Source organism: Pipistrellus kuhlii, unplaced genomic scaffold, assembly GCF_014108245.1.
Source record: "Pipistrellus kuhlii isolate mPipKuh1 unplaced genomic scaffold, mPipKuh1.p scaffold_m20_p_12, whole genome shotgun sequence".
NCBI classification, from domain to species: domain Eukaryota; kingdom Metazoa; phylum Chordata; class Mammalia; order Chiroptera; family Vespertilionidae; genus Pipistrellus; species Pipistrellus kuhlii.
Window position 1 is genome coordinate 36062216 of NW_023425427.1, and position 288358 is coordinate 36350573.

Sequence of the window (288358 nt, forward strand, 5' to 3'; positions counted from 1 at the left end):
CAAGATCCATCCACATTGTCCCAAATGTCAGTATTTCATCTTCCTTTTCTTATAGCTGAGTAGTATTCCATTGTATATATGTACCACATCTTCTTTTTCCAATCATCTATAGAAAGGCACTTTGGTTGTTTCCATGTCTTGGCCACCAGGAATAATGCCGCAATGGGCATAGGGGTGCAGGCTGTCAGAGTAGCTGCCATCTTGAATATCATCTTTCTCTATGTCAGTGGGAAAGAAAATTCTGAGCAGTGTTATATTAACAATTAAACCAGAAGAAAAACATGTCACTCGCACTGACAAATCATTGGCCTGCACCTATCATATGACTCCATTCACTAAAAAGAGCTGGAAAGTTCAATCCTGCCACATGTGCCCAGGAGAGCCTGAAATATTTGATAAGTCTTTATTATTGCTAAAATCTGCAGTGCTAATTGTCGTTCTGCCCACACGCCCAGCCTCTTCCTCGATGCCTCGTTTCAGAGAGCTGCAGTCCAATAGCCACTGCTCACCTAACTGGCAACAGGGCCCTCAAGGTGCCCTGCAGTGGTACCTGGAGCTACTTCTTTAAAAAAATTTTTAAATATATTTGTATTTATTTAAGAGAGAAAGGGAGAGGGCAAGAGAGATAGAAATATCAATGATGAGAGAGAATCATTGATTGGCTGCCTCTTGCATCCCCCACACTGGGGATTAAGCCTGCAACCCAGGCATGTGCCCTGACTGGGAATCGAACCAGTGCCCTCCTGGTTCATTGGTCCACACTCAACCACTGAGCCAGGAGAGTTGGGCTGGAGCCACTTCTTTGGCCCTCTGAGGGAACGTAACTTTGGGCATTCTGTAGATGAATTTACCCAGCAGAGCTGTATAATAACATTAATTGTCCACCCTGGCCCACTGTGGGCCCCATAAAAGCTCACAGAGAAAGCCCTATGGTCAAGATGACCCTTTCAGGAGTACTGTGAAATCCATTCTTTCTTCTTGCCAAGAGTATCCAAATTTCAAGTATTTAAAGGACCTGGATACAAAACCCAACATTTCTCACTGTTCAGACTGTTTTTATTCCATAAAAACTCCCCATTCAGCCTCCAATACCTTCTTAAAATATATATCATGTAGATAAATATTAATAGACATTAAGTCAAACCCATTATGTAATTTCTGAATAAATATCTGCAAACTCAATTATAATAAAGATCCTTAATTAGAAGAATAATAGAGAGAAATTGCTTTTGAAGGAACCATAATTTCATGTTCCTAGTCTCCGATTATGGCTTTTTAACTGGAGTCCGTGAACACCTGGCTACAATTTGTTTTTGTATAATTGGTTTCTTTTGTAATTTTTTGTATTGTATTTACTGCAATTAAAAAAATTAATCTGAGAAGGCATCCAAAACTTCACCAGACTGCTAAAGAGTTACTTGGCATGTTAAGAACATTTCTAAAAAGTTCTAGTGTGAGAAAAAATTTCCATATTTCCACAGGGTGGTGCTATTGCTTTAAGAGTTAAGGATGAATAAGTCAAGCTCTTTGAACAAGAGTAAAAATTACCCTAGAGAAGTTTGAGGAACAAAGGGGTGATGTGGCTACAGATAGTTACAGACATCTTAATTTTAAGAGAAATTTTTTTTTAATTTTAAATTTTTTTTAATTTTCTCTTAAAATTTTCTTAATTTTAAGAGAAAATTTTTACCTGTTAGAAATGTTTACATTTCTAACAGGTAAAATGCAAATCCATTATTATCTAGTATATAAAATGTGTGCTGTAATGGATTTTTAATATTTTAAAGTAGTATCTAGCACAAAAATGCAAGCTTTTGAGGACCTCTTAGCCAAACAATTCCCTAAACATTTATTCTACACAATATTACAGATTTTCTTTAACATACAGAGCTCTCACTGTGGTATCATTTTTCTTGCCCATGTTGTCAGGGTTTTATTTTCCCTGTTAGCTCCATTCTGAATTTATGTATGAAGTCATCATATTTTATATGCACCGAATTCCAGCTTGATTTGGTCATTTATCAGATGTATGGCAAAAGTAGAAATCCAACTCCTGAACAAAAACAGGAAGTCATATGATGGATATTGCACTAAGACCCCAAGGAAGAAACAGAGCTAGTTTGTTAGCAAAAACAACATATACATTAATGCTCAGCTTTTTGCAAGTTCAAGTTATACCACTTCGCTTTTATGAAAGACCTACATTACTACTGGTTTCCACTAACTGAAAGAAATCTGAAGAGGATTTTTTATTAAAAAAAAAAAAAGGGGGGGGGGAGGTGAAAATAGCGTTCAGTACTTGATTTGCAAGAAGCCGTTCTAAAGGCAGCAGCAAGAGTGTGGCCTCCCAACCTCCTTCCCATCTTGACACCACTATAGCTTCGAGCTGTGTCTGTGAGATCTGTGCTGTATTTCAGTTTATTTTGTGCATTTCTACTTTAACTGTATGTTAGTATTATTTTAGGTTTTATGCGTTATTTGATGTAATTTGGTAGGTTATGTTTTTGGGAATGTTAAAAAATATTTCCATATAAATTAATAAATTTCTTTGCTTTACAACATTTTGACTTACAAAATATTTCACAGGAGCCCTGGTGGGGTATCTCAGTTGGTTAGAGTGTGTTGTCAGGATACGTCAAGGTTGCGGATTTGTCTGTGAGGGCACATACTAGAAGCAACTAATGAATGCATAAGTAAGTGGAACAACAAATGGGTCTCTCTCTCTCTCTCTCTCTCTCTCTCTCTCTCTCTCTCCCTCTCTCTTTCTCTTCCACCTTCCTTCCTTTTTCTCCTTAAAATCAAGAAATAAAAAAATATTTTTGAAAAAGTTTTCATAGGAACACTGTACTTGGTGGGGAAACCTATACTTGAAACAAGTTGCTTCAAAAGAATCTGAGGCAGAAGGTGGTAGTGAGAAATGGGTGGTGCCACAGAAGAAATAAGATGACTATGTGATAATTGTTAAAAACAAGGTGATCTTTTTTATTTTTGTATACACTGAGTGGCCAGATTATTATGATCTCTGAATGCATAATAATCTGGCCACTCAGTGTATATCCTATATAATAAAAGGCTAATATGCTAATTGTCCCCTTGATCAGGAGTTTGACCAGCAGGCAGGCCGGCCAATGGTCCATGTACCCTACCTGTGGACAGGCTGGCCATACCCCACCATGCACAAATTCATCACCAGGCCTCTCTCTCTCTATACACACACACACACACACACACACACACACACACACACACACTGAGTAGCCAGATTATTATGTGCTCAGAGATCATAATAATCTGGCCACTCAGTATATGTTTGAATTTTTTTGTAAAAAAAGAAAATTAACACATACGTAAAATAATAAAATGCTGACAGGCTACATAAGTGAATATTTGGTTATCAGAGTCTTATTGGTGGGAATACACACCAAACCACAGAATTAACATAAGAGAGGAATGAGTGCTATTGTGTAAGATGTTGTAAGGCACAGGAAATGAATAAACGGGGAGTACGTGTGATGCTGAGTTTGTATTACTCAGTCCTCATTTAGATTAAACTGTTTTGGTGAGAAAAAAAAATTTTTTTTCCAAATGATAAAAGAACATTTATTTGGTAAGTCAAAGGTAGAACAAACAATTCCTAAAAGAAATGGACTTAGGAAACAAATTACAGAGGTAAAGGAAGGGCCCTTGGAGGGAAGGCGTGAGCGAACTGGGTCCTACGTCCTAAGGGTTTTAAGGGTGGAAATTTTAGGGGATGTTCCAGGGAAAGATCTCAACAGAATATTCAGCAGTTTTCCAGGTGTGTCCTTTCAGGGTTGTGGTCTCCATTGATTGAATGGCTGGCACCAGGGCAGGGGGTCATCATCCAATGCAGCTGGTCCTGAGAGCAGCCATGGGGGCACTGGTCTGATTTTGCTGCTTTCTGGACCTGGAGCTGGAATATTGCTGAGGCCTAGATATTATCTCTAGGGAGCGAATGTCAGGGAGTCCAAACTTCATGATCAGAGATATTCTAGGGGAAGAAAAGTCCCCCTGGGGGTGAGGTCCCACCTTACAAGTGTCCGCTGCTAGGCGCTTGGGGCTTTCCATCCTGCTGATCTTCTGTACCTGGCCTATCATTCTTGCTCTGCTCATGTCTGTGTAACTACCTTCCACATAACCACCTCACGAAGTGAATGAATGTCTAGCCTCTTGAACACCTCTTGTGATGTGGAAATCACTTATTCAACACTGACACCAACAAGGCCTCATGCTGAACACACATAACGATTTCAATAGAAGGAGCTCATAGTTCAGTCGGTTGACAATTTATCTGACAAGATCAAGCCATGCTGTCATGTGGCTGGATGTTGCTGACTTTCAGATTCTCACAGGTCTCAGGAACACCAGGCAGAAAGAATGCTGCTAAAAGGTGAGTTTGGGAAGAAGAGCCCTGTACCCAGCGGGAGTAGGCATGTTGGCCTAAGGTTAATGCCCAGGAGTTAACTGGCATCCAGATGGGCACATCCAACCAAACAAGAACCAAAGTCCACCAAGACTTCAATTCTAACTAGAAGTAATTTTATCAATGTTAAGCACTCAATCTTTTCGAAAACGGCTCTTTTAAGAACAATGAAGTTGCAACATTTTCATATAGTTAACACAGCTAGAAATTTCCTCAAACTCTTTTTGCCTTAGCTTGTATCTTTTTTATTTGATGTTATTATTTATTTCAGAAAGAGGAAGGAAGAGGGAGGGAGAAATAGAAACATTAATGAGAGGGAAACATCTATTGGCTGCCTCCTGCATGCCCCCTACTGGGGATCGAGCCCAAAACCCAGGCATATGGCTTGACCTGGAACAAACCATGACTTCTGATACACAGGTTGACGCTTAACCACTGAGCCATAGCTTGTATCTTCAATGTTTAAGCTCTAGAATTGCCATGTTGTCAAAAGGAAAAGTCTAATGGGACCATTTCTCTTTAATTCCAGTAGAGTCTAAAAGAACAGAGAAAATATGAGTAAAGTCAATTATTTTATTGAGGGTGATAAATTACTCAAATGTGAAATGGTTGTAGGCAAAGTAAAGAAACACATTAAAAGTCAGGTGTGTTGGTAAAGGAATCAGAGTACTAAAGGCTCTGCCCAACAAATATCCTGAATCCAGCGTTTCTGTATTTCTTCTGGGTCACTTGCTATTCAAAAGATTCTGGAGACCAAATGAGATAGGATTCTTTTGGCTTTATCAACCAAGAGTCTTCAGATCTTCTCTCAGCTAAGGTATCCAGTGATAATATAATTTATGTTTCAGATTCCTCTGGAGGATTTGAAAGTCTCTTTTGCATCGCATTGCCAAGCTCCCTGCTCTTGGTCCTTCTTTTCCATGTACTCATTCTTTAAGCATTTTCTCATCTCCCAATCAAGGTCATTGCAATGACCAAAAAATTTCAGAATGCTGTGATTTTTGTGGCATTCCTTAAGTAAGTTAATCAAGGCGTTGCATTCTTCACTGTGAAAGTGTGGAGATAAGTCAGGATGCATCTTTAGGAGGAGGTGATGGAGGTCAGCAGAGCAACCCGCCTGGCGGCCACCCCAAAAGAGCTGCAGCAGAATTCACCACAAACACGCCAAGTCCGGCTGCTGGGGCGCCAGAGCCGGTCGGCTCTGCAAGGAGAATGCCCCTACTACACCCTCCACAGCTGACCCACCCGAGAAAAATATTTTACAACATTTTTTTCTATCAGATCGAAAAATCTATTCTTATGAGACTTTGACTCTTCTGACCTTTTATTTGGGGTTAAGGGATTGGTGAAAAGGTCAGCAAAGAATTAAGTTGGGAAACATAAGAGACCTCCTTTCCTTCAGCATTTTTAGCTGAAAGGGGCTGAAAGAAAGTTTGTTGTCTTCTCAATTAACTTTTTAGATCTTTCAAATAAGAAGATTTTGTTTATTTTTATTATCTACTAGAGGCCCGGTGCACCTGGCCTGCACCCTCTTGCAGTCTGGAAGCCCTCAGGGGATGCCTGCCTGATGGCTTAGGGAGCCGGCCTATCTCAGTCTGGCCTCCCTCTATGGGAGGCAGGGTGGGGGTGGGGGTGGGGGGGATGGGGGGTGGTCACTAAGCTGATTAGGGAATAGCCCCGTCCTCATTGCCATCTCCTTCCTCTGTCCACTGACATGCTCCTTGGCTGACCTGGCGCCACCTCCTCACCTGCCCTGCCCCTGCCCCCTCACTGACTAGTTGTTTCGCTGTTCGGTCAATTTGCATATTACACTTTTATTATATAGGATAATCCACTTGAAGATAATTGTTTTGAGAAGTCTGTTTTATCTCCATTCATAAAAGAAAATCTTCCTTGGTTGTTTTAAATATATATCTATGGAATTTAATATTTTATTTAAAGTTAAATGGAAAAGCTTTTTTAATTCATGAATACGTTCGTTTCTGCTCTAACCCTGGTTGTGGGGGCGGGGGGGGAGGCTTTCTTAGCACTAAGAAACTCCCTCATATTTTACATTTTTTCAGGATAACAGAAGACACTTCTGTTTAGTTTTACAAGGATAAGCTGGAGTCAGAACATACTTTCTGTCAATATAAGAGTAGCACTCCATTCTCTCAAATAAAAAACAAACAAACCAAGTAATAGACTGCATTTTTATTTAACTAACAGTAATAGACTGCATTTTTATTTAAACCAAAAGTAATTGATAACCCAATGATTAATACATTCAGTTCAAGTGTGTGTGTGTGTGTGTGTGTGTCCACTGGGGACTAGCCCCCAGCCCTGCCTCGGAGGCTAGGAGCTGGAGCCCCTGTGTGTTGTCCTCTCAGGCTTGGGGCCATGCCTGCATGTTGTTCTCTCAGGCTCGGGGACGTGCCCGGGCCCTCTTCCTGTCTAGTTGTCCTGTTATGGTGTCTGGGCCTAATTTGCATATTACCTCTTTATATATTAAGACTAGAGGCCTGGTGCACAAAACCTGTGCATGGGGGGAGGCCCTGAGCCCAGCCTACACCCTCTCACAATCCGGGACTGCTGGCTCCTAACTGCTAACCTGCCTGCCTGATCGCCCCTAACTGCCTCTGTCTCAGCCCCTGCCCCCACAGCTTCTACTGAAAAACATCTGGAATGATGTCCAAAAGGTCATTTGGCTGTCCGATCTAATTAGCATATCATGCTTTTATTATTACAGATGAGTTTTTCCCATCCCCCCTACTCCCTTCCCTTGGAGGTTCATCTGCCTGTTCCATGCTTTTATGTCTCTGGACCTTTAAAAAAAAAAAAAAAAATATATATATATATATATATATATATATATATATATATATATTTTTTTTTTTTTTTTTTTTTTTTTTAATTGACTTCAGAGAGGAAGGGAGAGATGATGAGAAGGAATTACTGATTGGTTGCCTCCTGCAAGCCTTACATTGGTGAGTCCACAACCCGGGCATATGCCCCGACCAGGAATCAAATCCTAGTTCATAGATAGACGCTCAACCACTGTGCTATGCCAGCTGGGCTGGACATATTTTGTTCATCGGTTTATTTTGCTCGTTAGATTCTGCATATGAGTGAGATCATATGATACCTGTCTTTCTCTGACTGGCTGATTTTGTTGCCAGGAAACCCCCAGGTGGGCTCAGACTGCCTGTAGCAATGTCCAATAACTAAGGCAGGACTGAATCATATAAGGCATTTATTGAGAAGGCCAGCAAACCAAGAAGACAGGGAGCTTACATGCATCCAAAGCTTGTTTTGCCCATAGGGTGCAGGGGACAGGATTATATAGGAAAAATGGGCTGGGGTAAGGTTGGGAACAGAATGCAATTGCATGCAGTCCCGGAATTCAGCAGATGCATTGTTCTTGGTTGTCAGGCAATGAGATGACGGCTTGGCTCCTGGTAGGGTCGGCCTGGTCTTGCTTAACAGTTCTGCTTGTGTGTTGGGTACAGAATACATTGTCCGCAGTTGAATCACTTCCTCCATCACGTGGTTTAGGATCAAAGGGAGTACCCAGGTGCACTGGCTCGAGAAATGACACTTAGAAAAGAAAAAAAACATAACCCTCTGTTCCCACATGTGTATGCTTTTCAGAATTTCAAACTAATATGATTATCTTTTAGATTAACTCAGGTGCTCTATCTATTAGATTATGCGTCCCCCTATCAATTTGGTTTAGCATAATACCCTCCAGGCCCCTCCATGCTATCTCAAGAGTAAGAGATCCTCCCTTTTTACAACTGCCTACTATTCCATTCTTATTTGTTATACATTTCTAATACAATATTATCTCCATCAACTTCTGGTGAAAGAGTAGGGCATAATAAAGATATTGAAAATAAGGCAGTACTGATAAACAAGACAGACATATTCTGGGCCTAAGTCCTTTGTCAGATATATATTGTGTTATACATATATTCTCCCAATCTATAGATTGCCTTTTCTTAATGGTGTGTCTTCAAGAGTTAAATATTTTAATTTTGATGAAGTCAAGTGTATCATTTTTTTTCTTTTATGGTTCATGTTTTTGTGTTATATAAAAATTCTTTGTCTGTCAAAAGATTGCAGATTTTCTCCTATGTTTTCTTTTAGAAGCTTTATAGCTACTTGTATTTTAGGGCAAGTGGGAATAATTTATCACCGAGTTTGTTGTAAATGCTAACAGTTTTTAGTTTACTATTTTGTTTCTCTATTTTAATGTAGGAATTCAAAAATTACGTCACTTCTGCTGTATCTCCAGATGTCCCTACAACATTTTATGGCTTGAAAGACTGTTATATTTCTTTAGTAATAATTATCTTCATTTTTACTTGCTTAGTGTTCAGTACCTTTCACTAATTAATCCCAAATCTCCACACAGCTGCATATCTGTTTTCAGCATTGACAAACAGATTGAATAATAGGTTGCATTTGTTCCAGGAATCTTTGCTCATTTCGCACTAATTTTATCATGAGACTTCCCTTCACTGACGTTAATATGGAAAATCTTCAATATTCTCCTTGATAGATTGCATGATTCCTAGGTCCCTTCTCTCCTATTTCTCTGGGGTATTTTTGTGTGTGAAGAGATTGACCTTTGCCTGTCTGGCTGTCTGATATTCATTATCCCTTATGTCTAAGAAGAATTCTGGTTTATTTGTAAGTGGCAGTGAGTCCAACCCAAACTCATATTTCTCAGTCCAACTTACAGATTAGTTGGGCATGTGACACAGTATTGGGTGACACTATATAAGCACTTTAAAAGGTAGAGGTATAGGCAGTCTCAGCTGACACACACATTGTGCCCTTTGCCTTTCCCTTTTCTTCCTTCAAGGAATGAAGATATGCCTGGCTGGTGTGGTTCAGTGGTTGAGCATCAGCCTATAAACCAGGAGATCATGGGCTTGATTCCCGGTCAGGCCACATGCCGGGTGGTGGGTTCAATCCGTAGTGTGGGGTGTGTAGGAGGAAGCCCATCAGTGATTCTCTCTCATCATTGATATCTCTATCTCTCTCCTTCTTTCTTCCTCTCTGAAATAAATAAAAATATAGATTTTCAACAAAGGAATAAAGATGTAAGTCGTCCCATTGGGAGAAAATATGTAAGTCACATCGACTTACTAATTTAGGTCTCTATAATTTAAAATTTCTCATTGTAAATTGGTAACTTGGCACTCTGGTTCATAGATCAGACTCTGTGAACCTATTTAATCGGAGTTTGCCTTGAGAGATAAACCCACTTTTGGCATATTTTCTTTTAATATATTTTATTGATTTTTTTTTACAGAGAGGAAAGGAGAGGGATAGAGAGTTAGAAACATCGATGAGAGAGAATCATCGATCAGCTGCCTCTTGCACACCTCCTACTGGGGATGTGCCCACAACCAAGGTACATGCCCTTGACCAGAATTGAACCCGGGACCTTTCAGTCCGCAGGATGACGCTCTATCCCACACTTGTCAAACACAAGGCCCGCGGGCCAAATCCGGCCCGCCAGGCCTTGCAATGTGGCCCGCACCGCGCTGTCATCACTGCACTCCACTGCGTTCCATCACAATGACGCGCGGTGACATAGGCTTGTGATCTCGCCGGCCGCAGTACTTGCTATCTATTACGCATGCGCATAGATAACAAGTCACGCGAGATTCAGGAGGCGTGACCTATAGTCCGACATCTGATGTGGTTGTTTGGGTGGCAGAGCAGAGGAGAGAGTGAGTGTGCGGGCATAAAAAATACACAGCAGAAGCTGCCAGTTCCTGGCATAAAGTGCAGGCATAAAAATCGCAACAGAATCTGCTATCTGTACCCAGCCAGGCATTTATTGACTGACTTTTTTTTCTCCACTCCATCTGCCAAATCAAGCTATCCCTGTGCAGTTTTCAACTTTTTCCTTCTAACGCAGATTTCCAATAAACTACATCTTTTACTGCCAATATTGATCCCAAAATGTCCAGGAAAAGAAAAGTTGACGGTGAAGGCAGACAATTTAATGACAAATGGGAAAATGAATACATGTTTGTGCTTAGAGAGGGCAAACCAGTGTGTATATTGTGTTATGAGACAGTGTCGGTGATGAAAGAGTACAATATACGTCGTCATTTTGACACCAAACATAATGTTAAGTATGGCAAATATACTTTGGAAGAAAAGCATAAAATTGTTAAAGAACTAAAAGGCAAACTACAATCACAGCAGCAAATGTTTACAAAGGCTACAGCGAAAAATGATGCTGCAGTGAAAGCAAGCTTTATAGTGGCTGAAGAAATTGCCCGTACTTCAAGGTGTTTTTCAGAGGGTGCCTTTTTGAAGCAATGCATGCTAAAAGTGTGTGAGCAAGTATGCCCAGATCAGATACAGAGTTTTCAAAATGTCAGTTTGTCAAGAAACACCATTGCAGATAGAGTTCAAGAACTCTCAGGAAATCTATCATCACAGCTGGCCGAACAGGCATGCAGTTATCTCGCTTTTTCACTTGCTATCGATGAAAGCACAGACAACACTGATACAGCGCAGCTGTCCATCTTTATACGTGCTACGAAGACCGACCTCTCTGTCACTGAGGAACTTTTGGATGTAGCTGCCATGCATGGGACGACGACTGGTAGAGATATATTTGAGGCTGTGGAGAAATCTATAAATAATTTTAAATTACCCTGGGAAAAGTTGGTGGGGCTAACTACCGATGGCGCACCTTCAATGTGCAGAGAAAAGAAAGGCTTGGTTGGACTAATGAAGGAAAGAATGCAAAAAAGAATGCACTGCCACACACCCTTGATTACTTATCATTGCATTATCCACCAAGAGGCTATGTGTGGAAAAGTTCTGGACATGAATGACATAATGACCACAGTCATTAAAACTATTAACTTTATACGGGCACGTGGCCTGAATCATCGCCAGTTCCAGCAGTTTTTACAGGAGGTGGGTGCAGAGCATGGAGACGTGCCATACCACACAGAAGTAAGATGGCTGAGCAAGAGCGCAGTCCTCAAAAGATTTTTTGAGCTCAGAGAACAAATTGCTCTTTTCATGGAAAGTAAAGGAAAGCCCTTGCCTGAACTGTCGGGTCCCGCCTGGCTATGTGATTTTGCTATGATGTGTGACATATGCGAGCATCTCACCCAACTGAATCTGAAGCTGCAGGGACGCAAACAAGTCATCACGAAGATGTCTGACATGATCACAGCATTCCAGCGTAAACTTCAACTATGGAAGTCCCAACTGGAACAGGACAATCTTGCCCACTTTCCCGTTTGTTTGAGTATCTCAACCACTATTTCTGGTACTTTTCCTTGCAGTCGGCTGGCTACCAAAGTTAGCCGTTTACTAAGTGAATTTGAGCGGTGCTTCTCTGACTTTAGAACACAGCACTCAGGCTTTGACATCTTTGCCAATCCTTTTACAGTTGATGTCAACAATGTGCCCCATCACCTTCAGATGGAGATAATCGAGCTTCAGTCTGACAGTGGCCTGAAATCAAGGTTTCAGGATGTTGAAATTGAGGACTTCTACCCTCTACTGCCCCCTGACTCAATGCCAGAGCTCCGACTTCATGCTGCCCGTATTCTATCCATGTTCGGGAGCACCTATCTTTGTGAACAGATGTTTTCAATAATGAATCTGAACAAAAACAAGCACAGATCACGCATTACCGATGACAACCTCCATGCTGTTTTGCGGGTTGCTACAGCCCAGGAAATAAAACCGAACATTGACTCATTGATCCGGGGAAAATGGTGTCAGACATCTAGCCAGAAAAACAAAACAATGAGCATTTTAGGTACATTCCAATATTACTGTTTTGCTTGATACCAATATTACTGTTTTGCTTGATAGCATGTGAGTTGGTTAACAGCACTGTTAAGGAAAAGATTGTTCCACTCATTTTAAATTCACATTTCTGGTTAACATTGTCAGTTTATGACTGTTCAGTAAACGATTCGGCCCGTGATTTAGGCTAGATTTTAGATTTTGGCCCCTTCTCTGATTGAGTTCGACACCCCTGGTTTAGGGAGATGCCTGAACAGGACTTTCAATCAAGCACCAGGGAGCCATGGAGGGCGCAGGGCTGAGGCAGGCACGTGGCCAGCAGGGATGGAGGTGGGGTGGACGCTGTGCAGCAGTCTCCTGTGCCGGTGCTGGCTGGAGGTCCGGGCTTTTGAAAGAGCCGAGCACGGAGAGTCCTCTCAGACCTCAGTGCCTGATGATGTTCTGTTCCCACTGAAGGCCCCACTTGAAGTCCCAGCTTGATTCTCCCAGGAGATGAGGAGCCTGGGCTGTGTGCCCAGCTCTTCCCACTCCCTTCTGTCTCAGCACTTGGCACGTGGCAGGTCCTCACTGCTCTGCTGGACTCTCTCTCCCACTGGTCCATGGACCCCAGTCAGCTCATCACTTCTGTGCCCATGGCGCTGAGCAGAGTGCCTGTAGCACAGCTGGTCGCCAGTATGTATTTCTGGAACGATTGCGTGAAAAGCATGAGAGGCTGGTCTGCCTTCAGCTCTGCTCACCAAGGGCCCCTGCTCCTCCGGGTTTTAGGCCCCGTGCTGAGAGAGCGCTCCCCTTTATGCTTTCAAAGGCAAATAAGGAACTCTGTGAGTAGGGGAAGGGGTCATGATTTGTTAAGTTGATGAGTATAGCTTTCTTGTAAAATAGAAAATTCACGAATCAGAAAAGCTCATAGTCTCATTTGATGTAGGAAATGGTCAGCAGAAGGACCAGAAGAAGAAGAAGAAGAAGAAGAAAAAGAAGAAGAAGAAGAAGAAGAAGAAGAAGAAGAAGAAGAAGAAGAAGAAGAGTTCACTTTAAGACAGACTTCAATCCAGAGTACCCAGCAGCCCAGCAGTCATTCTTGAGCCCGCTCACGCTTTTGTGCAGCTTGGTTTTGATTTTCCAACATCACTGAGCAAGGAGTGACTGTCTCACCGTGATGTTCATGAACGTTCATGAACCCAGAGCCTGATTCCTATTCCTCGGAATCTGGATTGGAACAAAAACCCGCACAGACAACTCACCCTGGGAAGCAAATGCTGGTGAGAGGAGACCCGGAGGGGGGGGGGGGGTTAGCAAATAAGCGTTTGCACTACCACTCTCTCCTCAGCAGGGATCCCTCCACCTCGCCTACGACCAGATTTGTTCTGACCCAGATGCCCCGGGCCTGCTTTGTGGAGACATCAACATAACAAGGAAATAAACTGAAATGAAAACCAGACACTTACAAATAAAAACCTGCATCTCCCTTTTATCCTTCTGGAATCATAATGAGCCAGGACTGCCAATCTCCAAAAGGTGAACTGAGGGGTCCTGGAACTGACGCTTCCCTCCGTGATCCTGATGTGGTAAACGGACTATGATTCCAGCATTTAATTCCCTCACCTCTTATTGTTTGGAGACTTCCCGAGCACGATGCTAGATACGACAAAGCCAGACCGTGAATACAGATATCAGAGATGAAATGTTGGTGCTCTTCCTTCTCTAAAGAAAGGAGTTAACTGCATTGTTTATTGTGCATATCGCTCCACGTGCCTGCATGCTTCCCTTAAAGACGTGGAAGGTGAATGCTTCTCTGAGGATATAAGTTAAACTTGCTGAGATTGTGATGACCATGCTTTTACTCCCAAGAAGACCTGGGTAAATTGAGAAAGGCCCTATAATGTTTGTTACTTCTTGTACTTCTTGCCATTTGGTCCTTATGGGGAAGGGCAAAGAAGGATTTAAAATCAATTCTCACCCTAACTGTTTTGGCTCAGAGGATAGAGCATCGGCCTGCAGACTGAAAGGTCCCAGGTTTGATTCCTGTCAAGGGCATGTACATTAGTTGCGGGCACATCCCCGGAGTGTGGGGAGGGGGGGGGTAATAGGAAACAGCTGATCAATGTTTCTCTCTCATCGATGTTTCTAACTCTATCCCTCTCCCTTCCTTTCTGTAAAAAATCAATACGATATATTTTTTAAAAATAAAATCAGTTCTCACCATTTTTTCATTAATTATCTTGGCTTTTCTGTTATATAAATGTGCACAATAATATTTCCTCTGCTTTTTAAATATTTATACTTATTATTTCTGTTTCATGATATGCAGCTTTGGGCAGCTGATGTTAAATAATAGAGGTGCTAGGAGGGGAGACAGCAGACAGATTTTGAGTCCTGGGTCCTGAGTTCAAGACCAGCTCAGAGCCTGCTTAATCACGTACACCACTCAGGGCCCAGCTCCCCCAGCACAGAGTGAATGTGACGCTGCTTTTCTTACCCTGAGTCCTGGCATAGAAACAGTGTCCTGTAAATTGACGGCAGCAATCGCTGTGATCTTCACGGCGACTGTAGTACACCTCTCTGCTCCACTGTCTTTTCACAACCTCCCAGATTTCACATTGAGGATGCTGTTGGCTGTTGGGGGCTGTGAGCTTAATCCCTCCTCCTCCTTGCTTCCAGAGTTCAAGTTAATTGAGAACTAGACATAGATCCTAGAGGGTATTACCATGCAATATTCATTTAATGGCTGGTAGGGATATATTGGAGAATGCAGCTTGCTGAAGTGGGTTGTCTGTTTCTCTGCTCTCTCCGTTGCAGTCCAGACCTGAGACTTGCATGTTGAGGAGTGAGTCAGCTTACACTCACCCCGCCATGGACAGCTGCAGCCTGCCTCCCATCCCACAGAGCCGAACAACTGAGTCTTAGACAGTAAACCACGGGGCCAAGAGGGGCAGTTACACTCAACATTTTACAACTACCCATTTGGGAAACAGAAACCACAGAGCATCAGATTTTCCACTATTCACTCACGAGGCAGAAGGTAGGGGGAGTAAGAGGGAAGCACACAAACAAAAAGCTTACTCCCTGGCTCTTCCCCACTGAAACGAGGTTTTGGAGACATTCCCTCGGTATGAACCAGGGCAAGCATATAACAGGCAGAGAATGCTTCTCTCTTTAATTTTTGCTGATTGATTTTAGAGAGAGAGGAAGGGAGAGAGAGAGATTTGTTGTTCCACTTATTTAATTAATCATTGGTTGACTCTTGTATGCGTCCTGACCGAAGATCTAACCCACAACCTTGGCATATTGGGGTGACATTCTAACCAACTGAGCTACCTGGCCAGGGTATACTTCTCTCTTTATTGGCTATTGGTTTAAGATATTCTTCTGGGCCCTGGCCATAATTGCTCAGTGGTTAGAGTGACAGCCTAAGCACTGAAGGGTCATGGGTTTGATTTCTGATCAAGGTACCTTGGTTGCAGATTGATCCCTGGCCCTGATTGAGGTGCCTGTGGGAGGCAGCTGATCTCTCTCTCTCTCTCTCTCTCTCTCTCTCTCTCTCTCTCTCTCTCTCTTTTCCTTCTCCCTCTCTCTTTCTTTCCCCCTTCCTCCTTCCCTTCTACTCTCTCTAAAAATCAATGAGAAACATATCCTTGAGTGAGAATTAATAAAAAATAAAAAAATATTTAAAAATCTATCCTTCTCTACTTATTATACGGTTCTAAAAGCAATGAATTCTTTCTTTAAAATATATTTTATTGATTTTTTACAGAGAGGAAGAGAGAGGGATAGAGAGTTAGAAACATCATTGAGAGAGAATCATCGATCAGCTGCCTCTTGCACATCGCCTACTGGGGATGTGCCCGCAACCAAGGTACATGCCCTTGATTGGAATCGAACCTGGTACCTTTCAGTCCACAGGCCGACTATCCACTGAGCCAAACCGGTTTCAGCAAAAGCAATGAATTCTTAAAATTCAATTCAACACATCAACAGATGGTCCCCAATTTATGGTGCTTTGTCTAAGAATTTTTCCACTTTACGATGGAGAGAAAGTGATATGCACACAATAGAAACTGTACTTAAAATTTTGAATTTCTGTCATTTCCAGGATTAGCATTATTAGATTCCGTACTCTCTCATGATGCTGACCAGGGCATTAAACCTCAGCTCCCAGACAGGCATGGAATTACAAGGGGTAACTGTATTGCCAGCATTTTCTGGATATTGTGATTTGTGTTTTTACATCCCATATGTCAGCATCTTAACGCAGCAAGCTTTTCCTTTGAACTGCTAGGGATTGTGTATCCTCTGGATTTGTACTGATTATACATAAATCCTCCACTTAACAAGGAATGGATTTGACTCAGAGGCAACCTAGGATAGGCATAAGTGCTTTCTTTTTTGCAAGGGCACTCTATGTTGGCTGATGATTTATTCAACCGATCATATTCTCTCTTTGAATATGAGAATATGAGACATAACACAGAAACAGTAAGGTAGAGAAAACTGTAAAAGTAAAAGCCATGGAGTAGTAAAACCACAAGTAAGAAAAAAGTACGAGCAAGTTGTAATTATATCAGAGTTGAATGAGTTGTGTCATGTCCTGATAATGATCCATTTCTCTAAAAAACCTTCTGAGATTACTTATACTGTACTTGATTATTTTATCTGTCTTTGCAATCATCTGAGTGGGCCTACGTGCTATGCAACGTGAAAAGCTAATTACTAGTATTTCTCAAATCTGTTTCCTCATTTCCTTGTCCATTGCCCCATTTAGATTAAACCTTCATTCTTAATCACAGAGATGACTAGATAATGGTCATTTATAGTTTCCCAGCTTTCACTCTTCCCTCACGTAGCCTTTCTAAAATACAGATATACATCACTCTCTCTGGGTTCATGAATAATGCGTGTCAGTATCGGCATGTCACGTGACAGTGCATCACCGAGTTGGCTCTAGATTGGTTTCACTCTGTGTTGTGATCTGGAGATTGAGACTTAGAGGTGCCTTATCATACTCTTTAAGGAGGGAAGTGTAGCTCATAAAGGCCAGAGGTAACTTCATTCAGTCTTTTGGCTTCCAGCCTCAAGTCCATGTCCCACTTTCTCCTGACCTTAAACATAGTGCTGCTCCTGAGTTATTATATATAACCTTTTACACTAAATTAGTGATATCACTGTTTCTCTGAGTTATGTGAGAAACAGTGATATCACTGTGATAACAGCCAGTTCATTAAAATTCAAGGAGGGGGTTTTGAGAAATTCTGCTTTGTAGCCAGTTGCTTAGAAGTACAGGTGATAACAAATGACAAGTGCTGGTGGGGATGTGGAGAAAAGGAACCCTAGTACCCTGCTGGTGGGAATGCAAACTGGTGCAGCCATTATGAAAAACAGTGTGGAGTTTCCTCAAAAAATTAAATATGGAACTGCCATTTGACCCAGTGATCCCACTTCTAGGACTATATCCTAAGAAACCTGAAACACCAATCAGAAAGAATATATGCTCCCTTATGTTCATAGCAGCACGATTTACAATAGCTAAAATCTGGAAACAGCCCAAGTGCCCATCAGTAGACAAAAGGATAAAAAAAAAAAAAAAAAAAAAAAATCTCTTACTCTTTGTGACAGCATGGAGGAACCTGGAGAGTATTATACTAAGTGAAGTAAGCCACCAGAATAAGATAAGTATGACATGATCTTGAAATATAGTGGCAACCATACTTTGGTAAAAACTGCTGTTTGAATTTTAACCCTTCTAGTTTGGCTCCTACACCTGATTAAACACGGGGCGGGGGAGGGGGGGGGAAGCTATTTTCCTTAGCTTTCAGGTGGAGACCTGGAGGCTAAGGCAATTTTCCCTTGCCTGGGACCGGGACCACAGGAGATTAATTCCTACTGACTCAGTATCCTTCAGAGATAGAAACTGTAGATAACCTCTGAGCTCTGCTTCTGTGTTATCGGCTATCACAAGATAGGGCCACATTCCAATGTCCAGCAGGATGTGACCAGCAACGACCCTGCGGGCTGACCCTAGTCTTTAGAACACATATGTCAAACACAAGGCCCTCGGGCCAAATCCGTCCCGCCAGGCCTTGCAATGTGGCCCGCACCGCGCTGTCATCACTGCACTCCGCTGCGTTTCCATCACAATGACAGTTTATGACTGTTCAGTAAACCATTCGGCCCGCGATTTAGGCTGGATTTTAGATTTTGGCCCTTCTCTGATTGAGTTCGACACCCCTACTTTAGAATGTAATCTTTAGGATTTAGAATTTAGAACAAAGGAAAATTCCTGTGGTTTGAACCTTTAAAAGGGACTGCCTACCTCTGAAGCGGTGCATTTGTGTGGAGTCCACCTGCATGTGGTTTTCTTACGTCTGTCCTGGTCAGTATTTATTTCAATAAATCTTTGCCTGCTTTTTAAATCAATCATCAGCCTCTGGTGGTCTTATTCTGAACCCAGAGTTTGACTCCACAACATTTGGAGCCCCCAGCGAGATACCTGAGAGAGAGGAGAGAGGGCCCCCCCAGGAGGGTCTGGAGGCTCTCCCTCCCGCAAGAGGAGAGAGGGACCCCCCAGCAGGGGCAGGAGGCTCTCCCTCCTTTCGGGGACCTTAGCCGGAGACAGAAGCCGCAGGATTTATTGAAATCAGGGAGACCAGTCTCATAAGGTAAGGTGCCCAGGTTATGGTTGAGATCTCAAAAGGGTAAGAGTCCTTGGAGGGCTGGACGCGGCTTAACCTCCAGGCTCTGGCCAGAGGACACGACAGTGTCCCCGGCTGGGGAGGACAATACAGTGTCCTCTGCCCCAGGTGTCTGGACTGGTTGTCTTGTGTTTTGTCGTGTTTGTGTCAGGCTATTTGTTTTGTGTTTTGCGTTTTGGTCTCTGTCAAAATGGGTCAAGGTTTATCTGTGTCTCCACGTTCCCCTCTAAAGTGTTTTTAAAATTTTCCAGGACTTCAAGAAACGGGTGGACGAATACAGCTCTGATGTTAATGCTTTTGATTTAACCACTCTTTTTCCCAGGTCAACGCCGGTCTGTAGGTTAACTTTCCCCTCACAGTTCCTAGATTTTTAGTCTTATTTCCTTTGTCCAACATGAATGCCATTTTTGTTTTGCTGAAACACTGTAATGTTACTTGTTTACTGAAAGGGTACAAGTACAGACGTTTGTTTGATATTTTGTTTATCTACTTGGGTATAATTATTTGTTCATATAAATGTGAAAATCTGTAAAAAATTTTAAAAAAGAGAAAGAAAGAAACCTTTTATTTGTTTAAAACTGAGTGCTCTGACGGCTAGCAAACTGCCCCGAGTGGCCACTGGGATTCCTTTTTCCCAGGGGTGCTTTGCTTTCTGTTAGAGGGGAATCGGCCCACCTAACAAGATTTATGTCTATGTTTATTGATTTAAAGGTATGAAGTTATAACAATTGTGGTACAAAAAGTTAAAAGCAGAGACCAGATTCTAAAGTAAACTATTTACAAGAAGGAAGCTTGAACTGACAAAGTCACCAAGCCTGCCCAGCAAGCTCAAAAACTATTAATAAATGAATCTTATGTCTGCCGTCACCCACTCTTGATCAGTGGTGGAGGAACGGTCTCAAAACTATTTGTCTCAATTGGCCATTTAAATTTAATGTGATTAATGGTTACAGCACATTGTAAAATCTTTAAAAGAAAAAAAAAATATTTTAAAGGCAACTTGGTCCTGTGTGTGTGTCAACTCTTAAGTTATAGTTTTAAGATCAGTAATATTAATGGAAACACACGCAGAGGAGCTTTTCAGAAAGCTCAGGGAGTCTGATTGCAGTGTAGGGGTCACCGGTTCCCGCATGGCACCTTCGCTGGCAAGAGGCAAGCAGTGGACCGCCAGATGGAAACGCCCTGGTGGAAACCACCTCCTTCGCCACCTGGGACCGGTGCTCCCTGCCTCCGCCCACCTCCAGGGGTTGTTTTGAGTAGCTGGAGGCTGCTGCCAGGAGAGAAATTCCTTTGTGACCCCCTGCACCCCAATGAGACACCAAAACAACCCCCAGTGACTGCTTGGACACTTTTCACCGTGTTCTGTTAGGGGACTTAAAGGCGCAGTTAGAAATTCTCCCATTCCCCTTTCCAGGCTCATCAGAATCTGAGATCTTTATCTGTAGGAAGAATGTGACAGTTTACATTTCAAGCGGCTAGAGGCCTGGGAACAGTGTGCTGAACCTCCTCCCTCCTCCCTCTACCTTTTCTAAATATTTTAAAATAATGGGAGGTTTGAGGCATGGTTATGCATTTTTAAAGAACATAGAAAGAAGATTTAAAAATTAATTTGAAATAGTAAAAATTTTTGTGAAGGTTGTGCATGTGATGAGAAGGGGAACAGAGAAAGGATTAAAAGGAAGAAAAAGCCAGCAGCAAATAGGAAAGAATTACCGTGTTTCCCCGAAAATAAGACATCCTCTGAAAATAAGACTGACTTACAGGTTTCCTTCTGAGTGAAATATAAGGCATTCCCCGAAAATAAGGCCCCCCCCCTAGGCCCTGTCTCAGAATGCTATTGCTAAACATGAGAGATTTGGTCCACTGATTGATTCTGAAAGAAATGGAGTCACAAGAAATTCACCAGGAAATTCAGGAATTGGATTGTTATGATGATGTTCCAGAAGATGATGATATGATTGTCATTGAATAAATGAGTAAGTTCTTAATACTGTAGGATTCACAGTTTGTCTGGTTTGTGTTGACAACTACCGTACTACCATACCGTATACAGGTAATAAATTTCCTTTATTTTCATTTAACAATAAATGTGTACCATATTCTTCTTCATGGAAAAATAAGACATCCCCTGAAAATAAGACCTAGCGCATCTTTGGGAGCAAAAATTAATATAAGACACTGTCTTATTTTCAGGGAAACAGGGTAGTATGCCTATTGTAAGAAACAAAGGCACCGAAAGATAGAATGTCCTGGCAGGTTAGCTAGAGAGAAAAAAAACAAAAAAACAACAACAAAAAACTTAGACTCCAAGGATCTTTAACTTGAAGGGGGAGGACTGACAGGACTGGGGCTCCTTTCCATTAAGCCCCAAGGGTAACCTTACAAGTGGAGGGCAAACCTGTTACACTGGGGCAGTCTATTCAGTCCTGACAGAGCCGATAGGACCTCTAAGAAAGTATCAGTCCAGGGAGCCACCAGATAAACTGCCTATTTTCCTTGGACATCAAGAAGAACTGTGGACCTGGGAAGGAACACGTACTGGGGGAACGCAGTTGCTGAACTGGACCAAAGTGGAAAAATGGGCCTTTGAGGAGCTAAAGAAGGCTCTCATCTCAGCACCTGCCCTAGCCTTGCCAGATGTCACAAAGCCCTTCCACCTCTATGTGAGTGAGGTAACGGGTATTGCCAAAGGGGTTCTCACTCAGACTCTAGCTCCCTGGAAGAGGCCTGTTGCCTATCTGTCTAAGAGGCTAGACCCTGTGGCAGCAGGGTGGCCAGTGTGCCTCTGGGCAGTGGCCACCACAGCATTGCTGATGAAGGAGACATTCATATGTCCTACCCGTTCCCAATATTGTTTACATTTGACGTATTTATAGGTCCCGCTCAGTTAACAGGTTAAAGGAAGTAGGATAAATCAATGATTTGCACATAAAACCAGTGGTGAATGAAATATAGTGGCAACCATACTTTGGTAAAAACTGCTGTTTGAATTTTAACCCTTCTAGTTTGGCTCCTACACCTGATTAAACACATGGGGGGCGGGTTATTTACCTTAGCTTTCAGGTGGAGACCTGGAGGCTAAGGCAATTTTCTCTTGCCTGGTACCGGGACCACAGGAGATTAATTCCCACTGACTCAGTAATCTTCAGAGATAGAAACTGTAGATAACCTCTGAGCTCTGATTCTGTGTTATCGGTTATCACAAGATAGGGCCACATTCCAATGTCCAGCAGGATGTGACTAGCCGAGACCCTGCGGGCTGACCCCAGTCTTTAGCATGTAATCTTTAGGATATAGAACAAAGGAAAATTCCTGTGGTTTGAACCTTTAAAAGGGACTGCCTACTCCTGAAGCTGTGCAGTCATGTGGAGTCCACCTGCGTGTGGTGCTCTTGCGACTGTCCTGGCCAGTATTTATTTCAATAAATCTTTGCCTGCTTTTTTAATCAATCATCAGCCTCCAGAGGTCTTATTCTGAATCCAGGGTTCGACCCCACAACAATCTCACTCATATGTGGAATCTAATGAACAAAATAGCTCCAGAGACATAAAAACATAGAATAGAATGTGGAATCTCAGAGGGAAGGTAGGGGAGGGTTGGTCGATGGATGGGTGGGAAGAGAATAACCAAAGAACTTGTATGCATATATGCATAACCCATAGACACAGACAATAGGGTGGTAAAGTCCTGGGGCTGGGGGAGGGGAGGGCTAGACTAGAAGGGATCAATGCTGGGAGTAGGAGAAGACTGGAACATATATAATACTTTCAACAACAAAGGCTGGGGTGGGGGCGGGGGGGTGGGGGTGGGGGAAGAAGTACAGGTGAAAGCCTGGGATTGAGACTGACCTGTGAAGTGGGAGTAGGGTGTATATGCAGTTCCCGGGGCTGAGCCATTGACCTGCTGTGCCTGGTGCCATCACTGGGTGGATAATGTAAGAACTGAGTTGAATTCCTGGACAAGCAGCTAGTATTATGAGGATTGCTTGGTGGAAGTGTGGGATCCCCTACCCCTTCTGAAAGCAATTTGTATCTAATTCAAAAAAATATTTTTCAACACATACTTTGTAAAGTTTTGTAATCAGCTTAATCTCTGAAAGGTCTGTAATTTTGTTCATTTTTCATGTTTATTTGCTCAAGATCTATTGCTTTTGAATAAAATTGTCATTAAAGAAGGATATATATTTTTAGCTTTCAAAACCGCTTTGAGATATAAACTTCACCTGTTTAAAGTATAAAATTTAATTACATTTACTGTATTTACAGAATTATATCACTATCCTCATAGAAAGTTTTTATCACCCTCAAAAGAAAAGTTATATGAGCTGGCACTTTCCATGTAGCAGACATTTTATGAGTTGACTTTCTATGAATTGGCTTTACTGTACATTTCATATAAATGATATAACACTATGTATGGTCTTTGTGAAGACTGGTAATGTCCTCGAGGTTTATTGGTTTTGCACCATAAATCGGCACTTTATTTATCTTAGTTCCAAAGGATATTCCATTGCATGAATACTCCATATTTTATGTATCTGAGTCACTTGATTTACTTTATTTTTTTAAATTTCTTTATTGATTAAGGTATCACATATTTGTTCTCATCCCTCCATTCCCATCCCTCACCCCTCCTCACTCCTGCCCCCATCCCGCTGTTGTCCTTGCCCACTGGTTAGGCTCATATGTATGCACACAAGTCCTTTGGTTGATCTCTCCCTTTTATCCCCACCTTCCCCCTGAGGTCCAACAGACTGATCCATGCCTCCTTGTCTCTGGGTCTGTTCTTGTTCATCAGTCTATGTTGTTCATCATTTCCCGTAGATGAGTGAGATCATGTCCTAGTGGAAATACACTTATAAGAACCGGAAATGAGACAGACAATAATGGCTATGCTGAAAGGCAAATAAATCAGTCTGCAGTGAGTTTCTTTCTGGGTCAACAGTTCTTTTGAGATCCAATTTCAATGTCAAACAGTTCCTTATGTGTATCTGTCAGCAATGATATTTCAGTTCTTGATGGTGGATGATTTACTTTAGAATCCTTTCCATGCTGCTGCAACTATCTGCTCCTTAGTTTTTGTGTTGATAGTTGTTTTCACTTCTCTTCGGTATGTAGACACCTACGAGTGGAATTGCTGTTACGCGGTAACTATGTTCATCATTCTAAGGAACCGCCAGATTGTCTTCCCACTCCAATTCCCATCAGCCATGTGTGTGGGTTCCGACTTCCTCACATCCTCTCTACCACTTGTCTATCTTCACAGCCATTCTAGTGGTGTGATCAGCTATCTGCTTTAGTTTTGATTTGCAATTTCCTGATGATTAATATCTAGCATCTTTCATGTGCCTATTGGTCATTTGAATTTCTCCTTCGGGGAAATGTCTGTTCATATTCTGTGCCTATTATTTAATTGTATTAGTTGTCTTTATATTGTCTTTTATTGCCATCATATGAGCTTTTCCAAACATATTTAGAATATAAGTGTTTTAGGTATGTGACTAGCTCAGTTGAATTGGTGTTTTTGTTGTAGATAGTGCAATTGGGATTTTTTCCCCCCCCCTGTAGATTTAAAAAAAAAAATGTTTTGGTTGTCTAAAAAAGTCTATTTTTTTCATAATAGCTTGCTCTTTATATCTTTGGTACTGTGCCATCAATATTACTTTAAAGATATTGAGTAGATGTATTTTTTCCCTCTCTCTCTTTGACAGTTGCCTTTGGCTCTATCACCATCAGGTCCTTCAGCAATTCTTTGTGGGGCCGTTTTCTTGAATTCTGGGCACATGGTTATTGATTTGGGATGCTCTGCTAGATTCTTGATAAATTTTTTAGTAAACATGCACTCCTCTTTGCTAACAGGTGTGCCAGGCACAGTCCCTAGCCTATGTCTATGCCCACCGTGTTTACTCATCACGGGAGGGGAGTGTCTCTTCCTCTGTGGGATATGAGGTGACTAGACCTATATAATTTCCTTATTTTTTCCCTAATTGTTGTTTATTCCCCTTCCCCCCTGCTAGAATGTAAGCTACATGAAGGCAGGGATCTTTATCTGTTTTGTTCACTATTGATATAAAACTTAGAGGAGAGAGCTGGGATATAGTAGGCACTCAATAAGGATATGTTGAATAAACTAAACTTCTTTCTCTAGAAATAGGATGTAGTAATGTTTTTCTTATCAACTTTATTGAAAATAATTTACATATAGCAAAATGTATATATCCTAAGTATATAGTTCCATGAGTGTTTTAAAAAATATATGTTTTTTTATTTTTATTTTTTAAAAATATATTTTATTTACTTTTTATAGAGAGGAAGGGAGAGAAGAGAGATAGAGAGCGAGAAACATTGATGAGAGAGAGAGACATCGACCAGCTGCCTCCTGCACACCTCACACCATGGATGTGCCCGCAACCAACCAATGTACATGCCCTTGACCGGAATCGAACCTGGGACCTTTCAGTCCGCAGGATGACGCTCTATCCACTGAGTCAAACCGGTTTCGGCTAAAATATATTTTTATTGATCTCAAAGAGGAAGGGAAAGGGAGAGAGAGACAGAAATATCAATAATGAGAAGGAATCATTGATTGTCTCCTGCGTGCCCCACCAGGAATGGAACCGTGTGACCTCCTGGTTCATAGGTTGATGCTCAACCACTGAGCTATGCTAGCTGGGCTATAGTTCCATGAGTTTTGACAAATGACAGAACCACCATGATACTCAAGATATGGAACAATTACAACACTTCAAAATTTCCCATGTACTTCTTGTCAGTTAATAAACCCAGGTCCCCGAAAGCAATGATGCATATTGGTATAGATTAGGTTTGCTTGTTCTTGAGTTTCATACAAATGGGATCATTTTTTGAGATAATTATAAGTTTCTTGTTTTATGTAAGTTCGTTATCTCTATATCATGATGTGACTTTTGGGTATCTCTACCTACACTTTAGGCCCGCACTATATGTTCCTGTGCCCTGAGTTACTATAGGAACCGAATGGCAGCACAGTCCACTGCACAGAACTCACCACAAAGTTCGGGGCCCACAACTCCAGTAGGTTGGTAGCTTGGCTGAGAAAGATGTGGACTATGTTTCTTTTTCATAAATGGTTCGCTCTGGCTTTGTTGTTCCTTGGCAAGTTTTCTTTATTCTTATAATTATTCTTTAAAAGAAGACATTTGACAGCTTTAGATTTAGGAATTTTATAGAAACATATAAATTTCCATGAGAATATTTTGTTGAGGACTGATAGAATAGAAGCTAGCTGTGTGGGTCCTGGAACCAGATTGTAGGGTCGAAATCCTGGCTATGCCACTAATTAGCTGTGTGACCCTGGCAAGTTAGTCTGTAAAATAAAGATGCTTTCTAGAGTCATTATGAGGATTAAATGTGTTAAACTGTGCTAAGCACTTAGAATAGTGCTTATTGTGGTAACCTCTCAGTAAGTTTTTATTGATGCTCTTCTTTACATTGTTGAAGGAATGTTTTACCAGCTTTTGCTATATATATACTTATGCCCAGAGACATGAATTTGTACACAGGAGCCCTCTATGGCAGAGTCATTTCCTTTTTAAACTTCATTTTTATGTGTTCTGAGTGCTGAGATTTATCAATTTTTGATAAATATGCTTATTTATTTATTTATGTAAGTATGTATGTATATATTATGTTAATCCTCACCCAAGGATATTTTTTTCTATTGCTTTTCAGAGAGAGTAGAAGGGAGGGAGTGGGAAAAAGAAAGAGAGAGAGAAAGAGAGAGAGGTGAGTGAGACACGACTGGTTGCCTCCCATATGCACCCCTACATGGGGTGGGGAGTGAACTTCCAACTGAGGTATGAAGTGTGTGCCTTTGAAGGGGGGGAAAAAGCCAACACCCTTCGATGAGCAACACCGGCGAGGGTGAGAAATCTACACATTTTTATTATACAATCAAAATTCTGATCATATCCCTCTGGGAAAAATGTCTCTCCCAAACCTTATAATGAAGTAGCAACTCCCTAGATATATTTACTTTCTTAAAGAATAATAGCTCTTAATAAGTGGATATATTTTGTTTTAATAAATGAGGGTTTAATTTCTATGTGGAATGATGATGACTAATAAAATGAATGTTATATTTGTCAGAGATAACTTTTTAAAAATACCATTTTAAGTTTTAAATCACTTATTTGAAAGTAAAGACAATTCCTAAAAAAAACAAAAGAAGAAAACACTAAAATCTCAGATATGTGTTGGTTGTTAGCTACTGTCCCTTAGCCTCAAACCCATTCTTCTCTGTTCACCTTTATGATGCTGAGGCCAGGATCTGAAAGCCCACTACTCTTTTGCCAGGTAGACCCCTGCTAGGCCCTCTCAATAGGCAGTATTGGACAGAGCCTGGAAGTTTGAAGGAAGCAGAAAGGCCTGACTCCTCCTTATCTGTTTCTCATTCCTCTCCCATCACTCTAGCAAAGGATCTTCACCTTGAGTACAGTGCCATCCATTAGCCAAGTTGACTCTAATTTGCAATTTTCCCCTACACGCCTAGAACCAGCTCCACTACACCTCTCCAGAGAGACCAACCCCTGCTAGCTCATGTCCCTTCCTCAGGGGTCTCAGTCCAGCTCTGTGGCCCCTCCTCCAAACACTTCTAGCCGACTAACTGCTGAGCAGACTTCCTCAGAAGTCTCTGAGTCCCAGCCCTAAAGACTTCTCCTTCAAGCTTGTAAGAGTTAATTTTCAAACTCTTCTCTTTGTTTCCCCACCTCTAGCAGTCATAGCTGCTTTCTTCCATTTCCACAGTATCTTCAGTGTTCCCATTTGGCCTAGTCTGTTCCCCAATACCTGTTAACAATTCTGTATATTAAATATGTGACGAGCCCTGGTTGGTTTGGCTCAGTGGCTAGAATGTTGGCTCATGGACTGGAGGATCCTGGGTTCAATTCCTATTAAGGGCATGTACCTTCGTTGCAGTCTCTCCCCATCCCTTCCACTTTCTCTGAAAATCAATGGGAAAATATCCTTGAGTGAGGATTAACAACAACAACAACAAAAATGTGACGAGATGTCATTTAAGTCATCATCAGCAAACTTCCCAGGCCAGTTGTATATTTATTCATTATCCATTTCTGTTTACCTACTTACCCTTCTACTTAGCTAGTTAGTACATTTTTATCAAGAATTTTACATGTTTTGTGGACACTGCTTGACTTGGTGTAAACAATTCTCTTCATAGTATGGTCTGAAACAGGCGTCTTCAAACTACGGCCTGCGGGCCACATGCGGCCCGCAGAGGAGTCTGATCCGGCCCGCCAGGTTTTTTGGGCAGTGAGCGCAGCCGAGGTGTTACAGTAGGAATTAGTAGTTCATTTAGTCCGGCCCTCCAGCTCTCTGAGGGACCGTGATCTGGCCCCCCACTTTAAAAAGTTTGGGGACGCCTGGTCTGAAATATATCTTCTGGCCCTAGCATTTCTCCCTCATGAGCCTGTCGCCTACCAAAATTTCCACCATCAGAGGAATCATCCTTTTAGGATGAGTTTTTCATTTCTGGAGATCCTCTTAAAATGCAGGTACTCCTCAGATGTAGAGTACTAGTAAGGTGTCATTTATAAAATTTCACATAGATTAGCAGATCCTACTGGAACACAGGACACTGTAGGTCTCCATAACTGGCCTATGAGCCCTTGTCCTCCACATCCTCCTGTATCCTCAGGATCTTCTTGGTGACATGCTACATTATGCCCCAATGATATGCGTTAAATGCACAGGGCAGTTGAGGTGCGGAAGACTTTGTGTGGGACAGAAGGCCCTGTTGGAGTGTGTGTGTAGTCCTAATGGCCACAAGGCACTGAGTGGAACGGCTATCTGACAGGGGGAAAGGAGAAAAATGGTAGGAAAAGAGTGTCGAAAGTAAAAGTAGAAAACACTAAGAAGTAAACTGATTACTTCCAAAGTCTTGCTCAGGCTAGCCCCTGACGCAAATATTGTGTGGAAGAGAAATAATCTTCCTGGGAATTGCCTTAAGAAATTATTGCTTACACCATAATATCAACACCCCTCTTTCTCTACTCTATCTCATCTCTATTAGTGCAAAATTAGTCATGAGATCAGGCTTACTGAAAATTACGAACCTAGGCAAAGTCAATATGAAAAACAAGTCACGGATTAAGAAATTGTGTTCTCTGTGCAATCTCTTTTCTCCCTTAGGGGAGAACAGTTTTCTTTAAGCAGCTGTGCAAGTTGGCAACTGACAAAGAGTTGCTTGCTCATTTAGCCCTGTTGTTTCCGTCTTGACTTCATTCTCATTTGCAAGGTTTCTAGCATGGATGCCTCTTTTTTCCTCTTCTCTAAAAATTGCCAGAGAAATGTTTAGCTATTTAACATCCATGTCAAAATCTATATTTATATTTTTTTCTCAGAGCTCTCTTTACAAGGGGCTACTTTTTTTTTTTTTTTTTTTTTTTTTTTTTTTAATCTAAGCAGTAATGTAGAAGAGTCAGAAAACAAAATGAAAAGATGGCTCAAAAAAGAATGACATCAGCATCCTGCCGGAATAAGGCATCTCCTTTGTCCCCCACCCTCACCACAATAATAATTTGTCATTTATCCACAGACAAAAGTGCCTTTGTATGAGCTGTGGGACCCAGCACAGTACCAAGAGACCCAGGAGACGTCTCACCCACTCATGCGTTGGGTAACAAGCACACAAAGCTTAGTTCTAGTTGTGGATTCACTCCGTAGTGGCCTGAGCTCTAGCCCCTCAGCTCTTAGCCCTTCCTCATAGCTGTGGTCTGGGAACCCTGGAAAACAGCCTTCTAGGCAATTACCCACGGATGAGAGAGCCTTTGTGGAGTTCCAGACTTCTAGAGGAGAAATTCCAGTACACTGCTGGAGCAGAAACAAGAGTTTAGACACACTTGAGTGAACAGCTTGACTTTACCCACATCTTCCCTCCCACAGAGGGCACAGTTCAGGGCCAAGAAAGATCTTCCACAGCCTGTGACTTATGCTGTGGGGGAACGAGAGCAATATACACACTTTGTTATGAAAGACACATAATATTAAATAGTTTTAAGTAAAACTCAGCAGTCCTCATCTCATCGCTCCCCACCCTTGATTCCTGCTCCACATTGGCAACCACTTTTAATTGTTTTAATGCAATATTTATTTCCATGTAGAATATACTTATTCTTGATATGTAGAATTCTGGCTTTATTTGTAGACTTCCTCTTATGGCACTGGATTGAATTGTGTCCCCCAAATTTCATGTCCACTTGGATTTCAGAATGAGACTTCATTTGAAAGTAGGGTCTTTGAAGGTGTAATCAGTTAATGATCTTGAATTGAAATCACCCTGGATTTAAGGTGATCCTACATCCAATGACTGGTGTCCTTATAGAAGCACTCGGAGAAGAAGGACATGTGAAAATGGAGACATAGATTGGAGTTCTGCTAACCACAGGACAAGGAATTCCTGGGGCCAACAGAGGCAAGAAAGAATCCTTGCTAGAGGGAGAAATGCTATGGCCAGAAGATGTATTTTAGACCAGACCATTTGCAAGGTTTGTAGCATAAACGCCTCTTTTTTCCCTCTTTTCTAAAAGTTACCAGAGAAGTGTTTAGCTATATTAACAACCATGTCAAAATCTTGATTTCAGACTTCTAGCCTCCAGAATTGTGAGAAAATAAATTATTGTTGTTTTAAGCCACCCAGTTTGTGGTAATTTGATACAGCAACCCTTAGAAACTAATACACTGAGAGAGGGTTTGGCTTATCTGTGCACCCCCATCATCTCAGCTCATTTCCTTCATTCCTACTCCTACTCTTCTAATCCTAGAATTGTTATTAATATTTTTGGTTGAATTAGTATTTACATTATTATATGGTTTCCTGCTAACCCAAGTCTGCAATGATTTTATTTACTTTGTTGACAGTAACCTCTCCATAGTTAATCTGCTTAATTTTCTATGTGTTTATAATAATTTTTACACACTCTACAACAAGCTCTCAACACACATCACTTTATCAGTGTGTGTGTGTGTGTGTGTGTGTGTGTGTGTGTGTGTGTGTTTGGTTTGCTTGTGTTTTCCTGAAATCCTCTGGCTGTGATCTGGACTGGTGCTATCTAAGACAACTACACAGCTACACCCAGATCTTGCTTTATCATCATTCTAGGTATTCCCGTTCTCTCCCTGTTGTGTTAGAGTCCAGTTTCCTGGATCCTGAGTCTTCTACTTTTTTGGTTATATTTTGTTTGTTTTTTAAATATATTTGATTGATTTTTCACAGAGAGGAAGAGAGAGGGATAGAGTGTCAGAAACATTGATGAGAGAGAATTATCAATCAGCTGCCTCTTGCATACCCCCTACTGGGGATGTGCCCACAACCAACGTACATGCCCTTGACCAGAATTGAACCTGGGACCTTTCAGTCCACAGGCTGACGCTCTATCCACTGAGCCAAACCGGTCTCGGCGTTTTTTGGTTATATTTTGATTTGGTGAAGCACATTCTCCGTGGCTTCCTTAGAAAGGGTATTTGGAGGTGAATTTATTAGTACCATGTTCATCTAAAAATATTTTGATTCCACCATTATACTTAATTGTTAGTATGACTAAGATGAATTCCCCCCCTTCCCAGAATTTTAAGGCATTTCCCAATGAATTCTAAATTTAGTAATATTTTGGGACGTTTTAATTTCTATTCCATTGCATGTGACCTTTACCCCATTTCCCAAAGCAGCTGGAGTTTTCTATTTATCTGAGATGAGAAATATAATTACAATGTATCTTTGTGTGGTTTACATCTTTTGTTTGTGTTGAATTCTAAACAAGAAAGAAGCCCTTTCAGTTTGGAAACTCACATTCCTCACTTCTGGGAAAGATTATCATCCTTTAATAATTTATGTGTTTTCTTCTGAGTTTGTGACATTCCCACTAGTTGAATATTGGACTTCCTGTGTTAGTGCTTTATTTTCCTTTATTTTTATCCTCCAATTTATAAAATAACCTTTTTATTTTAGAATAGTTCTGGACTATTATATATCCAGAAGAGCTGTGAATACAGCCTACATCCAGCTTTCTCTATTATTAACATTTTATATGTGTACGGTACATTTGTTACAATGAACCAATATTGATCCATTAGTATTAAGTAAAGTCCATACCATATTCAGATTTCCTTAGTTTTAACCTAATGTACTTTTTCTGTCCCATGATTGCTTCCAAGATACCACATTACATTTAATCATCATATTTCGTTAGGCTCTTCTTGGCCTGACAAGTTTCTAAGATTTTCCTTGTTTTAGATGCCATAAATATCAAAGAACTGGTAGTTGTCAGGTATTTTGTAGGATGATTGTTAATTGAGATTTGTCTGATTTTTTGCCTCATGATCAGGCCGGGGTTATGGGTTTTGAGAAGGAAGACCACATAGGAAAGTGTAATTCTCATCACATCACAGTCAAGGGTACATGCCATCAACATAACTTACCACTATTGATATCAACTTTGATCTTCTGGCTGAGGTAGTGTTTGTAAAGTTACTCTTTTCCTCTTTCCATAATGTACACTTTGAAAGGAAGTCACTGTTCACAGCCCACAGTTAAGGAGTGGGGAGTTATGTTCTATCTCCTGAATATAGCATCTACACAATTATATATAATTCTTCTGCAAGAGAGATTTGTCTACTCATATCTATTTATTTATATTTGGACCTTGAGAGCTTGTTTGGAGGTTCTAGCAGGGGAGCGCAGCTACTCATATACCCTTGACCGAAGACTGGTCCTCTCCTCTTGGGGGAAAGTCGTCCTCTTCGACCGAGCGTGCAGCTTCGGGAGGGATGCACATGGATCAGTGAGGGAGGAGGGGGACACCCGCCTAGCCAGCCAGAACAGCCGAATCAACCCTGGTGATCAATGGGGTGACAGATGGCGCAGCCAGATTGCCCTCACATCATATTTATTTATATCTCTATGAATTCACGGATAATATTTATTTTATAGTTTTCTTATAATTCAATATTTTATTGTTGTTGTGCAAATTGTTCTAACTATAACTATCAGGAGTTCTTCAATTGGCTCCTGTGTCCCTTTAATGTACCTCCATTATTGTATTTTTGTTTTATTTAAAAAAAAAAAAATATATATATATATATATATATATATATATATATATATATAATTGATTTTTTACAGAGAGGAAAGGAGAGGGGTAGAGAGTTAGAAACATCAATGAGAGAGAAACATAGATCAGCTGCTTCCTACACACACCCCACTGGGAATGTGCCTGCAACCATGGTACATGCCCTTGACCAGAATCAAACCTGGGACCCTTCAGTCTGCAAGCCTATGCTCTATCCACTGAGCCAAACCAGTTAGGGCAGCACTTTCTTACTTTCTGGCACTATAAGATGCTCCAGGCTCATCTTGTATATTTCCTGCCCCATTTCTAAAACTAGCCATTTCTCCAAGGAGTTCTGGTCCCTTTTATTGGAGACACCAAAATTATCGATAACACCAACATCTGGTTGTTATATGTGGTCACTGTCACTGGCTTCTAAGCCCTTTCACCTGACAGAGCAAGGAAATACTAATTCATGTATATAAATATATGTACAAATATTTCTATACCTAACCACTTATATCTACATGAAGTTAAACATTGGATCACACAAATGTCTAAAATGAATCCATTATCGCACAGATAATTTTAGCCTCCTCCCTGTGCTTATCTGTAAATCCTACTCCAACAGTGAGAAATCTGGCTCTCACCATCTGTTCACCCATTTACTTAATTATTCAAATCAGAATTGATATGTAGCAGTATAATAATTGTTCATCTATATCCTCAGGGGAAACAATTTACCCGCCAGAGTACAGTGCTTATATATATTAGGTCTAATAATAATTAATGTCGTTTTCTAATACTTTTTTAAATCTAATTTATTTAAACAATACAACAAAATTTAATCAACAATATAGTTGCCCTTGTTTTCTACTACTTGTGCCCAACGCTCAGGAAGCATTTTAATCCCTCTGTTGTAAAATTCTTGTGATTTTGATGCAAAAAATTTGGTCAATGCATTTTTGAGGCATTCTTCATAATTAAATTTTTTTCCAAGAAGAAAGTTTTGCAAAGAACGAAACAAATGGTAATCGGAAGGGGCAATATCAGGAGAATATGCAGGTTGAGGGAGAACTTCCCATTCCAACTGGCGCAGTTTTTCAGCAGTGATTCTTGCAGTATGCGGTCGTGCGTTATCGTGGTGAAGAATTACGCCCTTCTGATTAATCAGCGCGGGTTCTTTTTCTCTTAAAGCTTGGGCTAACCTTTCCAATTGGGCACTATACACTGCACTTGTAATGGTTTGGTTAGATGGTAAAAGTTCATAATGAAGAATTCCTTTAAAATTCCACCAAACACATAACATCACTTTTTTCGCATGCAAGTCAGGTTTTGGCGTGGGCTGCGGAGCCTCATTTTTGTCCAACCATTGAGGCCACCTTTTCAAATTAACATACAGCACCCATTTTTCATCTCCAGTAACAATTTGCTCTAAAAACGGCAAACGGTTTTGATGAGAGAGGAGCGAACTGCAAATTGTGACTCTTTGATTAAGGTTGTTGTCGGTCAACTCAAGAGAAACCTATTTTCCAAACTTTTGGACTTTGCCAAGTGCACGCAATTGATTGGAAATTGTTTTTTGTGAACAATTTAAAGTTGTCGCAAGCTCTTGTTGGGTAATTTGAGGATTTTGCACCAAAAGAGCTTGAAGAGCTTCTTGATCAAAATTGGACACACAGCTCAACCACTCTTGTCATCTAACGAAAAATTTCCCTCGCGAAATTTCTCAAACCAACGCTGGCATTTTCTGGCGCTAACTGCATCTTGACCAAGAGCACTACAGATGTTTTTTGCAGCCTCACTTGCTTTTCTTCCTAATTGGAACTCGTAAAGCATGCAGTGCCGAATATGCTCTTCATCCGCCATCTTCTTAGCCCTAGTTTTGCAACAAAAACCAAACCAAACACAAACTTTTTCAAGCAAAACTTGTTAACTGCACTTCACACGTTCTGTAGATACCACGTGTTTGAAGGTTATGTCAATACAAGTCAATGCCAAGCAAGATTTTAAACGAATGTTGAAAAACGACATTAATTATTACTAGACCCGATATTTTTTTTTTTTTTCTGTCTGCAGTTTTATAGATGCCACTTATTCCCAAAGTTATGTAGGTTAGCACCTTTTCTCTCATGCCCTTTAATGAGGATGTTTTATATATTTCTAATAGAGCTAGATTCTTTTGTCACAGCATAAATGTCTTGCTGAGATTCCCCAACTCCCCTGAATAAGTTTTAAAAATTTCCTTGCATACATTAGGGTTTTCTCTTTGTTCTGTAAGGTTCTATGGGTTTTGACAATTGTATAATATTGTGTGTCTACTATTGCAGAGTCATAAATAATTCTCTGTGCTTCACCTATTCAATCCACCCTAGCCCTTAAATCACGGCAACCATTTAACTGATTCCTATCTCTATAGTTTTGTCTTTTCCAGATTGTTATGTAAATAGAAGGATATAATATGAAGACTTTGAGGATTTATTTTATAGTTCACTCTATTTAGCAATATGCATTTAAGATTCACCCATGTCTTTGAAAGGCTTTATTACTCATTCTTTTTTTTAAATCCTCACCCGAGGATATTTTTCCATTGATTTTTAGAAAGAGTGGAAGAGAGAGGGAAAGATGAAGAGAAATATTGATATAAAAGAAACACACCAATTGGTTGTCTCTGGCCGAGGAGGAGCCTGCAACCCAGGTATGTGCCCGTGACCGAATTAAACCCAGGACCCTTCAGTCCATAGACTGACACTCTATCCACTGAGTCAAACTAGCTAGGGCTATAACTCATCTTTTTAATTGCTGAGTAGCATTCCATTGTATAGATGTATCACAGTTAGTCTGCCCATTAAGGACATCTTGGTTGTTCCTGTTTTTAAAGGTTATGAATAAAGCTGCTTTAAGCATGTATGTACAGGCTTTTGTGTGAACATACATTTTCAAATCAGCTTGGGTGAATATCAAGGAGCATGATAGCTTGATATATTGTAAGAATATGTCTAGCATTGTAAGAAATGGCCAAATTATCTTCCAAAGTGGCTGTATCATTTGCATGTCCACCAGCAACAAATGAGCTCCTGTTGCTCTACATCTCCACTAGTATTTGATGTTGTTGGTGTGTTGGCTATTAGTCATTCTAATAGATGTATATGGCATCTCACTATGTAACTTCATCAATGGGGTGTTTATTCAGATCTTTTGTATTTTTAAATTGGGTTGTTTGTTTGCTTATAGTGCGTTTTCAGAGTTCTTTGAACATTTTGAATACAAGTCCTTTATCACATTTATGGTTTACAAATATTTTCTCCCATAATCTCCCAGATTATGGTTTGTCTTTTTGTTCCCTTAACAGTGCCTTTTGTAGAGCAGAAATTTTAATTTTGTTGTTGTTGTTAATCCTCACCCGAGGATATTTTCCCATTGATTTTTAGAGAGAGAGGAAGGGAGGGGGAGAGATAGAGAGAAAAACATCGATGTGAGAAAGACTAGGGCCAGGGACCGAGCCTGCAACTGAAGTACTAGTCTGTGTCCTTAACTGGAATCAAACCTGGGACTCTTCAGTCTGTTGGCCGATGTTCTATGCACTGAGCCAAACCAGCTGGGACAGAAGTTTTTGATTTTAATAAATTCTAAGTAATTATTTTTCTTTTATGAATTATACTTTTGGTATTGTATCTAAAGACTCATCAGAAAACCCAAGGTCACATAAATGTTCTGTTTTCTTCTAGAGGTTTTTATAGTATTGCTCTTTGCATTTAGATCTGTGATCCATTTTGAGTCCATTTTTGTGTAAGATATGAGGTCAGTGTCTGTGTTCATTTTTCTGCAAATGAATGTCCAGTTGGTCCAGCATCATTTAGACTATCTTATCTTCATTGAATGTTTTGGCACTTTTGTAAAAACTAATTTAATTGTATTTGTGTGTATTACTTCTGGACTATTTGTCCCATTGATTTATGTGTCTATTCTTTTGTCAATACCATGCTGTCTCGTTGTAGCTTTAAAATATTAATAAGACTTGATATTAGGCAGTATGAATCATCCAAACTGTTTCTTTTTTATTAATATTGTATTGGCTATTCTAGGACTTTTGATTTTCTATATAGTAAATTTTAGAGTCTGTTATACAAAACTGCTTGCTGGAATTTTGATGTGAATATGTTGAAACTATAGATTAAGTTGGGAGGTATTGACACTATTGAGTCTTCCTATCCACGAACATTGAATATCTCTCCATTTATTTATATACTAGAGGCCTGGTGCACAGATTTGTGCACAGATTCGTGCACCAGTGGGGTCCCTTGGCCTGGCCTGCACCATCTTGCAATTTGGAACCCTTTGGGGGATGTCAGATGTCCAGTGCATGGATTAGGCCCCCCCCCCAGGCCAGGCCAACGAACCCCACTGATGCATGAATCCATGCACTGGACCTCTATTATGCAAGTAAGATCTTCAGTTAATCTCTTCCCACTCTCCCCCCTCCTCCCTTCCTTCTGAGATTTATCAGTCTGTTCCATGTTTCTATGCCTTTGCATTGAGTGTCTGCCCCCCTGGTGATCAGCATGCATCATAGCTACCGGTCAAATGGTCAAACGAATACTTAGCATATTAGCCTTTTATATATAGATTCTTTTATTTATTTCTTCAGTGTTTTATAATTTTCTATAGATACTTATATATTTTGTTATTTTATACTAAAGTATTTTTTCTTGCTATTATAAATATTTTTAAATTTAAATTCTAATTTTTATTAGTATTTGGAAAGCAATTAACTTTCATATACTTGTAATTGGCCTTGTTCTTATGACCTTGCTTTTTCATTTCAGAAGTTTGCTTTTTTGTGTTATGTTTTGGGTATTTTTTTTTTAAATATATTTTTATTGATATTTTACAGAGATGAGGAAGAGAGAGGGATAGAGAGTTAGAAACATCGATGAGAGAGAATCATCGATCAGCTGCCTCCTGCACCCCCCACCCCACTGGGGATGTGCCCGCAACCAAGGTACATGCTCTTGAATGGAATCGAACCCAGGACCTTTCAGTCTGTAGGCCGACGCTCTATTCACTGAGCCAAACTGGTTTCGGCAAGAAAAGAATTTTTAAAGTATACACTTTGTAGAGAAAGATCTAAAACTCCTTGGTGCATATTGACAGGGTTGTCTTTTAGAAAACCTGAAAGAATCTAAAATAATAAATAAATAAATAAATAATAAATAAATAAATAAATAAAAAATAGCTGAAACCAGTCCAGCTCAGTGGATAGACCAGCCTGCAGACTGAAAGGTCCCAGGTTCAATTCTGGTCAAGGGCATGTACCTTGGTTGGGAGCACATCCCCAGTAGAGGGTGTGCAGGAGGCAGCTGATAGATGACTCTCTCTCATCGATGTTTCTAACTCTCTATCCCTCTCTCTGTAAAAAATCAATAACATATATTTTTTAAAAAAATACCCAAAACAATAAAAATCAATAAAAATATTTTTTAAATCCTTTTCTTTTCTTATTGCACTACATAAGTCTCCAGTATGATGTTGAATAAGAGTAGTAATAGAGGACATCTTTGCCCAAATACTAAGGTGAAAGCAACTATTGTATTTATTCTCTCATCATTAAGTATGACAGTAGCTGTAGGAATTTTTTAATAGGTGTTTTTAACTAAGTTGAGGAAGTTCCCACAATTTCTAGTTTGCTTGAGACCTTATTATCACAAATAGATGTTGAATTTTGTTACATATTTTTTTTGCATCAATTGATATGTTCATACATTTTTCTTCTTTAGTCTATTAATATGGTAGACTATATTGACTAATTTTTAAAATATTGTACCATCTTTCCTACATGATATGAATTCCACTTAGTATTAGTGTATAATTCTTTCTATGAATTGTTGGATTGATGTGCTAATATTTTGTTGAATAATTTTTGCATTTACATTCATGAGAGATATTGGTTCATAGTTTTTACTTATTGTAATGTCTACATCTGATTTTGCTGTTAATGCAAGAAAAATTATCACAGATCATTAAAGACTATAAATGGCAAGAAGTTGTTATAACACCTTCATATCAAGTTGGAAAACTGTAAAGGCAAAGAGGGTAGTGCACTGAGCCATGTACACAAAATAGATGAAAAACAATTTAGAGATGTGGGAAGTCAAAAGGTACTACTGCATTCACAGGCTAACCACAGAAGGAAGCTGCCCTGGAGGACTCTTCCAGCATCCAGCCAAGAAAGTGAGGGGGGTGGCTTCAGTAGAAGCAGGGGGAGGAAAGAAATCCTATATTTCCTGTTTGCTCTTGTTAACAAAGGTTCAGTCTGAATTTCCAAATCTTAGACTAACCATACAAAAAAAACACACCAAAAAACAAAAAAGAACAAAAGAATAGTTTATAAGTTGAATCATGACTTTGATCTACTGTGTCCTTTTCACAGTCCACTACCGGAATAGTCATCTTGTTAAATTTAGTTTGGAAAATTTCTTTCTGGCTTTTACCCTTTCACTTCTGACTTTCTTTCCCTAGTCTGTCCCTGCCATTCTATTTTTGTAAGTGGCTAGCCTTGCTTTCTGAATGTTGAAAGAAAGTTTTACATCTTTTCTTCCAAAATAAAAGTAACAGGCTGACTGTGATACTTACGTTGAGATTAGAAAAGCAGACAGAAGTCTCACTTGAAAATTTTTTAATTAACTTTATTTTTCTTAACTTTAAGTACACATATGAAAATACACATTTAAATGCTCTCTAAGTATTTTCTTCTTCTTCCCAGTTCTCTTTTTTTTCTAGATCATGACCATTCTTCCCACCTCACACCTCTGAAAATAAAAATGTATTGCCCTCCCCTCCATCCATAGCCAGACAACTAACTTGACTTAGTTCACAACAAGAATCTTTGGCAGTACTTTGTAGAGCCAGTGTGTGCAGTTGTCTCTGAGAGTTCCTGAGGGATTTTATTTTTTAATGTGTGTACTTGTCTCACATTTGGCTAACACCTCAGGGTTCTTTCACTGCCTTTTGTCTTACACTTTTATTAAAAATATATTTTATTGATTTTTTTACAGAGAGGAAGTGAGAGGGATAGAGAATTAGAAACATCGATGAGAGAATCATCAGTCCGCTGCCTCTTGCACACCCCCTATTGGGGATGTGCCTGCAACCAAGGTACATGTCCTTGACCGGAATGGAACCCAGGACCTTTCAGTCCCCAAGCCGATGCTCTATCCATTGAGCCAAACCGGTTTTGGCATGGGATGATATTCTTTCATCAGAAACCTGGAGCTCACTTATCCAGACCTCTCTTTGTGTATCCACTGTCATTAACCCAGTGAAAAGCTTGGGTTACTTATAGTTTATCTTCTGCCAACCTCCTACTCTATGCCATCCCTACTCCTTTTAAATTTTACAAGCTTATGACAGTTTGTATATGCTCAGCTGATGGACAGAAAACCTGGAAAGAATTCTGGATGTTAGCCCACCAGTCTGTCTGGTTTGAATAACCTGATAGAGCTAAAACTGGCACCCATGGCCCCATACCTTCATGGTGATCCAGTGGAACAGAGTGTACCACCATCTGAATATCAGACACTGAGTGGGATATGGTGCTGTTCATGTGACTGGCTAGAGCTTTGGGGGTGGAGTGGGAGTTAACTACAATTTTTTATTTGGGTTCTGATCTCTTTCCTCTTCTTTTTTTTAAATAACATAAATGGATCAAAATTAAATAATTCAAGCCTTGCCTTAATAAAAAAATTCAAGTATTATTTAACAAATTTTTCTTAACCAAAAAAAAAAATACAAACAAGAATAGATCCATTTCATATAAATTGTCAAATTGGTAGCATTCATTTATTCATCTTAAAATGTGTTATAAGTAGTGATGACCCCTTATTCTTTGCTGTGTTACGCCCAGACTTCGTGATCCCCAAGGACCACCAGGGAGCCGAGTCCGATGCAATAAACAAAAGAGCCCTTTCCATGCTAGCATGGGCTCTGTCCCACTCACGCCGGCAGCATGGCGGAAGAGAGAGCGAATTTCGCCCAGTCCAGGGGTTTTACTCAGGTCAGTGGTGATGTCACTGCCTCGGCTAACCCTGATTGGTTGGGTGAGGGCTAGGGTTTAATTACAGAATGGAGGATAACTCTGCCCTGCCTCACAGAGGAGTCAGGAGCCCATCCTCGCCCTGCCCTGCCCTCTTAGCTATATGTTTTCTCATTTTTTTCTTGGCTAGACTGACTAGAAGTTTGTTGATTTCACCCATGTTTTCAAAGAATCAGCTTCTGATTTCATGGATTTTCTTCATTAAAAAACCCTATTTTTTAAAATTTCAATTTTTTCTACCCTATTTTTTTAATCATTTATTTTCTTCTGTTTGCTTTAGGCTTAAATTGTGCTTTCTTTTTAGTTTTCTAAGATGGAAACTAAGTCATTGATTTTAGATTTTACTTCTCTCTCTCTTTTTTTTTATTGTTTGAAGGATTACAAATAGTAGTACATATGTCTCCTTTTTTACCCCCTTGACCTCCCCCCAGCCTCTCTTATCTCCCTCCCTCCCGCATATGCCTTCACCCCTCCCCCCAAGGTCTTGTATCCATTGGTTATGTTTATATGCATGCATACAAGTCCTTTGTTTGATCTCTTACACCGCCCCCCTGCCCCGCCCCCAACCTCCCTTGTTGCTAATGACACCTGGCCACACTAGCAGTCAGCAGCTGTGCGTTGCTGCAGGTTACCCAGGACCAAACCAGACAGGGTTGGATCTGCATTGCCACCATCTGTCCATTATCCAGATATCATTGCTGGCATGTACAGATAAGGAACTATTTGACATTGAAACTGGGTCTCAGAACTGTTGGATACTGAAATTGGGACTCAAATATTTTTTGTTATTATATGTTTATTTCTAGTCTGCAGTTGCAAGATTTTTCAAAGAAAAGAAATGGGGAAAAATAGTTATAGAGATAAAGAACCATTGAACAGATTTTACTTATTTTAATGTATGAATTGAATGCTTTAGATTCCCTTCTAATTTCTGCATCTCACAAAAATTTTAATAAGTTTTTATTGATTTTCAGAGAGAGGAAGGGAGAATAAGAGAAATGAAAACATCAATGATGAGAAACATCAATTGGCTGCCTCCTGCATACTCCTCACTGGGATCGAACCCAAAAACCTAGGCATGTACCCTGACTGGGAATGGAATTGTGACCTCCTGGTTGATAGGTTGAAGCTCCACCACTGAGCCACACCAGCTGGGCTGCATTTCACACATTTTGATAAACTGTATTTTAATTTTCATTTACTGGTATTTTTTTGTAGATATTAGTGTCAGAGTCTTCAAATTCCTATAGTGTCCTTGTTTTTTGGCTCACCTTTTAACTTTGGGCTTCCCTTAGTATTCTACCTCAGGAAATTTTATCTTGTCTTTCTTTCAGCTGTGATTCACTATTGTCATGGTGCAGCCCCATCAGTATGATGTGGGGGAGGAGAAACATTCAATTACCTTCTGATTATATCTCACCTTCACAAAGATTTCTTCAGAGATATAGTTTTTCCATCTTATCCTCTACTTCCTAGAAGTGATCGTGACAAGATATAAGGGGTGAGAAGATATAGTCAAGGGTCTGGAATCTGGCTTAGGGCACAGGTTCTGCACCAGCCTGTGGTCCTTTCTCTCCTGCAGATCTCCTCTGTGCAAATTCATCCTCACCATGGGAACCACTCTACTCTTGTCTGTTATGACTGTTTGCTCATCTTGTACAAGGTATTTTTCACTCAGGCTATCCTTACTCATGACCATGTTCTATTTCCCAGTATGAAAGGTTTGATTATCGAGTCTGATTTATCAGTGAGTCTCACGTCAATGTAAGTCATGTTTTACAAAATGTCTACAAATTTCCATATATCCAAGAACTGGATAATTAGTTTTTTCTCAGCTAGGTTTAGATTAGCTTATCATGTATGGGCAAATCCTTTCTTTGCTTTTAGTCAGTGCTGAGGTACCTGGTAGGATCCATGGTTTCCTTCTTTTAGAAGCTTCCTTGGAGTGTGTCTCAAAAGGCCCAAGATTTTTTTTTTTTTTTGCAAAAAAAATGGCTGGAGAAGAATGCTACAGATGTGGATCTCAAAGGCTTTATAAGTATATTATATCAACACACGTCTGTAACTTTTCTCATTCCTAATTTTAACATATATTCATCAACTGACAAATTTGGCTCTTGAGGTCAACAAAGTAGGAACTCATTATTATTATTAGTTGTGTTATAGTGTGGTTACTTTTCAAAAAGGTTATTTTTTTAAAAAGTTTAACATTTATAGAAAAGTGTTATTGTTTAAACTTAATACTTGGCTATACTGATGAAAAATTTAATCCTTTGGCACGGGAGACCATAATTATCTTCCTAGATTAAACCACTCAATCCTGCCCGTTTTCTACCAATATCTCACTTTGTAAGCACACTAGCCAAATCACTTTGAACCTTTTGGAAAATCTCACTTACCAGGGGTCAATGCTCAAAACCAGAATAAGAGAGAATGAAGAGAGGGGATACCAGCCATGGTCCATGGGATATACTCTTAGAACCATTAACAGAAGGTTTTTGGTACCAGCCAAAGGGGACAGTTGCTGTATAACAGAAAGTTAGGTAGGAAGGAGATAACTGCAAACTAGTGGAGGGAGTGAAAGCAAAGCTAAGTTGTCATTCTAACATGAGCTGGAGCAGAGGAAAGCAAAAGACCTGCAGGAGGGGTCACTACAGAGCAAACAGAATTACATGAGGCTTGGCACTCAAGGGCCCAGCCTGATACTCTTCAGAGTATTGCCAGGTCCAATTACCACATGCCTTTCACACGTGGTTTGGTTGCTCTGAAGTGTCTCGGGGCTCATGTTCCACAGAGAGCCTGCCCTGCACACTAGTGCCCTTAGCACTCCCATCCCACATTTTCTGTCAGGGTCATCCTCCAGAACAGTAGGCTGAACATTCGACTCACCTGGGGGCTTTTTGAACTTGACCAATGTCCAGACCCATGGTTGTAAAACACCACTCTCTGAGACCAAGCTTTTTCTTATGTTCCAGACTGAAGCCAGAGAGAAGGGAAAGAAACAGGAACCATGTAAAACACTTGCAGGGAGGTGGCAACTTTCTGCCCCAAAGCCCTTCTCTATACATCTACCACCTCCTACCAGGCATGACCCTACAGATCATGGCTCATCAGCCAGCGGGAAAGGGGCAGAACTCCAATCCAATTCCAGGAAGGGATTAAGGTCAAAGAGAACCCAAATCAGGGTGTGAACCTGAGTGCAACCCTGTTAAGTAGAGGACTATCAGGTAAAGAAGAGTACATATCCAGGGAAACAAATGAAATGAAGTTCTGACCCGGGGCAGGCACCAGCACTGCCAAAAACAAAGCAACTCTACTGTGGCTGCCAGACAGGCAGATTCCTTTCTGGCTTGGAATTCCGTTCCTGTAGTCCTCCATCCCCATGCCCCTCCTGTGCCATGATCTACCTGCTAAGAGTAGCTCCATCTGTGCAGTCTCTAACTCTGTCACAAGGCTCCATCAGACAGATCCTAACAGGAAAACCATGGAACCCCAAACAGGGAAACTGAGCAGGTTTAACAGAAGAACCAGTTACAAAAGTTTGGAAAGGGTGAAGGGAAACCAAGGATGGTGCTGCTTCCTGTGTTAGAAGCATCAAGGGGAAGAAGCAGAACTGGGCTCAGAGAGCATAGCTCTAGGAAGCAACTGTCAGGTGGCAGCTGAGGATTCAGCACAGGGAATCTGCAAACTGCAGAGACTTGGTGAGGAGGGAGCTGGGGGGGGGGGGGGGGGGAGGGCTACTCTCATTCTGTTCTCTATGCCCCAAGAGTGACTGATCCTTCAGCAAGGGTCCTTGAATGAGAACTGACCTGCATGGCCACCCACCCAACTGAGCCACAGAGCCTCATATATCCCACCACCCTCAGCCTGGTGTAACACAGGACAGAAATGGAAATTTGCTGTAATAACCTAAGGTTGGTTACCCAGCTCATTGGATACCACCAGAAGGTTCTCAAGTGTGGAAGCCTATAGTCAGCCTCTGTGGTCAGAGCAAGGTTGTGGCAGTGAAGAGTGGGCCTGGAGGGGCACTCAGAGGCGTCCAGCGCAAACGCCAGGGGTCCTTGTGTCTAGGCATCTGCCCTGGGCAGACATCTCAGTTAAAGGCCTGAGAGATTAGCTTGAGACAGAGCTGGCAGCACGGTTCCAGGGTCACTGGGGGTCTTCCCAGGCACCAGCTCCTAGCTAAAATTCCCAGTAGCTCATTCTTCCTTGTAGCTCAGCACCTGCCCACAGAGATGTGTATAGAGCCAGGTGTTTCTGTCACATCAGTTTCAGAGGATCGATCATATTACACAGGACCCTCTGAATAACCTCTTAAAAAATAACTTGAACATTTTTCCCCATTGTCAAAATGTTTGTTAAGGTATTGGATAGGTACCTCAATTGGTTAGAATGTTCTCCAGTTAGCCAAGTTCAATCTCCGGTCAAGGCACATACAAGAATCAACCAATGAATGCATAAATAAGTGGAACAATAAATATCTCTCTCTCTCTCTCTCTCTCTCTCTCTCTCTCTCTCTCTCTCTCTCTCTAATGAAGAAAAAACATTTTTTTTTTTTTTAAAGAACGTTTGTTGAGCAAAGTGTGATATTGTTACAGGATCCAGGCAGCTGAGACTGGAAAGTTAAAAAAAAAAAAAAAAGCCCAGACAATGTGGACAATTTGTGCCAGCTTGTAAATAACAAGCCATTATCTTCCCCAGTCAAGGACAGGGGAAGTAAATGTTTAAAAACTTCCTGAATGAAATAATGCATAAAAGGGAGGGGAAAGAAAAAGAAAAGACAGTTTTGCTCCCTAATCAGAGAAACCAGCAGACGCCAAGACTTGGCAGGATAAAGTTGCCAGGTGCTTCTCATGAATTCTGGTAAAACCACATCTCTGTAAAAAGGGACCTTGAGAATTAATCGGTATCAAAATACTCAACAAAGGAATTTTAAAACCTATAGACAGAAGGTTATATAACACCTTGAACCCTCAGCCAGCCTGCTCTTTAGATTAGCCGAGAGTACGTGATAAGCCAGATGTATAGGTTTGCTTGCTTTGCTTTTTCAATAAGGTGCATGCTTTAATTGTGGGTTTTTTTTTTTTTAATAAATTGGTTTTTCACAACACAGTCACAGTCTTTCGTATAAATTCATTTATATGAGAAGCCAAAGATCGAGGTTGGGGTGTCCGGTAACACCTCTCTGGGGCTCCTGAGAAGTGCCTCTAACAGTATGACTTAGTTACTGTATGTGTTCTACCTTGAGTCTGAAGCCGTTAGCTCTTATTCTCCTTCAATTTCACAGAAACCAAAATTGTTGAAAGGTTGATCTCATATGTAGTAAACTATAAAACCCGAAGTTTTGTGGTAAGCCAGGATAGAAAAATCTAGTTTAACCCTGAAATGCGTTATCGGGTATAACTAATTCCTCCAATTTTCTCTTGATTTAAAGCTCTTGTTGGGTAATGTGGCCCTGCATAGATGCTGAGAGATTGGTAAAATGCAGAGACTCACAGGTGTGTCCCCAAAGATTTAGTAAATTAGATTTGTGCCTGGAATTTTCTGTGGTCATTATAGTTGGGCATTTCTAGCTCACATCCAATTACTTTGTCCTTCAAAGTGTAGCAGTCTCAGATTCATCCAAATGCCTTCCATGAGGGGTTTAACCATAACTTCTTCAAATTTGTACTTGTATTCAAAGTAAAAATATTTATTTCAATAAGTAATTTCTAGGTGTATATTAAATGAATGGATGGATGATTTTCTGAAGTGTTTTAATAAGACTTTGGTTCCATGTCCTGTTGTGTACTTTGAGCAATTCATCAAACTAAATATCTTACATGTACAATCTCCTTTAATCCCATAATAGCCCCTGAGGTAGATGTAGATGTTATTTATCCTCATGTTAATGAGAGATACTAGCTAATGTTCAGATATGCTAAGTGACTTGCCTGAGTCAACTTTCATAATATATCCAGAATTTAATTATTTGTCACCTCTCGAGTGACCATTATAGTATATTTCATCCATGGTCACATCCTGTCTCTTCTGCTGTTGCTAGTCTGCTTCCACTAGTCTCAGCATTCCAGAACTTTCCACCTCATGTGGTGTGAAAGTCTTATAGGTAGGTGAATATACAATCCTCTCAGGCTCTTATTTGGGAGCCAGAACCCCCAGGCCAGTCTGGATTTGAGCTGCCTCTTCTACTTACTCCAGACAGCTATGTAAATGTTATTTTCTATGAGTGCTAAGTGAAAAAGTTTGGCAGAAACTGATTTATGCAATCATGTAGAAAATTTAACTTCTCAGGTGTATTACTGATAAACAAGATAAGAAGGGTATATAAAAGATAAGTTAAAAATTAAAAGATGTTTTAAAAGTCTCAGACAGCTGCCCTAGCCGGTTTGCTCAGTTGGTAGAGTGTTAGCCTGCAGACTGAAGAGTCCCAGTTTTAGTCAAGGGCACATGCCTGGGTTGCAGGCTCAATCCCCAGCAGGAGGCAGTTAATCATTGATTCTCTCTTATCATTTAAGTTTCTATCTCTCCCTCTCCTTTCCTCTCTGAAATCAATAAAAACATTTTTTTTAAAAAGTCTCAGATAGCCGGGACCAGTTTGGCTCAGTGGATAGAGCGTCGGCCTGCGGACTGAAAGGTCCCAGGTTCGATTCCGGTCAAGGGCATGTACCTTGGTTGCGGGCACATCCCCAGTGGGGGGTGTGCAAGAGGCAGCTGGTCGGTGTTTCTCTTTCATCGACTTTTCTAACTCTCTGTCCCTCTCAATTCCTCTCTGTGTAAAATCAATAAAATATTTTTTTTTTAAAAAAGTCTCAGATAGTTAAATCTTCTTAGGTATAAAATGGAATGACATTTAATTACATACATTGCAAAAAACTAACAAAGGTTATAATAATTAAAATAATGTGGTATTGGCACAAAAATGCACAAATAGATCAGACTAGTTTGTTGGTTTTTACAAATATATATTTTTATTGATTTCAGAGAGGAAGGGAGAGGGAGAGAGATAGAAACATCAATGATGAGAGAGAATCATTGATTGGCTGCCTCCTGCATGCCCCGAATTGGGGATGGAGCCTACAACCTGGGCATGCACCCTGATGGGTAATCAAACCATGATCTCCTGGTTCATAGGTCAACACTCAACCACGGAGGCACACCAGCCAGGCTGATTAGATTAGATTTTCCTTTCTATTTTTTGAGGCAAATTTCAAGTTTACAATACATTATTTTAACTATGGTCACCATGCTGTTCATTAGATTCCCAGAACTTATTCATTTTACAACTGAAAGTTTATACATTTTGACCAGCATCCCCTGCCCTGAGACCCCATTTTCCCATTCCCATCTCCTGGCAACCATCATTCTACTCTCTGTTTCTATGAATTTGAGTATTTTAGGTTCCACATGTAGGTAAGATCATGCTGCATTTGTCTTTCTGTATTCGGCTTATTTCATTTTAGCACAATGTCCTCTGAGTTCATCCATGTGTTGCATATGGCAGGATTTCTTCTTTTTAATGTGTGTGTGTGTGTGTGTGTGTGTGTGTGTGTGTGTGTGTGTTGTTTGCTTTGCAGAAAGTTTAAACTTTGATTTGATTTTCACAGAAACTGTTTTTCCCCCCTTTCCTTCTCCCTTTCTCTCTCTAAAATCAGTAAAAACATATTTAAAATTATCTCATAAAAAAAATAGGTCTAGCAGTTCCGAATGATTTTACTAAGCTAAGAGCCCATGCTCAGTCAGCAGATTCTAAAAGCACAAAAACTTCTTTTAAGTACCTCTCATACCTGCCAAAACCGGTTTGGCTCAGTGGTAGAGCGTCGGTCTGCGGATTGAAGGGTCCCAGGTTCGATTCCGGTCAAGGGCATGTACATTGGTTGCAGGCACATCTCCGGTGGGGGGTGTGCAGGAGGTAGCTGTTTCTCTCTCATCGACGTTTCTGGTTCTCTCTCATCGACGTTTCTGGTTCTCTATCCCTCTCTCCTCCTCTCTGTAAAAAATCAATAAAATTATATTTAAAAAAAGAAAAAGAAAAAAAAAAGAAAAAGAACCTCTCATACCAGACTTAGCTAGGTGAATCATGGGTCCTGTTATAACCCAGTAACTACTCAAGCTTCATTTGTTCAACAGTTCAGAGCTAAATCTGATAAACTGAGCGTTAGTAAGGACAATAAGTTCAGCAGATTGAAACATACCAAATATGTTTAAAACTATGCATTCATGATCATGCAAAAAATCTTATTTTATTACCTTTGAAAGGTGCTAGAGAACCAACTGATTATTTTGAAAAGAGCAAGAGTCAAGAATTTATCCTGCCTTTATAACATAGACCCTGCTACTGGGTGACTAAAGAGCAGACGAGGGAAAGTTTTTCTTGATATAATGTGCCAACAAATAAATGAAAAAGAAATTATAGAATTGGAAAACAGAATTTTGCATATGTAGTGAACTGAGGATCTAAACATTAAGCATCAATGGCTGCTAACAATTCAAAGCATGTGCTACTTGGTGCACGATACCGTCTGTGAAGCAGACTTCACTCTAAAAAATCAAGCTTGATTTTTATTATCTTTTAGACCCACCTACCAATTATAGGAAATATAGAGGACAGAGATGCATGCTTGGATGGCAAAGCTATAAATAAAAGGAGTGATTAATGTAAAGGTTAGGACTGGTTATTCTTAGTGGGGTCTTGCACTTGAGTTTGAGAGGGAGCTAATGGAGAGCTCATGGGATGGATGGCAAGGTTCTATATCCTTCCATGGGTGGTGGCTAAAGGGAATTTTTATTTATAATTCATTAAGTGGTACATTTGTTTTTTGTATGTGTTAATTTAGCAATAAAAACACTTTAAAATATCATTAAGTCCAGCCCTGGCTGGTGTGGCTCAGTGGTAGAACATCAGCCCGCGTACCGAAGGGTCATGGGTTTGATTACAGTCAAGAGTACATATCTGGATGAAAGGTTCATTCCCCAGCTCTGGTTGGGGCATGTGTGGGAGGCAACCAATCGATGTGTCTCTCTCACATCAATGTTTCTCTATCTCTCTCTGCCTATATCTCTCCCTCCCTCCCTCCCTTCCTCCCTCCTACTCTTTATCTCAAAAAAAAAAAAACAAAAAAAACAAACAAAAAAAAAAAAAAACAGAGTCATTAAACCTGAAAAAGGTTTTGGCAGACTGAGATTTGCAGTGACATGTACCAAGAACAAGACCAAGAATCAGTTCCAGAAGGGCAGGGCAGAGAAAGAGAACAGGGTATACAGAAACATCATGTGCAAGGCTGCTTCCAGGAAACACAGCAGCTCAGTCACTAGCTGGAAGGTAACATCCACACTCACCAGCTCAAGCTCTAGGACTGAAAGAGGACAGAGGAATTCTGGGAATCCTTGGGCTAGAGAGAAATTGGTGCCCTACTGGCTGGCCAGGTTCCCTGTTGGCTGCCCTTAAACTATTTTCCACTCTCTTCTCTTTTTTTTCCTCTTGTTTCTGAGGCAGCTATTCTAGTCTCCAGGGGAAAGTCCTTCCTTCTATTAATTTTGCCATTTTCCCTAAATACTTTAATTTATTTTTAGTCTTTGAGTTTTTAGGAACCAAATCAAGAAATAGATGCTTTATTTTTTTATTTTTTTAAAAATATATTTTATTGATTTTTTTACAGAGAGGAAGGGAGAGAGGTAGAGAGCTAGAAACGTCGATGAGAGAGAAACATCGACCAGCTGGCTCTTGCACACCCCCTACCAGGAATGTGCCTGCAACCAATGTACATGTCCTTGACCAGAATCGAACCTGGGACCCTTCAGTCTGCAGACCATCGCTCCACCACTAAGCCAAACCAGTTTTGGCAAGAAATAGATGCTTTAGAGTGTGTTGGGTAATTTGGGGATGGAGTAAGAAGGGAAAAATATACGGGAAATAGCAAACAAAAGAAAGAATTTAAATAAAAATTTTAAATATGATGCCAGTGTATTCTAGTTTAAATTAGTGTATTAACCATCATGTTTGTCTTTCTATTTCAGTACTCCTAATTTTTGCAGGATGCCTCAAGGATATTTTTGTGTTTCTCCAGCCAACAAGTAGCAATGCTTCGTTCTCCTCCCTGGAGTCATTGGGTGTATGTTTTTTGGTGTGTGTGACTCATTGTAACCTTATCACTGTTGTTAGTGTGGTTTTAGTCATGCTTTCTTTTTATCACAGCAATGATTATAACAGGAAAAGGGCACTGCTTTATAAAAACCTGGGAGGCTGGTGTGATAGAAAAAATTATAAAACGTTTTCTTTTCCTGTAACTTATGCTCTTTACAATATTACTTTACAATCACTCTTATAAAGAAGTAGGATCTATTTATCCACCCCTGGAATCTGGACTGGCCTATGACTTGCCTAAACTTCAGAAGTGTCCATTCTGGTTCTATCTAAGCCTAGGCCTCAGAAGTCGTACACATTTCTGCTCTCTCTCTTGCTTCTCTGCCTTCACCATGGAAGCATGCTGGAACTAGCCGGTTGGAGGATGAGACACATGGAGCAGAGCATTTATTCCCAGCCAAAGGCTATCCCAGATCAGGCAAAGGCCAGTCAACCACTCAATAGGTGAGTCCCAGCTATGACAGAAGCCCTGCAAAGATCAGCCAAACCGTCCTTCCTACCCATAGACTTAAAATAAATGGTTGTTCTTAGCCACTAAGTTTGGTGATTGTTTGTTATATAGCACTAGAGACCCTGTGTATGAAATTCGTGTACGAGGGTGTGTGTCCCTCTGTCCAGCCTGCACCTTCTCCAAGCTGGGACCCCTCAAGGGATGTCCGACTGCCTGTTTAGGGCTGATCCTGGTAGAATTGGGCCTAAATGGGCAGTTGGACATCCCTCTCACAATCCAGAACTGCTGGCTCCCAACTGCTTGCCTGCCAACTGCTTTCCTGATTGCCCCTAACCACTTCTGCCTGCCAGCCTAATCACCCCCTAACCACTCCTCTGCCAGCCCGACTGATGCCTAACTGCTCCCCTACCAGCCTGATTGATCCTAACTGCCCTCCCCTGCTAGCCTGGTCCCCCTTAACTTCCCTCCCCTGCAGGCCTGGTCACCTTTAACTACACTCCTCTGAATGCCTGCCCCTCCCCCAACTGCCCTCCCCTGCAGGCCTGATCCTCCCCAACTGCTCTCCCCTGCTTGCCTGGTCCCCCCCAACTGCCCTTCCCTGCTGGCCTGGTCACCCCTAACTTCCCTCCCCTGCACACTTGATCACTCCCAATTGCCCTCCCTTGTAGGTCTGGTCCCTCCCAACTTCCCTCCCTTGCTGGCCATCTTGAGGCAGCCATCTTTGACCACGTGGGGGCAGCCATCTTGTGTGTTGGAGTGATTTGCATATTACTCTTTTATTAGATAGGATTATTGTGACAATAGATAAGTGCTTCAACTGAGTTTTTTAGTATCTTACAAGGTTCCTAGTTTGGGACATTTGTTTTTAAAGCTCACCCACACCAGTATCTTGTTTCAAATCCCTTAGACTGAGTTGAGAGATTAGAGTGTGACAGTCGGTCCCGTCTGCCCAAGAGATAAGGACTCTGGAGACAGACCAGGCCAGGGGGGAAAAGTTTTAAAAAATAAAATCAGTCGTAACTCAGTGCCTGGAATTCCTTTGGGGTGGGACATGCAGACCTCCCTCCGGATCTGGCTGGGAAATTGGGATCATAAAAACCGCAGCATCCTGCACTCCTGTTTGGAGTCAGAACAGACATTCTGTTTGAAGCAAAACAGGCCAGGTTGTATAAATCACCTAAGGAATAGCTAAGGATGGCCAGTTCTTTGTCCTGAGGGGCCAATCAGGGAGTGACAGACCAACAGTGGGATGGGATGGGAAAAAGAGGTATAAGAGGAGGGACTGCCCCTCCATCCGGGCTCTTGTCTGGGTGTTTGCCAGCTGCTGCCAAGGTTTGAGCCCGGATTCGAATCTGTAATAAATTCTAGCACGCTTAATCAAATTGGCTCCGGTGGTTCATCTCTTGGGGACTCGCTTCGTAACAAGAGCAGTCCACCTCAGGGTAGGAGTATAGGAGCCAGTACCCTGAGATTCCCTTTGGTCTTGCGAGTTGGGAGGATCTTATCCATTTGAAATATGGCAAAACACTGTAAGTCTTTCCTTAAAGCCCCAAAGTTTAATAATTCACCTCTGTTCTTTTCTCTTTGGTCAGAGAAAGTGAAGTTGTGAAGTTGCTTAAGTAAAGTGAAGTTGCTTATTTTTAGCAGAAACACCAAAGTGGATGCTGGAATCACAGACCCTAGTTTGAAATCACTTTATAATAATCTATTGTTTTTCTTTTTCCTACTAATTTGGGTGCTCTTAAAGAAAGAAGTCCATTCTTCTGTGTCCCCAGAACCCAAAACAATGTGTAGCATAGAGAAGATACTTAGTAAATGTTAAAAGGATTAATAAATCAATGAATTTGGATTATCAAGACATTCAGATCCAGCTATGAAAAGTTGTATACAGTGGAAAAGGAGAGTGTGGGTTTTCAGAGATCGAGGATAGTGGGACTAGCTCACAAACAGTACAAAGAGTATATGGTCTTTGATCTTAATAGTACTTCAAATTTGAAGTATAATGATTTATTATATGTATAATAAACCCAACACTGAGACCCATTAAAGTATGGTTATCAACCTTTTTAATGCCACGACCCTTTAATACAGTTCCTCATGTTGTGATGTCCCCGAGACAAAATTATTTTCGTTGCTACTTCATAACCGTAATTTTGCTACTGTTAATGAATGGTGATGTAAATATCTGTGTTTTCCAATGGTCTTAGGCTCTACAGAAGAGGTTCTCAACCTGTGGGTTGTGACTGCTAGCAGGGTCGCCTAAGACTATCGGAAAACACAGATATTTACATTACAATTCATAACAGTAGCAAAATTACTGTTATAGCAACAAAAATAATTTTATGGTTGGGGTCACCACAACATGAGGAACTGTATTAAAGGGTCGAGGCATTAGAAAGGTTGAGAACCACTGCAAAGCATTGGGCATTAAGAAAATGGTGGTAATGATTCAGAAAGAGAATAATAATAGTTAATGTTTATTGAATGGTTAGACATTATTTTAAATACTTTGTAAACATTAACTAGTTTAAATGCTTTGTAAGTATTACCTCAGTTGATTTCTTATAAGGTATGTGCTGTTGAGTCAGCTTTGCCTCCTGGAGACCTTGTGAATGAATGATGTTCACAATGTCCTGTTCTCAACAGCCCTGCTCAGCTCATGTAGATTTTTGTCTATGGCTTTTTCTATGAAGTTAATCCACCTAATATTTTTGTCTTCCCCATATTTTTCATAGCATTATTGTCTTTTCTAAAGAATCCTGCCTTCTCATGATATGTCCATATTATGACAGCTTCAGTTTTTTCATTTTGTTTCCAGTGATGTTTCAGGCTTAATTTGCTCTAGGACCCACTTGTTTATCTTTCTGGTTGGTAGTCCAGGATATCTGTAGAGCTCTCTTCCAACACATTTCAAATGAGTACTCTTTTATCCTATAAAGTAGTAATTATTATTATACCCATTTTCTAATAGATCAACTGAGACATGTAGAGTTAGTAATTTGCTCAATTATCTGCCACCAGTAAATCACAGAGAACCTGCTTTTTCTTGAGTAAGTATCACACCTCACTCTGCTTATTTTCTATTTAAACTGGATTTTTGTTTCTGGATGTTATAGCTTATTCACTTTTAAAAATATATATATTTTATTGATTTTTTTGCCCCCCCCTCCCATACATACCCTCCTTCCGCAGAGTTTTATGTCCATTGGTTGTACTTATATGCATGTATACAAGTCCTTCGGTTGATCTATTATCTCCCCCAGATCTCCCTCCCCACTGTAAATTGACAGTCTGCTTGTTGCTTTACTGCCTCTATATCTATCTTTTGGTTCATCAATTTATAATGTTCTTTATTATCCATAAATGAGTGAGGTCATGTGGTGTTTCTCTTTCATTGATTGGCTTATTTTACTCAGCATGATGCTCTCCAATTCCACCCAGGTTGCTGCAAATGATGAGAATTCCTTCTTTTTTATGGCAGCATAGTATTCCATTGTGTAGATGTACCATAGTTTGTTGATCCAATCATCTGTTGACGGGCACCTAGGCTGTTTCCAAATTCTGGCTATTGTAGATTGTGCTGCTATGAACATAGGGGTGCATATATCCTTTCTGATTGGTGTTTCTAGTTTCTCGGGATATATTCCTAGGAGTGGGATTACTGGGTCAAATGGGAGTTCCATTTTCAGTTTTTTGAGGAAACTCCACACTGTTCTCCACAGTGGTTGCACCAGTCTGCATTCCCACCAGCAGTGCTCCAGGGTTCCTTTTTCTCCACAACTTCGCCAACACTTGTCGTTTGTTGAATTGTTGATGTTGGCCATTCTGACAGGTGTGAGATGGTATCGCATTGTTGTTTTGATTTGCATCTCTCGGATAATTAGTGACTTTGAGCATGTTTTCATGTGCCTTTTGGCCTTCCTTCTGTCTTTTTTTTTTTTTTTTTAAATATTCTATTTAGGTCCATTGCCCATTTCTTAATTGGATCATTCATCTTCCTTTTATTTAGTTGTATCAGCTGTCTGGAGATGTTGGAGATTAAACTTTTATCAGTGGTATTATTCGCAAATATATTCTCCCACACTTTCTTGTTGTTTTGTTGATGGTTTCTTTTGCTGTAAAAAAGCTTTTTATTTTGATGTAGTCCCATTTGTTTATTTTCTCTTTAGCTTCCACTGCCCTAGAAACAGTATCAGTGAAGAAGTTCTTTTGGCATACATCTGAGATTTTGCTGCCTGTGGATGCTTCTAGTATTTTTATGGTTTCCCGTCTGATGTTTAAGTCCTGTATCCATTTTGAGTTTATTTTTGTGTATGGTGTAAGTTGGTGATCTAGTTTCATTCTTTTGCATGTGTCTGTCCAATTTTCCCAACACCATTTATTGAAGAGACTGTCTTGACTCCATTGTATATTCATGCCTCTTTTGTCAAATATTAATTGAGCATAGTGATTTAGGTTGATATCTGGGTCCTCCATTCTATTCCATTGATCTATATGTCTGTTCTTGTGCCAGTACCAGGCTGTTTTGAGAATAGTGGCTTTGTAATAAAGTTTGAAGTCTGGTATTGAGATCCCTCCTACTTTACCCTTCTTTCTCAGGATTGCTGTGGCTATTTGGGGTCTTTTATTGTTCCAAATGAACTTTTGGAGAGTTCTTTCTAGGTCAGTGAAATATGCCGTTGGTATTTTAATGGGGAGTGCATTGAACCTATAGATTGCTTTAGGAAGTATGGATATTTTGATGATGTTGATTCTACCAATCCATGAACATGGTATGTTCTTCCATCTCTTTACATCTTCCTCTATCTCTTTTTTTAGTGTCGTGTAGTTTTCCGCATATAGGTCCTTTACTTCCTTAGTTAAATTTATTCCTAGGTATCTTAATTTTTTTGGTGCGACGGTAAATGGAATTGCTTTTTTAGTCTCTGTTTCTGTAGTTTCACTGTTGGTGTATAGAAATGCCATGGATTTCTTGGTGTTAATTTTGTATCCTGCTACATTGCCAAATTCATTTATTAAGTCAATTAGTTTTTTAATGGAGTCTTTTGGGTTTTTTAAGTACAATATCATGTCATCTGCAAATAAGGATAACTTTACTTCTTCTTTTCCAATTTGGATGCCTTTTATTTCCTCCTCTTGTCTAATTGCAATGCTTAGTACTTCTAGTACTATGTCAAACAGGAGTGGCGAGAGTGGGCATCCCTGTCTTGTTCCTGTTCTTAGAGGGAATGGTTTTAGTTTTTGCCCATTGAATATAATGTTGGCTGTGGGTTTATCATATATAGCTTTTATTATGTTGAGGTATGATCCTTGTACTCCCACCTTGTTAAGAGTTTTTATCAGGAAAGGGTGTTGGATTTTATCAAATGCTTTTTCTGCATCAATTGATATGACTATATGATTTTTATCTTTCAATTTGTTTATGTGATGTATTATGTTTATTGATTTGCGGATATTGTACCATCCTTGCATTCCTGGAATAAATCCTACTTGGTCATGGTGTATGATCTTTGTGATGTTCTTCTGGAGTCGATTTGCCAGAATTTTGTTGAGGATTTTGGCATCTATGTTCATGAGGGATATTGGCCTGTAATTCTCTTTCATTGAGTTGTCTTTATCTGGTTTTGGTATTAGGGTGATGCTGGCTTCATAGGAGTTTGGAAGTGTTCCTTCCACTTGGATTTTTTGGAATAGTCTGAGGAGGATAGGTTTTAGTTCTTCCTTGAATGTTTGGTAAAACTCTCCTGTGAAGCCATCTGGCCCTGGGCTTTTGTTTGCTGGAAGCTTTTTGATGATTGTTTCAATTTCTTCCCAAGTCACTGGTCTATTGAGATTTTTAGATTCTTCCTGATTGAGTTTTGGAAGTTTGTATTTTTCTAGGAATATGTCTATTTCCTCCAGGTTGTTCAGTTTGTTGGAATAGAGTTGTTCATAGTATTTTGTAACAATACGTTGTATTTCGGTGGGGTCTGTTGTTATTTCACCTCTTTCATTTCTGATTTTGTTTATTTGGGTCCTCTCTCTTTGTTTCTTGGTTAGCCTTGCTAGAGGTTCATCTATCTTGTTTATTCGTTCAAGGAACTAGCTCTTGGTTTTGTTGATCTTATGTATTGTTTCTTTGGTCTCTATGTCATTTATCTCTGCTCTGATTTTTGTTATTTCCTTCCTTCTGCTTATACTGGGCTTTTCTTGTTGCTCTTTTTCTAACTCTTTGAGTTGTAGAGTTAGATCATCTGTTACCATTTTTTCTAGTTTTTTTCAATAGGCTTGTAAGGATATGAACTTCCCTCTCAAAACTGCTTTTGCTGTGTCCCATAGATTTTGGATTGTTGTGTTTTCATTGTCATTTGTTTCCAGGATGTTTTTAATTTCTTCCTTGATTTCTCTGGTAACCCAGTCCTTGTTTAATAGCATGCTGTTTAGTCTCCATGTGTTTGATTTCTTTGGATTATTTTTATTGTAGTTAATTTCCAGTTTTATGCCATTATGGTCTGAGAAGATGCTTGATATGATTTCTATCTTCTTGAATTTGAAGAGACTTCGCCTATGTCCCAAAATGTGGTCTATCTTTGAGAATGTCCCATGTGCACTTGAGAAGAATGTATATTCTATGGCTTTGGGGTGGAATGTTCTGAAGATGTCAATTAATTCCATCTGGTCTAGTGAGTCATTTAGGATTGATATTTCTTTGCTGATTTTTTGTTTAGATGATTTGTCGAAGGGTGACAGTGGGGTATTAAAATCTCCTATTATGATTGTATTGCTATTAATCCCTCCCTTAATGTCCTCCAGCAGTTTTTTTTTTTTTTTTATGTATTTGGGTGCTCCTGTATTGGGTGCATATATATTTACCAGGGTTATTTCTTCTTGTTGGATTGTTCCCTTTAGTATTATGAAGTGGCCTTAATTATCTCTTGGTATGTCCTTCACTCTGAGATCTAATTTGTCAGATATAAGTATTGCTACCCCAGCTTTTTTTTCATTTCCATTTGCTTGGAAAACTTTTTTCCATCCCTTCACCCTCAGTCTGTGTCCATCTTTTTTTCTTTTGGGTTTCTTGTAGACAACAGATGTATGGGTCTTGTTTTCTTATCCAATCTGTTACCCTCTGTCTTTTGATTGGAGCATTTAATCCATTTACATTTAAGGTTATTATTGATAGGTACTCATTTGATGCCATTTTTATCCTATACCCATGTTCCTTCTTCACTTCCTATTTATTTTTACAGTAGACCCTTTAGCATTTCTTGCATTTCTGGTTTGGTGGAGATAAATTCCTTCAGGTTTTTTTTTTGTCTGTGAAGCTCCTGATTTCCCCTTCAGTTTTGATTGATAGCCTTGCTGGGTACAGTATTCTTGGATTCAGACCCTTCCTTTGCATGACTTTGTATATTTCATCCCATTCCCTTCTGGCCTGATAAGTTTCTGTGGAGAAATCAGTTGCTAGTCTGATGGGGGTTCCTTTGTATGTAACTTTCTGTCTCTCTCTGGCTGCTTTTAAGATTCTTACTTTGTCGATGTTGTTTGCCAATTTAATTATAATGTGCCTTGGCGTCGGTCTTCTGGGACTCATTTAGCTTGGGACTCTGTGAGCATCTTGGATTTGTGTGGGTTTTTTCTTCTCTATCTCAGGAAAGTTTTCTGTCATTATTTCTTGAAATACTTTTTCCATGTCTACCTCAGTTTCCTTTCCTTCTGGAACCCCTATTATTCGAATATTATTTTGCTTTGTATTGTCCCAAAGCTCCCGTAGGCTCTCCTCCTGCTTTTTAATCTTTTTTTCTAGAAGCTGCTCTAATTGGGTATTTTTTTCCATCTTGTCTTCTAGCTCACTGATGCGGTCCTCTGCTTCATCTAGTCTACTCTTGATGCTTTCTATTGAGTTCTTCATGGTAGCTTTGTCATTTTTCATTTCTTCTTGGTTCTTCTTCAATTCCTCTTGGTTCTTCAATTCCTCATGGTTTTTCTTCAATTCCTCATGGTTCTTCCTCATTTCTTCTTGGTTATCGTCAAATTTCTCTTCCATTCTTTTTAGCCATCCTATGATCATTATTCTGAATTCTTGCTCTGGTAGGCTGCTTGCCTCTGACTCGTTTACTTCCTTTTCTGGTGATGCCTGCTTTTCTTTCATGTGCGGGCTATTTTTTTGTCTCCCCATGGTCTCTCTTTTCAGGATGTCTGCTTATTCAGGGGTCCTCAAACTTTTTAAAGTGGGGGCAAGATCACGGTCCCTCAGAGAGCTGGAGGGCCGGATTATATGAACTACTAATTCCTACTGTAACACCTCGGCTGTGCTCACTGCCAAAAAAACCTGGCGGGCCGGATCAGACTCCTCTCGGGCCACATGTGGCCCGCGGGCCGTAGTTTGAAGACGCCTGTCAGGTGTTCCTTCTCCTGTGTTGATTTAAAGGTACAAAATACTACACTACCAGGTACAACACAAGAGGCACTTAACAGGAATGTATTTACAATATCAATAACCTCTAATAAAGGTGACCACTAGAGAAAGGCAAATTAAGGGATAGGAGAGAAGGAAGAAAGGTAAAAATAAAATAAAATAAAATAAAATAAAATAAAATAAAATAAAATAAAAATAAATAAATAAAATAAAATAAAATAAAAATAAATAAATAAAATAAATAACTAAAAAAAAGAGGGATAAAGAGATAGAAAAAGAAGAAAAAAAGTAATGACAAAATGAAGTTGGAAAACAGGGGAAAAAAGAAGAGAGAGAGAGAGAGAGAGAGAGAGAGAGAGAGAAGAAGCAGACTAAAAGAGAAATGGGAAACAAACTATATATATGTGGAGAAAATTCCCATAGAACAACCACTAAACCTAGCCAATGCCAGTAACAATACTTGGAGATTAATACAAATTACAATATCCACTATTATTAAATAAGGCTATGATATACAGAAGTAAAAAAAACAAAGAAAAACAGAGGATTTTTTTAAAAAAAATACAAAGCAACAATAACAACACAGGAATAAGCATAACAATTTCACTAAAAAGCATAAAAATTCACAATAATCAATATTCACACAAACAATGAGAAATGGGTAGAGGGGAGTACAGTTTTTTGTTTGTTTGTTTGTTTGTTTGTTTTTTAACTAGTTAATATAGTACAGAGAGTGGTATTTATACACTTTGATCAGGGGTTGGAACTTAGGTCTATAAGTATAGTGAGAGCTTTAGCAGGGGGTATACAGACAGAATAGAGTAAAAACTAAACAGGAAAGGGATAGGATAATCAGGAGACTAAAAGGGTAGAGTTTAGTAAGAGAGTGATGGTGTAAAGGTTGAATTTTGATAGGGTTGAATGATGCTATAGTAGAGATTAAAATAGAATGAAGGTTACTCCCAATGTAAAAAAAAAAAAAAAATGGTACTGGAGAGGAAAAAAAAAAAAAAGAAACAAAAATTGCAAAATAGCAGTAGTAAGTGATGATAGAGATTGAAAAATGTAATAATTGAAAAGGTAAAATCAAGTAAGGAAAGATGAAAAAAATTCATTTCTTAAGTAAAAGATGTAAAAAATGAAAATTAAATAAAAGGTGTAAAAAATGAAAATAAAATAAAGAATAGTAAAATTAGCATAAAAATGTCCAGTAGTGGTCATTCACTTCCTCTGTTATTGTATTTGGCACGCCTGATTCTCGGACCAGACAGTCTTGCAGTTCCCAGCATTCCACTGCACCTCAGTTTTGTAAGTTAGTCCTTAATTTTAAGTAGGCTATATCTTAGTTATTTGTGTCCATTTATTTTTGATTAATTAAAAGTAAAAGTAAAAAAAAAAAAAAAAAGGCAGTTTTTAATTCAGCTCTTAGGTCTCAGTGTTTCCGGTTTGACCTCCAGTGTTTTTGGTTGCTTTGGCCTTCTTTCTCTATGGCTCTAGCTGGCAGAGTGCCCACCGGCTCCCAGATGATCTCTTCTGGCTCCGATCCCTTGTTTCCAGGAAGGCAATTTCCCCCTGCAATTTCCTCGGATATGCCCAACTGGGCAGTCCTTCCCTAGTATTCAGAAGCAAGGGGGTGAAGGGGATCAGGCGCCAAGGTGTCCAGATGTTCCGCCCTTGGCGGGACAGCCGTGATTCTTAACACTTTGTCCTGTGCCCCTAGCGTTTTAAAAAAGTCCCGCTTCTGGGGAAGATTACGCCAAACCCAGCACTGGGTGTCGCTGGGCAGGATTCTCGCTGCAGCCTTCTTTGGGAGCAGCTCGGCACAGCGGCTGCGCTCCGTGGCTACAGTGGAGGCGGGGCCTCACGGGAGCTCCACGGCTACCTTCGCGACCCAGAACCCTTGCGCTATCCCCGCAAACTCTGACCTTTCCATGGGTGATTGAAGAACTCCCTTGAATCCACATGTTTGCGCCGATTGGGGCGTCACAGCTGCTCGATGGTCTCCTCTGCTGTGGGTTTTCCAGGCCTCAGAGAAGATCCTCCTTTCCTGGTAAGATGGCGCAGCCTTCCTTCTTAGCCCGTAGCTCCGGGAGAGGTCGCCGCCCGCCGCAGTGCTGGCCGCTTGGTCAGGAAATCCTGTCCAGCGGACCCTTCCTTACCTTCCTTGAGAGTTCAGCTGCCCCTTAGCTGCCAATCAACATTCCCTGAGCAACTCAAATGCTGCTTTTATCTGTTCTGGGACCGGGGTCAGAATAAGTTCATCTGTTCGGTTGCCATCTTGTCTCTCCTACTTCTTCTCAGCTTATTCACTTTTAACTCTCCCGTGTTAGCACAATGTCTGGTATTTGTTAAAATAAATAAATAAACAAACAAACAAACAAATAAAATGAAGAAAGAAAGAAAGGAAGGAAGGAAGGAAGGAAGGAAGGAAGGTAGGAAGAAAGAAAGAAAGAAAGAAAGAAAGAAAGAAAGAAAGAAAGAAAGAAAGAAAGAAAGAAAGAAAGAAAGAAAGAAAGAAAGAAAGAGGTGCAATGATGGTAGAGGTTTAAATGACCCTAAAATTTTCTTCACATTTGGTGATTTTCCATTTAAAACCAAGGATCTAGGCAATTAAATCAAAGAACTGAATGAAGTTCCTAGTCAACGGCTTCCCTCCTCTCACAGACTGGCCTATGAACATAGGGAGGACTTGGAAAACCCTCAACTCAGCTGCTTAGAGAACACAATATAAGCTGAAGGTTTGAGTTGCCCTTACAAAGGCCATTTTACCCACTGATATATTATGACTCTTTCAACTTGACTACACCATTGCTGCCATAATTCTCTGGCCCCATTATCCCCTTTATTAAGAATGCTCCCAAGATCAAGATGGTCTTCCAAATGGTCAATTCTTCCAGCAAGTGGAGTTATCTGGTTACTATAGTGCTATAGGGTTGGCTTGAGAGAGGATGTGGAAAGGGAATAGAAACAGTGACACATGAGGCCTGTCCTGTGCATGCCAGGCATAGCCTCCATGACTTCAGGGATCAAGGGTCTCAGGTTGCTTCTTTTTGCTATAAAGTAGGTGGGGTTATTTCCTGCTTTCTAAATTTCTACTATCTTTGGAGATTAACCCACTGGTACATGATTCAGGAAAAAAAATAAAAAATCTTTAATCCTTTTTAACAATTTAGTTTAAGCCTTTTTCACTGTGCTCATACTTAGTAGGGCATGAGAAAGCCTTCATTTCACCTTCATCATTCATTTCTCCACTTGTCTAAATTATGTTCCTTATAGCAGGAAATGATATAATATTTTGTGACTATACTCAGGAATTATTAAATCAATATGTGTCATGCAGGAACAAATTTCAACTTCCATCCCCTTTCTAGATAAAGGTAAATCTTTTCATATTGAACTCAAGAATGTTGATTGTGTTAAAGCCATGCTAATCTATGGCCTTAGAAGAAAATTAACTTTTATAACTTATTGTATTGATTTCCATGCCCACCACCACCTGGCAAGTACTCACTCATGGGGAAGAATAGAGGGAAACAGATACAGGTCCAGAATCTTTTTAAGAATTTTCAAGTTTCTTTAATTTTATTTTTTCATTCATTTCATTCATTCATTTAATAGATAATAACCATTTTCTATGTGGTATATTTTTCTGTGCCAGCTGGATCTGATTCAAGCTGCACATTGGTTCAGGTGAGCTCCCAGCACATGTTTTTTTTTGTTTGTTTGTTTTGTTTTTTCTTATGGTGTTGACAGAAGTGCAAAAGAGCAAGCCCAGTTGCATAAATATATTTCTGGTCTCTGTCTGTGTCAAGTCTACTAACGTCTCATTGACCAAAGCAAGTCATATAGTTAAGCTCAAGATCAAAAGACAGGTATATACACTCTGTCTTTAATGGGAGAAACTATAAAGTTACCTGGCAAAATGTATAAATACATAAATGAATAAATAATTGGCCACCAATATACAGTCAATGACGCTGACAAAAGACATCATGATATAGTTTCAAAAAGCTCAATGAACCCCAAACAGTATAGAAAACCTAAAAAGTGAAACTTAGGCAGGTCATAATAAAACTATGGATAATAAGAACTAAGTGTTTTAATATCTAAGTTCCAATTATTATTATGGTATGGTGTGGGAAACAGATCAGGAGATAACTGCCAATGAAGATAATTATTACTCATAGTTCCCAAGAGAAGGAGGCATGCCATGCCATGTAGAGTCACATGGGGAAGCATCAGGGCCAGCCAGGAAGCAGAAAGTGTGAGGGGGAAATGTGGGCAAGAGTTTCTATGGTTTCCGTGAGAAGGAATGGGAAAGATTGTGGGAAGGAATTAGTAGGTTGGGATAGGCTATTTTGAATAATTTCAGTGGGCTCTATGGTGTTGGAATGGTCTCCACCTGTCTAGTAAGTGTGGTGATTAGGGTAGAAAGATAGTGACTTGGTATTATGAGAGCCCAGAACAATTAAACCAATGGAACAGAAACAAGAATCCAGACAGAGAGCCACACATAGCATTTTCTCATATCAATAATACCTCCCCATGCCCAATGATACACTTCACACAAAAGACATTTCCAAATAGGTCAACCAGCCTCATCCAGGCCCCACCCAAGGCACTCACAGATCAACACCCCAGTGCTATACTAACTCAACACATCCAGATCTAAGCCTTCATCACTTGATTCAGCAGACCCTCAAGTTCCCACAAAAGTTTCCAGCCATGTCTGAGAGGCAGCCGTGGGGCAGGGGCAGGCGAGGAGCAAGCTATTCCGGGCCTGGCTGCTCTGGGCCTGGCCTCTGTTGCTCTGGTTCGTTCCACAACCAGCTGCTCCGGGTCTGGTCACTGCCGCTCCCGACCTAGTTGCTCTGGACTTGGCTGCTGCTGCTCTGGGCTTGGCTGCACCTGACCCGGCTGCTCTGGGCCCGGCTGCTCCGGGCCCGGCCACTCCAGCCTGGCCGCTCCCATCCTGGCAACCGCTGCTTCGGGCCTGGCCACACCAGACCCGGCTGCTCCGGGCCTGGCCGCTCCCAGCCTGGCAGCTGCTGCTTCAAGCTTGGCCGCTCCCAGCCTGGCAGCCGCTGCTTCGGGCCTGGCCGCACCCGACCCGGCTGCTCTGGGCCCGGCTTCTCCCAGCCTGGCAGCCGCTGCTCCGGGCCTGGCCTCACCAGACCCAGCTGCTCCAGGCCTGGCCTCTCCCAGCCTGGCAGCCACTGCTCTGGTCCTGGCCACACCAGACCCGGCTGTTCCGGGCCTGGCCGCTCCCAGCCTGGCAGCCGCTGCTCTGGGCCTGGCTGCTCCCAACCCGGCTGCTCTGGGCCCGGCTTCTCTGGGCCCGGCCACTCTAATTTTAAAAATTTTTTTAATATTTTATTGATTTTTTACAGAGAGGAAGAGGAACAGAGAGTCAGAAACATTGATCAGCTGCCTCCTGCACACCCTCTACTGGGGATGTGCCCACAACCAAGTTACATGCCCTTGACCAGAATCGAACCTGGGACCTTTCAGTCTGCAGGCCAATGCTCTATCCACTGAGCCAAGCCGGTTTTGGCATCAAACAGGCATTTTTAAATAACCAATAAATATATGGTAAAGTGGTTTATTCATAATTGCTAAAGTCTGGAAATTACTCTAATAAAAATCAGTTAGTGAATGGAAAAACAAATTTTGGTAACTCTATACCATGGAATATTATTCAGCAATAGAAAGAAAAAAAAAAGAAAACTATGAAAATATTTAACAACATGGATAAATCTCAAAGCATTACACTAGGTAAAAGAAGCCAGCCACAAAATTCCACATGACAGAAGTTCTCTCAAAAGAAAGCCAGAAAAACTTGAAAATGTATTTTTCATGTGTTGAAAGAGGATAATTGCCAAACCAAAAAATTCCATGTCTAAAGAAAATATCCTTTAAAAAGAAAGACCAGATATGATGGTTAATTTTATGTGTCAGTTTGAATGGCCACATTTGACTAAATATTTTTATGAGTGTCTGTGATAGTGTTTGTGGATGAGATTCACATGATAATCAATAGACTGAGTAAAACAATTTGCCTTCCCAGATGCAAATGGGCCTCATCACCTGAAAACCTGAGTAGAACAAGAAAGCCAATCAAGAGGGAACTCTTCCTGCCTACTGTTGAGCTGGGATACTGGTCTTTATCAGTCCTCTGAGTTGGGTTGAGCATTGGATCCTTTTGGATCTTGAGACTGTCAGCTTTCAAACTGAAACTTACTCCATCAGCTCTCTCAGTTCTCAGGCCTTCAGACTCAGACTAAAACTACACATCTGTTCTCTTGGGTCCCAGTTGGCTGACCACAGATCTTGTGACTTTTCAGCCTCCATAATCATATGAGCTAATTTCTTATTATAAGTACTCTGTAGAACCCTACTTAATACACTGGATAAGAGCATTTTCAGATTAATAAAATCCTGGAGAATCTTTAATTGCTAAAGTATATACTAAAAAAACTTCTTCAAACAAACAAACAAACAAACAAAAAAATGAGCCCAGAGAAATTCAGAGATGCAAAAATCCTTATTTCATGCATCACTGTAATGTCTATTTTCCTTCTTGTGTTTATAACATTTATTATTAAGTATAAAATACCAAAATAGAATATAATATAAAATTATTAAATATAAAAATTAAATGGTTTTATATTTGGAACAACTGGATATCTTTGGGGAAAAAACTGAGCTTTGATTCTATGGATCATAGACCTAATTTTGAAAGTTAAAAGTATAAAGCTTCTATGGGTAAAAAACCACAAACAGTAGATTATCTCGAAAACTTCAGTGTAGGCAGAGATTCTTAGGTCATAGTATTCAAATAAAATAAAAATATTAAAAAACTAGACATGACTAAAATTAAAATTTTCTGTTCATCAAAAGTTATCATTAAGACAATAAAAAATGAAATAAAAGGTATGCAGATTAGAGGAAGAAAGAAAACTACCACTATCTTTATATGACATGATTATGCATATAAAAAATCCAAAAGAACCTGCTTAAAAAAACACACATTAGAACTAATAAATGAGTTCAGCAAGGTTGCAGGAAAATATACAACTTATATAATCTGTATATACATACTAATAAACAAAAACCAGTGTTATTTTTATATAGAAGCAATGAGAAAACAAAAAGGAAGCAATTCCATTTCTAAAAGCATTAAAGAGCATAAATTACTTAGAAATAAATTTAATGAGAAGCTGAAAAGTGATTATTGAAATTATAAAATATTGTTGAAAAATTTTAAAGAAAATATAAAGAAATGGAAATATAGCCATGTTCATGTGTTATAAGGCTCAGTATTAAGATGCCACTATTCCTGCAAATTGAACTACAGCTTTAATACAATTCTTACCAAAACCTCAACTGACTCTTTGCAGGAAATGACAAGCCAATTCTAAAATTTTTATGGAACTACAAGGGATCCAAATTCTTTTTTCAATATTGAAAAAAAATTTAGTAGCCAGGAATAGATTCTCACATTTATAAACAATTGAATTTCAACAAGGATGTCAAGACAACTTAATGGAAGAAAGAATAGTCATTTCAACAAATGGTACTAGGACAACTGGATATTAATTAACAAAAGAATAAAGCTGGACTGCTATCTTATACAATATACAAATATTGACTCAAATTGGTTATGGACTTGATCCCTAGTATAAGGTGTGCAGGAAGGCAGCTGATCAACCATTCTCTTTTATCATTGATGTTTCTACCTCTCTCTCCCGCTTCCTTCCTCTCTGAAACATATATTCTAAAAATAAATAAATAAAATAGATTGTGGTGAAGGTTGCACAAATTTGTGAATATACTAAAAACTATTGTATACTTTAAATGGGTCATTTATAAGGTATATAAATTCTATCTTAATAAAGCTGTTTCCTAAAGGAAAAGAAAATGATGTCACAGATAATGATGTCATAAAGAGAAAACACTGCAGTACATATAGGGTGTCCCCCAAAAATGTATATACACTTTAACAGCTGATAGCTCAATTTTGAAAATGAAATGTATTTTAATAAACACCACTTTTATAATTACTTAAAGTGTGTGTATACACTTTGGAGGACACGCTATATACTGCTTAAGACTTATGCTAAAAACAAAGAAAATTTACAAATCAATAATGAAAAGACAAGCAAACCAATAAAAATGTAAACAAACAAACTTGAAAAAAAGCAGTTTACCTCCTTGAGTCTCTTACTGATGGTGGGATTGTAAAATGCTATAATATTTGGAAATCTATTTGGCAGTTTTTAATAAAGTTAAACATATAATTCTGGAGAAACCAAGATGGCGGCATAGGGTAGACACCCGAATGCAGCCTACCACAACAAATTTGAATTTAGAACTGAAAAACAGAGGAGGCATTGCCCTGAAGCGCCAGACGGCTGGCTGAGAGGAGGCTCTGCCATCTGGGAAGGAGAGAGAAGGCACGCTGAACCTCAGGAACTGTGAAGGTACGGAGAACTGTGTGTGAAAAGGCACTGGCTTAATCCCGGTGCGGAGAGGAAGGGCCGGACTGAGATTGCTGCTGGCTTACTCCCTGCACGCAGAGAGGGCGGGCCGGGCTGAGTTCGCTACTGGCTTACTCCTGGCGCGGAGAGGGCGAACAGCTAACGCGGCTGGCTTTCTTGTCCGAGAGGAAAACAGAATCACCCTATTGCTCTGATAAACGGCCCCAGACACGGAGAGGCCAGACTGTCAGGCAGTGGGCAGAGATCTCTTGGAGGTGTGTGAAGCCAGAGGCCATTACTGCGGGACTTGGGGAGGAGCCGAAGGGAAAACAAAGTTTGTCTGCACCAACCCGAGACTCCGCCCTACCTGTGGCTGAGCACAGAAGCTCTCCCAGAGGCTGGCTTTCTCTAAGGAGGGACTTGCAGGAATCCAAAGCTTGTCTGCGCCTTTACCAAAGAGGTGCGTGCGCGCCTGCAACCAATCTTCCAACACTCTGCACGAACAGGACTTTTCTAAGGCGAGACTGACAGGGAACCAAAGATTGTCTGCGCCACCTCGAGACGCCACCCTATTCAAGCAGAGTACGGAAACCCTCCTAGCTGAGACACTGCTGATCCTCACAGCCAATTGGCTTGGAGATCAACGCTTCCCAGTGATACCAACAATAAGCAAGGCTTAACAACAAGACTGCACACACAGCCCACAAAGGGCTACACCAAGACTGTCCACTGCAGGTAACTGGGAAGGCTGTGCTACTGGGCTCTACCAGAACACCTAGCACACAAAGCTATTCCATCAAATCAGGGAAACAACTAAAATGCAGACAAGAAGAAGGACACAAAGGAAGGAGATGGAGGAAAAGAAAAGATTGGACATTGAGTTCAAAACTACAGTTATAAGGTTATTCAACAATATCCTAAAAAAGGCCGATAAAATAAATGAGACCTATGCGGATATGAAAAGGGAGCAACTAGAAATAATAAGGGATCAACAAGAAATGAAGAAAACATTGTCTGAAATAAAAAATATTATACAAAGTCCTAAAAACAGACTGGAAGATCGCAAGAATCAAGACAAAGATTTAGAACACAAAGAGCCAGAGGACACTCCTCTGCAGAAGGAAGAAGATAAGAGAATCCAGAAAGTTGAAGATAGTGTAAGAAACCTCTGGGACAATTTCAAGCGAACCAACATCAGAATTATGGGGATTCTACAATAGAAGAGAGAGAGCAAGATACCGAAAGAGTACTAGAAGAAATAGTGACAGAAAACTTCCCCCACCTGGGGAAAGAAATAGACTTACAAGTCCAGGAAGCCCGCAGAACCCCAAACAAAAGGAATCCAAGGAGGTCCACACCAAGACATATCATAATTAAAATTCCAAGAGCAAAAGACAAAGAGAGAATATTAAAAGCAGCAAGAGAAAAGCAGGTAGTGACCTATAAAGGAGCACCCATAAGATTGTCAGCTGATTTCTCAACAGAAACCATGCAGGCCAGACGGGAATGGCAAGAAATATTCAAGGTGATGAATAACAAGAACCTACAGCCAAAAATAATCTACCCAGCAAAGCTATCACTCAGAATCAAAGGACAGATAAAGAGCTTCACAAATAAAAAAAAGCTAAAAGAGTTCATCACCACCAAACCAGAATTATATGAATTGCTGAAGGAGGTTATTTAGGAAGAAGAAGAAGATAAAGATAAAAATTATGATCAACAAATACGTAGCTATCAACAAGTGAATCTAAAAACCAAGGGAATTTAAAAATCTGATGAACAATATTAACTGGTGAATATAATAGAATCAGAGGTATGGAAGGGGAGTGGACTGACGATTCTCAGGGAAAAGGGGAGTGGGGGTGCAGGAAGAGACTGAACAAAACCTGTGCACCTATGGATGAGGACAATGGGGGATGGGGAAAGGACAGAGGGTGGGGTGGGAACCTGGTGAAGGGGAGCAATTGAGGGGGGGAAGAGGATCACATTTGTAATAATCTGAACAATTAAGATTTATTTAAAAAACAAAACAAAAACAAAAACACATATAATTCTGTTTTGATACAGATTTTCCTCTATTATGTAAGTAGTGGAAATAATTGAGAAATAATGTTTATGTCTACAAAAAGATGTGCATATAAATAATTATAGCTGCTTTATTTACAATAATCCAAAAGTGGAAAATGCCTAAACATCATCAACAAGTAAATGAATAAAAAAAGTCATGATTCATTCATAAAATGGGTTACTATTCAGCAATAAAAAGAAATAAATTACTGATGCATGTAGCAATAGGAATGAATTTCAAAAACTTGTGAAATAGGCAGCCAAACACAAATGAGAACATATTGTATGACTTCATTTTTTCTTTATTTTTTGAAAATCACTTTTTTAAGTCTTTTTTTCAATTTAATATTTCAAGTATTACAAATAGTAGTATATATGTCTCCTTTTTTTCCCATTGACCTTCCCCCAGCTTCCCCTACACCCTCCCCAAGAACATGCCTTCACACACACACACACACACACACACACACACACACACACACCCTGCCCCCAGTGTCTTGAGTCCATTGGTTATGCTTATATGCATGCATACAAGTCCTTCGGTTGATCTCTTACCTCCATCCCCTCAATCTTTCCCACCTTCCCACTGTAATTTGATAGTCTGTTCAATGCTTCTCTGCCTCTATCTTCTTGTTCATCAGGTTATAATGTTCTTTATTATCCATAAATGAGTAGTATTTTTATTTTACTGACTGGTTTATTTCACGTAGCATAATGTTCTCCAGTTCCAACCATGCTGCTGCAAATGGTAAGAATTTCTTCTTTTTTATAGCAGCATAGTATTCCATTGTGTAGATGTACCATAGTTTTTTGATCCAATCATTTGCTGACGGGCACCTAGGCTGTTTCCAAATCTTAGCTATTGTAATTTGTGCTGCGATGAATATAGGGGTGCATATATTCTTTCTTATTTGTGTTCCTGTTTTCTTGGGATATATTCCTAGAAGTGGTATTACTGGGTCAAATGGAAGTTCTGTTTTTAAATTTTTAAGGAAATGCAATATTGTTTTCTACAATGGCTATACCAGTCTGCATTCCCACCAGAAGTGCACAAGTGTTCCTTTTTCTCTACATCCTCTCCAGCATTCGTCATTTGTTGATTTGTTGATGATAGCCACTCTGACAGGTGTGAGATGATACCTCCTTGTTGTTTTGATTTGCATCTCTCAGATGATTAGTGACTTTGAGCATGTTTTCATGTGTCTATTGGCTTTTTGAATAAAGTAAAATAAAGAGAAAAGAAAATGAAACCTTTAAAATAAGGTAAAATGATAGTAGTAATAATAATGATTAAAAATAAAAATATAATAATTAAAAAGGTAAAATCAAGTGAGAAAAAATTTAAAAATTTTAGTTTCTTAAGTAAAAGATAAAAAATAAAAATGTGCAGTAGTGAAGGTTATTCACTTCCTCTACTGTTCTGTTTGGTATACCTGTTTCCTATCAGGTAGTCAAGACAGTATTGATGTTCCCTGTGTTCCACCGCTCCTCTGTCTTATAAGCCATAATCCTGTTTTCAAGCAGTCAGTATTTCTGTTTCTCAGCCTGCCTGTAGTTGTATTTACACAAGAGTCGATTTGTGATTTAACCCTTTGGTGGCAGTGTTTCTGTATTGACATCCTTGCCTATAGGTCCTCTCTGCCCAGTATTTAGATTTTGTTTTCCCTGCCACACTTAATACTGGTTTGGGGGAATGGACTGCAACAGAGCTGGTTTCTTGATCATTTCTCCCTGCTCTGATCCCCCGGTTCCACAAAAACAACTTTTCCCCATAATCTCTGAGTTTTTTTTTAATTGGGTAATCCCTATGTTCTGGGCATAGTAATCAAAAACAAGGATTTAAAGAGGAAAAAAAAGCCAGAGCAAGCATGCGAACTTGTGCCTTTTCCCCTGGCACAACACAGCCAGTATACTGGTAAAACTTCAGGCTGTCTTTTTGTGCTCAGCCCAGTTATGGGTTGATTTCTAGAGTTCCCTTCTGCCAGCAGCCCTGTGGATCCCCTTCCACATTCACGGACCCTGCTGGCCCCAATGGCCACAGATTTTGTGGGACACAGATTTCCTTTGAACCTCTAGATCCCACGCATCCGTTTCTCCCTCTAACCTGGATGGCAGACCTCACCTTTCCATGAGAAAGGTGCAGAGCTCATCTGAGTCTGCATTTTCACGCTGCTTGAGACCTGGTGTTCATGGGTTCCCAGCTGGTCTCTGGACATTATGATTGTTGGGTCTCTGTTTCTTCCCGGTTGAAGATAAGGCTAGATTTTCGATCACATCCACTCTTCCCTTCAAGGTAGCATGGTCTCTGCAGCAGAGCCAGTCCCTCTGGGAGCGATTTCAGCAGCAGTGGAGGCTGCCAGGTCAGGGGAACCCTGTCTGGCAGTTCCCAATAGTCCCTTGGAATATAGCTGTACCTCGCTCCTCATATGTCCACACGCTCTCCTTTCATTCTCTCACACACACACTGTCTTTCAGCCTGCCTTCCCATTGGCAGCCATCTTCAATCTCCATGACTTTATTTTTTTATATATATATTTTTTTATTGATTTTTTTACAGAGATGAAGAGAGAGGGATAGAGAGTTAGAAACATCCATGAGAGAGGAACATCGATCAGCTGCCTCCTGCACACCCCCTACCGGGGATGTGCCCGCAACCAATGTACATGATCTTGACCGGAATCGAACATGGGACTTTTCAGTCCACAGGCCGACACTCTATCCACTGAGCCAAACCAGTTTCGGCTCATTTTTAAAATGTATATTTAAGGACAGCTGAAACCGGTTTGGCTCAGGGGATAGAGCGTCGGTCTGCGGACTGAAAGGTCCCAGGTTCGATTCTGGTCAAGGGCATGTGCATTGGTTGCGGGCACATCCCCGGTAGGGGGTGTGCAAGAGGCAACTGGTCGATGTTTCTCTCTCATCGACGTTTCTAACTCTTTCTCCCTCTTCCTTCCTCTCTGTGAAAAGTCAATAAAATATATATATTTTTTTAAAATAAAATGTTATTTAAGGACAAACAAAAGAAATCTATTTTGATAAAAATAGGTATTACAATAGAGATTGCTACTGGGGTGAATGTGGAGATGTATACTTAAGGTTGGTTTGTATATTTTATGATATGTAAAGTACACCTCAATAAAATATGGTTAGCCAAAAAACAAAACTAAAAACTAAAAGAAAAAAATTATTGTATTAAAATTTAGTATAGTACTATTTTATTTAAGAAATGATTAGGAATCAATTTCTAGCATGACAGTGTGAGGAGCTCTGCTGACTCTGTAGACAAAAAAAAAGGGGGGGGGGACACACATACAGAAATGGAATTTTTCAACTAGAATACATGGTATTCCCCTGGGCAGACTGGTTCCCAGGGACCTAGGCTCTTGTTCAGTGGCGTCGAAGAATGAAAACCACTATGGAAGGTGGTATAGCAAAGGTGGAAATTTATTGAAGAACTATGATAGATTCTAACATGGAGAAGAGGAAAGAATCTCACAGCATAGACTCCCACGTGGTGAGGGAGAAAGAGTCCCACAGAACGGAATCCCATGTGGGGAGGGAGAAAAGTCCCACTGAGTTCCTTTCCCCTAGGACTAAGGCTTATAAAGCCTGCCGATCTTGGTGCCTTGATACTTCCTCTAATTGGTCACTATTTCCTTGGACTGGTTACTATAGTAACTTCTCAGCTCAAAGGTTGAACCTCACATGGGACGTGTGAAGTTTTCCTCCCCTCCTTCCTTATTGTTTTCCTATTCACTTTGCAGTTTCCTCTTCCCCTTCTGAAAGAAGGACTTCCTTTTATTTTGTAAAGATAGACCTTTGGCTGTTTCCAGCCCCCTCATTCTATGGAAATTTACCTGTTGCAGCATTTCAGCTTCCCTATTCTATGAACCTTCTGCTGCTCTGCAGCCCTGTGCATCTTCCGCGGTCCTCTTAATTTCTAAAATTTCCTAAATCTGTCTTTTTCATCCTCCAAAATTACTATTTCTATCTAAACCTGACAAACTCACAGGGGTACTACGTGGTGGCCTTCCAAAGTTAGAGACCTAAAGTAACCACATAGGATGCTCTGAAATTAAAGCTTCCTAACCAAAAGCTAGTCATGGTGGGTAGCCATATGGTAGCCCAGTACCTTCCTTAACAAAGGCCAGTGATTACTATAGTGAGCCTGTCTATTGTCTTTTGCATCTACTATAGCAAACCTTTGCAATGTCTGAGTAATCCCCTTTTTCCAGACCCCTCATGGCACAATCTCCCACTAGAGCTCCTGACCAGGAACCCTCATTGTTAGTTTGTTGCCCAAATACCATCTTTGTGATTCATAAATGTTAATTATTAACTATCCTGTACCCATTAATGTAAAAGAAGTATGTGTCTATCCGGTTTACTCTTTATCCAATCTCAGAGATTTTCCTACTTTGCTTTCTCCTGCCTCCCTAATCTACCACTAGTGGATTTCATGTAAACCTCCTCCCCCCCCACCCCCCCCGCCTTACTTCTTTTCCTTTTACTATAATGTACAAAATGAAGTGCAAAAGTGATATCCTCTGGAACATTTTTCATTTCATTGAGATTTTGTCCCCCAGAAATTGTTGTCAGTTTAGCTCAAATAAACTCATAAAAGTTCTGTACAGGTTTGTGCATTTTTTATATCAACACTTCCATCTCAATAACACTGGTGAAGATTATTTTTAAAAGAACAAAATATTTATAAATGTAAGGAACATTCAAACCTATGCCAGTGTCTTCTCATCCTTGAAAAGTCTTAGATCTCCCCTGTAGACAAAGGCAAGTTTTGGAGGCAGGAGTAGATGTCCATTCACAGTCAGGTGCCTTTTTCTTTTTTTTCTTCTTTTTTTTAATATATTTTATTGATTTTTCACAGAGAGGAAGAGAGGGATTGAGAGTTAGAAATATCAATGAGAGAAAAACATTGATCGGCTGCCTCCTACACATCCCCAGTGCAGGTACATGCCCTTGACCAGAATCAAACCTGGGACCCTTGGTACATGCCCTTGACTGGAACCAAAGGTACATGCCCTTGACTGGAATCAAACCTGGGACCCTTCAGTCCGCAGGCCAACACTCTATCCACTGAGCCAAACCGGTTTTGGCTCAGATGCTTTTTTTTTAATGAGAAAAGTGAATCCATGTGTTAACTACGTTGAGTTTGGCTGCTCATGGGTTAGTTAGTAATAGTTGGTAAGGTCCCCTCCAATCGTTCAAATCTCCTGGTTATAAGCCAGGATCTTTGAAATATTTGTCTCCCAGGAGTGCACTGTGAAATAAATTGGTTACTAATTGATCAATTTCCTTAAGCTGGCTAATAAGCTGTTGTCAATAATGTAGAATGTCTGCTTTTCAGAAGGAAAATAGGTGGGCAACTTTGGGGGCTTATAGCCTAGTTCAGTATCTAGTTAAACAGTAACCTTACTTCCCCATTCTAACTGACTTCGGAAGAGCTACAAAGCCCACCCCGAGGGGCCCACCACAAGAAGACATATATATCAAAGCCTGCCCACGTTGGCAGTTCAGGTTTTGGATCAGAGTCCCCTTGGACTAGCAGCACTGCATAATAAAGGTTTACTTTCCTGATTCCTCTGGGTGCTGGCTGTCATTTCCTGGGCCATTTGCCACAACACTTTTTAGCAAAGATAGTTCATTTGCTATTTCATCCAGATACATAGGGTGGCCAGTGACTGTTTCATAAAAAGTTTATGTTTACCAAAAGGAGATCTCAGGTTGAGGAGTCCTATAGGGAGAGCTTTCATCCAAAGGAGATAAAAGCTTTTGAAATCTCAGCTAGCTGAATATTTATTATACCATTGGTACATTTCACCAATCCAGAGGCCTGGGAGTGATAAAAATGCTGTAGAACATGCCAAATGTTACAGATAGATTTTATTTGCCCAGTGAAATGGGTACATGGGTCACTATGCAATTTAGAGGGAATTCCCCAATTGGAAATTATTTTTTCTAATAACAATTTACCAACTATTAAGGCAAGGGAATGCTTCAACCCAGTGAGAAAACATACAACTCATAACTGATATATATTTGTATCCCTGAAAAGGTGGTATTTGGTTTAAGTCCAATTGCCTTATCTCAAAAGGACCTAAAGAAAGTGGAAAATGTCCTTGGGACACATGAAGTGGTTTTCATTGGTTATATTTTGAACAGATAGGACATTTACTGTACACTTTATGAGCAACAGTAGGAGGATATTTCCAACAATATTGTTGACTCCATGAAATTATATTTTCAGGAACCCAATGTGTTAGCTCGTGCACATTTTGAAGTACAGGGAGTTGGGCCCCTATAAGTAAAATAGGTTTCTGATTGGGTTCAAGTCATATCTGTTTCTTTAGGTCAAAGGTTTTCCCCTTTTGTTGCCATATCCTCTTTTCTTCCCCATAGCTGTCTGTTGAAACTGCAAAATATAATATTTTATAGTTGACAGAAAGCAAAGAACATTCTCCAATATGGATAACTTGATGTTCAATGCCATCTGCCTAACTGCACTGTTGGCAAAACGATTTCCTTTTGCTTCCATAGTGGTACCTTTAGAATGTCCTGGAATTTCAATAATTGCCAATTGTTTTGGTTGCTTTATAGCATTTAATAATTCTGCTACCAGTTTTCCATTTTTTATGGATTGCCCTGAGGATGTAAAAAAGCCCACTGCTTCCATAACATTCCAAAGTTATAAGCTATATCAAATGCTTAGCGACTATCAGTGTATTATTGGCTACTTGATCTTTGGCCAATTGACACAGCAATTAGTTCAGCTTGCTGGAAAGATTTTATTTCAGGTAGATAAGAACTTTTAATTGTGTCCACCATGGAAGTTTTTGCATATCTAATTCAGTAATGTTCCTGTTCATCTTTTAGAAGATCCGTCTGTAAACTGAATTAAGTCATCCTTATCAATAGCAATTTCCTGTAAATCATCCCTAGGAACAAGAAGGTGGTCAGTAAGCAAAACATAATTGTGGTTATCTTCATCCTATAAAGTGGGTAACAAAGTTTCAGGGTTAAGATGATTACCCTGAGTTAAAGTAATATTACATGCAGAAAGCAGGAGCACTTCATAAGCAATTGAATGACAGAGAAATGTTGATTGTGATGAGATCTGGTGCACAGCCAATGCATTGCAGTTTCTAAAGAGAGTTGCAGTCAAGGACTCAAGCAAGCTCCCTTTCTATCCCTGCTCTTGTTATATACATCTGCATCCCTATTCCAGCATCTCCTTTTGGAGATCTCCTTATCAGGGACCCTGAAAGACACCTTTTTTACTCTGCCACAGTATTCAGTATTTTCCCATTCCTGGCCCTCCTTCTTCTTTTCTCTCTATTTTGACCCTACAGACTATAACTCTGTAGGAACCTTTTGTTTGGTGATCCCTCAACAATGAGTCAACCTCACCCTCACACTATTCCATGGTGGAAATTGAAATGGAGGGAGTTGACACTTTCTCTGGTTTTAGCCTCTTCCTTGTACTATTGTAGTAACTGATTAAAGACTTGACTGTTATTTTCATTTTGGCTGATTTTTAATCAGTTACTCCAACAGATGAAAACTCAGTTAGTTCTCTCCAGTTCAGTTGAGATTCTGACAGAGAGAAGCATGTGGATTCCAAGATATTTAAAAAATAGAGTTGATGGGCTTGGCTATTGATTTGCATCAGGGTGGGATGGGTAGAGGACAGTTAGAGAAGATAAAATGACAAGGAAGCTAGCTGCCTAGGGTTTCTTTTTTGTTCAACTGAGTAGATGATGTTTCGACTCACTGGAACACGAAACAGGGAACAGGAGCAAAGCAGAAAGGAAATATTTCCAGTAGGGTCTGTGATCATGTTCAGTAAATAGTTGGATATGTAAAAAGATATTTAGGGGAGAGATCTAGATTATAATATAGATTTAAGAGCCATTGATTTATAAAAAGTAATTGTAGCTATGAACATGAATAAAATGGCCCTGGGAGAATATATAGAAGGAGAAGAAAAGATGGCCTGGGACTAAAGCCCACCATGACCTCTTCTTACAGCTAACCTCTTGGGGTTTTATAGATAGTTCTCTAATGATGTGTTTTTATATGATTCTATCAAAGCCCTTCTGACTTAGTGATTAAAGTAGAGATAGCAGGTTTTAATGGAGAGCCAACATTTAGAGTCAGCCCCATCATCCCTCTTCTCTGGCCTCCACATCCCCCACCCCTACCTCCACAAGCTGGAGGATGATAGACTCAACTAAACACCTTACTCAAGGAGGAGGCATTGTGCCTCTGAAATACTGCAGAATAATTTCTTGATTCTTTAAAAAAAAATTTTTTTTTTTTTAATTGGCAAATTGAACTGGGCAGAAGGTTAAATTCCTAAGCATCCAGAACCCTGGGAAAGGGAGTGTTGCTGTGTATAACTTCAACCAGAAATGATGATATTAAAGCATTCTTATAAAGATAGGATTTCCTGATTATTTAGTTTGTTTATATTGTTAAATTCCATTTGTTTGTTTGTTTGTTTGTTTAAAATTCACTTTTGAAACAAAAAACTGGCAATCTCTTTTCTACTTTCTGTGTCCTCAGAAGGCAGCACAGACCCCAAAGCTCTATGAAAAGAACACAGGTGTTGAAATTAGGCAGTCTTGGGCTCAAATGTGAGCTGCATTAACCAGATATATAACTCAGATCAACCACTTAACTTCAGTGAGCATTAATTTTCTATCTGTGCATTGAGAACTTCATTAGCATCCTGATATCAAATAAATAAAATAATATGAATAAAGCCCAAAGTACATAATAGGTGCACAATAAATGGCAGCCAAAATGATATTAGAATATTATTTAGCAATATAAAAAATGAAATATGGATATGTGCTATAACATGGATGAACCTTGAAAACAATAAGTTAAGTGAAAGAAACAAGACATAAAAGACCAAGTATGAGTGATCTTTTGTGTGAGTCCATTTATATGAAAAGTCCAGATTAGAAAACTCCATGGAGACAAAAAGTAAGTTAATGGTTGCTAAGGTCTGGGATAGGATTTAGAAAGAAATGAGGAATGACTTCTAATGGTTACAGGGTTTCATTTGGTGTCATAAAAATATTCTAAAATTATGTGGTGATAGTCCCACAACTCTGTAAATACATTATAAATCATTGATTTGTATATGTATAAATGGGGGAATTATATGCATTTGAATTATATTTCAATAAAGTTATTTTATTTCTAAATACTAGAGGCTGGGTACATGAAAATCCATGCACTGAAGGGGATGATCCCTCAGCCCAACCTGCCTCCTCTCACAGTCCGGGAGCCCTCAGAGGTGGGAGGTGACCCGGCAATCAGAGGAAGGCAACACCCATCACACCTCTGCTGCTGCCACTGCTGACAGCGCAAGCCTCGGCCGGCCCTGGTTACCTGAGCCTCAGGTGGCCCTGTGTGGCTGGGAAACCACCATCTGAGGCTTGTCTGTGCCTTAGGCCAGCCCTGGGTGGCTGGACAGCCACTATCAGAGGCTTGCCTATGCCTCGGGCTGCCCTGGGCAGCTGTGGGGTTGAGGGGCCTGGGTGACTCTGAAGGCAGGCGCGAGGAGCAGCCAGGCCTGCCTGGGGCAGCCTGGCCTTGCCACACCTGCAACCCCAGTGGGGCTGAGGGGACTGGGCACCGCCATCTTTGAAGGTGTAGCAGTCAATTAGCATATTCCCTCTTTATTGGCTGTGGGCCTCACCAAATTTGAGGGCAAAGCAGTCAATTAGCATATTCCCACCATCTTTGCAACAGCATGAGGGTCAATTAGCATATTCCCTCTTTATTAGATAGGATATTTTTACTGATTTCAGAGAGGAAGGGAAAGGGAGCAATAGAAAAATCAATGATGAGAGAGAATCATTGATCGGCTGCCTCCTGCATGCCTGCTAGTGGGGAAAGAGCCCACTACCAGGGCATTTGCCTTTGTCTGGAATCGAACCCAGGATCCTTCATTCTGTAGGCTGACACTCTGAGCCAAACCCTCTAGGGATAAAGTTGTTATTTTAAAATAATACAGCAATAGCAAGCACTCAAATGTCTTATTTCTTAAGTTACTGCCATTGCTACATCTCTTTTATTCCTCTTGGCCTAGATCCTGTGGTGATGATTTCCAGCATCGCTTGTCATCACATTCAAAGAACCGAGGGAGCTAAATTTCCTCTCTGGCTATCTTTTCAACTCTCAGATTGTCAAGCTTATCTTTAAGCTCTCCAGAAGTATTAATTCCATAGATAATCCTTAGTAAATTAGTATAAGATGAAAATATTTACTTTAAATCTTTCTGCCATACCTACATATTTTCTTTGTTAATATCCACCATGACATACTAAATCATAGGAAATGTGAATTTTCTGTACAGATAAGTAAAATATAATTGATTCCATCTTCCACATGATGAAAACATCCACAGTGTATTTAGGTGGCCAAATTTTCTCTTCCAAATTGATATCTAATTCCCATGCTTACACAGTAACATCATTTTCTGAGTATGATCCTATATATATATACTTTGAATTAAGTTGTCATAAAGTATGGGCTTTAATTATATTTGGGGGGGGGCATCATATTTCTCTTCTAAAAAGCATACTTTATGAAAGTCCCATTTATAACTTCCTATCAGTAACCACTTAATTTTCCCTGCATATCTTGCTTCTTATTAAATAGTCCATGTCTATTTTACTCTTGTTTTTGAGATAACCTTGACAAAAGCAAAAATCTCTGGAATATGTGCTCATGCATGCAAACCATTACCATGCTGGTTATGGTTATTTTACTAGGGAGGGTCTCATACCACTGTTTCAAACCAGAAGTCCTGTTTGATTTCTAAATAAAGGTATTAAAAATAACTTTAGGACCTAGAGATCTCCATAGGAACTAGAGGAGATCTAGAGAAGATCAACTGAAATGATTATAAAGATAATTATACTAAAAAAGACTTTCATTTAAAAACAAAAATACTGAAGATAACTAATGAATGCTTATAAAGTAGTTAGAAGCACATGCCATCAGACTATTCCACCCACAACTCTTCCCATTCCTTCCTTATTTCAGTTACATATCATCCTCCTCGTTGATCCTTCTTCATTTAATATTAGTTACAGTCTTTCTGGCTAACAGTCTTTCTCTTCACCATTCATCTTATCGTCCTTACTGATTATGCTAATATTTATTAAGGTAATCCAAGCAATTTATCTTCTAATCCATTGAATTATTCACTCTCCTAGTCATGTTTGAGATCAATTATTATATCATTAACACAATCTCTATTCTGAGCGTACTGCTTTATGATCACCACCACCTTTCTTTTCAGCTTATCCTTAGTCCAAGTCTTTGACCTAACCAGCACCTTCAGCTCACTGATTTTACCACCTTTACACTATCACATCAATCATGCTCTCCCCTTTCTCTCATCTAGTTGTCAGACCATCATTAGTTATTTTCATCATTTCTTTGAATATGTCTTTATCTCCTTTGCTCCTATCTCCCTCCATCATTCTCACCCAACATAATCCATTGTGTGTGTGTATAAAACATCTTTTTATCCAGTCATCTATTAATAGACTTTTAGATTGCTTCCATATCTTGGCTATTCTACCTTCCATATCTTGGCTATTCTACCTAATAAAAGAGAAACATGCAAATTAACTATACCTCTGCTATGCCCACCAGCCAATCAGAGTGAGTATGCAAATTAACCCAACAAATATGGAAGCGACCAAAGAGCTAGAGCAAACAGGAGGCTTGGATTGCCCCCAGTGATGGAGGAAGCCAAGCTTCTCGCCTGCCCTGGCCAGCCTTGGCCTCTGCTCAAGGCTACAAAGTTTCAATTATAGAAGATAAATAAATTCCGATACCAGGGCCTCCACTTGGGTCACCAGGGGGCGTGGCCAGCCTGCAAACCACCACATGACCCTTGCCCAGGCCACCCCACATCCCAAGGGAACCCCCACCCTAATCAGAGACACCCTTCAGGACAAACCATCCGGCCCCCACCCATGCACCAGGCCTCTATCCTATCTAATAAAAGAGTAATATGCAGGTTGACCATCACTCCAACACACAAGATGGCTGTCTCCATATGGTCAAAGATGGTTGCCCCCATGTGGACACAAGTTGGCCACCACAAGATGGCCAGCAGGGAGGGACCAGGCCTGCAATGGAGGGCAGTTGGGAGGGACCAGGCCTGCAATGGAGGGCAGATGGGGGGAGGGGGCAGGTCTGTAGGGGAGAGCAGTTGGGGGGGCAGGCCTGCAGAGGAGAGCAGTTGAGGGGGACCAGGTCTGCAGGGGAGGACAGTTAGGGGTGACCAGGCCTGCAGGAGAGGGCAGTTGGAGGCAATCAGGCTGGCAGGGGAGAGTTACAGGGTATCAGGCTGGCAGGCAGAAGCAGTTAGGTGCAATCAGGAAGGCAAGCAGGCAAGCAGTTGGGAGCCAAGAGTCCTGGATTGTGAGAGGGATGTCCAGATTGGAGAGGGTACAGACTGGGCTGAGGGACAACCCCCCTCCCTCCAAGCCTATGCATGAATTTTGTGCACTGAGCCTCTAGTTACTAATAATGCTACAATATACATAGGGGTGCATATGCCTTTTCAAATTAGTGTTTTTATTTTCTTCAGATAAATACCCAGAAGTGGAATTGTTGGATCATATGGCAGCTGTATTTTGGATTTTTTAATTTTTTTAAGATAAATCTTTATTGTTCAAATTATTACAAAGAGTTGTTCCTCTTTTTTCCCCCCGTAGCTCCACTCTACCCTGTTCCCACCCCCACTCCCTGCCCTTACCCTCCTCATCATCCTTGTCCATAGGGGTAAGATTTTTGTTCAATCTCTTCCCACACCCCCACACCCTCTTCCCCCAGAGAATTCTCAGTCCACTCTCTTTCTATGCCCCTGATTCTATTGTATTTACCAGGTTATTCTTTTCTTCAGATTTTTTATTCACTTAATTTTTAGGTTCCCTTGTTGATAGATTTGTATTTGTTGTCACTTTGTTGTTCATAATTTTTATCTTTACCTTTTTCTTCTTCTTCTTAGAGAATATCCTTCAGCATTTCATATAATACTGGTTTGGTGGTGATGAACTCCTTTAGCTTTTCTTGTATGTGAAGCTCTTTATCCGACTTTCGATTCTGAATGATAGTTTTGCTGGGTAATCTTGATTGCAGTTTCTTGCTATTCATCCCTTTGTATATTTCTTGCCACTCCCTTCTGGCCTGCATAGTTTCTGTTGAGAAATCACCTGATAGTCATATGGGTACTCCCTTGTAGGTAAATAACTGTTTTTATCTTACTGCTTTTAAGATTCTCTCTTTGTTTTTTTCCCTTGGCATTTTAAATATGATGTGTCTTGGTGTGGTCCTTTTTGGCTTCCTTTTGTTTGGGGTTCTGTGCACTTCCTAGACTTGTAAGTCTATTTCTTTCACCAGGTAGGGAAAGTTTTCTGTCATTATTTCTTCAAATATGTTTTCAATATCTTACTCTCTCTCTTCTTCTGGCACCCCCATAATCCTGATGTTGGTATGCTTGAAGTTGTCCCAGAGGCTCCTTACACTATCTATTTTTGGATTCCTTTTTCTTTTTTCTTTTTTTTCTTTTCTGGTTGGGTGTTATTTGCTTCTTTGTATTTCAAATTTTTTACTTGATTCTTGGGGTCCCCTAGTCTTCTGTTGAATCTCTGTATATTATTCTTTATTTCAGTCAATGTATGCTTAATTTCTGATTAGTCCATTTTCATATTCTTGAGGGTCTCACTAAATTTCTCAGAGGTTTCTAGAAGATTCTTGAGCAACTTTATAACTGTGGTTTTGAACTCTATATCCAATATTTTGCTTTCATCCATTTCTTTCACTTGTGACCTGCTTCTTTGCCTTTGCATTTGGCTGCTTTCCTATGTTTGTTTCTATGTACTGGGTAGCTGTTAAGTCTCCTTGAGTTGATAGAGTGGCCTTGTGTGGTTGGTGTCCTATAGGGCCCACTGGCTCAGCCTCCCCAGTCGCCTGAGGTGGAAGCTCTTGGTGCAACCTTTTGTGGGCTGTTTTCAGTCTTGTTGTAGTTATCCCTTGATTGCTGTTGGTGATATCCAAGGAAGTACAAGGTCAGCCACTGTCTGGGGCTGCCCAGCAGGAGCTACAGAGACATCTACAGATTCCTTGTCTTTCTGGGATTTGGAAGTGCCCAGACAAGGCCTAGCTGTGAAGCAAGGCTGTTGCTGCCAAGCAGTGGGCCTTCTTTTGGAATCTCTGGTGCTCTCTGACACAGTTTGTTTTAGGGACAGGCCATTCATATGCAAAAGCCTGTGCTCAGAGCTTGGGTGGGGTTGCAAATTGGGTGGGGCAGGGTCTCTGGGTATCACCATGACAGAACAAACAGCAGTGGCTGCCCTGAACCAGAAAAGTTCTTGGTTCTCCATGTCCCTTTCCCCTGTGCAAGAACAATGATCACTGTGAGCACTTCTAAGAGTAAGCCACCCTCGCATTCCTGTCCCAATGCCAGACAGTCCAGTTTCACTCTTTATGTGCCTGGGTCCCCCAAAGTCTCGCCCAGAACTGGAGTTCAGAGCAAGCGGGAGCTTGTATCTCCCGGTTTAAAAAGCAGCACATCCAGGTGCCAGCACTTTCCAATCTCCGCACTTCTTACCAGTCTCAATGCGCTTTCTTCACCTCTCTAGTTGTGGAACTTCCATTCAGCCAGCTTTCCTGCAGTTCTGGGTGGTAGTTGTTCTACCTTTTAGTTGTGGTTTTGATGTGGTTGTGAGAGGCAGCAAGTATAGGTAATTACCTATACCACCATCTTGGTTTCTCCAGATTTTATTTTGGATTTTTAAAGAAATCTCCATATTGTTTCCCATAGTAGCTGCACTAATTTATAATCCCACAAACAGTGCAGGAGGGTTCCCTTTTTTCCATATCCTTGCCAACACTTTTTATTTGTTGGTAAACTCCTAATGAGACTATTACTGTTTTAAAAATATTTTTTATTGATTTCAGAGAGGAAGGGAGAGGGAGAGAGATAGAAACATCAATAATGAGAAAGAATTGTTAATCGGCTGCCTCCTGCACACGCCCACTAGGGATCAAGTCCGCAACCCAAGCATGACCCCTTGACCAGAATTGAACCCGTGATTTATCAGTCCACAGACTGACACTCTATCCACTATGCTAAATCAGCGAGGGTGAGTCAGTTACTTTTAATCATGTGGAAATTTCAATTCATTTTATTTTTTAAATTTAATTTTTTCCCTTTATCATTTATCTCCTCTATGCCCTCTTCCACCTCCTCTGAATCCATGCCTTCAATCTCCAAACTGTTGTCCATGTCCATGAATTCTCTCCCTTTGTTTTATTTTTTGCTCAATCCCTCCACCTCCTCAACATTCTCCCACCAGAGCTGTCTGCCTGCTTTCTATCTATGAGCTTGTTTCTATTTTGCTTAATAGCTCAGTTTGTTCTTTAAAATCCACATATGAGTGAAATCATATAGTTCTTGTCTTTCTCCGACTGGCTTATCTCAGCATAATATTCTCCAGGTTCATACATGCTATCACAAAGGATAAAATTTTCTTCCTTTTTAAAGGAGAGTAATATTCCACATATCCAATAATGGGCATTTGGGCTGCTTCCAAGTCCTGGATATTGTAAATAGACTACAATGAACATACAGGAACATATATTCTTTTGAATTAGCATTTTGGGATTCTTTGGATAAATTCCCAGAAGTGGAATCACTAGGTATAAGGGAGTTCAATTTTTAATTTTTTGAGGTAACTCCATACTGTTTCCCACAATGGCTGCACCAATCTGCATTCCCACCTACACAAGGGTTCCCTTTTCTCCATATTCTTGCCAACCTTTGTTGATTTATTAATGATAATCATTTTGACAGGTGTAAGGTGATATCTGATTGTAGTTTTAATTTTCATTTTCTGATGATTAGTGACATTGAGCATCTTTTCATATATCTACTGGCCGTCTGTACTAGTATGTCTTCTTTGGAGATATGCATATTGAGATCTTTTACCCATTTTTAAATTGGATTGTTTTTTTGTTTTGGTGTTGAGTTTTATAAGTTCTTTATAAATTTTGGATGTTAAACCCTTGTCAGATGTATCATTGGCAAATATGCTCTCCCATTTAGTGGGTTGTCTTTTCATTTTGTTGATGGTTTTCTTTACTGTGCAAAAACTCTTTAGTTTGATTTAGTCCCATTTGTTTTTGCTTGTTTGTTTATTTGTTTCTCTTGCTTAAGGAGATATATAAGAAAAAATATTGCTATGAGAAATGTCTAGGGATTTTATAGTTTTGAATCTAACATTTAAGTCTTTTATCCATTTGATTTTATTTTTCTTTAACTATATTTTTTATTGATTCCAGAGAAGAAGGGAGAGAGACACAGAGCTAGAAACATCAGTGATAAGAGAGTATTATTGACTGGTTGCCTCTTGCACACTCCCTACTGGGGATCAAGCCCACAACCTGGACATGTGCCCTGACCAGGCAGGAATCAAACCGTGACTCCTGGTTCATAGGTTGATGTTCAACCACGAGCCACACCAGATTTGAGTTTATTCTTGTGTGCAGTGTAAAAAGATACTTTCTTTTCTTTCTTTCTTTCTTTTTTTTTTGCACATATCTGTCCAATTTTCCCAGCACCATTTATTGAATAGACTATCTTTGTTCCATTGTATGTTTTTGCCTCCTTTGTCAAATATTAATTGACTATAAAGGTGTAGATTTACTTCTGGGGTCTCTGTTCTGTTCCATTGATTTATATGTCTGTTTTAATGCCAGTACCATGCCGTTTTGATTACTATGGCCTTGTACTATCGTTTGGTATCAGGTAGTCTGATTCCTCCAACTTAGTTCTTTCTCATGATTGCTGCTGCTATTCGGAGTCTTTTGAAGTTCTATAAAACATTTTGAAAAAGTTGTTCTAGTTCTGTGAAATGCTCCATTAGTATCTCTGTAGATTACTTTGGGTAGTATAGACATTTTAATGATGTTAATTATTCCCATGAACATGGCATATGCTTCCACTTATTTGAATCTTCTTCAATTCCTTTCTTCAGTGTCTTATAATTTTCTAAGTAAATGTCTTTTACATCCTTGGCTAAATTTATTCCTAAGTATTTTATTCTTTTTGAAGCAATTGTGAATGGGATTTTTCTCCCCTTTCTGATAGTTCATTATTGGTGTATAAAAATGCAACTGATTTCTGGATATTTATTTTATATCCTACTACTTTACTGAATTCATTTATCAGTTCTAGTTGTGTGTTAATTTGTTTTTGTTGTTGTTACATCTTTAAGGTTCTCTATATACAATATCATGTTTTCTGTAAATAATGAGTTTTACTTCTTCCTTTCTAATTTGGATTTCTTTATTTTCTTCTTCTTGTCTGATTCCTGAGGCTAGGATTTCTAGTACCATAAGAATGGTGAAAGTGGATATCCCTGACTTGTTCCTGATCTTTAGGGGAATGCTTGTAGTTTTTGCCTAATATGGGCACAAAGGATACATACTATTTGAATATGATGAGGTTCATTAAGGAGCTCACACCTTATAGATGCAATGGAAACCAAACATTGCACTTCGCTGAAGTATCAATGGGAGCAGGAATGTCCATCAGTGATAACAATGGGACATAAAAACCGCCATACTCAGTCGAAGAAAGACAAATACCATATGATTTCACTTATATGTGGAATCTAATGAACAAAATAAACAAAATAGAATCAGAATCAAAGATATAGAAAACAGATTAACAGCTGTCAGGGGAGAGGAGGCTTGGGGGCTGAATAAAAAAGATGAAGGGATTAAGCAAAAAACAAACTCATAGATATGAACAACAGTACAGTGATTACAAGAGGGAAAGGAGAATGAGGAGGAGGGCTTAATGATGACAAAAAGATCTGATGTTAGATGGTGAGCACACAATACAAGATACAGATGCTGTATTACAGAAGTGCACACTTGAAACCTATATAATTTTATTAACCATTTATTAACCAATGAAGAAAAAAGAAGCCACCACATTTATTTGTCAATATGGCTTTCAGGAGGACACAGCTATGATTCTCAACATTTTACACCTCTCACAATTTTATTTTTGAGTCCCTCTGCATAGTTAAATCATCCAATAATAGCTTCAAGTCAAGCAAAAAAATTGATAACCTGATACCAGGTTTCAGGGTTGAACTTAGGTTTTTTCTGTCTTGAATAAACTCAGGGCTTCTATTGTTTTTAACCAAAGGAAGACTGACATTTAAGCAATGCTGGTTTCTGTGGAATTAAAGGAAAACAGGAAATCTAAGAGCTGGAAACTCAAGATGGGACATTTACAATAGATAGTTGAGAAGCACATTGTTTCAGTCATACCACATTCTGGCCATTAAATATCTTGACAATGAGGACAGAGCCTTTTCAAAGTAAATTTTCAAAGATATTAATTCCAGAGGATGTTATATGAGTTGGAAGAGAAATAGGGAAATTGTATAATATAATCCTGTAAAATTAGTGGGTTGGAAGAAAGTGTTTCTATGGGTCAACACCTACATCTTTATTACACCTCCTATGAGCAAGTGCTGGGCCCAGAGAATACAAAGAAAAATGAGGCACTCCTAGACATTTCCTCCAGGAGGTGATGTCTGCCTTGGGGACCACCCAGTGACCCAAGGATCATGCCACCAGCCCTGACTCAGGCTAGATTCCTATCCTTCAGAGTGACATAACTACTGAAAGAAAAAGCCTAAAGAAGGGGACCTCCTGACCTTTGGGTTGTAAGCCTTCTAGTGCCCCTCCAGGCCCACTCTCTACTACCTACAACCCTGCTTTGTGACCACAAAGGCTGATATTCTAGGCTTCCCCGCTTGTTTCCATTGCCTTCAGGTTTCTGGTGAGCTTTCACTAAGTGTTGCTGTATAGCCAACAACCTTAGATTATGACAACAAATATCTGTTTCTGTCTCGTGTTACATAAGGACTGATTTTAAAATCTGCTGTCAAATATAAGGTCATAAAGATTTACCCCTATATAACCTTCTAAGATTTTAATACGTTTAGTCCTTAAATTTAGGGTTTTGATCCTTTTTTATGTATTTTGTACATTGTGTGGTAGAGGTCCAACTTTATTCTTTTAATTGTGTATATCCATTGTCCCAGCCTAATCTGTGAAAAAGATTATTCCTTCCTCCATTGAATAGTCTTAGCACTGATGTCAAAAATCATCTCATCATATATGTGAGGAATTACTTATGAGCTCTCTATTCTATTCATTGTTCCATAAGTCTGACTTTATGCCAGTATAACATTATGATTACTGTACTTTGTAATAAGTTTTGAAATTTGGAAGTACGTGTCCTCCAATTTTGTTCTTTTTAAAGATTATTTTGCTATTCTGGGTCCTTTGCAATTATGCATAAATTTAGAATCAGTTTGTCAGTTTCTATAAAGAAATTAGCTGAAATTCTTGTAGGGATTGTGTGCATCAGTAGATCGTTTTGGGGAGTTGTGTCAACTTAATAATATTAAGCCCTTTAATTCACAAACATTGAATGTCTTTCCATTCATTTAGATCTTCTTTAATTTCTTTCAACATTTTGTAGTTTTCAGTGTATAATTTTTTCACCTCTTGTAGCCAAATTTATTCCTAAGAATTTTACTTATTTACTAGAGTCTAAGTGCATAAAATGTGTGCATGGGAGGGGATTCCTCAGCCCAGCCTTCAATCTCTCCAATCCAGGACCCCTTGGGAGATGTCCAACTGCTGGTTTAGGCCCTGCATGATCAGGCCTAAACTGGCAGTCAGAAATCCCTCCCACACTCCAGAACCACTGGCTTCTAACTGCTCACCTGCCTGTCTGCCTGATCGCCCCAAACCGCTCCCCCTGGGTGCCCAATGCCCCTAACTGCTCCCCTCCCTGCCTGATCACCCTTAATCTCTCTGCCTGCCATCCTGATCAACCCTAACTGTCCTCCCCTGCCAGCCTAGTAGCCCCTAACTACCCTCCTGGCCACTCCTAACTACCTCTGCCTCAGCCCCCACCACCATGGATTTGTCTTGAAGGATGTCCAGATGAATATTTTGGAAGATGTCCGGTCTAATTAGAATATTACCCTTTTATTAGTATAGATTTATTTCAGAGAGAGAGTGGAAGTGAGGAGGAGAGACACAGAAACATTGATGTGAGAGAGACACATCAATTGGTTGCCTCCCACATGGACCTGACCAGGGCCAGGGATTCAGCCTGAAGCTGAGGTCTGCGCCCTTGACTGTAATCAAATTCAGGACCCTTCAGTTTCAGGCTGATGCTCTATCCACTGCACCAAACCAGCTAGGGCAGTATTTTATTCTTTATGACAGTATTGTAAATACAAATTTTTTCTTGATTTTTATCTTTTTATTTATTGCTGTGATGTAGAAATACAACTGATTTTTATGTGCTGATCTTATAACCTACAACTTTGCTAAATTTATATGTTAACTCTAATAGCTTTTTGTGAAGTCTGAAATTTTCTACATATATGATCATGTATCTTGAAATAGAGATTTTACTTCTTTTCCAATTTAGAAGTCTTTTCTTTCTTTTCCTTGCCTGGTTGCACTGGCTAGAACTTCCAGTACAGTGTTGAATAGGAGTGGTGAAATAAAGCATCCCTGTCTTATTCCTGATCTTAAGAATAAAGCTTTCAGTCTTTCACTATTGAGTATAATGCTAATTGTGAGTTTTTCATAAATGCCCTCAGTTTTGTTAGAAAGTTTCCATCTACTCCTATTCTGGTGAATATTTGTATAATTAGTGGTAATGGATTTTGTCAAAAGTGGTTTGATGGGTCTTTTTTTTTTTCTTCTCATAAATCAAAATAACCATGTGATTTGTTTGCTTTTTCCTTCTTTCTTTGAATTTGATTTTCATACACTGAATCATTCTTGTATTCCTGGTATAAATGCCATCTAGTCATAATGTAGAATCTTAGTATGTTGTTAAATATATTTAGCTAGCATTTTGTTGAGAATATTGACATCTATATCTATAAAGAATATTAATCTGAAGTTTTCCCTTCTTGTGATTTAAAAAAAACAACATATTTTATTAATTTTTTACGGAGAGGAAGGGAGAGGATTAGAGAGTCAGAAACATCAATGAGAAACATCAATCAGCTGCATCCTGCACACTCTCTACTGGGTATCAATATTTGCCCATAACCAAGGTACATGCCCTAAACCAGAATCAAACATGGGACCCTTGAGTCAGCAGACCAACGCTCTGTCCCCCAAGCCAAACCGGGTAGGGCTTGTGATGTTTTTTTAATATGACATTGACAGAGTATTTCTGGTCTCATAGAGTGATTTAGAGTGTTCCCATTTCTTCTATTTTTTGGAAGAGTTTAAGAAGAATTGGTATCAATTCTTCTTTGAATGATTAGTGAATTTCACCAGTGAAGCCATTTTATCTTGAATTTTTCTTTGTTATACGTATGTTCAGATTTTCTATTTCTCCCTCAGGCAATATTAGTAATTTGTCCATTTTATCTAGGTTATTTAATTTTTTCTCTTCTATTTGTAGTTCAAATAAACAGTTCTTTCTCCTTCCCTTCTTCCTCCCTTCCTTCCTTCCTCTAATTTTTTATTGAATTTGTTGGGATGACATCGGTAATAAAATTATGTAGGTTTCAAGTATACAATTTTATGATACATCATCTGTGTCTTATACTGTGTGTTCGTTGATATATTATTGTTCATGGTATTCTCTTGTAATCCTTTCTACTTCTATAAGGTCTACAGCAATATACTCACTTTCATTTTTGGGTTTTAATAATTTGAGTATTCTCTCTCTCTCTCTCTCTCTCTCTCTCTCTCTCTCTCTCTCTCTCTCTCTCTCTCTCTCTCTTTTTTTTTTCCCCCTTGGCCTGTCAAGCTACAGTTTCATCACGTTTGTTGATTTTTTCAAATAATTAACTTTTGGTTCCAATGAGTCCCTATCTTGTTTTCTTCTCTATTTTATTTATCTCAGTTCTTATCTTCATTATTTCCTTTCTTCTATTAGTTTTGGATTGAGGTTGCTCTTCTCTTTATAGTTTCTTAAGGTTTAAAGTTAAATTATTGGTTTGGGTTCTTCTTTTCTTGCATAGGCATTTACAAAATGTATTTCATGATTTTTGTCTTGTTACACTTTAATTATCATTCATTCCAAATTATTTTCTAATTTCATTTGTGATTTCTTTTTTAATATTAGTGTGTTAATTTCCTCATATTTGTAAATTTTTCCATTTTTCTTCTGTTAATTCCTAGTTTTATTTCATCATGCATAGAGAAGAAACTTTGGGTGATTTTAAACTTTTTAACTTAATTAAGATTTGTTTTGTGGCCTAACATTCTCCTGGAGAATGTTCCATGTACACTTGAGAAAAAAATGTGTATTCTACTGTTGTTGGGTGAAGTGTTCTAAAGATGTCTGTTAACTCTAGTTGCTCTATAGTGTTAAGTTCTATATTTCTTTCTCAAACTGTCTGTTGTTTTACTCATTATTGAAAGTGGGTGTTGAAATCTTTAACTATTACTGTTGAATTGTCTGCTTTTCCCTTTAATTCTGTCAGTTTTTGCTTCACATACTTTTGGGCTCTGTTATTTAGTGTATTTGTTTATAATTATTAATTTTCTCAACAAATTGACCCTTTAATCAATATATATTATAATACCAGTGGCCTGGTGTACGAAATTCATGCATGGGGGGTTACCTCAGCCCAGCCTGAACCCTCTCTAATCAGAAACCCCTTGGGGGATGTCTGACTGCTGGTTTAGGGGATCGGGCCTAAACCAGCAGTTGGACATCCCTCTCGCAATCTGAGATGGCTGGCTCCTAACTGCTCACCTGTCTGCCGGTCTAATCTCCCTAACTGCTCTCCCCTGCCAGCCTAATCATCCTAATTGCTCTCCCCTGCCAGCCTGATCACCCCTAACCACCTCTGCCTCGGCCCCGCCACCACGGTTTTGTCCAAAAGGACGTCCAGAAAGTCGTCTAGAAGTTGTTTGGTCTAATTAGCATATTACACTTTTATTAGTATAGATTCTTACTCTCTTGCTATAATTTTTGCCTTAAAGTCTACTCTGTCTGACTTTAGCACAGCCACACTATAAATCTCTTTTGGTTACTATTTGCATGGAATACTTTTTATCATCCTTTTACTTTCAACTTATTTGTGTCTTTAGATCTAAAGAAAGTTGTTTTCATCTTTTTAATTATTTTCATTTTTAAAAATTCTCACCAGAGGATATTTTTTCCATTGATTTTCATAGAGAATGGAAAGGAGGGAAGAGGGGGAGAGAGGGAGAGAGAGAAGGGAGAGAAAGAGAAAAATATACATATGAGAGGGACACATCAATTGGTTGCCTTCCACACTTACCCTGACCAGCGCTGGGAATCAAATCTGCATCCCAGATATATGCCCTTGACTGGAATGGAACCTGTGTCCCTTCAGTGCACAGGCCAACACTATAACCACTGAACTACACCAGCCAGGGCATATTCAGAACTTTTTCATCATGCCAAACAAAAGCTTTGTACCCATTAAATAATGATTTCCTTAAACAACTACAGCCAAAATTAGAAAAGAAAAAAAAAAATTACTGTTCCACCCTGGTTGGTGTGGTTCAGTTGGTTGGAGCCTTGTCCCATACACCAAAAGGTCATGGGTTCAATCTGGGTGGAGCACATACCTAGGTTTCAGGATCAATTCCTGGTTTGGGCGAGTTCGAGAGACAACCAATCAATGTTTCACTCTCACAACAATGTTTTTCTCTCTCTTTCTTCCTCTCTTTCTAAAAATCAATAAAGGCATGTTCTTGGGTGGGTGAGCATTAAAAATAATTACTGTTCCAATTTTTGCAGAGTGTTTTTATATTGGGCATGCCTTCATAGCTTAGCTACATATTTTTTTAACTATACAATAGCCTTAACTTCATGTTAGTATGGAGCCTGAGGGTCACCCAGAGGTGAAAGTGTAAGGTCTTATCAGGCCTGCTCTGAGCATGTGTCCACCCTTAAGTATGAGCAAAATATTTGGATTCCCCAGTTTACATGGGAAAAAATGTTTTTACTCTCCCACACATCTCCTTTCTCAACTTCTTCCTTCCTAGAATTTAAAAAAATTTTGTTTGTTTATTGCTTTTTCTGATTTTTTTATCTCTTGCCCCAGACTGCTGCAGCAAATACTTTTGCCTCCAAATGCTTTCTGCAAACACTGCCTAGGAAGCCACTCCAGCCCTGGGAACACTTCCAATCAGATTAAACAAAAGCAAGCTTTTGCACCAGTCTTTTCAGGTACCCCCCAGACAGGTAAAAAACACACACAATCACAGTTATCTGAGTATAATGTTCGATCATCTTGCTTCCTCTGGCACTAGCACCTGCATCAGGTGTGTAGGCTGCCATCTGCATGGCTGCAATTACTTTAGGAGATAAGGGATGGCAAGTTGGCAATTTAAAATAGCACAGCACTATCCCACTGCAGTGCATCAGCTTCTTTCTTTACTAAGCGTTCTGTGGTTGTAAGTCTAGAATGCAGGGTTGTGAGACATTTATTCCAACAGTTTTTACCAGTTTATTAGTTGCCTTTGTGGAGGGATTCCCTACTCTGATATACTCAGTGACATAAATTGAAATAGTTTTACAACTTAATTTATGAACAAAAATATGTTTAATTTTATGAATGTTCCTCGTGTGCCTAAAGAGTATGTAAACTCCACTCTTAGATGCAGTATAATTTATAGATTTATATGATGCAATTTATTGATGGTATCATCCAAAATTTCTATATTCTTACTGTTTTCTCTGTTTAACAATCATTGTTAACATATATGTATTTTATTTCTCATTAGAATAATAGATATGTGTATTTCCTTTGTAATTCTGTTCATTTTTGTTTTATATACTTTGGACTGTGTTAATACGGTGTTGGTTAGTTTAGATTTATTTCTTCCCAGTGAGTTGAATATTTTGTCATTATTCACTAAACTTCTTTATACTTAATGTTCCTTAATCTTAAAGCATAACTTGAATGGAACAATATCAGCTTTCTAATGATTAGGATTTGCCAGTATATATATATATATATATTTTGTCTTTTAACTTAAAGGTTTGTATATGTCTCTTAAAAACAGGATATAGATGGGCCTTTTCTTTGCCAGCCTAATATAAGTTTTTTGATTGGAGCATTTAATTTGTGTAATGAATTTAAAGATATATTGGATTAAATCAATCATATTTTGTATTTTCTCTTGTTTTGCCTTTCCTATGTTTTTTTCTCTCTCATTCCTTGATTTTTATTTTATAGATTATTTTTTCCTCATTGTATTTTTTCCTTCGAATAGCCTGGAGATTAGCTATGTGCTCAATCTTTATTATTTTGAAAAAAATCTTTTAGAAAATGCAATAGGCATGGTTAATGCATAAAAACCTAAAATTCAGTAATATTTTTATTCCCTTCCTGACCAACTCATAATCTTTGGGAACACTCATTCATATCGTCACCTCTCCAGATGTATGGGCTACTTTCATCGTGTATTTGGTTTTACCTTGTTTTTCTTAATATTACAAAATATTATTAGCATTATTTACAGTTATAGCATTACCTTCATATTCCACCATGAATCTCAGACTTAACACCTAATGTCATATTTCTGTTTGAAATATGTCCTTTATAATTTCATGTTTTAAAGTCTGTTGGTAGCAAACTCTATGTTAGCTTTTTTTCTTTCTGAACAAAATAACATCACCAGATGTATCCATGGGTCAGCAAACTTTCAAATATCATCTGTATACCTTTAATCTACCCTGAAAGGAGGCAGTTGGTAGGGCAGATTTAGTATTTGAGAATGAACCAGTAGTAGAGAAAGAACTATATAAAAATCATAAAACATGACTAAAGTGATCATATTTCAGTGTTGATCCACTTTGGGAGAGACCTAATTATTAATAACATTCTTCATTTCAAAAGTTTTATGGTTTGGATAATAAGTTCCATGACCTCTTGAATCAAGCCCAAATGGAGCCATGCTTTCATTTCTATTTAACTCAAATTTCTAGGGATTTTCACTTCTGATGAAATGGAGATGTTTGTGGCAGTCCAATGTTTTAACTTGAGAAGAAGCAGAATGAGTAGATAAAATACCAAAAGGAAAAAGAATTACAGGCAGGAGAAAGCTGCTAAAATCTTGGGCAAAAAAACAAAATTCCAATGTAGAGGAACTGGTGCTTATAGCTGCTTCTTCTCCAGAGGCATTTGCTAATTCTGTGTGTGTGCAGCACGAGGCAGGGAATCTAAATTTTGTCTAAGAAGAAGCCTTGTTGTTTTATGGGGCTGGATAGACAAAACTGGAGGCTTAATGGGCCAAGCATTCATAAACCTCTTTGCATGCTAAGAGTTTTCTCCTTAAAATACTTACCAAATTATACAGCTGCATGAGGCAGATTCAAAAAATAAAATCATAAAGCCTCTTAAAAGCAGGGTTAAAGTTTGTTTTCCAGTGTTACTCTCCTTAGGAGACAGTGATTATAATGTATGACTACCAAGGGAAATTTTCATGGTTGTGGGGCTTGCTAAGCCTGCACGTATTTAACTAACAGCCCCAGCACAATGTCCTTCTAAGTACAACAGCAGTCTTTCTTCTGATGTGTGATCTTAGAATGCAGAAACAGCCCAAGTTTTTAAAAAGCATCTCTCAGTCCTTTGTTTCCTGCTGTTATTATATTACAGATGCCAAAAGAGAGGGAGAGGGGGCATGTAACAGCAAAATTTCTCATGAGGTAAGAAGAGCTGGGATCTATAGTTCAGTATTCACACTTGCAAGAAAAAGCAATATATTCTGTGAGATTTGGGGGATAAATGGAAATGGGGAGCAGAGAGGCAGGTCAGGTATGTTAAGATGCATGGAGTATCTGAGAACTTCCATTTGCAGATGAGCAGTATGTTACTGATATCCAAGTAAGTGTGACTATGCATCAAGGAATTTAGAAGAATAAGCTGATCACTTAGTGAAGGTTGCAAGTGAAGAAGCCAATTGCCGAAAGTGCAAATATAAATGGCCAAGAGTTTCAAAATAACAGCACTGAAGGTGAAGTTGTGAAGTTGAACTCTGAAGAAAGCCAAGTTGAAATTTGTAGGGGGCAGAGGAAGATTGTGAGCTGGATATGGGATGAGGATTTCATGTGAAATGATTCTGATGTGGGTTGTAAGTAAAACACACACACACACACACACACACACACACACACACACACAACCAAACAAAACAAAAATGCAGAATATAAAATCTGTAATTGCTGTATTAATTTTAAGATGAATATGGGGAGAAAGCAGTGAATCTTAGATGTTGACAGGATTGATCCCTCTATTGGCTTTTACATGTAATTCAAGACCTAAATCTCATCCACTCAGATTTCGCCTCTGCGGCAATTTGGTTCTCTACCAAGTGTTGGGTAATAAATAGAGTCTGCAAGTTCTCTGAGAACAGAGCTGCAGCTTTTCAGGGAGAATTCAAAACAAGATCACAAGGTAAGAATAAAACCACTATTTTAATAGATTTTTGTCACATTTTCAAACTAAGATATTGGAAACATGAAGAACTGTTTTATATTTATATAGAATAAATGAGGCTAACTCTCTCTTATTATTGCAAATAGCAATATAAATTGATTATGACAGTTGCTACCAACTTATAATACCACTTTGATTTCCTTTGGGTGATTTGGAAAATCAATTAATTGCTAAAATAGATTGTAATAGACTTTATAGTAAATGTTCCCTTCCCTCACCACAAAATTTCACAAAATAAGTTAGTGATTCTCCTAATGTTTATCCAAGACCAACTTACAATTGTTTAGGTGCCATCTCCTCAAAATCATCTGTTAAAAAACAAACCATTTGTGAGGGGAAAAAAGAAAAGGAATTGACATCCGAATAGGATAAATACAAAAGCTCATTAGTTTTGCTACTTTTCTTCATTTAAATTTTCCTTTAAAGTTTTGCTCTCTTTATTTCTTTCTATTTCATGGCATTTTTTTCTTCTTGTCTATTTTTCTGCCTTATCTTTCCATGCATGAATATATGCCTCCAGACTATTTTAATAATGAAGGTAAAGCAAGTCAGAAGCAGTCACTAAAAGAAACTGTTGTTAATTACTGAACATGCACTAACTGTAAGATATGTTTCCCATATTACCCCATTTGCTTCTTACAATACCTCTGTGATAGAAACATTGTCTTTTCCCTTTATTAAATGTCTATTCAAAGTTTCCATCATTATCAAACATAAAATATATTAGTGAGATGACATTAAAACTTGACACCTATTTTCTTTAGGGCTACATTCATAGCCATATGAAAGAAAGAATGCCCTGCCAGCCACCATTCTTGTATGTAACTTTCATCTACCATTTCATTGGTATTGCCTGAACCAAGAGGAGTCCTCCCACAAAACTGGTTAGGTGCTTCACTTTTAATCAGCACACTAGTCTACATCTAATTCCCCTTCACTTTATAAGTTGGATGATCGTCAAAATTTTTCCTAGTGCATCTGAGATATTTTGTACAAATGTTTTGCTCATTATGACTCTTGGATTTCCTAGGCAAAGATTCAAAATTTTTTTTATCCTTACCCAAGGACAAAATGTTTGTCATTTTGGCTCAAATAAATTCTTACAAAACTTATTTTCAGTGGTTTTATAATTCTCATAAAACTTATTTTCAGTGGTTACGTGGGCACGGCAACCCATTATCATCATCATCATCATCATTCTCTCTCTCTCTCCCTCTCTCTCTCTCTCTCTCTCTCTCTCTCTCTCTCTCTCTCTCTCTCTCTCTCTCTCTCTCTCTCTCTCCCCTCTGTCTCTCTCTCTTTCTCTTACACACACACACACACACACACAGAGACAGAGACAGACAGAGAGACAGAGACAGAGACAGAGACAGAGACAGAGACAGACAGACAGACATGATTGATTGCTGTGCCCACGTGCACTGACCAGGGATTAAATCTGCAACCCAGGTATGTATCTTGACCGGAAAGTGAACTGGTAACCTTTCAGTGCACCAGATGATGCTCAACCAACTGAGCAGAGTTAACTCTGGCCAGGCTAAATATTTTCTTAAAGTGTTTTACAGAACTTCATTGTTGGTCATGTCTGCTGGGTTCAACTCTAAACTACTCAAATATCTTAGCCTGTTGGCTCTATTAATGGTGGTTATTTAAGAAACACGATTTAAGCAGTTCTATTTTCTTTATAAAGAGGAGATTATATGCTGTTTCCCATCTATATATGAATGCCCAAACCTGTAAATATTTTTTTATTTATGAGAGAGAGAGAGAGAGAGAGAGAGAGAGAGAGAGTGAGTTTGATTTGTTTTTCCACTTATGAATTCATTGGTTGATTCCTGACCACTGACAATAAGTTTTATAAGAATTTGTTTGAGCCAAAATGACAATGCCAGGAAGCAAGATCTCAAATGCTCCAAAGAATGAGTTTTGCAACTTCCTTTATAACTGTGGAATGAAGGAAGGAACATGAGGAAGATTACATGAAGGTGGAAGAAAGCAGGTGGAGATTGAATTACAGGATAGTTAACAAGATTATGTGCTCTCCTGAGAGTAGTTACACCTTGAGAGGGGTATTACTTCTGGCATTTCAAAGGTGTGTTAACCTAGATGCACAAGAACAATGGACAGGACTAGTTAAAAACCTTTCACTAAAGATGTTATAGGCCTGAGATGAGACTACCCACCATGACCTGCTCAGTGAGGAATTTATAATCACATCACCCTGTGAAGTTACTTTTAGTTCCATTTAGTATAGTTCTCCTTTTTTTTTTTTTTTTTTTTTTTATGTCCACACCCTTTTGTTGTTTCACTTGGGGCTTATTACATCGAAACATGAATTTTTCTCTACCTTGAATTTATTAGTTCTAAAGTTTTCCCTCCTGAGGTTTTATTTTTTCCATTATTATGTATACATTTTTATGTATTATTTGTCCACATTTTTTAACAATCCTTTTTAAACAATACTTCATCAGTAGTCAACATGATTGGTTCATAGCAGTAAATTAGTGGTAGTAGTAGTATTAAGTTTCCTTGAGTAAGATTTCTTTATAATCTTTTTAAAAGTTTCAGTCACAGACATAGATGCCAACATTCAGCTTCCTCTTTTTTTTTTTTTTTTCAGAGTAGAAAGAAGGAGAGAGAGATAGAAACATCAATGATGAGAGAGAATCATCAATTGATCAGCTACCTCCAGCATATCCCACACTGGGGATCGAGCTCACAGCCCAGGCATATGCCCTGACTGGGAATCAATCTGTGTCATCCTGGTTCATAGGTCAACTACACTCAAACACTAAGCCATGCTGGCTGGGCTTCAGCTTCCTCTTTTTAAAAAATGTATTATCTATCCCAGTGGTCAGCAAACTCATTAGTCAACAGAGCCAAATATCAACAGTACAAACATTGAAATTTGAGAGCCAAATTTTTTAAACTTAAACTTTTTCTAACGCCACTTCTTCAAAACAGACTTGCCCAGGCTGTGGTGTTTTGTGGAAGAGCCACACTCAAGGGGCCAAAGAGCCGTATGTGGCTCTCAAGCCACAGTTTGCCAACCATGGATCTATCCTATCTAATAAACAGGGAATATGCTAATTGACCATCACTCCATCACAAAGATGGCTGCACCCACAACTGAGGCCAAGTTCCCATAAGGAGTCTTAACGAGCAATCAGCAGGGACCTAAGGCTACACCCTCCCCTGCCCCCGTGAGGCTTGACAGGGGACCTCAGGCTGTGCCCCCCACCCAGCAGAGCTTGACAGGGGATCTAAGGCCAGGCCTCTCACCCCAGTGTCAGGCCAAGGAACCTGAGGCCACACCCCCTGCCCAGTGGGGCTTGACGAGGGACCCGAGGCTGCAACACTCTCCTGGTGCAGGGCCAGGAGACCTGAGGCTGTGCCCCTTTGCCTGGCGGGGCTTGATAGAGGACCTCAGGCCATGCCTCCCACACAGCAAGGGCTTGACAGGGGATCTCAGGTTGTGTCTTCCACTTGGCGGGGCTTGATGGAGGCCCTCAAGGTATGCCCTCCTCCCGGTCTGGGCTGGGGGACCTAGGGCCATGCCCCCTGTCCTGGCACCAGGCCAGAGGATCTGAGGCTATGCCCCCTGCCTGGCAGGGCTTGAAAAGGGTGGGATTGGCCAGGTCTGGATCTAGCCCAATGGGGTGGGGCTGGCAGGGGCTGGGTCTCATGCGATTTGAGGTGCATGTGGGTGGGCAGGAACTTGACTCTGGGTCCCATCGTATGCCCCAGACTCTGACAGAAGGAAGGTTTTCATATACATTTTACTAATTTTCTTTCATCTCTGACACTTCTATTATAGAGAGAGGGCAAATAGCAATATCAAATTATTTCCTCTAATTAATCCCCTTTTAATGTGCATGAATTTCATGCATTGGTCATTAGTGTATATATATGCCTAATATGCAAATTGCCTCCCTGGGAGTTTGATCGGAAGACTGGGAGTTCCTCTATGACATGCACTGACCACCAGGGGATGGCGTGGAATGAAGGGAGGCCTTGGACAGCTCCTGGAAGAAAGGCTCCAGCCAGCACCTTGATTGGCCCTGATCACCAGACAGGCCTAGGGATCCTACTCATGCACGAATTTCATGCACTGGGCCTCTAGTGACTTATATAAGATCCATATTACCTGAATGTATATGTAACATTGTTTTATCAAAAAGGGTGACTTATTCAAGAGCCATATGGTTTGTGAAACCATATTTTTAATTGTCACTATGTGGTGGTTGTTAGGATAAAGTAGATGTCATTAACTCAAAGGAGCATGAGCTATTTTACTAAGAAATTTTGGAGAGTTCCGTGCTTAAGACATGGCATGTAATGCTAACATCTGGCTAACCAATTATTATTAACCTTTATTATGTCATGTGGAAAGATTTCTCCTTGGTACTAGACTCAGCATTAGAAACATTAAAGTTATTTGCATTGTGCCAGTGTGAGTAGGGGGTGGGGGGAGATATTGTTTATAAATTCTTATATCTTTTAATTCATTATAGTATAAAATTAGGTAGAGGTCCATTTTTTTTAAGTACCATCCAATTGTTTTTGCAAATGTTCCTAAAGAGTATCTGGATTTAGACTCAGAGATTCTCCCTACTATCTACATAGAATCTCGCAGTGACTACTATAGCCTCTGCAGGGGTCTTCAAACTATGGCCCGTGGGCCACATGCAGCCCGCAGAGGAGTCTGATCCGGCCCGCCAGGTTTTTTGGGCAGTGAGCGCAGCCGAGGTGTTACAGTAGGAATTAGTAGTTCATATAGTCCGGCCCTCCAGCTCTCTGAGGGACCGTGATCTGGCCCCCACTTTAAAAAGTTTGAGGATGCCTGCTAGGGTTGCAGTTCATTGTTAGTTCTAGATAACTTTTATGCCTTCAGTATGTAAGACCTCTTCTTGGCAAAGGAAGAGACACCAGTTACATTCTTTTGCTCTGGATTGTTGAGTATAATCAGGAAGAGGTCATATCTGGTTATAGGAAAATGAGTAAGTCTTATCTTGGAGATAAATAAGACATAGAAGACTGTATTTAGCCATTTTTCCATTTTAGTAGTTTTTACCTCAAACTCAGCTACTAGCTTACCAAGGCTGAATCCCATGTGAAAATTATTACATCAGCTGGAGCTGTCCATGAAGTGGAAGACAAAGGCTTGTCATACCATGGTGGACAAGTTTCTAGACCTCTGAGCTGTATTTTCTGTTCAATCACATGGAAGCTCTGTTTAATCTTTTATTAAGTATCCAGAGTGTGGATTGTGACTTAGTTCATTCCGGTCAATAGCCATCTATGAGTGGAATACTTCCATACTCTTAATCTTTAAATGTCTTCTGAAAATCAAATTCACTATAACCTTATGCACTATGTGGTAGTTATTTCATAGAATAAAGAAGATGCAGTTTATTACTGAGTGGTGATCATATTTTTTATTGTGAAAAAAAACTCATGGCTCATCCAAGGGTAATGTTCAAAATAGTTAATAACCGGTATGTATGAGCTTAGATAAATGAAAGAGAAACCAGTCACATGGAGCATGTGTCCATTTCCTGTCTGACCATTTTCCAGTCAGCTCAATTAATTCTTTCTTTTAAAATATTTTTTTAATTTTTCAATTATACTTAGCATGAAATATTATATTAGTTTCAGATGCACAACCCAACAATTAGATGATTTATATAAGTTAAAAGTGATGACCCTGAAAAATCTAGTACCCTTCTGACACCAAACCTAGTTATTACTATATTATTGACTATATTCCTTATGCTATTCTTTACATCCCCATGATCATTCTGTAACCACCAATTTTTACTTCTTAATCCCTTCACCTTTTTCACCCCTCCCCCAAACCTCTCTCACTTGGCAATGGTCAAAATGTTCTCTGTATCTATGAGTCTGTTTTTGTTCTACTTGCTTGTGTAGTTTTTTAGAATCCATATATAAGTGAAATTATATGACATTTGTCTTTCTCTGTACACTTATTTCACCCAGCACAATACCCTCTAAGTCCATTCATGTTATTGGAGATGGCAAAATTGCATTCTTTTTTTTTTTTAATGGGTAATATTTATTACATAGATCTTCTTCTTCATCCATTCATCTATTGGTGCATACTTAGATTGCTTCCATATCTTGCCTATTATAATTAACTACCGTATTTTTCGGACCATAAGACGCACTTTTTTCCCCCCAGAAGTGGGGGGGAAAAGTCCCTGCGTCTTATGGTCCAAATATAGCCTACACATATACTTTAAAAAAAAAGGTTTTTTACTTGCCCGGCTCTGTGTGGTCTCTGTGTGCTTGCCCGGCTCTAAAATGGTTCTAAATGCTGCTGTTTACTTTACAGGGTTGATTACATGTGTTTATGACTGTGATGTTGGGTTTTAATGCACATAAAATATTTTAGGACACTATTTGTTTCAGAATCTTTTTTTCTTCATTTCCCTTCTCTAAAAACTGGTGCGTCTTATGGTCCGGAGCGTCTTATGGTCCGAAAAATACGGTAGTATCCCTGACATGAATCTGTGCACCAGTAGCTCTCTATGGGGCTCCCAGAGGCTCTCCGCAACCCAGAGACCCATCTGCGCTGGACACAGAATGCTTGCCTTGTTGCTGGGGTACAATGCAAATATTCCATGCCCTGGCCTGGCCAGAGGCCCACCCATGGCCGGACACAAAACGCTAGCCTCGATGCCAATCTCTCTTCCCTTTAACTTAAGTTTAATTTAATTAACATATCAACATAACATACACATAGAAAATTGCACAAATCATGACTCCACAATTTAAGGACTTGTCACAAAGTAAACAAACTTAAGTAATTGTATAAAGAAACAGAAGAATACAGAATTTCAGAAGCCTCTTTATGCTACTCTATCTTGAGAATAGCCACTGTTATACATTCTAATATCCTATATTTAATTTGCTGCTATGGTTTCATAACTATTTATAATTGAATTCATAAATTATAAACCCTTTTGTGTCTGGCCTCTTTCACTCAAAATTAGGTTTCCGAGTTTCATCTGTGTTGTTGTACATAGAAGTAACTTGTTTATTCTCATTACTATTTAAAATTCCTCTAAATTAATGAGCCATAATGTATTTGTTATACTGTAGATTGTTATTTGTGTTGTTTACAGCTTAAAGTGATATGCATAAAATGCTATAAGCATTTCTTATATGTATTTTGGAAACATTTTTATGTCTTTCTATTGGGTATGCACCTTAAGGTAGAATTGTTGGGCCAAAAGCATGCATATGTTCAGCTTTAGTGGATACTACCAAATTATTTTCTAAAATGGTTGTAGCAATTTATACTCTCATCAGCCATGTACACAAATTCCAGTTATCCTGAGTCTTTGCAAACACCTAGTATTTTCTGTTTTCCTCATTTTAGCCATTTTGATAGGTGGGCATTGTGGTCCTCTTCAACTTTCATGCATACATTAAAGTTGAAGGAATATATTATGTCAGATTCAGACAACTAGTACTAATTCCCCAGACTTGAGTTACGTAGCAAACACACTTTAGAAGAAAAAAATCTTTTCTGGGATTATAATTTTGGAGCTGAGGCACTCCTTTGTTGTGACCCCTCCTAGTTGCAAGGCAACATTAAGTAGAGAAGAAAACATGCCATTACATTGCATTTGGATTTCAAAATAATAGCCAGGAATCACATTTTTAAAAACTATACTATCTATAATAATAAAAGGGTAATATGCTAATTAGACCCGATGTCATTTCGGACGTCTTTCCTGATGAATCCAGGCCCAGAGAGAAGCCAGCCCAGTTCCCAGGTGCCTGCCAGCAGCTTAAGGAGGGAAGCCCGGGTCCTGGGTGCCAAAGAGAAGTCGGTGCCAGAGAGAAACTAGTGCCGGCAGCAAGGGGAAGGAAGACCTGCCTACTCTTGCACAAATTTGCATGCATCAGGCCTCTAATAATAGAATAAAAAGGATAATGTCTTAATCCCATGTTCGGAAATTGAGTTTTTTTTACATTTTGACTACAACATAGATTAAAAATTTAGTATCAGAAGTATTTGATAACTTGATCATCTAGAGCAGTGGTTCTCAACCTTTTTAATGCCATGACCCTTTAATATAGTTCATCATGTTGTGGTGAACCCCACAACATAAGGAACAGCATGGTCTTAGAGCCTAAGACCATCAGAAAACACAGATATTTACATTATGATTCATTAACAGTAACAAAATTACAGTTGTAAAGTAGACACAAAAATAATTTTATGGTTGGGGTCAGCACAACATGAGGAATTGTGTTAAAGGGTCGCGGCATTAAAAAGGTTGAAAACCACTGCTCTAGACGATCAAGTTACCCAATGCTTGTGATACATCACACAAGGTAGATACTTTGTTAAATTATATGTTATTTGAACAATGTTTTAATTAAGAAAATGAACAAGAGTGAATTATTTTTAGCTCATAATGATTCAACAATAACTTGGCTAAATTTTTAATCTATGTTGTAGTCAAAGTGTAAAAAAACAGAGATGGTACATGTTGATGTCAGCATTGCCTACCCTTGCAAGTTGTCTTCTTTTGTGGACCCAGGTGTAAACATTTAGAGATCAAAACAAGCCATGTCTAGAGCAGTGAAATGAATTAAAATAGATTAGGTTTTATCTCCAGTGTTGAGTTCTGATTTATTACTTATGATTCAGATATACACGCATGCTTGTTCCTTGTCTATCTCTCAGCAAAGCCTTTGTCCAGGTGGAGATTTTGCCCCCACCCTTTGTTCCTTTGCCACCTTCTTCTGTAGCAGAATGCTGTGCCAGAACTATTTGCTATGACTCAGTTTTAATCACATCTTCTAAAACCTTTCTCTATCTGCATGTTCTCTTATAAGCTAGAAGGAAACAAATCAAAGCAACAACTCCTAACCCATCCAAAAAAAGTGAGCAGTTTTATTAGTTCCCAGAGATGGCACACTGCATTGTGTAAGAATGTTTTCAAACAGCTATTAAATTCCATATATGAAACATAAGGACAATGCCAAAAATTTTCCGGATTAACTGAAACTGTTCCCTGCACTTTCTTCACTTTTTGTTTCTCTTTGCTGTTAATTAGTATTTTATTTTTTAAATAAATCTTTATTGTTCAGTTTATTACAGTTGTTCCTCTTTTCTCCCCAATAGCTCCTATCCACCCGATTCCCACCCCACCCATGTCCTTACCACCCCCATCGCCCCCACCCCACACTGTCCTCATTCATAGGTGTAAATTGTCCAATCTCTTCCTACGGTACACCACACCCACTTCCCCACCCCCACCAGAATTGTTAGTGCACTCCCTTTCTATGCCCCTGATTCTATTATAGTCACCAGTTTATTCTGTTCATCAGGTTTTTTTATTCATTTGATTTTTAGACTCATTTGTTGATAGATATGTATTTGATGTCACTTTGTTGTTCATAATTTTTATCTTTACCTTTTTCTTCTTCCTCCTCTTCTTAAAGAATGCCCTTCAGCATTTCATATAATACTGGTTTGGTGGTGGTGAACTCCTTTAGTTTTTTGTTTTGTTTTTATCTGTGAAGTCTTTATCTGACTTTCAATTCTAAATGACAGCTTTGCTGGAGAGGTAATCTTGGTTGCAGGTTCTTCCTATTCATCACTTTGAATATTTCTTGCCACTCCCTTCTGGCCTGCATAGTTTCTGTTGAGAAATCACCTGATAGTCGTATGGGTGCTCCCTTGTAGACAACTGTTTTTTATCTTACTGCTTTTAAGATTCTCTCCTTGTCTTTTGTTCTTGGCATTTTAATTATGATGTGTCTTGCTGTGGTCCTCTTTGGCTTCCTTTTGTTTGGGGTTTCTGTACACTTCCTGGACTTGTAAGTCTATTTCTTTTGCCAGGTAGGGAAAGTTTTCTGTCATTATTTCTTCAAATATGTTTTCAATATCTTACTCTCTTTTCTTCTGGCACCCCCATAATTATGATGTTGATACACTTGAAGTTGTCCCAGAGGCTCCTTACACTATTTTCATATTTTTGGATTCTTTTTGCTTTTTGCTTTTCCCAGTTGGGTGTTATTTGCTTCTTTGTATTTCAAATTTTTGACTTGATTATTGGTGTCCTCTAGTCTTCTGTTGGATCTCAGTATATTTTTCTTTATTTCAGTCAGTGTATGCTTAATTTCTGATTGGTCCTTTTTCATATCTTTGAGGTTCTCACTAAATTTCTTAGAAATTTATAGATGATTATTTAGTAACCTTATGATTGTGGCTTTGAACTCTATATTCAGTAGTTTGCTTTCCTCCATGTCTTTCATTTGTGACACGTTTCTTTGTCTCCACATTTTGGCTGCTTCCCTGTGTTGATAGAGTGTCCTTGTGTGCTAGGTGTCCTACAGGGCCCAGTGGCTCAGCCTCCCCAATTATCTGAGGTGGACATTCTTGGTGCACCCCTTCGTTGGCTGTGTGCACAGACTTGTTTAGTTAAGCCTTGATTGCTGTTGGTAACACTGGGAGGAATTGACTTACTGGTCAATTGGCTGTGAGGACCAGCTGCCTCTACAATGAGAGAACTACTGTGCTGAAGACACTCTTATGGGGCAGGACTTGCTTCATTGGGGCTTTGGTGCTCACTGAGTCTAACCCTTGAGTGTGTTGCTTATGGGTGTGAAGAGTGTAGTCTGGAAGATCTCACACTGATCAGTGGGTACATTGGCTCTTGGATCTCCAAGGAGGTGCAAAGTCAGCCACTGCCTGATGCCACTCAGCAGGAGCTACAAAGAGACCTGAAGATTCTTCCTCTTTGTTTGGGGTTTGGAAGTGCCCAGATGAGGCCCAGCTGTGACACAATGCAAGTTGCTACTGCCAGGCCTTAGGCCTTCTTTTGAACTCTTTGGAGCTCTCTGACCCAGCTGCAGTTTGTTAGGTTTTAGATTGCAAGAGAAACAGGCATTCATATGCAAAAGCTTCTGTGCACAGCTTGGGTGGTATTGTAAATTGGGTGGAGTGGAGTCTCAGAGAATCATCAGGGCAGAGCAAATAGCAATGGCTGCCAGTCTGACCTCTCTTAGAGAGGTCCTTGGGTCTATGTGTCCCTCAGCCCTGGGCAGGAACAATGATCACTGTGAGCACCTCCAATAGAAAGCTGCCCTCGAGTTCCTACCTGATGCCAGACAGTCCAGTTTTTCCCCGTACAAGTCTGGGTCCCCAGAGTCTCGCTCCGAACTGGTGTTGAGAGAATCAGGAGCTTGTATATCCCTCCTGATTAAAGAAAAACAAGAGCGCACCCAGTTGCCAGCCTGTTTCACACACCTCCATACCTCTGCACTTCTGCACCTCTGCACCTCCTTCCACGCTCAATGCACTTTTTTATTTCCTTCTAGTTGTAGAACTTCGACTCAACCAGGTTTCCCATAGTTCTGGATGATATTTGTTTTGTCTTTTAGTTGGAGTTTTGATGTGGTTATGAGAGGCAGCAAGTACCGGTGTTCCCCTATGCCGCCATCTTGGTTGTCCTAACTAGTATTTTAAAGAAACAGTATCCCCCTAGCTGATTTGGCTTAGTGGATAGAGCATTGACTTGCAGACTGAAGGGTCCTGATTCAATTCTGGCCAGGGGCATGTGGCCAAGTTGCGGGCTCCATCCCCAGTGGGAGAGGGGGTGGGGGTATGCAGGAAACAGCTGATCAATGATTCTTTCTCATCATTGATGTTTCTCTCTCTCCCTCTCCCTTCTTCTATGAAATCAATAACAATATATTAAAAAAGAAGAAACAGTAGCAAGATACAGAAGAAAAAGCAGTCACAGCTACCACTCTGAGTTGGGAAACCTGAGTTCTGGTCTTGACTCCACCCTATACCCACTCAATAACTTCGACTTCGAGTAAGATCTGCTCTGAATGTCACTTCCCTCATCTGTAAAATAAGGAATTTTAAGTCAGCTGTGCAGGTTTTTTTTTAATGTGTATATATATTTTTTAATCCTCACCCAAGGATATTGATTTTAGAGAGGGAGGAAGGGAAGGAGAAAGGAAGAGAGACAGAGGGAGGAGAAGGGGGGAGGGAGGGAGGGAGGGAGGGAGAGAGAGAGAGAGAGAGAGAGAGAGAGAGAGAGAGAGAGAGAGGAGAGAGGAACATCAATCGATTGCCTCCCGCACATGCCCCAAGCAGGAATTGAACCCACAACCTACGTATGTGCCCTAATAGGGAATTGAACATGCCACCATTCAGTGTACAGGACAGTGCTCCAACCAACTGCACCACAGCAGCCAAACATATTAAAATTAGTTTATTTATATATAATATTTTTTTTAAAAAAATTTTTATTCCAGAGATAAAAGGAGAGGGAGAGAGAGAAACATAAATGATGAGAGAGATGATGGTCAGCTGCTTCCTGCACGCCCCCACTGGGAATGGAACCCACAACCCAGGTATGGTGCCCTTAACCGGAATCGAACCTAGGACCCTTCAATCCACAGGCTGATACTTTATCCACTGAGCCAAACCGGCACAGTGGTTCTCAACCTTTCTAATGCCACAACCCTTTAATACAGTTCCTCATGTTGTGGTGACCCTCAACAAAAATTATTTTTGTTGCTACTTCATAACTGAAATTTTGCTATTGTTAATGAATTGTAATGTAAATATCTGTGTTTTCCGATGGTCTTAGGATCTACAGCAGTGGTTCTCAACCTGAGAACAAAGGGCTGAGGCATAGCTTGCGCATTTCTCCAAGGGTGGTATATTTTGGGTGGGCAAGGGGCTGGTACAGCTGCTTGTGTAGAAGTGGCCCAGGAAAAAACTGTGAGTCTATACAAGAGCACAAGAAAGAGAGTCAAAGGATGGGAAGACTCTGGCTTTCTACAGCCTCTTCATTTTTGAGCTAAGAAGCCTGAGACTTGCAAAGATATGGGTCTAGGCTTGGGAATGGCAGGAGGCTGAGAGGGGTAGGTGTCATCCATTCTACCTCTGCATCTTCAAAATCACTAGAGACTTAGTCCAACACACAGCTGATTCTCCCAAGTATGTGAGGCATGAGGAGGGACACTGAAGGAGAATAGAACAACACATTGAAATGAATAATTAAAATGTTTTAATTTAAAATGTTTAGTGACACTAAAACTACAGGGCCATAGGCCAAACAGAAAATCAGCTTCTTTAATGTTTTAGAAAGAACATTGAACCAAGAATGAGAAGACCTGGGTTCTATAGGTGACTAAGTTGTTTCCAAATTGCTAGCTGTCCAGCAGAGGAAGTAGAGAAACAAACACAGTTGAATATAAATAAGAAACTAAGAAAGGAAGCAATAAATCTGCCTGATTGTTGGTGGATGAGGAGACAAAGGCATTTGAATTTGGCTCCAAGGTTTAGCTAGCAGCTTTTTAGGCAAAGAGCATGAGGTATTTATAACAAGAGGAACAGCTTAAACAAAGTTGTGAACATGTAAAGGTGTGTGATGAATTGAGGAACAGAGCGCAGTCCAGTGGTTCAAAAATGTACAGGGTGTGGAGAGAGGGGCTGTGTGAGGCTAGAAAGACTGAAGGGGCAGGTAGTTTCAGTGTATAAAAATGATTTGATCAGACTGCATCCAGGAAAACTGTGGAAAAGCATAGAAGTGCTGTATAAATGCTAAGGGTTTTTCACCTTGGAGATGTTAAAGTCATTTTCCCTAAAAATTCATACCATCCCTCCTCTCCTCTCACAAGGGGTTGGCTTGAGTCATAGAATGATTCACCAGATTTCTTTATTCAGTATTTCCTTTCTCTAGGAGAATGTTTTCTCTTAGGTCCAGGTAAGTGACACATAGGAACTTTCAGAGTGGTGAAGAGTGGGGGGACAGGAAGTGATTCAGATTGGGTAAGGAGAGTGCTATCTCACTTCCCTAAACTTCAGCCTCCCCTTCTTCCACATCACTTATTCTGATCTGTCCCAAGAAAGAAGTCAAGCCACTATACCAAGGGAGCAGAGAATCAGTGTGAGCACCCTCCTTTCTCACCCTGTCCTTTCTGCTCCCATGCAAAATCTCCCAGAATGAAGTCATATAGTATGGCCAAGCTTAGTCATGCACCCCATTTCCTCTCTCTCCTACCAGCCAGGACCAAACAGGCAAACTTGACAAGGTGGTGAACAAATTTTAAGGCCTAAGAATTCAATTCCACTTCATTCTTACAATGGCTGTCATGGAGTAAGAGAAAGAACCAGATGGTCTTGATTTCAGAGATTGGCTTTGCTATTTATTAGCTATGTGGCCTTTTGTAAGGCACTTAATCTCATCCCTAAAATGGAGACAATCAGCTTTGCCAGCGTGGTTCAGTTGATTGGAGTGTCGTCTGGTACACTGAAAGGTGGTGGGTTCAATTTCCAGTCAGGGCACATATTCAGGTTGTGGGTTCAATTGCTCAACTTTTTTTAGGCGAAGTATCTATAGTAAGAGGAACAGCTTGAACAAAGCTGTGAAGATGTGAAAGTGTGATATCAAACCCTGGAACCAAGAGGTGACCAGTTGGATACCAGTCAGAGCTCAGGTTGCAGGCCAATTGATGATGTGTGTGTGTTGGGGGGGGGGGGGGGGGAGATGGAGGTGGAGGCAGCCAATTGATATTTCTCTTTCATTGATGTTTCTATCTTTCTATTCCTCTCCCTTCCTCTCTCTCTAAAAAATCAATAAGACAGCATTTGTTGTTGTTGTTTTGTTGTTGTTAATCCTCACCAGAGTATATTTTTCCATTGATTTTTTTTTTTTTTTTTTTTAGGGAGAATGTAAGGTAAGGAAGGGAAAGATAGGGAGAGAAAAACATTGATGTGAGAGAGACACATCTAGTAGCTACCTGCATGCACCCTGACCAGGGCCTGGGATCTAGCCTGCAAGCGAGGTATGTGCCCTTGACCAGAATTGAACCTAGCACCCTTCAGTACAGAGGTGGATGGTCTATCCACCGAGCAAAACTGGCTAGACCAAATAGGAGATTTTTATAAAAAAGAAAATGGAGACAATAGTACTCAAATACCAGGGTCATGGTGACAATTAAAAATCATGTATATAAAGCATCTGGCCTGCAGAAGAGACACAAGACACTCTAATTGTATCACCATTATTATCATCACCAACAACGCCATTATTTAGAACTTGAATGAATGCAGACTCTTTGATCGTTTCATTTCTTCCCCATTACTATCCTTACATAGCAGCCAGAGCACTCTTAAAAACCTCCCATATTACTTCTTTGGCTTCCCATTGCACTTTGAATAAAACCAAGCTCCTTCTCCTCATCTCCAGGATGCAGCGTTCCTCCCTTTCCCTTTTATTTCCACCTTCATTACATTATACTCTCCCCATTGCCCACCTGCTTCAGCCACACAGGCCCTCTCAGTTCCCTAAACATTACACGGTCTGTCAGGTCATTTGCACCTGAGATTTTCTCTGCCCAGAGAGTAACCTCTGTCCCCTCCTTTCCATATGTTCTCACACCCTTCGGTTACAGCTTCTGTGGCCATTCCACTCCTTCATGTTTTTTACCAGCCTAATTCTTATCTATCGCTGTTCATAAGTGATTTGTTTTGTGATTATTTGTTCAATATCTACCTCCCCCAAAGGAAATAAGCTCTAGGAGGGCAGGAAAGAGTTAGCTATATAACCCCAGCACCTAGCCCAACCTGAGACAAGTGTTCACGTTATTCTTGTTGTTATAACAAGACAGCCCTCGGTGCTAGAGTACAAATACCAATCCAGCATCATTTGTGATCTCAGGACCTCAGGGAGATTAGGATTTCCAACAATGATTACTAGTCACATTCCTTTCAAAGGACTTCACTACTTGCTAGGGCAGTGATTTTCAACCTTTTTCATTTCATGGAACACATAAACTAATTACTAAAATTCTGGAGTACGCCAAGAAAATATTTTTTTGCTGATCTGACAAAAAAAATATGGGTATAATTTTTATTTATTCACTCCTGATGGCTATTGTTGTGTTGGCTGTTGTCATTTTTTCTTTCTTTTTAAATCCTCACCTGAGATGTTTCCATTGATTTTAGAGAGAGAGGAAGGAAAACAGAGAAAAAACATCAGTATGAGGGAGAAACATTGATTGGTTGCCTCCTGCACGCACCCCTACTGGGGATCAAACCCTGCTTCCCGGGTATGTGCCCTGATGGGGAATTGAACCTCCAACCTTTTTTGGTGCATGGGACAGTGCTTCAACTAACTGAGTCACCTGACTAGGGATAATGTCATTTTTTTAATTTGACAGTTTAATGAAAAAAAGGTCAGTGTTCCAGACTAAAAAGTTAAGCATTGCATGTTATAAAAATTCTTGCAGCATACATGCTGAAAATCACTATACTAGGGCATCAAAGGTTGAACTTTCAATTTTCTGTAATGTTCAAATTTTCCATAACAACATGTATGCTTTTAAGAACATGTATTTTTAATTTAAAAAAAAAAAAACTTGTAAACCCTGTATTTTAACAAGGTACCTCACAGAAAAAAGAAAAAAAAAAGATTAAATGCATTTATTTTAAAAGCAAAATTCACAGTAAGATAAGAAAGACCAACAATGGCCATGCCAGCATGGCTCAGTGGTTGAGCGACATCAACCTATGAACCAGGAGGTCAAGGTTCAATTCCCAATCAGGTCATATGCCTGGTTGTGGGCTTGATCTCAGTGTGGGGCATTCAGGAGGCAGCCAATCAATTATTGTCTCTCATCATTGATGTTTCTATTTCTCCCCCTCTCCCTTTCTCTCTGAAATCAATAAAAATATATTTTTAAAAACACTTACCGACTTAACATATTTATGGGTATTTTAAAGGACAGAAATTGCTAAACAAAGGGCATTGTCTGACGTGTAAAAGAAGTTTAGTGATTCAATAAATGATTTTCCATTTGGTCAAATGTAGATAACATGACAAAGTGAAATGTTTACAGTGTCCCTTGGGTTAAGGCTGATGGAATATATAGTCCCTGGCAAATAATGAGCACTTAATATTTGTTAAATGTAAGTTTCTGGAAGCCTTTTCCCGTCAAAGAGGTAACCACACATGTTGTAACTTTGGAAAGGACTATATCCCCATATATTTTTCTTGTTGCTCAGGGGTGTATTACCAATTACAATTTCTATTTACAATTTCATTTCTATTTAATTTTGATAAATTAAAATCTTCTTTTGGGTTTAAAAAATAATAATTTAAATGTATGTCATCTCCTCTGTAATATTCCCCTCCCACACAAATGCATACTCCTTACCCACTCCCTCCTCTTTTCTTCAAAAGCTCCTATTTCCTGTGATTATCTAAAATGTGATTTTCCCCTGGTGATACCATTATTCTCAGAACCCACTCCCTTTCCTTGTATGCTCATCTCCCAGGGCCAATAGAGAGAGTGACACATTTCTCATTTTCCACTGCCCTTGCTAATTCCAACCGTGGGCCCAAGGACTTATGTTCATTTCTTTCTATTCTGGTCATCAGGGACCCTGATGTTCTTTCTATTCCATGTTAATTCTGCTGTTATCACCCTTGATAACTTACTATAGTGCCTGTCTTGATGACTTGCTCTTCTACCTGTATTCTGTCAAAATACCATTCTCTCTTTTTTTGTTTCCCTTTCACTATTGCACTTCTTGAAAAAGTCTCATTTCCTCCTTCTTCACACTGTGCCGTCCACTGTGGTTTCTTGGAGAGCCCCTCATGCTGAAAGGACTTTGTCCAAGGTCTCTCATCTCCAGCGGGGTCTCTAGTGCTCCTCACCAAATATTCATTTTTGAGAAGTTCTTCTCCCTTAGCCTTCATAATATGACCTCTCTTTTTTTTTTTTTTCCTGATTTTCTTTTTGATCTTTTTCCTTCTTTTATTAATCCTCACCTGATGATATTTTCTATTGATTTTTAGAGATAATAGAAGGGAGGGATGTGGAGAGACAGAGAGAGAGAAACATCAATGTGAGAGAGACACTTCAATTGGTTGCCTCCCACATGTGCCCCAACCTGGGCTGGGAATCAAGCCTGCAACCAAGGTATGTCCCCTGACCAGAATCAAACCCCACCCTTCAGTCCACATGCTGATGCCCTATCAACTGACCCAAACTGAATAGGATTGGTCTTCATTTCTAATTCTTCTCTTACCTCTTAAATGTTATATTTCCCATAGTTCTATCTAGAACAAGCATGTCAAACTGAAAGGCTAACACAGGCCAAATAAACAAGGTTTAAGTTTATGTGGGCAGCAAAAAAAACCAAAAGCTTCAATTTTCATAGAAATGTAGGTTTATTTCAATAGAGATGTGCTGACTACAGAGGACTAAAATAAATGAGTAATTATTAACATAAAAGAACATTTTAATAAAATTAATATTTTTCTTGGACATTAACTTACCAGACAATAAATAACTGCACAAATTAAATAATTGTAATGCAAATAAATCTATATTTCTTGTTCTCTGAAAGTGAAATATTTCCTGTTGCTCACACCAAACAAGTCAGTATAAGACTAATGGCATGGTAATCGGCTGCTAAAATATTCACTGCTACGGTAGTAGTGGAGAGAAATGGTGAGCCTGCGTGTAAAACACGTAAGGGAAATGAATTGCAACATGATTATAGTAATCAGTCATTAGCGAATGTTGTAATTCTTTATTAATAATTATGTATAACAGGATATTATAAAAATTAAGTTACAAAATTTTTATTAAGACATTTCTTGCATACTGTTATATTGGCTAGGCCACAAAAATATTCCTTGTGGACTGCAGGAGGACCTTGGGCTACAAGTTTGACATGCTTAATCTAGAAAAACTATGCTTTCTCTTCCTGCTCCACACTCAGTTAATACAATCTCATTTATTCCTACACTATCTTCAATTCTTATGCTTTCACAATGAAGAAGAAATGCACATAAACTAATTCTGGCCTCCTGCTCCCATAATTTAATTTCAGCTCCCTGCCAAAATGTCCATATAATTGTTCTTCAAGAATCTCAAATGTCACCTGTCCCACATATACTCATTACCTGTCCCTGCCAATGAACTCCACACCTGAGTTTCCTACCCTGAACACTGGCACCACCTTAACTTCTCTTCAACTCCCATCTCCCCCAGTCCTGAGCTAAAAAGGGCTGTGGAGGCTCTCTGGCAGACACAACCCAGAATTGGGAGTGAAACTTAGATTGTAACCTTACCTACCCATTAGGGATTGTGTGATTTAGTGGAGCTGGAACAGAGATCTCTGGGACCCTGTCTAGTGAGACAGACTGGTAAACCAGGACAAGTGGAATAGGGAAACTGAGACAGATAGTTAAACAACCAAGTGGTTTACAGCCATTCTATTGTAGTAAATTGCAAAATCCTAACTCCTCTACCCAAGGACACTTAAGAGTAAATGACTACCATCAACAAATCAACAAATGACAAGTGCTGGGTACGATGTGGAGAAAAGGGAACCTTATACACTGCTGGTGGGAATGCAACTGGTGCAACCATTATGAAAAATAGTACGAAGTTTCCTCAAAAAATTAAATATGGAACTGCTATTTGACCCATTGACCCCATGTCTAAGGATATATCCTAAGAAACCCCAAACACCAATCAGAAAGAATGTATGCATTCCTATGTTCAATTTACAATAGCTAAGATCTGGAAACAGACCAAGCATCCATCAATAAACGAGTGGATAAAAAAGCTGCGGTACATTTATACCATGGAATACTTTGCAGCAGTAAAAAAGAAGAATCTCTTACCCTTTGAGACAGTATGGAGGGACCTGGATAGTATTATGCTAAGCGAAATAAGCTAGTCAGAACAAGACAAGTATCATATAATCTCACTCATATGTGTAATCTAATGAACAAAATAAACTGATGAACAAAATAGATCCAGAAACATAGAAGCATAGAACAGACTGTGGAATCTTAGAAGGAAGGCAAGGGAAGGGCAGGCTAAAAGGAGTCAATGAGGGAGAGGTGTGAAGGGGACATATGTAATACTTTCAACAATAAAGATTTAATTTTAAGAAAAAAGTGTAGAGATCAACCAAAGGACTTGTATGCATGCATATAAGCATAACCAATGGACACAGACACCAGAGGGTGAGAGCATGAGCGGGGAAGGGAGGAGGGAGGCGGTCAAAGGGAGGCAATGGGGGGATAAGGACAGGATACATATGTAATACCTTAATCAATAAAATAAAAGAAAAAGAAAAAAAATGTGTAACAACTAAAAAAGAGCAAAAGGTTTATACTTCTCCTCAACCAGAGGGTAAATAGCTTAAATCACCCTACTCAAGGAAGATAGATAGCAAAAATTCAATTAGTGCCATTTGCCAACCACACCCAAGGACTGGTAAAATTAAGGGAATAAATCTCATTTTGGTGTTTCAACGTAAAGCTATTGAATATTCTATTGAGATCCTCCTCTAAGACCTTGCCTAAACTCCCAGCCTTTAAATCCCTCAAGATGCAGGACCTAGAGCATGAAGAGCATGCTCTTTTTCCCAGGAGCATGCTCATGCCTTTCCATTTTCCTTCTTCTCTCCTCACAAACTCTCTTAAACTCTAAGGGAACTCATGAAACTTGCAATCAGGGGAGCCATGGGCAGCGGCAGTTTGTCCCAGGCTAACCCCCTGAACCTGTTTCCATGGCCCTTCTTTCTCTGACTTTCCAGTGAGCTGACAGTTGCCCCACCTAGACTCACTTCTTTACCGTGACTTTTATTTCTCAAGTGAGCCAAAGCAGCCCCACCTAAGCTCCCTCCTGTTTCTTCTTCGGTCCTACACCCTTCCTTGTTTCACTGTCCCCACTTTAATAAGCATACTCTCAAAATCACCTGGATTTGTGCTGTGAAATTTTTTCTGCACAAATCAAGAACCACACACTACTGGCTGCTCTGGGCCTGTTTCATGTCTGGTAACACTAGGACTGTATAAAATGCTTACAGCTCTCATCACCTTCATTCCCTCCTTACCAGTCTCACTAACATTGCCCTGGCCTGTCCTCACTACATTTTGTCAAGCTATTTTAATGCCTTCCTATCTGGCCTAAAGTTACATTCACAAAACACATTTTTCATTATATCTCACTTGCTTTAAAAACCTTTAAAAGATTCCAGTTGGCTATAGGATAAAATTCAAAGTTCATATTATTGTACTCATAGGCCTTTCTGGTCCCTGCATAACATGAAACTTACCTTTGTCTAAATTGGATCACATATGTAATTAGGATAAGCACTTAGGGAGTAAAAAAAATCTAACCTATTCTCTTTTTATATATATATTTTTTTATTTATTTCAGAGAGGAAGGGAAAGGGAGAGAGAAAGAGAGAGAAATATCAATGATGAGAGAGAATCATTGATGGGCTGTCTCCTACATGCTCCACACTGGAGAACAAGCCTAAAGACCATGCATGTGCCCTGACCAAGAATAGAACTGTGACCTCTTGGTTCATAGGTTGATGTTCAACCACACAGTTATGCCAACCAGGCCTATTCTTTACACTAAATGTAATAGTTAAACAAAAATTTAGATTTTAAATAGTAAGCTATAAGAGTTTTAGAAAATATCATAATTCTATCTAATAAAAAGGGAATATGCTAATTGACCCTCATGCCCATTGCAAAGATGGTAGTGCTCAGAGCCAATAAAGTGGGAATATGCTAATTGACTGCTCTACCCTCAAAGATGGCAGCACCCAGTCCCCTCAGCCCTGCTTGGGCAGGCACGCAGCAAGGCCAGGCCCACCCCAAGGTGGGCCCAGCCACTCCACGCACCTACCTCTGGAGTCTCCCAGTCACCTCAGCTCCCCAGCCACCGAGGGCCAGCCTGAGGCACAGGCAAGCCTCAAATGGCAGCTTCCCAGCCGCCCAGGGCTGGCCAGGGGAGCAAGCAAGCCTCAGATGGCGGCTGCCCAACCACCTAGGGCCGCCCGGGGCTCAGGTGGCCAGGGCTTGCCGAGGCCTGCACTGCTGACGGTGACAACAGCAGAGGTGTGATGGGGCATCACCTTCTCATGATCACCAGGTCGCCTCCCACCCCTGAGGGCTCCTGGACTATGAGAGGGGGCAGGCCGGGCTGAGGGATCCCCCTCCAGTCCATGAATTTTCATGCACAGGGCCTCTACTTTATTTATAATCTTTGAAGAGAGGAGGGAATTTTTTAGAAGCAGGACACAAAATCTAGAATTTCTAAAAGAAAACATTAATTAAATTTTACCTCAGAATATTTGAAAAATGTGTGGGAAAAATACCATTAACAAAGTCTAAAGATAAATTGTAGTGGAAAAAAAATTTCAACACATATCATAGGCAAAAATTTAATCTCTTAATTTACAAAGAATTCATATAAATCAATAATTTATTTAAATTGACAACAAATATATTTTAAAAAAGATCCTCAATCTCACTAAATAATAAAGTAATTTGAAACTATGAAGTATTGTCCTCTCTTTAGAAAGACAAACATTTTAAAGGTGATAACACTCATTGCTGCTAAGGCAGTAGAGAAAAAGGCATGAACCTGGATTGTTGAAATAATTATAAATCAATACAAACTACTGAAAGTTAATTGGGTAATATTTATTAAACTAGAAGATGCATTTACCTTTTGGTACAGCAATTCTACTGCTAGGATTTATTATTTACCTCTCATCAATGACAAATTCTAATTTATGCTACCAATTAACTTACAAAGATTTACTAAGAATCAGAAACACACACACACACACACACACACACACACACACACACACACAGCTGTCAGTTGCAACATTGGTGATGTTGGGGGGGGGGGGAAGAGGAGGTAAAGGAGACAAGAGATTAACCAAAGAACTATATGCATATATGTATAATCCATGGGGCCTGAGGTGGGGCAGGAGCTGGGTGAGGAGTCAAAAATGGGTAAAATGGAAGACAACTGAAATACTGTTAAAAATAAAAATAAAATTTTAAAGAGAAGAAAAGAAAAACTAGAAACAGCCAAAGTGTTAATCAATAAATGATTAGTTTTGGCATACTTATATGATTGAATACTATTTATAATGCTTCCTGTAAAATAATATTTCTGACATCTCAAGTATTCATACTGTTAATTGGAAAATGAGAAAAGTCAGCTTACAAAATATTTGTAGTGTGATTCTACTTTTTTATAAAAAATAGATATGCACAGTATTTCTACATTGAAAGAAAACTTCAGAATCTATAGCATATGTTTTCTTGTCAATTACACATTTTCTAAGTGCATATACATAAATTTTATAAACAGAAAAAAATACTTCACAAGTTTTAAACTTTGTAGAAAAGAGAAAGGCAATTAAATAATCTGTTCCTTTAAATTCTGTAATTCAATAATCACTAACTAGAGTCCATATCATAGGAGCTTGATAACATTAATGATTAACTGAGAAGACTCGTTGAAAGGACTGCAGGTAAAATGATGTAAAAGCTCTGTTTAGGATTTCGCTGTGGGAACAAAATATGTTCTTATTCATTCTAACCTACTCAACTGGCTCTATTTGCATTGCCTCATTCATCAAATGCTGTCACTTGATATTGCTTAATCCAAGTGTGTGAATATAAGTAGAGTTGGGATATAACTGCCTCAACTACTACCAAGTGTTAACAACAGGAAACCTCATCATTTGAAACCAGCCCTTCATGTTTATAACAGGTGAGTATCATAAACAGTGTGCAAAAATATTTGCCATAAGTTATTGGCAAAGCAGCACAAAAAATGTTTATATTGCGATATAGTCTGAAATATTTCTATTTAAAAATAGGAGAGTAAAGAGTAAACTTTAAGTCTGAAAAAATAGTGAAAGGAGTGATGGTATTTTTTTTTTAAGTAAAAGATTTGTAGGTTGTTTAAAGAGAATGCTTTGATTTTTAGAATAGGATTCTCTGATTCTTGGTAAATCTTTGTAATTTCATTGGTAGCATAAATTCCTAGCAGTAGAATTGCAGTAGAATATTTCCTGACTATGCTTTTGACTTATGTGATTCTTAAAAAACAGCCAGCTTTCTCTGTGTTAGTGACTCAAGCATAAGTGTAGTATTGCAGTTTCTAATATACCTTGCTTAACTCTGCAGGTTTAGAGCAGAGTTCCTCCAAGTATGTTCTCTTAAACTAGTCCATGGGGGTATTAATAGAGCAAGTTATTATTTACAAAATCAAATAATTACTGAAAATAGTTAAACAAAGATACCATGATTCTTCAATGAAGAACTGTCAGCACCTTAACTATACTAATGTAAGTTCTGACTTCCCAAGAGATGGAATATAGATTGGGACATTTTGCAGATTTATTTGAAAATGCAACATTTTATGTTTGTTTGCTTTTTAATGTGTATTCAGGGGAATTATTTTTATAGGGCATAATGATCCATGGATAAAAGAGAAAAAAAATCAGCACTGCAATTTTCATGTTATCAGTAAAGAAGTATTCCTGAATGCCTACTATGTGCAGTTACCATTTGACTTATTTTCTGTACAATTTAAAGTTTAACTACAATAAGGTTACTGACCTGCACTATCCCATGTTATGATGAAAAATTAACTACCATATTCAAAAATTAAAATTTATTATTTCAAAGAAGTTGGACAACCAGCTAAGCATTTGAAGTTAAATTCCCAGTTCTGATTCTTTTATTCCTATATTTGGATGGGGAAGAAAAGGAGACAAGGAAGCTCTGGCATAACAGATAAATTCTGGTCCCAGTTCAACTTTTGTGGTCCTGAGCAAGGCTCTTAATTTTTCAGTTTTACTTGGCCCACTCATCTATAAAGTTAGGAGCTCAGTAAAATGATGTCTAAGGCTCTATACTTCTAAGTGTTCTTGATTAGTGAAGGTGAGAAAATCAGAGAAAGAAGATAAGGATTTATGTGAGGCCCTCAAGCTCTGTGAGGATAATATTCATTCTCAGGGGCAGAAGAGGGAGTCCTCAATTGTCCTACCATTAAAGGATTTTGTTCATGAAACTGTATGAATATAGTATGGCTGCATGGAATATTCTCCTTCCATCTAGACAAGAAAGTTTTAGCCTATTTGGGGTTGGCCAGGGACAAAAATAAAGGTGCGTGAAGTTTATCTTCCAATGAGTCCTTTGACCCAAGAACTCAATGCTGCTTCCTTGCCCTACCAGAAAAGCTGAGCAATATGAAGAGATTTCAATGGTACCCAATCCAATAATTTGGATTTTATTTTCTTTAACCTAGAAAATAAAAGGCAATGCTTAATAAAGGAAGCAATAATTTCTAGTAGAATTCAGCAATGTCAGAGAGATTTTAACACTAGAGAAGAAGTCCCATTTTCCCCACAAACCACAGCATCACTTGTCTTACCTTGATGATGAAGCCAGGTTGCTGAACCCTACTGAAAGAATATGGAGCTTTCTGCAATTTATGTCAGCGAACTCCAGGGTCTTTCAATAGAGTACTGCAGTCCACCGATGATCAAATATTAAATTGGGGACTGGAAGATGGTGATTTTTCTAATTTTGTCATTTGTTCTGTAATAAATAAATTCCTCATTCACTCTTTCTTGATAAATTCTATGTACTTGTGGGTTTGTTTGTTTTTTGTTTGTTTTTTCATCAAATGCCTTATAGTCAATTACATCATGATTCCTTTTGATGTCAAATTGTCCCAAATTTGGCCAGCAGGAGAATCTTCATGCTTCCTTTTGACACAACCTCACTAGTTTTTGAATGATTCACTGCCCTCTGGCACAACAACATATTCCATGTTCACTTCTACTTTCCCAGCCCACATTTAGAGTCCCAGTTCCCTTTAGTGAAAAAAGTACTAAGAAACTAAGATATAGATATACCAACATTACTGATTCAAATTTAACATCATATGAATTCCTTCTTGGATTCTTTTATTTTATATTTGTCATTTCTCCTATAGTGAAAATCCTCTATCCAACGTCTACTTAGTTGCTGTATCGTAAGGTATAACAAATGGTCTCAGAATTCCAATACCAATATTACCATCAACAACAAAACCACTATGTAAAGTTTAAGATTTCTTTGCAGTTCTTTTTGTCTTATATTCCAGCATAGATACATACTCAGAATACTATGTTCAAATTTTACTAAAAGAATTATTTTCTCTTCGTGGTGTGTTATCAATTGTATATTGACTTAGCCACAGTTGTTTCTGTTTGTTTTAAAGTTCAGACAATTGAACTAATACTATATTTAATCCAACAGAAGCCTGAAAAAAAGGACCTGAAATGAAGTGTTCAACTACTAAAATTCCCCCTGCAAAAATGAACAACTCAGCAGGAAAAGTCTCAGTAAAATCTTCCAGGTTGAGAAGTAAGGAATTAAGCATTTCTGATTACTTTACACACTATTTTTATCTGTTATCAAATCTTTACTATCAAATGTTCATACATGCTACTGTTACTAAGAATACAAGAGCTGAAATTGAAAGGGATGGCTCATAAGTGTGCAGTACAGCAGCATTTGGTTTTAAAAAGACTACATATGGCCAACTTTTATTTGATACATCACAGGACAGGAATGGTTCAGATAATTTAAACCTGCTTATAGTAATAAACATAGTTATAGCCCTTCATATCAATCCCTTCTTTCCACCATACCCCCTACCACCAAATCCCAAAGACTTTCCCCCAATTAATTAACAAATTTTAAATTGATCCACTTTCATTCAACAAACATTTATTAAGACCTTTGGTGTATCAAGCTTGTGGTCTTAACTTGCAATTTTTGATAAATGAGAGAATATGAGTGAAGATATTTGAATCATCCAACCCCCAAAGGAAGCAGATTTGACCAAACAATGCTCAATTCTATTCAGTTACAAACTCAAAGGGTTTGTACTAAATTGAAGGGTAAAAAGAACCAAGTAGAAGCCATAGCTTTAGGATGAAAGGGCTATATACTTCTTTGATCCTTATATTACCCATCCTAGGCAATAATTATACAATTTTATACTTATGTTTTTTCATCATAAGGAACAGTTATACAAAAGAGTTAAGAGAGCCCTGGTGGGCTAGAGCCAAAACAGAGGATGAGGAATGCTGGTGGAGACTACATATCCTATGTAATATAGTAGGCTCCTCTCCATTTCCCTGAACATCTCTCAGGCCAGAAGAGAAAGCAGTGTTAAAGTACATCATTTCTATTCTCCCTAAGGCTCTGGCTCACCCACAGTGTTCTTTAGTAACCAGGGAAAAAACTAATTTGGCTGTGATTTCTATATGGCCAGGAAATCACAGTTGTTAGGTTTTTTTGTGTTGTTGTGTTTTGTTTTGTTTTATCTGAGTCTGAGTCAAACTGCTCTATGTAGAAACAGTGACTCAGTGGAAATGACTCTGCATCCCAAATTCCCTCTTAATAAATAATGTATTGTCTTTGTACCTCAGGAGATGTAGACTCTTTAAGATACTGGAATAAGGGAGCAGGCTGGAGTTTACAGCAGAGTTAGTGTCACTGATACAGAAGTTAAAATGTAACTTCTTCTTTAAGGTTGCAGTGGCTTATTTACAACATTTAGAAAAACAATAATGAAAGTATCCCCAAATCACTTATATTAATATCATATTATTTTAATTGTCCCTTAGCAGATCTTCCTTATCAATAATATTGGCTCTATTTAACACTAAAATTGTCATAATTTATTAGTAAACACTCCTGGCTCCAAACCTGAGAGCTGTGAGGTGTGTTAACAGGTATAAACCACTTCTCAAAATCCAGGGTGCAATAAATGTCACATTTTTCCAAAGAAAATGCTCTGAGCCCTCAAGCAAAAAAATTAAAATTAAAAAAACTAATTTTAATTACTTTTCCTCCCTTGATCTAACATGATCTGACACAATCCACAGCTCATAATGCCACAAAACTCATTATCGAACCACTGTAGGTATCCACACAGTCAGGTTCCCTATGAGTTCTGTTCACCACTACGCCATTTCATTTTTAGTGCCAAGGAGATACAGGAACACTTCATGAGCTAGAGGAAAGCCCCTCCTAAAAATCATCCCATTCCAAGTTTACAGGAGGCTACTCCCCAAAGTCAGTCTATTCTCCTCTGCTACTTCCTCTTCTCCCCCATCCATCAATTCTTTGCCTTCCCTGACAATCCAGCTTTTGGATGTATACAGCCAGAGGTCACAATATAGAGAGCCTTGAGAGATTCACCCAGCAGAAGTATTTTATTTGGCCTGAATGCTATTATTGATGTTGTTTTTTAATTGAGGCAACAATTATAGATTAGGATTTTGTATAAAAATCTGAATGTGTTATTTTGAAGAAAAAAAAATCTGAAGATCTAGTAACACTGGCTCATATTCCTACATGCAACAGTTGGAGATAAAGATGGGCAGAGATCACACACTAGTTTGTGTCTGTCCATGGAAAATCTTTTGTTACAGTGAAGTAGTTTGTGGACAGTAGAGAATCATTGGAAATGTTTAATTGGGGGGAATTACAAGATATTTTTATTTTAGACAAGTCACACTGGTGGTGGTGTGAAGAGAGACTGAGGGGACATGCGTAGAAACTAAGACTTGTCAGAAGTTTACTACATTCATCTAGGGGACTAATAATGAGGGCCTGACCTAAAACAACAGAAAGTAAAGGAAGGACTAAACTTCACATACTGTCAGAAGGTGAAATCATGAAGATTTAGTGACATATAAAAGAAATTAAGAGAGAAAGAAGGAAAAATGGATGTTTCTCAACTTACTGATTTAAGAATTGGGCAGACAATGGTAGACAGTGGTGCTGTTTTTCAAGATAGTGAATTCAGGAAGAATATATTGGGGGTAGGAAAGGGTAAAAAAAAATTATTATTGTGAATATAATTTTAATTTGGAGGAGGTATAGACCATCCAGGTAGAGGTATCCAGAGTTAAGGAGGCTTTATATAGATAGAGATGTTTTATGGTAGCTGAAGTCAAAATGCCCTGTGGAGAAAGAGCAACAGATATAAAACTAAGGAGAGAGAATAAAGGTAGAGTTACAGTTTGAGGAGTCGCCAGTATATAAAAAGATGACTGAAGTTGTTGAAGCAAGCAAGATTGCTCAGAAATAAAAGTCTAGAGTGAGAGGAAAAGGCAAAGGGCAAAATTCTGAAGAACACCAATATTTAGGATCAAGGTAAAGAAGAAAGAACTAACAGAGAGATCAAGACGGACTGATCAGAGAGGAACAAGAAGAATCTAAGGAAACTGTTGACCTGACAATAAAGGAAGAAGGATGTGGTCCCTAAAGTCAAATGCCACAGACAGGTAAAAGGTAGTAAGCAATGAGAAGACACCATGGTGAAAAGTGTTTGGGGAAGAAATGAAAGATGAAGTGATTTGCTTCTATAGATCCTGTCAGCCATAGTTTGGGTCTCCAAGTGGCAAAATTACAGGCAGATTTCCAAGCCCCTCCCCATTTACTTCCCAGAAATGCCTGAGAATTTCAACATGCTGATGCTATGGTGAAATTAGTTATTTTCTTAAAAGCTATAATAAGACACTGCCCTCACACAGCAAATATGATGGAGATTGAGAAAGTGGCAACAGCCCTTACGTAAGCTTGACCTGGGCCTTTGACCCCAATGGAGCACTCTCCTACACTGTGCCCATGGCCATGTCAGCTATGTGCTTTCCTCCTGAGAACACAACCCACATACCACATTTCCAGCTGCCCTGAACACCAAAGTATATCTTCTTTCAAATACTCCATGTAAAGTATCTTTAACACAACTATAATCACCCCCAATGAATTACAGCCATTGTTTGTCCTGTACATCCATATCTTTAGCCTGACTCTTCTTGTACATCCACAATACTTTAATATCTTGATCCTCACTTCTAACTACCCAAGACCCATATTCCACTCCCCACAGAGTCCACTCTGAATATAAGACATGTCTGTCATGTCCCTATGGGATACTGATAAGCATATAAGGAATGAGAATACTTGCGGTATCATCTTATACCTTTTAGGTCTGAAGAGAAAACTGACACAGTAAATAAAATATTGTATTAAATTAGTTATCAGGAGACCAAGTTCAATGCTGGCTCTGGCACAGCTTTGTAAATTATCTTTGTTAACTCTAAAAACGTTATATTAATGTGCAATACCATAGTTGATATTTCTGAATTTGAAGTAATGTTAAGGAATTCCAGGGTGGGTATGAGTACAATTAAGTGATCTTGCCCTGTTCAGACAGTTGAAGGTAGATGCCCATCTAAATTGGAGGCAAAATATAGATAATTCAAAATGGTAGCTAACAAATGTTTATTCTACTTGACTTTAAAAAGCATACTAGTAATGCAAATATTAGAGAATAAAAAAAAAATCATAAAATGGATCCCAAAGTCACAAGTAATTATTTTCATTTTCTGAAATTGCTTGATAACTCATTTACTTACTATAATGTTGAGAGTTGAGCTCCTTTGACTCAGGTGTTATAACTTTCATTTCTACTTGACACTGAAAGTCTTTTTGTAATTTCAAAGTAGCAATTTTTTTATTTTAGACTTTAATTTTTCTTTGGTTAATTAAATTAAATTCTAATAAAATTAGAATTATTGATAATTAATATTTTTAATTCAAATGATTTAATTTGAGCTTATATTTTGTTAGTCCCTAAAATTGTACTGTAATATTTTCTTAGATAGAGGCAGATGGAAAGAATATATTATATATACATATATATATATATATATATATATATATAATTATATATATAATTGATTTCAGAGAGGAAGGAAGAGGTAGAAAGAGATAAAAACATTAGTGATTAGAATCATTGATCGGCTGCCTCCTGTATGCCCCCTACTGGGGATCAAGCCTGCAACCCGGGCATGTGCCCTGACCAGGAATTGAGCTGTGACCTCCAGATTCATAGGTCAATGCTCAACCACTGAACCACACCAGCTGGGTGTAAAAAGTATCTTTGATATTAGATACACTTGAGTCACAACTTCTCACCAGACCTGTAACTTTGGTAAGTGTCATGACTCCTAGATCATCATCTGTAAAATGAGAAGGATAATACCTGCTTTGCTTGCTATATTATTATGAAGGATTACATGACATAGTAGGTAAAATTATTGGTACAATTATTTGGGTTGATTCACTGCAGACACTTAGTAAATGACAGCTATTTTTAAAATCAATAACCAGAAAAGATTCCAAACTTTATATGATCATAAGAATCTCCCCTCAGTGAAGCAAAGAATAATATATGTTGGATGTAGGTCCACACTCCCTTATATTGAATTCTGAAAAACAAATTTTTTTTCTAAAGACCTAAAGTCTTTTATAACTCTTTTGACAGCAAAATATGACCTAAATTCACTTAACAGTTAAAGCCTGAGCTGAATTACCATGAGGTCTTTATTCCACCTTATATACAATTTTCCATATTTCACTACAATATTATTAATTTTTGATTTGGGTTATTGCCCTAGTCCCTGCTGGGAGTGCTAAATATATGTTCCACATGACAATTCTAATATCTAAAAAACTCTAAATCTTGAAACACAAATGACCCAAAAGTTTCTAACAAAATACCATGGATCTGCAGTTTCTTTCTTGGTCTGCTACACTCAGGGTTTATTAAAGAATGAAAGTGGATGAATGCCCAGACAATGTAGCTCAGTGGTTGAGTGCTGACCAGTGAACCAGGAGGTCACAGTTTGATTTCTAGACAGGGCACATGCCAGGTTGTGGGCTTGATCCCCAGTGTAGGGCGTGTAAGAGGCATTTAATCAATGATTCTCTCTCATTATTGATATTTCTCTCTCTCTCTCTCTCCCTTCCTCTCTAAAACCAATAAAAATATATTTTAGAAAAAGAAAAAGAAAATGAATGGAATGAAACAATATCACTTTTTTTGTTTGTTTGTTTAGAATCCCAACAGAAGGGTGAAGAAATTTGCCAGGTGTACTTTATGCAGCTACGCTCTGGCCTTATCATAGAAAAAAAAGCTTGTTACTTTAGGAAAGAAACCACCAAAAGGCATTCACCAAACTCAGGTAAGGGAAAACTACAATTCCTGGTAATTCTTTAATATAGTGATGAGCATCTTTTTGCCTTCAATTTCTACATTTAGGTATGTAAATTTTTTCCCTCACACAAATTTTCCTTCTGGGAAAGAGTAAAGATAATAAATTCTTTTAAGCCATTTTTAAAAAGGTTTATAAAGAGTTTTTAATATAATGGGAGAAATACTTATGTTATAATGTTAAGTGAAAACAGAGGACATAAAATAATATATATAGGTATACCTCGAGAATATGCGAGTTTAGTTCCAGCCCACCACAATCAAGTAAGTTGTAATCCTTCACTGGTAGAGGGCCTTGCCTTCAATTTGTAAGAAATGCAACATCTGTAAAACACAATAAAGCAAAGTGCAATAAAGTGAGGTATGCCTGTATATTAACAATATCTCTTAGGTGATTTTTTTTTTCATTTAAAGGAAGTACAATAAACTAAAATGTTCATAGTGGTTGCCTTTTGGGTGTTGAGACATGGGTAACTAGTTTTTTCCCACCTGGACTCCAGTGGGTGGTGCCCTTCTGGAGTGTAAGAGGGCCAAGAGGTACTGAGCTCTTCTAACCATGGGGTGGCCAAAGTCCTGGGGTCAGTCACCACTGTCAGCAAGCAGCCATGACTGTGACTCTTCAAGTGGGGGTAGAGGGGGTGGAGAGGGGATCTGGGCAGAGTGAGCACTTATAGTCCACTCCTAACTCCATCTGTCTTGCAGCTGAAGATTACAATGAGCAAAATCGGCTACTCGCTACCTATCAGACACGCCTGGAACGATTTGGACAATCGACAAGGGGCTTTGCCTTTAGTGCCCAAGGAAATACTAGAACAAGGGATGAATCATCAAGAATCCTAGGTGTGACTGGTTAAAGGGGTGGTATGGGTGAGAGGAGGGAGGTAGGAAGCAGCCCCAAGTCTATGTCTTCAAGAATATTATAAATTTTTGTCCATTTTCTGCTGATGTGCCCATTAGGTGGTTATTTAAAATAAGTGCAGGGCAACTGCTCTAACAATGCATACACATTCTATAGTTAGCACTCCATTGTTATTTTGAAATGTCTGCTATGGATTGGAATTCCATATACATTATTCCTGGGGAAAATACATTATTCTTTGTGGGGGAGGGGGAACCCAATACATTATTCCCCCAAATTTCAACATTTTGACAATAAAAAAGAAGGGGCTATTAAGTATTTTAAGTATAATTTCAACTAAATAGTTTAAATAGTTGTTAAAATTATTTTAAGTTGCATCACCAACTGAGTAAATTAAGTCCAAATTGACTGTGACTATCAAGAAGTGAAGAGATCAACTGAGAAACTTGACTAGGAATTGCAATTGCCATTTCAAGTATTATTCCTGACATAAATGTCTTAAATTCCCAGAAAAATACTGAAATTGTTCCCTAAGTATTTTTAATTCATTTTACTTTAGAAGTTTACATACAAATTCAACGTTTAACATACTCATTAATATTTTGTATATTTTTCTTAGCATAATTCTATAATGTAAAGAAAATATAATATTTTCTTCCCCAGGACCCATATAGATAGTTTCTAAATCTACTTCAATTTACATCATTGAAATATTATAATTTTCCATGTATGTTGAAACATTTTAAAAAGTTGGGAGTACTGCTCTCAGTGTCTCTGTTATTTTGCCAGAGTTCAGAAGGGGCTCACAACTGTGTTCTCCAGGACTATTGCAAGTCTCAGAACAACTCCACACCTTACAGATGGGTATTTATTTATCCATGTCTATTTAAATTCTGTCCCTTCTTACCTACAATTCCCTAGTCCATGGGGAACCAGGAAGCCGGGGTTTCCTCAGGCAATGCCTGTCACTTTTCCAGTTTCTTTCTTCCCAACCAAAACCTCCCATAAATATACTCGCATGGCCTCCCACATCCTTCATGCAATAAATTGGTGCCTTTAATCCCATTCAGGTGGTACAGTTCAGCTTTGAGCTATGTTAAACTTGCACCAAAGGTTTTTATCCATCCAACAGCAATGGACAAAGTACAGCTCAAATAACTATAATAAAAAGCCTTTGGGGAGGCATTTTTTTTAAATGCTAAATAATTGTTTATGAGAACAAGTTTTTGTATTCTTAATGACAAGATTTTCACTTGTTACAGAGCGTTGTGTTTCCCTGAGCACATACAATGATCAAGCCATTACTTTTGTTTTTTCGGATGGAGGTTATGAGATCTATATTGAAGATTTGAGGGGAAAAGATGAGAAAGGTAGAATATTTCCTTTTGTCTATAATGATATAGTGATTACTAATAAGTAAAAAAATAAATTTACCAAACCATTAATAATGGATTAACTCAGATATGGAAAATGGATCTTCTGTTGTGTGTGAACTGTGATGAGTTGGCAATAGATGCTTGAATATCACTGTGTTGAGGAGGATTACAAAGCTTAGTAAGCGTTCATCAGGAGGAAAGAACACTGACATTGAGAAGTGGTGTCTGTTGTGAAAGATGGAAGGAGGACCATATATATTTGATATTGCTAAATTACTTACTAGATCTATCTAATCTTATCAATGTCACCAAAGTAAATCCTCAAATATTAGTATGTCTGCCTTAGCTGGGTGGCTCAGCTGTTTAGAGCTTCATTCTATACACCAAAATGTTGTGGGAGGTGGGAGAAGGAGGAAAGAAGTGGGGAGGGGTTCCTGATCAGGACACATACCTAGGTTGTAGATTCTTCCTCAGTTGGGGTGAGTATGGAAGGCAACTGATTGATGGTTCTCTCTTATATCAATGTTTCTTCTCTCTCTCTCTCTCTCTCTCTCTCTCTCTCTCTCTCTCTCTCAAATCAATAAGCATATCCTTGGGTGAGGATTAAAATATATATATGTGTGTGTGTGTGTGTGTGTGTGTGTGTGTGTGTGTGTGTGCTATGAACAATATTTTAAGTATTTTATGGGGAATTCATCAGAATATACCATTATTTTGATTTTATGCATTCTCTTTCAGACAAAGTATTATTCCATTACTATAACTCACAGTCACCTGCAAGTGAAACAGGTAATTTGAATAGATATAATGTTTGAATTCTTGAATTTGACAAAAAATAAATCCAAAAACGCTCCATGTAGAAAGGGAGGCTGTCTCTGAAGGTTCTCTCCAGCCCAAGCTCATAGTGAAATCTTAGATTCTTAGAGGATTTACTCCATTCCAACCATTTTGCATTTTTATAGGATAAATGTTTAGCTACATTTAAGAGACCCAGAATAATGGGTGCTAAGCTACACAAATTTTAATTCTGTCTAAACCAGGGCTGGGATGAGAGCTCTATTGAATAGGATGTCCATGAATTTAGCTCCTTCTCTCTTTGTGGCTCTGCTAACACCTACATCAGGGGTGAGGAATCTTTTTCTTCCATGGGTCATTTGAGTATTTAAAACATCATTTGAGGGGCATACAAAATTATCAACCTAAAAATTAGTCTGCTATAATTGGTCAAACATTTAATTAACTCACCCCTAATGCCTTGTCAGGGCTAGACCAAATTATTTCTGGGGCTTATATTGCCTATGGACTGGACGTTCCCCACCCCTGATCTACATGTTTTAAGATTACTTTAGCCCTGGCCAGTTTTGCTTAGTGGTTACAATGTCAGCCTTCAGACTAAAGGGTCTTGGATTCAATTCATGTCAAGGGCACATACCTTGGTTGCAGGCTAGATCCCTGCCCTAGTAAGAGCATGTGTGGGAGACAACCAATCTATGTCTCTCTCACATCATTGTTTCTATCTCCCTATCTCTTCCCCTCCCTTCCATTCTCTCTAAAAATCAATGGGAAAAAATATCCTCAAGTGAGGATTCACAACAACAAAAAATTATTTGCCCCCATGACAATATCCAATTAGATGGGCAGAGAAAAATGGGTATGTGAATTCTCTTTCCCTTTTAGGACACAACCTAGAAGTTACACCTGACATTCAACTCACCTCACATTGGTCAGAACTTAGTCACATTGCTACACTTAGCTACAAAAATATGTTCTATTATATCACAAGAAAAGGAGTTGAATGTTGGGGGACAACTATCTGTGGCTTTACATGCAGACAGACAAACACTCAGAGAAATACTCATTAGAGTTCCAATTCTACAATTAGAAAGCATGTAAGAAAACTAACCTCTCTTCTCAAGGGGCTTGGAATTATCCCCTACTTACTCAATGACTCTTTAGTTTCATTTAGGTATAAATTTCTAAGAGACATGTTGCTGAATGAAGTAGTTATTTTACATGACATTGTAAACTTGTTTTCTGGTTGTTAAGTTTGTTTAAGTTAAAATTAGTTACAATCTTTAACTTATAATTTACATTTTTTTAATTGCAAGGTGATGATGTTGATGGTCACAAATTAATGGTAAGGATAAGTCCTGCAAATAACAAAAACTTCTTGCTGCATGCCAACAACAAGGAGCACTCTGTGGAGGTAACAGAAATATGCACTTAACTATTGTGATTAATATCAGTAGTTTGTATGGATTTGGGTGTTTGGATATTTTGAAGAAGGATTTTTGTTTGTGCTATTGTACATAAAACACAATGAGTTACTACCAATATCTTGCTCTTGGAGCTACTTAAAGTCTAGTCTCTGCCAGCAGTTTAGCCTCCCCTGGGAGCATGTTAGAAATGTGGAATTTCATTGTCAAGGAGAAAGACCAAGCTGTAGTAGGAAAAACATCACTTTCATACTCAAAACAGAAATACTTTGCATGCCACATATGGTCGACTGCCATTTACCATTCATGCTTGACACCTCTTAGAGTCTATAGGATCTGGAAAAGGAACACTATATTTCTCAGATGCTCTTATAGGTAGGGTTTTTGTTGTATATAAAGAACTGGCATATGTATGCATTCACAAGAGATGTAAAATGTGAAAATAAAACAGAAGTTTTTTTGCAAAAAAAAAGTGGAATTTTAGGCTCCCTCACAATTGAATTAGAATCAGCATTTTAATAAATCTCCAGGAGATTCAAATGCACATTAAAGTTGGAGAAGCACTATTATATAGAATGACCTCAATCATTCCTATTTGGCTTTAGGAAGTATTGTGTTCTTCTAGGAAGTGTTTCTTTGTAAAATATAGTTTTGTTATTTATAGAGTATAAATAACTTTATACTCTAAGCCTACTAAAGGGAAGGTCATAAACATTTCCATATGCCAAGATTTATAGGTAGCATAACAATCTACATTCTATTCATAGGATTCACTGCATAGTCTTCTTCAGTTAGTAAATGGCAGTATTATATTGGTCATGAAGAATTATAAACAGCCCAGCTGGCATGGCTCAGTGGTTGAGCATCGACCGATGAACCAGGAAATCACAGTTTGATTCCCAGTCAGGGCACATACCCGGCTTCCCTCTGGCACCTGGGAATCGGGCTTCCCTCACAGCCCTAGCTTCATCCAGAAGGATGTGATTCTAATTAGCATATTATGCTTTTATTACTATAGATTAAGTAACAAAGAAGCCAAAGGTGGAGACAAGTAAGAAAACATAAAAGTCTAATATAGAAGATAAATTATATACACAAAATTATAAAGCTAACTCATACAGCCATGTAAGGTATTAATATAAACACTGATGGTAACTAACATCTCCCTTAACAAAACATTCTTGAGTATATATAACAGTGTTTGGCATATAATTACTCAGCAATAAGAGCTGACCCATACTGAGCTCTATTATATATCAAACACTATGCTAAATGTTATATAACTACTATATCATTTAATTCTCACAGTAACTATAGTAGAGTTACTGTATTGGTCAGGTATTGCTGTGTAACAAAACATCCCAACACTTAGTGGCTTAAGATAATAATCATTTTTATCACTCACATATTTGTGGGTAAATTAGGGGCTGACTGATCTAGAAAACTAGGTAAGTTTTATAAAAAATAAAAATAAAAAATGAGGCCTGAGAAGTAAAGCAATGTGCCCAGATCTCAGAGTTAATATGTGGCAAATCAGGGGTACAAATCCAGAACTATTGCATATAGATCCAGTCATTTTAAGCCATATGTCTCTCAAAGTATATTATTAGTGAATCAAATCAAATTTTCCCACTTTGACCCTCTACTTCCAACCCTTCCATCCCCTGCTCATTAAGCAGCTTTGCTAAAAACACCAAATTATAAGTAATTATTCCCCTTTATTTTCTAATACAGGGGTATGGAGTTGACTCTGGACTTCCTACTCACATATTGGTTGCTTTCTCTCTTGTTTCCACAGCTACAAAAATATGAAAACTCGTTGCCAGACCAGACTTTATTTCTTCTTCATACAGAGCTCGGGCCCTCGTCATGTGTTTCCTTTGAATGTATGAACAATCCCGGACTGTTTATAGGAGTAGAGAATAACCATCTTAGTCTAATTAATTTAAAGGACAAGACTGACCATTTAATAAGAGAGAATATCAGATTTAAGCTCTCTTAAATGTAAGAGAGAGAGAGAGACAGAGAGAGAGACAGACAGACAGACAGATAACATTTAAGGGAAATGGAGAGTGCTTAACATGCTGTGGAATGTTTTATGCATTTTATGTTAAAATTGTATATATTTGTAATCCTCAGTTCTGTTTTTTATTTCCCTCTGTATTACTGCATATTCAATACAAATATTCGTATATTAAATAGGGTATTGTTAAAGCAACCCGCCAATATTCTAAAGACATACAGACCTTTACTTTTTTCTACTTTCAGTCCAGAGAGAACTTTATATTTAGAGCTGAGATCTCTGGAAAGAAACAAGCTTTAGCTCAAGTCTCATTTCAGACATAGATCCATTTTATTTTATTTTATTTATTTTTTTAATATATTTTATTGATTTTTTTGCCCCCCTCCTTCCCTCCCACACATCCCCTCCCTCCCCAGAGTTTTATGTCCATTGGTTGTACTTATATGCATTTATAAAAGTCCTTCAGTTGACAGACATAGATCCATTTTAAAGAGCTACATGTGGACATACTTTTCCCAGGTTCCAAACAATGGGCTCAAACACAATAGCTGCTAGTAAAAACCAGATGCTGCATAGAGTGACTACTTCACAAATTCCAAATTAGTAGATGCCCAAAACTTCAGGTGCCTACAAGACTAGGCAGGTTATATATATATATATATATATATATATATATATATATATATATATATATATATATATATGATAATTTCAAAATTAAGAAAAATAAATCCAGTACAGATTTGTGAAGTGGGTGATTTCACTACTAATTTTTCATTTTAAAATTCTTATTTTTATAAGACCAAGTTAACTATAAATAAAGCAAGGCATTCTTGCATTAGGAAGTGAAATAAATTTTAATTCAGACCTATAATTAGAATCATTAGGAATAAACTAAAACAGTTTTTTTGAAAAAGCACTAAGCCACAATTTAGGTTAGGGCATCCAAGGACCATGGTGGGGACAAAAGTCCAAGATGAAACACAAAATCAATATTACACAATATTACAATTTCACTAACTGGCTAGCCCTCATGTTTGTGGCATACCATGTCATTCTGACCCAAACTTCCAGAGATCAATGACTTTTTATATACTTATCACCTTGGATAAAATTCCTCCTAACCCTTCATTGTCCAACTTACAAATGACCCAACTTACAATGAAATATGTATTTGATTTCTATTTTACCTTCATTTCTTTTGACCAACTGTGTTCTTGATATACCTTTGGTATCCCAAGCTTAATTTCCAAATCACCTGACATATGAATGCCAGAACTTTTATTCTGCTTTGTCTAGCTGATATAAAATTTTACATAAACTTATTGATAGCAATATTTTTAAAACATTTTTGTGTTTTACTGTTACTAAGGTAGTAAAATAATTTATACTCAACCATAATAACATTTCCACTACTAATGGAATAATTTCTGCTTATCTTAAGGCATTAACAATTTCTACTACAATTTTTCATAGGCTTAACACTGACAATAAATGATAAATATAATAATAGAATACATATGAAATATGACTTTTTCTCAAACTGTAGGCTCTTTGATTTCTAATTTGTTTAAATCTACTGGATATAGTATGGGGGGGGGATTGGTAAGATATGCAACACATATAATACCTTAATAAAAAATGAAAGAAGAAAAAAAAATCTACTGGATATAATTGCTGGTGGAACGTAAGATAAAGAGGTTGAGAACTGTAATATAGGGACAAACAAGTGTAGAACAATAAAACTTTGTTTCATTACTTTGCCAATAATTTTACTACTATAGAGATTAAAAAAAAATCTATACCATCTCCTCTGCAAAAACTAAATATTGACTCTGTGCATTTTGCATGACATACTTAAAATTATTATTATTATTAAGTAACCAAATATATCCATTACATTATTTTTTAATATATTTTATTGATTTTGTACAGAGAGGAAGGGAGAGAGATAGAGAGTTAGAAACATTGATGAGAGAGTCATTGATCAGCTGCCTCTTGCACACTCCCTACTGGGGATATGCCCGCAACCAAGGTACATGCCCTTGACCGGAATCGAACCCGGGACCCTTCAGTCTCCAAGCTGACGCTCTAGCCATTGAGCCAAACCGGTCTCGGCCCATTACATTATTTATATTCTTAAATAAACTATATTTTTCAAAAGTATGTAAAGCCATAATGATTTTTTTTCATAAAACAGTTCAATATTTGAAAATTCTTATGTGAATATAAGCATATCACAATACGGCAATATTGGAGTAGGTCATTTGTCTGATACTTTTGGTGATTCAAAACTAAGTAAGATTTTCCAGAGTAGGAATTGTATCTTTCTTTACCTTTGTACTCCAAGTGCCCATCATGGTGATCAACACATGGCAGGTATTCAGTGACTTTAACCCAAGATCAATTAGCCAACATGTATCTGCATTAGAACTTTAACCTGAGACTTCTGACTCCTTATTTAGATACCTTTCAACCTGGCTATCTTTTTTAAAAATATTTTTCCATCACCACTTTAGTAGGTGTTTTTTGACTAAAGTATTAAAATGTGTAGTGGCCTTTTGTCATTCACTTGCATGTGTTTTGATGGTCCACAACAAATTACTGGAAGCAGCCTGTCCATTTTATTATATCAGAAATGACAATTATGTCAAAACTTATTTTCCTTTATTTTATGTATAATCTTTGGATCTTTTATGTATTTATTGAATAGCTTGAAATATTGTCAATTAAATTTTTTCTGAATGAGTAAAGTTACTTGGAAATGGAAAATAAAACAGAGTTGAAATTTGGGGGAATTGGGTATAAAGTTGATCATTTAATTAGAGCATTAAAAGATTGATTCATAAAGTCTTAAAAGATTGATTCATAACCTCTACATCTGTGGCACAAAACAAGCCAAAAAATAATAATAATTTCAACTTATACAATATATAGTAAAACTCCAATTCTGCAGTACACAGTTACACAAAGGTGAGAGAGATCAGTGTGCGTTTCTCCTTAGGGAAAGAAATCAGACTGAATTCTCTATCCCCATACCCTAGTGCTCATCCCTGTTCTATTCATATATCTATTCTCAAGGTCATGTTAAACAGGTTCCTTCCTCAGGGATCAGGCAGAAGGGAGAAAATTCAGTTGTTCCAAATCTTAATAGCCAGGGTTGGGTCTAGGGAGCTAAGGAATCTGAGGAATGAATGAATGCAAGAGACAGAAGTGAAAGGCAATTGGTAGAGATAGAATCTATGAGCTATTTCCTGTTAAGGTGCCAAGGTGATGAAACACTTGTCTGAGTGCAATTATAGTCCCAGCTCAGAAGACACTCCCATAAAAAGAATGCATGAATCACTAACTAGCATATTAAGAACATAGGCTTGGTTTACTACTTAATAGTCTGTATAACTTCAGCAAATTATGTAAGTTCTCTCCATCTCTGTTTATTCTCTGTAAAATGAGGAGGTACTAAATGTTGTGGTAGCTTACCTAATATCCATTACTACCAATCCTATTTCCTTACCATCAGAACCTCATTTTTTTCTGGGAAGCACTTTGCCCAACTAAAAACACACTCCTTCCCAGACTCCCATGCAGTTGATGTGGTAACCATTTGACATTGTTGTGGACAATAAAATATAGATAAGATAATGGTTTAAGAAAAAAAAAAATTAAAGAAGACATATTCAACTCACATGTCCTTTTTCACCCTCTCCCCTTCTTCCTACTTAGACCCTAGATATGGGGCTGTATGTTGAACAGCCAACTTCTGATAACTAGGTAAAGAGCATGGGGACAAAAGCCTACACATTAAAAATGGCAGGAGGGAAAGATGGAAGCACTCTGATGTAGTGAACAATATTGGTATTCTGCCCAAATCCCATTGGATGCCTTTATACTGTATTCTTTTATAAAATTTCTATGGGTACCACACACCCACACCACTACCACCACCATCTTTTATGTGCTTTCAATATCCAGCACTTGCAGCTCTTCTTAGAAGGGTTGTTATTACGTACTGGTGCTGCTTACATAAAAAGATTTCAGTTTTTGTAAGTCTGAATTCTTCCCATCAGCTTCGCAAGGTTTCTGAATGCCCAGCTCCCTTGTCTTGGGTGAAAAGGTTCTGTCCTCATTTTTACTCAAAAATTCCCCTCCAGTGTTCAAAAATTCCTGTCTGCTATACTTCAGCATTAGATCACCTGCTTGCTTAGATTCCTGTCCATTCTTGCCAAACCCAATTCCCTTTCTTGGGAATATTTCCTAGTAAATCACATGCTCATACTAGTAAATCCTTAACTCAGGGTCTGCTTCTAGGGAGTCTAATGCAAGACACCACATCACATATGACAGTTTTGTTGCCATACTAGTCTTGCAGAATCAACTGCAGACTTTCTTGTTAAAGAGAAAAATAATCCCATGTGTGCTAAGTTGGGGTTGGGTTTTCTGTTGCCATGTGACATTTAAAGCAAACTTTGCCCACAGAAGAGATAATAGTAACACTGATAAGATGGGTACACTGATAAGAATTGTCTTGCACATAGCAACATTCAGTGAATATTAGCATAGAAAAACAAGCAAACCTGATTGGTATTAAATGAGAAAAGTTTTTCTTAGTTTCAATCAGAAGATAAGAAGACACAAGGAAATCCCTCTATTACTTTAAGAAAAGTCACCCTGTAAGAGATAAAGTGGGGGAAAGAATCAGAATAGATGAGATCTTATAGACATGGAAGTACTCCAGCAAATGAATAGGTATACATTAGATTATACTTCTTAACCTATAAATAGTTTTCAGATGTATCAAATACCACATTATAAATATTAAAAGATTTAATCATAAAAACAAAAAAGTATCTATATTCCTCGAAAAGTTCATTGTATATATAAAAATAGTCATGGGGATATAAAGTACATTATAGGGAATCCTATATAACAAAAGGCTAATATGCAAATAGACCAAACAGTGGAACAACTGGAACAACTAAACAACTGAACAACCAGTCACTATGACTGCACTGACCATCAGGGGACGTGCGCGGAATATGGCAGGCATTGGCCACAGAGGGATGGTGGAGCAGGTGAGCAGGTGTGCCAGACCAAGGCAGGGCAGCAGTCGCTGTCATCAGGGCAAGCCTCTGATGGTGACTGAAAATTCTTTGCTCCCATGCCCCACAGTCCCACCCAGCGGTCACACCTGCTGCTGGTGCCAGCCCTGCTTATACCCACTGCTAGTACCAGAGCCGCCACTCGCATCTGCTGCTGGTGCCTGGCGTGGGTCCCAATTGCTTGGTGCCATCAGCAGGTGCAAGCAGTGGCTGCTGGCCCTGATCACCCCTGAAGGCTTCTCCACCACCCCCTGCTTCTGAGGGGTGATCAGGACTTGTACCTGCTGACAGCACCAGTCCCACTCGCAACCGCTGCTGGTGCCAGCCCCAATAGCTCTGCACTGTCAGTGCGTGGGGGTGGCAGGGGTGGGAGCAGGGCTTCTGGTAGACAGAAGACTGGGGACAGTGACAGGAGGGACTAGGTGGGGGATACAGAGACTCACCCCTGTGCCTACTGCAGCCTTGCTGTCCACAGTTCCTTTCAAGGTGCATGAATTCATACAGTGGGCCCTTAGTATAGTCAATAATCCTAATATAAAACCCTGGATCTGTCACATCTGCAACAACTGGGAGGCTCGACCATTCACCAGGCTGCATGTGCAGCAGTCTAGCAGGCTGAACTGTTGACCTCTCGGAGAGAGAGAGAGGTGGGGCTGATCAGCAGTGGCAGAGGCTGCTGGTGAGGCTGGGAAAGAGAAGCAGGATGATCAGACCCTGCTTCTCTCTCCCTCACCAACAGCCAAGCCTCTCTCTCTTCCCCAGAGATCAGTAGTTCAGCCACTCCCAGCAACCTGGGGCGGCTGTTGATCAGACCCACCTTTATGATCAGGCTTGGAGATAGTAGGCCTGGAGATGCTGACTGGCATAGAAACTGACCAATCAGAACCAAATCTGGGGCAACTATGAGGAGCTAATGGCTGCCTAGGGGTGGAGCTTATGACACTGACTGCCATAGAAACTGACCAATCAGAACCAAATTGGCCAGCAGAGAAGGACAGTTAGGGGTGATCAGGGTGGCAGAGGAGGGCAGTTGGGGGTAATCAGGCTGCAGGGGAGGGCAGTTGGTGGGGACCAGGTCTGCAAGGGAGGGCAGTTGGGGGCAATTTCAGATCAGCAGGGGAGGGTAGTTGGGGACAATCAGGCCAGCAGAGGAGAAGTTAGGTGTTACTTAGTGGTTAGGGGGTGATCAGGCTGGCAGGCAGAAGCAGTTAGGGGCAATCAGACAGGCAGGCAGCGAGCAGTTAGGAGCCAGCAGTCCCGGATTGTGAGAGAGAGTCCGACTGCTGGATTAGGCCCCATCTCTACCAGCAACTGGACATCCCCTGAGGGGTCCCAGATTGGAGACGGTGCAGATTGGGCTGAGGGGACAACCCCCACTATAATACTAGAGGCCTCCCCAAATTTTGTGCACTGGGTGGGCCTCTAGTATTATAATAACTATGTATGGTGCCAGATGGGTACTAGACATTGGTGTGATAATTTTGTAAGGGGTATAAATGTCTAATCACTATGTTGTATGCCTGAAACTAATATAATATAGTATATTAATTGTAACTGAAAATTAAATTTAAAAAAATTTTAAGATCATTGGATAAAAGTACACATGTTTCAAAATACAGAAGTAGGATACACAAAAAAATTGTGTAATTATTTATTATTATTACTTAATAGGTCAGAAAAATAATAGAGAAATCAATGAAACAAAAAGCTGAGTATTGGAGAAAACTCAATAAAATTGATAAGCCATTAGCCGGCTGATTAGAGGGGAAAAAGAGATAATACAAATTAATAATATTAATAATAAGAGAGTTAGCACTCCAGTTGGTTTGACTCAGTGGATAGAGCATAGACCTGCAAACTTAAACTAGATTCGATTCTAGTCAAGGGCACATGATCTCCAGTGGGGGACTTGATTCTCTCTCATCATGGATGTTTCTATCTCTCTCTCCCTCTTCCTTCCTCTCTGAAATCAATAAAAATATATTTTTAAAAAACACAAATATATTTAAAAAATAAGAGAGCATCACTATAGATTCTAAAAATATTAAAAGGGCCGAAACCGGTTTGGCTCAGTGGTAGAGCGTCGGTCTGCGGACTGAAAGGTCCCAGGTTCGATTCCGGTCAAGGGCATGTACCTTGGTTGCGGGCACATCCCCCGGTAGGGGGTGTGCAAGAGGCAGCTGGTCGATGTTTCTCTCTCATCTACGTTTCTAGCTCTCTATCTCTCTCCCTTCCTCTCTGTAAAATATCGATAAAATATATATATTTTTTAAATATATTAAAAGGATAAAAAGGGGACTATTAATGGATAATACTTTGGCAATTTTAATGAAAATAGACAAATTCCTTGAAAGATAAAAACTATCAAGAACTCATTCAAGAATAAACAGACAATATAAATAGACCCATATGCATTTTTAATGTAAATTTGTAACTTAAAATCTTCTCATTTAAAAAAAAAAAAAAAAAAAGCCAGTATTTATTGGTGAATTCTTCCCAACATTTAAGGAAAAGATAATATCAATTCTAAACACACTCTATCAAAACATTAAAGAGGCCCTAACTGGTTTGTCTCAGTGGATTGAGTGTCAGCCTGTGAACTGAAAGATCCCAGGTTCAATTCCGGTCAAGGGCATGTATCTTAGTTGCAGGTACATTCCCTGTAGGGGGTGTGCAGGAGGTAGCTGATTGATGTTTCTCTCTCATCGATGTTTCTAGCTCTTTATCCCTCTCCCTTTCTCTCTGTAAAAATTCAATAAAAAATATATATATTTAAAAATATTAAAGAGGAGTGAATTCTATTGAACTCATTCTATGAGGCAATCATTACACTGACATCAAAACCAAAGACATTATAAGAAAACTACAGAGCAATATTTTTCATGAACTCTAAAAATGTTAGCAAATGAAGCCCAACAATATAGAAAAAGAATATATAATATGTATAAATGATATGTATATTAAAAGAATATAAAAGCACAACAGAACTTTTATAGAGGGGTTTATACCAGAAATATAAGGTTGTTTACTATTCAAAAAATCACTTAATGTAATTTACCATTTTGACAACATTATTCTCTCAATAGGAGCAGAAAAAGTAGTTGACAAAATCTAACATCTATTCCTGATAAAAATAGTCAATAAACTAAGAATAGAAGGAAACATTCTCAATCTGATAAAGGGCATAGACTAAACCAAATTTATAGCTAATATCTAATTAATAGTGAAAGACTAGGAAAAGACTGAATAAGATCAAGAACAATAAAAGAATGTCTACTCTCACCACTTCTATCTAGTATTTTCCTAGAGATTCTAGTCATTGCTAAAAGGCAAGACAAATAGGTAAATAAGAAGTAAGGTTTCTTTTATTTCAAAACAGCATGAACATCTATGTAGAAAATTTGATGGAATCTATAAAGAAGCTGATAAAACTAATAAATGAGTTTAGCAAGAATACAAGATGCTACAAAATTAATACACAAAAATCAATTATATTCCTATATAATAACAAAAGGCAATTGGAAGTTAAAATGTTTAAATACCATTTATAGTTCAATTACAATTTTTAAAATATTTAGCAACACATCTGACAAAAATGTCCAAGACTTGAACACTGAAAACTACCAAATATAACTTTCAGAAATCAAAAGAGAAGCAAATAAATGGAGAGACATAGCCTGTTCATGGGCCAGAAGACCCAATATGGTTAAGATATCCATATTCCCCAAGTTGATATATAGGTTTGGTGCAATCCCAATTAAAATTCTAAGCTGATTTTAAAACTTATATGGAAATTAAAAAGGTCTAGAATAGCCAATACAAATTTTTTAAAGATACTAGCTGTCTCTACTATTTACTTTCAAAATCTATAATAATAAAAGAGTAATATGCTAATTAGACCAGACATCCTCCTGGATGACCTTCTGGACAAACGTGGGACTGCAAGGGAATCCCAGGTCACAGGCGGCCAGCGGCCAGAGGGAAGCCCGGGTCCCGGGTGCCAGAGGGAAGCCAGTACCAGCAGCCGGAGGAAGGAAGGCCTACTCTTGCACAAATTTCATACATCGGGTCTCTAGTTTACTATAAAGCTACATTTATGTAGACAATGTGGGATTTCCATAAAGATAGACAAATACATGAGTGGCACAACCTAGAGAGTTTAGAAATAGACTCGATGATATATAACAACTGATTATTTACAAAGGTGAAAAGGCAATTCAATTTTTTAAAAATAGTCTTTTCATCAAAGGATGATGAAACAATTGTATCTGCATGAAAAAAGCAACAAAGCAAACAAAACAAAAATCTGAACTTCAATTCATACCTCGCTCCCTATATAAAAATTAACTCAAGATGGATCACAGACCTAAAAAGTAACACCTAAAACCATAAATCTTCTAGATAAAAACATAGGAGAAAATCTGTGTAATATTCATTTAGGAAAATATTTTTTTTATATATGACATCAAAAATATAATCCATATGTTTGGCTCAGTGAATAGAGCGTCAGCCGATGGACTAAAAGGTCCCAGGTTTGATTCCAGTCAAGGGCATGTACCTTGATTGCAGGCACATCCCCAGTAGGAGGTGTGCAGGAGGCAGCAGATCAATGTTTCTCACTCTCTATTCTACTCCCTTCCTCTCTGTAAAAAAAGCAATAAGAAATATATATATATATATATATTCCATAAGAAAATAAATTGGAATTCATCAAAATTTAAAAATTCTACTTTTATAAAGACACTGTTTAAAAAGTAAAAAAGACAAGCCACAGACTGTGAGAAAATACAAGAGTGGACAAAAGTAGATTTATAGTTATTCATAAGGAAAATAATAATTAATAAAAAATATAATAATAAATTCATGTACTCATAACTGTAAACCTACTTTTGCCTACCCCTGTATTTTCAAAATATAGCTGATGAAAGACTTGTATTTATCCAGAAAGACTTTATGATCCAGAATACATGAAGAACTCTCAAAACTCAATAATAAAAAAAAAACATTTTAAATAGAACAAAATATTTGCATAAGACACCTCATCAAAGAAGATATATGAATGACAACCTCATGAAAAGATGCTCATCATCCTAATTCGTTAAGAAATGTAAGTTAAAACTATAATACAATGAGAAACTACTTCACACCTACTAGAATGACTCTAATCAAAAGACAAAGAATAAAAAGCATTGATAAGGATACAGAGGAACTGAAACACTCATACATTAATGGTGGAAATGTAAACTTGTACAACTATTTTAGAAAATAGTTTGACAGTCTCTTTTAAAAATTCCCTAAGTCCAGCCAGTGTGGCTGGCTCAGGGGTTGAGCATTCACCTATGAACCAGGAGGTCAAGTTCGATTCCCAGTCAGGGCACATGCTCAGGCTGTAGGCTCCATTTTCTTTTTTCCATTTTTAATTAAATCTTTATTGTTGAAAATATTACATATGTCCTCTTTTCCCCCTCTTAGCCTGCCCCCATGCCCTGCTCCAGGCCTTCACAGCCTGTTGTCTGTGTCCATGGGTTATGCTTATACACATACAAGTTCTTTGGTTGAGCTCTTCCTGTCCACCCACCCATTTCCATCTTCCCTCTGAGATTTGACACTCTGTTCCATGCTTCTATGTCTCTTGATCTATTTTGTTCAGTTTATTTTTTTCATTAGATTCTACATATGAGTGAGATCATGTGTTATTTGTCTTTCTCCAACTGGCTTATTTCACTTAGCATTATACTCTCCAGGTTCCTCAATGCTGTCTCATAGGGTAAGAAATTCTCTTTTTTTTTTTTTTGCTGTTGCACAGTATTCCATACAAATGTTCCATAGCTTTTTTATTCACTCATCTATTGATGGGTAGGTCGACTGTTTACAGATCTTAGTTATTGTAAATTGAGCTGCAATTAACAGAGAGCATATATTTTTTCAAATTGGTGTTTTGGGTTTCTTAGATACATTCCTAGAAGTGGGATCACTGGGTCAATATTTAATATTTTTTGAGGAAACTTCATACTGTTTTCCATAATGGCAGCACCAGTCTGCATTCCCACCAGCAGTGTACAAGGGTTCCCTTGTCTCCCCAGCACTTGTTATTTGTTCATTTGTTGACAGTAGCCATTCTGACAGGTGTGAGATGATACCTTATTGTCATTTTTAATTTGCATCTCTGATGATCAGTGGTTTTGAGTATTTTTTTATATGTCTCTTGGCCATCTGTATGTCCTTTTTGGAAAACTGTCTATTTAGGTCTTTTGCCTATTTTTTAATTGCAGTTTGTCTTCCTTTTATTAAGTTGTATTACTTCTTTATATATTTTAGATATTAACCCTTTATCAGATGTATCATTGCCAAATATGTTCTCCCATACAGTGGGCTCCCTTTTCGTTTTGTTGATGGTTTCTTTTGCTATACAGAAGATTTTTATTTTGATGTAGTCCCATTTGTTTATTTTCTTCTTATAGCCTTTGCCCTAGGAGATGTATCCATAAACATATCGCTATGAGGATAGCTGAGATTTTACTGCTGCTGGTTTCTTCTAGAATTGTTATGGTTTCACGACTTACATTTAAGTCTTTTATCCATTTTGAGTTTATTCTTGTGTATGATGTAAATTGGTGGTATAGTTTCACTTTTTGGCATGTATTTGTCCAGTTTTCCCAGAACTATTTATTGAAGACACTGTCTTGACTTCACTGTATGTTCTTATCTCCTTTGTCAAATATTAATTGAGCATAATGGCTTGGGTCAATTTCTGGGATCTCTGTTCTGTTCCATTGATCTATATGACTGTTCTTGTGCCAGTACCAGGCTGTTTTGAGTACAATGGCTCGGAGGTATAATTTGATATCTGGTATTGTGATTCTTCCAACTTTTGTTCTTCTTTCTCAAGATTACTGAGGCTATTTGGGGTCTTTTTTGGTTCCATATAAATTTTTGGAATTTTTGTTCTAGAACTGTGTACTATGTTCTTAATATTTAATAGGTATTGATCTATAGATTACTTTGGGTAGTATGGACATTTTAATGATGTTGATTATACCAATTCATGAACACAGCATATTCTTCCACCTGTTTATATCTTCCTCTATTTCTTTTTTTAACGTCCTGTAGTTTTCTGAGTACAGGTCTTTACCTCCTTGGTTAAGTTTATTCCTTAACAACTTTTTTTGTTGCAATGGTAAGTGGGAATATTTTTTAGTTTCTCTTCCTGAGAGTTTACTATTGGTATATAAAAATGCCATCAATTTCTGGGTATTGATTTTATATCCTGCTACTGAAGTCTTTAGGATTTTCTATGTACAATATCATATTATCTGCGAATAATGACAGTTTTACTTCCTCCTTTCCAATTTGGATGCCTTTTATGTGCGTGTTTTTCTTGTCAGATCATGTAGCTGTACTTTCAGTACTATCTATAATAATAAAACATAATATGCTAATTAGACCAGACGTCCTTCCAGACAACTTTCTGGATAAAGCTGGAGCTGCAAGGGAAGCCTGGGTCCTTGGTGCCAGAGGGAAGCCAGTGCTGACAGCCAGGGGAAGGAAAGCCTACTTTTGCATGAATTTCATGCATCGGACCTCTAGGGTTGAGTAAGAGTGTGAATACAGACATCTCTGTCTTGTCCCATTCCTAAGGGAAACACTTTTAGCTCTTGTCTATTGGGTATGATGTTGGGTGTAGATTTGTCATATATGGCCTTTATTATGTTGAGGTATGATCCCTCTATTCTCACTTTGCTAAGAGTTTTTATCAAAAGGTACACCACATTAATTTAGTCTTGGGCATATTGCCATTTGACCTGTCATAACTTACAGTGACTCCATATTGGATTTTCAAAAGGTGTCCAAAAAGTCTGCTCTACTATTGCTCTATACACATGCATTTATAAAAACCCGCAGTACTGTGCAACTCAAAGAGTGAACTCTAATGTCAACTATGGATTTATGTTTCAATATTCGTTTATCAATTATAACAAATGTAACATATTAATGCAAAATGATACTAAGAGAGGAAGCTGGCCAGAACCAGTTTGGCTCAGTGGATAGAGCATCAGCCTGCGGACTGAGTGGTCCCAGGTTTGATTCTGGTCAAGGGCATCTACCTTGATTGCGGGCACATCCCCAGTGGGGTTGCTGGAGGCAGCTGATTGATATTTCTCGCTCATTGATATTCTCGCTCATCGATGTTCTAGCTCTCTATCCCTCTCCCTTCCTCTCTGTAAAAAAATTAATAAAATACATATATACATGCCCTTGACCGGAATCGAACCTAGGACCCTTCAGTCTGCAGGCTGACGCTCTATCCACTGAGCCAAACCGGTTTTGGCTCTCCCATAGATCTTTAAAGCTAAACTCTACTTCCCCCAGGAAACTTTTCTTTGTGGACTCAGAAGACAAGGCAAAAAGCAAATCAGGAAAGGCATCTACACATCTTACCCCTTATTCTCCTCTCCATCATGCATCTTTTTGCTCTCCACCCAAACCAAGGCCTTAGTTAACAGCTACTTTGCCCAAAGGTCAAACTATCCAGTGAAGCTACTGAACAGTCATTAAAAAAAAAGAAGAAGAATAAAAGAACTTTCTCTCCCTGGCCAGATAGGATTGGTTAGAGCATTGTTCCAGATACCAAAAGCTTGTGGGTTCGATTGCCAGTCAGGGATTTGACCCCAGTTGAGAAATGTAGAAAAGGCAACTGATTAGATGTTGCTCTCTCACATTGCCTTGTCTTCTGATGTCTGTCTGTCTGTCTGTCTCTTTTTCTCTCTCTCTCTTTCTTCTGCCCTCTTCCTCTCTCTCCCCCTTCCTCTCTCTAAAAATTATCAAGAAACATATCCTCAGGTGAGAAATAAAAAGTATAAGTTGTTCTGTTTTTTTGTAAAAATTAGCAGATTCCAAAATTTTATGAAAAGGTCCCTATTATATCAATCCAATACTTTCATTTTTGTTGTAGCAACTCCTAATAAAAGAGAGCTGTTCAAATAAACATTGTTATGTTAGATATTTTCAAAAAAAAAAAAAAAAAAGAACGTCTGATTAAAGAAAGGTCACTAGACCCTTGACTGACAGTGAACTGGTTGAGTAGTTTCCCAGAATAAGTTTTCATAACATGAACATTTATCAGAAAACTGACTAATAATCTTAGTAATGTTCATTTCTTTCCAGAAAGAGGCTGTGAATTATATCATGTAGATAAGTTCTATTCCAGGTTTGGAATAATTTTAATTCTTTTTAATTAATAGATTTTATTTTTTAGAATATTTAGATTTACAAAAAAAACTGAGAAGATAGTACATAGGATTTTTAATAACACAGACCCATATTCTCCAATATTTATATCTTACATTAGTATGGTATATTTGTTACAGTTTACGAATCAATGTTGACAAATTATTATTAAGTAAGGCCATAACTTATTCACATTTCCTTCATTTTTTGTTTTTTTATTTTTTAAATTCTCACCCAAGAATATGTTTTTATTGACTTTAGATAGAGAGGAAGGAAGAGAAAAACATCTATGTGAAAGAGAAACATCAATCTGCTTGCCTCCCATACACACCGCAATCAGGGATTGAACTCACAACCTAAGTACATGCTCTGACTGTGGATCGAAACTGCAACCTTTTGGCCAGGTCTATGTGGCTCAGTGGTTGAGCACTGACCCATAAATCAGGAGGTCATGGCTCAATTCCTGGTCAGGGCACATGCCTGCGCTAGGCGCTTGATCCCTAGTAGGGGATGTGCAGGAGGCAATTAATCAATAATTCTCTCTCATCATTGATGCTTCTGTCTCCCTCTCCCTTCCTCTCTCTGAAATCAATAACAAATATTTTTTTAAAAATAAACTGCAACATTTTGGTGTATGGAACAATGCTCCAACCAACTGAGCCCCCCAGGGAGGGCAGATTTTCTTAGTTTTCTTACCTAATGTTATTTTTATGTTCCAAACTTCTTCTAAGATACCACATTACATTTAGTTGTCATTTCTCCTCTTGGCTATAATAGTTTCTCAGACTTTCCTTGTTTTTTATAACCTTGGTGGTTTTGAGGAGTACTACCTCAAGTATATTGTAGGATGTCCCTCTATTGGAATTTGCCTGATGTTTTTCTTATAATTAAACTAGACTTATTGTTCTCTGAGAAAAAAATCACAGAAGTTAAGTTTCATTTTTCTAATTTCATATAATATTATACTATCAACATGAGGTATGACTTTGATCACTTGGCTGAGATAGTGTTTGCCAAGTTTCTCCACTATGAAGTCACTCTTTATTTTTCCCCTTTTCTCTACTGTACTTTTTGAAAGGAAGTCATTGTGTGCAGATCACATTTAAGGAATGGGGAATTATGATCCACCTTTTTTAGTGTGAAATATCTATATAATTTACTTGAAATACTTCTACATAAGAGAATTTGTCTATTCTCCCCATTAGGTAAGTCTCTTAACTCACTCATTCAACATATAATTAATAAGCATCAACAATATGCTAGATATCAGGATAATTTCCTCATCTGCAAAATAAATGAATTAAACTGGAGAATCCCAATAATTCTATGATCCAAATTAAGTCCATAATCTGTAGATACTGTGGTCTCATACCAACTTCACAATTCTTACTCTTGGCACAAAAATTGTATTTGTTGTTCTCAGGATTTAGCTTTAAAACAAATATTTATATGACCCAACAAACCTTGATGGTTTTATTGAACAGGTCAAAGCTTAACGATTTTTTGCCTCGACCAATAAAAATTTCAGGGGAAAGGGACATGTATTGCTCTGCACCCTGAAAGCTAGTACAAGATTAAGGAAGTTGGAGTCATTCCATGGTAGGTAGTTTTACCTGAAGTACAAATGAGTACTTATAATAATGGTTATTATCCAAAAGCCCTTCTTCTCTACTTTCACCATTTTACAAAGAATTCAGGCCCTGGAACCTTTGGACCTCTCCATCAGATTAAAGATATAAAAATGAATTACTGAAGCGATATTTTGCCCTGGACGGTGTTTCACAATGGTTAGAGCATCAGCCCGCACACCAAAGGGTCTCGGGTTTGATTCAAAGTCAAGGGCATGTACCTGAGTTGCAGGTTCCCTCACTTTTCCTGGTCAAGGTGTGTGCAGAAGGCAACTAATAGATATTTCTCCATCACTTCTGTGTCTCTCTTTCTCTCCCTCTCCCTCTCTCTCTCTTTCTCTCCCTCTCTTTCTCCCCCCTCCTCCCTCTCTCTCTCTCTCTGAAAAGCAATGGAAAAAAATATCCTCGAGTGACGATTAACAACAAAAAAAGATATGTTTTTAGGAAAGCTGTTGCCAGGCTATGAATATCCACCCACTTTGACATCCCACATATCCTTACCTAATGAGTTTTTTAATGTGTTCTCTGAAGTAGTTAAACAAAGGCAGGAATCCAACTGATAGCTGAGAAAGCTTAAATGGAATGTGAACTGGGGTGTGACTCCTGCCTGGGAAATCTAGAGGGTGAGAAATGGGCTGAATAAATGCTTTAGCAGCAGGGTCATGAAAACATGGCTGCATAAAGATGGGCCTGCATTCTCAAAAACTGTCTAAGTAAGATGTAAGTTATCCCTGAGGTTCAAGGGTAGGAAATGGAGAGAGAGGCCAGTGAGGCTCAGTTGGCTTGATCATCATCCGGTGCACAGAAGAGTCACTGGTTTGATTCCCAGTCAGGGCACATATCCAGGTTGCGGATTTGACCATTAGGGAGCATGCAGGAGACAGCCCATTGATGTGTTTCTCTCACAGCAATGTTTCTCTCTCCTTCTTCTTCTCCCTTTCTTTCTCACTAGAATCAATGAAAAACATATCCTTGGGGGAGGGCTTTTTTTTTTTTTTAAGTCCCTGGAATATATTGCCAGATATTGAAGGGTAGAAGATGGAGTTGCAAGAGTTTAGAGTAATAGAGATGCATCCTCCAGGACAAAGGGGATACAGAACACAGATGCAGGGAACCTCTGAAAAGTATATAAAAACACTATTCCAGGGATTCACTTTTCACCATCTTCTAAGCCCAGAGGTCACTATGTGCTAAAAAAAATAATAAAAAATTAAAAAACTGTCTTTACCTCTCTTTCACCTTCAACCATGACTATGAGTGAAACAGCTTTTGAATGGGAGGAACTGTGACAGAAAAAGAGATGAAAGAAGAAGGGCCAAGTCTTCATTTTCCAAGACGTCAGGTTCAGAGTTTGAATATTTTACTTAGTGAATTAAGATCTTTTTTTCTGACTAAAAGTTTATTCCCTACTGGAAAGCCATGAGAGTAGCCTAGGTTTTTGTCCAGGAAAAAGGAAGGGGTAATCCCACTGAGTAAATTTTAAAGAGATAGTGGGAGACAAAAATAAATGAATTTGGTCAAAATCTACAAGTCTTATTTGGTCAATACATTATACAAGGCTCTAACAAGCAACATCAGTCTCAGTAGGAAGCTGTAATATGAACACTCTGGATACGACTGCCCACCCAAACCCACTTTCATCAGCATGGAATGATGTTTCTATTTAAGTAACAGTAACTGGACTCCTCCAACAGGCAGTCCCTCCTTCTCTTCTCCTACAGTCTTACAGAGAAAAATCAAGCTTACTCTTAAGTATTAGAATCAGTTTACCCTTTAGAATGGAGGGTTAACTATTGGGAAGTGAGAACCATCTTTTGCAATCTTTGAATCCACCAACACTAGTCCCTTCCTTTATGTTTTTGGTCATATAGAAAGTCAACTGTGATGTCATCACATTAAAAAATAGTAAATATTTTGGTATATTTTTCTAGGCATTCATTTATATTTTTCTATAAAACAAGCAAAATAAAACTAAAATATACAAACTTTATATGTATATAGCATATGTATGTAAATATATAACAAATTACACACACATATGATGAACAGAAATGTTAGTTCATATTTATATGTAATTTTCACACAAAAATTTTATCACATCGCTATTATTTTATAAGACTTCTAAATGTTTACAGTGTACTACTAATATTTTTCTTTATTGCGTGTTCTGCTACTATAAAACTTTATCTACATTGTGAAATATAATAAAGTGCACAAAGTATAAATGCAGAGCTTAATGAACTATCATAGAAAGAACACAAATGTGACCCCGCCCCTTCCAATTCAAGAACATAAGCAGCACTCTGTAATACACACACATGCACATGCACACACTCACATATATACATTCCTTCCTGATCACTACCTGATGTCCCCTCGGTAGGAGCCATGCTCCTGACTGTGATAGAACTAACTTTTTCGTTTTTCTACCAAAATTATATACTTTAACTTTACTGGTTTTGAATATATAATGTTCAAACTACTATAATATTCAGTGAGTATTTTGCTGTTTGATTTCTTTTATTGAAAATTATGTCTTAAAACTTCATCTATGTTCTTTTATGTATCTGTGGTTAATTCAGTGTTATATATTATTAATTATAGATTATCCAAAGGAATGAATTTTCATCCATTCTACTTTTAGTGACTATTTAACCCCACTGTAAACAATTCTGCTATGAACTTCCTTGTACATGTGATTCTTTTACATGTGCCCTGGTGAACATAACATGTATTTTTCTGGGATTTCTAGTAGGGGGATTGTGAGATAGGTTAAATTTTAGCTTTATTAGATTCTGTTAAACTTATTTTTCAAACAATGATTCCAATTTATGCTCTTACCCACATAGTAGTAGATTATAGCTCCCATTGCTCTATGGCTTCACCATCCTTCGTATTGTCAGATTTTAGCTTTTGCCAATCTGGTGAATGTGTATCTTTATCTTAACATTTTAATTTGTATTTCTTTAATTGCTAATGAAGTAGGGGCCCTTTTCATATATTTACTGGACATTTGGGTTCCATTTTTCAGAAATGTTTGCTTAGATCTTTCCCATTTTCCTAGCAAGTTATCATTTTCTTACTGGATGGGTGAATGATTAGAGAGATTTTAGGTACTCTTTGCAACTTTTATGTGAATCTAAAATGTTTTCAAAATGAATAATTTGAAAAATAAAAAACTCTGCTAAGATAAAAAAATATGTATCTACTATTATTATTGCTAAGTTTCTGAAAATTTTATCCTTCATTTAAACTTTCTAAACTAAGCTGTTTTTTCCAATTGTTTGACATATAAACATGCAGTTAATTGTAAAATAATAAGACCCCACCTTAATTTGCCCCCATCCTTAAGAAATTTAATAAGACCTCTCATTTCCCATATGTGCTTTGTATAGATATGGGAAGGAAGAATTTGGGCTTTAAAAAGTTTTAAATATTTACCAAGGTTAATGGATGATAAATCCAGCCCTTAAGACAAAGTTTGTCTTGTGGTTCTGCACAATCTATAATTTGTTATTCAAATTACATCCTCTACCTCAGGATAAAATAACCATGAAATCTTACCCAAACCACAAATAGTAAAACCCACCTTTGAGAAACAGATCAGTCACTGATTTAAAAGTGTGTGTGAGTGTGTGTGTGAAAGAGAGTCACTGATTTAAAAGTGTGTGTGAGTGTGTGTGTGTGTGTGTGTGTGTGTGAAAGAGAGAGAGAGAGAGAGAGAGGGGGGGGGGGAGTCATCAAAAAAAAAAAAAGCAAAGCATTTTAACTATCTTCAAGACTTCTATAGTCTAGGTTGAGTACTCCTCTCATGTACTGCCATGCGCTATTCTTCCTTCACTCTTATTAGATGATATTATAATTGTCTGTTTACTTCTCTGTGTGAATAGGCACCACGCCATTCTTATTTACCATTTTATCACTAGCAGCCAGCAGAATGTGATAATAAGACAGATACTCAACAATATTTTTTGGCAAGCTCATAACAGAAGAATCTCAACACTGAGGTGAAGAAGATATGGACATCCAGGTACAGGAAGCTCAAGAGTCCCTAAGCAAGATCAATCCAAAGAAGATTACTCTGTGACACATTAAATAAAAATGTTAAAAATCAAAGACAAGGAGAAAAGTTGGAATTTCATTTCTACATTAACAAAATACCTGAAATATCTGAAAGAGAATAAAGATGGTATCAAAAACAATAAAATACTTAAAAATAAATTAACCAAAGAAATTAAAGATACATACATTGAAACTGTTAAGATATTGATGAAAAATTGAAGAAGACACAATTGGAAAGATACTCTGAGTTCATGGATCAGAAAAATTAATATTATTGAAATGGTCATACTACCCAAAGCCATCTATAGAGTCAATGCAATCCTTATCAAAAATCCAATGACATTTTTCATAGAAACAGAAAAAGCAATGCTAAAATCTGTGTGAAACTACAAAAGATGTGGAATAGCCAAAATAATACTGAGAAAAACAAAGGTGACGGCATCATATTTCTTGGTTTCAAACTATATTACAAAGCTAGAATAATCAAAACAGTATGGTATTGACATAAAAATAGACACATAGCCCAATGGAATAAAATCAAGAGCCCAGAAATAAATTCATTCATAAATGGTCAATTAATATTTGATAAGGGAGCCCAAAATACTCAATGGTGAAAGGCCAGTCTTTTCTTTTTCTTTTTTAAATAATTATTTAATGTTGGAAGAATTACATATATTCCCCTTTTTCCCCTATTTTTCTTCCAGTCCCACATGCCCTCCCCCCCACCCAGGCCTTCAGCACCCTACAGTCTTTTCAATTAATTTTGTTGGGAAAACTGGACATTTATATACAAAAGAATGAAATTAGATGTCTATCTTGCACCATTCAGAAAAATTAAGGAATTAAGTGTAAGACCTGAAACTATATAACTCTTAGAAGAAAACATAGAAAAACGTTCTTTAATATTGGTCTTGGCAATTTTTTTTTCAGCATATGATATTTTAACATCCCAGATCACTTGCTTCATGATTTCTCCTATACAGTAGGTCCTTGGGTTACATCAGAGATTCATTCCTACAGTGTGAAGAACTCGCCTACACAAGCACTGTGTCACTCACATGGAGCACATACACAGCAGTAATAAAGTGAAACTAAAAAAAAAAAAAAAAAAAAAAAATAAAAGAAAGATAACAATTCCTGACTTTTACTTGTGGTAAATAAATAATAAAAAACATACAGCACACATATACATACGTCAAAATGATGGAACTTTTTTTTATAAATAAATGGAAGGTGGTGACGTAACCACGAAATGACATACTGTATGTAACTCGAGGACTGTCTGTAATTATGAGGCCTGTTATCTTGTAGGGAGCCTATTAGGCAGCACTGAAGAATGGACATTGATGAGGCTAAGATTCCAGGGGCAAGGCCCAGGTAGGTATTTCACAACACAACTTCTCTTTACCATATGGGCATAAATTGCACCTGAACTGTTTTTTACTAATAATACTTATGCTATCAAATGCATGGATTTTTTTTAAGACTAGTTAATGCTTCAACTCTCTGGATACCAACCAGGTGTCTTGCAATTCAATTCTGACACTAATTACCCAGACTCCACAGGTTTAAGGCTTCTGTCCTACAAGATCGCCCCCATTTCAGATGCCATTCACAAGTCCCAGGTTGTTAATGGTACTTTGACTGACTGGCTACAGTTTTGGAGGTTCCCATGCCCTTCCTTGGGTTCAAAAATTCTCTGGAACAATTCACAAAACTCAGGTAAACATTTTACTTTCTATTTTCAGTTAATCATAAAGTATACAACTCAGAAACAGCCAAATGGAAAACATGTATACAGGCAAGGCATGGAGGAAGTGGCACAGAACTTCAATGTCCTATAAAGTCACACCAATCTTTCCAAAAACCTCTATGTGTTTACCAACCTGGAAACTTCAAACTCTATCATTTAGGAATCTTAATGGAGGTTTCATTATGTAGGCATGATTGAGTAAATCAGTGGCCATTGGCAATTAACTTAATTACCATCCACAGAGGTAAAGGGTGGAGAGTAGGGATAGGACTAAAAGTTCTAATCCTCTAACACTGCTTTTCATAGTCTTTCTGTCTATCTGTAGCTATCTATAAGGTCCCCAACCACCAGTCATCTCATTAGCATACCAGAGACACTCTTAGCACTCCAATGATTCCAAGGTTTTAGAAGCTATGTGCCAGGAACTGCTAATAAAGACTAAATATGATTTTATATCACAGCATTTTAACTCCTACCTCAGTCATGCCATCTCTGCAAACTCTTGGCCTCAGAGCTAATCTAATGATCAGAGTAGATAATTTTAGAAATTCATTATTAAAATTTGAAAAATACTTATAAAGACATTATTGAGAGGTCAGTTGCAGCATTTTATTTTTAAAAAGTATTGCAATAGTATAAAAGCAGTATTGGGGTATAAAAAACAAGGTTCACTCATAAACCTTCTAAGTCCCAGGAATAAATCATTAAACATTCTGAGCTTTGTTCTTCTCATCTAGTTTGTAAAATGAGAGATTACCCATTATCCTTTATAATTTTTTTGTTATGTCTCAAATAAGAAAATATATGTTGTTAACCCAAAAATAAAAGCCATAGCCCTTGCCAGGTGTCTCAGTTGGTTGGAGCATTGTCTGGTATACCCAAAAAGGTGGCGGGTTAGGTTTCAGGTTTCATCCCACATCGGGCACATATGGGAAGTGACCAATGATGTTTTTCTCTCACAGCGATATTTCTCTTTCTCTCTCCCTCCCCCCCTCTTTCTCTCTCTAAAATCAATAAACATATCCTTGGGTGAGGGTTAAAAATGAATAAATAGTCTCTGGGGGTGGGGGGAAGGGAAGCCACAATTGTGCAGTTCACTAATAAACATCATGTGAAATGTTTTTTAAAAAAAAAAAAAAAAAAAAAAAGGAAAGACAACAAATTTTGTTTGAGATCAAAGGATTGTATTCCAGGAAACACTGATTCAGGCAGAAACCCAATAGCATTCCTATTTCAGGGTGTAGGCAAGGAGTTTTTATGAGATAAGAAAGGGAAATAATTACATAATTTAAAAACGGAATTTCTATTGGTATTAACAAGCTAAATTACTCTTTAGCTACATGGCTGGTTATTGATTCTACTTTCCTGTTAGTTTTTTTGTAAGACAATGTTGATTTGGTCCAATCTAAAAGTTATTCTGCCCAGTTCACACATTCCTAACATTCAAAGAGTAAGATGTGCAAGACAATTCCTCTGAAATGGCCGTTCTAGTTCTATTTTTAAAGAACTCTATTTTTATGTCAATTTTTCACAATGTGAAGGTGCTTGGCTAATTATATAAAGTGTTTTATGAAAATATTACAAAAAGGACAAAATTTTATATTTGGTTTCCAGAAAATTGTTCCATTTAAACAAACAATTCTATTAGAAAAGAAGCTCTTTCAATACATTTCCTGCTATTTATACCACTTTGATATTGCTATTTGAAATTGCACCGTTAGCATATTTATCTCACCTTAGCTTTGAAAATTAGAGTCACTAGCCAACTCTACCTAGCTATAAATGCTTTCCAAAACCATGTGCTTTAAAATGCTGGGCAACATTCATAACCAATTAAAAAACATTTTAATCCTTATTAGAGGATATGTTTTTATTGATTTTTAGAGAGAATGAAAGGGAGAAAGACATCGATATGAGAGAGAAACATTGATGGGTTGCCTCCCAAATGAGCTCCAACCTAGGTATGTGCCTTGATCAGAAATAGAATCGGCAACTTTTTAGTGTATAGAAGAATGCACCAACCAACTGAGCCACCTAGCTTGGGCCTATTGAAAATTTTTTAAAATATGACTTTATTGCAGAGTGGTTAAAATATGAATGGGAGCTATACATAGAAAATTGTTATATATTGGGTAGGCAACTAAGTAATTGCGGATTTTTTAAAGAAAATCAAAGACAATTTTTTTATGGAACTAAATAACTTTATTCTGTAATGTATTGCCAATTTTGATCAATGACCTTTTTCCATCTTTCAGGCAGCATCATAATCCCACGTTCAAAAAAACTTCTGGTTTTTATTAGCAAAAAACTGAATCAGGTACGATTTGACATCATCATCATTATTGAAATTTTTACCATTCAAGGAGTTTTGTAAAGATCGAAACAAAAAGTAATCAGATGGTGCAAGGTCAGGACTATATGGTGGATGTGGCAAAACATCCCAACCAAGCTCCATTAATTTTTGCCGAGTGACCAAAGATGTGTGTGGCCTTGCATTGTCATGATGGAATACAACACCTTTTCGATTTGTCAATTCGGGCCACTTTTCTTTAACTGCATTGTTTAATTTCTTTAGTTGTTCAATGTAGACATCAGAATTGATCGTTTGGTTGGGTGGTAAGAGTTCAAAGTAGACAATTCCTTTGTAATCCCACCAAACTGATAACAAAACCTTCTTTTGATGAATATCAGCTTTTGATGTTGTTTGAGTTGGTTCACCTGGCCTGCTCCACGATCTTTTCCGCTTGATATTGTTGTAAACAACCCATTTTTCATCGCCAGTTATCAGTCGTTTTAAAAATGGATCATTTTCATTATGTTTCTTTAGCAAATCGCAGCTGCTAATGCGTTGTGTTAACTGTGATTCTTTCAGTTCGTGAGGAACCCATGTATCGAGTTTTTGAACATAGCCAAGTTGTTTTAAGTGATTTTCAATGCATGTATGTGATACATGAAGCTTCTCTGCAATCTCACGTGTTGTACTGTGACAGTCCGAATTGATTATTGCTTTGATTAGGGCGTCATCAACTTCAACTGGACGACAAGAGAGTTTTTCATCTTTGAGTGAAAAATCACCAGAACGAAATTTGGCAAACCAATTTTGACACTGCCGTTCTTTTAAGGCTTCGTCACCATAAACAGCACATAACTTTTTATGAGCTTGGGATACGTTTTTCCCTTTGTGGAAATAAAAAAGCAAAATATGACAAAAATGTTCCTTTTGATTTTCCGTTTTTCAACGAACGCCAAACAAAAACTACAAAACAGATCAAAAAACTTTTTTTACTGATTAACAGCTGAATAGCCAACTATCAAATAACAAAATGTGTTTTACATTTGTACTACGTCTGCAAACCTAAAAATTCAACTGAAGCCATATATGTGTGAAACCCGCAATTACTTAGCTGCCGACCCAATATTTATTTATAAAATGCTATGAAATAGTTTTATATTTATATAAAACTTTATATATTTGTATAAAATATTGATTTATGTTATTTATTTAACATATTCACATAATAAATTTTATTATATTAATATAAAAATATTATAGGAGATCTAGCTGGCCTTTGTCCCTAGTTTCTGGGAGGCACCTTTCAAATCCTTGGAAATTTCCTGCATGGTAAGAATCTTTTTGACTCATGGTATAATAAACCTTAAACCACACTTGATAGTTTATGCTAATAAGATGACTCATTGTGAACCCCTATAAGTTTATGATAAGGGGATGATTCAGAATGGGAAATGGCTACATCAGAAAGACCTATCATGCAATTAGAGGGTTGAGCCATATCATACAAGCATGATCTCCAGGAAAGGAGTAAACTAGATATTGAGTTCAACCTTCTGGCCAATGATTCGATCAGTCATGCATAAATAATGAAACCCCAATAAATTTTGAACACCAAAGCTCAGGTGAATAACCCTGGTTAACAGTGTGCAAGGGTGGGGTTTGAGGGAGGAGGATATGTTCCAAGACCCCCAATGGATGCCTGAAACTAAGGATAGTGCTGAATCCTATATATACGATGTTTTTTCCTATACATATATACATATGGATAAAGTTTAATTTATAAAGTAGGCATAGTAGGAAACTAACAACAATAACTAATAATAAAATTGAACAATTATAACAAAATGCTGTAATAAAAACTGTGAATGTGGACTCTTTCTCCCTCAAAATCTCTGACAACAGATGTGATCATCAAGAGAGCTGCTAATGGCATGAAGGGTGTGCAGCTGGACAAAGGAATGGCTCATGTCCTAAACAGCATGAAGGGGGACACTGAGAGATTTCATCACACTACTCAGAACAGTTCACAATTTAAAATATCTGTATTGTTTATACCTAAGATTTTAACTTAATATTTTCAAACAGCAGAAAACTACACCACAGATAAGAGGGGACTACTGTACTCTGGGAATTATTACACATGAATAAGCTGACTATTGGGGAGAGGACATGAAAGCTTTGCATTTGAGACCTTCCAAGACTTTCCCCTATGGTCTTATTTTTTTGGTGTGTCCTAATTTGTGTCTTGTTTTTCACTTTTTGCTATAATAAAATTGTTATGGTAAATATAGCACTTACCTGAGTTTTGTGAGTTGTTCTGGAGAATTAAGAAAACTGAGGGGATAGCCCAACTGATGTAGCTCAGTCGTTAAGTGTCAACCTATAAACCAGGACGTCTTGGTTTGATTCCAGACCAGAGCATGTACTGAGGTTGTGGACTTGATCCCCAGTGTAGGATGGCAGAAGGCAGTCAATCAGTTATTCTCTCTCATCATTGATGTTTCTATCTTTCTCTCCCTTCCTCTATAAAATCAATAAAAATTATTTTTTAAAAACTGAGGAGATAGTGGAAACCCCCAAATTTGTAGCCAATTGGTCAGAAGTGCAGGTGTCCTGGAATCCCTGGAGGTTGTGGCTGATGTCTTAAGTGAGGACTGTGTCCTTAATTTTGAAGTTGACCTAACTAAAGATAGTATCAGAATTACATTGTAGGGCCCTACCCATCCTACCTGCCTACTCAATCCTCTTTCCTACCCCTCTCTTAGAAAAATGATGGAATCATTTGAAATTTATGATATCATTTGAAATTATAGAATCTTTGAAGCAAGAATGTCTATTCTTACCTCCACAACTTTTCAGGAGGCAGTATAAGAAGATGATAGTAAAGATATTGGGCTCTAAAATCAAAACGCATGAGTTCAAAATCTACCTCTGCTATTCCCCTGGTTATATGAGTTTGGGCAAGTTATTTAACTTCTCAAAGTTTTACTTTCTTCATCTGCAATATGGAAATAATAAAAGTAGCAATCTCTTTGCACTAATTAAATAAAATAATGCTTAGTGCTGTACCTAAAATATATTAAGAATTCAGTGAATGAGAAACCAAGATGGTGACATAGGTAAGCACCTAAACTGCTGCCTCACACAACAATTTCAAAACTACAACTAAAAGACAGAACGGACATCATTCAGAACCACAGGAAAGCTGGCTGAATGGAAATTCTACAACTAGAAGGAAAAAGAAAAGCTCTTGGAGAATCAGAGGAGCTGCAAAGGGCTGAGACATGGAGAAACGCACGCAGAGAAGAAGGGCAGCTGAATGCCTGGCTGGCTTTCTCTGGTGGAAGGGGGAAGGAAGCCCTCAACTGCACTGAACCCCAGTTCTGACTACACTGAACCCAGTTCTGGGGGGAAACCCATGGACCCAGGCTCATACAGAGGAAGTCTGGACTATCAGGTAGAGAGAAAGACACATGGAGACTCAGAAACTCGGGGGAGCCATGGCAGGCAAGGGTCTAGAGGCGCACATAGGCGAGTGCACACAGAGAAGACTGACTGCGGAGGTGGCCACAGGCTTTCCCCAGCGGAAGGGAGTCAGAAGTTCCTGGCTGCACTGAACCTCAGTTCCAACTGCACTGAACCCCAGTTTTGGGCGAGCTCCTAGAGACCCACGCTCTAAAGAGGGGAATCTGGACTGTCAGGCAGAAACTCAGGGGAGCCACAGAAGACAGAGGTCTGGAGGCACATGTGCAAGGGCAGGGCTGATGGGAAGCCAAGATTGTCTGCTCAGTCCTGAGACTCCGCCCTATCCAACCTGAGCACAGAGGCTTTTGCAATTTTTCAAGTCTGGTCCTATAAGGCTGTCTCCAGTACAGAAGGTCTCCCAGCATAGACACAGCTGATATTCACAGCCCATTGGCCTGGAGGTCAATTCCTCCCAGTGATACCAACAACAATCAAGACTTAACTACAACAAGATTGTTTACATAGTCCACAAAGGGGTGCACCAAGAGTGTCCACTTCAGGTAACTGGGGAGGCTGACTGGGCAATATAGAAAACCTAGCACATAAAGCTACCTTACCAACTCAGGGAAGCAGCAAAAATGAGGAGACAAAGAAATAGATCACAAATGAAAAAAATGGAGGAAAACAAATGACTGGGTATAGAATTCAAAACCATGGTTATAAGGTTTTTCAAGAATTTCCTAGAGAGGGGAGGAGCTTGAAGATGGCGACCGAACAGTCGGACTTGTTCTGACTCTGGTCCCAGAACAGATAAAAGTAGCGTCTGAGTTGCTCAGGGAATGTTGATTGGCAGCTGAGGGGCAATGGAGTTCTCAAGGAAGGTAGGGAGCTATCCACTGAACAGGATTTCCTGGCCGGGTGGCCAGCACTGCCGCACCGGTGGTGGCGGCGGTGGCGGCGGCGGCAGCGGCGAGCTGCGGACTGCGGCTCGGAGAGAAGGCTGCGCCATCTTACCAGGAAAGGAGTAGCTTCTCTGAGGCCTGGAAAACCCCAGTGGAGAGGTCCATCAAGCAGCTGAGAAGCCCGAATCGGTGCAAACACGTGGATTCAAGGGAGTTCTTCGGTCACCCACGGAAAGGAAAAGGAACACCACATAACCAGACATCCTGAAAAGAGAGGCCATGAGGAGACAAAAACATAGTCCGCATGTGAAAGAAAAGCAGGCATCACAAGAAAAGGAAGTAAATGAGTCAGAGGCAAGCAGCCTACCAGAGCAAGAATTCAGAGTAATGATCATAGGATGGCTAAAAAGAATGGAAGAGAAATTTGACAATAGCCAAGAAGAAATGAGGAAGAACCATGAGGAACTGAAGAAAAGCCATGAGGAACTGAAGAAGAACCAAGAAGAAATGAAAAATGACATCGCTACCATGAAGAACTCAATAGAAAGCATCAAGAGTAGACTAGATGAAGCAGAGGACCGCATCAGTGAGCTAGAAGATAAGATGGAAAAAAGTACCCAAGTAGAGCAACTTCTAGAAAAAAATATTAAAAAGCAGGAGGGGAGCCTACGGGAGCTTTGGGACAATACAAAACAAAATAATATTCGAATAATAGGGGTTCCAGAAGGAAAGGAAACAGGTAGACATGGAAAAAGTATTTCAAGAAATAATGACAGAAAACTTTCCTGAAATAGAGAAGAAAAAACCCACACAAATCCAAGATGCTCACAGAGTCCCAAGCAAAATGAATCCCAGAAGACCGACGCCAAGGCACATCATAATTAAATTGGCAAACACCAACGACAAAGTAAGAATCTTAAAAGCAGCCAGAGAGAGACAGAAAGTTACATACAAAGGAACCCCCATCAGACTAGCAACTGATTTCTCAACAGAAACTTATCAGGCCAGAAGGGAATGGGATGAAATATACAAAGTCATGCAAAGGAAGGGTCTGAATCCAAGAATACTGTACCCAGCAAGGCTATCAATCAAAACTGAAGGGGAAATCAGGAGCTTCACAGACAAAAAAAGACTGATGGAATTTATCTCCACCAAACCAGCAATGCAAGAAATGCTAAAGGGTCTACTGTAAAAATAAAGAAATAGGAAGTGAAGAAGGAACACAGGGGTATGGAATAAAAATGGCGTCAAATGAGTACCTATCTAAATGTAAATGGTTTAAATGCTCCAATCAAAAGACAGAGGGTAACAGATTGGATAAGAAAATAAGACCCATACGTCTGTTGTCTACAAGAAACCCACCTCAGAAAAAAAGATACACACAGACTGAGGGTGAAGGGATGGAAAAAAGTTTTCCAGGCAAATGGAAATGAAAAAAAAGCTGGGGTAGCAATACTTATATCTGACAAATTAGATCTCAGAGTGAAGGACATAAGAGATAATGAAGGCCACTTCATAATACTAAAGGGAGCAATCCAACAAGAAGAAATAACCCTGGTAAATATATATGCACCCAATACAGGAGCAACCAAATACATTAAAAAACTGCTGGAGGACATTAAGAGAGAGATTAATAGCAATACAATCATAGTAGGAGATTTTAATACCCCACTGTCACCCTTCGACAAATCATCTAAACAAAAAATCAGCAAAGAAATATCAATCCTAAATGACTCACTAGACCAGATGGAATTAATTGACATCTTCAGAACATTCCACCCGAAAGCCACAGAATATACATTCTTCTCAAGTGCACATGGGACATTCTCAAAGATAGACCACATTTTGGGACATAGGCAAAGTCTCTTCAAATTCAAGAAGATAGAAATCATATCAAGTATCTTCTCAGACCATAATGGCATAAAACTGAAAATTAACTACAATAAAAATAATCCGAAGAAATCAAACACATGGAGACTAAACAGCATGCTATTAAACAAGGACTGGGTTACCAGAGAAATCAAAGAAGAAATTAAAAACATCCTGGAAACAAATGACAATGAAAACACAACAATCCAAAATCTATGGGACACAGCCAAAGCAGTTTTGAGAGGGAAGTTCATATCCTTACAAGCCTATTGCAAAAAACTAGAAAGAAAGGGTAACAGATGATCTAACTCTACAACTCAAAGAGTTAGAAAAGGAGCAACAAGAAAATCCCAGTGTAAGCAGAAGGAAGGAAATAACAAAAATCAGAGCACAGATAAACGACATAGAGACCAAAAAAACAATACATAAGATCAACAAAACCAAGAGCTGGTTGTTTGAAAGAATAAACAAGATAGATGGACCTCTAGCCAGGCTAACCAAGAAACAAAGAGAGAGGACCCAAATAAACAAAATCAGAAATGAAAGAGGTGAAATAACAACAGACCCCACCGAAATACAACAGATTGTTACAAAATACTATGAACAACTCTATGCCAACAAACTGAACAACCTGGAGGAAATGGACATATTCCTAGAAAAATACAAACTTCCAAAACTCAATCAGGAAGAATCTAAAAATCTCAATAGACCAGTGTCTTGGGAAGAAATTGAAACAGTCATCCAAAAGCTTCCAGCAAACAAAAGCCCAGGGCCAGATGGCTTCACAGGAGAGTTTTACCAAACATTCAAGGAAGAACTAAAACCTATCCTCCTCAGACTATTCCAAAAAATCCAAGAGGAAGGAACACTTCCAAACTCCTTCTATGAAGTCAGCATCACCCTAATACCAAAACCAGATAAAGACAACTCAATGAAAGAGAATTACAGGCCAATTCCCTCATGAACATAGATGCCAAAATCCTCAACAAAATTCTAGCAAATCGACTCCAGAAGAACATCACAAAGATCATACACCATGACCAAGTAGGATTTATTCCAGGAATGCAAGGATGGTACAATATCCGCAAATCAATAAACATAATACATCACATAAACAAATTGAAAGATAAAAATCATATAGTCATATCAATTGATGCAGAAAAAGCATTTGATAAAATCCAACACCCTTTCCTGATAAAAACTCTTAACAAGGTGGGAGTACAAGGATCATACCTCAACATAATAAAAGCCATATATGATAAACCCACAGCCAACATTATACTCAATGGGCAAAAACTAAAACCATTCCCTCTAAGAACAGGAACAAGACAGGGATGCCCACTCTCGCCACTCCTGTTTGACATAGTACTGGAAGTACTAGCCATTGCAATTAGACAAGAGGAGGAAATAAAAGGCATCCAAATTGGAAAAGAAGAAGTAAAGTTATCCTTATTTGCAGATGACATGATATTGTACATAAAAAAACCAAAAGACTCCATTAAAAAACTAATTGACTTAATAAATGAATTTGGCAATGTAGCAGGATACAAAATTAATGTCAAGAAATCCATGGCATTTCTATACACCAACAGTGAAACTACAGAAACAGAGACTAAAAAAGCAATTCCATTTACCATCGCACCAAAAAAATTAAGATACCTAGGAATAAATTTAACTAAGGAAGTAAAGGACCTATATGCAGAAAACTACACGACACTGAAAAAAGAGATAGAGGAAGATGTAAGGAGATGGAAGAACGTACCATGTTCATGGATTGGTAGAATCAACATCATCAAAATGTCCATACTTCCTAAAGCAATCTATATGTTCAATGCACTCCCCATTAAAATACCAACGGCATATTTCACTGACCTAGAAAGAACTCTCCAAAAGTTCATTTGGAACAATAAAAGACCCCGAATAGCCACAGCAATCCTGAGAAAGAAGGGTAAAGTAGGAGGGATCGCAATACCAGACTTCAAACTGTATTACAAAGCCACTGTTCTCAAAACAGCCTGGTACTGGCACAAGAACAGACATATAGATCAATGGAATAGAATCGAGAACCCAGATATCAACCCAAATCACTATGCTCAATTAATATTTGACAAAGGAGGCACAAATATACAATGGAGTCAAGACAGTTTCTTCAATAAATGGTGTTGGGAAAATTGGGCAGACACATGCAAAAGAATGAAACTAGATCACCAACTTACACCATACACAAAAATAAACTCAAAATGGATACAGGACTTAAACATCAGACGGGAAACCATAAAAATACTAGAAGCATCCATGGGCAGCAAAATCTCAGACATATGCCAAAAGAACTTCTTCACTGATACTGCCCCTAGGGCAATGGAAGCTAAAGAGAAAATAAACAAATGGGACTACATCAAAATAAAAAGCTTTTTTACAGCAAAAGAAACCATCAACAAAACAGCAAGAAAGCCCATGGTGTGGGAGAACATATTTGCAAATAACACCACTGATCAAGGTTTAATCTCCAACATCTACAGACAGCTGATACAACTAAATAAAAAGAAGGTGAATGATCCAATTAAGAAATGGGCAATGGACCTAAATAGAATATTTTCAAAAGAAGACAGAAGGAAGGCCAAAAGGCACATAAAAACATGCTCAAAGTCACTAATTATCCGAGAGATGCAAATCAAAACAACAATGCGATACCATCTCACACCTGTCAGAATGGCCAACATCAACAAATCAACAAACGACAAGTGTTGGCGAGGTTGCGGAGAAAAAGGAACCCTCGTGCACTGCTGGTGGGAATGCAGGCTGGTGCAACCACTGTGGAGAACAGTGTGGAATTTCCTCAAAAAACTGAAAATGGATCTCCCATTTGATCCAGTAATCCCACTCCTAGGAATATATCCCAAGAAACTAGAAACACCAATCGGAAAGGATATATGCACCCCTATGTTCATAGCAGCACAATCTACAATAGCCAGAATTTGGAAACAGCCTAGGTGCCCGTCAGCAGATGATTGGATCAACAAACTATGGTACATCTACACAATGGAATACTATGCTGCCATAAAAAAGAAGGAATTCTCATCATTTGCAGCAACCTGGATGGAATTGGAGAACATCATGCTGAGTGAAATAAGCCAATCAGTGAAAGAGAAACACCACATGACCTCACTCATTTGTGGATAATAAAGATCATTATAAACTGATGAACCAAAAGATAGATACAGAGACAGTAAAGCAACAAGCAGATTGTCAAATTTCAGCGGGGAGGGGAGGAGGATCTGGGGGAGATTATAGATCAACTGAAGGACTTGTATCCATGCATATAAGTACAACCAATGGACATAAAACTCTGGGGAGGGAGGGGATGTGTGGGAGGGAGAAAGGGAGGGGGGAAAATCAATAAAATATGTAAAAATAAATAAATGTTTAAAAATAAAATTAAAAAAAAAGAATTTCCTAGAAAAGGCCAATAAATTTAGCAAGACCCTGAAGGATATGAAAAAGGACCAACTAGAAATTACCATGTTTTCCAGCGTATAAGACGACCCCCTAATTTTACAGTTAAAACGTAGGTTTAGCCCTATATTCGCTGTATAAGACTACCCCCCACTTCAAAGAAAAGACTTACTTTGCTGTCAAGATCTGCAGGTAATTTTTGTGCAATTTTGGTCTTTTGCTCCTGATTTTCGGTTGACTTTTTTTCATTTCAAAGGTCATCTTATATGCCGGAAAATACAGTAAACATACACTGACTGAAATAAAAAATATACAGAGACCCAACAGCAGACTAGAGGAATGCTAGAATCAAGTCAAATGTTTGAAATACAAAGAAGCAAAAAACACCCAGCCAAGAGAGCAAAAAAAAAAAAAGAATCCAAAAATATGAAGATAGTGTAAGAAGCCTCTGGGATAACTTCAAGCATACCAACATCTGAATTATGGGGGGGGGGGGGGGGGTCCCAGAAGAAGAGCAAGAGCAAGATACTGAAAACCTATTTGAAGAAATAATGACTGAAAACTGCCCCCACCTGGTGAAAGTAATAGACTTACAAGACCAGGAAGCACACAGAACCCCAAACAAAAAGAATCCAAAGAGGACCACACCAAGACATGTCATAATTAAAATGCCAAGGGCAAAAGACAGAGAATATTAAAAGCAGCAAGAGAAAAACAGTTAGTTACCTACAAGTGAGCACCCATATGATTGTCAGCTGATTTCTAAACAGAAACTATGCAGGCCAGAAGGGAGTGGCAATAAATATTCAAAGTGATAAATAGCAAGAACTATAACCAAGATTACTCTACCCAGCAAAGTTATCATTCAGAATGGAAGGTCAGATAAAGAGCTTGAGATAAGAAAAAGCTAAAGAAGTTCATCAACACCAAACCAGTATTATATGAAATGCTGTAATGTATTCTTTAAGAAGAAAAGGAAGAAGAAAGTAAAGATAAAAATTATGAACAATAAACACATATCAACAAGTGAATCCAAAAATCAAGTGAATTAAAAATCTGAGGAACAGAATAAACTGGAGAATATAATAGAATCAGGGGCATAGAAAAGGAATGGACTGGTAATTCTCAAGTGGAATGGGATACAGGTGCAGGAAGAACTGGACAAAAATTGTTCACCTACAGATGAGGACGGGGGGGAGGGGAGGGAGGTAAGGGCAAAGGGTGGGGTGGGAACCTGGTGGAGGCGAGCAATGGGGGGTGGGGAGGAGAAACAATTGTAACAATCTGAACAAGATTTATTAAATAAATAAATAAACTGTAAAAAAAAGAATTCAGTGAATGTTAGCTGTTTCTTTGTCATTATTATGAAACATGAAAAAAAAAACAAAGAAGCTAAGAATTTTGTTTACAGGCATACAGCTGGCTAGAAGAAGAGATGTGCCTGGAGCACAGGTCTCCTTACTTTGATACTTCCATTTCATTATTCTGTCTTTATATCATGATGCCTCTTTCCTGTAGCTTCCTCATTGTTCCTCTATCTAAAACATTGATTCCTACCAGTCTACTTTTTTTAAAATTAAATTATTATCTGTGTACATATTTTAACATTGCTCCCTCCCCTTCCAAACATACCCTCCCTCCCCTAGAATTTGGAAACAGCCTAGGTGCCCGTCAGCAGATGATTGGATCAAAAAACTATGGTACATCTACACAATGGAATACTATGCTGCCATAAAAAAGAAGGAATTCTCATCATTTGCAGCAACCTGGATAGAATTGGAGAACATCATGCTGAGTAAAATAAGCCAGTCTACTTTTTTCGCACACTTAAAATATCCTCTTGTTTCTTTTCCATCAATGTCATTTTTATGCTTCCTTCAAAATCCAGCTGTCTCCACCTTTTTACTGGTAAGCCTTTATGGGCTACTCTAGGTAATTGTGGTGAAAAGGTTGATTATATTCAGCCTAGTATTGTATGTATGCATAATTTATCTATCTATAATTTATTACACAAAGTTGTATATACTCAAAGGCATGTGTTCTACCTGTTAGGTGTTTGTTTGTTTGTTTGTTTGTTTGTTTTTTATCTACCTGCTGGACACAGAGTAATCTATAATTAGGATAAGTTAAACATTATTCTGTTCTTATTTGTAGATTCATCCCTGGATTACAACAAATTTTTGTCAAAACACATTTTTCAGAGAATATGTCAAATCTCAACATTCTTGGTTCTATATCTCTATACTCCTAAACAGCTATTAATGGCATCATTAATGATTGAGATCTGGGTAACTTTTTTCAAGCATTCCACATTAGTGATGCTAAATTCTCACACTGGGCAAACTGAGTTCTTCTTTATACATGGAGAGTATAAAGGAGAGAATAGTGATGGATAAGGCTTAAAAGCTAGGCATGACATATCATTTGGAGCTTTATAAGTCATACTAGAGACCCGATGAATGAAGATTCATGCAAGAATGGGCCTTCCTTACCTTGGCTGCTGGCACTGCCTTTGCTTGGGCCAGAGCCGCCTTTCTGCCTTCCCACACTTCCCAGAGGCCCAGAGCAGCTGGGGTGGTCTGGAAGGCCTGTGTTGTCACCATGGCAATGACACAAGCATCCTGCCCTGCCCCTGGCCACTTGGCACCTGTATATGCAAATTAACCCGCTGTCTTTGTTAGGTTAATTTGCATATTCACTCCTGATTGGCTGGTGGGTGTCACAAAGGTATGGTCAATTTACATTTTACTTTTTTATTAGTGTAGACTAAAGATTTTGGATTTATTCTGTGTGCAAAGGACATCCACCAAGCTTTGAAGCAGGAAGATGATTAATCTAACAAATTGGAAGGGGAATGAAAACAGAAAGAGATAGACTAGTTCGAGAGCTATTGCAGTAATCCAGGTTTTTAAAAAACGATTCTTTGAATTAGGGTGATGGTGACAGAGATGAACTGAATATATTACAGTAGGTAGCTAGTTAGATATTAATGAAAGAGAAGGGAGCCAGACATCTAATTAAGCTGGATTAACTAGGAAACTACAGCTTCACAGACAACACAGGGGACAGTTGCATCCCCTACCAAAAGGATGTCAATTGTCAAGCAGGCAGTAAACACTGGTGTTCCAATCTCCCTGATGAATAACCAGCCCATTCACCTGGATTGAGTTGGAGGAAGGGATAAACAATAAAGAGAAAATTTCTTTACTGGACACATTCACAAGACGGCACAAGGGGAAGTCCTTCTACTAAGTGCCATGTGCAGTAGAAGCCATGATGATGAAGCATAACTTTAAAGCCTGCACCGTAGAAGCCAAAATGGCAACCATAAAGGGAGAGAGTCTACCTGAGAAAAAGATCAGATATGATGAAAGGATGAAACCCCAAGATTCAGGAAAGGGATTGAATAGGGGAAGGCCAGCACAACCCCTGAAGAATTAGGAAGAACATTGGTTAATTTGTAAGGAAGCTTACCCCTTCTCAAACCCAAAGATACAATCAAAACTTAACAAAGGCCCCAGGTGCATTCTCATTCTGTAGCAGCCCCATTGGCCTGGATGTGGCAGCTGCCAGGTTGTTGTTGCCTAACATGACAACCTAAAATATCAGCAATATTTTTCTTCCCCTAGAATATGAAATATAAATCTCCTCCTCTGCCCCAACTCTCCTTTTTTTCCCAAAAAGCTTCCTTAATTTTTTTTCTTTATCTTAGAAAAAACAAATAAATAAAAACCAGAAAATAGTTCCTACCTGAGTGAGGGATGAGAAAAGCTAAATAACATTAAAATAGTCCAATGATGCTGGTAAAAGTAGGCTTTTAAAGGCACTATTGAATATGCTCAGAACTGTGAACCACAGAGAGAAAACATTCACCCTGGCACTGCTGCCTTCACCAGAAAACCATTATAATTTGATTGATGGGGAACAAACAGTTCCTACAGCAGTAGTTGTATTCATTACTTCTGTAGGCTTAGCTATAGGAAAAGATAGTCTATTCAGGCAATCAGCCTGTTACTATTACAAAAACAACTGGCCACACCCTCTGCATGACTCTCGTGATCTCATTTTATTACAGTGCATGTCAGCTTCATAATTCATATAAAGTAGGTGTGCAACTTAGAGACTGCCAAATTGATTTCCAAGTTGGCCTTGAAATTGTTTTTTTTTAATCTTTTCTTGCAAATACCCACCCTAGACTTTCCAGAATGCAGTTCAATTTAGCAAATTATTCCTCTTTTTAGCCAATTGTTAACACTATACTCTTTATCCCTAAAGAATTGTGAATTATTTTTTGCCCTAACCAGTTTCCTCAGTGGATAGAGCGTCAGCCTGAGGACTTGAGGATTCCAGGTTTGATTCCAATCAAGGACATGTACCTTGGTTGCTGGCCCATCCCCAATAGAGAGTGTGCAGGAGGCAGCTGATCGATGTTTCTCTCTCATTGATGTTTATAACTCTCTATTCCTCTCCCTTCCTCCCTGTAAAAATAATCAATAAAGTATATTTTTTTAATAATTGTGAATTATTTTTAAAGTGAAAGGAGGAAAAATGAATGCAATGGACCCTGTTACTACTTCTTGGGTTTAAGAAATAATTTGAGGTGGGGTGGGAGGGTGGAGGGTGGAGAGATTTTTTTTTGGGGGGGAGAGGAAAAGCAGTGTGGTGATTGCAGGGAGGCAGTAGAGGAGGGTAAAGGGGATATAAATGGTAATGACAGAGATTTGATTTGGGGTGGTGAACACAAAATAGTATAGAGTTTGGTGTGTGTGGAATTGTGCACCTGAAACCTGTATAATTTTGTGTGTCGCCCCAATAAATTGAATAAAAAGGAGAAAAAAAGAAATAATTTAAATTATTTTGAATCTTCCTTTTAAATGGTATGAAGACACTGTTCATGAACTATTCAACACTTGAGACAGTAATAAATACCATCCTTCTTCCCTGTTCATAAACAATGTGAACTAAAGGGGCCACATGCTAACCTGACAAGCTCAGGAAAGGCCTGCATTGCACTCTTGCAAACTCAGAAACCCAAAGTAACCACAAAGGATGGTCTGAAATTAAACTTTAACCAAAAGCAGTTGTGGTGGGTAGTTAGGTCCTAAGCTGGTAACTTCACTGACAAGGTCAACCTTTACCTTAATTGAGCCTATCTTTTTGCATCTATGATGACATATCCTTGAAATGTCTGGGTAACTTGTAACTTCCCTTTTTCCAGACCCCTTGGGGTCCTTCATTGTATGCCTACATTATTATTGTTATCATGTTAATTGTTGACTGTTGACTATTCTGCACCCACCTAAGTATGTGTCTATCATTTTACTTTTTTTCCTTTCTCTTTTTCCTTTATTAAGCTATTTCATATGTGTCCTTATACCCCCATTGTCCCACACACACACACACACCCTGCTCGTGCCCTCAACCCCCTCCTAGTGTCTGTGTTCATTGGTTATGCTTATATGCACGCATATAAGTCCTTTGGTTGATCTCTTCCCTTTCCTTCTACCTTCTCCAGCCTTCCCTCTGAGGGTTGACAGTCTGATCAATGCTTCTCCGTCTCTGGATCTGTTTTTGTTCATCAGTTTATTCATTATATTCTACAAATGAGTGAGTTTATGTGATATTTATGTTTCTCTGACTTATTTCGCTTAGCATAATGCTCTCCAGGTCCATTCATGCTGTTGCAAATGGTAGGAGTTCCTTCCTTTTTACAGCAGTATAATATTCCATTGTGCAGATGTACCACAGTTTTTTAATCCACTCATCTGCTGATGGGCACTTAGGCTGTTTCCAAATCTTAGCTATTGTAAATTGTGCTGTTATGAATTTAGGGGTGCATATATCCTTTCTGATTGGTGTTTCTGGTTTCTTGGGATATATTCCTAGGAGTGGGATTACTAGGTCAAATGGGAGTTGCATTTTCAGTTTTTTGGAAACTCCATACTGTGCACCAGTCTGCATTCCCACCAGAAGTGCACAAGGGTTCCTTTTTCTCCACATCCTCACCAGCACTTGTCATTTGTTGAAGACAGTCATTCTGACAGGTGTCAGATGGTACCTCATTGTCATTTTGATTTACATCTCTCAGATGATTGGTGACTTTGAGCATGTTTTCATATGTCTCTTTGCCTTCTCATGTCCTCTTTCAAAAAGTATCTATTTAGGTCCATTGCCCATTTTTGATTGGGTTATTTATCTTCCTTTGGTTAAGTTGTATGAGTTCCCTGTCAGCATTGGAGATTAAACCCTTATCAGAGATGACATTAGCAAACATGTTCTCCCATGCAGTGGACTTTCTTGTTGTTTGGCTGATGGTTTCTTTTGCTGCGAAAAGCTTTTTATTTTGATGTAGTCCCATTTGTTTATTTTCTTTTTAGTTTCTCTATAGTTTAGGAACTGTATTGGTGAAGATGTTGCTTTGAAATATGTCTGAGATTTTGCTGCCTGTGGATTCCACTAAGATTTTTATGGTTTCCAGTCTTACGTTTAAGTCCTTTATTTTTGTGTATGATGTAAATTGATGATCTAATTTCAATTTTTGCATGTATCTGTCCAATTTTCCCAACACCATTTATTGAAAAGACAGTCTTGCCTCCATTGTATGCTCTTGCCTCCTTTGACAAATATTAATTGAGCATAGTGGTTTGGGTCAAGTTCTATTCCATTGATCTATATGTCTGTTCTTGTGCCAGTATCAGGCAGTTTTGAGAACAATGGCTTTGTAATATAGCTTGATATCTGGAATTGAGATCCCTCCTACATGTTCTTCTTTCTCAGGATTTCTGCAGCTATTTTTTTTTATTCCATATGAATTTTTGGAGCGTTATTTCTAGGTCTGTGAAATATGCTCTTGGTATTTTAATGAGGAGTGCATTGAATTGATAGATTGCTTTGAGTAGTATGGACATTTTAATGATGTTGATTCTACCAATCCATGAGCATGGTATGTTCTTCCATCTGTTTACAGCTTCCTCTATCTCTTTTTTCGGTGTCCTGTAGTTTTCTGGGTACAGGTCTTTTACCTCCTTAATTAAATTTATTCCTAGGTGTCTTAATTTTTTTAGTGCAATGGTAAATGGGATTATTTTTAATCTCTCTTTCTGTTAGTCCCTATTGGTGTATAAAAATGCCATAGATTTCTGGGTATTAATTTTGTATCCTGCTCTATTGCCAAATTCATTTATTAAGTCTAATAATTTTTTGATTGAATCTTTAGCATTTTCTATGAACAGCATCATGTCATCTGTGAATAAAGACAGTTTTACTTCTTTTCCAATTTGGATACATTTTATTTCTTCTTGTTGTCTAATTAGACAAGTGCCAATAGCTAGCACTTCCAGTAATATGTCACACAGGAGTGGTGAAAGTGGGCACCCCTGTCTTGTTCCTGTTCTTAGATGAAATTGTTTTAGTTTTTGCCCACTGAGTATGATGTTGGCAGTAAGTTTGTCAAATAAGGCTTTTATTATGTTGAGGTATGATCTCTCTATTCCCACTTAGCTGATAGTTTTTATCAAAAGGGTGTTGGATTTTGTCAAATGCTTTTTCTGCATCAATTGATAGAAGATGTTATTTTTATCTCTAATTTGTTTATGTAATGTATCACGTTTATTGATTTGCAGACTTTCTACCATCCTTGGATCCCTGGGATAAATCCTATGTAATGCTAGATTTGCTAGAATTTTGTTGAGGATTTTGGCATCTATGTTCATGAGAGATATTGGCCTATAATTCTCTTTCTTTGCATTGTTTTTATCAAATGACATGATGATGATGAAAGTATCATTTTACTTTTTATCCAATAACAGGGGTTCACACCCCCCCTCACTTTGCTTTCTACTGCCTCTCTCATTTATCACCAAGGGATTTCATGCAACCCATCTACGTCCCCAATATGTAAAAATAGATAAAAACCTGCCATTCTCTGCAGAGTTATCTCAATCCATTGAGGTTCTGCTTCCCAGCAATTGCCAACAGTTTGGCTCAAATAAACTCACAAAAATTCTTTACAGGTTTCAATGCTTTTATGTTAGCAACAGTAAAACCTATAGTTGTCAATGGACATTTCAGTCATTTTCTGGTTTTTGCTATTACAAACTGCACTGCTATGAACATATCTATACTTCCTTCATATGTCTCCCAGTACAAATATGTAAGAATTTCTCTAGGAGTGAGACTGATGAACCATGGGGTATTTTTATTATTTTTTTTCTAAAGTGATTATACCAAGTTATCTTCCCACCCACAGTATATATGTTCCTCCTGCTTATATGATAACCAACACTATTTATTGTTAGAGATTTTTTATTTTTGCCAGTCTCATGGGTTAAGTTATGATTTTTTGTTTTGTTTTGTTAATCCTCATCAGATGGTATTTTTTCCATTGATTTTTAGAGATGGAGGGAGGGAGAGACAAAGAAACATTGATGTGAGAGAGACACATCGATTAGTTACCTCCCACAGGAGCCCCAACTGGGCCAGAGATCAAACATGCAACCCAAGTGTGTGCCCTTGACTAGGAATCAAATCCAAGACCCTTTGGTGCATGGGTGGATGCCCTAATCACTGGACACACTGGCCAGGGATATGTTCATGGTTTTAATTTGCATTTCCTAAATTACTAATGAGGTAGAATATTTTTAATAGCTTAATTGGCTCTTCAGCTTTATTTTTCTGTGAAATACCTAATCAACTTTTTGTCCATTTTTCTATTGAATTTTTTTCTAACTGATGTGTACAAGTAATATATATCCTGGATAATGGATATTTTATCAGTTGCAAATGGCTTCTCCTAGTTTGTGCCTTGTATCCTCATATTATGTCTTAGTAAACAAAAATTTTAATATAGTTGAATTTATAAATATTTTCCTTCATGGTTTTTTCTTTTTGTATCTTATTGAAGAAATCCTTCCATATGCCAAGTCATTAAAATATTTTTTCTATATTGCTTCTAACAATGTCATAAATTTGTTTTTCATTTTCCCAGCATCATGCATTCATTCTTTCCCTCGCTGATTTGCTTAAAATTTCTATATACCATATACAGAACTACTTCTTATCTCTGTATTCGGTTCCATTTTTGTCTGTCTTTGAACTAACAGCTTTATAAATATTGGTATCTAATATTCTGGTAAAACAAGTCCCCCAAACTTATACTTCTTCAGGATTTGCTTATCTTTTCTTAGTCCTTTGCATTTCCACCTGAATTTTAGAATTAGCTCATTAGGTTTAAATATACAATTCAAATTTTTATTGGAATTGCATTGAATCTGTAGATCCCTTAGGAAAAGTAAATTCTTTATAATAATATGTCTTCTAACCCAGGAATATGCTATATTTCTCTATTTAGATCTTTTCTAAAGATTTTAATAAAGTTTCATAATTTCTGCCATAAAGTACGTCAACGCTTCTTGTTAGGTTTATTCCTATAACTTAATATTTCTTACGCTATTGTAAATTTTATTAAATCATACCAACTGTTGCTATTGTATAGAAATGTAGTGACTTTTTTGTATATATTGTGCCCAAAAGGCATGCTAAATTTTCTTGTTAATTCAAATAAGTTACCTATTGACTAATTTTTTATCTTGATACATTTTATTCTTTTTTTCTTGCCATATCACAGTGACTAGAACCTTCAATACAATGTTGAAAGAAAGCAGATGGTAGACTCTCTCCTCTTGTTCCTGATCTTAAAGGGAATGCTTTTAACATTTCAAAATTGAGTTTGCCAGTATTTAAGTTGAAGAAACTGTGCTGCTGAGAAGTAAAGCAGTTGCTTGAGATCATAAGGCTTTTAAGTGATAAACCCAGGATTCAACACTGATCAAAGACCCATGTTCTTTTATTTTTTTAATATTAAAATATTTTATTAGCATTATATTGAGCCAAAATCAAATTGCTGAAAGACACACAATACAGGTCATTATGTGAAGTTTATGAACATGTGAAACAGTAGTAGAACACATACATATACTGAGAAGGTAGAAAGACATGCAAGGGAATGAGCAACAACAAATTCAGGAGAGTGGAGCTGGAGGGGAAACTATAGAGGTCAGTGGGTAAATGGCACAGGGAAGTTCTTCTTGATGTGTTTTTTTTTATTATTTAAATTCTTTATTGTTTAAAGTATTGCATGTCTCCTTTTTTCCCCCTTGACCTCTCCCTACCATCCTTACCCCTCAGCACATGCCCTCCCCTTTCCCGCTGTGTCCATTGTTATGCTTATGTGCATGCATATCAGTCCTTTGGTTGATCTCTTACCCCCTCAGCCAGGCCTTCCCTCATAGATTGGACAATCTGTTCAATGCTTCTGACTCTGGTTCTATTTTTGTTCACCAGTTAATGTTGTTCCTTATATGGCACAAATGAGTGAGATCATGTGATATTTATATTTCTCCAACTGGCTTATTTCGCTTAGCATAATGCTCTCTTGTTCCATCCATGCTGTTGCAAATGGTAAGAATTTCTTCTCACCGAAACCAGTTTGGCTCAGTGGTAAAGCGTTGGTCTGCGGACTGAAGGGTCCTGGGTTGGATTCCTGTCAAGGGCATGTGCATTGGTTGCAGGCACATCCCCGGTAGGGGGTGTGCAAGAGGCAGCTAGTCGATGTTTCTCTCTCATCAACTTTTCTAGCTCTGTATCTCTCTCCCTTCCTCTCTGTAAAAAATCAATAAAAAAATTTTTTTAAAGTGGTTACTTCATTAAAAAAAAAAAAAAAAAAAAAGAATTTCTTCTCTTTTATGCAGCTTAGTATTCCATTGTGTAGATGTACCATAGTTTTCTAATCCACTCATCTGCTGATGGGCACTTAAGAGTTTCCAAATCTTAGCTATGGTAAATTGTGCTGCTATGAACATAGGGGTATAAATATATATATATACATTTGTTCTGATTGATGTTTCTCTTTTCTTGGGATATATTCCTAGAAGTGGATTACTGGAAGACCCATTTTTTTTAATCAATTAATCAATGGAGAAAAAATGTTAGTTAGTGAGACTTAAAATAGGCAGAGGCAAGAGAGTCCATTTGTATTTAAGATGATCTAAACTACTATAAACATAGAAAAACTAATTTTATTGGACAAAAGGCTGTTCCTAAAGTGTAAACAAAAATTTTTATTGGTAGTTCATCTCAGGATAAAATCTCACAACAGGAAATGAACCCAAAGCAGTCATATTATAGTGCAAAAAATTAAAATTTAAAAGCTATCAAGACTACATTATAAAATTTTCAAAAGCCTCCTAATATTTAAATCAAAAAAGGGGGAAAGTAGAAGAATATCATGTAAGGAAAAATATCCTGAAAATATATGCTGACGATGCCTTGCCATAATAGTGGTCAGCAGTTGTGTATCACTGCAGGTTGTTCAGGACGAAACCAGAGAGGGTTGGATTTGCATTACCACCATTTGCCCACCATCCAGAACTGAAATATCATTGTTGACATGTACACATAAGGAACTGTTTGACATTAAAATTGGGTCTCAAAAGAACTAGTGGCCCAGAAAAAAACTCTCTACAGACTGATTCATATGCCTTTCAGCATAACAATTATTGCTTGTCTCATTTTTTATTCTTATAAGTATATTTCCAGTAGGATATTATCTCACTCATTTAGGGGAAATGGTGAACAATATAGGCTGATGAATAAGAACAGACCCAGAGATAAGGAGCCATGGGTCAGGCTGTTGGACCTCAAAGGGAGGGTGGGGGTAAAAGGGAGAGATCAACCAAAGGACGTATGTGCATACATATGAGCCTAACCAGTGGTCAAGGACAATAGGGGAGTGGGGGCATGAATGGGGGGTGGAAGATTGGAATGGGGGGGCTGAGGACAAATATGTGATACCTTAATCAATAAAGAAATTTAAATAAATAAACTACAATAAACACACACACACACACACACACACACACACACACACACACTTTGAACTTTGCTAAAACTTCAGAAAATCCTGGGACTCATTCAGAGGGGCCAGCATATATATGATCCTTCCTTAAAACTGTCAGATGGCTCTCACTGCTCACAAGGATAAAGTCCCAATTCCCACCAGGCTATCCTAGATTTACTTCTAGCAATCCTATTCCCAAATACCTTCAACCCTGCACAATTCGTCATTCCCCAAACTTGTTATATATTTTCACTAAAGGCCCAGTGCACAGAATTCTTGCATGGGTAGGGTCCCTAGGCTTGGCAGGCGATCAGGACTAATCTGTGGGGTGATCAGGCCCCTGCTCAGACCTGCCTTGGCTGGCCTGGCGCTGCCCACCCACTGGCCCCACTCCCCGCTGCTGCTGCCACTGGTCGGTGGGGGCAGCTCCTGCACTGAACATCTTCCCTCTGGTAGTCAGTGCACGTCATAGCAACCGATCATTCTGCCAGTCATTCAGCTGGTCTATTTGCATATTATGATTTTATATAAATAGATGCTACTGTGACAAAATATTCAGTTCTTCCCCCTGTTGCACAATTAAGATTCTTAACTATTCATTTAGTCTAACAACAAATAATATGTAAGCACTAAGGATATAATGGTACAGAAAATAGAATTAGTCCATTCATTTGTCAGGCATTCAGAGAAGAAAAAGTTGCAGGGGAGAAATAGAAGAAAGAATAGTAATGTTATAACTGTCTTTCCATTTGTTTTAATTGAGTTTTTAATTTGTAAGCTGTGAAGTCCCCTATCTTATCCCTTTGCTTCTTTTAGTAGTCACAATTCTCGAAAGAAACAGAACCAAAATCCCAACAACATTTTCATGCTGACCTCCCTAAGAAGTTCCTAATGTATGCATGAATCAGTCTGTCAATCTTGCTGCAGCTAAGGAGGGGGAAAAACAACTTTATGGAGCAATGTATTTATTTTCTTTCTTAGGAGATTATTAAGTTGTCTAAGGGTTTTGTTCACTTATTTCAAGCCCAAAAGGGCTCACATAGACTTCCCACACTAAAAGAAATTTAATTTTAAATCTGGATTAATCGAAATAATAGAAAATGATTATTTAAAGTCCTATAAAATAAAAATATGGAAAAAATCATATTAATGCAAAACAAGAGGGATGCTGGAGACATAAGTGTGTATTTTTCTAAATCTCTCCTCCACACAGATGAAAAAAATAAATACTAAATAACAAAATATATCCTTTTTATAAGATCATATAAGACAGTTTCTTTAGGATGGGCATAAAGCTCAGTTTATCCATGGAGTCTATGAAGCAGCATAAGATAAGACTGCAAATATACACATCTGAATACACCTTGGTTTAGTTGAATAGTCCACCATCAGAAATGTATACACTGCCATCTAGTGGTTCTTTTAGGGGGAAAAAAACAAAACACATTTGTTTCCTTCACAATATTTCATCTAGATAGGCAATCTGGTATATATAAATAAGTCATTTTGTTTTGAAGGAAAATATGCTAAGAGCAATAAAACACACACCTTTCTATACAGTAGACCATAGTGGACAGATCATTAAATTAAAAGCCTGAGATCTGGGAAAAGAGTATTCCGGGAAACCAAGATGGCGGCATAGATAAACACCTAACTGCAGCCTCACACACAATTTCAAAAAATACAACTAAAATACAAAATGAACATTTCCCAGAACTGTAAGAAAGTCGACTGACTGGAAATTCTACCATGAGAAGGAAAGAGAAAACCAGAAGGAAAATCAGAGGAGCTGTAAAAGCCTAAGGTACGAGACATGCTGCGCGCGTGGAGATGGAGCCGGAGAGGAGGGGGAGGCTGAGTGCCTGGCTGCGTTCCCTAGCTGGAAGAAGATAAAAGCTCCGTACTGTGCTGAGCCCCAGTTTCAACAGCACTGAACCCCAGTTCTGGGCGAGACCCTGGTGACCCAGACACCTAAGGAGGGAGTCTGGGCTATAAAGCGAAACCTTAGGGGAGTGGTAAAAGGCAGTCCCAGAGGCATGCACATTGTGCGCAGAGGACGGACTGTTGACTCTGCTGCTAGATTGCCCTAGCGGGAAAGAGACAAAGGCTCCGGACTATGCTGAACCCCAGTTCCAACTGCACTGAACCCTAGTTCTAGGCCAGACCCTGGGGACCCAGGCTCATACAGAGGGAGCCTGGGCTGTAAGGCGGAAACTTAGGGAAGCGGTGAAAGGAAGTCCCGGATGTGCCCACACTGCACGCAGAGAACGGACAGGACAGTTGACTGTGCAGCTGCATTGCCCTAGCGGGAAAGAGACAAAACCTCCAGATTGCTCTGAACCCCACTTACAACCCCACTTCCAACTGAACTGAACCCCAGCTCCGGGCTCATTGGGGGAGAGCCTAGACTGTTTGGTAGCGGGTGAAACTCGAGGGCACCTTTCTCTCAGAGGTGCGTGCAGCGAATACCGAAGGACACTGAAGAACACTGAGACTCAGGAGCCTCATAGGGCGGGGCTGACGGAATCCAAGGCTGTAGGCTCCACCCTGAAACTCCACCCCATCCAAGCTGAACACAGAGACTTTTAAGGCTACCAACTCAGGGAAGCTGCGAAAATGCTGAGACAAGGAAACCTATCACAAACGAAAGAAATGGAGGACAAAAAGCAACTGGATATAGGTTCAAAACCACGCTTATAAGGTTTTTCAAGAATTTCCTAGAAAAGGCCGATAAAATAAATGAGACCTATGAGGATATGAAAAGGGATCAACTAGAAATAATAAGGGATCAACTAGAAATAATAAAGGATTAACAAGAAATAATAAGGGATCAACAAGAAATAAAGAATACATTGTCTGAAATAAAAAATATTATACAGAGTCCTAAAAACAGAATGGAAGATTGCAAGAATCAAGTCAAAGATTTGGGACATAAAGAGCCAGAAGACACTCCTCCACAGAAGCAAGAAGACAAGAGAATCCAGAAAGTTGAAGATAATGTAAGAAACCTCTGGAAAACTTCAAGCGAACCAACATCAGAATTATGGGGGTCTCAGAAGAAGAGAGAGAGCAAGATACCGAAAACATACTGGAAGAAATGGTGACAGAAAACTTCCCCCACCTGGTGAAAGAATTAGACTTACAAGTCCTGGAAGTGCACAGAACCCCAAACAAAAGGAATCCAAAGAGGACCACACCAAGACACATCATAATTAAATTCCCAAGAGCAAAAGACAAAGAGAATATTAAAAGCAGCAAGAGAAAAGCAGGTACGTAGTTACTTATAAAGGAGCACCCATATGATTGTCAGCTGATTTCTCAACAGAAACTATGCAGGCCTGGTGGGAATGGCAAAAAATATTCAAGGTGATGAATAGCAAGAACCTACAGCCAAAAATAATCTACCCAGCAAAGCTATCACTCAGAATCGAAGGCCAGATAAAGAGCTTGACTAATAAATAAATAAAAAAGCTAAAGGATTTCATCACTGCCAAACCAGAATTATATGAATTACTTAAGGGGGTTCTTTAGGAAGAGAAAGAAAATAAAGATAAAAATTATGAACAACAAATACGTAACTATCAACAAGTGAACCTAAAAACCAAGGGAATTTTAAAAAATCTGGTGAATATAATAGAATCAGAGGTATTGAAGGGGAGTGAACTGACGATTCTCAGGGAAAAGGAGAGTGGGGGGTGTGGGAAGAGACTGAACATAAACTGTGCACCTATGGATGAGGACAATGGGGGGGTGGGGAAAGGGCAGAGGGTGGGATGGGAACCTGGTGGAGGGGAACAATGGCGGGGGGGGAAAAATGAGGAACATTAGTAATAATATGAACAATAAAGATTTATTAAAAAATAAAATAAAATCCATAACCCTCATCTAATAATAAGGGGGGGGGGAATAAAAAATAAAAATAAAACTGATACTATCTTTGTCAAAAAAAATAATAATAAATTAAAAAATAAAATATGCTGCATATATGCTTTATGTTTCCAGGAGCACAATATAAAATGTATCTGTTACTATGGGTCACAGACAAAAAATGTTGGGAAGTCTCTAAGATTCCTTAGACTCTAAATTCCATGTTTCTATGAATTGTGGCCATGAGTCCTGACTCACAATTCTGATAAGGGTTTGAATTTGATTAATTTATATCTGATATTTGATAGACTGGTCTGCTGACCAGTGGGATGGCTTTGATTTTCTCTTACAGTAACTTAAAGACTCTAGTCCGGCCAACGTGGCTCAGTGATTGAGTGTGGACCTATGAACCTGGAGGTCATGGATCAATTCCCCATCAGGGTACATGCTCAGGTTGTAGGCTTAATACCTAGTGTGGGTATTAAGATTAAGATTGATATTTCTATCTCTCTGAAATCAATTTTTAAAAGATTCTTGACAAAAATATTTGCCTAGTTTTATTATGTGTTCTGTTTTATTTTCTTTCTCTAGAGACCTCTACCAATTTTTCTAATGCAATATTTCTCAAAATAATGGTCCAGGGATCAAATACCTTGAGAATGCTTGTTTAAAAATACAAATTTTTATTTCCCTATCCCACTGTTAGACCTACTGAATCAGAACCTTGAGGCAAGGAGTCCAGTAATTTGCACTACCCTCAATAAAACTAGGTGATTCCTATGTGCCTTAAGTTTGAGAAATACTAGTTTAATTTTCAATGACATTTCCAAGGAGAAAGTTCTTAGCAAATAATTTTGTTGATCCTTGTCCATCCTAACATTCTTTGTGCTATCTTATCCTTTTTTCCACTTACCTCTTCCTAAAGGAGTTAATCCTTGCTTATTTCCACCTCAAGAGAACAGATCTCTAATACCTACAGAGAATTAGGCCAATGGAAGCCCCAGAAATTTCCAGACATAAAATCTATAATATCTAACATACTATCTGAGACCAATTTGATTTTTAATGTATTAGACTATACTTAACAGATGTTAGACAAAATTTCTCATATGCACAGTTATGCTTGATACTTTTAAAAAACCAAATCCTTTTTCTTCAAAATTCCCAAATAAATACTTATGAATATTAGTGGTTACATACATCCTTACTATTCAAAGTATAATCCCTATACCATCAACATTAGCATTGCCTAGGAGATTATTAGAAATAGACTCTCAAAGCCTACCCTAGAATCTGAATCATCTGCATTTTAACAAAATTCCCCTAAGTTAACATATGGACACTACATTTTAAGAAGTGCTACATTATAAATATAATAGTTGGACCCCAAGGGGGTCCCAGATTGTGAGAGGGTATAAGCCAGGATGATAAATGGCTTTTGTTAAAGCCACCTAATCTATGGTATTTTGTTAAATCAGCCCAAACTAAAAAATGTAATGTTCTCTTTCTTTTCTAACACTCCTCCTGCCTGTGTTGGAAAGCTGAGAGCAACATACTGGAGAAAGGAAGTGGAGGAGAGGAAGAGGGAGAGAGATAATTTTTTAGATAGGATCACAAATCTCCATGTAGTTATTAAAGGTTCTGCACTAAATGAAGTGTTGCAGGTGGAGAGACTGAGGAATATCTGATATCAGCATGGAATCCTTGACACAAGAAAATGAGCAAATCAACTCCAGGAGAATCTGACACAGAAAAAGATAAAGGCCAGCATAAATTAGTAAGATATTAGAATAAGATTATAATGGCATTCCTATAATTGGCAATACCATTACCTAGAGTCAACAAAGCAGATATTATTTTGTCTGGATGTTCACATGTTACACAAACCCCATTATTTCTGTCATAATATTTTAGAAAAAGCTGAGTCTATTTGGGAGAGCTACCTAGACAGAAAGGGCACAATTTAAAGACTTAAGTCCTGGGGTGGGGGGGGGGGGGGGGGGAATGGCAGTGGAATAGACAGATGGGTCCCAAGCCTTGTCCTGGAGCAGAAAGAAAGAACAGCTGAGGGTCACACAGGGAGTATTTGTTGGTGAGTTAAGGGGCAGCTATCGATATATTCCAGGAGAAGGTGGGGTACTGCTGGATAGGGTTCCCCTGACTGGGCAGCCCCACTTCTCCTGGGTTCCCTTTCAGAGCAACTGGCTCAGACGTGGAGACCATGCCATCTTGAAGGGGAAAGTGAATCTTATCAGAAGCTTGAAAAGAAACAACTATGGTAACCACTGAACAGCTGCAAGCTCCAGAACACCAGTCCCTAATTGGCGCAAACATATGGATTCAGAGGAGTTCTACACTCCACCACGGAAAGGAGAGAGAGAACTACATAACCAGACATCCGGAGAAGAGAGAACATGGGGAGACAAAGAAACAGCCCGCATATGAAAGAAAAGCAGGCATCACCGAAAAGAAAGTAAACAAAATAAAGGCAAGCAACCTACCAGAAAAAGAATTCAGAGAAATGGTCATAAGGTGGCTGAAAAGAATAAAAGACAAATTCAACAATATGAATAAGAACGAAGATGAAATGAAAAATGACATCGCTGCTGTAAAGAACTCAATTGAAAGCATCAAGAGTAGACTAGAACAGTGTTTCCCAAAGTGTGGTACGCGTACCCCCAAAGGTACAGGAAGAGTTTGGTGGGGGTACGCATTGCACCGGAGTTTGGTGGGGATATGCACAGCACTGTGCTTAGCTGCACCTAATTCTACATTCTCATGAGTATGAGGGGTACTCAGTGTTACGAAAATTATAGAAGGGGTACACATATGTCAAAAGTTTGGGAAACACTGGACTAGAAGAAGCAGAGGACCGCATCAGTGAGCTAGAAGACAAGGTGGGGGGAAATACCCAATTAGAGCACTTCTAGAAAAACAAATAAAAAAGCAGGAGGAGCCAAAACCAGTTTGGCTCAATGGATAAAGAGTTGGCCCGCAGACTGAAAGGTCCCGAGTTCGATTCCAGTCAAGGGCATGCACCTTGGTTGCAGGATGTGCAAGAGGCAACTGATCAATGATTCTCTCTCATCGATGTTTCTAACTCTCTATCCCTCTCACTTCCTCTCTGTAAAAAAATCAATTAAAAAATCAATAAAAAATATTAAAAAAAAAAAAAAAAAAAAAAGCAGGAGGAAATCCTAAGGGAACTTTGGGACAACACAAAACAAAACAACATCCGCATAATAGCGGTACTAGAAACTGAGCAAGGAATAGAAAACCTGTTTGAAAACATAAGGACAGATGACTTCCCTGATATAGGGAAGAAAAAAACCCACACTAATCCAAGAAGCTCACAGAGTCCCAAACAAAATGAACCCCAAAAGACCGGTGCCAAGGCACATTATAATTAAATTGGCAAACACCAACAACAAAGTAAGAATCATTGATATTTCTATCTTCTACCTCTCTCTTCTTCTCTGAAGTCAATAAAAAAAATATTTTTTTAAAAATGGAGGGAAAAAAAGATTTAAAGTGGCAATACATATCTATCAGCAATTAAATCTAAATAGCAAACCAATAAGCATTACAGAAACAGACAAATAGGTATAGAAAACATTTTGACAGTTGCCAGATGGGAGGGAAGTTGGGGGGATGGGTGAAAAAGGTGATGGGATTAAGAAGTACAAATTGGTTGTTAAAGAATAGTCATGGGAATGTAAAGTACAGCATAGAGGACATAATTAATAATATTCTAATAACTATGTATGGTGTCAGATGGGCACAAGATTTATTGGGATGATCATTTAGTAAGTTATATACTAGTAATGTCCAATCAGGTTGTACACTGAAATCACTATAATAATGAAAGTCAATTATAATTGAAAAATAAAAAATTAATTTAGTTAGTTATTTAGAAAAGCAAGCAAGAATTTACTGACCACAACAAAAACACAATTACAACAGTGAAATACAAAGAAGGGCATAGAAGAAGCAACAGGAGAGTCTAGGCTGGGCTGCTTTGACTTTCTGAGAAGTCAGAAAAAAGAGTGCCTCAAAGACAGATTCAGGGGATTAACCTGGGATAAGATGCCACTGCCCATTGGTCCTTTGGTTGCAAGTCTTGTGGGGTTCCTTGGAGTTTAGGAGATATGGGCCTGTGGGGGAAGTAGAAGGGAAAGCTATGCTTCATGGATTTTAAATATAAAATATAAAATATAATAAGACTAGTGGCCCGGTGTATGACTTCATGTACTGCAGGGGTGGATCGCTCAGCCTGGCCAAGGTTAACTCATGGTTAACTGAGCCTCAGGCAGCCTTAAGCAGCTGGGCAACTGCCATCCAAGGCTTGCCTTCACCTCAGGCCAACCCTGGGTGGCTGGGTGGCTGAGGGCGGGTCCAGCCACATTGTGCACCTGCCATCTTCCTCTCCCCCTTCCTAACACCCTCCCACAACCACCACTGGCTGGGCTGAAAGGACTGTGGGACTCCAGCAGCAAGCACAAGGAGCAGCTGAACCCACCTGATGGGAGGTCCGCCCACATTATGCACCTTCCAAACCTTCTCCTCCTCCCAACCCTGGCTCAGGGCTGAAAGGACTGGGGACTCTGGCGGGGCTGAGGGGACTGGGTGCCACCATCTTGTGGCTATGGGCGGTGCCATCTTTTGTGATGGCGTGATGGTCAATGTGCATATTCCCTCTTTATTAGATAGGATACTTAACCATTTGTACACCATAAGCGTCTATAGTCACAAGGGGCAGATCTTTTATAATTAAATTCAAAATATCATATCAGTTAACTGATTAAAATCAAAAGTTGTTTTTTTTTTATAAAGTATGTAACAAAGTAATTTGATTTTTACTTCCCATCACCACCCATCCCCTGAGGTATTTATTGGTGAGATGTTGAACAGAATAGCAGCTGATGTCAGAAAAACACAAACAGGAAACCAAACAAGAGGTTTTCTTTCCCATGCCAGAAGACTTATGGTACTCCAAACAAAAAGGATGGATTTTATCTTATTGATCTTGGAGAAAGTCTTCTGGAATCTAGCTAAAAGTCCCTGAAGGCAAATGAAAATAATATGAATTTAACCATCTCTTTCTTTATCAGTAGGATGTGATGTGTGCCCTACCCTTACTTTAAGGACATTTTAAATGTTCAGTCCTGACAATTCTAAATGGTATTTCCATGTTTCCTGTTCATTACAGTTACTACTATACAAAATTGACCTTTTATACAGTTTTTCCAGGCACCAAGTGCAATATGGGATTTTATTAGTTATATATTAGACTTTGAAAAACCAACTCTGACTAGATCCTGAAACAATAGGATTAGACATTTCCATTATTGTTAGCTCAAGAAGAAGCCCAGCCAGCATGGCTCAGTGGCTGAGAGGCAACCTATGAACCAGGAGGTCATGGTTCAATTCCCAATCAGGGCTCATGCCCAAGTTGTGGGCTTGATCTCCAGTAGGAGACATGCAGGAGGCAGCAATCAATGATTCTCTCTCATCATTGATGTTTCTATCTTTGTCTCCCTCTCCCTTCCTCCCTGAAATTAATAAAAATATGTTTTTTTAAATGGTGACAGATGTTAACCAGATTTATTATGGTGATCATTTCATAATATATACAAATATACTGAATTATTTCACCTGAAATTAACATGTTATATGTCAATTATACCTATTGATACATTTAAATAAATAATTCCCAAAATAGGCAAAACTAAATAATGCATTATTTATAGATACATACATAGATGTTAAAAACTTACAAAGAAGAGAAGAAATGATCTCCCCAAAATTTAGAGTAGAAGTTAGCTGGGGGGGGGGGGGGGGGGGGGAGTGCGGAGGAGGCAGGGGAGAGTAGAAAGAGAAGGACATGAAGTGAATTTCAAAAACATGGGAATTATTTCTAACTTGAGTGGTGAGTTCCTAGTTATTTACATTTACAATTTTTAAAGGTACATATTTACTTTTGTACACATGATTTATTTCAGTTTTAAGAAAGGGGTAAACATGAGTTTTATTAAAAAAAAAAATTTAAAATTTTTTAAAAAACCTTAAGTAGCCCTGAGTTTATAGATTAATCTCCTAACTTTTTTACTTCACAACTATGTGACCTCAGACAAGTTATTCTCTATGCATCTTGGTTTCCTAATCTTCAAAAATGGGGAAGTTGGATCTCACAGAGGGTAACAGTATTTCTAATACCTACCTTTCAGGAATATTATTAGGGTTAAATAAAATAAAATGTGAAAGCACTAGAACAATTCGTGGCACATGATAAGCAATCAATAAACATTAGACATTTCCATTATTTTATTATAGAAGATATTAAATAAATGCTAATTTCCTTGTCTTTTCATTCAGAAAGGAAAGAGAAACTCCACAGTCCATTCTGAATTCCAATAGAAGAATCAAGCAGTCATTACTGTTTGTAGTTTGCTGCATTACTACAGTGTTTCTTCAATTCTAAAATCCTTATTATGTGAAATGTTAATGCTTCTAAAATTAGGATTACATCTTAAAATCAATGTGCAATTTGGTATAAGTTTTCTTCCTAGAAATCTTTTATTAAAAAGATATCTTACAATTGATTGTGTCTCAGAATTGAGAAAATGAAATAATTGTTCTGTCACTATAGCAGGCATGACAGTTTTAAACAAGAATAGCTATGCAGCCGAAATCAGTTTGGCTCAGTGGATGCGGACTGAAGGGTCCCAGGTTCAATCCCAGTCAGGGGCATGTACGTTGGTTGTGGCCACATCCCCACTGGGAGGTGTGCGGGAGGCAACTGATCGATGTTTCTAACTCTCTATCCCTCTCCCTTCCTCTTTGTAACAAATCAATAAAATATATATTTTTAAAAACAAATAAAAAAGAATAGCTATGCAACCAGAGAGTTCAGGCCTCAGGTTTTTTTGTGTTACAGCAAAATACCACAATTGTCATAACCTTGAAAAAAACATGAATTTTCTATTAGTAGTCTAATTTTCCCCAGACCTCTGCTGAGTTAAACTTCTTTGGTCCCCACATTTTGCTGGTTCTAAACCTTCAGTGTCAAGCTTCAGGATTTAACACTCCACCTTCAAGTCTCCCCAGTTACTTCTGGGAGTCCTCTATGCTCAGGCCAGCCCTTCCATGTGCTTCTGCTCTACATTATGCCCAGTCACTTGAGGGAGGGTGTATCTACCACTACTCAAAATCTAAACTTGTTCCGGATAAATTTTCCTGCTAAATTTTTCTGCTTCGTTAAAGGTCAAGTAATGTGGGTCCCCTGCAGACATGTTAGCAACAGTCTAGTCTTTGTTGAAATTGCATGTAATTCAGGAAGTGTCAGAGAGGAGCGTGATAGTGAAAAGCAAGTACAATCTTGTCTTTTTTTAAATCCCCTGCTCCCTTTTAAGGCACCCTCTGAATTTCTAGATACTGACTAGAGAAATAAGCTAAGCCCTACGTTCCTTGACAGGACACAGATGACCTACATCCATCAGCACATAACTGATCAAGTCTTTTCTGGCTCCTGTACCAGCTTTGTCTACTTTCTACTCTTAGATGATTCCCCACTATTACCACTAGGACTTATATTCCAACAGGCTATCCTCCAAAATGTAAAAAGATCAAGACTTCTAGGAAGTTCTCCCCCATTTTCCTCATCCAAATGAAAAAAGAAAGTAAGAACAACTTCCATTGTGAAATTTCCCCTAAAGTTTGTCCATATTTTCCTAAATAGAGCCCAGGGGCTTTAATATGTAGTTCAGGGGCTTCCTTGTACTTCATCTTCAGTTTTAAGAGCAGTTTCTAATTCAGTCTGAGAGAATTTATGCAAGCATCAAAAGAAAAGTCCATTCTTCTAGAACAAAACACAGTATTTAAGGAGCCCTTACAACCTTTTGCAGGCATTTATATATACAGCCCATCATGTTTACAACAAGAAGAATCTTCATTTTTAATCTAGGGAAGTCGACATCTTTTGATAATTTTCCTTTCCCTCCTCTCCATGTCTTCTTCTCCTTGTCATTCCTCTTCTTCTACCTCTGAGGATCTGTACACACAAAATTACAAACCCCTTCATCCTGTACGTAGCAACTCATTTAAATGAACACTTGGAGGCAGGAAGACACTAATTCTTCAGATTTAACCAGATTTTGAACTTAAATTGATTCCCCTGGGGACTCCTACCACAATTATATATACCACCAAAAAGAGTGAATAGCATTATTAAGCTCCAATTTAATATTCTGATAGTATGTTTGAGCTTCAGAGAGAAAAATCCTATTCTATAATATACCTAATCGTTAAAAAAAAAAAAAAAAAAAAAAAAAAACGCTAATTGGTCCATATAGGAGGAATGCTGCAGGGAAATGTCATCCTGGTCCTAAACAAAGATCAACTTAATTACTGAAATATGAGGATTGCTAGCAATAATACAATATATAATACATAATCTTCAAAAAACAATGAATTTTCTATTAGTATCTATAAACTGCTACAAATATTCCAGTTCATGCTGAAGTATATCAATAGGAGGTGACTCACTGCATATATTTTTTTAAAATATATTTTATTGATTTTGTACAGAGAGGAAGGGAGAGAGATAGAGAGTTAGAAACATCGATGAGAGAGAGTCATCGATCAGCTGCCTCTTGCACACCCCGCACTGGGGATATGCCCGCAACCAAGGTACATGCCCTTGACCGGAATCGAACCCAGGACCTTTCAATCTCCAAGCTGACGCTCTATCCATTGAGCCAAACCGGTCTCAGCTGTATATATTTTTTGATGGAGCTGGGCTATGATATGAGATTGTAGTGAAAATAAAAATCAAATAAAATATTCTGACTTTCTACAAGAAAAGCCCAACTACCAATTTTATTCTCCTACTCTTAAAACATTCTAACTGGATTAGAGTTTCAACTATATTACTTGTTTTCAGACTCAATTAAATATTTAAACTTTTTTCCTCCTATTCAGCTAAAATGAACAAAATGTTTATGGTAATAGTTCTATAACAACAGAGCTAAAGCCCTAGAGAACTCACTGTAGTTCAATCTAGCAGGGCAAATTACTGGACTGCAGAGTAAATTGTCAATTCTTTTTTTTCAAATTTTTTTTATTAAATTATTATCTGTGTACACATACCATTGCCCACCCCACCCCACCCCATACATGCCTTCCATCCCCAGAGTTTTGTGTCCATTGGTTGTACTTACATGCTTTTTTTTTTTTTTTTTTTTTTTTTTTACTTATTTTAGAGAAAGGAATGGGGAGAAGGAGAAAGAGAGAGGACGGAGGGAGAGAGAGGAAGGAAAAGAGAGAAAAAAACATGGATTTGTTTTCCATTCATTGGTTGATTCTTGAATGTGTCCTGATTGAGTATCAAACCCACAACCTTGGCATAGCAGGTTAACACTCTAACTAACTGAGCTACCTGGCCAGAGCTGTGAGTTCTTTAGAAGCAGCTGGAATCACTAATGTGGGTTATTTTATAAATCGATGTAATCAGGAAGCACCATATTGATCTTTTATAACAAAAGATGTCAAATGTTTAAACCTGTTGGCACTGGTACACATTCCTATTCATTTCTAGATCTTATATCACTTACTACAATCTCACTTCTTTCTTCCCCAAACAACCCAGGCCTAATGAAGGGTATGGCTTTGTGTTTTGTTTTGTTTTTTTTATTCAAGTTTCAATAACTTATTTATAAAACATATCATAGAGGCTTCTAAAAATTAATATTAAAAAAATCATTTTGTTGTATCAATTTACCTTTATGTTTTAAAAAGGTTGGCAAGAATCTATCAACCTTACTAGAGAAATAATTCAAAATTCACTTTTTACTAAAAATGGGTCAATAATATTTTCCTTGGAAACAAAAGATAGAAAACCATTGTAGAATTAAAAACAATTCTCAAGCTCTTTTTTCAAAGGTTGCTGAATCAATTTTCTTGACTGTTTTTAGTGCCAAAATAGCAGCACAAAGCTTCCCACTTCAGATGACTAATTTTATGAGCCTTTCAATGTAATATAGATTATTTCATTATCTAGAGATGTGAAATTCTAAAACCATGGGGCAATGGTTTGATAATTTACTATTTAATAAACTAAAAAAGTAGTTTATTCATCCTTTCTCCCATTTTTGAGAGGAGAGAGGCAACTTAATTTTTCGGTGGCCTTGTTTTGACAAAAATTAAAAAAAGTTTATTTAAGTAATTGGTTAAAATAACTATACATTAAATGAAATTTTATTTGATAGGTCTATGTTTTAAAAATATAACTGTTCTTTTTTATGTGGTTACTAGTGGCCCAGTGCATGAAATTTGTGCACATTAAAAGGGGGACCTAGCCAAAACTGGTTTGGCTCATTAGATAGAGTGTCAGCCTTCAAACTGAAAGGTCCATGTTTGATTCTGGTCAAGGGCACGTACCTTGATTGTAGGCACATCCCCAGGAGGCAGCTGATTGATGTTTCTCTTTCATCGATGTTTCTAACTCTCTATCCCTCTCCCTTCTTCTTTGTAAAAAAATCAATGAAATATATATTTTTTAAAAATAAAAATAAAAGGAGGACCCAGAATCAAGTTCCCACCCACCCATATGGGCCTCAAAATTGTGTGAGATCCAGACCCGACTTCCCCCACCCCAATTGGCCTAGATCCAGACCCAGCCACTCCCACCCTTGTCAAGCCCTGCCAGGCAGGGGCATAGACTCAGGTCCTCTGACCCAGCGCCAGGATGGGGGCACAGCCTGAGTTCCCCCAACCCAGCACTGGGGGTGCACCTTGAGGTCCCCTGTCAAGCCCCATAGGGGAGGGGGAGGGTGTAGGCTCAGGTCCCTGCTGATTGCTCATTAGGCTCCTTAAGGAAACTTGGTCTCAGCTGTGGGTGCAGCCATCTTTGTGAGGGAATCATGGTCAATTAGCATAGTCACTCTTTATTAGATAGGATATACAAGCCTAATAAAATGGATTGCTCCATTGTGTTACTTATTTGTCCAGGTCTACTCAGGATTGTAGATGGGAAGCCCCTTTCCGTAGGCTATATTTTGATTTGGCATCTGAAAGCAAAGTTGCTGAGAAGAGGTCAGGTTAATTTTGCTATGTGGGAAATCATTACCTACAAAAATCAAAGTTTAACAAAAGATTTCATACCCTGAATTGAAAGATGAGGAAGCATAGAAACAAGAAATTTAGACAGTGAGGTTGATGGCTAAAATAATTCAGAGAAGGATAGTCAAGTGCAAGTTTAAATCTGGTGATTTAGAATCTCAACTTTGAATAGACAATGTATGTTCCATGTAATTTAGTTTAATCCAGGAAGTTCTTTACCCTTCATCCTCATGAAAAAGGAGTTCTGGTTCAGAAGTCAGAACATTCCTGTAACCACTCATGTGTCTGCAGGCAATGGAGGAAGAGCCCACTCTCTGGAACAAAATAGTTTTTAGATAGCCCTGGCTGCCCTTTTCAGGCCTCTATTCACATAGTCAAATCCCTTCGTGTTTCCAAGTCCAATGTTTTCATTGTTTCAAGAACAATTTGCACTTTTTAATCTAGAAAGGGACAATCAGGACAAGACACTAAACACTATTCAATTATGTGAAAGAATTGTTAAATATAAACCCAAAGAAGGGCTGGAGTTGGTTAGATGCTTTATTATAGGTACATAGGCATGACTATAGCAAATTGCTGCAATTTGTTGAGAATCATATCATGTTCCATAAAATAATGTTTGCAAGATCTACCACAGTATCTAACAAAATCACTTAAATCTAAGACTTGCTCAAAGCCACTCCTTGGGAATCAATAGCCAGCTATGGGATACTTGAGCACCTGCCCTCACTGGATTGAAGTCCTGATTTTTCCTCTGTATAAATTAGCTCTGAAATTAGACATAGGGGAATATGGTGGGTTGACATCCTGACAGACCTTATCCAATTATTTCTACTTTACTGTGCAGACCACCTTCCTCAACTGATAACCAGTCTGTGGGCAAATGCTTTGAGAAATATGAGTGAACGCTTCAAAAAGAAAGAAGATGCAACTGCAATATTAAAAACCCATGCACTATCCATTTGCATATGTCTTATTCCTTCTCTTCTAAATTCTTATTGTACAATGGTATGTAGTTATTTATTAAGTTTAAGTTTGACTCAACTATTATAGATTTACTCCTTCTCCCCTCCAAAACAATAGACAATTGTGACTGATCAGCCTCACATTCTGAATTCTGCTATCAAGCCTCTGACACTGTTGATACTTCATGCCATGGAAGCATGTTAGTCACTACTGGGCTCAAGAGTTCTGAGGAAACTTCAGATCCACTTTATAAGTGGTGTTAGAAGTTTCTCAGGGTCACCTGGGGAACCTGCAAGGGGAAAATAGGTAAGATATGAGGCCAGGAGTGACTCCCTGCCCCATTTGGGGACAGTTTTTATTTATTTATTGGGATTTTTCATAAATTTCTGTCAGTACAAAGAGTTCAATTGATTTTCAAAGGTTTGAAATGGCTGGTGTGGTACATAAGGGGACTCAGACTTGGTTAGAAGGCCAGAACCTGCCACTTACTGTGGCAGGAGGGAAAGCACCTAACCTCTCCAATAATAATCTCTGCACTGCCTATCTCACGGGCTCGCCCTTTATGTCGAAACCACTACGAGTGTGGGAGGCATAAAGGGCTGCGCCTGGGTTCCACTGCAGTTTTCTCCAGCCGGAAGTCCCGTCTCCATGACCCTCCTTACTACCTCCTCACCCTTCACCCGTCACCCGGAAGTGGACCCCGTGGGTCTGGCCGTCCAATCTGCACTCTAGGTCTTCCATGCGCGGGTGGTGGCATCCATTCCACCCACCAAGATATGGATCCCTCCGGCCTAGAGTCACACCCTCCCCCACAAGAGTCCGACCGCGCAGACCTAGATTTCTACCCTCCTAGCCATGAGTTCAACTCTCTCTACCTAGAATTGGACTTGGACTCTGTTAATGAAGATCTTTCTCAACCCATGACAGGCGCCATGACAGAGACCTCTGCAGGTGCAAATGAACCCCATTCATCTACCAAACCAGAGGATCTCACAGAGGCTGAGCAAAAGAAGCTCAAGTCCGAACTCGCTAAATTGGAAGCTGAAATTGTAACCCTACGCCATGCGCTGGCAGACAAAGAAAGACACTGCGTGGAGCTCAAGAGGAAGCTGGGCCTCACAGCCTTGGTGGGGCTGAAGCAGAATCTGTCCAAGAGCTGGCACGAGGTTCAGTTCTCCAACGCCTACATGAAACAAAAGACGTCAGCTGCACTGTCCACCATGGGCTCGGCCATCTGCAAGAAGCTTGGAGACATGAAGAAGTCAGCCACATTCAGATCCTTTGAAGGTCTGGTGGGGACAATCAAGTCCAGAGTTTCAGGTAGCAGAGAGCTTGACAATGACTTCCTTCCTTCTTCATCGGGGTATGAAGATGATTCACCCCCAATTACAGGGAGTGAGAATGATCCAGTTCCAGGGAGTGGAGATGATCTGGTTACAGAAACTGGGAATGACCTGCTTCCCTTTCTGGAGCAGGAATGAGCCCTTTATAACTTGCCTGACCACCTAACCAATGCAAGAACTCCCTTCCCTCATCACAATTGCAACTCTGCCCATCAAAAACAAGCACCTAACCACAGTGGTAAAGTTAACTCAGGAAAAGGACAGAGTCCGATTTTGAGAAAAGTAATGTCCATTTTACACAGGTATTTGCTGCTGTTGAGATAGAAAAATCTAACGTTTTGTACCTGGTTATTTTACACTAAAGTGTGTAGATCAAATGCATCACTATACTAGCCTTCTTGTGGTTGTATTTAAATGGACAAGACAATGGCTCCAGAAGGGTCTAAGGCCAAAGGCCAAACTCTTTTTTTGAAAACTAGTCTCATCAGAAGGCAAAGTAGGTTTCTGTTTAAAACTGGGAAAATGTATAAAGTAAGCTATAAATCTATGTACTCCCCACCTCCTTCCTTCACTAAATCTCAGAAGAAAACTTGAAAGCTTCAACTAGTCTATGATTTTTTATTTTAAAAAGATGTTCAAGAAAACATTTAAAAAACAAAAACAAAAACATGTTTTTTTTCTCTGAGACCCTCAGAAAGGGAAAGAATATTAGTAGATTAATTGCTACATAATACTATAACTTTTATAAAACTTGACTTTTTAAAAGTTCCTAATTAAGCAAAGTAACTTTAGCTTCAGTTTAGTTAACTACTTTGGATTCAAGCCAAACTTGCAACTTTACTTTGCCTTATGCTGTGTTAGTTATCTTTTTATTTAGCAAAATGAGGGTTTTAAAGTTTAAACCTGTGGCAGCATGTCTCTGCCATGGCAGCATGCCACCTAAAAGGGAGAAAGTTGCTCCTCAGTTCTGCAGCAATTCCTAGTTATCACCTCCAGCTGAGGAGCTGGAGAGAAAACAGCACAGCCACATTTCCAGAAAAAAAAAAAACCCTCTCTTAAGCAACATTTAAAACAGAATGTCCATCCCCTGTAATGCTGACTGTTATCAATTTGAATGGGATAACTAACTGATTATTCATCACTAGTCACCTTGACTCCAGATCTGTCCTTATTTATAGCTAACCCCAACTGAAAGGAAACAGAATCCTGTGAGTTTGAACTTTCTCATATCTGATTTTTACAGGAGCTATGATGATTTTTGTTTTTGTTTTCTTCTCCCATTTTCAAAATGCCAGGACTTGGCAGCTTCTTTCATTCCTCCAGTTCACACTGCCTAAGGTAAAAGTTTGGGTCTTAATGGCTTTCAGCAGGGGGACTAGGACACTTACTTGCAGTGGGTATACATTGATAACATCTCACTGCCTAAAGGTAGCCCCTCCAGTCTAAGAAGATTATCCTGTTTTATTTATTATTGAATGCTCCCCCTATACTCCTATAAGCAAAACCAAATAACACTTTAAGTGCAAAAGTACTTGGTAAACTGTAAAGTCAGTAATGTTTCCCAACCCTCTACAGATTTCTGAAGACAAAGTTTTGCTTGGATTAAAATAAGATACTCAACTATTTTTTAATCTGTTTGCTTTTTAATCTATTGTGTTTATCAACTAAAATGATTTTTTCTATGCTAAAGAACTAGAAACAAACTTGCAGCATGCATAAAGTCAAAATACTCCAATAGGCAAAGGCTTTGACCCCATTGCAGACAGCCTTGTCTTTGAGAAAAATTTCAGACTGACATCACAGGCCAAATCAGAATATGTTCTATTTTATTTAATAAATCAAACACATGTAGTAACAGTTTCTCCAAATAAATCCTCAACTCACTGAGAGCATTAAGAACATATCTATCTTTGTTCATCATTGTATTCCCATGCCTGACTCAGGTAAACATTCAATAAATACCTTGCTGAATTAATGAATTAATATCACATACTTCAGACATTAAGTCTTTGACCAAGGAGATTATCAACATGAACTGGTTGACAAATTCCCTAGTCAAAGAAAATTTGCCCTAGCCGGTTTTGCTCAGTGGATAGAGCTTCAGCCTGCAGACTGAAGGGTCCCAGGTTCTATTCCAGTCAAGGGCACATGCCCCCATATCGGGTTCGATCCCCAGTGGGGGGTGTGCAGGACACAGTCCTTCTCTCTCATCATCAGTGTTTCTATCTCTCTCTCCCTCTTCCTTCCTCTCTGAAATCAATAAAAATATATTTTAAAAGAAAAGGAAATTTAAGACTCTACTTAAATGTCAAGCTCTAAAGGCACATAAATTAATTAGATATGGTAAATACTCTCTAGAAATAGATTTTCTAATTCTTATAATTCACTTTAGTGGGTGCTAAAATAGAGGAAGTCTATGAAGAAAGAATTTTCACCTCTGCCTTAGATCAGAAAATTTCATAAAGATAGAAAGTCTTAAAGGACATAGTAGGAATTTGCCAGACATATAAAGATAGAACATTCCAGAAAATAGCTGGAGGAACTAAGTCAGGAAGGAATATAATAGAATGTCATGTTTCAAATAATATCAATAAGCCATTGTGGCTAGAAAGAAAGTATAAGTGGTAAGAGATAAGGATGGAGAAATAAACAGGGGCAAGATCATAAATAGTCTTATATGCTAAACTAGATATTAATATTAATCCTGTAGGAAATGGGGAGGAAGGTACTTAAATCAAATTTGTATTTCTGATAGATCACTCTGGTCACCATAGAAATAGATTCAGATGTATTTAAGAGGCAGAATCTCCAAGACTTAGGAAACAACTGAATGGGCAAGAAGGATGGATATATTTGTGAGTTAATAAGGATATAGAATTTAAAAGACTTGATACTAACAATGCTGGAGGTACACATTCATTTTGCTTTGGCTCTTTTATTGGATTCCAGCATACCTCCACCAATAGCCATGGACACCAAATACATGCCTCCATAAACATATGGACTCTTAATTAAAGGCTTCCTCCAGATCTCCTTTCTACAATACTTGCTTCTACCTTTCCTATGTATTGCTTACCCTTATTTTCTATCCTGTATACCTTCATAATTTGATAACCTTTGCTCATCTAGCCCTATTTGTATGTTGGAGCTTAGATTCAGTCTATTTAACTGTAACCTGGCCACTTACAATAGGATACAATTTCCAATAGTTCTTGGAATATGTGAATCTCCAAAAATGCTCCATATTTGAATCTGGCTCTACTCCTGAGAAACACTAGTTGAGAGGAATACTGGAACAAAATTCCCTGAAGCTCCCAATTTTCTTGGTCTTCCATCACCCAGATGAGTGAAGGAGTAGGGGTGGAAAAGTAGAGACAAGGGTTGAAAGTTCTAATTCTCCCCAGATGACATTCCCTATGCAGCTGACAAGGGAGGGAACAGAATACCAAGCCCTTGTTTATTAGCATGATAGCATACTCTGGCATACTGCTATCATCACCCCCAGAGAAATTTACCAGGAACTTCTGGATTATACTTTACTTCTTAGCTCCAGATTTGAGAGAAACTATATTACATAACTTCCTTCATGGGCTGAAAGAGGTAAGCAATCATCAGCTATCTAGAACTATAGTGGTAGGGTACTTGTTAGCCCTACCCACCAAGAGAACAATGATGCCATTTGTGAATATTGTTAGGGGAAAAGGTCACTTGGATCTGGGCCATGGATTTTCAGTTTTTGCCCATTAACTCCACTGTAAGAAAAAAGGATGAGTGTTACTCTATCAAAAGTACTGGGGCCTTGCCCAGCCAGTGTGGTTTAGTGGTAGAGTGTCAACCCATGCACCAAGAGTTCACCTGTTCAATTCCCCGTCAGGACATATGCCTTGGGTGCGTGCTTGATCCCTAGTGAGGTTGTACATGAGGCAGTTGATTAATGATTCTCTCTCATCATTGATGCTTTATCTCTCTCTCCCTCTCCCTTCATCTCCCTCTAAAAATGAATAAAAACACATTTTAGCCCTAGCTGTTTGGCTCAATGGATAAAGCATTGGCCCGCAGACTGAAGGGTCCTGGGTTTGATTCTGGACAAGAGCATGTACCTCAATTGCAGCCTTGATCCCCACTCAGTCAGGACATGTATGGGAGGCAACCAACTAACGTGTCTCTCTCGCATCAATGTTTCCCCCTCTCTGCCTCATACCCTCCCTTCCACTCTCTCTCAAAAAAATCAATGGAAATATATCTTTAGGTAAGGATTAAAAACAAAAACAAAAACAAAACCACATATATATCCTGTATAATAAAAGGCTAATATGCAAATTGTCCCCTCAATAGGGAGTTCGACCAGGTGGGGGAGCTGGCATGCCAACTGCCTGTGGCCCCCCACCCCTGGTTAGCCTGACCCAATTAGCCATGATTGTGACAGGCTGGCTACACCCCACTCATGTACAAATTCATGCACTGGGCCTCTAATATAAATATATATATATATATATATATATATATATATATATATATATATGTATGTATATATATATATATATATATATATGTGTGTGTGTGTGTGTATATATATATATATATATATATATATATATATACATTTTTTTTTTTAAACACTACTGAAGCCTCAATGCAATTATCATCTGAGACCATGTCCCACACCTGCTGACCAGATCTATTGATGGGATGCTCGGTAATGCCACAATTTCCAGTGCCTAGCATTGTTCACATAAGGAAAATAACAAGTGAAAAAAATGCCTTCTAAGTGATGCACCTTGGACAGATAGTACAAACACATTATCTTATCAGTCATCTGTCAGAAATTACTAAGCAGGTCCTTAAGTTAAAAATGTCTGACATTTCTTGGGAATTCACCAGGTAGTTTTAAAGTTCATTTTCGGTTTATCTCTACTACCACTCAAATTTAACTGACCACCTCAGGAAGGGAAGTAGATTCCTCTGGAAGATGAAGGTTTTGGTCACCTAAACTCCAATCATGGCTACCTGGCTTCACACCATAGCATCAAAACTGATGCATCCAACATGGTGCCACATCTCCAGGAAGACTTTCCTTGTGGAGCCTGGTCTGTCTAGACTTGATCCACCTTCATGTATTATCTCCCCTCCCCAAAAACCTGAGCTCAGAAGCCAGAGCACATAGAACTATTAAACACCTGTTGGTTGATGCCTTAGCTGCCTTTATACTTAACTAGAGGCTTGGTGCACAAAATTCGTGCACAGAGGGAGGTTGTCCATCAACCCAGCCTGCACCCTCTCCACCTGGAACACTCACAATCCAGGACTGCTGGCTCATAACCGCTTGCCTGCCTGCCTGCCTACCTGCCTGATTGCCCCTAAATGCTTCTGCCTGCCAGCATGATCACCCTCTAACCACTCCCCTGCCAGTCTGATTGCTGCCCAACTTCCCTCCCCTGCCAGCCTGATTGCCTTCCTCTGCCATGACCCGCCTCCTCCACCAGGACCCTCCTTTTCCGCATGAGGCGGTGGAGATGCCAGGACTGGTCTCCTCCACTGCACAGAGCTGCAGGACCCCCAGGCCTGACCATGCAGAGTGGCCACTGGGCCCCACTTCCACTGTGCATGCAGCCATCTTGTAGTGGCCATCTTTGTGGCAGCCATTGCATGAGGACATTGCGCAAGGGCGGTATGCCACCTAGGTTTTTATTATATAGGACACTGTCAAGAATTATGAAGCCAGGAAAATAGTAGTGGGAACCAGCCTCCTACTAGCCTCTGTCTCACTCCAAATCTTTGGCTTTCTATAGCCCAAATTTTGAATCTATTAATATATCTGGCTTTATGGATCTGGTATCTAAACCAAATGGTCCCATCGAATGGCTCTTGTCTTTTCATAATGCACTTTTTAAAATTTAGTTTTCCCCCCAGGGAGACCAAAGGCCAGATTCCTCCCCTTTCTCTACCTCCAAAAAATAAATAAATAAAAATTTAGTTTGCCTTTTGATCTCTGACTCTGTGATGCTATCTATGAAAGTTTGACAAACTCATCTGAACCTTATAGGAGAGGAGATGGGCACCCTACACATTTGGAGTTACCAAAGATTGGCTAGTTTACAATGTGTATAGTTGCAAAAAGGCAAATACATATATATATTATGCTAAGTGTCTGTCCGGGTAATGATGTCACTTAGCAATGCCTTCCTCTCCCTAGCAACAACTAGCCTCCTTGCAGTTTCTTCAGCCCAATAACACAACTTGCTTTAAACCAAGGTGGAAACATTTCACACTTTAACCAAAAGTCTGTGAAGCATTTCCCTGTGCCTCATCTCATTTAATACTCACAGAAGTCCTAGAGTAGGTAGGTAGAAGACTCAGTGGAATCCTATTTTATTTTCATTTGCCAGAAAACAGAGATTTAGAAAGTTTAGAAACTTGACCCGACTGAAAAGAAGTAAGAAATGGTGGACCTTGAAAATTACTTCAGGTTTTTTCACTGTGCAGAATATAGTCAAACACTGTTGCAGTGCATTGACCAGTTTTGCTCAGTGGATAGAGCATCAGCCTGCAGACTAAAGGGCACCAGGTTTGATTCTGGTCAAGGGCATGAACCTTGGTTGCAGGTACATCCCCAGTAGGGAATGTGCAGGAGGCAGCTGATTGATAATTCTCTCTCATCAATGTTTCTGGCTCTCAGAAAAACCAAGATGGCAGCCTAGATAAGCGCCTAAACTACCACCTCACACAACAACTTCAAAATAACAACTAAAAGACAGAATGAACATCATCCAAAACCACAGGAAAGCTGGCGGAGTGGGAAATCTACAACTAGAAAGAAGGAGAGAGGCTCATGGATCAGGGGAGCTGCAAAGTGCTGAGGTAGGGAGACATGCAAGCAAAGAGGAAGAACAGAGAAGTGCCTAGCTGGCAGGAAGGGAAAGGAAGGCCCCGACTGCCCTGCACCTCAGTTCCAACTGCACTGAACCTCAACCCCAGCCGAAACCCCATGGACCTACATACAGGTGGAGTCTGGACTGTAAAGAAAGGCACCGGAGACTCAGAGACTGGAAGACTTGGGGGAGCCAGGAGCCACAGCGGGCAGGGTCTAGAGTCTCATGCCAGTGAGTGCATGCAGAGAGGTCTGACCGTGGAGTGCCACAGCTGCTCCAGAGCTGAAGGAGTCAAAAGCTCTTGACTGCACTGAACCCCAGTTCCAACTGCACTGAGCACTGAAACCCAGTTCAGGGAGAGCCCTTGGAGCACCCACACTCTTACAAGGGGAATCTGGACTGTCAGGCTGAAACTCAGGGAATCCGTGGAAGACAGAGGTCTGAGGTGCGCCACAAGGGCACGGCTGATGGGAAGCCAAGACTGTCGGCTCAGCCCTGAGACTATGCCCCATCCAAGCTGAACATAGAGGCTTTTAAAATTTTGCAAGTCTGATCCTATAAAACTGTCTCCAATATAGAAGGTATCCCAGAGTAGACACATCTAAATAATACTCAGATCCAATTGGCCCGAGTCAATTCCTCCCAGTGATAACAACAATCAAGACTTAACTACAACAAGGCTGTACACGCAATTCACAAAGAAGAGCACCCAGAGTGTCTACCTCAGGTAACTGGGTAGACACTCTTGGTGGAGGCTGACCCACCGGCGCATATAAGACACTAAACACACGAAGCCACCCTACCAACTCAGGGAAGCAGCGAAAATGGGAGACAAGGAAACAGATATCAAACGAAAAAAATGGGGGAGAACAAAAGACTGGATATAGAGTTCAAAACCACGGTTATAAGGTTTTTCAATAATTTCCTAGAAAAGGCTGATAAATTTAATGAGACCCTCGAAGACATGAAAAAGGACCAACTAGAAATTAAACATAAACTGACACCCAACCAGAAAAGAAAGAATCCAAAAATATAAAGATAGTGTAAGGAGCCTCTGGGACAACTTCAAGCGTACCAACATCCGAATTATGGGGGGTCCCAGAAGAAGAGAGAGAGCAAGATACTAAAAACCTATTTGAAGAAATAATGACTGAAAACTGCCCACACCTGGTGAAAGAAATAAACTAACAAGTCCAGGAAGCACAGAGAACTCCAAACCAAAGGAATTCAAAGAGGACACATCATAATTAAAATGCCAAGAGCAAAAGACAAAGAGAGAATATTAAAAGCAGCAAGAGAAAAATGGTTAGTTACCTACAAGGGGCACCCATATGATTGTCAGCTGATTTCTCAACAGAAACTATGCAGGCCAGATAGGAGTAGCAAGAAATATTCAAAGTGATGAATAGCAAGAACCAATAACCAAGATTACTCTACCCAGCAAAGCTATCATTCAGAATTGTAGGTCAGATAAATTGTAGGTTAGCTTCACAGATAAGAAAAAGCTAAAGGAGTTCATCAACACCAAACCAGTATTTTATGAAAAGCTAAAAGGTATTCTTTAAGAAGAAGAAAAGGGTAATGATCAAAATTATGAACAACAAATACATATCTATCAACAAGTGAATCTAAAAATCAAGTGAATTAAAAATCTGATGAATAGAATAAACTGGTGAATATAATAGAATCAGGGGCATAGAAAGGGAGTGGACTGAAAATTCTCAGGGGGAAAGGGGTGTGGGGGTGTGGGAAGAGACCAGACAAAAATCATACACCTATGGATGAGGACAATGGCGGGGGGTTAAGGGCCAAGGGTAGGGTGGGAACCGGGTATAGGGAAGCTATGAGGGGGGGAGGAACAATGTAATAATCTGAACAATAAATATTTCTTACATTTTAAATAAATTAAATAAATAAATGAATGAATGAATAAATGGAAATGGTGATAGCACTCCCCCAGGTAGCACCTAGTAGACTCTCCAGGCTCCCCCTGGGAATCTCTTGCTTTGGTCCCCATTGTTTATCTCATTGCCTGCCACTTGGGTTTCACCTCTCTCCCTGGATCCTTTTGTGGCATCAGAATTGTGATTTAATTTCTGGTGATGTCTCTTTAATTACCCTCAGCACTTTACTCAAAAGTCTCTGAGCAGCTAAACCCAGCATCTGGGGATCCTACTCCTACAGGAGTGGTTTAGAGCAAAGGAATAGAGAGAAACTGGAACATAACATTTCTCACACCATCTCCCCACACTCACAACTTCTCCTCAACACTAGGGGGTGCTACTCACACAGTCATTTTATCCTGTTTTGTGCCACACAAACCCCACTGCTTTGCTCTTCACTCCTAAAACTCCATCAGCCACATGTCTTAATGAAATGTTTACCATTAAAGCCTAAATCTATGATTCCTCCTGAAATATGGGTAAATCTTGCACCAGTTCCTTAAGTAGAAAAAGATTCACCATTAACTAGGATTTTAACCTTAACCTATAGAAACTACTTGAAATTCTGAGAAGGAAGTCAGGGGATTTGTTGTTGTTAACTCCATTGAGTATCTAACAAAGTCTATGTATTTCCTTCTGGACCAGGCAAATAGAGTGAACTTTTTGTTCTGATTGAAATGAGGAAAGAAAAATCCTTCTCTGAAGGAAGAAATTATTTGTGGCATTCCCATTATGAAAGAAGTAAGAAGATAAATTATTTGGGTCAGTGGATGAAAAGAAAGGAAATGTACCAGGAACTGCTCTGAAGTTGAGCAAAAAAAATCTCAAGTTCTCACATCACGCCATCCTATGGGCCCCAAATTCTAAAAGCCTCCAGTTCCACACCTCATTACTCTCCTCCCAATTATCTCATAAGGGGATTCCCTGCCCTAATATGACAGAGGTTTAGTAGTTGGGGATAGTGGGAAAGGGAAGAGTCTCCCATTCCTGGCATAATTAGTTGAACCCCTGACCACAACTCCCTGCAAAAATACTGTTTATCGAGTGGCCAAGTACAGTAAATGTGTTGAGACTTTACTTTAGAGCATTGCAGGTTACAGCTAATTACCATACATAAAATGGTTTCTATGGAGAATGCATTCTGATTTCCACTTAACTCATTTCTACAAATGAACCACTGGAATTCTGCCATTCTGATATAGGGACTGCCTATGCAACTCTCAAATGAAAGGAGATGTATTGATGTCTTTCAGGACTGACAGGTTCATAGGATAAGGAAAGATTGTGTGTTCTTTTTGCTTGAGAGCTTTCTTATATTGCCTTTTGATCATTCTAGAGATAAAGAAACATGTTCTCTTCCTTTTTTGCTGGGTCTCAAAGGAATCTGAAGCACTGACCAAAATATCCATTATTTCTTGTAGAGTCAAAGCAAAGGTGTTATGTCTCACTTGCTTAGAAATGTAAGAAAACAAGTCAGAAGGAAGTCTAGTTTTAGCTTCTTTTGGACACTTTGATCATGAAAACTAAAGCATATCTGATAAAAGTGCACTTCTTTACCAAAGCTCAGAGATTTTGAGTTTATCTAAATTCAGATTATTAAACTGTACTTTAGTCACTTTAGTATATTTGTGTGTTTGGGGGATGGGGTTGACTCATGCAGTCTTCTCAGTGAAGCTGAAGTCTAGCTCACTCATTACTAAGTGAGCTGTAGCCTCATTGTTTATATGCAAGCTAGCCAACAAATCATATTTATCCTTTTTCGGGACACTTAGCAAAACAATGCAATTAGCTTCTAATACATGGAAATGTTTCTACACTCCAAGTTTTTTTCTGAGGGGAAAAAAGACATGATTTGAAAACAGCACGAGATGAAACACGCTTTTTCATATGAGGCATTGACATTTAACAATTTTACATACAAAAAAATGTCCTGCAAGTATTTAAAGAATATTCAAATAACTCTTTTGAGGCTATGGCTAACCTGTGTGAGGATAGTGACAAAGTTCAGTAAACCTTGATATCATGCATTTGAGCACATGCTATGTGCTAAGTACATTACATCTATTATTTTCTATAATCCTCACTAAAACCCTTGGGGAAAGAAATTAACACTCCCATTTTATTTTTTTATTTTTTATTTTTTATTTTTTTAAATATATTTTATTGATTTTTTACAGAGAGGAAGGGAGAGAGATAGAGAGCTAGAAAGGTCGATGAGAGAGAAACATCGACCCGCTGCCTCTTGCACACCCCCTACTGGGGATGTGCCCACAACCAACGTACATGCCCTTGACCGGAATCGAACCTGGGACCTTTCAGTCCGCAGACCTACGACCTACGCTCTACCGCTGAGCCAAACCGGTTTCGGCAACACTCCCATTTTATAAATGAGGAAATTAAGGCAGAAAAATTAAGGAATTTGCCCAAGTCTTTGCAGCTTGCAAATAGTAGAGTGGACATTTGAATCCAGTTGCTTCTGACTCGGAGTCAAGCACTCAGCTAAACTGTTGCTTCCAAAATGGCAAAAGTCCTGCTGCCACTATTAAACATTAGCCACTATAGCCAAGGATTGCCTAGGGGCATCTTTGTAGTGCAAGCATCACATGTAAAATCCTCCCAAGAGTTTTCTCTTTAGGAAAGAGAGCACTTGCAAGAGGAAGGTGATCTTGAATATTATTGCCAATATTAAGTCCTTAAAGTTAATCTATACTTTTATGCAATAGATGATCTTTAAGCAAGTATCTTTTAGAAGTAGAATATGAATAATGCAATCTGCATAAAAACAGGCATAATGGCTTATAGAGGATATAGGTGCCCTGCTTGGGGGAACTGGCAGACATAGGGGAACAAGCTTGCACACATAGACATGTGTGTACACACATGCATGCAACTTGTGGAGTGGACTTGGATTTTTGGATACATGGGTAGATTTGTTAGCTTCAGAGCAAAGAGAGAGGCAAGGCATATGTGTGCTAGTCTCATCTCTAGCCTTATTTAGAAGCTTGTTAATATTGGAAGGCTCAAGCCTGATGACCTGAGCTAGCTCTCTTGAGGCTATGGCTAAACTGTGGTGGAAGTTTGGATCACTTACTCTCATTCACCCCAGAATAAACCATAAAGCTGTTGAGATATAAATCCTTCCTCCAGGAAGATGAGCAATGTCTATCCATTCTTGTGGGTAGACCTTTGTTGCTCTTCCTATGGACATGGCTGTTGAGCATCAGGAGCACAGCTATAACCCTCCATATCTCCTAAAATTCAGTATGTTAGAAATGCAATCAGTTTGTACCCAACAGAATCTATTCCATCCCAATTTCCAACCAAAGCTCTGGATATTCATGAATCATTATGATTGTTTCATTTCAGTGAAGTCTGCTGATTTGCCTCTAAATTTCTCTGGATGGCTGAATAGGGGTGGGTTTAGCTGCCCAAAACAACTGTTAATCCCACTATCTGTGAAAGCAGGGTTTGTATCTGCATTCCATCCTCCACTGACTGGGTGGGCCCAGCCGGAACTTGTTCTCAGGGCTCTGAATTTTCCTTCTCTAGTGTGATATTCCCCAGGCCAAAGGACTAAAGAAAAGCAGAGCCATTGCCTTGTTGCTAGGGCAACCAGGCAGGTGCTCTGAATCCAGTGGTTCATAACAAAACACTCAATTTCTCCTTGCTGGGAGGCAAAGGTTGTTCTAGCTAGGGTAGAAGTTGCATTCCAAGTGGTTAGAACTGGAACAGTGTTTGCTATGTGGCATCAGGTCAGATGAGCCAGCTAAATCAGCTTACATTGAGCTGGCAAGACAAAAAGTTAATATGTAACCCAAAGGCTGAGGTTGGGGTAGAGCTAGGACTTGAGAATCAGGCAGACTGGGATTTGTTTACAAGAAGGTAAGGAACAAGGAAAGGTGTCCAAGAGCACTGCTGTAAAGAACCTCAGAGTGTTCATCAGTGAATAAGTGAAACCAAGACACCATGAAATATAAAAGGATACACGGGTAGATTTGTTAGCTTCAGAGCAAAGTATGCAGCCTTCTCCCTCCTTACAGTTTGGGGGTGAGTTGTCTCCAGTTCCAGGCCCATGGGTGTACATCAGTGAATCATATTTTAGAAAAGCTCCTTTGTCAGAGCTGTGATATTACTACCCTGGCTCCAGTCCAGTGACTTTTGTCTACTTTGACCACTGCTTGACCACAGATTAAGTGAAATCTCAAGCCCCTTCTTTCAGAAGGTCTCCTATCGCAAAGCTTTCAGGTAAGCCTCAGCCAAGATCCCAATCAGCTACCATTTAAGGCTCTGCAGGCCTAAGTGCAGTCTGACTGGTTTAAAAAAAAAAAAAAAAAAAAAAAAAAAAAAAAAAAAAAAAAAAAAAAAAAAAGGTGCACCAAAAGAACAAAATCCAATGCCTTGTCAGGATCTTCAAAAGTTACCTCATCAATTTCATCTTGTTATCACAGCCTCCCATGCTTACCTCATTCCAGCTTCACCAATCTTTTTGGTCCTTAATTATGCCAAACTCTCATACCACTCCTAGACCCAGGCCCTGGTCTGAGTCCTGCATTTTGGTCCCATCTAGCTTTCTTTCATCCATGCCCCGCCCTACAAGTTGAGGTCGACAGACCATAGGACAAACACCCAGAATCTCCCAACCTTCTAGATCACAGTTGAAATTCCTGGGACCACAAAGGGCTCTGTGCACATGGCCTCAAACTTGATCCTAGGACCTACAGGACCTCTTCTCAGGTCCATCCTCCTGAGAGGACCATTCCCACTGGTATGCACATCTTTAGATCTGTGTTGCATATCATATGACTCAGTGACATATATACTATAGTAACATTTCCAGGCTTTCCTCAAGGGGTCCTGGTCTCCCCTTTAGTCAATGAACTCTGGGTCTATATCCCACTTTAGTTCTAGAAACTGGGTGATTTTTTTCATTGCAATACTTATGTCAGCTTCCCAGCTCTCAATTTTTTATTATACAAATGAGACAATGCCCTGGTCAGATCTCCATCTATTTTGCCCCTAAAATCACCATAGATCCATGTAAGCCAAGGCACTTTAATTGCTACTCTGATTTTGATGCCATGTGCAATAATTATGTCCAACTTGTCTCTGAGAATTAAAACCTGCCATGGCCTCTCATTCTGAAATCCCATTATCCTCATTGATATCAGGCAGCCTAATTTCCATATCACATCTGCAGGCATGGCCTGCAGAGAACAGGCTTCCTAAAGAAACTGATGGACCCAGTGCTAGTATATTTTCTATTGCCTCAGAAATGGGAGTGAGCACTGGGTCTTTCCAGGGAACACAATTAGTGACAGGTTCTCAGCTTGTGCTTAGTAAATTCACTCTAACATTCCTGCTTCCCTGATCTATATGGTCTCTTTGCTCAATATAATGCCAAATGACTGCCAATCTCACATCTTCTAGGTCACTGTCATGAATTATGTTTCAAGGAGCCAACCTGACAGTGTATTTAGATCAGCTCTAGGTCCTAAAACATTGAATCCTGAGTCATGGGAGAATACCCCATACCAATAAATTTTTCCAACCTTATATTCCTCTAGTCTGATATCTTCAAAATCCACTCCTTCACATATTCTGTTACCTGATGATATATACGGTAATAGCCAGATTCTGCTATTTGTGTGCTAAGTAGTCTATTTCTTCCCTAAGCAGGGACTGTTTCTTTCCTCTCAGAATGTGCTAGAATATGATCCTGGTTACTGGCTTGGGAGCACTGAGGTATGGTGGAGGCAGTTTTTGGAGAATAAACATCATCTTGTTAGACACCTGCTGCAGATGAGGCCACTGCACAGCCTCTAGGAAAAAGGAGGCTGATTTTCTTTGGCAAAGGAAGCAGGTAAATTCTACTGGCCCAAGAACATTCCAGGAAATTTTTCAAGTCAGAGTTCTTAGGTTGATCCACTTAAGTATCTGCATCATAAGTCTCTGTGCCCTCTTCCCATCTGGGTTCTGGCTTTAATATAGTATATTCATGAAAGCCACACATTAAATTTCCTTTACATTTCCAGGCCGCCCTCGACACTTCCAGTTTCCAGAGAATCCCTTAAATTAGCAATTAGCTGCCCTGCAACAATCATTTTCTTTTTGTAAGACTTCTGCTGCCAATAAAAGCAGCAACAAATCTTATCATTATCATTTCCCACATAATGCTTTGTAACTCTTCCCACCTAACCATACGCAAGGCTTCATTAATATAACCCTACTCTTAAGGGTTATTTTTGTTCCACTTACCAACAGCAATGTGGTCTCTATTGCCTTTACTCAAGTAGACAATCCAACTCCAAAATTCTACCTTGAGAGTTTGCTTTTTAGGGCTAATCCTGAAATCCATTTTCAAAGTTCCCTAAAAAAGACCGAGCCTGAGGTAAAGCTTTTGTGCTGATATTTTAATGGAGAATGCAATCCCAAGGAAGCAAAACTGAGGGGAAAGAAGTTATTCAGGAAAGGAGAGAAGGCAAGCTGACTATAGCTTTATAAAGCACATAATGAATTAATTGCCATGGGACCTCTCTAGAAAGGCCATATGGAGATACTTCTTAAAATCATCTGCTAGGAAGAAAAAGGGTGGGCAATTTATCTGCTGACTCCTTCTTGTTTCCCACCTCTCTTTGTTTAAGTTTGCCCCATACAGCATCGATGTTTACACACACATATATATATACACACTAGAGGCCCGGTGCATGAAATTCATGCACTGGGGTGGGGGTGACCCTCAGCCTAACCTACACCCTCTCGCAGTCTGGGATCTCTTAGAGGATGTCCGCCTGCCAGCTTCAGATATCCCTCTTGCAGTCTGTGGCTCTCGCAGTCCAAAACCCCTCAATCCTTACTGCCTGCCTGCAGTGGAGGTGGAAGAGGGCCCAGTCACCGCCACTGCACTCACCAGCCATAAGCCCTGCTTCTGGCTGAGTCTCGCTCCCACTGTGGTAATGCACTGACCACCAGGAAGCAGCTCCTGTGTTGTGTCTGCCCCCTGGTGGTCAGTACACATCATAGTAACTGGCCATTGCAACTGGTCATTCTGCCATTCAGTCAATTTGCATATTAGGGTGTGTATGTATGTGTGTGTGTGTGTGTGTGTGTGTGTGTGTGTATATATACTATATATATATATATATATATATATATATATATATATATATATATATATATATATTTACCAGTTTTTATCTATTTGGTTAAGAGGGCTCCTATGTGTGAAAATATGCATGTTCATTAAACCAATAATTATATATCCAGGAACTTATTCTAAGGAAATAATTTATGTGCATAAAGATAGACAAGTACAGATATCTAAGTATATAGACATGTAGATATATAGTATAGATGTAAGTGTGTGTTCATGTTGGAATTCATTAGAGTAGCAAAAGTTGAAGCTTCCCAAATGTCCATCAATGGGAGTTTATTAATTATGTTATTCATTCAATTAAATATTATGCAGAACCATCAAAACTATGAAAATAGGTCTATATAGTGACAAGGGAACATTTTTCAGGTTATTCTATTGAGTCCAAAGTAAAAGTAATAGACATAGAGAAATGTTTAAAGGCTTTGTTTTTGTTTTTTTTGTTTTTTTGTTTTTTTTATATATATATTTTATTGATTTTGTACAGAGAGGAAAGGAGAGAGATAGAGAGTCAGAAACATCAATGAGAGAGAGTCATTGATCAGCTGCCTCTTGCACACCCCCTACTGGGGACATGCCCGCAACCAAGGTACATGCCCTTGACCGGAATCAAACTGGGACCCTTCAGTCCCCAAGCCGACACTCTATCCATTGAGCCAAACCGGGCTCGGCTGTTTTTGTTTTTGTTTTATTAACCCTCACCTGAGGATATTTTTCCATTGATTTTTAGAAAGAGTGGAAGGGAAAGAGGAAGAGAGAGAGAAAGAGAGAGAGAGTGAGTGAGTGTGTGAGAGAAACATCAATCTGAGAGAGACACCAGTGCCAGGGATTGAGCCTGCAACCAAGGTAGATGTCATTGACCAGAATCGACCTGGGACCCTTCAGTCCACAGGCCTATGCTCTATCCACTGAGCCAAAATGGCTAGGGCTCTAAAGCTATTAATATTTTTTAAATTCACAGTGGTTTTCTCTAGAATAAGGTAGAAATTCAGCTGATTTTTTTCTATTGTGTTTATCTCTATTTTCTAAAACGAATATGTAATTCCTAGGTATTAAAGATAAAAAAAATGAAATAAGTTTTGGGCTCAGAAAGATTATCATTTTTGTTGTTTTAAAACTTATTAATTCTGATTTTTGGACTACTTTAAACCATATTACCTTTGTGGAATTCAATGTGACTTACCACATTGTTCTCTAAACTTTATCCTATAAAGCAGTGTTTCCCAAAGTGTGGTACGCGTACCCCCAGGGGTACGGGAAGAGTTTGGTGGGGGTACGCATTGCACCAGAGTCTGGTGCTTAGCTGCGCCTAATTCTACGTTCTCATGAGTATGAGGGGTACTCAGCGTTACGAAAATTATAGAAGAGGTACACATATGTCAAAAGTTTGGGAAACACTGCAAAGCAAGGTACTAAAAGCTTTTGAAGTCAACTTCTCATTATAACGGCATTTTTGTGGATATTGTAATAGATTTTATCATTGCTTTATAGCCTTTTGGAGTGCATTTATTTACCAGTATCAGGGGGTGGCAGAGAGAAAGGGATGAGACTTTCTCTTAATGTTCATAAGACATTCTAGGAACTATTAAAGTGAAACATACAGGTATATAAAAATTTCTTTTCTCTCAGAAAATGTCATTGAACAGCAACAACAAAAGTAAACTTAAGATATTTACAGTGGATGAAATCTGTGGTTATGGTTATTGGAGAAAAAAGAACAGATTGCAAACTTTTTCTAACTCAATATTGAAAACCAAATTTTAAACGTCTTTTATATTTATACTGTGGGACTGTAATGTCGTATTTTAAGCCCCAATGAAGGTTTAGACTTTCAAAATGAGAATAATTTCTCTGAGAACAGCACACTGAACCTTGCCAACACTCAGGAGCTACTCCAGACTTGCAGACAAACCAATCAAGCAACCACAGGCTGCTTCTCTTGCATCCATCCATGATTACTTAAAAAGTAGGCGAGCCAAATCAGAATAATCATCTTTCAAAATTATTTACCTCAGTACATTTTTTCCTCTTTTTCTAAAATGAATAGCTATTATTTTTCAATTACGGTTTACATTGAATATTATTTTGTATTAGTTTCAGGTATACAACATAGTGATTAGACAATCATATACTTTACAAAGTGGTCCCCTCCATAACCTGGCCAGCATGGCTCAGTGGTTGAGTATCGACCTATGAACCAGGAGGTCTTGGCTTGATTTCTGATTCCTTCCCGTACCCCTGGGGGTACGCGTACCATACTTTGGGAAACACTGCTTTATAGGATAAAGTTTAGAGAACAATACCTGAGTGGTATGCAGGAGGCAGCCAATCAATGATCCTCTCTCTCCCTCTTTCTTCCTCTCTGAAATCAGTAAAAAAATATGTTTTTTAAAACGTGGTCCCCCTGATATTTTAAGTATCCACCTGCCACTGCCTAAAGTTTGAATAGCTATTAAGATAAAATGTACACAGAACTTCTATCTCTTTGGGTTATATATGCAGAGCTCTTTCTTTTCTAACTACATATTTGTAGAACTTACTGATTGGAATTATTGGGTTCTTTGTATTTTTAATGAAAACATTTCATTTTAACTATCTAGGTTTAGAAAAAGGCTTTGACTATTTTAGAACTAATATGATCGTTAAAAGGAAAAAAGCGTTTTGAGATTGTTTTAATTTGCAAAGTAAAAAAGATCAGGTCACCAGTTCTTAAAAAAAAAAAGAAAAAGATCAGATCATTTTATTCTTTCTCACAGTGTCATTTTTCTATGCAGTTTTTGTTGTTGTTGTTGTTGTTGTTGTTTACTTACCAGTGACTAACATTTAGATAACTGAATTTTTAAGATTAATATTTGATATGTAGTAAAGCTGTCCTTATTTGCAGATGACATAAAAAATCTAAAAGACTCCATCAAAAAACTAATAGACTTAATAAATGAATTTGGCAATATAGCAGGATACAAAATTAATGCCAAGAAATCTATGGCATTTCTATACACCAATAGTGAACTTACAGAAAGAGAGACTAAAAAAGCAATCCCATTTACTATCACACCAAAAAAATTAAGATACCTAGGAATAAACTTAACTAAGGAGGTAAAAGACCTATACGCAGAAAACTACAGGACACTGAAAAAGGAGGTAGAGGAAGACATAAACAGATAGAAGAACATACCTTGCTCATGGATTGATAGAATCAACATGGGATATATTTCTAGAAGTGGGATCACTGGGTCTAATGGGAGCTTGACTCTGCTCCAGGCTACAAAGTTTCAATTGTAGAAGGTAAATAAATTCCAGATACCAGGGCCTCCACTTGGGTCACCAGAGGGCATGGCTGGCCCCCTCACTCAGGCCACACCATGCCTCAAGGGAACCCCAACTCTGATCTGGGACACCCTTCAGGGCAAACCAGCTAGCAAATCATACACCAGGCCTCTATCCTAACTAATAAAAGAGTAATATGCAGATTGACTATGACTCCAATACACAATAGCTGCCCCCATGTGGTCAAAGATCCTGTCCCCATGTGGCCACCTCAAGATGGCTAGTAGGGGAGAGCAGTTGGGAGGCACCAGGCTTGCAAGGGAGAGCAGTTGAGAGGGACCAGGCCTGCAAGGAAGGGCAGTTGGAGGTGATCAACCCTGCAGGGGAGGGCAGTTAGGGGTGACCAGGCCAGCAGAGAAGGGCAGTGAGGGGTGATCAGGCTGGCAGAGGAGGGGAGTTGGGGGCAAACAGGCTGACAGGGGAGCAGTTAGACATCAATCAGGCTGGCATGGGATTAGTTAGGGGGTGATCAGACTGGCAGGCAGAAGCAGTTACGGGCAATCTGGAAGGCAGGCAGGCGAACAGTTGGGAGCCAGGAGTCCTGGATTATGAGAGGGATGTCCGACTGCCCCTTTAGACCCAATGCTATCAGGCCTAAACAGGCAGTCAGACATCCCTTGAGGGGTCCCAGATTGGAGAGGGTGCAGGTTGGCTGAAGGACACACACCCTCAACCCCGTGCATGAATTTCGTGCACCAGACCTCTAGTATCCTTATAAGAAGAGACACCAGAAATGCTCACATATAGACAGAAAAAAATCATGTGAGGACAGTGAGAAGGCAGACATCTGCAAGCCAAGGAGACAAGCATTAGGAGGAACTAAACTTGCCAACACATTTTTTTAATCCTCACCCACTGATTTTTGGAGACAGTGAAAGGGAGAAAGAAAGAGAAAGAAACATCTAGGTGAGAGAGACACATCAACTCATTGCTTCTCATACACACTCCGATTAGGCTGGAGATCACACCTGCTACCCAGGTACATGCTTTTGACTAGGAATTGAATCCAAGACCCTTTGGTGTGAGGGCCAGTGTTCTAACCACTGATCCATGCCATCTAGGACTAATACCTTAATCTAAGATTTCCAGCCTCCAAACAATGAGAAAATAAATTTCTCTTGTTTAAGCCACCCAGTTTGTGGTATTTTTTTTTTAAATATATTTTATTGATTTTGTACAGAGAGGAAAGGAGAGAGATAAGAGTTAGAAACATCGATGAGAGAGTCATTGATCAGCTGCCTCTTGCACACCCCCTACTGGGGATATGCCCACAACCAAGGTACATGCCCTTGACCGGAATCGAACCTGGGACCCTTCAGTCCCCAAGCCGACACTCTATCCATTGAGCCAAACCGGTTTTGGCCCAGTTTGTGGTATTTTAAAAAATATATATTTTATTGGTTTTTTACAGAGAGAAAGGGAGAGGATAGGTAGTTAGAAACATCGATGAGAGAAAAACATCCATCAGCTACCTCCTGCACATACACACACACCCCCACTGGGAATGTGCCCGCAACCAAGGTATGTGTTCTTGACTGGAATCAAACTCAGGACCCTTCATCTGCAGGCTGATGCTGTATCCACAGAGCCAAACCAGTTTTGGCCCAGTTTGTGGTATTTTTAATGGCAACCCTAGCACACTAATAATACAATACATCATCCAGATGACCTTTCAGAAGAAGCAAGGGCTTCTAGGGAAGCCCAGGTCCCAGGTGCCAGAGGGAAGCTGGTGCCGGCTGCCGGGGAAAGGAAGGCCTACTCTTGCATGAATTTTGTGCATCAGTTCTCTAGTGGGACATATAAAAATCTAGCAATATTGTGAGAGTTGCTTTACTGAAGTTACTGAATACAAAATCTGACAAGGGCATGTCCCTGACTCAATTATATTCACTCTCCTTGAGTTCCTTTTGACCTTTTGACAATTAAAAGTCACTTAGCATATTTGCTGACTTTGGATAAAGTTGCTGAAGATATGCACCAATTTTAATCACATTCATTTCTAATCCATGATTCCCCTCCCCACACACACACTGATCTATAAATAATTCAGAATAACTGAAATCCTCAAGGAATATTTTTCCCCCCTCCATGTCATACACATACATATATATCTTTATTGTTGAAAGTATTACATAGGACTCCTTTTCACCCCATTAACCTCTTCTAGCCTGCTCCCATCCTCCCCCCCACTCCAGGCCCTCACCACCCCATTGTCTGTGTCCATGGGTAATATCTTTTGAGTATAAACTCACTTTTAAAATTTGTATCTTGCTTCAATTTGTCCCCATAATTTCATTATATCAGGAAGCTAAATGCAAATGCTTTTTAGCTCTTTATTTTGACTATTTAAAATACACACAAGGTATATATCAATAAATGGAAAAAAAAATCCAATAGGTCTCATTCTTTCCTATAATTTCATTCACATGTCATTCCAGTCTCTTTATCAAATATATTAAAATACTGTGAGCCAATTGTGGACTCACTCCTCCCCCTCCCCCGCACCTTTCCAATCCCTGCCTCACCTCATCCCCTCCTGTATTTGTCCATGCTACAGCAGATTCTCTGTTGTCATGTAATTCCATAACCATCCCTACAATAGTGGGGTTTGGTTCACTTCACTCTTGATGGCCTTGAGAATTCTAGGATCACCATCCTCCCCCTAAATAAAACCCTGTGGTTCTAGTTACATTGGCCTCAGGAGGAAGTGAGGTGATAAAGCTGCTCTTCCATTTACTGCCTTTTCTCTTAATTCCCTGCCCACTGATCCCACAACACCACTAATATAAGCCTACAGAATGGCTACTAGGCTTTTCTGGAGAATTGTGAGAGACATAAAGTGAATTACAATGTAGAAAAAGACATAGAAATGGATGTTAAAGGTCCAAAGGAACAGAAATAAGGGCTCCCTTGGGCGAGCACCACAGTTCCTAGACTTATTTCTACCACCCTCCTTCAAAGTTTACTTTGCCCCAGAGAGCCCTTCCTTTTTTACTCACAGTGAGACGATAATCCTACTTTAGAAATATCCTACTCCCTAACATAGGAGTAATATACTAGTCCTAGGCTCTGTGCTCCACCCAGAGCAATTAATCTGAAACTGAACATTTCCCCATATCTGCATTTATATCTGCAATAATAACACTCAGGATCTTCAGCAAAATTTTGAGACTCAAAGCAATACACCTTTTCATGAAACTTCCTCACTCCTCCTATGGAAATCTAGCAGAAAATGCACAAGTACATACATACACTTTCACCACATGTGCTCACAGAGCATATGCACACACATGGTCACACATATACATACATATTCACACACATGCATACACACACTACCATACCTTTCCAAAAACACAAAACAACCAACTCTCATCAATATCTTTAATGACAGAACCTACAGCAGCTTTTAAATTTAGCTTTTCCTGCTGAAACCAGTTTGGCTGCAGACTGAAAGGTCCCAGGTTCGATTCTGGTCAAGGGCATGTACCTTGGTTGCGGGCACATCCCCAGTAGGGGGTGTGCAGGAGGCAGCTGATCAATGTTTCTCTCTCATGGATGTTTCTAACTCTCTATCCCTCTCTTTTCCTCTCTGTAAAAAAAAAAATCAATATATATATATATATTCAGCTCATAGAATTTTATTATTTGATTACTTGGGAAAAACTTGTTATTCTCACAAGATCCAATGTCTACATCAAAATGGAACATTTCACTGTTGGACGACTTCTAAAGACTGCTCTTGCATGTGCCAGGGAATCCATGCATGCTTTATTTAAATCTTAAAAATCTTCCTGGCTTCTTCTAATGTTTTTGCGTCTATGGGAGGCTTCCTCTGGCTGCCGGGCTGCAGAAACTTCTTCACAGGTGGAAGGTTGCTGATCCTGGTTTTCAGAGCTCTTATGCAGAAAACGAAGACTAATGAGTCTGTCAGAACAACACAGAGAAAGGCTCCAAACTGAAGAAGTGAATATGTGGGAGAACTGGGCTGAAACTTTTCAAAGGCTGGGAAATAACGATTTGTTGTTCTCTCTCTGATCTGGGTCGTCTTGGCATCTTATTCATCAGGTGGGAATATTGGTAAACGCAGGATCATTTCATTCAAATCTGCAATACCTTCTGAATATATATCAATCAGGGGTCTCTCCTTTATGTCTTTTCCATACAGGTTGTATTTGGCAGCAATGTAGTTGAGAATGGCTCTGGTCTGTGCCAGCTTCATCCCATCGATTTCCACCATGGGCACTTGCTGGAACATCAAAGACCCATCTTTTTATTTCCCATCAGATACATGGTAGCTGCCTGTATTTTTTTTTTTCAATTGATATATCTTTGTGGATATTTTTTTAAAAATAAACCTTTATTGTTCATATTATTACAAAAGTTCCTCATTTTTCCCCCTCCACCTGGTTCCCACCCCACCCTCTACCCCCTCCCCACCCCCCATTGTCCTCATCCATAGGTGCACAGTTTATGTTCAGTCTCTTCCCGCACCCTCCACTCCTCTTTTCCCCAAAAATCAATATATTTTAAAAATAATAACAAATTTAGCTTTTCCTTACTTTTGACAGGTTCAAATTCTTATTGGGCTTTATCCCTAATTAATCTCTGAAAGAGGAGGAGGAAGAACAAAAGCTTTTTATTTCTCTATATAGATCAACCCTGAGGCCAAGGGTAGGATTTATATTTTCATTAATATAATTAATAAATATTAAAAATTACTTTTTCTAAGAAGGGCATCTATATAATTATGTGAGTATAGACATATACTAGTACACACATTTATTATACACACAGTAAAATGTACTATCTACGTAAGTGTATAATTTACTATTTTTACATATATAAACTCTCTTGTGGCCACTATCCAGATCATAATATAGAATATTAGAGGCCCGGTGCATGAAATTCATGTACTGGGGGAAGGGAGGGATGGAGTCCCTCAGCCCAGCCTATGCCCTCTCACAGTTCCGGACCCCTTGCTCCTTACCTCCTGCGCGCAGCGGAGTTGGAGAGGTTCCACCACTGCCATTGCACTCGCCAGCCCTGAGCTCAGCTGACCACCAGGGAGCAGCTCCTGTGTTGAGCAACTACCCCCTGGTGGTCAGTGTGCATCATAGAAACTGGTTGTTCTGCAGTTTGGTGATTTGCATATTAGAGTTTTATTACATAGGATCAATATCACCCAAAGGTTTCTTTTTTGCTTTCCCTGGTCAGCACCACCCATTTCCCCAAAGTTTTGACTTCTAACACTAAATTTGCATCTTCTTGAACTTTACATAAAGGGATTCATACTGAATGTAGTTTTTGTGCCTGGTTTCATTTACTCAGCATAATTTTTTGAGATTCAGTCATGTTGTGGCAAATATTAGTAATTCATTCTTTTTTTATCACTGTGTAGTATTCCATTGTATGCATATACTGCAAATTGTTCATCCATTTTCCTATTTATAGACATCTTGGTGATTTCCAATTTAGAGCTATTATAACTGAAGCCAATATGAACATTCTTGTACATACTTTGTTGGATATATGCACTAATTTATATTGCATATACACTGAGTGGCCAGATTATTATGACCACCCCACAATACTTTGTTGGGCCACCTTTTGCCTTCAATACTGCAGCGATTATTCTTGGCATTGACTCCATAAGCTGTTGAAAGGTGATGCGAGGAATCTGACACCATTCCTGATGAATATCACTGTCCAGTTCTATGAGATGTGATGGTTGTGGAACCAGCTGTCTGATGGCTCCTTTAACTTTGAATGTATTCAACCTTTTAGAACCTTGAGGTTCTGATTACAAGAAAATGTACAGGAAAGTGTTTTCTATGCAAAAATTATGGTTATCTTTATAAAGGAAGACATGATTTATCTGCCTCCCTGAAAAGAGGAAGTGGGAGGGCATGAAGAAATGCTCTAAGCCTTAGAGTCGAAGGTAAGAATGATGAACAGAGTCATCTCTGCCTTTAGAAGACTGCAGATTATGCACATTTATGGAACTGTGACCTCCCTCCCTTCCATCCTTCAACAACCACTTACTAAATATATCTAGGTACCAAGCTCTAAGTTTTGTGTTGGAAACAAAGATAAATAGAATATATCCCTGTCCTCTAGGGAATAGAAAATGTAATGGGCGGTGAACACACAATACAGTGAACAGATTGTGTTCACTGAATTGTACACCTGAAATCTGTATAATTTTGTTAACCAGTGTCATCCCAATAAATTCAATAAAAAGGCGGGGGGGGGGTGATGTAATAGGGAAGGCAGTCATGCAAATAAATAATTACAGCTCTAAGTTAAGTGTTTGAGTAGAGATATGGGCTAAGTAGGAAAATAAGAAGGAAACATTTCCTTCACCTGGGAGGTATCAGAAAAAACATCCTACAGGAAGTGGCATTTAAGGGAAATCTTGACATTTGAGTTTAAGTTTTCTAGGCTGAGAAGGCACAGTGAAAACGAGACAGGCCAAGTTCAAAAGATGATGGCTAGAGGGGTCTAAAGGCAGGAGTTTACTGATCCTTATCCTCAAGGTAAAAACTGGAATGCAATGAAGTGTTCCACAAATCAAAATCCAGCAAATCTGCCATTTTTCTCCTAGACCAGTGTTTCTCAAAATTTCTTCTTAAGGCAGAAGATCATGATAAGGATCAGGTTAGGGATGGATTATAACCTAAAGTAACTTTCAGAGAACACAATATATCTGAAGTGTCATAAATTTTACTAGAAGCCCAGTGCACGATTAAATCATGAGCATGTAGGGTCCCCTAGGCCTAGCCTGCCATCAGAGCCATATTTGGGGGGGGGGGGGGGGGCTGTGACACATTCCACACATTTTGCAGGGGGGAATGAGGGGCGGGGGTGGGGAGAGGGCTGGACCCCAGACTCCTCCGTTCACACTGGCAGGACCCCAGACCCCACCACTGCCACCACTGCAGGCCTCACGAGCTCATTTGTGCCTGGCTGGTCCTCATTCCTTTCTCTCCAGTGTTGAATGTCTGAGCCATTGGCTGCTCCTAACCTTTTGGCTTGTTCCCTTAGTAATGATGCAATCTGAGCCTGTGGGCCAAGGGACCAAGAAGTACTCCATGCACTTCCTGGTGACTGGTCTTTGGTTGTTGTGGCTTTTATTATATAGATACAGGCCTTTTATTACATAGATACTTAAGCTGGGCTCAGTAAACTATGTCCACAGGCCAAATTCTGTACTCTGTCACCTACATTTGTGAATAAAATTTTATCATAACACAAGCACATTCATTCATTTACATATTGAATAGAGCTACTTTTGTACTTCAATTGCAGAATGAGTAGTTGTAACAAAGACTATCTGCCCATAAAACTTAACATATTTATGCCAAAACCAGTTTGGCTCAGTGGATAGAGCGGAGGCCTGCAGACTCAAGGGTCCCAGGTTCAGTTCCGGTCAAGGGCATGTACTTTGGTACATCCCCAGTGAGAGGTGTGCAGGAGGCAGCTGATGGATGTTTCTAACTCTTTATCCCTCTCTCTTCTTCTCTGTAAAAAATCAATAAAATATATATTTTTTAAAAAACTAACTTAACATACTTACCATTTGAGCCTTTAAGTAAGTTTAGAGCTATATATCAACATGAATAAATATCAGAAACATAGTATTGAGTTAAAAAAATGTTTCTATGTTATTAAGAATCATGTTAAATAAAGCTTTAAAAGATTCCAATTTACTGTTGTTTAGAGGTATGTGTACAGTATGAAAAGTAAAAAGACAGATTTACCAATAATAAATACCCAACTAAGGACAATATTTATCTCTTTGGAGGGAAAGAGGAATGTACACAAAGTGGAGTTTTAACTATTTGAAATGTTTTATTTCTAAAGCAAAGTGATAAATAAAAAAATGTTATTTTTTTTTTGTATGACTGATATATTTCATAATTTAAAAATTTTTAGTCGTACAAAAAATTACATAGAAAAAATTAGATGGAGTTGCTATGGGGCAGATTCTATTTCCCAGAAATGGTTACAATATCTTCCATCCCACATGCTCTTCTTAAAATCTTGCTGACACCCCTCCCATCGAGAGGTGGGGGTCTGTGTTCCTCTCCCTGAAACTGAGTGTGTTTTGGTCAAAAGAATATGGTACAGTGATACTAGGTGACTTTCAAAATGGGCCATAAATAGTGATACAGCTTACGCTTTATTGACTTGAAGAAGCCCAAAGTAGGCCCACAGAGAAAGACCATGTAAAAAATCTAGCCCTGCCAGAACCGATTTGGCTCAGTGGATAGATCGTTGGCCTGTGGACTGAGAGGCCCCAGGTTCAATTCCAGTCAAGGGCATGTGTCTTGGTTGCAGGCACAACCCCAGGAGTGGGTGTGCAGGAGGCAGCTGATCAATTTCTCTCTCCTCGATGTTTCTTTTTCTTTTTTTAAAATATATTTTATTGATTTTTTTACAGAGAGGAAGGGAGAGGGGCAGAGAGCTAGAAACATTGATGAGAGAGAAACATCAATTAGCTGCCTCCTGCACATTCCCCACAGGGGATGTGCCCGTAACCTAGGTACATGTCTGGAATCGAACCTGGGACCCTTCAGTCCGCAGGCTGATGATCTATCCATTGAGCCAAACCGGTTTTAGCTCATCGATGTTTCTAACTCTCTCTCTCCCTTCCTCTCTGTAAAAAAATCAATAAAATATATTTAAAAAAAGAAAGTAAAGAATCTAGCCCTGAGACTTTCAGGGAAGAGATGCCTAACTAGTTCTCAACTGCCCTGGTCCTGATTCTTCCAGTTTTACTTGTGTATGACTGCAATGGATTGACAGAGTCTGAGCTAAACCCAGGCTTTCCAATTGAATTATTTCAGAATTCCTGTCCCACTGTGAGTGATAAGAAAGTGATTGTTGTTATTTTAAACCTCTAAAATTTGTTTTACAGAGCAAGTTGTAACTGGAAGTTGAACCCTAAATTGAACCCATCATCAGAAGTTGAATCTAACTGTCTTCAGTGAAATATGAACTGAATTGATCCAAAGACCCTCAGAAAGGTTCAGCAATAGGAAGGACCAATCTCAGAAGGCAGAAGAAGTCATATGATTCAAAACCGTATTAAATTGTAAGTCTTTAATGAGAATCCCAAATTCCCAATCCTATCTGAGCCATCAAATATTCCAAAGAACCAGGGGCCCTAATAAGAAGGATTATTCTCAGAACCAGGTGAAGGGGGAAGCCTTCAGAGAAACAAAAGAGGGACAGCTGAAGGGTAAAAAAACACTGGCTAGAGAGGAAGGACACTGAGGATTTAAGCTCTTACACTGCCACTCATTGACTGCATGCCTTTGTCCAATCATTTTCTCATTTAAAAAGGTCAGACTAGAATGATTTCTAAAGTAGAAGTCCACAGTAAAAATCAGTGATTCTTTTAAAAAGAAAGAGGACATAAAAATATGACAGGTTTAAGTAATGAGCCACAATATGAAGAGCTTTTTAATCTATGGAAATTCTAATTTGCTTCTTATAATATGTAGTTCTTTTTTAAAAATAGCATTAGAGATTATAACAGAAAGCTTCCAGTTAAGGTACTTTAATGTTTCTCCTTCCCTCTCCCAGAGTCCAGTTAAAAGGGTGTGGGCTAAAAAGTTACAGAAAACTAATGGAATATGCATGAACCTAAGACTATAAAGCTGTTACATCTAGATCCAAAGCAACAAGAGGAGGGAGAGGTTTCCAGAACATGAAAGTGTGAGTCACGTAGAGCAGGCCACTTTAAGAGGAGTGAGTAGTGCTTTCCCAAAAAGGCAACAGACAACTGGAGGTAACCTTCCAGGGAGAAAGCCAGGGAAATAAATATACTGACCTCATTCTCTTCTCATCCTGCATTTTCCGTCCGTGCTTCCTCCCTGAGCCTGAAAGCACTGATCCCATGGATGTACTTCTTGCCCTGGACCCCAGGACAGAGAGCAGGTTGAATGTGGCCCTGAAGGAGCAAAAGGAAGACAATCAGCATAGAGGTGCCATTGAAAAGGTCATAATCATACCTTCAAATAGCATATTAAAATTCACTATTTTGATACATATACTAGTAAAAATTCTTTTTTAAAAAAATATATATTTTATTGATTTTTTACAGAGAGGAAGGGGGAGAGATAGAGTTAGAAACATCAATGAGAGAGAGTCATTGATCAGCTGCCCCTACCGGGGATATGCCCACAACCAAGGTACATGCCCTTGACCAGAATCGAACCCGGGACCTTTCAGTCCCCAAGCCGACGCTCTATCCATTGAGCCAAACCGGTTTCGGCAATATACTAGTAAAAATTCTTGTCTTCAGGACATGAGCTAAGAAAATGAGATATTCTGAGGTGGTTCTAGAATAATTAGTTCCACAGTCAATCTTTTCCTTTTCTGTTTTGCCCATTTTGACTTGAACACACATTGGATCAGAACTGGTGGCATAAACTTTGGTATTTGCTCTGCATCCATATAAATTTTTATTTTACTGTTCACGTCTAAGTTGTTTCAGCTATACATCTAGTTAAGAAGTCATGGTATGTTTAAACTGTCTGCTATTATGGTTTTTGACAGAGAACTTTTATCTTGTTTTTACAACTAGGAAGCTTTGAACTAAGCAGACACAACACTGTCATAGGGAAGGAGAGAAAGCCGTCGTTATAATATGTACCGTGTGGAGAAACACACAGTAGCCTCCCCTCTCCCCACCCAAAGGCTGCGTCATGAATAAGTCCCACCACATTGGGAAGGAGAAATCACCACCTGGAAGTGAGTACGGGAGATCTTGACCAGTTCTTCTTTCAGAACTTTTCTACTTCCTTTCAAAACTTTGGATTTATATTTCCATCTGTAAGATCTCTCTCCATTTCAAATGCAACACAGCTCAAATGGAAATCACTGCATTTTCCCAACTTGCTGCTTCTTCTAGTTCAGAGTATCACCATTTACCCAAGCCTTATTAAGTCTCCCAAATTAGAAACTTGGGAATTATTCTCAGCATTCTGTTTTCCTCATCCCTCATATCCACACATGCTGCAAGTATGATAGGCTTGATTTTCTAGAATTCTCTGAAATCTATCCTTTCTTTTACCTACTGCCACAGATTTCACCAAAACGGACTCAATTGCTTCTTCTCCAAGCTTTCTGACAACAATCCCCCTCCTTCTGGTCCCTTAGTTTTTCCCCAAGGCATCCTTCCACATTCCTCTGCTGTCTTTCCAAATGCAAATTTAATCACATCACTGGACTCCTTAAAAACCTTAGTTTCTCCCTGGGGCTCACAAAATAGACCGCTTTGAATGCTAATTTTCACACTCTGCCCTTTTCTATTTAGTCAACCTTCCTTGGATATGAAACCTCTTCCAACCTGTAAAAATGCATACCTTCTGTCGTTGCTGAAGCACTCTTCCCCTTTTTAGTATGCTTTAGATTCTAAATACTTTCCATAATAACAGCATGAATATAATGTGTGTATTACCAAGGGTCAGGCACTATGCTGAACACTTGACATTCATTATATGTTATAAGCGCCATTTTACATTGAGAACATTGAAGCAAATAATTTGTCCAAGATCATACTTGAAACAGCAAAACTGGAATTTACAATTCAGGTCCATCTCAATCCAGGAACTGAACATGTAAATGCTTCCCTTCTCCGTTCCAGTTGTACCCTTATCCTTAAAGCTCCCAGATCATTCTTGTCCCCTTTCTCTCACTTGTAATTGCTGTTTTAATCTGAACAAATATTGGATCATAACTGGTGGCATACACTTTAGTATTTGCTCTGCATCCGTATAAATAATTTTTTATTTTACTGTTCACATCCAAGCATACTGTTTAGTACTAAGTTATTCTTTAATAGCTTCATTATTCTAAGTCTTAGAATTGTAAATTCATTGTGAAGAGGGAGTTAAATTCTTAATATGCCTCCACAAGGGCATGGTATATCTTTTAATAGCAAATAACTATCTCCTATTGGGGCAGGAGATAAGTGTGCTTTACATACCTCCATCAAAGTATTTACACATGTAATGAATACTCAATATTTACTTTAATCAGGAGCAGACAAGAATAATTATATTTAGAGAATATAGATGAAGGTAAACTTTTCGTCAAGGACAGAGGCTATATAGTCTATTAAAAGGAATATACATATATTCCTTTTTTCCCCTGCTCCTTCTGTGTGGGGCTTGCTTGTTGTTGTTTTTGTTTTGTTTTGTTTTTAACACTACTGGTCTTCTCTGAACTTGGTCCCAGTTATATAAATACATATTTTTTCTACTTTCATATGCTCTCTTCTTTCTGAAGACATTATTTTCACTTTTTTTATAAAAAGCCCACAGGTTAGGGTACGCGGCGACGGGCCTATTTCTGAAGAGAATTTATTCCCAGAAAGATCTTAGGAGTCCTTTCTTCCGAGGTGTGTCGTTTCGCAGCCTTTGTTTTCCATGCAAGGCGCACCGAACAGAGGTGCACACACAGAACCGTCCGGTTCTGAGGAGTGGCCCTCCGGGAGATGACCCCCGCGCTCCTGTGGCCAGAGGCCCGGGGTGAGCGGCGCGCGCGGGCCAGGCGGGGCGACCCCAGTGGGGCCGAGGCCTGTGGGCCCGGGCCTGGGGCCACGCCACGGCTCCGCGCCGGTAACCCGCCGGAAATGGCTTTGGAGCGGAGGAAGCTCGGGCCTGGCGGCACCCGCGCGGGCGAAGCAGCGGGGTCCTCAGAGCGGCCAACCCCGCCAGGCCGCGTGGCGGGCGGCGCCCTAGAGAGCGCCATGGAACGGGCCCATTTCCTAATGTGCTTTTTTCTCTCAGAAATGTAGGCCGCGGCCGCCCGCTGGTCATACAACGGCACGCCAGATTCTTATTTTTTTGGTGTTTTTTTGTGTTTGTTTTTAAAAAAAAAAACAAAAAAAAACAGAACCGTACCCGGTACAACTGAGGAGTCGCTCGTCCCCAGTGTCCCGAAACAAGGACTCAAACTGCAACCATCGTGGAGGCCCTCGCAACCGCTCAAAATGCGAAGACTAGAGGGCGTGCCCAGAACCGAGGTGCAAGCGGAGGAGCAAGTAACGGCTTTGGGCAAGCCCGCCCCTCCGCCCCGCCTTCCCGCCCGCCCCCCGCCCAGTGAGCTGCCTCGCCACTTCCCCGGGCGCTTCCTCTTTAAGGCGGAGCCCGCTGTGGATCTCGCGAGACCCGCGTTGGCGCCGTGACCTCCATGTGGGAGCTGAAGCTCTATAAGTAAACACTCCGCGCGGCGCAGACGAGGTTTCTTCCTATTTGTGAGGCGCGGCTGTGAGCGGCGGCACCTCGGGGTCTAGTTCCGGTTTCCTTTCGTTCTCCGCTCTGCTCCTGTGGGTGCGCGATCTCCGATCGCGGCCGCCGATCGGGCCCAGGGTCTGGTCGGTGTTCCTCGCTCGCTCGTGCGCGCGCTCGCCCGCCCGCCCGCCCGCCCGCGGAGAGCCAGAGCCACCGGGAAGCGGCGGCGCAAGCCAGGCGGGGCGCGGCGCCCTCAGCGCAGGGGGAGACAAAGCGGAGCCAGTCCCCTTCCCCGGCGCGCCGAGATGTGGATCCAGGTCCGCACCATCGACGGCTCCCAGACGCGCACCATCGAGGACGTGTCTCGCAAAGCCACCATCGAGGAGCTGCGCGAGCGGGTTTGGGCGCTGTTCGACGTGCGGCCCGAATGCCAGCGCCTCTTTTTCCGGGGCAAGCAGGTGAGGCGCCCCCCCCCTCCCCCGATCCCCCCGCAGCCCTCGAGGAGCCCGAGGCGAGGGCAGCGGGGCGCCTCCAGGATGCGTGGCCTGGGCGCGGGTCGAAGGGTTGAGCCACGCGCGCAGAGCGCACACCCTGGCTCCATGGGGAGTGGGCAGCCCCGGGGGCCTCAAAAAAGTGCGGGCCTGGGCCCGCTGAGGAGGGTGCGCAGCCGGGTCCCCGCCGGCCCCGAGTGCAGGTGCGCCCGGCGGGGTGGGAATCGAGGGCGCCCAGAGCCCTGAGACCTCGCTGCCCTTTGCTGCGGGGCAGGGGCCGCAGGCACAGCCGCCCGGAGCGCGTGGGTTTCTGCGCTTCCCGCGCTCAACGAGGTCAGGGGCCCCCGGAGGGCGGGGAGAGCAGCGGGCCGTGGCGGCCATGCCACCACAGTGCAGGTGGGGAGGGCCGGAGGCACTGAGCCGGCTAACGGCTTTTCCGCGCTCCGGTTCGCAAATAAGAGGCGGAAACTTCTTACATACTGGGCACAAGAACCCTAGTTCTGCCTCCTCGTTGTGGAAGGGATTTGTAAACACGGGAGATTTGCAAGGTTTCCAGAACTTTGGATCCCCGTCCCTCACCTCCTTCTACAGTTGCAATCGATCTCTCTCTCGGGGAAGATTAGAGACCTGGGCTGAAGGGGAGCTATTGATGGAACCCAGGACCGGGATTCCACTGCCCAGTAGAGGCCCAAAAGGTTATTCCCAGAAAGGAAGGGAATATGAGAGACTGTTTTGCTTTTCTTGTCACCTTCTAAATAGTCTCCTCACCTGTTTTTTAACAGGGCAACTGGAGCACAGCTAGCGGTACATGTTTAAAGGCTGAAAGTGATCTTGGCGGTGAATGTATGTGTGGTCATCTCTGGTATAGTTTGTATGGTATATCCGTGCACTGGCCCATTGACGATTTTTCCTATTCCACAAGTCTCTCTTGGTCTATACCAGAGACACAGACACATCCTATTTTTTCTTGTCTCTTTATTTTTTTTATGTTAACCCACTGAAAAAGTTGGCATTCACCCGTTGATAGACCACAGTTTGGCTCTGATCCTGTGGTTTGAAATAAATGTAGCTCTCTTGGATTTGGTGGTAGCCGTTTTCCTACAACCACAAAGGACTTGAAAGGAATCTTTTTCTACCCCTGATATGCTTACCCTTCTAGATCTGCCCAGAAATTTCAGAGTAACAAGATTACACTCTGAGAGAAGAGTGAATCACGAGACTATTTTAATTTGTTTTAAAATAAATGTTATAGCTTCTTTGCTCTGTTCTTGCAGCCAGTTTATATTGATCCTTTAGTGTTTGACTTGTAATAAAAACGGGTGTTCAATTTAGTTCTAAACTTCGCTTTTGAAACACTTGTATAAAACACTATGTAGATTTATATTGCTATGCTGCCAGTGGCTGGTACCTTTTAATATTATGGTCAATGGTGAAAAGCATGTAATCAGGTTTTGTGAATTGTACTAGGGACAATAGTACATGAATGCCAGGGATTCTTTGGTGACTTCAACACTAGTGATGGAAATGAAGCATGAGAATGTACTCCTGGGCAAAGCCCCCATGCCAAACACGCTAAAAGAAAGTATGTACCTGGTTGCCTTGAGGAAAAGGTAGGGATTGGGTTAAATTCAGTTTAACACAATGGATTTCCCTCCAGTACACCAGGAAGCTGGTTCCAGGTTCAGGGAAGTGTTTGGGATAATAACCTTTTGTGCTTCTTTTCCCAGGACAGTTGATAAAGTAATTCTGATTTTTTTTTTTCCAGCTCAGTGATAAACCAATAGGGATAAGGAATGGACCTTTGATGCTCATTGAATTGGAGAAGGAAGACACTGCTCCAGCTGTGTTTGCTTCCTTATGAGCTTAAAAGTTGTCATGGCAGTGATTACTTATCTCCATCTTTCCTCTTTGGAGTTCACAGTGCACAGATAGGGTAGTATATCTGCCGTGGGCAACTACTGGATTGGTGTCACAGGACTGCCCTTATCTTGTAAAATGCCTTCATACTTACTAGAAGGAGGCACCCCTTTCTCAAGAGGCTTTACTGCCACATAGTGAAAAACGTTAAAAAACAAATTTACACCGTCTCTGGTGTAAATTCCCCTTTGTCTGTTATACCCTGCTGCTTTTACTCTTCGATGTATATCAGAATCACTTGTGGATATTTTATTATAGATGTTCAGCTCACTCCAGAATTGCAAGTAGTTGAATTTAACAAGATCCCACAGGGGAGTCTGATGAACACCGGAGTCTGAAAATGAAAGTTGAAGGACAGTCAATCTTCTATTAGTTTCTTACTATTCAAAGTATGGTCCCTGGGGTCAGCAGGGCCAGCAGCATTAACTTCACCCCGGGAACCTCACACCAGACCTAGCTACTGAGCCACCTGCGGCTCTTTGGTGCCTTGAGTGTGGCTTTACCACAAAATACCACCGCCTGGGTGAGTCTGTTTTGAAGAAGTGACTTTAGAAGAAGTTTAAGTTTAAAAAATTTGGCTCTCAAAAGAAATTTCAATAGTTGTACTGTTGATATTTACTCTGTTGATTAATGAGTTTGCCGATCACTGCCCTAGGTGATCTGTATGCAAATTAAAATTGAGAAGCTATGTAAAATTCACTCCGCTTTTGAGGGTCAAAATGGAGAATTAGCAATTCAGGGTTAAGTTCTGGTTAAAGTAGGGTAAACTCATTTGAGTATTCTCTTATGAGGGGTGGGGGTTGAGTTTGAAGCACCCTAGGGATTGGTGGGGTTTCGTTATTGCTGTTTTAAAGAAGTTGTGCCCTGGCTGGTTTGACTCAGTGGATAGAGTGTTGCACTGTGGACTGCAAGGTCCTGGGTTCGATTCCGGACAAGGACACATGCTTGGGTTGCAGGCTCGATCCCCAGTAGGGGCCTTGTAGGAGGCAACTGATCAATGATACTCTCCTTATTGATGTTTCTATCTCTCCCTCTCCTCTGAAATCAATAAAAATATATTTTTTTAAAAAGTTGCATTGGTGCATTTCTAAATCTTGTAAGAATCCAGAGCTTTTCCTACTTTGAAAAAATCCTCCTTTCATTCTTTCCCCTGAATAGATAACCTTAGTTATCTATAGTTACCACTTAGAGATAACCTCAGAGTAGATTGTAGATATGAGGTATGAACCAAAACTGTGAGTAGTAGTTGCCTTTTGCCTGTGGACTCTTCCTTTTTACACAGACTACAAAGTAAAAATGTTTGCCTATTTAAAGGTTGTGTTTGTGTGTTGCCTATTGCATATATTGCTAGAGGCCGATGCACGAAATTTGTGTGAGGGGCTTGGCCCTCGTGGCCCCAGCTGCCTCCACCAGCCCTTGCAGCCCCGGCTGGTCCTCACAGGGCCCTTGTAGCCCCAGCTTCGTCTGGAAGGTCATCCGGAAGAACGTCGGCTGTTCAGTCTAATTAACATACTTGCTCTTGATTATGTAGGATAAGTGAAAGGTACATGAAAGTTGTTAAATTAATGCCCTGCCTGCTTATCATTAGCTTCTTGGGAATGACTTTCCCACTGCCTTCTCAGTCACTGCCACTTGGTATTTGCTTCCTGGTTTTCCCTTGTATCACTGTTAACAATCCTTTGTTAATCCAGTAAAAATTCAAGAGTGCAGTCTGGCAAAACAAAATTCTAGGGCCATTCCTGCCTTTCTAGCATTATAAATGTCAGGCCTCCATCTTCTAGGAAAGCAATTCTGCTATGAGACATTGATGGACTTACAGTTATGTGCCTGAAATTCATAGGTGTTTGTAATTTCTAAGTGATCCAACCTTCCCACTCAGAGCATAGTTTAAGTGACAGGTAACTGTTAAATTTAGGAGAATTTCAGTACTTTTCCAGTAACAAATCATTCCAACATTCTTTACAACTCTTTACAGTGGCTTAGCTATGTGGAACTTGATGTGAAATAGATAACTGTTTTAGGAAAACTAGAAAGATAGCCATGAATTTGGGAAGGGAGTGGATAATATGGGTCAAAGTGGCTCTTATAGTAAGCATGAATAATTAGAAAGACGGTTACATTTTAATGTGAGCTTAACTTCTATTATAGGACCTCATACCTTGAATATGCTTAGTGCTTCACTCTGGCATTGCTTTTCCTTTTAAACCAAGTATCCATTGAAGCAGCTTGTATTTACTGACTTGGTAGAAACTAGTGAAAGGGGTTGAGTATGTAAGAATACCCTCATACTAACTGGTTTGGCTCCGTGGATAGAGCATCGGCCTGCAGTCTCAAAGGTCCCATGTTCAATTCTGGTCAAGGGCATGTACCTTGGTTGCAGGACATTCCCAGTAAGGGGTGTGCAGGAGGCAGCTGATCCGATGTTTCTAACGATCCCTCTTCCTTCCTCTCTGTTAAAAAAAAAAAAATAATAATAATAATAATAATAATAAACCAATACCTTCAAGGTCCCTCTTGCCTCAAATTTCAGTGGAAAAATGTTTATGGAAACACCTTGGATTTCCAGTATATCACTTAACAGCTCATCATTTTAAAGAATGCCCTACCAGTTAACTTGTACATTCTGTGCTATTGGATAGGTGTTTTTGTTTTCTATTTTAAACGCTTCCATTTTTTTTATTGTCATAATATGTAACAGTCGTATGTTCAACCAAATTGTGCTTTTTCAGTTGTTCCAGAATTATTTTGTTATGTTTTCTTTGGGGGGAGGGGATCTTGGAGAAGCGTCAGTGAAAGTGTGAATGTTTAGTTTTTTCCTACGTTGCATTTTTTAACCCAGGAGTTCTGGATTAGAGGGAGATCTTGTTTGTCTTTTAATAAGGTAAGCAATATTAACTTTGCCATCCTTATAAGGGCATATCTGCTTACTGACTTTTGGAAGACTCCTTACACTTACTTGGAATAAGCATATTAAATAACCCGTGAGATAGTGTCTTAATTTAATTTCCCCACTGGGGATTTTATGAATTTCTCAATCCCTTGTTCTACTTAAGAATTGTGAACACTTGTAATGTGCAGGATTGTGTGTTTCTGGACCACTTGAATTAAAATTAATCTAGTGCATTACTAAGTTTATCATTCAAGGGCAGACTTTTGTTCTTTGTTTGACTTCTTAAACATGGTCTTACAATAATGGAGTTGTAGATGGTGGAAGGTAATTACATAAAAGAGGGGGAAATGAACAATAATTAAATTGTTGATGTGCCTAGGGAAATGATAGTTCTAATCTTGAAGGAGTTTAGTTTTATTGTATCATAGTGAAATGGCCAGTAAATTTTACAAAGAAATAAATGGAGACTTGGTTTCTTAGGGCTTCCTACGGTAACAAAGTACCAAAACGTAGGTGGTCTAAAACCACAGAAATTTTTGTGTCCGTGTTCTGGAGACTATCCCTTTGAAATCAAGGCGTCCTTGCTTCTTTAAGCTTTTAGCTTTTAGTGTTTGCTACCGTAGCAATCTTAGATGTTCTTTGGCTTGCAGTAAATGCATCACTCCAGTCACATGGTTATTTCCTCCCGTGTGCTTTTGCACCTTCCTCTGGTGTGTCTTTCTATCCCAAGTTTCAACTTTGTGTTTACTTTCTTAAATCCTCACCAAGAAGATAGGTTTTTATTGATTTGAGAGAGGAAGACAGACAGACATTATTGTGAGAGAAACATCTATCGGTTGCCTCCTGCACATACCCCGAACAGAGATCAAATTAAAAACATGGTTATATATGTCCTGACCTAGGAATGGAACCCGCCACCTTTTGATATGGGGGACGACGCTCCAACCGAGCCACACTAGCCAGGGCCAAATTTCAATATTTTATAAGAATACCATGCCGAAACCGGTTTGGCTCAATGAGTAGAGCGGACTGAAGGGTCCCAGAATTGATTCCGGTCAAGGGCATGTACCTTGGTTGCGAGCACATCCCCAGTAGGGAGTGTGCAGGAGGCAGCTGAACCATGTTTCTCTTTCATCGATGTTTCTGACTCTATCCCTCTCTCTTCCTCTCTGTAAAAAAATAAATACTATATATATATATTTTTATTTTTTTCTTCTTCTTTTTTTTTTTTTTAAAGAATACCAATCACAATGAATTAGGACCCACCTATATGACCTAGTTTTAACTTGATTACTTCTGTAAAGACCATTTTGCCAAGTGTCACATTCTGAGTTAAATGGTATTAGGATATCAAATATTTGAATTGACACAATTCAGTGTATTATAGAGACCTTGCTAAAATATGGGTAAGTTACAGGATAATTTATTCAACCGGGAAGACATTTCATGATATAACTTACAAGCTTGAGGAATGGATGTGCCCTGGCCAGTGTGAATTAGTTGGTTTGAGTGTCATCCCCTATGCTTAAAGTTTCCATTCCCTGTGGTGGTGGTCTATTCGTGTCCCTGTGGGACATAACCAATCAGTTTTTCTCTCTCAAAGAAAGAAAGAAATGGATGTAATCAGAGAACTTTAGGCACGTGGAATAGCATGAGCATGTAGTTATTCCTGCTTGAATTGTTTATTTCTGCTTGATTTAAAAAAATTTAATGACAATCTTCGGAAAGATGAAATGGTTAATGTCTTTATGGACACAAGATCATAAAAAAAAGTCACTTTCATAAAACATTTCTCTTGCAGTGCATTCAGGCACTGTTCATTGAAATAAAATTTGGTGAGAAATCTAGATTTTTTTTTTTTCCTTCTTAGGTGATGGGGTCATAATAGCAATGATGTGTTGTTTTTTGTTTTAGTGGCTATCAGTGTACCCTATAGCTAATATGGAATGATTCTTATTTTATTGAAGTCCTGAGAAGATACTGACATCAGAGGCCATAAAGTAATAGGAATAGTTTCAGGATCTCTAAATTGCAATGCTATGTATTTTTAATAATTTGACTAAGACCTTTGGGTACCTAAAGATACAGAAAAATCAAGTTTTGAGGGAAGCATTTTAATCTTTTTCTATCTTTTGTTTCTAGTTGGAAGATGGATATACTTTATTTGACTATGATGTTGGACTGAATGATATAATTCAGCTACTAGCTCGCCCAGACTCTGATCTTCCTAGCACATCTAAACAGAGTGATATGCAGGCCAAACCCTGTTCTGATAATCCACCTAAAGTGAAGAAAGCATCAAGGGTGAGATCTTCCAGTCAGCTACCTACATCAGTTCGTGATTTGCTTATTGAGCCTGACATTGGAATATATAAGGTACGTTGTATTCAGAATTCTTATTAGTTGTGCCCTGGCCAGTGTGACTTAGAGGTTGCCCGTTTGATTCTAGGTCAGAGCACGAGCCTAGATTCGAGGCTCAATTCCTTGCGGGGGGGTGCTGGAGGCAGCAAATTGAAGTTTTACTCTCACATTGATGTTTCTCTTAAAGTCAGTTTTTAAACTTTTTAGCCTGACCAGCATGGCTTAGAGTTGAGTGTTGACCTATGAATCAGTAGGTCATGGTTCGATTCCCGTCAGGACACATGCCAGGTTGCTGGCTCAGTCCTCCAGTGAGGGGCATGCAGGAGTCAGCAGATCAATGATTCTTTCTCATCATTGATGTTTCTATCTCTTTCTCCTTCTCTCTTCCTCTCTGAAATCAATTAAAAGTGTGGTGTTTAAAAAAAAAATTTTTAGTAAAATAAAATAAGATAAAAAATGTTTTAAAAATTCTTGTTAATCTGTTCTCTTCAGGGTGTTGTGAATAAGTACATTGATTGCCATTTGAAAGTAAAGCTTGGGCTGTTAATACTTTTTAAAGTCTTTTAAAAACATAAAATATGCCAAAACCGGATTGGCTCAGTGGATAGAGTGTCGTCAGCCTGCGGACTGGAGGGTCCCGGGTTTGATTCCGGTCAAGGGCACCTTGGTTGCGGGCACATCCCCCATAGGGGGTGTACAAGAGGCAGCTGATCAATGATTCTCTCTCATTGATGTTTCTAACTCTCTATCTCTCTCTCTTCCTCTCTGTAAAAAGTCAATAAAATATATATTTTTTAAATGTAAAATATTAGGTAGAATTTAAAGTGTAATAAAGCAAATAACTGTGTAATTCCACCAAATTTAAGAAGTAGAATGATACCAGTTTCTTTTTAAAGCCTCTTATATGCCCCTACCAATAACAGATTTCTCTCTCAAAACAAGGTAAACTACTTATTCTGACTTTTACGATAATTTTCTTGTTTTTCTGTAGTGTTGTTAATATATATCTCTAAACAAAATGTTTTCTTTTGCTTGTATTTGGATTTTATATAATGGAATTCTACTTTTTCTCAACTTTGAGAAATTCTGCATAAAGCTTTATTTATTCACTTAAATATTTTTATTGATTTCAGAGAGGAAGAGAGAGATAGAAATATCAATGATGAGAGGGAGAGAGAGAGAATCATTGATACACACACACACACACACACACACACACACACACACATATACCCCACACTGGGGATCGAGCCCACAACTTGGGCATGTGCCCTTGACCAGAAAATGAAGCTAGAACCCTTCAGTCTACAGGCCAACACTCTATCCATTGAGCCAGATCAGCTAGGGCTAAAGCTTTATTTTTCACTTTTATATTATTTCATTTTATTTTATTAATTTGTCACAATATTATTAGCTATTTGAATTGTTTTCACTTTCAGTTGTTTTAAACAGTTCTGCTATGAACCTTCTATTTGTATCTTGGTGTGAGTGCTCAAGAATTTCTCAGGAATTTTTATCTAGAAATAGAAGTACTGGTTGTTCTCTCATAGGATATTGCCAAACTGCTCTCTACTGTATTCCATTGGTCTGTTTGCCTATCCCTGTGCCCATGCTGCTCTGAGTACCATAATGCTGTTTTGATATATCCAAATATAATTTCTTTTCAAAGGTGTCTTGGTTTTTGGCTTTTAACACTTGCATGTAAAAATTTTAGAATTAGCTTGTCAAAATTACAGAAAAATCTGGAAGGATTTTGATGGGGATTATATATAGATCAGCTTGGAATTGACATCTTTTCGATATTTATTCCTTCTTCTATCAACATGAACCGGTTTGGCTCAGTGAATAGAGTGTCGGCTTAAGACTGAAAGGTCCCAGGTTCAATTCCGGTCAAGGGCATGTACCTTGGTTGTGGGCACATCCCCAGTAGGAGGTGTGCAGGAGGCAGCTGATGTTTCTCTCCCATCAATGTTTCTAACTTTCTATCCCTCTCCCTTCCTCTCTGTAAAAAAATCAATAAAACATATATATTAAAAAAAAAAACTGGACAAGAAATTCTTTTAAAAAATAGAAATGGGAGACTTTTGCTTTTATAAATAATAATAACATTCTTTTTAAAAATCCTCAGAAAAAATGGATACTTTTTCCATTATTTTTTTTGTTTTTGTTTTTAAGAGCGAGTGAAGGGTAAGGAGGAAGAGGAAGGCAGAGAGAGAGAAAGAGAAACATCAATGTGAGAGTCACGTCGATGGGTTGCCTCACACAGGAGCCCTGATCAGGGCCCCTGGGTTTAAACCTGCAAACCCTACAACTGAGATATCAAACCAGTGACCCCAGTGACCCTTTGGTCCTAGGTCTGAAGCTCTAGCCACAGAACCATACCAGCCATGGCAAAACATGATAAAAACCATACCAATATTGCTAACATGTTCATATAAAGTCTAAGTTATGTTTAGCAAATAAAACCGACTATATATTAAAAGAACATAGTACGTTGACCATGTATACTTTGTCATGAAACAATATTTTTTTATTAGAAAGTGTTTGGGGTTTTTAGTTTTTTTTTAATAGACTACATTTTATTTTTAAATTTTTATTTATTTTAGAAATAGAAAGGAAAGGGAAGAGAAAAATCAATTTGTTGTTTCACTTATTTAGTTTTCATGGATTGATTCTTATATATGCCCTGACCATTTATCAAACCCACAAGCTTGGCACATAGGGACAACATTCTAACCAACACAGCTATCTGGCCAGGGCAATAGACTTAACATTTTAGTAAAAGGCGAAAGATTTATGCGATCTGAAGAGAAACAAGAGTATAGCATTTTAGAACGAGTGGGAAATTTAGTGGGAAATACAGAGATTTCTCACATACCCCTTGCCAAAACACATTCATAGCCTTCCTCATTACCAACATCCCCTATGTCAGTGGTACATTTGCTAGAATTGAAGTACCTACGTTGACACACCATCACCCACAGTCCATAGTTTGCATTAAAGTTGACTTCTTGGTGGTGTACATTTGGTGGCCTTGGACTTTTTCAGTTTTTAATTTCAAATGGATTACTAAACAAGTTATGACTAACATGAAAACAGGATACTGCCAAGAAAGCTTACATTATTCTCTTCTGAACTGTCTTCAAAACACAGGTTTTTCAGAAGAGTTTTAACCCTTTTCTTATAGGCATTTTGACCCATTCAAATGTAATGTTCAGAAACTTCACTTCTGAATTTAAAAGTATTTTTCCATACAGCTTATATGCATATCATGAGTGGGTAATTATACTTAACTAGTGGCCTGGTGCACAAAATTGTGCACATTAAAGGGGAATTAGAGGAAATATTTTTTTTAAAATATATATTTTATTGATTTTTTACAGAGAAAAAGGGAGAGAGCTAGAAAGTTAGAAACATCGATGAGAGTCATCGATCAGCCGCCTCTTGCACGCCCCCTACTGGGGATGTGCTCTCAACCAAGGTACATGCCCTTGACTGGAATCGAACCTGGGACCCTTCAGTCCGCAGGCCGATGGCTCTGTCCACTGAGCCAAACTGATTTTGGCTAGAGGAAATACTTTAATTCTACAGGCCCAATGCACAAAATTTGTGCATGTGTAGGGCCCCTGATTGGTGGATCAGGGCCGATCTATGGGGCAATTGTGGGGCAGTCCCTCCACTGGCACTTGCCTTGGCCAGCCTAGCGCCCCCATTTGCTGGCCCTATCCCCCACAGCTGTTGCTGGTTGCCTTTCTCTGCGGGATGACTAGCAGGGTGATTGGGGTGCTCCTTGGCACCCACCTTGTCTGGCCTGGAGCCTGTAGGCTGGTGGTAGCTCCTTCGTTGAGTGTCTGCTCCCTGGTGGTCAATGTGCATCATAGTGACCAGTCATTGCACCAGTTGTTCAGCCCTTAAGTTGATTTGCATATTAGGCTTTTATTATATAGGACTAGAAGCCTGATGCATGAAGATTCGTGCTAGAATAGGTTTTTCATATGCAAATTAAGTATTTCATTTGTACCTCATACTTTCCACTCCAGCCCAACCCCTTTCTGCTCAGGCCCTAGAGCCACCTCTTTCCTCTTTGGCCCCACCTTCCCACACTGCCCAGAGGCCCTGAGAGACGGGGACACACACACACACACACACACACACACACACACACACAACATGCCTGTGCTTGCAAATTAACTGCCATCTTTGTTTGGGTAATTTGCATATCACTCCTGATTGGCTGGTGGTGTAGTAGATACACGGTCAATTTGCATGTTTGTCTATTATTATGTAAGATTGCTATTTGCCCTTTCTCTGTAATAGAAATGTCAGAGACAAAAGTAAATTAATAAAATGTATATGAAAGTCCTCTTCCTGTCAGAGTCTGGGGCACGCCACCAGACCCAAAGTCACGTCCTCGCCATCCACATGCCTCAAAATCGCACAAAATCCAGAACTGGCCAGCCCCACCCCTGTCAAGCCAGGGTGGGGCGCATGGCCTCAGGTCCCCGGCCTGGCACAGAGCACGGCCTAAGGTCCTCCCTCAAGCCCCACCAGACAGAGGGGCACACCTTGAGGTACCCTGTCAAGTCCCGCTGGGCAAGGGGGCATGTCTTGAGGTCCTCCCATCAAGCCCTGCCAGGCAGGCAGGGGGCACAGCTTTAGGTCCCCTGCCCTGGTATTATGCAGCCTCAGGGCCCTAATGATGGCTAGTTTCAGCTCGTTATGGAAACCCAGCCTCTGCTATGCGTGCCACCATCTTGTGATTTGTTTGTTTGTTTATTTATTAAGATACATTTTATTGATTTTTCACAGAGAGAAAGGGAGAGGGATAGAGTTAGAAACATCGATCAGCTGCCTCCTGCACATCTCCCAGACAGGATGTGCCTGCAACCAAGGTACATGCCCTTGACCAGAATCGAACTTGGGACCCTTCAGTCCACAAGCCTATGCTCTATCCACTGAGCCAAACCGGTTACGACAATTTTTATACTAGTAAATAATGGATTTTTATAGTATAATACAAAAAGAATAGTTTTGATCTAATCTTTGAAATTACTTTAAGCATGAAGTAGCTACAAATATTCTTAACCGTGATAACTATAAAAATAACCTGAGTTATATTAAGGTTTTTAAAGCAATAGATGAAATTACACTTTATTAATTAATTTTAAACTTTTTTTTAGGTAAATGAATTGGTGGATGTCAGAGATGTCACCTTTGGTTCCTGGTTTGAAGCACGTATACATAGTGTTACTAGAGCTTCTGATGAACATTCACGTGGCAAAACTCCCCTGAAGAATGGCAGTTCTTGTAAAAGGACTAATGGAAATGTAAATCATAATTCCAAAGAGAGCACAAATAAATTGGACATTGTACCCTCTACGTCTAATTCAGACTCTGTTGCTGCTGATGAAGATGTTGTTTATCATATCGAGTATGATGAGTAAGTGCTCATGCTATTGAGGACTTCATTAATGTTTTGTTTACAGAAGCAAAGCCTTCCATTTTAAGATTGTTTTCAAATAATAGTCTTTTTGAAGAAATCATTTAGGGGTCTGTTCAGTCTATTACTGTTTGTTTGTTTGTTTGTTTGTTTGTTTAATGTTTATAATAAGGGCTCCTTAACGCTCGGTTATCTCTGGCTCCCAAGTGGTTTGTTGTTTTTGGTAGCCTAATACCTGGCTTAATATAGTATGTTTCTCTATAAGGTTTTTTTTAAATAAATATTTTAATAATATTTTAGGTAGTATATAATAATAATGTAATAACTGTTAGAATGAGGTTGAAATAATATATTTTTATTGATTTCAGAGAGGAAAGTAGAGGGGGAGAGAGAGAAACATCAATGATGAGACAGAATCATTGATCGGCTGTCTCCTCCTGCATGCCACACTGGGGATTGAACCTGCAACCCAGATATATGCTCTTGATTAGAATTGAACCCAGAACCCTTCAATCTGCAGGCCAACGCTCTATCCACTGAGCAAAACCAGCTAGTGCTTGATTTTTTTTTTTTCAAATGGCTTACTATTGAAATAATTCACATACAATTTATCCATTTAAAGTATGCAATTCGTTGGTTTTAAGTGTATTCACAGGATTGTGCATTGCCACAAACTAATTTTGGAACGTATTTATCATTTCCTCCTCCCCAAACCCCATACCCAGCAGTAACTCCCCAACAAAATGTTTTTAAATGTTTTATGAAGACAGTATTAAAAACTTAGCTTTTCTAACACTGAATTGTTTTTGTTACTTATTTTCAAAATCCTACTATAAAAATTACTATTGTGAAAGATTTAATATTTATTCAACACACTAAATGAACTTACATTCTCATTCAAGTGATCCTTAACACATATGCCTAATATTATGCTACCAAATCCTTATCGAGTATTAAGTGTTCAAGATCCTAAAGTGGTTGTAATTTTTCCTACCACAAAATGTTTTAAAAGACTTAGGTGTTAACACAGATTTTTAGGATGGGTGAGAAGAGGTTACAAGCGGTCCCTTTAATCTTTACTTTCCTAATACTTCTGACGTGGTTGAAAACATAGCTTATTTCAAATGAGCTGTCATCCTGCTTTCTATCATAGTAGGTGGTAATAGAACCAACAACCAGAATAATAATAAGATCTGAGATTGGCCAAGACTGACAATATTGGTAAATTGAGGCTGGAATAATTTGTGTTCTTAGAACTCAGTCCCTGGATTCCCTGAATGCCATAGCAAAGAGGCAAGAATATAGAGGTGGGGGCTTGAGCTATCTGTATATCTGTCAACAAATAGAGTTTTTGATTTGCTTTGAGTTTTAGTTCGTGAAGCATAGAAGACATAATTAGGAAAACAACTATCTGGGACCTGATTCTGGTCAATAAATTGTTGTTTGGCAAAAAGTATTGTACAGAATGGCACAACATAGAAATAGAGTAAGAAGCTTTAAACATTACATGAACCAAGGGTTATCCAATTTTTGCAGTTTCAGGGGCTCTTTTAACTATGGAGGAAGACGTTCCAAGGTGTAGGCCTGAGTTTGGTATAATACTAGTTCAAATCATAGTACCTTAGTGTTTATTTGGCTTTTTTCTTTCTTTTAATGAAAGAAATTTGTCTTGGAATGAATGTTCAGTCCAGTTTTATCAAGCATTTGCTACTAAAGAGCAATATGGGGGAAAGGGATTGATAGTGACAGTTTAAATGTAGTAAATACGTTTTATTAAAGGCTGAGGATGATATGTAACACCTGACAAATATGTGTGTTCATCCTTATTTTAGTACATGTCTAGTTGTCTTGTTGATTTTTCCATTTAGACAAAAATATTAGAATTAAATCTATTTCTAAAGGAAATTACATTTCATTCAAGCTAAATGATGTGTATATGATTTTAAATGAGGAATCATTTCTCAATGTCTTTATCTGTACTAACTTTGCATAGAAAGCAATGTTCATAATATGTTTTTGGGGAATTGATCTATTATGGTGTGTTGGTATATTCTCAGTTGGGGGAAATACTCCATAATAGATACATATTTGTTCTGAGCTTAGTTCTGGTTTTCCTGTTAAATTAGGCTCTTAAATATAGTAGTCATTCTAGGATAAGCTTTCTGAACTTAACATATTGTTGAACAAGATCTCAAAATCTTCTCTCATACTTTCTTGCTTTTAAGGATTCAGCATGTACCTTTATTTGGTCTTACAGTCCAGTTAACAAAGGTGAATTTGAGAATACTACTCTTGTTAGTGATTTGCTTTCTTTAATTGCTTTATTGAATTTAGAGATCTTTATGTATAAATTTTAGCTCATTTCTGTAAAGAGAAGTAAACTAGAAAACATCTAATAGTCTGACAAGGAAGTATATATTTAAAGAAGAAAAATGCTTGTAAAAGTTTTTATTTATCGTATCTTCACTATGAATAATTATTATATGTAGCTGAGCAGAACTGACAGCTTTAAACATTAGAACAAGAGTACCCAAAAAATGTGAGCAAAGTCAAAATGATTTCTAGGTTTTGGTGGGGGGGAAATTAAGACCAAGCCTATTGATCTTCAGTATGAGGACCTAGAAGGAAAGGTTTAATTCCAGAACCCTGGTGCAGTGACCAGTCTGCCCCATTGCTTCTTGGTTGCTACTAACATAATTTACCCAAAACTGAGAATATTCCTCTAACTTTCTATGACTTACAGAATTCTGAAAGGATGATAATCAAAAGGAGGACGGAAGAAGTTAGACAGGTCTGTGACCTTACCCATTGCTCTTCTGTTGTGTTATAATCACATAGTGCTTAGAAAAATGACTTTACAGATACAAGTTGATTTTTACCTTTTCAAATATATACATTATCCCTTTACATTGGTCTTTCTCAAAAAGATGGTCATCAACACTGCAGATTCACCCAGGTAAGTTATTTAAAATGCAGATTGTTGAGGGACACCAAACCTCCCACTCCCTGCATTGGGTGGGTCTGAAGTAGGTTCCTGGAACCTGCTTTTCAAACAGGTACCTTAGGGGCCTGTTAAATACACAGAGCAGTGGTTCTCTTACAGGTTCTATATAGTTCAGGAATTTGAATTTGGTTTGAATTCTAGGTTTTTGGTTTATTTGATAATTTTTTTGTTTAGCGTAAACTCTTTCAGCTTTAATTTTCTCATCTGTAGATATGTGACTTAGGTTCATTATTTCCCAATAACCTTGAAAAGTACCCCGTAATAATAGTTTTTGTTTATTTCTTTCTTTGATTTTCATTTATTTATTTATTAATAAAGACAGAATATTTTGTAAGTATTTTTAAATGATATGGACTTATTTTTGGCATGGGTATCTTTTAACCTAATAATGTTGTTTCCATTATTACTAATTACCCAACATTGTTAAGTGTTCTACAAATGAAATTTATTTTTATGTAATATTTAAAGTGCTACTCTAAGCAGTTTTATGTAAGTTATTCTTAATTGTCTGTAAGTTTTACATTTAAAGCGTGAAACTTAGTAATGTTATCTATTAGAATAAGAAATGCTTTCTTTTGCATGTGGTATGACAAAGATTTGCTGAACTAGAACATGTCTCCAGATAAATGGTATCCTTATAGCACATTAACATCAGGAAACCATGTTTTAAGAGGAAATTTTAGTTATACTACTTTGCTTAGTGTAGTTTGAGTTTTTCTAAAATTATTTGTTGCCTTAAAGTCACCTACAGAAATGTAGTTTTACCATTTTATAATAAACCTATTTTTAAATAGTGTGTAATCAGTTGCCCTAAAACATAATTCCCCAGACTTCACTCAATGATTATTTTATCAATTTATTTCACACCTATATTAGAATAACACCTTGACTTCAAATTCTGAGAACAAGAGGTCATGTAGTACAAAAGAATGAAGAACCCTATTTTCATTCTTCTATACGTATAGGGTTGGCCCTCAGCTCAGTGTAGGTAAAGTTGGCCTTGATACATTCCTATCTCTTTGTGTTTCAGGCCTTTGGGATATCTTGAGCACTGTTTTAGAAGTTGTTCAAGCTTTCAACACTTCCCAAAATGTTTCATACAGTCTCTTGTACAGTTATTCTCAGTGCAAATGCTGGAAGAAATCAGCTGCATGAACTAGTTTGTACTGGTTATCTTCAGCCATATGTTAGAACTCATGGGGGTGATGGTAATGCTATGTTGGGAACTGCCTATACTACTTAAAATGGAAAAAAGACTTGATTACTACTGTAAAAAGCAGTTGAGCTAATTACAGGTTTTTCATTTTTAAGAATACCAAAACAATACTTTTAAATATATATATTTTTTTTATTGATTTTTTTACAGAGAGGAAGAGAGAGGGATAGAGAGTTAGAAACATCGATGAGAGAGAGTCATCGATCAGCTACCTCTTGCACATCCCCCATTAGGGGGGATTGAACCCGGGTCCCTCAGTTCGCAGGCTGACGCTCTATCCACTGAGCCAAACCGGTTTTGGCAAAGCATAATACTTTTATAGTCTTTTTGTTACTAGCTCTGCATAGAATTCTGTGTTCCCATAGATGTGGAATTGTAGATCAAGGCTTCTTAAGGACGAATAGGAGACACAGCATAATCAAGGAGATCTTTTTGAAATACGGCAGTCATAGTATGTTATATTAGAATAAGAGCTTTAGTTATATAAAAGCAGACTTTTGTATTTATGAATTGTGTGTTTCCAAACACACAATTCATAAATTTTTGAATCAAAAATAAAGTTTGAGCACACCTGCTCCTTAATGAAAAGGTTCTGTTTTACAGTATAAATATTGTGATAGAAAATACACACCCAGTATCCAGAGCTCAGAATATAGGTAGAAGAGATACTTCTGTATTCCTGAAGAATATGATACCAAAGATAGAGAAGTAGGAAATAATGGGGTTACCTAAGGGTGATTAGTATGACTGGAGTGTAGGAGGTATACGGTGAGTAGTAAATGAAACTCAAGATGAATAAAAACTTCCAGTTACTAGTAAACTTGACAGATTAAGATGCGTGTTTGTCTCCACTCCTTAAACCGTCCTAGAAGATAATAAAAGAAATGAGTAAATCCCCAAGGACAACAAATAGGATAGAAATAAAGACAGAAAACAGCAACATTTTGGAAGGTAAGCTAATGGATAAATGATACCTAACTTAGCAGGTCAAGAGAAAGCTGAAAACTAAGGATATGAAGTCAACAACAAGCAAGTAAATTGGCACTGAAGAATCTTTGGGAGGCTCAGGCCTTGGATTCACCAGGTACCTTGGAGGTAGGCATACAAAATAAAGCTGAGAACAAGAGGATTGGTTAATTTATATGAAAAAGCATTTTAACCACTCTTCACCCCACTCAAATTGAGGGGGGGGAAACAAAAGGAAGATGTATTCAGGAAGTAGAATTCAATATAGGAAATATTGAAAGGAGGTCCTACTATGACATCTGTGGAATAGGTCTAATCCTACAGCAAGCTTCCAAAGTTGATAGGACAGGTCTTTAAAATATTTTGAAGCCCAAAAGATTAGTAGAGTATCAGAAATATCTGAATGTGTAGGAATTTTATAACTGGCAGAATGAGAAAAAAATTAACGATGGGTACACAGAAAACTAAGCAAGTTGGAACTCAAAAGAACAGTTAAGCATCAACAGAAAACAAAGCTGTGAAAGAAAGGACATGTAAAGCACATTTCATTATTTAGTTGTGAGTAAATCTTAGTCTACATATAAAAACTTTTATTAAAAATATTGATTTTTTTTTTTAGCCGAAACCGGTTTGGCTCAGTGGTAGAGCGTCGGTCTGCAGACTGAAAGGTCCCAGGTTCGATTCCGGTCAAGGGCATGTACATTGGTTGCGGGCACATCCACGGTAGGGGGTGTGCAAGAGGCAGCTGGTCGATGTTTCTCTCATCGACGTTTCTAGCTCTCTATCCCTCTCTTCTCTCTGTAAAAAATCAATAAAATATATATATATTTTTTAAAAAAGAGGTTTAAAAAATAAAATAAATAAAAATATGATTTTTTAGCCGAAACTGGTTTGGCTCAGTGGATAGAGCATCGGCCTGCAGACTGGAAGATCCCGGGTTCGATTCTGGTCAGGGGCACATACCTTGGTTGTGGGCACATCCCTGGTGGGGGTGTGCAAGAGGTGGCTGATCGATGACTCATCAATATTTCTGGCTCTCTGGCTCTCCCTTCCTCTCTGTAAAAAATCAATAAAATATATTTTAAAAAAATATTGATTTTTATAACCAACTTAATTTATACTGTTAAGAGCAAGAAAAAGTTTGTCAATGAAGGAGCATGTGCCTAAAGCCAAATGATCAGAATTTTTAATCATGTTTCTTCTGCCTAAACAACTTATTTCACTTTTGTGCCTCTTATGTAAAATAGGGATAGAATAGCACCTACCTCTATCCTAAGAATTGTTAGCATATGTGAACACTTAGAGCAGGGTCTTGTGTTAGTAATTATAAGAGGAAGATGGAGGCAAATGAACCGAACATGTGGGATGGGTAGAATAATAGTTGGAAGTCAAAAACAAAGTACAAGAGTGTTACTTAAAAATATAGAGGTAAATAAAAGAAATAGCTTAAGAATTGAAAATGATTGCATCTGGAGAACAGGAATCAAGTGTATGAATTTATTCTAAGCCTTGAGTGTTAACTCTTTGAATGTTATATACATACAGGGGGAAACTGCAAAAAGTAGAAAATAAAAAAGTATCTTTTGTTTGGATTTTAACTTGAGCCTCAAGCATTTTGTTTTTATTGTAGAATTCTTTAAACTTATATAGAGGTTGAGAGAACAGTATAATGAACTCAGTTTCAAACATTGTGAACTCCTGGCCATCTATATCCTAGTATTTCCAAGCACCACTGGATTATTTTTAAGCAAGTCCTAAACCTTAACCTCATTTCAACCAGATATGACCTTATGTATGGCTTTAGTATCTATGGTGGGTGCACTGCTCAAAACTCCCTTCTAGAAAGAACTTGCTGACCAGCTGCAAGAAATGAGTGCAGTCAGCTCACTTTTAGCCAGTGTTTGATCAATGCCACACTCGCGGACATCCTCCAGCCAGTAACTAAACATGGCAGCAGTTCTAAGGCATGGCAGTTTCTACCCGTTGTGGAACTGCTTGGTCAGTCTATGGACCAAAGTTCACCATTGGGCCAGCCAAGAGTTTGTCAGGCATTCATGCTTTTCAAAGCCCAACCTCTTTCTTTCCTTTCAAAGTGACAGTCCATCATGATAAGGGCTTTTGCTACCGAGTCCAGTTCTTGCTAATTTTCATAGGTTCGTCTTTATTTTGACATCTTAGAGCATTCAACTGACAAAATAGCTAAAAGCATTCTTTTTAAAGTGCGTAGAAAAGACCTAACATATTAGACCTGAGACTGCTATTTTTTTATTTTTTTATTTTTATTTTTTTAAGAAAAGGCCTTTGTGTGGTTGACTTTTGGCTGGTGTCTGGGAACTTGACTTTTAGGAGGATTTTCTGAAAAATCCCTGATAAAAATGGTTCACCATGCTTAAACTGTTTGTGTGAACAATATGGTTTATGCCGAACATCTGCTTCTGGATGTCTGGAATTTTGGTATGTGCTGGGCCTCCATGACTAGCCCCTTAAAAATATTGGAAATTCTTTTTTTTCTCTTTTAAAAACATTTTAAACTGATTTCAGAGAGAAATATCCACGATGAGAGAGAATCACTGATTGGCTGCCTCCTGTACCCCCCTACTAGGGACCGAGACTTCAACCCGAGCATGTGCCCTTGACCAAAATCAAACCTGGGACCCCTCAATCCCAGACCGACGCTCTATCCACTTAGCCAAACCAGCTAGGGTGGGAATTCTTTACTGTGCATCCCTGGTTTTTCACACGGGTTGTTATAACTTGTTGCTGGACAGATTAAACATGTTTTAGTGTGACTCCACTGGGAGAGAAGTCTTTGACTTGTGCCTGTTTTCCTCTGGACAACACCCCATGTGCCTTTTTGCTTTGTTGATTTTGCTTTTTATCCTATCTCTGTAGTAAATCATAGACCTGGGAACAGACTATATGCTATCTTGTGAGAATGAGTCCTGTGAATTTCCCTAGCAAATCACTGAGCCTGAGGATAGACTTGGGGACCCTAACACATTAAAAACAAATCTTACAAGAAATTTATGAATCCTTAATACAAAGTAACCAGTCAATGTTTAGACTTCCTTAATTGTATTTTTAAAAAAATATATTTACGTTATTAAAGATCAAAACAAGATCTGCCCATTTCATTCAGTTGAGTGGTTTAATCGGATCCTATATATTACTCCCCTTTTATTCAGTTTTTCCATTTTGCCTGGACTTTGCTGATTATATTTTTTTAATGGCGTTTAACATGTTTCTCTATTAATGTTAGTTTCCTGGAAGCTAATACTTAATTCTAGAGGTTTGGTTGGGTTTAAATTATATTATTTGATAAGATTAGTTGAGAGATGGTGTTTACTTATTGTATGTCTCTGGGAGGCACTTAATACCTGCATTTCTTTTGTGGTAAAATTTTAGGTGGTGTCAGCCTGATTGATCCATCATCCACTGTAAAATTTGCTACCAACTTTTAATGATTTTAGCAGTAATAAATCTTTACCTACAACTATTATTTCCATAGAGTTGCAGAAATGGTGATACCTCCTTCTATCTTTCCTTCATTTATTAGGTGTTATTTTTTCATAAAGAACTTATTTCAACCAGTTGGTTCATACAGGAAAAGTAGGATAAATGAATGATTCTTGAACTTTTTCAGTGTTCAGAATGAGTACGTTTCCTAGCACTCTCGAGAGGTTGGCCAGTGAGATTTTTATTTCTTAGTATCATGAACTAATGGATTTTAACATTTGTATTAATCTAACGAGTGTGTGTGTGTGTGTGTGTGTGTGTGTGTAATTGTCCCATCTCTAGGTTATGAGAGCTTCTTCATGTTGAACCTGACATAATAGTTTATTTAGAAAATGTTTTTATTGACTTGAGGGGTGGGGGGGGGAGAAGAAGGGGAGAGAAAGATCATTTCCAGAAAGAAACATCTTAACCCCTTTACCATTTTTAGCCCATCCCACAACCCACCTCTCCTAGGACAGTTGTCAATCTGTTCTCTATCTACAAGTCTATTTCTATTGTGTTAGTTTATTTGTTCATTAGATTCCACATGAATGAAGTGGTATGGTACTTGTCTTTCTCTGTCTGGCTTATTTCATTTACCATAATGTGCTCCAGACCCATCCATGCTGTCACAATGGGTAAGATTTTATTTTTTATGTCTGAGTTGTATTCCATTGTATAGGTGTACCACAGCTTTTTTTGTCCGCTCATGTACTGTTGATGGACACTGGGCTTGTTTCATTTTGCTTTTGATTTTTAGGGATTCCTCACATTTTGTTGATTGTTTTATAATTATGTGAAACATTACATGGTTCTATAAGTAAATCTGTAAAAAAAAATAAATAAATAAATAAAAATTAGGGGAAACTGTCCCTCCTTGTTCCTCCTATAATTATATATATATAATTTTTCACATTTATTTGTATTTCCCCTCACATTTATTAGGGAGAAAGTAGCATACTATAAACACTGTTTGCATCTTGCTTTATTTTTTTTTTTTTAATATAGCTCTCCATATATATCATTCCATAGCAGATAATACATTCTTTTTTTATAAGAGCATAATACTCCATTATATAATTGTATCTGTTATTTTAAGTGGTTTTTCTATTATGGACATTAGAGTGTTTCTAGTTCCATTATAGACAGTGCAGCTATAAATAGCCTTGTATATGTTTCTTTTCATAAGGATTTCTGTTTATATTTGGGATGGATTTCTAGAAGTGGAATTCCTGGGTTAAAAGGTAAATATATAGACAGTTTTTCTGGCTTTGCCCAAATTCCCCTCTACAATGGGACAGTACCACTTTGTACTCCCATCCATCGGTAATGTATGAGAATACCTGTTTTCCCATAGCCTCTGAACATATTGTCATCAACCTTCACAAAATATTTTAAGTGGATCTGTGTTTCAGAATCTCGGGCAAAAGTGTGATATGGACTATAAGGTGTGATCCTAATAATGGAGCTATGTTGGTCTTTAAGAGATTTAGAGAAATGCAGGTCTTCACTAAGTGGGTATAGTTTCACCAAAAAGTGTTGAAGGTGCCAAACCGGTTTGGCTCAGTGGTAGAGCGGCGGTCTGCAGACTGAAAGGTCCCAGGTTCGATTCCGGTCAAGGGCCTGTGCATTGGTTGCAGGCACATCCTCAGTAGGGGTTGTGCAAGAGGTAGCTGGTCGATTTTTCTCATCGACGTTTCTGGCTCTCTATCTCTCTCCCTTCCTCTCTGTAAAAAAAAAACCAATAAAATATATATATTTTTAAAAAGTGTTGAAGGTATAGCATAAGAAGGACCTAGTAAATAAATGGAAACATTAGGAGAAATTGGGGATAACTCCTAAGTTTCTGGGAGTATGAAAGATTTCCTCTAGAAAAGGCTGAGCATTAAGAGATTATGAGAATTCTATCTTGGATAACTTGGATTTCAGATGCTTCTGAGATGTATGTTAGAAATGTAGTTGGATATATGAATCTGAAGAGGAAATTTTGGGATAGACTAGAGCTTTTGAGTCGTCACTTTATATAGTAAGATTTTTCTGTAGATGAAGATACCCAGGAAAAGAATAATAGTAATATTTGACCACTTTCAAGTTGACTTAAGAGTAGTTTATATTCCCCTTCCATGTTTATTTTTTACATAGCAATTGACATAACATCTCTTTTACTAGAATTAGAAAAATACACTTCATTTTTATGACATTTCTATGTAGAGTATATATACATATACTGTATAATATAATTCTGTTCTGAACTAGTAATTTATTTTAGTGGGTTTGAATTTTTATAGTGTGAGAGAGTGTAGATTTCTTCATGAAACTTAGGCATACAATGAATGTGTTCCAAAGCTTATCTTTGGTTCAGTCTCAAGCATCTTCTCTTTTTTTAGGGTTATCTTCTAACCCTATCAAGAAGATGCTTGAGACTGAACCAAAGATAAGCTTTGGAACACATTCATTGTATGCCTAAGTTTCATGAAGAAATCTACACTCTCTCACACTATAAAAATTCAAACCCACTTATACTTTGAACTAGAGGCCCAGTGCACGAAATTCATGCACTTGAGGGGGGATGCCTCAGCCAGACCTGCGCCCTCTCGCAGTCCAGGAGCCCTTAGGGGATGTCCGACTGTCACAGAAATTAACTGGGTTCATGTTCTTATTATATTTAAAAACAAATGGCAGAACTGGAACTGGTTCCAAATTCAGGAAGAGGTCAGCATCTACTCCTGTTAAAGTAATTCTTAAACTTGGGTTAAGAAAAGGTGGAGAAAGAAGAGCTTGTGTGTTATTGTTGTTGTTTCACTACCCCAAGTTAGCAAAGAATGTTTCACTAAGTTTTTAGCAAGAATTATTTATTCTGGCAGTTAATATCATGAATAAATATCATTTAATTACCATTAAGAATAATATGACTAGGTTTTTCTATAGGTTGCATATAATTTTAGTCTTCTTTGGCAGTTATCATAAGCACTGCTCTGTGATTCTTCTCTTCCTGTCTTCTCAGATATCCGGAAAGTGGTATTGTAAAAGTAAATTTGAAGGATCTTCGACCACGCGCTAGAACCATTTTGAAATGGAATGAACTGAATATCGGTGATGTGGTAATGGTTAATTACAATGCAGAAAGTCCTATTAATAGAGGACATTGGTTTGATGCAGAAATTACTGAATTGAAGACCATTTCAAGGACCAAAAAAGAACTTCGTGCGACTGTTTTCTTGGGGTAAGACTCTCTTCACTGTTCTAGCATTGCTGCCGTTGGTTCCATAATGGTTTCTGTAAAATTAAGATCTGCCTCCTTTATGTATTATTGCTTATGCTTAATACTTAAAAATTAGGAATGTAATTTTTAAATATTAAGCACAAGTTTCTTTTTTTTTTTTTTTTTAAATGGGGCATCTATGAAAGATGGGAATTTACTTACGAAAGGATGCTTTTAAAAATAAATTCTCGAGATTTTTTTTATTAAGAATGACCCTTAAATCTTTATAGCAACTGTAACTAAAATCCCAATTAGTAAATAGACAAAGTTCAGTGAATTTTCACACCTGACTTTTAATTATAGCTTGCATATGAGTGTATTTTGCTGGCAGAAGTTAACCTTTCTTCCTTTTTCAAACAGGGGTTCCGAAGGAAAATTAAATGACTGCCAGATAAAATTTGTAAATGAAATCTACAAGATCGAGAAACCTGGGGCCCATCCTCTATCATTGGCAGATGGAAAGTTTTTAAGTATGAATTTTTTTCTGGGCTTACACTACATGTATTGTACGTGATTGGCATTTTAATTGGCCAGGGAATAATGTAAAGAAATATAAAACTTAGCCCGTACAATTTTATTTTTAAGACGAGAGGCCTGATGCACTAAGATTCCTGTAAGAGTGGGCCTGCCTTCCCCTGGCTGCTGTCAGGGCCTTCACTCTGCCCCTAGTAGTCTTTCTGCCTTCCCACACTGCCCAGAGGCCCCAACCGGTTAGGGCTGTGCAGAACACTTATGTCAGATGCAAGCATCCCAACCCTGGCCCTTTGGCACCTATATATGCAAATTAACCCACCATCTTTGTTGGGTTAATTTGCATATTCCTGATTGGCTGGTGGATGTCTAGAAGGAATAGTCCATTTGCATCTTTCTCTTTTATTAGTGTGGATGGCAGTTTTAAGATGCATTTTGGTCTAATGAATTTCTCACGTGATAAATTATTTTTTCAGAAATATTTTCTTGGTGTTTATTGCCATTTTCTCTACTATAGGTTCTATTAAAAAAAATTCTGTTTCAGCAATTTTATGGCCATCCAAGATTAATTTTTACTAATGAGACCTATTTTTAAAATACACATAGGTACACCCAAAAAATCTTATAGTAATGGTCATAATACCAAAAGTTACTATTAAATATCAATATTAGACCAGTAGAGCCTAAGAATAATAGTGCTGACCAATCCTTGAATTTCTGGGAGGTAATAAATGAGATTTATATAATCATTAAAATGTATCCCTACCTCTTCATTGTACATATTTTACTTGCTTAATATCATGCATCTAGTTGGTAACAGAGATATGACTAGATTCTAGGTCTATTCACTTATGATTCAATTGCTGTCGTTCCAAATAGATTACAGTGTCTCAAACTCTAATTCTGGATTTTTTTGTGGAGAGCAATCCATTGATTTTATGCCACTTGTCAGTGTCTAATATATTCTGCGAAAGAATTGATAAAGACAAGAGATCCTGTCTAACCTCTTCTTACCCTAATTGTGCAAGATTATAAGAAAAGAACTTTAATAGATCAATAAGCAGACTTTCATGTTACCTATCTAGACCCTTCTAATTTTTTGTTTGTTTTGTTATTTCTCACCCAAAGATATTTTTTTCCATTGATTTTTAGAGAGAGTGGAAAGGAAGGGGAGAGACGGAATGAGAAGCATCGATGTGAAAGAGAAACATCAATTGGTTGCCTCCTGCACGTGACCCGACCAGGGCCAGGATTGAGTTTGTAACTAATGTACATTCCCTTCACTGGAATCAAACCCAGGACCCTTCTCAGTCTGTGGGTCAGTGCTCTATCCATTGAGCAAAACTGGCGAGGGCAGCTCTTCTAATTTTTTAATTATGCAATTCTAATAACATATCTAGCTTTTAATTAAGAGCCTTAACACATTGGTCACCAACCTTTTGGACCTCATGAACCACCAGTGGTCCACAGACTGCCGGTTGGTGACTGCTGTGTTAAATCATACTCTGTATGACTATTTGTATGGTTATATCTTAAGGAAAAGGTAACTTAATGAGTAAACCTACTTAATGTGACTTAGTTTTTCTCATGTCTTTGTTTCCTCCCACTCAGTATATCTGTGTGTGTGTGTGTGTGTTCTCTGTTTAATACTAATCACTTTATAGCTACAACTTTGCACTTGTGTGTAAAGAAACCATATCAGAGCCACATCCAGACTTCCATTGACTCACTCCCCAACCAAAAATCTAAACATTCCTTTTAGGTTTGTTGTATTCCAATACTTAGGTGTTAAGCTACCTTAGTGGAAGTGGAACAAAAATACCTTTATTGACAAGAACAGGCAGCTTTCAGTCAAAAAGTTAGCACTAAAATCAGTAGCCTTTTCTCTTTTCCTTCTTCCATCCCCTTTGTCAGGTACTTTTCCCCATTTCCCTTATATTGCTAGATTAGTTTTAATATGGTAAATTTCCTTTAAAAATGTACATATTATATAAATTCAAGTAATATAGAACTCCCAGGAGGTGCATGCTAACATTGTATGTCATTTTAGACATCTTCCCATATATAATTTATCTTTGTATATTTAAATAATTTTGTAGGTTTTTAAAATTATTTTCTTTTTGAAATGTGTCTTCCTCTATATTAATAATTCTTGTAAACTGACATAAAATCTATCCAACTGTTCTTTTGGTTAACATTTAATATTAACTTTTGGTATTATGACCACTACTGTAAGACTTTTTGGGTGTAACTATGTATATTTTAAAATTTTAAGGGAACACCTTGTTAAAAGGTGTTTGGATTTAGATAGGGAGGGGGCAATAAATGGTACTTCTTAACTTGCCAGAATTTTTAATCAATTGATAAATTGGATTTAAAAAATCAACTGAGTTGGAAATGCCACTTATTCAACAAAGTATAGTATTTCACTTGAAATTGTAAGATATCTTATGGTACCCTAGTGAGTTCACTGGATTGGTGCACATTTGGGAAACCATGCGTTTAGTCAATATAAATTTTTAAAACAAAAGTGCATTATCCCCATGATTGAGTGTAGTTAGATTTATTACTGACACATGCCTGAGCCCATCCCTGAAAATCTGATTCATAAATCTAAAATGAGACTCAAGCACTTATTATTAAAGTCCTATACTCTCATTATTCCTTATAGTTCCTTTCTTGTCATTAAAAAAAGCTGTGTAGTATTTTTATGAGGTTTTCTTTAGAAGATTCATAGATATAAAAATGATTTTAAGACTAGGCTTGCTGCATTGTGTTCTTATTAGGGAGAAATGAACCTGAATGTAACTTTTGTCGCGGAGACCCAGATAAAAACTGCCGTGATTGCTCCTGTCGTGAATGTGGTGAAAAACGGGACCCAAGCATGCAGCTTCTTTGTGATGAATGTAACTTGGCCTATCATATTTACTGCCTGAACCCACCTTTGGATAAGGTCCCTGAAGAGGAATGGTATGATTATCAGGGGTTTTTTGTTGTTACTATGTTTAAAATTTAATGTGAAATAGATATTTGAACCACCAAACATAGATTTCCAAAGATACATAATGTATATTAAAGTACTTAATGTATTAGGGTCTTAATACTTTTATTCAGTTATTACAACAGCTTCTGAACTGATCTCTAGCTCCATATTTAATCCCTCCTGTCTCTGCTCCAATACGAAGTCTATGTTCTAAAGACACATGGCATTTCTAATCACTCTTAGCATACATACAACACTGATGTATTTCCTTTATACCACTTAGCTAATATAAATATCCTTAAATACTTGTTATAATAGACTATACATTTTTCGCTTGAGAATTCTAATAACCAATTTATATGGGAGATGTATGAGTTGCATACATAGTTTAATGTTCAGTCTAGAATCATCTATTAGGTGAATAATTTCCATTCTCAGCGTTAGTGATAAGATGATTCTATTTGAATTGGGCAGCTGTGTCTGGCTTTTGAACTGAGAATTTATGATATTAAAATATTTTATGTTCTCTAAGAGAGTGACAACTTTTTTGTTCTGTTGTATTGTTGCTTTGACCAGCCTAAATCATGTAAATATTTTGAAAACTTTAATACTTAAGTACCAGCTGAAGCTCTATACTATACACTGATTATAACATCTTAAAACTCATTCTGACCTACAAAGGCCATTATTTTGTTATTAGAGGCCTGGTACATGGATTCGTGCATGGGTGGGGTCCCTCAGCCTGGCCTGTGCCCTCTCGCAATCTAGGGATTGGGCTTAAAACCCAGCAGTCTGACATCCCCTTGAGGGGTGTAACAGTGCTGAAGCTGAAGGTGGCTGGGTAAGACCCCCAGCCAGGGCCGGGCACAGCTCTGCTGATGTTTATCCTGGCCTCGCTGCACCTGCTGCTGCTGCTGCCGCCACCCAGTAGCACTGCCACGGAGACAGGAGAGGCTCCCACCCCCCACAGCTATGCTCATCAGCCATGAGCCCACTTCTGGCTGAGCCACGCTCCCACTGTGGGAGCACACTGACCGCCAGGGGGCAGCTTCTGCATTGAGAGTCTGCCCCATGGTGGTCAGTGTGCATCATAGTGACCAGTCATTTAATAGTAACAGCCGCTTAGGCTTTTATATACGGTATATAGATTGGCTTTAATATAGTATTATCATAATTCTTTTTTTTTTTTTTTTTTAAGGTATTGTCCTTCCTGTAAAACTGATTCCAGTGAAGTTGTAAAAGCTGGTGAAAAACTTAAGATGAGTAAAAAGAAAGCAAAGATGCCATCAGCTAGTACCGAAAGCCGGAGAGACTGGGGAAGGGTAAAGAAAAAGTCTCCCTTTTTTTTCTCTAGTCATAATATTTATAACTCTAATGTAAGTTATAAGGTTTCAATAACAACAGCAGTAATGGTATAAATATTGTAGTACTCTTTTAAGTATCAGAAATATTAACAAATAATTATGTTGTTTAATGATATTAATTGCTAATTTATAATTATTACTAGAGGCCTTGTGCACAGTCGGGGCTGGGGAGGGACCACCGGAGGGCTCCAGGGCTGTTCTGGCCCATCTTGCCTGGATCCCAGCAGCAAGCTAACTTGGAATGTCTGCCCCCTGGTGGTCAGTGCATGTCATAGCAGCTGGTTGAATGAACAGATAGACACTTAGCATATTAGGCTTTTATTATATAGGATAATTGTTCATTGAACTTAATTTGGATTGTTTTATATTGTTAATCATATAGTTGGGTTTATATTCACAAGTATGGGATTTAAGGACTTAAAGGTTTAACGTAACTGATTTCTCAAATGGCTTTTCTGTGACTTGTAGGGAATGGCCTGTGTTGGTCGCACTAAAGAATGTACCATTGTTCCTTCTAATCATTATGGACCTATTCCTGGGGTTCCAGTTGGATCGACTTGGAGATTTAGAGTTCAGGTATTTTTAAAATTGGCTTAGTGGAAAGGATAAAATTGGATATAGTTCAAATTGTAAAAACAATCATTGCCTGTTGATTATAAATAGACTAACTTACATAGTTACACATGGCATTCAGTTGTTATAATGCAAGATTTTCTGTTGTAATGTGTAGGCTCTTCCCCAGAGTTTGACAGAGAAACATTTATCATGAAATTAGCCTAATTTCATCATTTTAGCCTTTTTATCATTTAATTTTACTCTCTGTTATGTGATGTAGGCTAGCATTATTGGTAAGCTTTCTAAAGAAATTTCCTTTAAGTCATGTAGGTGGTAAGTTCTCATCTAATGTCATTGAACTTCAAGAAGGCTCACTTTAGGTGTTTTCTTTGGGGCTTATCCTCCTGAATGATTGTTAGGTATTGGTCAGAGGAACTGCCATATAATTTCAGGATAAAATTATTTACCTTTACCCCTTGTAGAAGGCTCTGTTGTATTTATTCCTGATTTATTGTTTAGAAAGGTAATTTTATCATTACGGAAAACTTAAGTTTCCAATTAGAGTATTTTAAACTTTAAATAAGACTAGTGTGGCTATATATATATTGAGAATTGTTGTTATACATTCATTTGTTGATTTTTGTTTGTACCCTGACTGGGGATTGAACCCACCACTTTGGCATATTGAGAAGATGCTCTAGCCAACTGGAGCTACCCTGTCAGGGTCTACAGTGGTAACATTTTAAAATTAAAATAGTGTAAGAGATATACATAGCTTGAAAAGTTAAATACTAATACATGGCATATTTTAAAAACCCACCCTTTGTTCCCATTTTCTATTCATCAGAGGCAACCACTTTAACATTTGAGTTGTTTTCTTCTGGATTTACCACATTATTTCCCAATAATGTGTTTAAACTGCTTTTGTCTTCATATATTACTACTTTTATTAACTTATATAGAAAATGAATAGTTAAACACACTATCCTCCCATCCTTGCAATGGTTAAAATAATTTTGGCTAAATCAGTATTCAAAGTTTATAATATTATGACTTTGGATATGTAAATACAGTAAAAAATTTTATAAATACAATATCATGAAATATAAATACAATAAAAACACTCTCTGTATTTTTAATTGTTTTCTAATTTGCTTTGATGTGTTTGTGTGTGTGTGTGTGTGTGTGTGTGTGTGTGTGCCTGTCACTAATTCATTTCCAAATTCTAAAAGCCCCACTAAAAAGGTCTAAGATGATTTTGAGGTTGTTGGTCTGAGTAAGTAGAGGGGTGAATTTTCCATTTAGGAAATTGGGGAAGACTCAGAAGAGATGTATTTTCTTCAGGGTTGGTGAGGTTGGGAATCAGGTGATCTTATCTTCTGAAGTACCTGGTGTTTCCAAGGACTAAATCCAGGTTCTATTGCCCATACCAGCTTCTCATAGCTGATATTGCCTCTTTCCCTAGTCCACTATTCAGGTATGGATTTTAGCTCCTTTTCCTCTGCTAAGAACAGTTGTATGTTAAGCAGATGAATTACAGTGCTTCTCTGAGGGAGTTGAAGTACACAAAGATGTGACAGTCGGTTTAGTGAGACAGTTGTGAATGTAAATGGAAAAAATAGGGCATTGAAAAAGTAGAGTAGCATGAGTAAACTAAGAAAATGGGTAGCATGTTTGAGTAGCATTGAGTAGTTTTGGTTCAAACATAAAGGCTCCAGGAAGGAGAAGCTGGAGATAAGGAGATAGTAGTCAGATTGAGAAAGGATAATGTGTAATACTTAAGTTGGGTGCCATAGACTATCAGACCATTTAATATATTTTAAGCAGTTGAAAATTAAAAGCAGATTGCTTCTTAAAAGGATCATTCTGTTTCTGGTGGTAGATTGAGTTTGAAGAAACAAAACTGGAAGCTGTGAAACAGGGTCTTTAAGTATTAACAACTCAAACTAGTATTATAACCATGAAAGGAGAAAAAGATAGATTTGGGAGATCGAATCCGCAGTATTTGTGACCAAATAAATGGTTTTGAACAATAAAGGAGAAGATTGAGGCTAACATGACCTTTGCCTTTCTGACATGGCTAGGGAACAGTGGCATAATCAAAAACGAAAAATAAGAAAGGAAGAGATCTGTAGCACTGATAGAAAGTTCTTGTTTAGCCGAAACCGGTTTGGCTCAATGGATAGAGCATCGGCTTGGAGATTGAAGGGTCCCGGGTTCGATTCCAGTCAAGGGCATGTGCCTTGGTTGCGGGCATATCCCCAGTGGGGGGTGTGCAAGAGGCAGCTGATTGATGACTCTCTCTCATCGATGTTTCTAACTCTGTATCTCTCTCACTTCCTCTCTGTACAAAATCAATAAAATATATTAAAAAAGAAAGAAAGAAAGTTCTTGTTTACCCAAATTGAGCTATTATTAGCAATAGACAAAAAATGATTACTTAATGATTATTTTGAAACTCAGAATTCTAAGCTTGAGCACTTATAGGAATCATCAGTTTAGTACCTAAGGAATATATATTTGGGAGATGTAAAGTTATTGAGCAAAAAGTAGAATTCTGGGTGACAATGCAGTTTTAATTGGAGGCTTTTAGGTCCAAAGGGTATATGTGAAAGCATTTTGTAAATGTAACAGTTAACTAAATGTTCAAAGGTATTTTGAGACTTTGTTTATTTTCTAGGTGAGTGAAGCAGGTGTGCATAGGCCCCATGTTGGTGGAATTCATGGCCGAAGTAATGATGGAGCTTATTCTCTTGTCCTGGCTGGTGGATTTGCAGATGAAGTAGTAAGTCATGATAAAACCTTATACTTTATTTTTAGAATAGGTTTTGATCATTCAGTAAAATACAGAAGTTGTGTCTAGAGTATATCAAATCCTACCTCTTTTTAGTGCACTATTTATGCTGAAATGGTTCTCTACAGGTTACAGGGTAAATCATTTGACAGTATTTGGTCTTTGTGTTATTTTGATATATATGTAATCAGTTACCATATTTAACTAACTGGTTATTGCAGTGAAAATACATTCCCTGTAGATCTCATTTTTTAAATTAAACTTGTAATTTTGGGATAACTAGATTGACATGTAGCATTAGAAATAGTATAAATATATTTGTGCTCTTTACCCACTTTCCCTCAATAGCACATTTTTCAAAATTATAGAACAATATCACAGCCAGGATATTGGCATGATACATTCAGAATGCAACATTCAGAATGCAACATTATTTTCCTTACCACAAGTATCCCTCTTGTTGCCCTTTTATAGCCACATATACTATATCTGTTCCCCCAACCCCTCATAACCCCTGGTATCCACTAATCTTTTCTTCATTTCTAAAATTTTTTCTCTACAAAAATCTTTATAAGTGGAATCGTATAGTATGTAACCTTTGGAAATGGCTTTTTTTTTCTTTCTTCTTTTTCTTTTTCTCAGCATAATTCTCAAACTATGGCATGTATCAATAGTTCATTCCTTTTTATTGCTGAGTAGTAGTCCATGATGTAGGTATACCACAGTTTGTTTAACCATTCACCTCTAGAAGAACATCTGGGTTATTTATTATGAATAAAACTCTTAACATTTATGTACAGGTTTTTGTTGTTATTTTGCTGATATAAGTCTCCAGTTCTCTGGGATAAATGCTCAGAAGTACAGTTGCTGGGTTGTATAGTAGTTGACATGCATTTTTTGAAGTTATATCTTTAAGTATTTTTTAGAAATATAAAGAATGTTATGTAACTAATTAAAGTCAGCACTTAGATTTTTAAAGACTCTGTAAGAAAACACACCAACTAAAGTGGAATCTCTTCAACATATGTTTTTAGCAATTAGTAAGTTGTTTTGATCTGGACTCTGACCTTTGTGTGTGAGACCTTGGCCAAATTATTTAACTCCACTAACTTCAGTTTCCCAGGTGTAAAATAGAAAAAATAATATAATTTTACGTCAGAAAGATATTGATTGTTTTTTCCTCTCTCCCCCTTGAGTTATTGATTTTTACATTAAGAAATTTATGTAATCTAAGCATATAATAAGGATGTATACAGTCCTGTGATCTGGACCAGAAACTTGTCTTAAATATATGAAACATAAACCTATAATTATAAAACTAAAAATGAGTACCAAGTTAAAGTTATTATAGATGGATATTACCACTTTCTTTTTTCCCCATATTTTGAATATATTTATTAGTTAAACATTTGTGGAGAAAAAGTGCTAATGAAGTGTTGTATGCCATTTCTAAGTTTATTAAATAATGCAAAGAATAATTTAGGCTTAGAGATTGCCAACTAAGATATATCTGGAGATGTTATATTTTGTAAGCATTTTCAATCTTTTGACCTTTTATTGTAGGCAAATCATATCTACAGAAATAATATATATATAAATATCCTATATAATAAAAAGTTAATATGCAAATTGACTGAATAGCTCATCGCAATGACAGCACTGACCACCAGGGGGGTAAACGCTCAATGCAGGAAATGTCCCCTGGTGCTAAGTGCACTCCCATAGGGGAAGCACCACTCAGCTAGAAGCCTGGCTCACCGCTGGTGGGAGCCTCTCCCACCTTCGCGGCAGTGCTGAGGATGTCCGACTGAGGGCTTAGGCCCACAGGGCTCTCGGACTGCAAAGGGGCACAGGCCAGGCTGAGGGACACACACATACACACACTGCACAAGTTTCATACACTGGGCCTCTGGTATAATAAATAATAAATACATAATAAATGTGTTATGGAGAATTTTTTAAATGGTACTCCATGCTAATATTGATAAGATTTTTTTTAACAACACTAAGTTAAATAATATTCCCAACCCATACGAGCTAGTTTTGTAATATTCTATAGATTATTTGATTATGTGTATATTATGAGAATTGCCCTATTTGGAGGTGTGTAACTTTAAAAAGAGATGTTTAGGTTAAATATATACTTAAAAGTATACTATACATAAGATTGCATTTGAATTGGGTCTTATTTTGGTAGATACCTTGGGAGACCATGTCAGTTTACAACATCCCAACTAGTGTTCTGACTTTGAAACAAGAATTGATGAAATTATACTTGGGTTTAGGTGTCTTAATGATGAAGAAATCTTCTCCCACAGGACCGAGGTGATGAATTCACATACACTGGGAGTGGTGGTAAAAACCTGGCTGGTAATAAAAGAATTGGTTCACCATCAGCTGATCAGACATTAACAAATATGAACAGGTACTCTTTATTGCTAGAGTTTGTAAAGACTATTTAGAATGAAGACTATAATTTATAACTTAGACTGTAGAGGAGAATCTTACATTGAAAGCTAAAGATCTAAAATTAAAATCCCATTACCTGATTATATAATTGTTCTCAAATCCTAACTTATTTCTTCAAATTATTATTTTTAAAATGACATATTTCCCAATCTTAATAACTGTACTTTGCATTTGAAAACATGTTAAATCCTTTGGAAGCAAGAAGCCTGTATAACTTAAGTAAAATCGAGGACAAGGTGGCTTATCAACTATCCCGTAGGTCAGAATTATGTTCTACTGAACATAGATTTATCTTCTTTTTTCTTTTAAGCTTTTTAAGTTGATTGTTAGAGAGAGAGAAGTGGAGAGTGAGAGAGAAACATCAATGCCTTCTGCATCCCCCCTACCTGGGATTGAGCCCATAATCCATGTCTATAATCCCTTTGGTGCACAGGACAACACCCAACAACTGAGCCACACTGGCCAGGGCCACAGATTTATCTTGTACTCCCCCCCCCCCCACACACACACACTTTTTTTTTAAAGTGACAAAGTTCTTATTAGAAGAGACACTAATGTGGGACAGGGAGCCACACTTATGCTCTTAAATAACACATCAGAATTATTCTCGGTGTTTTTAGGATTTATAATAAGATTCTTTTAAATGTTAGAAGAATGTTTATTTAGTGACAAAAGTAATCTTTTTAAACTAAATGCTTGTAAGGCATTACAAAAAAGCTACCTTATGCTGTCCTTAATTTTATAGGAATATAATGATATTCTAGCTTCCATGGGAACAGAAAATTTAGTAACTTAAAAATGTTTTCTTTCGTAAGTGCTTGCTAATATCAGTAATAATAAATTCAGTAACCCAAACCATGATACAGCAACAACTACTTTATAACTTGTCATGTTGATAATTTGTTTGTCATCATTTCATAAAGTTTAAATTTTTTATATTATATTAATAAGAGTATTTTGTGGGTTGTTAAGTAAAAGTAATTTTCGCTTTCTTGAGTCTAAATCACTCGGTTTTATATAGTGTACCCATAATTTCTGATTACCATGTGAAGTAAAGAATATACCAGTATGATTTCAAGACTTTGTTGAATACCAAGTTATATAGATTCTGTTTTTATGTCTTCCTTCTATATTATTTCTGGCAGTAGGATTATTTTACTGAACCAGCAGAGGAGACAGACCAGATTTGCTGGTGAAACATTCCTGAGGCAGGAGTCCAGTCCCTAGCTAGTCTTCTTCCAGCAATACACCAGCTCTTTAGGGGGAGTGATCTTACAAGTAGTTAGATTTGATGTGTTTTTGTCAATTAAAATGTATCTCAAATTTGAAGAAGGCTATTGCAGGTTGTCAGATCTGAAAATTATATTTTCCCTGTAATAATAGATTTCTTTGTTTGAATGAGACTTCTTTCATAACTAGCTGCACTTGAAATGTACATAGTAAATCCTTTTAAGTTTTTGAAGAACCTAATAAGTTTACCATGTTTATAATATTATTACAAAATTATTGACAAGTAGTAAAAATGTTTTAAAAGGAAGATAGTGAAAATGAAATATTAACTCAAAACACTTTAGGACTGATATATTATAGAGACTCAAATATCCATTCAGCTAATTTATACGTTAAGCTCTGAGTACGCCTTATGATTCATTGTAAAAACTTTTTAGGCAAAGGTACCTGTATGAATTATGAACGTGAAAACTAGGTGAAAGGCCCTTAGCTCTGACCTACAACATACTCTTTCCTGACTAGTATATAATCCAATTCATTTTTGTTTCTCTGCTAAGAGGTAGTTTGATACCTGCTTTTTGCTTTTCAGAAGTTTGTCCCTATTTCTTCTAAGCTCTTGCTCTTTATGAAACTGAAAGGTTAGGGATAGCAAGGTAACCAGGCCATCTTTTGTCAGGTCAGTTAGAGACAACCAATTGAGCTGTGGATAGAGTAGTGGGAGAGCCTTGTTTTAGTTAGTTTCATCATCTTGGACTCTTCACATACTTGTACAGCCTGGTACTTCTGTGAAGCTAGAAGTGAGTTAATGCCAGCTAGTGGTGGCAGTCATTATGACTGAAGGAACCTGTCAGCACCAAAGCATTGCACTCATTAACATGAAGATAGTAGTTATCTTTATGTTAGCTCTTTAAGAAGATGAAGTATGTATTGAGATAGATAGCCCATAAAAATGTAATACTAGTCATTGACTGTGTTTTCCTCTAACTCCCAGAGTAAATGTATCTCCCTTTGAGATAAAAAATAATAATAAGCTTTACAATATAACTATGATCAAGATAATTGTTTTAGTGTTTTTTTTTTAATCAAGATATATTTTAGTAGGAAAAAAAGGGGACATCTGTAATACTTTCAACAATAAAGATATATATTTTTAAAAGTATATATTTTAGTGGATTGTCTGCTATATTTTTGAGCTTACATAAAGAGAACTATACCCTGAACAAATATTTGTAACACCAGATTGTATGTGTATGTATTTTTTAATATTTATTTATTTATTTACTTAATATATTGATTTCAGAGAGGAAAGGGGAAGGAGAGAGATATAGAAACATTAATAATGAGAGAGAACCCACAGCCTGTGCGTGTGCCTGGGAATTGAACCATGCTTGACTTCCTGGTTTATAGGTTGATGCTCAACCACTGAGCCACGTCAGTCAGGCTATGTGTATGTATTTTTGACCTGATGTGTTCTCAGTGGTTTCTAAGTTAGAAAGTAGGTGTCTTAGAGAAAAAAAATACTAATTTCATATAGATTCTAGTTTGGTCTCTTTTTTGGCAGGAGTAAGTTCTCCCAAGAAAGACCTAACATCTAGTAGCCTTACTGATTATTACCGAGTACACATACTTAGGAAGCTTATGCTAAATCAGCTCAAGTTTAGTGTTCCTGCTTGCTCATTTGTCAACAGTAAAATGCACTGATCTTGAGCCGCCAGAAGTCTTTATTATCATGACTTACCACAGACACTTGGATGCTTCAGTTTTATTTAAACTTATCTTCTTACTGGAGGTTTTTAAAGGATATTCTCATATTGAACTTGTTCTTAATATTTTCTAAACTTTAAGGAAACTTCATTATCTGGAAAGCGGACCTAGAGAGGTCATTTGTACATTGCTGACAAATGTATTTTTCTGGGTTTCTTTCTACATTATTCCAGCGATTTACTTTACTCCCATATCAAAAATAACTATTACAACAATCACTTGCTTTAGTTTTCCAACTTTTCCCTTCCCTCAACAAACGTTATTTAAAGAAAATTCCATGTATTTCTAGTTGTTTTCTATTATACGTGGCACAGATGTTATTACTTTCAGAAGAACCCTACAGGCTATCTGAGAACCAATCCCCTGGCTTGGGGATGACATCAGAAAACTGATTTGTCTTCTCTGCTGGTGGGGGAAAGCATAATCCTATTATCTGGAATAATATGGAAAGAATCATAGAATCTTAACCATCAGGTAAGGCATAATTCACCTTTTAATTGAGCTACTGATGTGATTATATACTTGGAGAAAGATTACTTGGTATAAAGACTTTGTTTTATTTTTTTAGGGCATTGGCCCTAAACTGTGATGCTCCATTGGATGATAAAGTTGGAGCAGAATCTCGGAATTGGAGAGCTGGTAAGCCAGTCAGAGTGATACGCAGTTTTAAAGGGAGGAAGATCAGCAAATATGCTCCTGAAGAAGGCAACAGATATGATGGCATTTATAAGGTGCTCTATCTGGCATGACCTCTTGTTAGTCATTCTTCCTGGGCTTTTAGGACAGGGTTACCACCGGGAACTACTCTGCTGTGGGTGGGCTGGAGGAAACAGTAGACTATCTTAGTTAATATTTCTACTTTTTCTAGATATATAGCAGATACACAAAGTGACCTTAAATTTGATACTTTTCTTTTAAGACTAATTTCAAGACCATAAGGGCAAGGCTATATTTGGGGTTAAGCTTTTTACAAGTGTATTCTCTATGATAAAACCACTTAAATAACTTGGCCATTGTAGATCTTGATTCTTATATAGCTTTTGGAATAAGTTTAATTGTAATCAATTTTTAAGCAGCACATTAAAATTTCTAAATAGGTTGTATTCTTAGTTTAAAAAAAAGAGACACTGTCACCATTTCTATTTACTATTATGCAAAACTATTAATGAGCATAATCTTGTTAGTATTTTAATTTATAGCAATCTATACTTATAAAGGAACTATCTTAATAAGAAATAAGGTCAAAATAATAATTTGAATATTCTTAATTTATTTGATACTACACCAAAAGAAGTATCTTTTGAAGTTGCATTTAGTTTGGGCTAGTTTAAAGCACTAATAGGATGGCATTATGAATAAGTTTACACTTTAAATCTCAAATTAGTACTGAAATATTATGATTTAGGTGGTGAAATACTGGCCAGAGAAATCAACAAGCCATGGATTCTTGGTTTGGCGTTATCTTTTAAGAAGAGATGATGATGAACCTGCTCCTTGGACCTCAGAAGGAATAGAACGGTCAAGGAGATTATGCCTACGTTTACAGGTTAGGTTACATTTGTCTAGGCTATTTGTATAGTCATAAAAATGTAACCCTACTATCAACATACCTTAACACTGGATATAACCCACAGCAGTTGATCAGTGGATGGTAAGGCATAAGAATGAGATCATGCAAATATACAGAAGGAAAAGCAATAAAAGGTAGCATCCTAGTTTCAAACTGCCTTCAGACCAAGAATGTGCTTGGGAAAAGTTGGGCTGGTCAATGAAAAGTAAAGTATTTCCAATTCAATATGGAATTGACTTAAAGTATGAGGGAAAGGGATACATAAACTTTTTAGATATAGGAAGCCTTGAAAAGGGCTGTGTATCCTAGATGGCATAGGGGATGTCTGGTAAGGGAATGGGGGAGGTGGCTTGTTAGAGTGGTCTGCTTCCTACCCTTCTCACTTTTCCTCACCCCTTTTCTCTCTTCCCCCTCAAAGCTGCTTCTCTGCTCTGTCACCACCTTTAGTGTTATGCCTTTTTTTCCCCTTTGCCCATGTCATCTGTTAACTCATATAAGACTTTGTTGGTTTTGTGTACATAGTGAATAATATGGCTACATTCCCCCTGCACTACCTAGACTTTGTCCCTGACACTGACTTCAGAGCATGGTTTGAGTTCATCCGCCATCATTCCCATTGTTGTGCTTTCTGTAAAGACTACCAGCTTTATCATTTTCCCTGGCTCTGCCCACACTGCATGTGTAGGGGCTGAACTATGGGGCAAGTATCTGACCACCCAGGCAGGTGAGTGTGTGTCTTTTAGTGCAAGTCTGTATCTGTTTTTGTTTTCTTTTTAAAATCATAGAATTTATTGTTTAAATGAGACTCATCAGCTGCTAAAATAACTGCCAAATTACAGTTGACCCTTGAACAACATAAGGGTTAGGGGCATCGAACACTGCACAGTCAAAAAGCCATGTGTAACATTTGATTCCACAAAATCTTAGTACTAATAACCTACTGTTGACCAGAAGCCTTGCTGATAACATAGACTGTTAACACATTTCTTGTTTGTTATATGTATTATCTATAATAATAAAAGCATAATATGCTAATTAGACCAAGTGGCCATTCGAATGAAGCTAGGGCTGCGAGGGCCAAGCCCCTTGGATGACTTTCATGCACCGGGCCTTTAGTATACTATATTCATACAATAGAGCAAACTAGAAAAAAGAAAATATTATTAAGAAAAATCTGAGAAGAGAAAATACATTTATAATACTATATTTAATGATACTATGAATTTACATGATCTGTTTATAAGATGAATTATCTGTCAGTACCTACATCAGTATTGTCTTACATGATACAAGGCAATATGTGTTATTAACAGTAAAGATAAAACAAAAAGATAATGTGAAAAAGAAATTTATATCTATTTAGAGATATAACAATTCATATAATAAAATCTCCAAAAAACTTTCCAATATATTTATTGAAGAGAATTTACATATAAGTGGGCCCCCACACAAACTAAACCTGGGCTGTTCGAGGGTCAACTCTAATTCTTTTTGTAACTGAAATTTCTAAAAATCTTTTGTATTTTTAAAAGATTTTCTCAGATCCATTGTTCATCAAAGAACGTTCTAAATAATTTAGACATAAAACTGAGTGGAATCATATAAGCCTGTCTACTATGAGTTGATGTATCATTGATGAGGTTTGAAAGATATTGAGCTTTAAAAATGAATATTATCACAAAGCGTGTCACAAACAAACAAAAAACATAGCCAGTAAAATAGAAGCATAATAGGTAGAATTTATTTCTTAAAGTTTGATCTTTGGCTGATAAAGAATTCAATGATTTAGTGGTATGAAGTATTCTAAAAGCTTTTATTCCCCTTTCCCCTAATTTTGAGAGAGAATTTTGTCCCTTAATGTTTTGGTGGGTTTTTGTTTTGTTTTGTTTTTTAGATTGGCCCCACAATTTAGTGTAATCCCATCTATGTGAGTACCATCTATTGTGCTCTGCGGTTGATCTTCACATATCTTCATATCAAGATTCCACTTTCCTTTCTTCCTCGAAATTTTCCAGCCACCTAGTCACACCTCTTGTAAACTTCTCTCTCCTGTTTTGGATCTGTAACTAAGACCACTGTATTATCAAATGGAATTTCTTAACAATCAAAACTACATGGTTTTACACTGAATTTGGGATTTTAATATTCTTCTGTTCTTTAATTTTGTTTCTTTTAAATGTCTGTTTCCTTTATATAAAGTCATTTAGTTAGGGAAAGTATAGATTCCTCTCTCCCTTTTTAAATTTCTCACTAGGACCTAGAATTCCCCTTCTCTGTGAAGCTTAAGTCTACATTGTACTTTTTCCCCCCATTAGTATCCAGTAGGTTACCCTTCGGATAAGGAAGGGAAGAAGACTAAAGGACAGTCAAAGAAGGCAGGGGAAACCTCCAAAAGGCCAGTTCCAGACGATGGTAGGTAATGATTACAGAAAATAGATCCTAATAATATAACTTCTAATAAAGAGAAACATTAAGAGACTAACTTGAGAAACTTGTAAGAAATTAAAAGCAAAGTGAAGAGGGGTGGTGGCAAGGCAGTGGAAGTGGGAGCTTTTTTTATTGTATTTTGATAATTTCACAACCAAAACAGCAGCAAATATAGTATTCTACACTCCAGAGGAAGTTAGATGCTGCTTTATGCAGGTTATCTTCGTGCTAAACTTTACTGGAGCCAGTTAACTAATATTCCATAGTTCTGCTTAGAACCACTTGTACGTCTACTGATATATTTTTAAATTAATCTAGATGCTTGTGAAAGTGCCTCCAAGGTGTACAAAGCAGATTCAGCAGAAGCAGTTGAGGCTTTCAAACTAACCCCTGAACAACAGCATCTAATCAGAGAAGATCATCAAAACCAGAAGCTATGGGATGAAGTGCTTGCACATCTTGTGGAGGGACCAGTATGTAAAGATTCTTTAAAAATTATAATTACATGCCTTTATTTTTGAACTTTAAGTATAGTTGACAAACAATATTAGTTTCAGGTGTACAATATAGTGATTAGACATTTATATACTTTACTAGAGGCCTGGTGCACAAAATTCGTGCACGGGGTTAGAGGGGACCAGTGTCCTCAGCCTAGCCTGTCCCTCTCCAATCTGGGATCCCTGTGGGATCGGGCCTAATCCGGTGGTCATACATCCCTCTTGCAATTCAGGACCACTGGCTTCTAACCACTCACCTGCCTGTCTGCCTAATGCCCCCAACTGCCCTCCCATGCTGGCCTGGTCACCCCCAACTGCCCTCCCCTGCTCCTATCTGCCTCTGCCTTGGCCCCCACCAACATGGCTTTGTCCTGAAGGAAGTCGGATGTCTGGAAGATGGCCATTCATCCCACCCTAATTAGCATATTACCCTTTTATTAGTATAGATAGATTATATAGGATAGGATTGCTTAAATGGGAAAGGAGAGGAAGGAGCTTTTCTCAACAGGAGGAGATGCTCTTGGTGAACAAAAATGCATATCCTCTATATCTGGACTGATAGCCAGCCATATGCACTCTACTGCCAAACTGGTTATTAAAAAAATTGAACTGCTTTCTTACACCTTATATCAAACAGCTGTTGCCCTTAAAACCCTTCCTCAGCCCCCACCTTACATTCTGCTGTTCACCCAGATTAGTTTCTGATTGGTCAGTTTCTATGCCAGTCAGCACCAAAAGCTCCACCTCTTAGGCAGCCATCGGCTCCTCACAGTTCACCCAATTTGGTTCTGATTGGTCAGTTTCTGTATCAGTCAGCATCAAAAGCTGCGCCTCCTAGGCAGCCATTGGCTCCTCTTGGAAATCCAGAACAGCCCGCCTTCATGTCAGCGCTAACCCTTCAGTCATGCTTCCAGTCTGCTACTGGGTATGTCTCTGGCCAATCTGAGATACTGCACCTGAGATTTGTGCTGGTGGCAATTTTGAATTCTTATCCCTGACCTAACCTTACAATGTGAGCTCTGTGAAGGCAAGTATTTGTCTTGTTCATTCTTAGTTCATTCATAGATTTTACCTGTGTCTACGCATTTATGCTAGCACAAATGGTCATTTCTGTTATCATGGTCACTGCCTTTTTATATATGTGGATGGAAATGGTCACCACGTTAAGTCTAGTAATCATCTGTCACCATATTTAGTCATTATAAGATTTTTAAAATAATGTCCTAACATTAACAAATGATGAAAAATTTCCCTATAAAGTATCATTTTATATATATATATTATTATATTATATATATATTATTATATATAGTGATTTCAGAGAGGAAGGGAGAGGGAGATAGAAACATCAGTGATGAGTGAGACTCGTGGATTGGCTGCCTCCTGCATGCTCCCTATTGGGGATTGAGCCCAAAACACCTGGCATGTGCCCTTGACTGGAATCGAACCCATGACCCTTCATGTCTCAAGCCAAAGCTCTATCCACTGAGCCAAACCAGCTAAGGCTGAAGTATCATTTTTAGAAGTCAGTCAAAATTGATCCTTTAAATCTTTTCATCCAGTGCCTCCAGCTTTCAGAAACAATCTGAGGCAGTACTTACATAGTTTTAAATTTATTTTAGATCTCTTTGATTCTGAATTTTTAATTCTCTGTACCTGAGCTTAATAATGTATGTTGAGGTTCATGGGAAGAATTTTCAATTTTGGAACATATGCAACTTAATCTAAAAATTATCAGGAAGATTTCTGTTATATCAAAGTTACCAAATAGCATAAGTATTAAGCAATTCAGCACAATTTTTTAATACTTACATGTTCAACTTAAGGGTAAATAAATACTTCATGTTTTACATTTTTTTGGGTGGGTAATCATAAAATTTTTAAGTTAAAAAAGGAATGACAAAGTTGACTGATGTGTAGATTTTTTGTATTAAGCTGTGTTTTTTAGCAAACAAAGCTTTCTTATCAGATCCTCAAATTAATTGTCTATTCATTTCTTGCTTGCTCATTTGTTTTTATTGTCTTAAATTTTACTTACAAATTCAAATCTTCTATTTTATTAAACATTAACCCCTTGTTATGTGTAATATAGTTACTTTTCTTTTTGTTTCCCCTCCACAAGTATTGTGATCTGAAGCTATTTTTAGTGACCTCTAATATCCTCTTTTGAAATTCGATCTTATCATCTTTTAGTAATTTCTTTCCAATATTTATTTTCTTTCTCTCTGCATTAGCCAGATTTTCTCATATGTCTAAAATGGGATTAATGAATATATGTGCTTTCTTATTTTTTTATTGATTTTAGAGAAGAAGGGGAGAGGGAGAGAGAGATAGCAACATCAGTGATGAGAGAGAATCATTGATCAGCTGCCTCCTGCATGATTGGGGATTAAGTCCCAATCCAGGCATGTGCCCTGACCAAGAATTTCCTGGTTCATAAGTTGACACTCAACCACTGAACCACCCACAGCCAAACTGTATGTGCTTACTACCTATATTTAAAGGGAACTCTCTTAAGAGTTTTTGTGTTGCTTTTGTTTCAGAGATAGTCATCATTATTATGGGTGTTGCAGAGGTATGGTCAATTTGCATATTTCTCTTTTATTAGTGTAGATAGTCACTATGCTGCATATTATATCACCAGGAGTTATTTACTTTAAAACTAGAATTTTGTACCTTTTGACTCTCCACCCATTTAACTTACCCCCAACATCACCCCTGGCAGCCACTAATTTGTCCTCTACATTTATGAGGTTAGGATTGTTTGTTTGTTTGTTTGTTTAGATTCCACATATAAGTGAGATCATATGGTATTTGTCTTACATTTTGGGATCTTTGATTTTTTCTTTTTACTTGAAATTCTTGTAAATAGTCCTTTTCAATTAAAAATAACTGAATGGAGAATTATCCTTGTGACTATTCAAAAAACTACTTATCCTAATTTAAAAGAAACAAAAAGTTTGGGCAGAACCATTACTTGTTTGAAGAGTGTAGAACACCCATTGGATCACATTTGCTTTCTCTTGCTCTAACTTTTATTAATTTAGTCCCAATATGAGTACACATTAGCATGAGGGAAATATGGGACTTTGGGGTTGAGACAAAATATTAGTCCTAGGAAAATATGTTGATTCTTTGGGGTCTTAGATATTATAGAGTATTGTTACTCACTGCACTTTTTTTTTTTAAGCTTAAATTAATATTCAAGTTTTGTAGCAAAAGATTGAATAAATAATGCATTTTTATATAATGGAATACCATATAGCTTTTTGGAAGATGTATATAATCTTGAAACAAGCTGTTTGTGATTTTTATTCTTTATTTAATTTTGTTGTATTGTGTTTTTTGTTTTTTTACATTGCCATTTATCCCCCATATACCCTCTTCTACCTCCACCCCCCCCCCCCCCCTCCCATCCACACAGTCACCACACAGTTGTCTGTGTCCATAAGCCATAATATTTTTTAACAGTGAAAAATAATCTCTGAAACGTGAGGTTTGTGTGGGTGGCATTTAGATTTTAATGTTACATGTTTGACTTTGCAATCTTTCCAACCCAATTCTGAGATTTAAAACTAATGTGTATATCTTATGAATTGGTTTTTTTCCTGTTTCTGTGACATGTTTGCTAATCATTGCAATCACTATTTGATTTTTTCTTAATTAAAACCATTAAACGTAACAGAGACACTTTAAAAAATCATTTTGCATTTTATTAATATGTTATGAAATGCTAACCTATTTGTTCTTCCTTTTGGATATCATCTAGAATTTTCTGAAAAAATTGGAACAGTCCTTTATGTGTGTCTGCTGCCAGGAGCTAGTTTACCAGCCTGTAACAACAGATTGCCTCCACAATGTCTGTAAAGTAAGTAGAATTTCTTTCCCGTTTTCCCTTATTGGCCAGAAGGCACACTGATCTCCAAAACTGTTTCTACCATGTGAAAAAGCATTTTTCCATAAAACAAAATAGTCATAGAACCTTGTCAATTCAGAAGCATTTTATTATATATTAGTGGTAAGTGCATGTTTTAATTAGATAGTAATAGTAAATCAAATATATGTACAGTTGAGGTATTCTATCATGTTTGGCATTGTTAGGAAGAGGTTGAAATGGAGAAGAGAAATAGGTGTCATTGCGTTTTTTTCTTATATTTTTCATATGTTTCGTATAGTTTAGTGTAAACTTAAATAGTTGCAAGTATATAAGGGGATCTAAAGCAGATTCTATCTTGCAGCATGCTCAGAGGAGTTGAATATTGTGTTGTGAAAGGAAAATTTGAGCTATAATAAAAACAAGGTTGGAATCTTGCTCTACTGCTTGGTGGTTGTGTGCCCTGAACTAAGTTAAGTGATTAGTTCTAAGCAGGGGAATCTTCAGGGTTTGGTTTGGTGTTTTTTTTTTTTTGTTTTTTTTTTTTTTTTCCTTTAGCGCTCTATCAGAAAAGAACAGGGTTAAAATCCACCCTAGAAGATGAGGCTAGTGAGAACCATAATCTTTAACACTCTCATTTTACTAGATGAGGAAATTAAAGCACACAAAAGTTGAATCGTTTACCTGAACTCTCACAGTATGTTCTAGAATAGTGATTTCAATTGGTGTGCTGCAAGAATTTTTAAAATGTGCAATACCTGACTGTTTGGTCAGGGGCAGTGACCTCTTTTTTTTCTTAGATTGTGTGTGTGTGTATATATATATATATATTTGATAACAGCTAAAATTAAAAAAATGACAACAGCCAATACAATAATAGCCATGTGAATGCCCTGTCTCAAACCATAAATAATATATAGGTCGTATAATAGAGTTTGCTGTTTTATTGGTCATGTGCACAATAGGTTGTGTCTGGTTGGTTAATTCCTGGTACCAGAATTTTTTATAGACAAGTATAGGTACCTGATATTTTAAAAAATCTCTTAACTCTTACCTCCCCTACCCCCACAAATCAATAAAAAAAAATACTTTTTTTTTTTTCGTATTGGCAAAAAGTAGACTTTTTTTTTGTATGCTGCAGAATTTTAGTAATTAGTTTGTGTGTGCCATAAGATAAAAAAGGAAGTTGAAAATTGAAAATTGCTGTGCTAGAGGTAGAGCTAAAGCCATGTCTATAGACTTGTGTTCATATGATAGTATAGATTCAGGCCTTTAATGGTTTTCCATCTTTTATGTTTTTCTTGTTGCTAAACACTATGTTTCTAATTATTAAGTCCTTTTTTACATGCTTTATCAGATGAAATTGGATGTATTTTTGGATTTTTTTATTTTTACCTTAGGATTGTTTGCAGCGTTCCTTTAAGGCTCAAGTTTTCTCCTGCCCTGCTTGCCGGCATGATCTTGGCCAGAATTACATCATGATTCCCAATGAGAGTCTGCAGACTCTACTTGACCTTTTCTTTCCTGGCTACAGCAAAGGACGATGATCTGTCTACAACCACTGTGTTGCTCCTGGTGATTTTTTTGGACAGTAAAGAATCTAAAGTGGTTGAGGGTGGGTAGGGGTGGAAGCAATGTTGGACCATATCTCTCATGTTCTGAAGCAGCTAATCCTCTTTTCCTACATAGCCATCATCTTGTGTGTGTAGTTAAGAGGCCCATTTCTCAACTGTCTTTTAAATATCAAAAGGTAGTTCCTGTCAATAACAACTAGTTGTAATGAGTAGAAGTTGAAGCCTCAGCTCTAGTTGATATCCAAGTTATGATTTATTTTGCAACTACCTCAGGACAGAAAAGATTTATGGGGATTTTTAAATCATTGAATAATTAGTTAAATGAAATTTTAGCTACACACTGCCTCCCAGATATTAGTTGTGCCTGGTTCATGTAATTTGATTTTACAGAAAAGGAAATGACACTTGAGATCGTTGGAATGAACGCAGCTTCTGTAGTGTGTGCAAAATACATTTTTAATATCTTCCATTACAATGTGTGTTTTACAAGAAAAGGTTCATTTTTTAGCCCATTTTGTGAGCTCCATTGTGCTTTTTTCTGGTGTTTTATGCAAGTTGACTACTAATGACTAATGAGAACAATATGAATGCATTGTTGCTGCATTGTAATGTGTGGTTTTGCACTTAAAAGAAGTATTTGGATGCTCTGATTGTAACTGTTTATGAAAAGAGTCTTCTGTACTAGTCAAACTGCTTTTATTGAGTCTCACCAGTGGTTTTACATCTGCAGAGCATTGAGGACTGGGCTGACTTTTGAGAGGGCTGAAATTGCTTCATATTGTGATCCTAAATTTTATATTCACTGCTCCCGAAAGTATACCTTAATAAATATTTTATGACCAGCAGAATAGCTCATCTTGCTTCACTGTTTTACGTTTGTCTGGCTTGTAGTACATGCGTTTAAGAATCAGTCATTTCCAGAGTATTTCATGTACAATTGATTTTTATTGATACAGGTATTTTTTTTAAAGAAGTTTTATTTTCTGTAGTAGTTTTAGGTTCATAGTAAAACTGAGAGGAAGGTACAGAAGTTTTCCTATGTTCCTTGCTCTCTCTGCAACCTCCCCCATTATCTATATCCTCCACCAGAGCAGCCATTTGTTACAATTGATGAACCTATATTAACACGTCATTCTTACCCAAAGTCCGCAGTTTACATTAGGATTCACTCTTGGTATTATACATTCTATGGGTTTGGACAAATATATTGTATAATGACATGTATTCAATATATTGTACAATATTATACAGAGTTTCTTTTTAAATTAAGCCGCTTTTCAGTTATAGTTGACATACAATATTATATTACTTTTTAGGTGTACACCCAGTGATTCGACATTACACTGGTGAAACTTACTAAGTGATCACGCAGATAAATCTACCGATCTAATACTATTCATAGTTATTAGAGTATTACTGACTGTATTCCCTATGCTGTACTTTACATGCACATAACCATTCGGCCAGATTTCAGATGGTTCTCAATGATGTTTGTCCTTTTTTAGTTGTATTGATACAGATATTCTTGCACAATTTTTCACTCTTTGATTTTCAGTAACAAGAACTAATACTGGTGGGGAAAAGGAGACATTTTGGGGGGCTAGCAATCTTAATCTGTGCCAGTAACCTAATGCACATTCTTGTTAGCCTATAGTCTAGTCACTGCCCTTTCTTTAATTATCTGGTCCTGCAAGACCTGTTTACCTAAGTACTACTCCCATTTTAGAGAGGCCATAAACCATGAACAATACTCAACCCCCAGACAGAGTTATCAGCACTGGCACCAGGCCAGGCCTTAAGGTGGGGTCTCACAGCCCCCACCCCAACACGGGGCTATTTGCAAAGCCTGCACAAGGTCCAGAAGTCCCATCCCATATTTGGGGTCACCTGGTAAATTCTGTAACAATACGAAATCTTAAGCACTGTCCAGCCTGTGGGGCACAGTGGTTGAGCATTGGCCTATGAAATAGGAGGTTATGGTTCGATTCCCGGTCAGGGCACATTCCCAGGTTGCTAGTTCGATGCCCAGAGGGCATGTAGAAGGCAGCCAATCAATGATTCTCATCATTGATATTTCCCTCCCTTCCTCTCTGAAATCAATAAAGATATATTTTTTAAAATCTTTTTTAAAAATAATGGGAAAATATCCTCAGATAACAAAAACATTTTTTAAAAAATAGACATCAGTGATGAGAGAGAATCATTGATCAGCCGCCTCCTGCATGCCCCCCACTGGGGATTGAGCCCACAAGCCAGGCATGTGCCGTGACTTCCTGGTTCATAGATCGATGCCCCCCCCAGCTGGTTTAGTTGCTATTTTTTTTTTATGGGGGAAAGAGGAATGTTTCACCATCATATCCATGTCTTTGAACCAGAGATGACAATATTTCACACTCCTGTTCAGTTTCTCAAAAAAGAAATGCTACCAGTATCTCCTCATACATTATTTCACTTACTACTCAAAACCCGTGAAGTAAATTCCATTTTACAGACAAGGCAATGGTTTCCGAGTTAATCTCCTAGGTCTCAGGCAGTCAGCAGCAGACTTAGAATATAAACTCAACACTGTGTGTTGCTTTTCCACCACTTTCCCTGCTTCACTGTGTTACTTATTTCTAAGTTCTATTACATCCTTTTGCCCTTTGAAAACCAGGTTTGGGCACTTTGAAAGAGATCTAATGTGCAGTGCAACTGAGTTTCATCTAAGAATACCAGTGTGGTTGTTGTATCGCACATCATTTCTTTCAGAGACTCTTCTCATTTTCATAATTATGACAACCAGGAGCTGCATTCTTAAATGAAACTGGTTTCTGGGAAATAATGAAATTGCTTAAGGACTGTATTGAGCGGACTGTATTGAGCCTGCTTAACTGTGCCACTCCTCCAGAACTGCCTCATGCTCCCTGGCATTAGGCTTCAGATTAACAGTGTTTCTCAGTGGCAGACTCCATGAGAGTCCCAGGTGAAAGGCTCTCTTTTTGACAAAACACAGAAGTAGCGCTAACTCCCCACTCCTCCCCACACGGCTGGCATCACGTCCAACACACTCCTTCGCTATTTGCAAGTTTATTTATCAGCCTACCCAACTGTCTCCTTTCATGGGAAGCATTTTCCTCATTGTCTTTTGGAATGTATTTGAAGCAGCTTCTTTTAACCAATAAAAGCATTTAGTTCTTCTATTTTGAGAAACTCATAATCCTGTGTAGTTCACGTTGGATCAAAGGTAGTAAATGGAAGTGAGTTACTTTTTCCCCCCATTCTTTATGCCAGTCTTTTAAAAAGGATTAGGTCCCAGTGGCAGCACCTTTGGGGCGGGAAATCTGAATTTTTTTTAGGATGCCTGACATCACTCCTGGTGCCTGGGATTCCACCCTGTTTGGGGGAGTTTGGCTGCTATTTAAAGCACTTAAATCTCACCAAGTCTTTGTTTTCTTCTAATAATCTTCAAAAGTGCTTTTGTAGGAAATTTGAAATGTCACACTCGAACCATACAAACATATTTACTAATAATATTAAAATGCACAATTGTATCAAAAGCACACTAAAATTTCTCTCTTGCATCAGTTTTAAAAACCCTAACCTCTTAAAAGAGGTCTAGACACCTGAAAGTCCTAACAGCTCATTAAAAAAATAGCTTAGGCTGAAACTGGTTTGGCTCAGTGGACAGAGCGTTCGTCTGCGGACTGAAGGGTGCCAGGTTCAATTCCGATCAAGGGCATGTACATTGGTTGCGGGCACATTCCCAGTGAGGGGTGTGCAAGAGGCAGCTGATCGATGATTCTCTCTCATCGATGTTTCTAACTCTCTATCCCTCTCTCTTCCTGTCTGTAAAAAAATCAATAAAAATATTTTTTTAAAAATAGCTTAGAGTTGATTTCTTCTACTCTACCATCAATTCTTTTGAATTCAGAAGAACTGCAGGCCATCTCCAACCTGCATCATAGATGTTAGTCTGTAAAATGACAGCCATGGCCTGTGACTTGATGTAAGTTAAAAATGAAATGATCTTGTTTGTTCAAATATTTCCTATAGGAAATGATGTAGAGGGAGTGGCTAGATTCCCAGGTTAGCCAATAAAACCAATGAAGCCATAATCTACCAATCAGCACTCTTGTATGGAAAAGGCACCCAATAACTGCTACTTGCATGCACCAGAGACCTTCTCCAAATTAACTGCATTTCCAAACAAGCTTTGGGGTAGGTGATGTTACGGCCAGAATTGTAACTTTCATATCGGGGACGTAGGGCCATCGCCAGGGAGCTGTATGTGTGAAAGGTGTGGAGGAGACTGGGGAGAAGCTCCAGGTGGAACATGGGGACAGGTATGAAGGCTGGGAGTGAGGGTGGGAGGTGAAAACAAGTGCTCAGTGAAGCCAGCACTGGAATTGCATATGAACAGAAGGAAGGAAAAGCCCATCACACACAGGCACACAAACACTCCACATTAATCACATGTCAGGACGCCTGCCTACATACATCACAGCAATGCACAAGTGGGTCCTCCAGCCCCTCAGCTCAGCCTCTGCGGTCTTGGGAAGTGTCCACCAGCCCTGTCCTCAGGGCCTGCTGCTGTGCGTGGTCACATTTCATCTTCAAAGACACTCTAGCCTCTGGCATTGGTATTTTCTCCCACTTGGTCCCCTCAGTTGAATCATTCTGCCTTGTTGGTTTCCAAAAGAAGACTTCCTGGCTCTTTTTCTCTGAGGACCCTACTCTCCCACACATCTTTCCTTCCAGTGCGTGGGGTCCTCCCTCAGCCCCTTTACTGACAGGCTGGCCCACTCCCTGGCCTTTGCTCTGTTGTCTGGTGCTCACTGTGCTCTTTCTCATCCTGGGGTTTGGACCCAAGAACTGTTTCTCCCTTGCCTGCCTCCCTCTCAAACTTGGGACCTCCTCCCCCTCTACTCCTTCCCTTTGCCATCTTAAACTGATTTTTCATCCCATCCCTTCCCATTCTCGTGATCTCTCTTCCTGATTCCAGGGAGACCTCCTGGGCTTGTTGCTCATGCTCTGGACCTCCTTCTCCCACCATCTCTGGCTTTGACTCTTCTTTCATTTGCCATCATTTTTCTTCCACTTTCACACCTTAATTCTTTCTCATTCCCTTATCTACCTCCTCTCCCATTTTTTCCTGTTCATAACCTGCATCTTCTCCCGCTTCCATTCCTACTCCCTCCTTTACAAATGCTTCCTCCCTTCCTAACACAGGTACCCCTTCCTAACACACACATACACACAAACACACACACACACTTTCACACACACACACACACACACACACACACACACACACACACACACACTTTCCCCCCTTTTCCTCAAAGCCTTCCACCCGAGTCAGGGGCCCCTTCTCTGGACCCTAATTTTATTTTTGATGATCTTGACTCTAGGCTCAAACACCCCCTCCCTGTTTTGACTTCCAGCAAGATTTGCACACCTTGCCTCAAACCCAGCTTTTATTCCTCATCTTCCTTCCCTCTCTATTTCCCAGGGATTAAAACCACTTACATATGAGATTGAAAACAAATGTTAAAATGTAGACATTAAAATTTTCGAATATGCTTCTCTTTCTAAATAAATATCCTCTCCTCCCCCACACTTTGTCATTGCTGGCTTCTTTTTGTTCAGATTTTCTCCTAAAAGGCAGCTTTCTGAGAATCCTTCCCTGCCCACCCAATATAAAGGGGTTGGTCCATCCTCCTCCCCCCCCCCCCACCCCCGACACAGGAACCATGGTAGTTTCTGTATTACAAAGAGCATTTCACCTTGTGAAATCTTACTTAATGTGTTGTCTGTTTAATCTGGAATTGATGCTCCGTGAAAGGCCTTATCTTGTTTACCTGGTGCCTGGTAGGTACCTGGTGGTTCATGCAGTTTTTGCTGAATAAGGTCGTGATTTCTGGTGCCAGACACTATGCTAAGTACTCTGTGTTACCATGCCATTTAATCCTCATAACAAGCCTGATTGAGGTAAGTCCTTTTATCATTGCTATTTTATACCTTAAGAAACTGAAGTGCAGCCGAAACCGGTTTAGCTCAATGGATGGAGCGTCGGCTTGGGGACTGAAAGGACCCGGGTTCGATTCCGGTCAAGGGCATGTACCTTGGTTGTGGGCATGTCCCCAGTGGGGGGTGTGCAAGAGGCAACTGATCGATGACTCTCTCTCATCGATGTTTCTAGCTCTCTGTCTCTCTCCCTTCCTCTCTGTACAAAATCAATAAAATATATTTAAAAAAAAAAAAAAAAAAAAAAAGAAACTGAAGTGCAGAAAGGATAAGAGAATTTTGTCTGTTGTCTCAGAACCATGGGCCTACCTGAGGATCTCATCCATATCTGTGTGAAGCCACAGCCCATGTTCATTTCACTTAGTCTGGCAATGCAGAGGAAAACGACAATTAGGAATGGAAAACAAAGGGAGAAGATGGTCTGAACTTGAGGTACATCAGATCTGGTGGGGCTCCTGCCCTGGGGCAGGGAGGTACAGTATAGGACACAAGGCCCTAAGTGAGGGTGAGAATAATAAGAGCCAACGTTTACTCACTTTGTGCCAGGCACTGCTCAGAACAATATTGAATACTCACCTGGGAGTTGTAGGCAGTATCATTTCACAGATAAGGAGTCTTGGCTCAGAGATGTTAATTATCTTCTCCAAGATCGGACAGTTAGGATATAGGGGAGCTGGGATATGACCAAAAGCAGTCACAACACAGCGAGTATTCTCATTGCTGCCCTGCACCCCGCACTCCCTCCCCCCCCCAGCAAGAAAATAACACGATTTACAAAACCAGTGTACGCCATACTGGGCACCAACTCCTGCTTCCTGGATTCCTGTTTTCTTTGTGGAAGGGCCTCAGCTAATGTCACAGGCCTGCCTCTTACTGCTCTCCATAGAGAAGGCGGCTGATGGCTTCCATCCACCCATGTTACTGCACCAGCACTGGGGAAACCTGGGGTTGGCAGGGCAGCAATCCTGTGTCAGTGTGTCCGTCAGACTCCCTGGGATGGGAGTCCCAGGCTTAGACGGGGAAGCATCAAAGGCAAAATGGAGAGCAAGCCCTCTGGCTAAAGATCTTTAAAAAAAAAAAAAAAAAAACAGTCTCCAATCAGCTTTATTCCCAAAAACTGACATTTTGATCTAAAAATAAATAAATAAAAGGCTTCCTTGCTTCAGTGCTGGCAGGAGTAAGGGTAGCAGACCAGAGAGCGAGGCTGAAGCACGGTGGCACTGGCTCGCAGTCTCCTCCAGCCCTAGGAGCCTTGGCCAAAGCCAGCAAAGAGGGATTTCCTCTCAAAATAGTAAGATTTGCATAAAAAAATACAAGAGTGGCCCTGTCTGGTTTGGCTCAGTGGGTAGAGCATCAGCCTGCGGACTGAAAGGTCCCAGGTTTGATTCCGGTCAATGGCATATGCCTTGGTTGAGGGCTCAGTCCCCACTGTGGGGTGTGCAGGAGGCAGCCAATCAATGATTCCCATCATTGATGTTTCTCTCTCTCTCTCTCTCTCTCTCTCTCTCTCTCTCTCTCTC

The 288358-nt window shown here is 38.7% G+C and overlaps 3 protein-coding genes, 2 long non-coding RNA genes and 1 pseudogene across 14 annotated transcripts; 3 read left to right on the forward strand and 3 right to left on the reverse strand.

The window, feature by feature from the left end:
- Positions 1-5151: 5151 nt before the first annotated feature.
- Positions 5152-5678, reverse strand: LOC118716564 (annotated as a pseudogene).
- Positions 5679-7656: 1978 nt separating this feature from the next.
- LOC123652148 lies at positions 7657-75430 on the reverse strand. Its single transcript, XR_006741309.1, has 3 exons — positions 75376-75430; positions 25939-26073; positions 7657-8017 (listed from the first exon to the last, which is right to left on the reverse strand). It is a non-coding gene; the product is annotated as an uncharacterized LOC123652148 (long non-coding RNA).
- Positions 75431-98088: 22658 nt separating this feature from the next.
- On the forward strand, positions 98089-136852 carry IL33 (interleukin 33). 4 transcript variants are annotated; one of them, XM_045580201.1, is made up of 9 exons: positions 98089-98220; positions 124440-124547; positions 130109-130234; positions 130966-131103; positions 131912-131986; positions 132385-132492; positions 133237-133287; positions 134607-134704; positions 136513-136852. In XM_045580201.1, the coding sequence occupies exons 2-9, from the start codon at positions 124463-124465 to the stop codon at positions 136714-136716; spliced, it is 885 nt and encodes a 294-aa protein (XP_045436157.1). In that variant the 5' UTR covers positions 98089-98220; positions 124440-124462; the 3' UTR covers positions 136717-136852. The 4 variants fall into 4 exon arrangements, with proteins under 4 accessions (XP_045436157.1, XP_045436156.1, XP_045436155.1 ...); XM_045580200.1 differs by lacking the exon at positions 98089-98220 and adding an exon at positions 121505-121896; XM_045580199.1 differs by lacking the exon at positions 98089-98220 and adding an exon at positions 121541-121894 and having other exon boundaries at positions 124397-124547.
- Positions 136853-199028: 62176 nt separating this feature from the next.
- Positions 199029-199817, forward strand: TPD52L3 (TPD52 like 3). Its single transcript, XM_036434284.2, has one exon. It carries the CDS (start codon positions 199113-199115, stop codon positions 199815-199817), a length of 705 nt encoding a protein of 234 aa, XP_036290177.1. The 5' UTR covers positions 199029-199112.
- Positions 199818-208877: 9060 nt separating this feature from the next.
- On the reverse strand, positions 208878-223243 carry LOC118716755. Its single transcript, XR_004987233.2, has 3 exons — positions 222964-223243; positions 219632-219636; positions 208878-208889 (listed from the first exon to the last, which is right to left on the reverse strand). It is a non-coding gene; the product is annotated as an uncharacterized LOC118716755 (long non-coding RNA).
- Positions 223244-232143: 8900 nt separating this feature from the next.
- Positions 232144-281677, forward strand: UHRF2 (ubiquitin like with PHD and ring finger domains 2). 7 transcript variants are annotated; one of them, XM_036434020.2, is made up of 16 exons: positions 232151-232676; positions 239659-239892; positions 245058-245317; positions 257003-257221; positions 257621-257730; positions 260518-260701; positions 261913-262036; positions 262547-262654; positions 265314-265418; positions 267746-267852; positions 271459-271621; positions 272296-272436; positions 274776-274872; positions 275206-275360; positions 279154-279252; positions 280659-281677. In XM_036434020.2, exons 1-16 carry the CDS (start codon positions 232524-232526, stop codon positions 280803-280805), a joined length of 2406 nt encoding a protein of 801 aa, XP_036289913.1. In that variant the 5' UTR covers positions 232151-232523; the 3' UTR covers positions 280806-281677. The 7 variants fall into 7 exon arrangements, 6 of the variants coding, with proteins under 6 accessions (XP_036289919.1, XP_045436160.1, XP_036289916.1 ...); XM_036434021.2 differs by lacking the exon at positions 262547-262654 and having other exon boundaries at positions 232150-232676; XM_036434026.2 differs by lacking the exons at positions 275206-275360; positions 279154-279252; positions 280659-281677 and adding an exon at positions 274355-274387 and having other exon boundaries at positions 232144-232676; positions 274776-274849.
- The last annotated feature ends 6681 nt before the right edge of the window (positions 281678-288358 follow it).

What these genes read in the sequence shown, in the direction of transcription:
- IL33 (XM_045580201.1), top strand. Translation starts at nt 124,463, where the DNA reads ATGAAGTGTTCAACTACTAAAATTCCCCCTGCAAAAATGAACAACTCA. An exon ending in AAGGCATTCACCAAACTCAG is followed by an intron (nt 130,235 to 130,965) that starts GTAAGGGAAAAC and finishes TCTGTCTTGCAG; the next exon opens with CTGAAGATTACAATGAGCAA. An exon ending in ACTCCACACCTTACAGATGG is followed by an intron (nt 131,987 to 132,384) that starts GTATTTATTTAT and finishes CACTTGTTACAG; the next exon opens with AGCGTTGTGTTTCCCTGAGC.
- TPD52L3 (XM_036434284.2), top strand. Translation starts at nt 199,113, where the DNA reads ATGGATCCCTCCGGCCTAGAGTCACACCCTCCCCCACAAGAGTCCGAC.
- UHRF2 (XM_036434020.2), top strand. Translation starts at nt 232,524, where the DNA reads ATGTGGATCCAGGTCCGCACCATCGACGGCTCCCAGACGCGCACCATC. An exon ending in GATTATGCCTACGTTTACAG is followed by an intron (nt 272,437 to 274,775) that starts GTTAGGTTACAT and finishes TCCCCCCATTAG; the next exon opens with TATCCAGTAGGTTACCCTTC. An exon ending in CACATCTTGTGGAGGGACCA is followed by an intron (nt 275,361 to 279,153) that starts GTATGTAAAGAT and finishes GATATCATCTAG; the next exon opens with AATTTTCTGAAAAAATTGGA.